The sequence below is a fragment of the Microcebus murinus genome, chromosome 21 (assembly GCF_040939455.1).
Source record: "Microcebus murinus isolate Inina chromosome 21, M.murinus_Inina_mat1.0, whole genome shotgun sequence".
In the NCBI taxonomy this organism is placed as follows: Eukaryota; Metazoa; Chordata; class Mammalia; order Primates; family Cheirogaleidae; genus Microcebus; species Microcebus murinus.
Genome location: NC_134124.1, coordinates 34,791,652 through 35,038,480, shown reverse-complemented (window position 1 = coordinate 35,038,480; position 246,829 = coordinate 34,791,652). Strand labels below are relative to the sequence as shown.

General features: G+C 46.5%; 3 protein-coding genes, 1 non-coding gene and 2 pseudogenes across 5 annotated transcripts; 3 read left to right on the top strand and 3 right to left on the bottom strand.

Annotated features, from left to right (window-relative positions):
- The first annotated feature begins 19,182 nt into the window (after nucleotides 1–19,182).
- Nucleotides 19,183–78,773, top strand: UBTD2 (ubiquitin domain containing 2). 2 transcript variants are annotated; one of them, XM_012765495.2, is made up of 4 exons: nucleotides 19,183–19,699; nucleotides 53,643–53,690; nucleotides 58,281–58,517; nucleotides 76,896–78,773. In XM_012765495.2, exons 1-4 carry the CDS (start codon nucleotides 19,630–19,632, stop codon nucleotides 77,291–77,293), a joined length of 753 nt encoding a protein of 250 aa, XP_012620949.1. In that variant the 5' UTR covers nucleotides 19,183–19,629; the 3' UTR covers nucleotides 77,294–78,773. The 2 variants fall into 2 exon arrangements, with proteins under 2 accessions (XP_012620949.1, XP_012620950.1); XM_012765496.2 differs by lacking the exon at nucleotides 53,643–53,690 and having other exon boundaries at nucleotides 19,186–19,699.
- Nucleotides 36,972–37,120, top strand: LOC142863435 (small nucleolar RNA SNORA57). Its single transcript, XR_012914201.1, has one exon. It is a non-coding gene; the product is annotated as a small nucleolar RNA SNORA57 (small nucleolar RNA).
- Nucleotides 41,227–52,704, bottom strand: LOC105871881 (ragulator complex protein LAMTOR3 pseudogene; annotated as a pseudogene).
- A 7,379-nt stretch (nucleotides 78,774–86,152) lies between the features above and the next one.
- Nucleotides 86,153–92,644, bottom strand: EFCAB9 (EF-hand calcium binding domain 9). Its single transcript, XM_075996288.1, has 4 exons — nucleotides 92,481–92,644; nucleotides 88,114–88,262; nucleotides 86,707–86,883; nucleotides 86,153–86,370 (listed from the first exon to the last, which is right to left on the bottom strand). The coding sequence occupies exons 1-4, from the start codon at nucleotides 92,614–92,616 to the stop codon at nucleotides 86,245–86,247; spliced, it is 588 nt and encodes a 195-aa protein (XP_075852403.1). The 5' UTR covers nucleotides 92,617–92,644; the 3' UTR covers nucleotides 86,153–86,244.
- An 11,584-nt stretch (nucleotides 92,645–104,228) lies between these two features.
- On the top strand, nucleotides 104,229–231,832 carry STK10 (serine/threonine kinase 10). Its single transcript, XM_012765489.2, has 19 exons — nucleotides 104,229–104,560; nucleotides 127,662–127,826; nucleotides 159,221–159,269; nucleotides 165,123–165,272; nucleotides 176,835–176,907; nucleotides 177,727–177,921; nucleotides 178,353–178,434; nucleotides 187,674–187,808; nucleotides 189,856–190,410; nucleotides 192,810–192,940; nucleotides 197,392–197,515; nucleotides 197,956–198,135; nucleotides 212,249–212,341; nucleotides 214,963–215,092; nucleotides 217,514–217,638; nucleotides 218,937–219,125; nucleotides 219,711–219,836; nucleotides 221,985–222,098; nucleotides 229,334–231,832. The coding sequence occupies exons 1-19, from the start codon at nucleotides 104,405–104,407 to the stop codon at nucleotides 229,472–229,474; spliced, it is 2,913 nt and encodes a 970-aa protein (XP_012620943.1). The 5' UTR covers nucleotides 104,229–104,404; the 3' UTR covers nucleotides 229,475–231,832.
- On the bottom strand, nucleotides 207,200–207,868 carry LOC105871856 (heterogeneous nuclear ribonucleoprotein K pseudogene; annotated as a pseudogene).
- Nucleotides 231,833–246,829: the final 14,997 nt, after the last annotated feature.

Below are 246,829 nucleotides of genomic sequence, written 5' to 3'. Positions count from 1 at the left end.
CTCTTTAGTCTCCTGGAGTCCGAAACAGTTCTCCAGCTGTTCTGTAACTTTAATGGCATTTCACTGACACTTTACAAAATATAGCCTCTTCCCTCTTTCTATTATAGAATGTCCCTCCACTTCCTCACAATTCCATTCAGGTTCTGCCTCCCCCGTCAGGATACTGCTCAATGGTGACGTCCTAGGGAATCCCCCTCGTAGGCACAACATGTCCATTTCCCCCCACTTTGGTGATGGTGATTTGGATCATTTGGTCAAGGTGTTGTCCATTCTTTTTCCTGTATGTAGTTACTATTTTTTCTCTTGAACAGCAATCTGTGATGAGATATTTTAAGACATTGCAAACATCCAGCTCTACATCAAAATTCCCTTCATATATTTAGCACCCATTGATGATTTTTTTGCCTGAACCAATCTTTCCTATTATAGTTGGAAAATAATGATCTTCCAACTCCAGCACTTCCTCCATATTTACCAGTCAGCACTCAGCATTTTACTGTGAGCAAGAGCCTACCCTGCTCTCCCACTCAGCTCTCTAGTTATGATTTGCATGGGCTTGTGGATGCCTATTATTTTCACTGATTTATAATTCATTACTGCCCTTAATTACTTTGGTGCTCAAATTGTTCCAGATTTCACCAAGGAGAGCCCCTTCAAGCTGGCTCCTGTGTCCTCGTGACATATCCCCATGATTTTTTTTAGTACTTCCTTATTTTATGACATTGCTCCAGGCTCATCTTGTACTTTTCCTCCTTCAACCCTGGAATCTGCCATTTCTACAAAGAATCCTGGTGCCTTGTAGTGGAGAACGGTATCAGAGACCAAGATCCGAGTGCTAGGTTTGTTTATTACTATTTTGCTTCTAGGCACATATACACATAATAATCTGCATTCTTACATATATAAAAATATACTTATATATGTGAACATACAAGGATATGTGTATGCAAGGATATATACATGTAAACACGCATAAATACATACGCACACATCCTTACACATATTTTGGAAATCAAAATATTCTAGTCCATTGTCGCAGGGCTCTTCCCGGCCTTCTCCCCAGGCTTCCATCTCCCTCTGTCCACACTGAGAACTCTGGCCCCCAATAATATCAGCCTATCTACTCATTTGCTCAATCCTACAGTATAGCTAAGATAGTTTCAGAATTGTTTTGCCTATATCAGTACAAATATCAAATCTAATGAAAAAGAATTCAGGGTTTGTTTGCAATTTGCCTCCCAATCCCAACCCTGACCAAAACCGAGGACATACATACAAATAGTGGCTTGCGAGTTACTTGGATTAGCTCTTTTCTTTCCTTCAGTGTTGTTAGATTATTCGTTGGAAATGCTGTTAAATCCATTTGTTTCAGTTTGCTTTCAGTTTTAGGTGTTTTTGGTCTCCTCATCCTTGTTGATTTGATTTTATTGTTTGGATAGCTAGAACATTAGCATACATCCAAAAAAAAAAAAAACCATACAAAAAAATATAGTCCGGGAGTCACTCCTTCCACGTTCCTTCTGCTCATTCCCCACCTCCAAAGCCCAATAGATTGTGGATAACCACCTTCGCTGTTTTCTGTTGCATCCTTTCTATCTTTCTTTTAGGACAGATAAACATGTAGTTCTGTTTTCTTATTTGCCCTCGTTATGTGCATTTTGCTTTTTTCACTTCACAAAATATTTGGAAGCCAGGCACTCCGTGTCGATGCAGGAGATCGTCCTCATTCCTGTTGCAGCTGCAGGGTAACCCTTCCACGTATCATAGATTACTCAACCTATTTCCCATATTTAGACATTTAGGTCACTTTTAGCATTTTGCAATTACAAATAGCGTGGCAATGAAAAACCTCCTGCGTATGTATTTTTCTACTGTTGGAGGTATGACAAGTTGGTGGATGAGAAATGATATCTCAGTGTAGTTTTTTTCAAGTAGTTATATTGGATATAATTTCCATGCCATAAAATTCACCCATTTAAAGTATACAAGGCAATATTTTTTAGTATTTTTACAAAGATATGTAGGCATCACTATAATCTAATTTTAGAATATTTTCATCACCCCTGAAAGAAACCTCATACCCATTAGCAGTCACTTCTCCCCTCTTCTACCTCAGCACTAATCTACTTTCTGGCAGTATAGATTTGCCAATTCTGGACATTTCACAGAAATGGAATCACACAATAGGTGGTCTTTTTCGGCTGACTTCTCTCACTTAGCATATGATATTTTCAAGGTGGCTTCATGTTGTATCATGTGTCAATACTTCATTCCTTTTATGCCTGAATAATATTCCACTGTATGCGTTTACAGCATTTTATTTATCCTTTCATCAGTTGATGGCAGTTAGGTTGTTTCCACTTATTGGTTATTATGAATAAAACTGCTATGAATATTCATGTACAAGTTTCATGTGGGCACATGTTTTCAATTGCTTGGGAATATATCTTGGAGTGGAATTAGTGGGTCATATGGTACCTATATGTTTGACTTTTGGAGGAAATGCCAAACGGTTTTCCAAAGAAGCTATATCATTTTACATTACTACCAGCAATGTATGAGGGTCCTAATTTCTCCAGATCCTTACCAACACTTGTATTGTCTGGGGTTTTTTGTTTGTTTGTTTTATCTTTTTTAGAGACGGGATCTCTATGTTTCCCATAGATTCGCTAGATTCGAACTCCTGGACTTAAGTGATCCTCCCATCTCAGCCTCCTGAGTAGCTGGGACAACAGACATGCGCCATCATGCCCAGCTAGTGGGTTTTTTAAAGCTACCATGTTGCAGATGAAATGGTATTTCATTGTGGTTTTGAGCTGTATTTCAATAATAACTAATAATGTTGAATAATTTTTCGTGTACTTATTGGCCATTCATCTTCTTTGGAGGAATGTCTATTCAAGTCCTTTGATATTTTAATTGAGTTGTTTTGCATTTTGTTCTTGAGTTGTAGGAATTTTTAAATGTATTCTGGAGAGTAAACCCTTAACAGATATGATTTCCAAGTATTTTCTCCTATTCTGTGTGTTGTCATTTCATTTCACTTCCTTGATGGTTTGTTTTTCAGCACAAGATTTGAATTTTGATGAAATGCAATTTATTTATTTATTTATTTATTTATTTATTTATTTATTTTGAGACAGAGTCTCACTCTGTTGCCTGGGCTAGAAGTGTTGTGGTGTTAATTTATCTATTTTTTTTATTGCTTGTGCTTTTGATTTCATATCTAAGAAATCATTACTTAACACTGCATCATAAAGATTTACCCCTATGTTTTCTTCTAAGAGTTTTATAATTTGGGCTCTTACATTTATATCTTTGATTCATTTTGAGTTAATTTTTATAATAATGTGAGACAAGAATCCAACTTCATTCCTTTTCATGTGAATATCCAGTTGTCCTAGTGCCATTAGTTGAAAAGCAACTGGGGTCGTGAGTGAGTTCTTTCTTGGATTCTGAGCTCCCCAACCTTGTGTTTTGAGCTCTCCAAGTTTATTTGAGAATTTTTTATCTTTCATGAGTTTGGACGTCATGACAGAAACAGGACTGCATCCTATAAGAAGGCCTCAGGTATCTGACTGGCTCTGACAGAAACTGCACTGGGTTCAGTGGGTAGGTAAGGTTACTAAAAGACGGGAAACCTGGAGCGGAGGAGTCTGGGATTCCTCCATTTGGAACTCAAGTCAATTTCATATGTAAAAACTATGGACACAGAACCCATGCTTTTCTAGAGAAATAGGTGAGCCTTACCAAAGCTAACTTAGGGTTACGGTGGTCAGAGTGGGGAAACTCCTTACAAAAGGGCAAACAGGCATATGTCTCTATAGCTACAACAACTGCAGGGACAAAGAGGACTTCTTTATACATATTTTAAAACAAAATTGAAGGGTGCCAAGCTGAAGAAACTTGTGCCCCCAAAATGTCTGCCTTTATCATAAATAGCCAGGCCATTGGAAAAGAAATTATCCATTTTTATATCAGCCATCTGATGCATGCTCTGCCTCTGGCCTAGCGTGTTTTCCCACTAGCAAAAGCCCCCCAATGCTTCACTCCTGGACAGTCATCAACCAATTTCTCAGAGAGAAGAAAAAAAGCATATTTCTTTGGTGGAGATTTCAAATCAAGTCCAAAATGTCCCTGTGTCTGAACCTGTCTAACAGACATTTGGATGATTTTCAGAAAAATATTTATATACATTTGTCCTCTGTGTATTTTCTTTTTCTTTCTTTCTTTTTTTTTTTTTTTTTTTTGAGACAGAGTCTCGCTTTGTTGACCAGGCTAGAGTGAGTGTTGTGGCGTCAGCCTAGCTCACAGCAACCTCAATCTCCTGGGCTCAAGCAATCCTCCTGCCTCAGCCTCCTGAGTAGCTGGGACTACAGGCATGCAACACCATGCCCGGCTAATTTTTTCTATATATATTGGTTGGCCAATTAATTTCTTTCTGTTTATAGTAGAGACAGGGTCTCGCTCTGTGAGGGGTCGAGACATTGCATACCTGCAAGGCCCACACCCCCAGTGAAGCTGGAACTAACATCCAGCTTCTGGAAACTGTTGCTTGCTTGCCATGGAAACCGTTGCTTGCTTGCTTGTTTGCGCCAACTTTGCATTGTTCGAACCCCTGTATAGTGGGGCTACCAGCCAACCAATCATGTTAAAGGTCAATGCATGATCCATGCGTGATCAGCCACTGCATAGCGTATGCACCATAGGGATAAAAGGCACGCTGCAACCCCGGTCGGGGTCCTTGCCTGCAAGAGTGGCCACTGTGTTGGTACTCAAGGCTTGGACCCTGGCTAGCCAGAAAATAAACTCCTCTTGAGTGTTTGCATCCTCGGTGTCTCTGTCTCTCTGTTGGGTAGGGTGGTGAGAGGTAGTCGACTCCCAACAGCTCTTGCTCAAGCTGGTTTCGAACTCCTGACCTCGAGCAATCTTCCCGCCTCGGCCTCCCAGAGTGCTAGGATTACAGGAGTGAGCCACCACACCCGGCCCCTCTGTGTATTTTCTACTCAATAATGCTTCTCTGATGCCCTTAGAAGAATAGATGATGGTTTGTAATAAGGTCTTTCTGGCTTTGGTGAACTTGTAGCCTCCTCTCCTGTGATAAGAGTTAATCTTCAGCAGATTGATGACAATGGAGTTTCTTTTGCAGGATATGTCTTTAGGCAGATAGAGGGGAACTCAGAAAGCCTCTGCATTTTGCATTTTTCAAGTTCCTTCATCTCAAAGTAATTAATATATAGATAATGTATATATCAATATATATTTTTTGGGGTGGCATTTCCTGAACTCTTTCAATGGTTAGCTTTGTTTAATGAACAATTTGAGCATAACTGTCAAGAATGAGTAAATTAGGTGAATGTAAATGGCATAAGAGTTTATAAATGAACTTGTAGCTTCAAAAATCTTTTTTAATAATTGGAAATCTTAAAGTTATGTTAAACTAAGTAACAGATATTTATGAAATGTTTGAGTTATTTCTAATTAAGTTAAAATACTGAAACATTAATTGCTGAGCATAATTTTAAAGTATATATACTTTTGCATCTTGTTTTTATGAAATAAAGAGAAGCTAAATATATTTGAGTCTATTAGTAAACAAAAAAATTTGTTCTATGAGGAAGCACATGTTTCTAGAAATTATGAAATGTATATTTATAAAATGTTGGTATATGACGGACAATTTAAGATTGCCTTAGGGCACCTTAAAACTTCCTAGGTTTTCACTAGAAATAAAGTGAGTTAAACATTCTAATATATGACAATTAAAACTAGAAATAATAATGGGAACAACTCTGTGTACAAGGAAAGTAAGACATGTTTTTGGTAAGTGAAGCTATGAGGTATAGAAGATGTGTTTTTGTTAAGGGAAAAAAAGAATAATTTTTGTCCTATTTGGACAAAAATTTGTCCTATTTTGTCCTATTTGGAATGGTTATTCCAAATTGAGAAAAGAAAAAGTATAAGACAAAAACTGAATGAATAGATAAGAAAGTTGTGGAAGATTTGTGAAAGATGAATCTTGTAAAAGAAATTTTATGTGTGATCAGGTTGGCTAAGATTAGAAGGGAATTATTTTTAATTTTTTCCTAAAAATTTAGCATTAATAGCAGAAGTACACTGCTGCAAAACTAGAATTTGGTATTCTCTGTTTAAACAACAAGGTTTTTTAAGAGTATTGGCCTCTGTTCTTAATAGAAAATTGTGAAAGGTTTTTCTTACCTTTTAGGTAGTTGGCCTAAAAAACAAAAATTCTGTGTTTTACCAAGAAAATTTCCTGTATTTTCTGAGTCCTTAAAGCTTCTATTATTAAAAGTTCTTCACTCCATAGTAGACAAAATGATACAAATTATGGAAAAATATTGCTGTGGTGACTGTTCTAAAATCACTAAAATGGTTTGTAACCAATGTTTGGTTTGTCAAGCCCAGAATCCTGGGAAGACAATCAAAACTCAGGTGGTATATTTCTGCTACCTGCTGAGCCATTTGAACATTTACAGAGGGATTTTATTCAATTGACACCTACAATGGGATATGAATAGGTTCTTGTAATAATCTATGTTCTCTGACTGAATAGAAGCTTTCCATGCAGAAAGGTCAATATTATAACAGTAGCTAAAAGGTTATTAAAAATCTGTTTCTTGCCTGAGTGCAATAGCTTATGCCTGTAATCTCAGCACTTTGGGAAGTCAAGGCGGGAGGATCACTTGAGCCAGGAGTTCAAGACAAGCCTAGGCAACATAACAAGACTTTGTCTCTTAAAAAAATTTAAAATTAGCCAATTGTTGTGGCATACACTCGTAGTCACAGGTATTCAGGAGGCTGAGGCAGGAGGATCACTTGAACCCAGGAGTTTGAGGTTACAGTGAGCTATGATCATGCCACTGCACTCCAGCCTGGGTAACAGATCAAGACAGTGTCTCTAAAAAAAAAAAGGTAATTAATTAAAAAATAAAATGTAAAAATGTGTTTCCTTTAAGGGGCACTCCTGGAGAAATCTCCAGTCATAGAGGTACCTATTTTACTGGAAAAGTTATAAAGCAATTAAATAAGATGTTATGCACACAATAGCATTACCATTGTCCCTATCACCCTTAGTCTTCTGGAAAGGTTGAAAGGACAAATGACGCCTTAAAACTTAAAATTGGTGAAGTTAACTGAATCAATTGGTTTGCCTTGGTTAAAGATATTACTATTGGCCTTGGGTGGGCGTGGTGGCTCACACCTGTAATCCTAGCACTCTGGGAGGCCGAGGTGGGTGGATTGCTCGAGGTCAGGAGTTTGAAACCAGCCTGAGCAAGAGCGAGACCCCGTCTCTACTATAAATAGAAAGAAATTAATTAGCCAACTGATATATATATATAAAAAATTAGCCAGGCATGGTGGTGCATGCCTGTAGTCCCAGCTACTCAGGAGGCTGAGGCAGCAGGATCGCTTGAGCACAGGAGTTTGAGGTTTCTGTGAGCTAGGCTGACGCCATGGCACTCACTCTAGCCTGGGCAACAAAGTGAGACTCTTTCTCAAAAAAAAAGGTATTACCATTGGCCTTAATGGCAATCATATCTACCCTCAATGGAAAATATGTTGACCCCTTATGAAACAGTCACTGGAAGGCCTATGCCCCTAATATTAGAACTTCATGTATCTTCCACTCTTATAAACTCCGACTTGATTCAATAGTGCAAAGCTTCGGTGCAATATGCCAAAGCATATTTTCACCAGGTAAAGAAAAAGCCCTTCATGACCCACCAACTGATGACAACCAGACCTTTCATGATCCCAAACTCAGAGATTGGGTCTTTTGAAAATGACACCAGAGAGAGACTGTCCTTGAACTCCGGTTGGAAGGGACCACACCCAGTTCTTCTCTGTAGCAAAACTTCAGGGCTTCAAGTCTTAGATGCATATCTCTCAACTCAAAAGGGCCCCTACAGATTCCTGGAACTATATATCTGTTGGAGACTTTAAGATAAGTCTTTAAGACTTAAAGATAAAGATGACCCAGAAGCAGATGGCATCCTAGGCATTGCCAGCTTTCCCAAGATTTCTCTGCCATCATGAAAGCCTTATCCTTTCTCTCCCCCCTCATTTTCTGCTGTCCTAATTTTTCCTTTCCTCTATAGGAAAATCTGTGGGACTATAATTTGTGAATGGCTTTAGCTAAAGCTTATGCTTTAGCAAAAAAAAAAAAAATACAGGACAATTTGGGGTTTTATGAATATAAGCTAGTTTCTACTGAGGAAAGATTCCAATGAGGTTTCTTGGGGCTCACTCTTGGTGGTAGTGGCATACTGATATTATGGGATTTGAAACTAATCCATAAATTAAAGGAAAATCTTGGACTTTGTGACCAATCAGATCTCCCAGGGGTTCAATGGGTAGATGTCATGCTCTAAAACATGGATAACATGTATGATCAACAAAAACACTTAGTGGAATGTCATGTAACTTTAGATCTCATTTGGGACTTATACATGGTGTTTGGGGCTCATTTGGGGGGCTTATGCATGGTGTTGAACAAAACTGAATGTTGAACTTATCTTTCCTCTGATTTTGCTACTACAGAAAGCTTAATTTAAAAGCTGGCTGATGGTAGCTGGGCATAGTGGTGTAAGCCTATAGTTCCAGCTACTTGAAAGGCTGAAGCAAGAGGATCACTTGAGCCGAGGAGTCTGAATCCAGCCTGGGCAATATAGTGAGACCTCATCTAAAAAGAAAGACACTGCCACCAAATACATTAAGGAACTTTCTCAGGGAAAGGACATGTGATGTGTGTACAGGACCAACTAACAGTTGGTTTGCAGGCATCCTAAGTGGTGGATGGCAAACTTGGCTATTCTTAGGTTATCCAATCTTCTCCTAGTGGGTCTTAAGGTTACTACGACTTGTATTAATGGGCTAACAACAAAATTGGATACCTCTTTAAATCAGACCATTTTATAGTGAATTATGGTCCTTAATTTTAACAAGGACTGTGACCAGTTGAAATTAAATATTGTTAAACTTCCTATATTGCCTGAATTTCAACTTGTTTGATTTGGATCAGTTCAGCTCATAGGGGCTCCTGTTAAGGAGTACTCTTCAGTCTTTTGGTGTCCTCCTGGTAGTAGTCATAACAGTCCTGGTGCGCCGTGTCCTCCCAAGTCTTACGTGTTTGCGTGCAGCCATCCAACAGGCACTGAGCATTTAACTAGATCAGCAAAGAATTATTCAACCAATGTGACTTGTGAATTTCATACTGAGACCAAATAAGGCCATTTACAATGGTGACAGAGAGGGGCATCAATGCCCAAGGTTTGGGTCAATCTCTCAAAAATTGAGAGGCTGACCAGAATGAGAGAACTGTTAATTAAGCTAAATTTGGCCTGAGGAAGCCTCTGAACTTGAGTCCTCATGGAATAAACTGCAAGCTAACTTAATGCGTAAACTAACTAAAAGCCTAACTTAGGACTATACTTTTCTAACAAATAGTTGAATCTCAGCCAATCACAGCAGCCAAGTTTCAGTCAATCGCAAGTGGCCAATTGATCAGACCACGTTCAAATAAGACAAATATCAAGCTGTAATCAATCAAGCTACCTCTGTACCTCGCTTCTGTTTTCTGCCCACATTGCTGGTCATCGCTACCTGACCACACTGCTGACTGGAGTTCTCTGAACTATTTTGGTTTTGAGGGCGGCCTGATTCATGAATCATTTTTTGCTCAAATAGGCTTTGCTAAATTTAATATGTCTAAAAGTTTTCTTTTAACAGGGCTATGAATTTCCTTGGATATATGAGCTTTTCTTAGGACATATGCTTTTCATATATACCGTAGATTCGGATATGTAGCAATTCTGTAATTTCTGTAATTCCTTATACCCAAGAGTTGTAAAGTATAAGGTTTTAAAGGTTCCAGGTGGGAAATTATGCCAGTTATCACATTATTGCATCTCAGGTCTAAATTCACTCTTCATTGCCTGCTCTGTGAAAATGAATATGGGCCCTAAATATTGTTCCTTTGCCAGCTGGTGCAATGTTTAGCTTTGACAGTAGAGGGCACTGGAGAGACGCTGCAGGAAGAATTCTCTTGTGCTCTCTTACTCCGTAGCTTTCTGCAACATGGGTGACTTTTCCAGCTCCAGGTTCCTGTGATGCGTGCAGCCCCTCTAGTGCCTGGCTTTTGCAGCACAAACAGCTTCCCTAGGGCAGCTCCCTCAGTACTTATGCTGCTCCAGCATCAGGTTTCTGCAGTGGTGGGCAGCTTCTCCAAGACTCAGCTCCTGCAATACACAGGAGTCAACAACACCTAGCACCCAGCAGCCTCCCCAGATCTGCCCGCTCAGGGAGTTTCACAGCGGAATGCTCTAAGAGAGATGCCTCCCTAAACAGCTTTTCAGCATCATACAAGTGGATTTCCAGCAAGTCCTAGAGAATGGATTTCCAGCAGCTTCCACTGGTGTGGAACAACAGGAACTTCCCTGGCATTTACCAAGCCACCACCATGTCCCCTCCAACAAGGTGTGGCCCGTAGTTCTAGAGGGGCCTCGTCCTTAAGTGCACTATCTCAGCCCCAAGGGTAGTGGCGGCTTATTATTTGCGATTCCTCTGTTATTTAGAGTTCCTTTTTCTCTTCCATAAAATCGAAATGATAGCCGATACCAAAACTAGACAAAGAAACTTTAAAGAAAAAAAAAACACCTATAGACAAATATATCTGATAAACATAGATGCAAAAATGTGGAACAAAATTTTAGCAAATGGAACTCAACGGTATATATTAATGAAGAGGACAATATAACATGATTAAGTTGAGCTTATCTAGGGACTTCAAGACTTGTTTAATATTTGAAAATCAATCAGTGTAATTTATCATAATAAAAACTAAAAAGGATAAACCACACAATCATCTCGCTAGAGGTAGAAAAAGCATTTGGCAAAACCAAAATCCATTTCTAACTAGAAAAAGAAAACCTCTCAGCAATAAAAAAAAAAAAAAAAAAGCAAAAAACTCAATTTTAAGATGAGTAAAGCCAGTTGCTCACGCCTGTAATTCTAACACTCTGGGAGGCTGAGGCGGGCGGATCACTCAGGGTCAGGAGTTAGCCTGAGCAAGAGCAAGAGCAAGACCCCGTCTCTACTATAAATAAAAAGAAATTAATTGGCCAACTAATATATACAGAAAAAATTAGCCGGGCATGGTGGCGCATGCCTGTAGTCCCAGCTACTCGGGAGGCTGAGGCAGGAGGATGGCTTGAGCCCGGGAGTTTGAGGTTGCTGTGAGCTAGGCTGACACCATGGCACTCATTCTAGCCTGGGCAACAAAGCCAGACTCTGTCTCAAAAAAAACCTGATCTATACCATGTGCTGGAGAGAATGAGGAAATGGAGTTTTAATATGCCACTGTTAGGCATGTAAATGGTGAAACCACTTTGGAAAACAATTTGGCAGTTTCTGGGAAAGAAACTGAACACCTACCATATGATCTATCCATTGCATTACTAGATTACTAGGCATTTATTCAGGAGAAAGGAAAGCATGTGCCATTCATAGATTTGTACCTGAATGTTCATGGCAGCTTTGCTTGTAATCACCCAAAACTGGAAACATCCCAAATGTCCAAGAAGTAGTTATACAAATTTGTATATCCATACAATAGAAAACTACTCAGTAATTAAAACAAATCCTGCAATATAATCGAATCCCAAAATAATTATGCTGAGTGAAAGAAGCCATGCCAAAAAGAGTACATACTGTATGATTTCATTTATGTAATTTTTTTAGAAAATGTAAAATAATCTATAGTGACATAAAGCAAATCAGTGGTTGCTGGGGACAGGTGACTGGGCGGTAGAGAAGGGAGGGACTACCAAGGGGCATGGGGAAACTTTTTGGGATGATGAATATATTCATGATCTTGATTGGTAGTTATCTTGTTTTTTGGTTTTTGTTTTTGAGACAGAGTCTCACTCTGTTGCCCAGGCTAGAGTGAGTGCCGTGGCATCAGCCTAGCTCACAGCAACCTCAAACTCTTGGGCTCAAGCAATCCTGCTGCCTCAGCCTCCCGAGTAGCTGGGACTACAGGCATGCACCACCATGCCTGGCTAATTTTTTCTACATATTTTTAGTTGTTCAGCTAATTTCTTTATATTTTTAGTAGAGACAGGGTCTCACTCTTGCTCAGGCTGGTCTCGAACTCCTGAGCTCAAACGATTCACCCTCCTCAGCCTATGTTTATTATCTTGATTCATTATCTCAATGGTTTCACATTATCTCAATAGTGTATACATATGGCAGACTTATAAAGTGATACACTGTAAGTATGTGCAGTGTACTGTATTTTTTTTTTCTTTTACAAAATCATGCTAGCTGCTGGCTGGAGAATGCATTGGAGGAGGAGGCAGGAGAAGACACAGGAAGGCCAGTCAGGAGGGCATTGTCACAGCCAACGTGTGAGATGGGGGTGGCAGCAGAGACAGAGCAAGTAGGGAAACCTGATATATTTCTTGGTCAGAGCAAAGAGGACTTGATGATAGATTGGGTGTGGGAGATGAAGAGGATGAAGAAATCACCAGTAACTCTTGGGTTTGGGGCTTAAGCAATGGGATGGATTGCAGTACTATTTGTGGAGGATAAAAAAGACTAAAGCAAAAACAAGCAGGGAGTGTGGAGAATTAAAATTTGTCCTGGACAAAAATTCCATCTGTGGACCAAACTCCATCAATAAATGCTGGATGTATGAGTTGAAAATGCTGGTTCCTAGGATCCACTCCAGACCTACTGAATCAAAATCTCTAGGACACTGTAATTTTAACAAGCTTTCCAGGTGACTGAAATCCATACTAGAGTTTTACAGGTAGTGGACCTCATTCTCCTTTCCTTTTTTTCCGTCTTCCCGTTTTTCTCCTCCCTTTTCCCCCCTTGCCAATTCTCCCTGAAGAATTAGCTGAGTAAAGAAGACACTGGAGATATAACAATTATAAACATATAACACATAACAACAGAGCCCCAAAATACATGAAGCAAAAACTATTAGAATAAGTGAGTTCAGCAAAGTTGCAGGATACATGATCAATACACAAAAATCATTTATATTTGTATACATTTGCAATGAACAATCCAAAAAAGGAAAACAACAAATCCAATTATAATAGCATGAGAAAGAATAAAATGCGTAAAAATAACAAGAAGCCAAGACACTGAAACCTACAAAATACCATTGAAAGAAATTTAAGACAAAAATAAGTGAAAAAACATCTACATTCCTGAATTGGAAGATTTAATATTGTTAAGATGGCAATACTCATCAAATTTATATACAGATTCAACACATTTCCCAGCAAAATCCCAGCTGCTTTATTATTATTGCTACTGCAGAAATGGACAAGCTGATCCTAAAATTCATACAGAGATATAAAAGACCCAGAATAGCTAAAACAATCTTTAAAAAGGAGAACAAAGTTGGAGGACTCACATTTCCCAACTTCAAAACTTACTGTTAACTACAGTAATAGAAATAATGTGGTACTTGCACAATCAAGACATAAAGATCAATGAGATAAAATTGAGAATCCAGAAATAAACTCTAACATTTATGGTCAACCTGTTTCGATAAGGGTGTCAAGATAATTCAATGGGGAAAGAATATTCTTTTCAACAAATGATGCTGGGACACTGGAAAGCCAAATGCAAAAGAATGAAGTTGGAGCCTACCTTACACCATATACAAAAATTAAGTGATGTTATGGTATGTGTATTTTACCACAATTAAAAAAATTAACTCAAAGTGGATCAAAGACCTAAATGTAAGGGGTAAAATTATAAAACTCTTAGAGGAAAACATAGGTATAAATATTCATGACCTTGGATGATTAAACAATGGTTTCTTAGATATGAGCCCAAAAGCACATGCATCCAAAGAAATAAAATAGGTAAAATGGACTTCATTAAAATTAGCCAGGCCTGATAGCATCTGCCTACAGTCCCAGGAGGCTGAGGGGGGAGGATCGCTTGAGCCCAGGAGTTTGAGTCCAACCTGGGCAAAGTAGCAAGACTCCATCTCTAAAAATTTTTTTTAAAAGTTATAAACTTTTATGCTTCAAAAGACTCTTATGAAGCCGGGCGCGGTGGCTCACGCCTGTAATCCCAGCACTCTGGGAGGCTGAGGCGGGCGGATTGCTCGAGGTCAGGAGTTCAAAACCAGCCTGAGCAAGAGTGAGACCCCGTCTCTACTATAAATAGAAAGAAATTAATTGGCCACCTAATATATATATATATAAAATTAGCTGGGCATGGTGGCGCATGCCTGTAGTCCCAGCTACTTGGGAGGCTGAGGCAGGAGGATTGCTTGAGCCCAGGAGATTGAGGTTGCTGTGACGTAGGCTGACGCCACGGCACTCACTCTAGCCTGGTCAACAAGCGAGACTCTGTCTCAAAAAAAAAAAAAAAATAAAAGACTCTTATGATGAAAATTAAAAGACAACCTACAATGTGAGAAAATATTTACAAATCATATATTTGCTAAGGAAGTCATATCCAGAATATATTAAAACCTTTATGACTCCATATAAAAGACAAATAATTCAATTTTAAAAAGACAGGTATCTGAGCAGACATTTTTCATAAAAGATATATAAATGGTCTATAAGTACATAAAAAGATGCTCAACTTTATTAGGGAAATTAAATCAAAACCACGAGATAGTCTACATAGCCACTAAGATGTCTACAATAAAAGATGGACAATGATAAGTGTTAACAAGGATGTAGAAAAATGGGGACCTTCATACATTGCTAGTGGTAATGTAAAACAGAGCAACTACTTTGGAAAAGTTTGCCAATTCTTCAGAAAGTTAAGCATAGAGTTACCATATGACCAAGCAAGTCTACTCCTATACCCAAGACAAGTGAAAACATATGTCTGCACAAAAATTGTACATGAATGTTCACAGCAACTTTACTTAGAATAGCCAAAAAGTGGAGACAACCCAAATGTCCATCAACTGGTAAAAGGATAAAAATGTGGTCTATCCATACAATGGAATATTATCAATAAGAAGGAATGAAGAACTGATACACACTATAACATGGATGAACCTTGAAAATATTATGTTATGTGAAAGAAGCCAATTACGAGACTACCTATTGTATGGTTCTATTTACAAGAAATACCCAGAATAGACAACCTGTAGAGACAGAATAGATTTGTGGTTGCCTAGGGCTTGGGTGGGAGTGGGGTGGAAGGAAATGGTGACTTACTGCTCACAGGTATGGGATTTCTTTTTGAGGTAATGAAAATGTTCTAAAATTGTGAATTTACTAAAAACCATTGAGTTGTACAATTTAAATTGGTGACGGGGTGGGAGGGTGGATGCGGGAAAGGGAGATGTTGATCAAAAGGTACAAAGTTTCAGTTAGGACAAACAGGCTTAGGTGATCTATTGCATAGAATGGTGACTATAATTATAAAACATTGTATATTTTCAAATTGCTAAAAGAGGAGATTTTTAATGTTTTCACCACAAAATAAGTATGTCATGGATTTGTTAATTACCTTATTTCATCATTCTACATGGTAAACATATATCAAACATCACATTGTACCCCATAAATACATACAATTATTTGTCAATTAAAAATAAATTGGTGAAATATATGGTATATGTATATTTCCATAAAGATATAAAACAATAGAAAACCACATGTGGACACACAAAAAGAATGGATTGTCAACTCTCACAAAAATCAACTCATGGTGGATAACAGACTTAAACTTAAGGTCTGAAACTATAAGAATTCTAGAAAAAAATGTTGGAAAAACTCTTATAGACATTGGCCTCAGCAAAGAATTTATGAAGACCCTAAAGGCAATCACAGCAACAAGAAAAATAGATAAATGGGACCTAATCAAATTAAAAAGCTTCTGCACAGCCAAGGAAACTATCACAAGAGCAAACAACCTATAGAATGGGAGAAAATATTTGCATGTTACACATCTAATAAATGGCTGATAATTAGAATCTATATAGAACTCAGGAAAATGAGCAAGGAAAAAAACAACCCTATCAAAAAGTAGGCAAAGAACATGAAAAGAAACTTTTCAAAAAAAGATAGATTAATGGCCAAGAAACATGAAAAAATGCTCAAAATCTCTAATCATCAGGAAATGCAAATCAAAACCACAATGAGATATGACTTAATTCGAGTGAGAATGGCCTTTATCAAAAAGTTCCAAAACAATAAATGTTGGTGTGGATGTGGAGAGATAGGAACATTTATATACTGCTGGTGGGGCTGCAAACTAGTACAACCTCTGTGTAAAAGTAATATGGAGATACCTCAAAGGGCTACAAGTAGAACTAGCATTTGATCCAAGCAATCCCATTACTGGGCCTCTACCCAAAGGAACAAAAGACATTCTATAAAAAAGACATCTGCACTAAAATGTTTGTAGCAGCACAATTAACAATTGCAAAGATGTGGAAACGACCCAAGTGCCCATCAATACATGAGTGGATTAATAAAATATGCAATATGTATCCCATAGAGTTCTACTCAGGCACAAAAAAACAATGGTGATCTAGCATTGTTCTTGTGTTATCCTGGATAGATCTGGAGCCCATTTTACTAAGTGAAGTATCCCAAGAATGGAAAAACAAGCACCACACTGTTTAATGCCTGATTATCTCTAATCATCAAATTGGTATTAACTGATCAACACCTAAGTGGACATATAGGAATAACATTTATTTGGAATCAGGCAGGTAGGAGGTGGGAGGAGGGGATGGGTATATACATACATAATGGGAGCGATGCACACCATCTCGGAGTGGACACGCTTGAAGCTCTGACTGGGGGCGAGGGGAGAAAGGCAACACACATAACCTAAACATTTGTACCCCCATAATATTCTGAAATAAACAAAAGTGTTTTAAAGAAGGGATTGTTTCTATAAGTGTTATGCAGTACGTTTAGATAGGTGATGCTAGACACAAAATAAAGAGAAGAGTTGGCCGGGCGTGGTGGCTCATGCCTGTAATCCTAGCACTCTGGGAGGCCGAGGCGTGAGGATCACTCAAGGTCAGGAGTTCAAAACCAGCCTGAGCAAGAGTGAGACCCTGTCTCTACTATAAATAGAAAGAAATTAATTGGCCAACTAATATATATATAAAATTAGCCGGGCATGGTGGCGCATGCCTGTAGTCCCAGCTACTCGGGAGGCTGAGGCAGGAGGATCGCTTGAGCCCAGGAGTTTGAGGTTGCTGTGAGCGAGGCTGATGCCACAGCACTCACTCTAGCCTGGGCAACAGAGTGAGACTCTGTCTCAAAAAAAAAAAAAAAAAAAGAGAAGAGTTAATAAACAGTCCCCACACAGCTTGAGGCATTATTATTGGCCCAGTATGACAGATGAGGAAACTGAACTCTCTAGAAATTTAAGGTTGTATAGCTAATACACAATGGAAGCCAGACTCCAACCCAGGAAGTTAATAGCAGATCTGGGGCCCTTAATGCTACACTGTTCTGCCTCCAGGAACATGTGTCTCTGTTCTAAGATAAAGGCAGGGCAGAGGACACCCGTTGCTGAAAATGTCTCCATGAGATTGCTGTCTCTTCCTAGTGCCAACTCCTCAGTGCTCATCAGAAAGCCCTCATCATTTGGGTGCCTACCATCTGTTTAATAGACATCGTAGAATTCTTGGTTTCTGCAATTTCTAGTGCGAAATTCAGGACAAAGCAATTTCTTTGCAAATATTCAGCAGGCAGCTTCTCTCCTTCAGGGAAATGATGAAGTGATGTCTAGCTGCCAACGTGAATACTCAGCTGAGAATGATCAGACAGAAGGCTTTGTGGCACAGCCTCTGATGTCAGAGCAACCTCTGAAAACTCATAAAAACACCGATTGTATATAAGCTCTTTTTGAATGTTCAGGACCACAGCTGAGGACAATGCTAATTCTTCAGTACTAGTTTAGTATAGCAGACTTTTATATCTCACGCCATTTCTGTGCTTTAATATAAGCGTAGGATTTTGTTTGTTTAACGTCTGATTATCTCTAAATTTTTGCATTTGGGACTGTTTCTGTGAGCTAAATTTCCAGATGTGGAATAATCCTGAGTCAAAGGGTATGAACATCTTTAAGTCTCTAGATCTGCATTGCCAAATTGCTTTGCAAAAAGATTGAACCAATTTACACTCCCACCAGCAGTATGAGAATATATTTAAATGCAAATCCCAAACTGCAGAGTGTCTCTTTCTTAGGTATTTCACTTAAAAAAATTTTTTTTTAATGCTAAGCAAAAGCTGACCCAGGATGTTAAAAAAAGATTCTGATATAAAAATGGAGCAGATAGTTAAAACAGCTGTTAGGCAGAAATAAGCTTTAGAAAAAGGCCCGAGAAGGACGATAAAAATTTTAAGGCGTTATAGCAAGAAGTAGGATTCTAAAGGGACTTTGACAATTTGGCTGAGATTGGAAAAGTAACCGCCAAGAATGTTGGGCGTGGTCGACGTGCCAAATTCTAGATTAGAGAAGCAGGGTGTTTCACTTATTCCTATTTCACTTTGTTCTAAAGATGATTTAAGATCCCTAAAGGCAGGATCTTGAGAAGTAGTATTGTTCCAACAATCCACCTCGTGAAAAATTAAACAAACCCGCGCCCGCGGAGCGGCGTCCGGCGCTTCTCTCCCTCCGGACCCCGCCGGGAATCGGAATCGGGCGGGCTCGCGGCCACGCCGGCCTCCGCCCAGCGGGCGCCGGGGTCTCAGGGGTGGGGGAAGGGCGGCAAGGGCAGCCCAGACTGCGGGCAGCAGCCCGCCGAGCGCCACACAAACAAACGCACAAGGTGCCGGGACGGCGGCGGCCAGCCGGGCGCCCCCACCTCCCCGGATTTGGGACAGCGCCCGGCTCCGCCCGCGAGTCCCCGCACTCCTCCCGGCGCCCCGCCGCCACCAGAAGGAAAGCGCTGCGGCCGAGGAGCCAGGACCCCGCTCTCGCCCTGCGCACTTCTCTCCTCACTTTCGCCCGTCCTTTCCTGCCACCCCGGCCCGCTCCTTTCTTCCCGGCGCCCCCGCCTCGCTCCCGCCTCGGCGCCCTCCGCCCGCGCGGCCGCCGCGCCTCTCCTCCCCCGCCCTCCCGCTCGCTCGCCGACGCCGCAGCCAATCAGAGCGCGGCCTCCCGCGGCCCCGCCCCTCCCCGGCGGTTCCGGGCGGGCCGGGCCGAGCCCAGGCCGCGGGCGCGGAGGGCGGCGCCGCGGGGCGGGGGCTGATGGGGCCTGGCGGACGGACGGCGCCGGCGCGGGGCTCGCCTGGGCGCGGGTGTGCGGCGCTGTGAGCGGGCGACACGGGCGCTGCGGCCCGCCCGGGATGGGCCAGCTCCGGCTTGGCGGGGCCGAGCCGGAGGCGGGGGCTACGCGCGGGCCAGGCCTGCCGGGCGGGCGGCCCGGGGGCTGAGGCAGAAGTGGGCGCGGAGGAAGGGGCCGAGCCAAGGCGGTGGGTGGAGCGGCGAGGGGGGCGGAGGCTGGGCCGCGGCGGGCGAGCGGAGCGGCGCGCCTGTCCGGAGCTCGGCGGTGGCGCCGGAGGAGGCTGAGGCGGCGGCGGCGGCGGCGGCGGGCCGGACGAGCGCCCGGAGGTGGCGGACGAGGCGCCGGGGTCCCCCATGGGCGGGTGTGTGGGCGCCCAGCACGACTCCTCAGGCAGCCTCAACGAGAACTCGGAGGGCACCGGAGGTAGGTGAGCGCCAGGGGGCAGCCTCGGCCCCCCATTGTTCCCGGCCAGGCCCGGCCACCTGTCCCGACCCCTGCGGGCCGCGCGGCCGGGCCCCCGCGCCCCTTTGTCATCCCCGCTCCGCGTCACTCCCCGCGCTCGGCTTGCGGCTGCCCGCCGGCCGCGGGGTCGCCCCTTGCCTCCAGCCCCGGATAAGAGTCCCCGGCGCGCCGGGGTGTCGCCTCGGCCTCGCAGACCGCACGGCTCGGCGCCGGGAACCCGGCCCCGGCCCGCGCTCCTGGGCGCCTCGCCGCGCTCCAGCCCGCTCAATTATTCAGGAGCAGGATGGCGGCGCCGGGGTCGCGGGAGAGCCAGCCGGGCGGGCGGGCGGGCGGCTGAGGCGTCCCCCGACGGGCCCCGCCACGTCTCCGCGCGCGTCCGCGGTCGGCGGAGTTGGCTGGGCTCGGCTTTCCCGGGTTTCGGGTGACAGCTGCCCGGGTCGGTTCCAGCTTGGCCATTTAAACCGCGAGTTTCTGGAGCTCGGCCGGGGACGTCTCCAGTGGCCGCAGGCATTGTATCCGGGAGGGCGGGGAAACGGCTGCCCGAGTAAAACGTGGCTGCTCGCTGCGGCTCGCGGGTGTGGGCCGGTGTGCTGTCGGGTGGGCCAGGCAGATTCCGATCCGTCTTACGTAAAGGGAAATCTGTGGGGTAAAAGTACGGATGCGTTGAGAGTCTGACTTACCCAGTAGGATCAGTACTTCAAAAGTTTCCTAACACGGAACGCACTTCTATTTTATATTAAATAGCTGAGAAGTATATAGTCCTGAGAAGTATTTCAATCCAATCCGTAGTAGTTGTATGGCGATATGATAATAAAATTAATTCTACCTTTACTTAAGTGACCTTTTACAGAGTCCATTCTATGGAGTATCTTAGTTAAAAACAGCTTGTAGGAAGAGCAAAGATGGCAGTGGGTTTGATTCCGACCTAATGTTAGACACATTTTTGTAAGTTCCTAAATTGTTTTGGTGTGGGAGGGTTTACAACTTTTTCTTAACATACTAGCATTTACACTAGTTGCTTTACCCTGTTACTTAAGCTCTGTGCATAAACCAGTACTCCTAACTTTTGGCTGATGGATTCCCTGGATTACATGTTTAGCCATGCCTGTTTATTAAAATCTATGGGTAATCCTGTATAGCTAAATCCTGGGCACATAATTTGAGAGCCCAGTAAAGGTCTTGAAAAAGTAGTGCATGAAAATGCTACTTTATAGTGCATTTCATTACTTGGTGGCACATTAATGAGATCCTCAGTGACAACAAAACAGGAAGATAAAAAGGGCATGATTTAAAATAGCATTGGGTTAAGGTCAAATTGGGGATCAAAATAATTCTTCCTCTAATTGAGGTGATAGTGGTACCAAAGTATATCAGTATTTGTTATAGGTAGTGTTTAGTTTTAATTATTTTTTCACAGTCATTTAAAAATTGTCATAAATATTTTTCCCTGTAATACATTTTAACTAATTTATTTAAGCCTTTTGATAGTGTGACTTATGACCAGCTGGGCATTATTAGTGTGGGCTTTTAAAAGCATGGAATCTTAGCTTTGGGTAATTTATTGCCAGTCTTATCCATTTAGATAGCTATAGTATCAGTTTCTTTGAGACTGAATTCTCTGGACTGTAAGCTGTGCTAATCCTTTCCAAAGTAAAGTTTAGAAAAAGGAACATCAACCACCAAACTTACTTTCTTCAGGAGAGAGAGGGCATGGGCTCTGATATAACTGGAATGGGGAAGGAGGTTGTGTTTCTGAAAAGGAAAAGGATTGTTTCTGGAATTAATTATGGATGCTTTTATTTTCCATTATTGTCATAAGAGTTAATTGAGGTTTAATGAAATTAGCTCAGGTGTGTTGCAAGTTAACATGTTTAGGAATTCTTGCTCATTAAATAGGTTTTTGTTGGGAAGGGAAAGACTTTTTCCTAAGGGTATTGGCACAGATCCTTAGCTTTTCAAAGATACAGTGGTGGTTAGTAGTATTAATCTGGATGTATTGGGTTATGAAGATTCTCTTATCATCAACATTGAGTAAGATACAGTCTTCAGATGCTTCTCATGATGGATTTAATTACATTCACAATGTTGTACAAACATCACAGAATGGCTTGACCCTTTCTAAATATCAGCCAGCTTTAGTAAAAAAAATGACTTTTAAAAAAATCTTTTTGACCATTTGAGATACTGTACTTTCCTTTTACCTCTGGAACCATCTCTTATGTATGCAAATTTTTGTATGTATATCAAGAAAAACTTCCTTATTAGGTAGATAACCTTTTTGAAGAAATTTGAGAAATTTTTGCAAGAGACTATAGAATATGGAAATGGCTTAATTCACATTATAAGATTTATGTTATCTATTATTTTGGAATCATTTGTACAAAGTATCTTCCTCTGGCATACCTTGCCTAGAATTCAGTTTTTGAGTTTCAGCTACTTAGACTGTTTTTTTAATGCCTAATTTTAATCAAGACAGGTATATCATAGAAGTTATACAAGATTAATAGTTCTTTCCAAGTTTCCATGCTTCTAGAATTTCCCATTGTTTTGACATTTTTAGACATATTCTGTATGGTTCTCCGCCTTATGATGACATTGTGATGCTGGGATTGCCACTTAGGGCCTCTAGACAAGGCTTTTGCTCATGGCATTTGCTGTGGAATTAAATCTCTTATGATTTTTTAAAATAAGAAATATATGGCGAAACCTAGTAAGATCATATTAATTGAAGACAGCCAACAACCTTCTTTGTTCACCTCTGTAATGAAAGTGTAGTCATATACAAAGTACATCTCACTTTCTAGGTGTGTCATTCTGTACATTCAGAGATATCCCAAGAGAACTGAACCTGGTGGTCACTAGTTACCAGGTCTACAGGAGGATAACTAAATACTGGACATTCATTTCTTTAGACGTTATTTCAGAGTGTCTTGGGAACATCATGGAGTTCTTTTAGATATCCATTTATAGCAGCCTTACAAACACCTACTCAATGAGTAACAATAGTTTTTGAATAACATCTACCATTTATCCAGTATTTATTATGTAACAGGTACTATGGTAAGTGAATAGGTTCTTTCATTTAATCCTCAACAGCCCTGTGAGGTGGATAATATCTCTACTTTATAGACAAAGAAATTGAAGCCCAGAGAAATTAAATAACTTATTCAACATCACATAGCTTGTAAATGGCAATCAGAACTTAAACCCAGGGCTGTAATAAAGAATGCTAGTTTCCTTCCCCCTCCCCCAGTTTCATTTTACAAAATTGTGATAAAACATACAACATAAAACTTGCCATTTTTACCATTTTTAAGTGTATAATTCAGTGTCATTAATTATATTCACAGTATTAAACATCCATCACCACTATTTCCAAAATTTTTCGTCACTCCAAACGGAAACTGGATCCATTAAGCAATTTCTCCCTGCTCCTCCCTCCTCCCAATCCTTAGTAAACACTAATCTATTATACTTTTTATCACTACGAATTTGCCTATTCTAGATATTTCATGTAAGTGGAATCATATATTTGTCCTTTTGTGGTTTATTTCACTTAGCATAATATCTCCCAGGTTCATCCATACTATAGTATTAGCAGTACTTTATCCTTTTTATGGTTGAATAATCCGTTGTATGTATGTGCCACATTGTCATCTGATGATGGACATTTGGATTGTTTCCACATTTTGGTGTGAATAATGCAGCTGTGAACTTGGTTATACAAGTGTCTGTTTTGAGTCCCTGTTTTTAGTTCTTTTGGCCATATACCTAGGAGTGGAATTACTGGGTCATGGTAATTCTATGTTTATCTTTCTAAGGAAGTGCCAAACTATTTCCATGGTGGCTGCACCACTTGACATTCTCACCAGCAATTAATGAGGATTTCAATTTTTCCACATCTTCACCGACACTTGTTATGTTCCATTTTTTAAATTATAGCAATTCTAGTGGGTGTGAAGTAGGTATCTCAGTGTGGTTTTGATTTGCATTTCCCTCATGAGTAGTGGTGTTGAGCATCTTTTCATGTGCTTGATGGCCATTTATGTATCTTTGGAGAAATGTCTATTCAGGTCCTTTGATGATTTTTTAATTGGGTTTTTTTTTTTTTAGAGTTGTAGTTCTTTATATATTCTGGATATTAAACTCTTATCAGATACATCATTTGTAGCTATTGTCTCCCATTCTGTGGGTTGTCTTTTCACTCTCTTAATGGTAGCCTTTGATACGTTTTTAAGTTTAACGAAGTCTAGTTTATCTGTTTTTTCTTTTGTTCCTTGTGCTTCTAGTTTTAGTTTTAAATATATATATAATTAACCCTTCATGGATGAAACCCTTGATGGATTAAAAATAGATCTGTAGCCAATAATTCACAAATCTTGTAACCAACGTTTGCTTTCTCAACTAGGAATATTAAACTGTTTTATTTCCTCTGTCTGATCTGGTGAAAGATTATTGGCAGTAAAATGGTTTTTTAAAAGTTGACAAAAGTAATCCATAAACCCTCTTCAATTTTTTTTTTTTTTGAGACAGAGTCTCACTGTGTTGCCCAAGCCAGAGTGCCGTGGCGTCAGCCTAGCTCACAGCAACCTCAGACTTCTGGGCACAAGCAATCCTCCCGCCTCAGCCTCCCAAGTAGTTGGGACTACAGGCATGTGCCACCATGCCCAGCTAATTTTTTCTGTACTTTTAGTTGGCCAATTAATTTTTTCCTATTTTTAGTAGAGATTGGGTCTTACTGTTGCTCAGGCTGGTCTCAAATTTCTGACCTTGAGCGATCCTCCCACCTCGGCCTCCCAGGGTGCTAGGAATTACATGCCTGAGCCATTTCGCCTGGCCTCAATTGCTTAATTAAGAGATGATGGTTGTATTTTGGGGGATAACATTTTACAGTTAACAAGAATTGAGTACCCACAGTATGCCCAACATTGTATTGGTCATGTGGTTCCAAAAAGAGGAATCATGATTCTGTTTCTTGCGTATGTCAAAATTCTTTTTTAGGTAAGCATAATATGCATATATGAAACAACTATAAAACACCATATAAACAGATAATACCATAGCATAACTGTGCAAGTGCTGAATGAATAAAGAAAATAAAATGATCTTAGTAGCACAGGGTTGGTCAGCCTTTTTTTTTTTGAGACAGAGTCTTGGTCTGTCGCCCTGGCTAGAGTATAGTGGCATCATCATAGCTGACTGAAACCTCAAACTCCTGGGCTCAAGTGATTCTCCTGCCTCAGCCTCTGAAGTAGCTTAGATTACAGGTACACACCACCATGCCCAGCTAATTTTTCTGTTTTTTGTAGAGATGAAGTCTTGCTCTTGTTCAGGCTGGTCTTGGACTCCTGACCTCAAGCAGTCTTGCCTCAGCCTTCTAGAGTGCTAGGATTATAGGCATGAGCCACCATACCAGCCCAGGGTTGGTCAGATTTAAAAGTGATCAGGATAAACTAGTTTTGTTTTGTTTTGTTTTATTTTATTTATTTATTTATTTATTTATTTATTTATTTATTTATTTATTTATTTATTTATTTATTTATTTTTGAAACAGCGTCTCTGTTGCCCGGGCTAGAGTGCTGTGGCATCAGCCTAGGTCACAGCAACCTCAAACTTCTGGGCTCAAGCGATCCTCTTGCCTCAGCCTCCCGAGTAGCTGGGACCACAGGCATGCACCACCCTGCCTGGCTAATTTTTATTTATTTATTTATTTTTTACTCCCGTCTCCCCAGCTATTTTTTTCTATATATTTTTAGTTGGCCAATTAATTTCTTTCTACTTTTAGTAGCGATGGGGGTCTCGCTCTTGCTCAGGCTGATTTTGAACTCCTGACCTTAAGCAATCCTCCCGCCTCGGCCTCCCAGAGTGCTAGAATTATAGGCATGAGCCACCGCACCCAGCCAGGATAAACTAGTTTTTAAACGACATGTTCTTTGTAGACTGGTGGAGAGTACATACCAGATGTAGGAATGGTTATGAATTAAGGCTTAAAAGTAGTTGTAAATAATACATGCATTGGGTAGTGGTTAGTAAGGTGGCTGCCTTGGCTGGAGCAGGCTGTATGGCAGGAAATGATGGAGAGACTGGACAGGTAGTGAGTAGGATGTTACCACAGGGTCTGGAGGAGAGCTCATCACCGGACATCTGGTGAAGAGAGTATACTGACTGTTGTGATTAATTCACTGAATATTAGTTGAACCACTATTATATATACTCATTACTGGGATTACAACAGAGGGAACAAAGTCTCTGCCCTCAAAGGAATTTACAGTCGAGCACTTTGCTGCTCAAAAAGTTTGGTCCCTCGACCAGCAACATTGGCATCACCTGGGAGCATATTAGGAATGTAGAACCTCAGGCTCCATCTCAGACTTACTGAATCAGAATCTGCATTTTAACAATATTCTCAAGTGATTCCTATGCACATTAAAGTTTGAGAAACGGTACAGGATCGCCTAAAGTGGGAAGAAACTAAAATGAGGAACACATCAGGGATGAGTTGGTGATTTATCAGATGTAGGGATATAGAAGAGAACGAAGTAAAATAATTCGGTGTTTGTGACCCTCAGTGACCAGGAATATTGAAGCAGCTTGGCAGGTTTGGGGGAATAAAGATATCTGGGGAAACCGTAGTTCAGCATTCAGTGTATGTTAAGGTGTAAATGACTAGAATTTTTAGTGGAAACATCATTTAGGGTGGTATCACAATTTAGATCTGGAACTCCTAGATGTTTAGGTTTATGAATATGGATTTTGGAATCAGCTGCTGGAGGTCGACTGAAGGTATAGAAGTGAATGACTGGTAAGTAGGTGAAAGAGGAGGAAAGTACTAAGGATTGTACTAAGAAGTGAATCATGAGCATTTCAGAGAGGGTGGAGAAATGAGAGAAACCACCTCTAATCAGGCCTGACACGTAAGTAGCTACTTAGTATATTGAATTTTGTTGAATTATTGGGAAATAGGAAAACAGTTCTCCCTACCTGTGAACCTGATATATCTGATTATATTTGAACATATCATTCTTACAATTTCAGAAAATAATTTGGTTTAGTAACTTTTCATTCTAGTTGTATTGTTTGCAGAAATTCTAGCTGTAGCTTGTTATGTATGTCCCAAAACAAGGTAGACTTCTTGGTCCTCCAACCCCAGAATATACCAAGAGCCCTTTTGAGGTTGGTGTTGTTCAGGACAAACACATTTCCTGTAAGACTTTCTTCACCAGGAGTGTCATATGCACCTCTATCTTATGTATTTTCAGTGTCCCATATGTTACCACTACATGTCATCTAACTGGGTTGTTATTGAATTTCTTTATGCTTCTATTCTTTGGTTGGGCCTGTAGTAAAGAATGAAGCAAAATCAAGCATGAGAGAGGGACAGGGTGTGGTGGCTCACGCCTGTAATCCTAGCACTCTGGGAGACCAAGGCGGGAAGATCACTCAAGGTCAGGAGTCCAAAACCAGCTTGAGCAAGAGCAAGACCCTGTCTCTACTAAAAATAGAAAGAAATTAATTGGCCAACTAAAAATATAGAAAAAATTAGCCGGGCATGGTGGCGCCATGCCTGTGGTCCCAGCTACTCGGGAGGCTGAGGCAGAAGGATTGCTTGAGCCCAGGAGTTGGAGGTTGCTGTGAGCTAGGATGATGCCACGGCACTCTAGCTGGGGCAACAGAGTGAGACTCTGTCTCAATAAAAAAAAGCATGAGGAGGACTGAAGATTTAGTCTTTTATCCATAGTGTGACGGTGTAAGTAAAAATCCTTTCTATTTTCTGGGTTGGTGAGCTCTGGGGCTTTATGAAAGGGTTACATGAAATTTCATGCCACTTTGGAAAGAGACACTGTGAAATAGGCATTTATTTCATGTAAAGCAGAGGATGGCTTGATTTTATTAGGAGTAGGGCTGTGGGGAGAGAGACAAAAGGAAAATGGGTAGCAAGAAGGTGTAGGTTGGAGATACATTAGAACTCTGGGTGGGCAGGTATGGGAGCCACATCCTCATTGGGAAGAGTTTCAGCATTAGAGTTTACATTAAAAACTGATAAGGACCATTGTAGCTGTTACCTAATCTACCTTCCATAGAGCTAGTCCATCCCCACCCCAGCCCTTCTTTTTAGACAAGATCTTGCTCTATTGCCCAGGCTGAAGTGCCGTGGTGTCATCATAGCTCACTGCATCCTCAAACTCCTGAGCTCAAGCAATCCTGCCTCGGTCTCCCAAGTAGCTGGGATTACAGGTATGCACCACCACGATGGGCTAACTTTTCTTGCTTTTTATAGAGACAGGGGTCTTATTATGTTTTACAGGCTGGTCTTAAACTCCTTGCCTCAAGCTGTCCTCCCAAAGTGCTAGGGCTACAGGCATGAGCCACCACACTCAGCCTTCATTTTTAATTTTCTGTCAAATAAGGGGTTGAAATTCCAGTCAAGATGATCTGAAATGTATGTGGAAAGGGATTTTTAAAGAAGATTCTTGCAGTGGATATAAAATTTGGCTGTTTTTTCATCTGGTTTTAATTTATTTAGGAATCAGTTATTAGCACTATGAAGAGAATCTTTGATGTGTTAGAAATGTAGGAATCTTCATTCCTCTGACTTTTGATAGTTTATAGCACCTCTCTTTCTTTTGGACAGATTTTAATAGATGGGATTTTATTTTATTTTATTTATTTTTATTTTTTTTATTTTTTTTGAGACAGAGTCTCGCTTTCTTGCCTAGGCTAGAGTGAGTGCCGTGGCGTCAGCCTAGCTCACAGCAACCTCAAACTCCTGGGCTCGAGTGATCCTTCTGCCTCAGCCTCCTGGGTAGCTGGGACTACAGGCATGCGCCACCATGCCCGGCTAATTTTTTATATATATATCAGTTGGCCAATTAATTTCTTTCTATTTTATAGTAGAGACGGGGTCTCGCTCTTGCTCAGGCTGGTTTTGAACTCCTGACCTTGAGCAATCCGCCCGCCTCGGCCTCCTAAGAGCTAGGATTACAGGCGTGAGCCACAGCGCCCGGCCGGGATTTTATTTTTACATCTGATTTTCTTACTGTAAATGCAAAGCTTTGGCAATACCTAATTAGTAGTACTTTACACAGGTGAGTCTTCTAATGAGAATAATTGTTAAATCACTAGTAATAACAGATTTTTGCCTTTATGTTAATAAATCAGTTATCTATCTTGTGGCTTTTGGCCAAAGCACTTTCTTATCCTGTTCCAGAAAAGCACTAGGTTGTGTTAGGCTAAGTAATGTGATGTAACTGATTGGATATGATGATCAATTTGCTGATTTAGTGGTTCTCATTTTTCCTTACTGCAGACCACCTGAATGTTTTGTTTTGTTTTGTTTTGTTTTTTGAGACAGAGTCTCACTGTGTTGCCCAGGCTAGAGTGCTGTGGCATCAGCCTAGCTCACAGCAACCTCCAACTCCTGGACTCGAGCAATCCTTCTGCCTCAGCCTCCCAAGTAGCTGGGACCACAGGCATGGCGCTACCATGCCCGGTTAATTTTTTCTATATATTTTTAGTTGGCCAATTAATTTCTTTCTATTTTTAGTAGAGACGGGGTCTCGCTCTTGCTCAGGCTGGTTTTGAACTCCTGACCTTGAGTGATCTTCCCGCCTTGGTCTCCCAGAGTGCTAGGATTACAGGCACGAACCACCGTGCCCAGCCTCACCTGAATGGTTTATTTCCACTTGGTGGGCCACTTGTACCAGATTCTTCCTGCCACCTCTCACCATCCCTCCCAGCTTTTCAGTTTCTGCTTATGTTGCAGTACTAGGATAGGAGACCCGCAGACTCCTCTTGATTCCCTGATAGTTCGAGGACCATAGGTTGAGACTTTGCTAATGCGTATGTACTTAAAGATGCCTGTGTGTTGGCCAAAAACAATCAGCACATATTGTCTTGCATCAGCTACTTTGATGTATAGTCAGCAAGAATCAAGTTTGGTTTTTAATATATCCATGTATTGAGCTGAGAGATTAAATATTGCTGAGTATATAGTGGGTGTTGTAATGCCATAGTTTGCATGTTCACAATAAAACTTTTAGAAGTTACCATTATAGCCCTGTTTTCTGAAATGGAATATTTGTTGAACATAGACATCTAAGAAAAATGAAATATTTGCATGTAAAAGTCATTTCAAATGAATTTTACCTGACCATGGGGTCTTAATGATATGCATTTGCTTAAAACTTGATTAAGTAATGAATTAGTAGCTGACTAAGTAACGAATTAGTTATTTTGGGGCTTTTCTGATTGAATTCTTACCCTCACAGGAAAACATTTAAATAATTGTTTTGCACTTATTGTAACTGGCTTTAGGTATAAGCAAAGTCAGACTATTTATTTCTTTGTATTGGTTCAGATAGTTTCCATGCTTGTAGACTCTGTGACAAAAATATCAAAGGGGCAGAGTAATAAATAATAATAAATAAATATTAATAGTCCAGTTCATTTAGTTATGAATCTGCTTTCAGCCCAAGCCAAACACTGTATTTCTTAGGTGTTAAGATGTGTCTTCCTGAAACTTTTAAAGTCTGTTATTCCAACTCTCCACTTGAAGCTAGCTGTAATTAGAGATATAAATAAGGCCTGCTTTATGATATCAAGTAGATTATGGTCTACTAGAGGAATCATACATTTAAATAAAACTTAGGTAAAGTTTTAAAAGTCTCTACAGCAATGAAAACAGTATTATGAAAGTTGAAGGAATAGTGGAGAGCAGGATCAGAAAGCTTCAGTGAAGAGGCGGTGTAAGAAATTGGTCTTGGCTGGGTGCGGTGGCTCACACCTGTAATCCCAGGACTTTGGGAAGCTGAGGCAGGAAGGTAGCTTGAGGCTAGGAGTTGGAGACCAGCCTGAAGCAAGAGCAAGACCATGTCTCAAAAAAAAAAGTTGGTCTTCCCCGGCACAGTGGTTCTTACCTATAATACCAGCTACTCCAGAAGCTGAGATGGGAGGATCACTTAAGGTCAGGAGTTTGAGACCAGTCTGGGCAACACAGTGAGACCTTGTCTCTAAAAAGAAAAATGAAAAAAAAGAAAAAATTAAGAGAGTATGGTAGCATGCACCTGTAGTCCCAGCTGCTTGGGAGGCTGAGGCAGGAGGATCACTTGAGCCCAGGAGTTTGAGGTTGTAGTCGGCTATGATTGCACCACTACACTTCAGCCTGGGTGACAGAGGGAGACTCTGTTTCTTTAAAGAAGATGACAATGTTGGTCTTAAAAGGGGAATAAAGAAAAGAAAAGGCAAAAAAGCATTCTGTATGCAGAAGAGATTACTTGTACAGAGATATGAAAAAACATGGCGTTTTGGGGGATTGTTAAACTTGTAGAGCGATAGGTGAAATTTGAAGTTATTAAGATACGTTGTCAGATTTGGAAAGGTGTAATTACCATAATCAGTAGACCGAGTTGTAAGACAATATTATAGGTGATATTAGCTGAGTGGTTAAAAAAGTTATTTTTGTTTTTTGTGCTTCTAATAATAAACTATTCCCATGTCATGTTACATTTTGCAAGGTTATCTTGTACAAAATTCTAATGTGTACTAGGTTGTTATAGTCTAACAGATTTTTATTGTTCTATAATTTTAATGCTCCAATGAGCACTTCCTTTGAATGACATGTCAACACTCAAAAATTTTTGGATTTGGGAGCATTTCAGATTTGGGATTTTCAGATGAATGTTGAAATTAGTTTTTTTTTTTTTTTTTTTTTTTTATACTTTTTTTTTTTCTTTTTTACTCCAAGGGACTGCAAGGGATTGAAATTAGTTGAATGCTCAACTAGCATGTATTCTACAAATATTCAAATGATATTCAACCTATATTATCAGAGTTTAAGCATAAGAAATGTGTTTAACTTTTTTACATGCACATGTATGTGTTTGTCACAGATCAATCTGTCTCTTAGGTCTCAGTTTTCTGGCATATGTAATGAGTTGGGCTAAGATTCTGTAGACCTGCTTGGGTTTTAATCTTGTTATGAGAAAAGGCCTACATTAGCTATGATACTTTGGGCTGAATTTCTTCAGTTGTTCAAAGGTGTTAATGGATTAGATCATCTTTACCAAGATTACCTCTAGTTCATTATTCAAAACTTTTTTTTTTTTTGAGACAAAGTCTCACTTTGTTGTCCAGGCTAGAGTGAGTGCCGTGGCCTCAGCCTCCCGAGTAGCTGGGACTACAGGCATGCGCCACCATGCCCGGCTAATTTTTTCTATATATATTAGTTGGCCAGTTAATTTCTTTCTATTTATAGTAGAGACGGGGATCTCGCTCTTCCTCAGGCTGATTTCAAACTCCTGACCTCAAGCAATCCGCCCGCCTTGGCCTCCCAGAGTGCTAGGATTACAGGCATGAGCCCGGCCTGTGTGGTACTTTTGATTACAGTTCTTAAAAATAGCATGCCCCTGCCTGGGTGTTTTTTAAAATTACTTTAGAAATTGTTTACTTGTTCATTTCCTGTCTTCCCCCAGAATATTGTATGCACTGTGAGGGCAGGGACCTTGTCTGATTTGTTCGTTACTATATCCCTGGTATCTGGTGTAATTCCTAGTACTTCTACAATTAATAGTTGTTGCTTGAATAAATAAGTGAAATAACAAATAGACAGTTGTGGCTGTTTTATCGTTTGGAGAATGAAAATACTACTTGGCTTTATTTCATTTGGTTTTTGGGTGAAATTATTTTATTACTAACTGGTTCCCTAGTTGCCTATTTAGAGACTCTCCTCACAAAATTAACTAGGGGATAGATTCTTATTCGCCCATTTGGTGAAAGGAGACAGTGATCTAATGTGCTTGTTAAGATCTTCCTACTTGTGTTTGTGTGTTGTTTTATTGTCATCCTTAGCAAACCTAGTGGTGATTTGACTTGCTTTGAATGTAAACAGAGGGTTAATTATATAATATTTATAGTCTACCCAGCTCAGTGGCATTGTGTTAGGTTGCTGTCGGCCTGATTCTCTACTTATATTGAATGAAGCAGAAATCCAGGTTTCATGTGCAGCCTGTACTGAGTACTATGTAAATAGTGAGTAATGAAGACATCCTTTAAGAATTCCCTGAATTTAGTATTTTTTAAGGAGACATTTTGGAGGATACTGGAAGAGGGCGAATATGGGGACAAGTTATTGGCTGGAACTGATCTTTGACATACTTTACTATAGATTAATTTCACTGCAGGGATCAGAATTATCCTTTATCTTTTTATTTGAAACCACATTTTTCCAAATAAAAATTGTAAAGAGAACGTGTTTGGGGAGGAATTTATTATTCAAGCATGTAAATACAACTTTCAACTATATAACATAGTTTAAACTTTATAACTTAAACTGTATATAAATATCTGAACATAGTAATTTCTAAGTAGTGGGTACTTAGTAAAATATTTTTTGAATGAGTATCTTATTGAAGTCATTAAAATAATGGCTTTTCAATTGCTTAAGGCTTACAAATAAAATTAACAAATATGTGAGCAGAACCATAATTATTAGTGATACATTTTGTTGTATATTTTGGTTTTTAAAGAATCTTCATATACATTTTCTTGATTCTTACAAGGAGCTTTTGACATTAGGGAAGACTGATGTTGTTATTGCCATTTCACAGGGAAGAAAACTGAGGCACAGAGATGTTTTGATGGAAAAAGGAAATAGAGTAACCCAAACTTTAAGCTCTCTGTTGTCTTCTCTCCATGGATGTTGACAGGTTTTGGTTGACTTTTCTTTCCTTGTAGCAAAGTGTATTGTGAGCATTTTCCTTTGTGACAGTAAACACAGTTGAGTTAAAGTCAGTGGAACGTAGGTCTTAAGGACTCTTGTGCTCATACTCCAAAATGGAGATGATGGCAGTGTAAAAATTAAGGTGAGTAACTGTTGTTGATCTTAGTCAACAAATTATATTGCATTTTACAAATTAGTAATTTCGAACTAAGAACTTAATGGATCACATAGAAAAAAGCAGTAATCCTGTTTATCCTCCTTTGTGCTCCTTTGCTCTCTTATGTTCTTTCTCATCATTACTTCACCTCCTACCTGAATGTTTTCAGCGTAAAACTCAGTTCATTCGAGCTTGACTTGAACTGAACAGTTGAACTGTGTGGGGAAACAAGTTTCTTTGAGCTCCTTAATGTACAAGAAAGGAAGGCTTTGTCTAATCTGAAAAACGCTTAATAAAGTTTTTCTTGGTCTGTGCTTTTAAATCATTCTTGTGGAGTATTAGAAAATCTATCTCAAATTATAAAGTGGTGATTGTCCCCAGGGCTAAATTGAAGAGGATTACAATAAAAGTGCTCTCTCTGCACTTGTAATAGTAGCATATGGTCATTTGGAACCACCTGGTTTTATAGCTGATAAAAGGAACAGAGACATTCTTGCTTCCTAAAGTGTCTCACTTAAAGGTGGAGGAGGAGGAAACCTACAGTGATCCCATAATACAGAGCTTCATTATTATAGCTTGTGATTTTTCTGACAGTCGCAGATCAATTTCTGCCCTGGACAGTTACCTGGAAATGATAATTTTAACTTGATGGCTATTAAAAAGCTTTTGGGCCTTTGATCACTGTTGTGTTGCCAAAAACTAACATGCAGGGCTTGTTGAACAACCCCTGCTGTGAAACTGGCTCTTGCTACTCTAGGTTTGTAATGATTGTATCACATCACAGAGAATTCACTCTTCCTAAAGTTTATGTTTTTTTTAAATTCTCATAATTTTAAAGTTAAAAGTTCAGGTGTGCCACTGTATTTACCAAGTAGGACATGGTGAAAAGGAATTTGAGAAACCATAAAATGATACCCAATGCTTCTGGAATGAACATTGATTAAAACACTTAAGCTGTAACAAGAGCTCTGAGAATGGGAAGAATTGCTTATCTGTTATTGAATGAAATGAAATGTAATAGTGTTAGAAGCAAGGAGACTATCTTCTGCATTGGATAGGTCATATGGTAGAAAACAGGTTCTTGTGTGTCTTTTTGTTTTTAATATATCAACGCTAAGTGTACTGACTAGAACTTACAATGTAACCTTCATTAAAGAAGCAAATGAGTGAAAAAATAGCTTTCTTATGTAATAGGTGATTCTTAAGCATTTTAAGAAGGGAATAATCAATAGGGACAGAACTTATATTTCAGTGGTTAAAGGTAGGCTTTTCAGTTTGGTACAAGGATGAACACTGAAAGTCTTATGTATAGGAAGTTTCACAATTGATCAGAGAGGGAGGAAAGAGAAGTTTTCAGATAAAATGTTGAGAGAGATTAAAGAAAAGATGTAGGATAAAATTCAGTTTCCACTGAGAAGTAGTTCTAATTTAGTAATAAGTAGAAGTATAAAACACATTGGTAGGTTATTTTTATAGCAAAATCTTAGGGAAATACCATACAATTTTAATGAGTAGGAAAATAGTGATTAATGATGTCTTTGTGTTTACTCTTGATACAGTCTAAAACCTTATTCTATCCTTGCTAAACTAAATCAATACCTTGTTAGAAGTTCAGACTAGAGCACTTATAAGATTACTTTTGCCTTCTAGGTAACAAAAGAGAAAAATTAAAGCTTTGATTCCATAAATATACATACATATAACATGTATATAAAACATATACACTATACATAAATGTACATTATGATGGCCTCTTTCACTGTTTTATATGAGAACTTGTTTAGGACTAATACTTTCTTACAATATTTATAGTCATGTTTTAGACCCTTTAGACACTTACTGTGAAAAAAATCAGAAAAATGTCCAAAAGTATATTTAAGAAAAAAAAAGTAGAGTACATTTTTCCTGCCACCTAATATAAACATTTTTGTGTACATCCTTTCAGACTGGGGAGTAGGGTGTGAGGGAGAGAAAGACAGAGCAAAAATGAGATTACATGTTCAGAGAAATATAATGTATTTATTGAGGTTGTTGGAGCTGTGGCTTCTTGAGTTTGACTTTACTGATATTGTAGCTTTGGGAATATAATAGGAATGTCATTGTTAACCTTTTCATTTTGGGATGTATTGTCATTATTTCAAAAGTTGACCTTGCTATCTATTTTTAAAGTTAGAAATTAGTAGAGTTGATGTTGACATCACAATGATGTGAGAGATTCATATCTGTGGACTTAATTTGAGGAAATGCAGTGTAAACAAAAGCAAAGGGAATAAATGCCCAGCTAATAATAGGCAAGTTTCTAAAAGCTTTTATGAGGGCAGTTTGCCAGAATGTAGTAATTAATATTTCTTAATGTTATTGACAGCATTTTCTTCTGAACAGTGTAGTTAAATATGCTGAACATAAACCTTAGAATTTTCTAAAGATGGTAGTCATAGATGCAATTTAAAATAATTAAGTGGCATCCAAGATATTTCCCTTTACCCATGAATCTAACCCCTAGGCAATACAGTTTATAGTAGTTTTTCTGTTACTTTAATTGTTTGAATCAAATATTATTTTCTTTGTTACTTGGTAGATAGAATTTGACATTTGAATCCCATTCTGTTTTATGGATTTTGTGGCAAAATCTTGGAAAAGCCAAAATATCAATATGTTTAATGGTTCTGTTAAACCTACTTTTTTTTTTTTTTTTTTTTGAGACAGAGTCTCCCTTGTTGCCCAGGCTAGAGTGAGTGCCATGGCGTCAGCCTAGCTCACAGCAACCTCAAACTCCTGGGCTCAAGCAATCCTGCTGCCTCAGCCTCCCGAGTAGCTGGGACTACAGGCATGCGCCACCATGCCCGGCTAATTTTATATATATATTAGTTGGCCAATTAATTTCTTTCTATTTATAGTAGAGACGGGGTCTCGCTCTTGCTCAGGCTGGTTTCGAACTCCTGACCTCGAGCAATCCGCCCGCCTCAGCCTCCCAGAGTGCTAGGATTACAGGCGTGAGCCACCGCACCCGGCTTAAACCTACTTTTTGATTATTATGTGTTCTAAAAAGCAAAAAGGCTTTGACTACACTTTGAACCCATTAAAGGAGAAGGACTTGACCAATGAATATAACTCCAAGTAGAGTATGTTTATATACATTTTTGTAAGGCTCTTAACATTAGAATTCCTTAAGCAAAGGAAACTTTTCAGATAGAAGAGGGAGACCACCTTGAATAAAGAATCTTATGGATTCCTAGTGTCTTTCTTAGAAAACAACTAGTACTTCCCTTGGCAGTGGGTTCAGGACAGGCACTAAAATGTTTTCTGTAATTGGTGTATGCTGCCTGGGAAATAGTTTGGTCACTAGAGATCACTGCCAACCTTCTTTACTTGGCAGGGACAGAGCATGCAGTCCCGCTCCCCATTATGTATGGAGGCAGAGAGAAAGAGCTCTGGCCCCTTTGGCACCATGTCTTCGGTGCCAGCAGCTTCCTGTACGCTGGTTCTATCCTCAAGCACCAGGATACCAATTTAAAAAGAAAAAGATCAGTGCCAACTCTCTGTGCCATCCTAAGCATGGAGTCACATCTTTGAAACTTCATAGAGCCCTAAACCTCACAGATAGATTGATAATGCAGTTTTACTTTGGGAGGGTAGGCAAAAGTCCAGGTCTATATTGAACATTTATTCAAGTAACTCTCATAGCCATGAGGCAGAGTAGCTCTACTGGCCCAAAGTCACTAATACCTCTTACCCTCTTACGTTGGGGACTGTATTCTTAATTTGACTGTCCTTACTTTTAGGAGTGACTTTTATACTTTCAGATGTTTTTGTGTTACTCATTAGTATCCTTTTCTTTCATGTTGAAAAACTTTCTTGTAAGACAGGTCTGGTGGCTATGAAGTCCCTCAGCTTTTGTTTGGAAAAGTCTTTATCTCTCCTTCATTTCTGAAGAACAGCTTTGCTGGGTATGGTATTCTTGGTTGGCAGAGTTTTTTCCCCTTCTTTCAACACTTTGAATATATCACCCCACTCTCTTCTGGACTTAGGTTTCTGCTGAGAAGTCTACTGCTAGCTATAGGAAACTCCCTTGCATGTTATTTGCTTCTTTTCTCTTGCTGCTTTCAGAAACCTCTCTTTGTTTCTGATTTTTGACATTTTGATTGTGAAGTCTTTCGGTAGTCATGTTTGGATTGAATATGATTGGAGACCTTTGATCTTCCTATACCTGGAACTATTTGATTAAATTCCTGATAGGAACTTTCTTGATCCCTAAATACCTTAGTGGCTATTTCCTAAGAACAAGGACATTCTTTTTCATAAACATAATACAGTTATTAAAATCAAGAAGTAGATATTGATATAATGCTAATATTTACTCCACAGACCTTATTCACATTTCACCATTATCTCCACTACTATTCAAAGAAAGTCATCTAGTATCGTGCATTAGGTTTAGTTATATCACTTTAGTCTGCTTTGGTCTAAAACAATTCCTGAGCCTTTTCTTCTTTTCATAACCTTTGAATTTGAAGAAGTACAGAAGTATGATTGTGTCTTTGGTGCAGCATGCCAGAAGTCACATAGTGTCTATTTTTCTCATTATTGGTGATTAGGGTGCCTGCCAACTTTCTTCATTGTAAAGTTACTATTTTTCCTAATGCAAATGATAAGTATCTTATGAGAAGATTGAAGCCTATATAAATATCCTGTTTCTTAACAAACACTAGTTTTAGCATCCATTGATAATTCTTACATGAAGCAGCTATTTATTTATTTATATTTTTTGAGACAGAGTCTCACTCTGTTGCCCTGGTTGGAGTGCTGTGGCGTCAGTCTAGCTCACAGCAACATCAAACTCCTGAGCTCAAACAATCCTTCTGCCTCAGCCTCCCGAGTAGCTGGGACTACAGGCATGCGCCACCATGCCCGGCTAATTATTTTTCTATATATTTTTAGTTGACCAATTAATTTCTTTCTATTTTTAGTAGAGACAGGGTCTTGCTCTTGTTCAGGCTGGTTTTGAACTCCTGAGTTCAAACGATCCACCTGCCTCGGCCTCCCAGAGTGCTAGGATTACAGGCATGAGCCACCACGCCCCACCGCAACATCCCTTTAGTGTTAGAGTTAGGTCCAACACCCCTTTTATTCATTTGAAATACAATTAGATTCATTTGTTTCTATTTGTTTCCTATTTTAGTTTCTCCCTTTTGTTGAATTTTTTTTTTTTTTTTGAGTATGTGAAATGGTAACATGCTTCCGTGCATTTCTTGGCCTTAGGATGCTTCATCAACCTTTATCTACTTAGGATATATCTATATCTATGTATCTATATATATAGTGATTATGCATAAGTAGTTTTAGTTGTGACATTTGGTATACAGTCTCCTTACTTTATAATTATACCATCATGCACAGTAATAACTTGCTCTAAGATTTTGAACATCTTATAGAACTTCTGTGTTGAAGTGAGGCTACAGTGTTTCCATTGTATGATTATATATAGTGCCTTTCTACATCAGTACAGATATTAACATTTTAATGATTAAATGGTGTTTAAATATCATCTAGCTCCACCGTGTCTAGCCAAAAAAGTTTTGAGTTTCCAAAGAATAGTAACCTTTTTTTTGCTTAATTGTACAATGAAGAAGCATACAGATACTTAAAATATGCTTTTTGATTGTTGAATATTATTTGCTATAGGATCTCTTTCTTTCTCTCTCTCTAAAGATCAACAAGAATTCCTTAGCTTTTAGCTGTCTTCTTCTTGATCATGGAGAGGAAAGCTTTCAGTGTTTCTTCATTGAGTATGCTGTTAGATGTGGATTTTTCATGAAGATCCTTTATTATGTTTAGGAAATTTGCCTCTATCCCTAGTTTTATGAGTGTTTTTTATCATGAAAGAGTGTTGGGTTTGTCAGATATTTTTTTCTACATTAATTGAGATGATTATGTAGGGTTTTTTTTTTTAACCCCTTCGTTCTATTTTTTTTTTTTTTGAGACAGAGTCTCGCTTTGTTGCCCAGGCTAGAGTGAGTGCCCTGGCGTCAGCCTCGCTCACAGCAACCTCAAACTCCTGGGCTCAAGCAATCCTACTTCCTCAGCCTCTCAAGTAGCTGGGACTACAGGCATGTGCCACCATGCCCAGCTAATTTTTTATATATATATATTAGTTTGTCAATTTATTTCTATTTATAGTAGAGACGGGGTCTCGCTCTTGCTTAGGTTGGTTTTGAACTCCTGACCTCGAGCAATCCGCCTGCCTCGGCCTCCCAGAGTGCTAGGATTACAGGCGTGAGCCACCGCACCTGCTTTTTAATGTGCTGTTGGATTCAGTTTGCTGGTATTTTGTGGAGTATTTTTGGACCTATCTTAAGGGATATTGGTCTATACTTTTCTTGTGTTGTCTTTCTCTGGCTTTCATATCAGGGTAATGTTGGCCTCATATAGTGAGTTAGGAAGTGTTCCCTATTCTTCTATTTTTTGGAAGAGTTTGAGAATGATTGGTGTTAATTCTTTCAAATGTTTGCTATAATTCACCAGTGAAGCCATCTGGTCTTGGGCTTTTCTTTGTTGAAAAGTTTTTGATTTCTGACTAAATTTCTTGTTATAGATCTGTTTAGATTTTCTGTTTCTTCTTGAGTCAGTTTTTTTTTTTTTTTTTTTGAGACAGAGTCTCGCTTTGTTGCCTAGGCTAGAGTGAGTGCCGTGGCGTCAGCCTAGCTCACAGCAACCTCAATCTCCTGGCTCAAGCAATCCTTCTGCCTCAGCCTCCCAAGTAGCTGGGACTACAGGCATGCGCCACCATGCCCGGCTAATTTCATATATATATATATATATATATATATATATATATATATATATATATATATATATATATATTAGTTAGCCAATTAATTTCTTTCTATTTATAGTACAGATGGGGTCTCGCTCTTGCTCAGGCTGGTTTCGAACTCCTGACCTCGAGCAATCCGCCCGCCTTGGCCTCTCAGAGAGCTAGGATTACAGGCGTGAGCCCGGCCTGAGTCAGTTTTGATAATTTGTGTTTCTAGGAATTTGTCCATTTCATCTAGGTCAGCTAATTTGTTGGTGTACAACTGTTGATGATATTCCCTTATAATCTTTCTGTTTCTGTAAGATTGGTAGTAATATCTCCACTTTTATTTCTGATTTTGGTTATTTGTACCTTCTCTCTTTTTCATCAGTCTAACTAAAGGCCCTTCCATTTTCTTGAATCTCTGTTGTTTTTCTGTTCTATTTATCTCAGCTTTTGGATTTATTTTGCTGCTCTTTGTGGCTCCTTAAGGTGTAAAGATAGGTTATTGATTGAAATCTTTCTTTTTCTTTTTTCTCTTTTCTTTTCTTTTTCTTTTCTTTCTTTTTTTTTTTTTTTTTTTTTTGAGACAAAGTCCCACTCTGTTGCCTGGGCTAGAGTGCCGTGATGTCAGCCTAGCTCACAGCAACCTCAAACTCCTGGGCTCAGGCGATCCTCCTGCCTCAGCCTCCCGAGTAGCTGGGACTACAGTCATGCACCACCATGCCGGGCTAATTTTTTCTATATATTTTAAGTTGCCCAACTAATTTATTTGTAATTTTTTTAGTAGAGACGGGGTCCTGCTTTTTCTCAGGCTGGTCTCGAACTCCCAAGCTCAAAGATTCTTTGATCCACCCACCTCAGCCTCCCAGAGCGCTAGGATTACAGGCCTGAGCCATCATGCCCGGCCAAGATCTTTGTTTTTTTTTAAATGTGGGTGTTTACAGTTTTAAATTTCCCCTTGAGCACTGCTTTTATCCCATAAGTTTTTGTATGTTGTGCTTTTGTTTCTATTCAACTCTATGTATTTTCTCTTTTTCCTTGTGATTTATTTGGCCCATTCATTGTATGAGTGTGTTAATTTCTATAGAATTGTGAATTTTCAAGTTTTCCTTTTGTTAATTGATTTCTAGCTTCTTTAATGTGGTCATAGAAGATACTTTGTATGATTTCAGTCTTTTTAAGTTTATTGAAACTTGTTTTGTGATCTAACATACAATCTCTCTTGGAGAATTTCCATATGCATTTAAGAAGAATATGTATTCTGCTGCTGTTTTTGAGTATTCTATATGTCTGTTAGGTCTAGTTGGTTTATAGTGTTGTTCCAGTCCTCTATTTCCTTCTTGATATTCTGTCTAGATATTTTACCCATTATTAAAAATGAGATATTGACGTTTCCAAGTGTTTTTGTAGAACTATATCCCCCTTGAATTCTGTCAATGTTTGCTTCATTTATTCTGGGGTTTTGTTAGGTATACATGTGTTTATTACTGTTACATGAATTGACCCTTTCATTGTAAAATGTCCTTTTTTATATTTAGTAAAAATTTTTGTCTTGAACTCCATTTTGTCTGTTGTAAATATAGCCACTCCACCTCTCTTTCAGTACTGCTTGCATGGTATGTATTTTTTTCCATCCTTTTCCTTTCAGCTTACTTGTTTTTGCAACCAAAGTATGCCTCTTATGGACAGCTTAGTTGGATCATGTTTTTTTGTTCATTTTGCCTATTATTTCCTATAATTACTGATAAGGTATAGATTTATATCTGCCATTTGCTGTTTTTTGCTCTATGTCTTACTCCTTTTTCCCTTTGTATTCCTCCATCGGTGCCTTCATTTTGTATTAAATAAACATTCTATAGTATAACATTTTCGTTCTTTGTCATTTCTTTTACTGTTTTTCTGAATCATTTTCTTAGTGATTGCCCAGGCATTATAATTAACATCTTAATTTATAACAGTCTAGTTCTGATTGAAGCCAATCTATTGGTTGGTTTAATTTCAATAGCATATAAAAGCTTTTATATATTTCCATTCCCTCCCCCTTTGTTATTATCATACAAATTATATCTTTTATATGTGTGTGTCTGTAAACACACTTAGAACCATTGCTTTATGCAGTTGTCTTTTAAATAGAAGGGGAAAATTACAAAGAAAAATACATGTGTGCTATCTTTTATATTTACCTATGTGGTTACCTTTATCAGTGTTCTTTATTTCTTCATGTATATTTGAGTTACTGTCTAGTATCCTTTTATTTCAACCTGAAGGACTCCCTTTATTATTTTTTGTAGGGCTGGTCTAGCAACAAAGGCTCTCAGTTTTTGCTTATCTAGAAATGTTTTGATTTCTTCATTTTCAAAGGATACTTTTTGCTGTTTATAGAATTCTTGGTTAACATCCTTTCCTTTTCATCCCATTGAATGTTATCCCACTGCCTTCTGGCCTCCATGGATTCTGATGAAAAATCAGCTGTTAATATTTTTTAGAATGCCTTATATGTGATGAGTTGCTTCTTATTGCTTTCATGATTCTCTTTGTCTTTCAACAGTTTGATTATGATGTGTCTAGGTATAGAACTCTGAATTTTTTGAGCTTTTTTCATTTATTGCATCATGTTTTTCACAAAATTTGAGAAGCTTTTTGCCATTATTTCTTCTACTCTTCATGTCCCTTTCTGTCTTTTCTAGGGCACCCGTTATATGTATATTGGTATCCTTGATGGTGCCCCACTGTCAAGATTGCTTGAGGCTATTATTTTCATTATTGTTCCTCAGACTGTATCTTCTCAGTTGACCTATCTTCAAGTCACTGGTTTTTTTCTTCTGCCTGTTCAAATCTGTTATTGAACCTCTCCGGTGGATTTTTCAGTTATTGTACTTTTAAACTCCACAATTTAAAAAAATAATTTCTATCCCTTTATTAAGGCTTAGTTCTTGTTCTTTTAATTCTTTACACATGATTTCCTCTAGTTCTTTGAACATATTTAAAATAACTGGTTTAAAGTCTGTCCATTGGGCTTCCTCAGTGATGGTTTCTGTTATCTTTTTTCTTATGTGCATCTTGTTTCTTTGCATGTCTCAATTTTTGGTTCAAAACTGGACATTTAATATGGCAGGTCTGGAAATCAGACCCTTCCTTTCTTCCTTAGAGTTTATTGTTACTGCTGCTTTTTGTTACTGATTTTCTTGAACTAACTCTGTCAAGTCTTTGTTTATTGGGTGTGGCCACTGAAATCTTTGCTTAGTGGTCAGCTAATGATTGGACAGAGACAGGTTTTCCTTAAAAGCCAGGAACTAGTAAGTCTCATAGGTTTAGCTGAGTGGCCCTGTGTTCATATTGGGGCACACCTTGAAAATTCAGGCAGTTTACAACTGTACCTCGGCTTTCACTTCCTGCTTGTGTAGCCTTAACGTCAGTTAGGGATGAAAGCTTAGGACCTTTTTTGATCTTTCCTGAACATATGCACAGTCCTGGTTATGCACGTGGCCATATGCATGTGTTTGGCTTTTTAGATTCCCAGGAATATGTCAGCATTTCTGGACATCTCCTTCCCCAGGTTTGAATAGCTTCTTAAGTTTTTTTTTTTTTTAATTTTTTTTAATTTTGGCATATTATGGAGGTACAGATTTTAAGGTTTCAATAAATGCCCATTTCCCCCCCTGCCCCCCAGCTTCTTAAGTTTGACCTGAATGGTTTACTCTCTCACGCAGGTGCGATGTTAATCACTGCTGGTTATTTTTGACAAGTGTCCCTGGAGAGAAGGATGTTTACACTGGGAAAGCTCTCGGTAAAGTCAAATAAAGATCAAGCCTTATTAATGGTATTTTCCAGAGAACTTCCAGATAGGCCAAATAATGACAATTTTCTGGAAATGGGGCTTTGAAAAAGCTCCAGCCCTGTTCTGACCCCTCCTGTGGGCTGTTGGATTTCACTGTGATTGCTGTCTGTTGTTTTTGAAGGCCAGCCTGAAGGTGAGAAGAAGAGGCTGGGTCTAGAGCATGGTATAATGCCACAATATTCACTGTGTTTACCAAGATTCTGCTGTTTTTCTTGAATGAGAAAAGAAAAAGTAAATGCTCCCCAAATTGTTGCAAGCCTCTGGTTAATTCCCAGAGTACTGAAGAAGTTTTTGTTGTTGTTGTTTTGTTTTTGAGACAGCCTTGCTCTGTTGCCTGGGTTAGAGTGCCATGGCATCTGCCTAGCTCACCAAACTCCTGGGCTCAAGCAGTCCTCCTGCCTCAGCCTCCCAAGTAGCTGGGACTACAGGTGTGCACCACCACACGCAGCTAATTTTTTCTATTTTTAGTAGAGATGGGATCTTTCTCTTGCTCAGGCTGATCTCAAACTCCTGAGCTTGAACGATCCTCGCACCGCAGCCTCCCAGAGTGTGCTACCCAGCCTCCTAAAGAACTTTAACAGTTCTTGCTAGTGTTGTCATTGTATTTATGGCGGAGAGGATTATCGAAAGTCCTTATTCCACCTTTCCCTAATGAGATCACTAAATTATATTTTAAGGATATTTAATTAATAATTTTATATATCTTTTCTGTTTATTCATGTTGTTAACTCTTTCTGATACTCTACATTCCTTTGTGTAGATTCACTTGTCCATCTGCTTCACTCGCTTGCTTTTTTCTCATTATCCACTTGACATTATCCACACTCGACATCCGAGTGCAGAGGGTTAATATTTTCCCTCTGCCTGAAGGGCTGTAATATTTCTTGTGGTGCAGGTCTGCAGGTGGTGAATTCCTTCAGCTTTTGTATGGCTGACAAGGCATTTATTTCATCTTTGCATCTATGGTTATGAGACATAGTGGTCTATAGTTTTCTTGTAATTGTCTAGCTTTTTTATCAGTACAATTCTGGCCTCAGAAATTGAATTGGGAAGTATTTCCTTCTCTTTTGTTTTCCGAAAGTGATTATGAGGAGTTGGTATCATTTCTTTCATAGATATTATTCTATATATACAATTATAATTCTATATATCTATAAATCTATATATCTACATAGAATTATGTATCTGTGTATCTATAAATATATCTAAGTATATTTCCATATAGAGATACATAGATTTAATTTTATATATAATAAAATTCAGTCATAAAATAATATGGGCCTAGAGTTTTATTTGTTATGACTTTTTAAAGATGAATTAATTTTGTGTAGTAGATATAGAGCTAGTCAGGTTATTCTTTTCTTCCTGGATGAATACTCCTTTATTATATCTCTTTAATCTGTGGGTTATATAATATCATCTCTTTCCTGATATTGGTACTTTTTGTCTCTCTCTTTTTTTTGCCAATATAGCCAGAAGTTGGTGGCTGATGTTTTTTTAAAGAATCAGCTTTTGATTTTGTTAATTTTTCTCTATTTTCAATTTTTTATTTCTGCTCTTTATTATTACTATTTTCTTTCTTAAGCTTGCTTTGAGTTTAATTTGTTTTTTTAGAGTCTTGAGGTAGAAGCTTTACATTATTGATTTGAGACTTTTCTGATGCACGCATTTTAATGCTGTCATCTTCTAAGCAGTGCTTTTTAGTAACATCCCTAAAATTTTGGTGTATGGTGTTTTTGTTTTTATTCCATTCAAGTATTTTCTAATTACCCCTTGGCCCATGGTTTAATTACATGTATATTAATTTCTGATTATTTGGGGATTTCTTAGATACCTTTACATTACTGATTTCTAATTTAATTCTGTTGTGGTCATAGAACATACTTGGTATGATTTCTATTCTTTTAAGGTTTGTTTGGCCCAATGTATGCTCTGTCTTGGTGGACAGTCTATTTGCATTTGATAAGAATGTATATTTTCTTGTTGGGTGGAATGTCCTATCAATATCATTTCGGTCAAGTTGATTGATAATGGTCATGTCTCTTGTATTCTTGCTGACTTTCTGTCTCCTTGTTTTACCAATTTGATGGAGAAATATTGAGATATCCAAGTATAATTGTGGGACGGTATGTTTCTTCTTTAATTCTATCAGTTATTGCTTGATGCATTATAAGGCCCTGTTGTCAGGTACATACACATTTATTATTGCTGTAGCTTCTTGGTGAATTGACTGTTTTTGTTGTTGTTGTTTTTAAAAATACTACTTTATTTTTACTCATGTATGAAAAAACTGGCTATCATGTTTACATACCTACTGATACTGGAAACAGAATTCAATAACAAACCATATTTATATTTTATAAAGAACACACAAACATTAAAACACTGAAAGCAGAGTTGGGGGAAAATCATTAGCTATAATTTTCATTTTCATTAAATAGCAGCACCTTCTGAGAAGAATTAAATCACCTGAACTGCAAAATAATATGTACAAAGGAAAGTTAGTGATTGTATTGGTTTTATTACTTTTACTAAGCCATTCTATAAGAGTCTGATTTGTTCTGCAGACCTGAGCATACTGTACAATAGGGAACACTCAGTGGCTCAGTGAACCTTTTTTTCTTTTTTTTTTTCCTCTTTTGAGGCAGAGTCTCACTCTGTTGACCCAGCTAGAGTGCCGTGGCGTCAGCCTAGCTCACAGCAACCTCAAACTCCTGGGCTTAAGCAATCCTTCTGCCTCAACCTCCCAAGTAGCTGGACTACAGGCATGTGCCACCATGCCTAGCTAATTTTTTTCTATATATTTTTAGTTGGCCAATTAATTTCTTTCTATTTTTAGTAGAGATAGGGTCTCGCTTTTGCTCAGGCTGGTTTTGAACTCTGACCTTGAGCAATCCACCCGCCTCAGCCTCCCAGGGTGCTAGGATTACAGGTGTGAGCCACCACACCCAGCCAATGAACCATTTTGATCCACTGGATAGAATCTCATCCGTATCTAGTGACTGGACTAACTCCATGGGAGCTGTCATAGACTGAACCATTTTTGTGGTATCCCCAGATCTCACTAAATAAGAAAAGACCCTACATGAGAAAAGATAATAATCGATCTGTCCATAAATTATAAGCTCTTTCTTAAGTAGAAGGTGGAAAAGGGGGACCTTTCTTGAGCACGTGGATAAAAGTATTACTGTGGTCTAAAGACTGATGGATATTGTGTTACTATAATGACGATAAGGTACACATGGAAACCACTGTCAGATTAAGAAACTGCCACAACTCATGTCAGTTCCTTAGATAATGGAGCAAGTTCCTTTTCTAGGCTGACAATTAGTCCTATATTGGCATTGCTGCTGCCTATGAAACTCGCCACCAAAGATAAGTGATTAAATTGAACCACCTGGTAGATGTTATAGTAACAGATGATACTTTTATTTTTTGAAAGTCCAAGTTTGCTTCCTTAGTCTGTTGCAAGGGCAACAGTAGATAAGAAACCAGGTCTCAAAGCATGTGCTGGAGCAATATCATTGGCTACTTTAATAATAGGTACTCCATCTCTATCTGACACAACAGTAGCATGGAGTCCTTCAACACTTGGTAACCTTTTATACAGGAATTACTTTAGGTCAGAGGTCCTCAAACTTTTTAAACAGGGGGCCAGTTCACTGTCCCTCAGACTGTTGGAGGGCAGGACTATAGTTCTAAAAAAAAACTATGAACAAATTCCTATGCGCACTGCACGTATCTTATTTTGAAGTAAAACAAACCGGCAAAAACACCTGCATGTGGCCCACAGGCCGTAGTTTGAGGACGCCTGCTTTAGGTCATCTGCCATGATGAACCCCTTTCTCCTGCAGGATCAATCTCCATGCCTGGGTTTCTGGCCTGCCCAGTTCTCTCTGCTGTCACTTCAGGGACAGCTTCAAAGACAGTCTCTTCAGCAAGCAGCTGTCACCTGATTCATGACCTCCTCGAAGCTCTGAATTGACTCTTTCATCATCATCATCATTTATCTCTGCAGTGATTCCTTTTTCTGAAGTCTACTATGTTTGATATTAATATAGCCACTTAAACTTTCCTTTTTATTAGTGTGTATATAATACTATTCCTTGTCCTTTTACTTTTTGCCTCTATATTCAGCATATTTACAGGGACTTCTTGTAGACAGTATATAGTTGAGTCTTTATAAAAAATCCAGTATCACAATATTTTTTTATTTGTTTAGACCATTTATACTTAAGATAATGATTGATATGGTTGGATTTAGGTCTGATATTTTGTTATGTGTTTTCTGTTTATCCCCTCTGGCTTTTGTTTCTTTGTTTTCTATGTCCTGTCTTCATTTGGATTGTTTGAATGTTTTTTAATATTCTGTTTTCAGTTTTCTAGTTGGCTTTTTTGCTATGCCTCTGTATTTTTTTTTTTTTTTTTTGAGCCTTTGTTGTCCAGGCTAGAGTGAGTGCCGTGGCGTCAGCCTAGCTCACAGCAACCTCAAACTCCTGGGCTCGAGTGATCCTTCTGCCTCAGCCTCCCGGGTAGCTGGAACTACAGGCATGCGCCAACATGCCCAGCTAATTTTTTTTTTATATATATATATCAGTTGGCCAATTAATTTCTTTCTATTTATAGTAGAGACGGGGTCTCGCTCTTGCTCAGGCTGGTTTTGAACTCCTGACCTTGAGCAATCCGCCCGCCTCGGCCTCCCAAGAGCTAGGATTACAGGCGTGAGCCACAGCGCCTGGCCTTGTATTATTTTTTATAGTTGCCCGGAGCATTACATATACTGCCTAAAGTCAATATTTTACCATTTTAAGTAAAATACAGAAAGCTTACAAATATATAGGCCTTTTACGTTTCCTTCTTTATATTATAGTTGTTTGTATGTCATCTACATAGTTTGAAAATTCTACTACATAGTATTGTTATTTTTGCTGTTAAGTCATACATAATTTAAGGAATTTGAGAAAATTAATGTTTACTTTCCTGTAGTACTTTTGCTGCTCTTCCTTCATTCCTGAAATTCCCAGTTTCTTCTGGTATTATTTTCCATCAGTCTCCAGAACTTCCTTTAAATTTTTTTATTTGTTTTACAGGTCTTCTGGCAACAGATTCCTTTAGTTTTCCATCATTTGTGAGTGTCTTTATTTTGTTGTCCTACCTGAGTTATTTTCACTGGAGTTAGAATTCTGGATTGACAATTCTTTTCTTCCAGCACTTTGACAATGTTGTTTCACTTTCTGCTGGCCTCTGTAGTTTCAGATAAGAAATCTACAGTCACTTGAATCATTGTTTTCATATATTTAGTATATTGTTTTTCTCTGGCTGCTTTCAAGAATTTTTTTCTTCATTTTTGGTTTTCAGCAGTTTGACTATGATGTATATAAATCTGATTTTCATTCGATTTTTTTTCATTTTGGGGTTTGCTGAGCTTCTTGGATTTAAAAATGTATGTCTTTCACCATATTTCATAAGTTTTCAGGTATTATATCTTCACATAATATTTTTGTACCAATCTCTTTTCCTTGAGATTCCAGTGCAAACAAATGTTGGATTTTTCATATTGCGTCTGTATTGATTTTTTTATATAGTACCTAGGCTCTGTTCGCATAAAATTTTCTTTCTTTCCTTCAGATTGGATAATTCCTGTTTCTCTCTTAAGTTTAGTAACTCTTTCCTCTCCCATCTCTATTGTGCTTTTCAGGCTGTCCAGTCAATTTAAAAATTTTAAATATTCTCTTTTCCTCCATATAGCCCTCATAAAAAAATTCTAGATATTGTGTTTCTCATTTCTAATATTTGTATTTGGTTCTGACTACAGTTCTGTTTCTCTGCTAAAAAATTCTTTCTTTTCATTTGTTTTTAATAGGTTTTTTTTTTTTAACCTCATGGAACATGGTTATAATAACTGCTTTTAAAGTCTTTGATAATTTCAACATCTGGATCATCTCAGGGTTTTACATTTGCTGATTGTCTTTCCCCTTGAAAATTGGTCACATATTTCTGGTTCTTTGTGTGTTGAGTAATTTTGGATTGCATCTTGTGTATTTTGAGTATTATGTGAGAATTTGGTCCCTTATAAAATCTTCTGAAGTATATCTATTTGATTTGTTTTAGCAGGCAATCAGCCCTGTTAGGTTCAGACAGTATGTTCTTTCTCTCCTTTTGTCATTAGTGGTTCTGATGTCAATTCAATTTTAAAAGGCTTCGCTGTGCTTTGTGCACTACTCAGGTTACTGTTGAGCTAGAGTGGTGGTGTATATCAGCATTTATTTCTCACAGCCATTGGGGACTGTTCTGTGCATGCACAGGTTAGAGGTGAACCTGGGACTTGGCTCAAACACAGAATTTTAGGGTATTTTCTTCTCCAGCTATTTTGGCTCTGTAATTTCCCTCATGATCTCCACTCCCAAGGATGCTTTTTCTCTGCCTTATGGCTAGAAAGACAGGTTCCTCTCAAGAGCTGCTGCTGCCAGCACTGCCACACAGTTCCATGTAACTGGCACTGTCTTTGGGGTAAAATGGTAAAAAGAGAGAGAAGAAACCACTTTCTTCATTTTCATAGTTCCTTTGTCTAGAAAAGTCAATTTTCTTACTTGAGTTTTTCATGTCCACCCTACCACCACTATTACTAGGAAATTTTAAAAAGTAACAAAATGGGGCCGGTTGCAGTGGCTCACACCTGTAATCCTAGCACTCTGGGAGGCCGAGGCTGGCGGATTGCTCGAGGTCAGGAGTTTGAAACCAGCCTGATCAAGAGCGAGACCCCTGTCTCTACTATAAATAGAAAGAAAGTAATTGGCCAACTAACATATATATATATATAAAAAAATTAGCCGAGCATGGTGGCGCATGCCTGTAGTCCCAGCCACTTGGGAGACTGAGGCAGCAGGATTGCTTGAGCCCAGGAGATTGAGGTTGCTGTGAGCTAGGCTGACGCCATGGCACTCACTCTAGCGTGGGCAACAAAGCGAGACTCTGTCTCAAAAAAAAAAAAAAATTAACAAAATGGGAATTTCCCTCATTTCCAGCTTAGAAGGGTTCCTTTTCCTGCTACTCTGGCCAAAAAGACCCTTTCTCAGAGTTCTTTCAGCATATCCTGCTGTGCATTTCTATGCTAGGATTGCCTTCAGGTCTAATCTAAAAGAAAAAAGAAAAACAACCACATGAAACTCACTGCAAAAGAGATGTTCTTCAAGTTTTGGGTCTTCCCCATCTGTCTACTATTTTAATTTTTCAGAGTCTGTAATTAGTTAATTTTGTATTTTGTCCCAAGATTTTGGTCATAATCAGTGAGAGTGATAGACTCTAGTGAGCTTATAACATCTTTGCCTGTACCAGGTATCCGGGACATTTTAACACTAAAAACTGAGAGGAAAGGAAATATAGTTTTATAGTAAGAATTGATTCATTAAATAAACTTTAGCATTCCTTTTTTTTTTTTTTTTTTTTTTTTTTTTGAGACAGAGTCTCGCTTTGTTGCCCAGGCTAGAGTGAGTGCCGTCAGCCTAACTCACAGCAACCTCAAACTCCTGGGCTCAAGCAATCCTGCTGCCTCAGCCTCCTTAGTAGCTGGGACTACAGGCATGCACCACCATGCCTGGCTAATTTTTTCTACATACATTAGTTGACCAATTAATTTCTTTCTATTTATAGTAGAGATGGGGTCTCGCTCTTGCTGGTTTCGAACTCCTGACCTGAGCAATCCACCCGTCTCGGCCTCCCAGAGTGCTTAGGATTACAGGCGTGAGCCACCACTGCGGCCTTTCTTTCTTGACTTGAGAGGAGAAAAGGTCTTTACATTCCAAACAGTGTAACTGATGATAAAACCATTGCCCCCTTCCAGTAAAATGAACCATCTCAGAGTTTAATGTTGTACTTAAAAGTGGGCTTGTGGTAGGTAACCATATTCTAAGTCCCAATTTTATATAATGTTATCCTTCTCAATAACTTTTTTTTTTTTTTTGTGAGGGAGGGGACTTAATTGTATGCTTTTGTAGCACTTTTAATAAGACTCGCCCATTAAGAAAAGTCTTTGAACATATTATGTTGGAGGCAGGCTTTACTATTGCCTGTTTGTATGATCAGGTCATTGGTAAGTGGATTTATACTCTGAGGATTAGGGCCAGGAAGCCATTAATGAAGTTGTTATGTTGATTTTTTTTTTCTTCAATAAAGCTACCTCAAACAACATTAAAAATTTTATGTATGCCTTTAAAATTATTATGCTTTAATTGGGTAATTTTTATAAGCTATAGGATATAAACATGGTGAAAGTTCATTTTTATTTATTATTATTAAAAGTATCAAAAATGGTGTATCTAACTTACTTAAACAGTTATGCATACACGCAATTTTTAATGCCTAATCTGTTATAGATGCTAAGTGCTTCTAAGTTGAAGCTGATAGACCAGAAAAACCATACCACTTCTTCCTTATGATAGAATTCCTCTTCGTCGGTCATGATATCTCCAGAGAAATGGATTCGTTACATTCTAGGGCTGGGAAGCTGGTGCTTTTCTTTTGTTAGCTTTTCCTTTGTCCAGTCATAACTATCCCAATGGCCATAATAAAGCCCATGAAATATGGATCAGTGCTGTAGAAAAACAGTTCAGCACATGCTTTGTTTAGAGTGAATCTTCATAATTGTTTTGCTTTGTAAAAGAAAGCACATTTCCCCAGCCTAGGTACGACATGGAATGGTGTAATGGAAAAAGAGCTCTGGACTTTGAATTTAGGCATCTGAATTTTAATACTAGCTCTTTTGATCTTGACCAAGTCATTATCCTTGTTAGGTCTTAGTTTCCTCTCTGTTGAATGGTAAGTTTGGATTGTACTATTCAAGGTCTCTTCTACCGTTAAATTCTCAAATAGAGATTTGGATATGGTATTGACTGTTGGAATTTTAGGCATTTTAATCTCCATATCCCTATTTTTATTTTGGCAGTTAGTTGCTTTAGGTAAAGGGAATGTATGTATTATGTATGTATGTATGTATATATAGTGCATTCTAAATTTACATGAGAATAAAATATTTTGCAAGTATCTTTTTAGATGAGTGCTGTCTGTTATCGGGTTCTGTACTATCTAGTCTGAATTCCAGAGTGACAGAAAAATTTCCTCTCCATTTTCATGGTCTTATGGGGAACCTGTGGGCCTCAAGGCCACATGTGGTCCTCTAGATCCCCAAGTGCTGCCCCTCAACCAAATCCAAATTTCACAGAACAAATTTATTTTAATAAGGCATCTTATTAATCCCTTTGAATAAAGGGATTTGTTCTGTGAAAATTTGATTCAGGCAAAAGGGCACACTCAAGGATCCAAAAGGCTACAGCATTATTTGAAACAACATTTTATCCTTTGACAAAATATTAATATTTAAATATTCAATTTTTTCCTCAGGCTGTTGTATAAGGGAAACCAGTGCTTCCAGTTTTGAATCTGTTAAAGGTATTGCTTGTGTTATTTTCTTGAAATGTTTAGCTTATCCATGCACTATGGCCTCTCCTTTTCTCATTTGAAGAGTCCTAGCATCAAATCAGGGTTTCCAAAGAGAAACAAGAACAGGAAAACAACTATAATTATACTTCATTTTGAAGATCATTGTTGTTGATTAATAAAATGTCAAAATAAGTTTTTGGTAAAATATTTTCAATTGTGTAGTAAAAATATTTAAGATTATGTGTTTAGATCTGAGAAACAAGTCTTATCTGGATTTTTTTGTGTTTCAGATCTACTTATTTGTCACAAAGTAGGAAGAAGTGTTTAAAGGTTACAAGGAAAGATAGGAGTAGGTGAATACGATTAAGAGGCTTCTGAGAAGAAAGTGAGTTCTGGGCATGTTTTTGAAAAAAGTATTATGTGCAAGTTAAAACTTTTTTTTTTGAGACAGTCTCACTCTGTTGCCTGGGCTAGAGTGCCGTTGAGTCAGTCTAGCTCACAGCAACCTCAAACTCCTGGGCTCAAGCAATCCTTCTGCCTCAGCCTCCCAAGTAGCTGGGACTACAGGCATGCACCACCATGCACGGCTAATTTTTTGTATATATTTTTAGTTGGCCATTTAATTTCTTTCTTTTTTTTTTTTTTTTTTTTTTTTTTGTAGAGACAGGGTCTGGCTCTTTCTCAGGCTGGTTCAAACTCCTGACCTTGAGCAATCCACCGGCCTCCCAGAGTGCTAGTGGTATTACACACGTGAGCCACCATGCCCGGCCAAGTTAAAACATTTGATTGCTTTGTTAAATTTTTATTTCTTATATGTTAAACCATAGAAGAAAACCAAGGATGGTTGGTTGCCTGCAATTTAAGATATAGAAACAGAAATTTGGCGAATAAAAGATACTTCCTGTCTTTAAATTCTTCACTGTTAGAGTACAGTACTTAGCTCCATATACTGTGAATGATACCAAGCAACTCTCTTTTTTGGTATCAGGAGTCAGAAGATAATGCAACAGATAAAACTGAAAGTTCAAGAGCATAAAATGTAATCTAGTTGAGTGTATGTATTTCACATCTTATAATTTAAAATGTTTGACTTGGTACAGACATAAGGTACTTGGCTGCTAGGCCGATCTCTGTGTAAAATACTGTATTTTCAGAAATACAGGTTTGTGGAACCACCAAAAATCAAAGTATAAGGTTTCTGTGAGCAAATTCCTAGAAAATGTATTTTGATAAATGCACAGGAAGTACATGGCAATCATGGAACTTTTTTTTAATTAAGGAAGGGAGCCAGGTGTAGTGGTGCATGCCTATATTCCCAGCTACTCAGGAGACTAGGGCAGGAGGATTGGTTAAGCCCAGGAGTTCGAGGCTGCATTGAACTGTGGTCACACCACTGTACTCTAGCCTGGCCAAAAGAGCAAGACCTTGTCTCAAAAAAAAAAAAAAAAATTAAAGAAGGGACTTTGTGTTTAGTTCTTAGAATGTCAGATTCTGTTCAAAAATTACAAAAAGAAAAAAGACTTACCCTGTACATTTTTCATAAGTATTTAAAGATTTTTTTAAATTTCATACAGTACCTCGAAGTTCATTTTTACTTATTTAACAAACATTTATTTGCAGTTTTATTGTATATCATTTATTATTATAGATGCTTTACAAATATTAACTTATTAAGTCCTCATAACAGCCCTAAATATTTTCATGTTTCACAAGAGGATAGTTTAAATGCTCTTCTTAAATGCTTATTTTGTTGTTGTTGTTTATCTAACAAAGGTAAGTTAGGCAGGACACCTCATTTTGTTTAACATGAAGCTTGTAACCTCAGATTTTGTAACAAAAATTCACCACTGCTTAGTGGTTTTGCTAAAATAAAGTTGTGTTGCAAAGATTTAATCATTTCAGTAATGGACATTCTATAGGCAGATATTCTATGTTATATGTATGTTTATGATATAGGAAAAAGAGACAAACAGAAATAAAAGTAAGCTTTTCTTCATGTCACAAGCATTTATTTTGTCTTACTTTGCAGAGTACTATGGAACATTTGACAGCATATAGATTTGAAAATGCATTTGGAATGATGACTCTTGAAGAAGCATTAATGTATCATCTATCCTTTTTATGGAACTTTGTTCTTGTGCTTAGTATAAATAGAGGTGAATTAAATCTACCTCACATCTGTAAGGAAGATGCTTTTACTTTTTCCAAAGTATTTTGTACCCTTATTATAAGATTGTTTTTCTGTTGGGTTCCTCTGTTTCAGGGCCTCTCTCAATTTGCTTTAGTTTTATTTTCTGAGATTGTGGAGGTTTTGTTGTTTGCTTGTGCCTTGTGATTCTCTCATAATAATAGGAAAAATTATACCAAGTTATCTGTCTGGTACATTTAATACGTATAAGGCTAGATAATTCTCTGGAATTACTCAGGTAGGCCCAAACTTTATTCAAGTAAGTATCTACCTACTTACCATGTCCTCTCTTCTACTTCCTGCACAGTAACCTGAGTGTTGTCCATAAACTGTTTCTAACTTATCTAAATAGTAATGTAGCAGAAAATAAATACCTTGCATTTCATCTTGTTAGTGGAATCCATGGGTGGATTATGATTATTGGATGTATTCTGAATACTTTTTAAAGAATTACACTCTATCTGTGTTTATCTGTATTATTTGGAAGACACCAGGAAAAGTCGTTAGTATAGATTGTTTCTCACGTTTGAATTAAGCCTAATAGTCACATCTATGTAGTGTTACCCTTAATAGACATTCAGTATATATTTGTTGATTAAGTAAGGAGACTTGGATTCTGTTTCTTAGTTCTGCCACTAAATGGATTGTTTTTCTATTCTGGCCATACCCTTTTAGAACTCATCTGTTTTGCATTTCACTAGGACAAGTAGAGGGCCAAAAATATTTGAGTTAATGCTGAATGATTTAAGTAGAAAACAGCTAGTGGTGGCACGGTGTACCACCCTGAAAGTGGGAGGACTGAAGAAACCTGATGTGGCCGCCTTCAAGTGGCCAGATTGGGCTAAGAGAGTATGGTTTAATCTGTGTGTCCAACCAGACACACTCTGCAGCATTAGTTGGTCCTGTCATCCAGGAGTATAGCCTGGATCCGGCATGGATTGCCCAGGGGCTGGAGTCATCTTATTTTCTTTTTTGCATAGCCCAGATTTCATTTGTCCTTGGGCCAAATGAGGGAGTAGCTTAATTTCATGGATGCTTTACACCCATTTTGAGAGTAATTTCTTTTAAATTGGTATTCTTTCTGTAATTAAATATAGAACACTGAATTTTGACACACACCCTCTCTTCCCACCCGCTCTGTCATTTCTTTCCCACCTACTCTCTCTCTTTATCTTTTCATGCAGCTTTTCTTTAAAAGACAGGGTCTTGCTCTGTCGCTCAGGCTAGAATGCAGTGGGGCCATCATAACTTACAACTCACTGCATGCGGCCTTGAACTCCTGGTCTCAAGAGATCCTCCTGCCTCAGCGACCCAGAGTGCTGCGATTACAGACATGAGCCATTATGCCACCTGTCCTCAGTTTTCTTTTTACCTCTTCTCCCATCTATCAAATTATTTCTTATCTATGGCTCTGTAGGTCAGTATGACCCATGGAAATAGATTAGTGATCATATATATGTCCCATAAGTATCTGGTGCAAAGACTTGTTCTAGCACTACTACTATGTAACATTCTCTAAGATGTTGCCACTTAGGGACAAAGGGAGACTTGCCCTCTCAGATTTCTTCTCTTGGGTTGAAACTAGAGCAGGGTATTGTAGTTCTGCTCCTTATGGTTGGAACCTTATTCCTTGGCCAGTATCAGGCTTATGTCTTCCATTCCTAATTCCTCCCTAAAAGTGAAGTACTGATTCACCCTCTCTCCTAGCCCTTTGTAAATTATCTCCTGTTTGCATTTCAGAGAAAGGTATTCACAGTTCCTTTATCGAAGTCCAGAAAGGGGAAGTTCCTGCTTCCTGGTTTCTTGTGTCCAAAGGTCCTGAGATTCAAGCTACTGTTGCCATTGGTTTTCCCTGTGTATCTTGTCTCTCTTTTATGGTATCTCTTGACTCTTATACCCCGCCATTATAGTCTGTTGAAAAACTTACTACTATTCTTCTAGGCAGTTCTTCTAAAACATACAAAAACTTCTATTGTATTTTTTAAAAAGATATTTAGTTTTTTGAGCAGTTTTAGGTTCATGGCAGAATTTAGAGGAACGTACAAGAGATTTCCTTTATACTCCCTGCCCTCACACACGTACAGCTTTCCCCATTATCAATGTGCTCCACTAGAGTGGTAAATTCATTATAACTGTATTTCTTTTTAGTCATCCTTTGGAGAAGGCATACTGAGTGGAAAAGAGCTACTAATTTTTAGAAGTTTTTCATAGAGCCATCTTATGTTTCCACTTGCTCTTGTAGTTCAAAATGAGTTAGGGGAATTTCAGAATGGAAAAATTAGCTAGTAGGCAAAATTCTAACTGTAGTTTTGGTGAAAGAATCCAAAAGCAGATTCCAAATGACCAGATAACTTTTGATACATCTTTTGTAAATTTTGGTTCTGATCTCAGTCTCTTATTTTTCTTCTCAGTTGCTTTAGGTCGTAACCAGCCTTTGAAAAAGGAGAAACCAAAATGGAAAAGTGATTATCCTATGACAGATGGACAACTGCGCAGCAAGAGGGACGAATTTTGGGATACTGCACCAGCTTTTGAAGGTCGTAAAGAGATTTGGGATGCCTTGAAGGCTGCTGCACATGCTTTTGAGAGCAATGATCACGAACTGGCACAAGCAATCATTGATGGTGCAAACATAACATTACCACATGGTAGGTTTTGGTGTTCTTCAAGGGCAAAAGGAACATGATCAACTTGTTTCTAATGGCAAGAAACTGAACGTGAAGGGTTTTTTTTTCCCCTTTCTGTGCGCTATTCTAACTTTTTAAAAAAAGTAGCAGGAATTATCATTCCTTCTTGTTTCTTTGTATATCTTTTAGCTGGAGACAGGTTTTACTTTATGTTTATATTTTTATGTTTCTTTAATTCTTCTTAATCTCAGAAAAGAGAACATTTGATAATCTGTATCTTCTAATGTCCATGTAATTTAGTTCTCCATAAAGACCTCTTCTCTTCAACCCCTAGCCCCACTGAACTGCCAGCCCCATCCCCCCACCTTTCCCACCCCCACCCCATCCGTCTATTGGAGCTTCTACTTCACTGGTTTCCTACTATCACTAGAGATACAGTCTCAATTTAGATTTTACAAACTGTGGAGACTCAGAGGATGCTCATTTAATCATTATACTTTCTCATCAAGCCTATTTTTAGCATAATAAGCAAACCTGAACTTAGAAGTGGGTCCCACATGTTTTTAAGGACAGTTTTCTATGACTGTAGCCTTGAGCATTATTAGAAACTTGTCTCTTTTTTTTTTTTTGAGACAGTCTTGCTTTGTTGCCCAGGCTAGAGTGAGTGCCGTGGCGTCAGCCTAGCTCACAGCAACCTCAATCTCCTGGGCTCAAGCAATCCTATTGCCTCAACCTCCCGAGTAGCTGTGACTACAGGCATGCGCCACCATGCCCGGCTAATTTTTTCTATATATATTAGTTGGCCAATTAATTTCTTTCTATTCATAGTAGAGAATGGGGTCTTGCTCTTGCTCAGGCTGGTTTCGAACTCCTGATCTTGAACAATCCGCCCGCCTCGGCCTCCCAGGGTGCTAGGATTACAGACGTGAGCCACCGTACCGGGCCACTTGTGTCTTTTGATAGGAGTGTGATTCTAAGGATAACTGTAAACTTTGAATGTTTCAAGGGATGCATCTATGCTGGACCCATGCACATACTTTTGGTCTCCTTGATTAGAAAAATTTTCATGTGCTGTACTGAGATGTAGGTGGTAATTTTGCATTTATATTCTTCTTTTGATTTCTGTATTAGTACATTTATTTTTCTCTTCAGTTTTTCAAGTTAATATTTTTCTAGGTTGTCTTTTCAAATCCATATAATAGATAACCACTTAAATTTCCTTGCAGTTTTGTTCATTATTAAACCTTCATTGCTTTTTTCCCCCAGTATCTCCCTTTGTCTATATTCTTAGGGGAACAGTGCTTTTAATTATTTAATCATCTGCTTTATGTCCTTTGACTCTGTCAGATAAAAGATATTTATCTTACTATCCTTGCCAACTTTCCAAATCTCCATTAATTTCTGATTAATTGTGCTTCCAAAAAACATTCCTCTTTTTATAGCTGTCTGTTCTTTGTTATGAAAGCTTATTAGCATAGGCTTGTATTACTAACATTTATTGAGCACCCACTGATCACTTTTTCTACAAATATATAAAAATGATTGCTTCTACATTTGCAGAATTTATGATAGAATGCCCTTTTAGTATGACTTTTTTTGTTGTTGTTGTTGTTGAGACAGAGTCTCACTCTGTTGCCCAGGTTAGAGTGCTGTGGCGTCAGCCTCGCTCACAGCAACCTCAAACTCCTGGGCTCAAGCGATCCTACTGCCTCAGATTCCCGAGTAGTTGGGACTATAGGTGTGTGCCACCATGCACGGCTAATTTTTTCTATATCTTTTTAGTTGGCCAGTTAATTTCTTTGTATTTTCAGTAGAGACGGGGTCTTGCTCTTGCTCAGGCTGGTCTCAAACTCCTGACCTTGAGTGATCCTCCCACCTCGGCCTCCCAGAGTGCTAGGATTACAGGCATAAGCCACCTCGCTCGGCCTCAGTATGACTTTTTAGTCCTGATTTTCATGGATAGTCTCTAAATTCTAACATGTGATTAGGGGTTGGAATGTGGGGATGTTATCTTATTCCATTTCCCTTTATCAGTTCTATAATTATTGTCTTCAGATACTACCTTTATATAATATAAAGGGAAGGGCCTTCCTTTACAAATAGTTATCTTCCTTCTCTTTTTGATGTTTATATTCTATATTTTTCAAGCAGAATATATGTTTGTATAGGCCTGCAGGTGGGTGGAAGAAGAGTCATGTATGTTTGATTGTCTTAATTTAGAAGCCTGAGATCCAGACCTTGGAACTTTGAATTTCTTACTTCATATTTAGCATAGTTACCTGCAGGAATATCTGATTGTGTTTTATAAATTGTGGCCTTGTTTAAAAGTTCACAGAGGCTGTTCAAAAGTTCAAAGTAGCTCTGTTTTATGTAAGGCAGGGGCTCATTCATATCCTATTGGATCTAGGCTCAGATCTCTAAAGATTCAAGTCCCTGGCCAGGTACAGTGGCTCTCAGCTGTAATCCTGGCAGTCTGGGAAACCAAGGTGGGAGGATGGCTTAAGGTCAGGAGTTTGAGACCAGCCTTAGCAACATAGCAAGACCTTATTGCTACTAAAAATAGAAAAATTAGCCAGGTGTTGTGGTGTGCACCTGTAGCCTCAGCTACTTGGAAGGCTGAGATAAGAGGATGACTTGAGCTTAGGAGTTTGAGGCTGCTGTGAGCTCTGATGATGCCACTGCACTCTAGCCTGGGTGACAGAGCAAGACTCTGCCTCAAAAAAAAAAAAAAAAAAAAAACTCAGGTCCCTCATTTCTGCTTATCTGTATAAACTGTCAAGAAATATAATGTCACTACAGCTTTACCAGCCAACAGATGAGGGAGAATTATTCTTGGAAATTTGAGAACATTGGATGGGCCTCTACTCCCCGTCAGTGTTTAAGGAATATTTTCTGTGTAAACGTGAAAGAATCAAGCTGACGTCCGAGCTTTCTTCTTTCAAAGCTTTGTGATAAGTTTCTGGCTATTAATATTATTGTCACTAGTATCCTTGATCAAATTTTTTTTTATGTATATATTTTTAGTTGTCCAGCTAATTTCTATTTTTTTAGTAGAGACAGGGTCTCACTCTTGCTCAGGCTGGTCTTGAACTCTAGAGCTCAAACAATCCACCCATCTCAGCCTCCCCTAGTGCTAGGATTACAAGCGTGAGCCACCGGCCTAATTTATATATAATTTCAACCATATTTATATGTTATCTTCCTAACGTAATAATATAAAAAGTTCTTGAAAATGTGTAAATGTTGTTTGTATATCTTGTTATGTTATCTGTTCTTTTACTTTAGATTATATGCTCAAAAAAAGCAAGGATTGTGCCTTTTTTGATTTAAGCCATATTTAGATTCTATCAGTATTATTTTCCTCTTATTATCAGTGATATAATAATATCTTTAGTTTATTAATTTCAGATGGCAACTGGGGAGAGTTAAGAGGTAACTTGATGGTGTAACTACCTGGAGATTTTATAGGTACATACGGTATATTTTCACTTCAAAAGTTATGACTCATATTGAGAATATGAACATATGTATTGTAGAAAAAGCTCCTCATGTGATTCTGATACCAGGTATCCCTTTTCCATAGCTTTACTGTCTTTTAAGATTTATTTTTCATGATTTGCACAGCATATTTTTACTCATTGTCTTAACATTTTTAAAAGCTTGTTTCCTTTTTCTTACTGGTTGCTATTTTGCCATTACCTAGAAATCCTAAAAACATTCTTAATACAGTATTTTACCACTGGAGCTAGGTTATAGATTAAGAGATTTGCCCAAATAAGCATAAACAGGATAATAAAAAAACAACAGTTAGTTTTATTAGCGACACTTTTCAGAAGGTGGTGCATAATGACTATTCAGTAATTTCTGTTAAAACTTGTTCAGAAACAGTGTTCGACTTGTGGAGGTGAATGCTTAATGCTTTTTGTAATTATGTAGAATATTTTAAAGGATTTTTTTTTTTTTTGAGACCAAGTCTCACTCTGTTGCTCGGGCTAGAGTGCCGTGGCATCAGCCTAGCTCACAGCAGCCTCAAACTCCTGAGCTTAAGCGATCCTCCTGCTTTAGCTTCCCGAGTAGCTGGGACTACAGGCATGCGCCACCATGCCCAGCTAATTTTTTTCTATATATTTTTAGTTGGCCAATTAATTTATTTCTAATTTTTTAGTAGATATGGGGTCTCACTCTTGCTCAGGCTTGTTTCCAACTCCTGACCTTGACCAATGCTCCTGCCTCTCAGAGTGCTAGGATTACAGGTGTGAGCCACCACGCCCGAGTTAAAGGGATTTTTGAAGTGCCTACCACCTTCCTTTACTTTCTAGTTTTCTAGAAAGGCAGTTGTTTATTTCTTTAGCATCTGCAATTATCTATTTCTTAGAATGAGAGTATTTTCTCTAGCATGTTTCCCTGCAATTCAAATGTAAAATCTCCCTTCCTTACTTTCCTTCAATAGATGGAGTATCTGCTCACTGTTACTGAAATAGAAACTTTTCTGTTTAGAAACAGAAATTTAAGGTGATTAACTCCAACTTTATTCTTTCTTTCTTTTTTTTTTTTTTTTTTGAGACAGGGTCTTGCTCTGTTGCCTGGGTATATATAGTGTAGTGACATCATCATAGCTAACTGCAGCGCCTCATACTCCTAGGCTCAAAGTGATCCTCTTGAGTCAGCCTCCCAAGTAGCTGGAACTACAGTATTCTTACTTCTTGTAGATAAATGTTGCCATTTGTTCAGTTTGGCTTTTGTTTGCTTGCTTGCTTGTTTTGTTTTGTATTAGTATTTATTTTATTTTTTGAGACAAGAGTCTCACTCTGTTTCCCAGGCTAGAGTGCCATGGCATCAGCCTAATTCACAGCAATCTCAAAGTCCTGGGCTCAAGCGATCCTCCTGCCTCAGCCTCCCGAGTAGCTGGGACTACAGGCATGTACCACCATGCCCAGCTAATTTTTTCTATATATTTTTAGTTGGCCAATTAATTTGTTTCTATTTTTAGTAGAGATGGGGGTCTCGCTCTTGCTCAGGCTGGTCTCGAACTCCTGACCTTGAGCTATAGTCCCGCATTGGCCTCCCAGAGTGCTAGGATCACAGGCGTGAGTTAGTATTTATTTTGAAGAGAAATAAGATTGAAGGAGAGGGGAAGCAACACTTAAAACAATAGTGAGTTATATATAATTTGACAATATGAACCAAGAGCCATAAAAGTGTCTATACCATACTGTAAAAATTTAATTCTGGGGAACTTAACCTAACAATTTAATTCAGAATATAAAAAAAGCAACATATACATTATTTATTTATTTATTGCTAAGTTATTAGTAGGAGTTAATACTTGGAAGAAATCTTTTTTTTATTTCACTAGATTTAGGAGTACAAGTGGTTTTTGATTACATGGATGAATTGAATAGTGGTGCATTCTGTACTTGTCATTTGAATAGTGGACCCAATAGGCAATTTTTCTTCCCTTACTTCCCTCCCTTGACTTTTGAGTCTTTATTGTCCACTGTATTTGTATGCCACCGTGTACCTGTAGCCTTCCCTTATAAGTAAGAACATGCAGTATTTGGTTTTCTATTCATGAGTTACTTCATTTAGGATAATGGCCTCCAGTTCCATCCAAACTTCTGCAAAAGACATTATTTCATTCGTTTTTATGGCTGAGTAGTATTCCACAGTGTGTATACACCACATTTTCTTTATCCTCTCATTGGTTGATGGGCATTTAGGTTGATTCCATATCTGTGCAGTTGTGACTTATGCTGCCATACAGTTTGGCTTTTAAAGTCCTGTTTGTTTTGTCCTTTTTTTCATGCTTAGGGCTATGGGACATAGAAAAAGTTAATTTCTTAAAGACCTTTTAAAATTCTCTTCTTTTCACAGAGTTTGTTACGTAGGTGGGAAAGGAGTTGTCCAGAATGTTTTTCCTTTTTCCTAGTCATTTTTAACTCAATATATTTATATATAATGCACATTTAATGTTTTTTTTTTTTTTTTTTTTAACACACTGTCACTGTAGGAAAAAAATTTTTTTCCTTGGGGCCATGGTGTTTTATTACAAAATAGAATTAAAACTTCAAAACAAAGTGGTGGCTCACGCCTGTAATCCTAGCACTCTGGGAGGCCTAGGCGGGCGGATTGCTCGAGGTCAGGAGTTCGAAAGCAGCTTGAGCGAGACCCGGTCTCTACTAAAAATAGAAAGAAATTAATTGACCAACTAAAAATATATATACAAAAAATTAGCGGGGCATGGTGGCGCATGCCTATAGTCCCAGCTACTCCGGAGGCTGAGGCAGTAGGATCACTTGAGCCCACGAGATTGAGGTTGCTGTGAGCTAGGCTGATGCCATGGCACTCACTCTAGCCTGGGCAACAGAGTGAGACTCTGTCTCAAAAAAAAAACAAACCCAAAATGGTCCTTTCTAATTTAATAAAAAACTTGTTATTTTTTATTGTTTTCTGTGCGTGAGTTATTTGCAACTTGAAAAATAGTTCACAAGGCTCCCAAGGTAAAGAGACTTATGAGTCTCTTTTTTTAAAAAGAGACTTTTTTTAGTCTCCCAAGGTAAAGAGATTTTATAGAATACTTTAAAATGTATACTTCACGAGACCCTGAGCTCAAAACTAGCACGAGTTAAACACAACTCACATGGCAGTCAGTGTGTTAAACTGAGGTACTTAATAAGTAGCATAAAAAGAACATTATACATGCAGGGAGCCAACATATGATGAAAAGAACACTAGACTGAGAATCAATAATAATAAAATACTGAAAACTAACTTTTTGAATATTAATGTTATTTAATTCTCATACCTGTTAAAATCACCTACAATAATCCACATTTTACACAGATGAGAAAGGTTAACCATAGAGAGGTTGCATCATTCTTCCAAGGTATAAGTCATGGAATTGGAATTTGAACTCACACCTTAGCAAGGATAAACTAAAGCAACTCAGTACCCTGGATGAGTCATTTCATCACTGTGTTGTGTAAAGTGATTACACAAATGATCTTCAAGGTTAATCTATGTCTAATGTTTTAGGTCCCTTGCACACTTTATAGAATACTTTAAAATGGTATACTTCTGTTAGGGAAGTATACCCTATTCTCATAAGACATAGGTAGGAAATGAATAGGTGTAGGCCTTGTTTCTGTTTCCGTCAGGTATGTCAGAGGCCTGTTATCTGTGAATTTTGGTTGCTTTAAAGGACCCTATAAGAATTTGTCATTTAATAAACTTAATTGATAAGCTAATTGATAAAAATAAAGCTTAGGAATGAAGGCAGGAAGATTTTACGTGGGAGAGTGGGGATTTGTGCCAGACTCTTGTAGTGTTTAGAAATGAAACTGGACCTTAATGAAGGATCTAATGACTGCTTAATCATAAATTAAATGTTAAATCATTTTCTTCTCTATCCTCCAAAATGATTTAGAGTTATAAAATGTAAATTTATCTACTCCCTCTGCTGCTGTCACCCTTTTTCTTCATTAGAGCAATAAATGCCTGAAAATAGCTAAGGTAGGAGGTGGCCCTGAGTCAGTAGGCTTGTCTCTGAAGAAGACCTCTTTTCTATGCCATTCTGGTGAGCGTGGAGGGAAGCAGGGTTTCGAACATGGTCCCAGGGAGTGTGCTACACCACCTTCTACTTCTGTAAAGCCAGGGCAGCTTTATGTAGACTACCGTGTCCAAGCATCTGTCTGTCCCTTTGGTCCCTGTCCTTTTTTTTTTTTTTTTTTTTTGAGATTCAGGGTCTGGCTCTTTCACTCAGGATGGAGTGCAGTGGCATCATCATAGCTTACTGTAACCTTGAACTCCTGGGCTCAAGCAATCCTCCTGCCTTAGTCTCCCAAAGCAACTGGGATTACAGGCGTGAGCCACTGCTCCCGGCCCACTCTACCCCTTTTAAAGAGCTGAAGCCCTGGGATAACAATCCATATCCCTCTTAGAAATGGGATGAAATGTTCCACAAGCTCTTAATCATGGCGTGACTACCGCAAGACTTCAGCATACATACAAGCACCATTCTTCACCAGTGCTTGCTAGAAGAGATGGCAGACTTAGTTCTTCTGAATGCCACAGCCTTAATGGCTTACTTGGTGGGATGAGATAGCTAGACCTTCTGCTTCTAGGGCTAACTACCAGATAGAAGCTTGGTATAATTCCCAGCAAAATGTTCCATGAGAGAACCTGTAATTTGTTAGCACCCTTGCAGTCCTGAAAGACTGCTCATAATACGTGGAGGAAGAATAATTTTGATGGCTCTTTTGACATAAGTGTGATTCAGGTTTGTAGGGAACACCATGAAACATGAAGCAGTATACTCAAACTTTCTGACACTTGATCCCGTGTGACACTGCTGTAGGGAGTGCTCCCCCTTAAGTCTGATTATGAGATTTAAAAGTTGTGTGAGAAGAGAACCAACATTATTGAGCGTTTTCTATGGATTTTTTATATGTACTAGGCAATTTTACATATCTTATTATTTAAGCCCGTGAGGTAGGTCCTATAATCCTTGAGAAAATAGACTCAACATGTTCAAAATTAGGATCTAAATTTGGATTTATTAACTCCAAATCCGCCTCTTCTGCTACTGAATCTCACTGCTTCTTATGCAATTTTCTGTCCTTCCATCAGGCTTGAGAGTGCGTTTCCTGGACCCCCACTATTTCATTCCTTTACGTTCATTCTGTCATTTCAGCGTTCTCATTCTTTTTAGCAGTGTCAAGCTCATTTAAATGTGGAGGCCCTCCTTTGCCATAGAAGGCTGTGGTGGTTGAGAAGTAGAAGAGTTAGGGTTAGCCTCTGGGTCAGTTAGAAAAGAGAAGTCAGGAATAAAGATATCCATTCCTACAAGTTTTGGAAGAGACCCCAGTGTTAAGTCTTGGAATTCTAGGACATTGCCCCCTTAATTCATTTTGGGAGGGGAATTTCCCATACCAGATTGCCAGTGTAATCTAAATATCAAATTTGGCTGAGTGTGAAGGCTCGTTCCTGTAATCCTAGCACTTTGGGAGGCTGAGACTGGAGGGTCACTTGAGGCCAGGAGTTTGAGACGAGCCTAGGCAACATAGACCCCATTTCTACAAAAATAAAAGTTAGCAAGGTGTGGTGGCACACCTGTAGTCCTAGCTACTCAGGAGGCTAAGGCAGAAGGATCTCTTGAGCCCAGGAGCTGAAGTTTGCAGTAAGCTACAACTATACCACTGCACCCTAGCCTGGGCAATAGAGCTGAACCCTGTCTCAATAAATAATATTAAATTTGTTTAGCTTTATTGAGGTGTATTTGAAGTATACTAAACAGCACATATTTAAAGTGTATAATATGATCAGCTTTGACATGTATACACCCATGAAACCATCACCACAACCACTTCCTTAGGCAGACATCAACCTTTTTTTTTTTTTTTGAGACAGAGTCTCGCTTTGTTGTCCAGGCTAGAGTGAGTGCCGTGGCGTCAGCCTAGCTCACAGCAACCTCAAACTCCTGGGCTCGAGCGATCCTTCTGCCTCAGCCTCCCGAGTAGCTGGGACTACAGGCATGCGCCACCATGCCCGGCTAATTTTATATATATATCAGTTGGCCAATTAATTTCTTTCTATTTATAGTAGAGACGGGGTCTCGCTCTTGCTCAGGCTGGTTTTGAACTCCTGACCTTGAGCAATCCGCCCGCCTCGGCCTCCCAAGAGCTAGGATTACAGGCGTGAGCCACAGCGCCCGGCCCAGACATCAACCTTTAACTTTTATAAACCTGTTTACATAGCTATGCAAGTCACAAATGGTAGTGTGTCACTGTCTTACAGGAGTGAGAGCATAGAGGGATAAGCAATGAGGCCTTTAAATGCTTCAGAGCGCATCTTTCTTTTTCGCCTGAAAGATTGCTAGAAAAAGAGTAAAGTGTTAGACCTAATGGCATTTAGTAAAGCTATTTTTGTTATTTGTCATCTAAGTTAGTTTTATCTTTAGAATTTTCTAGTGGAATATTTTAAAGCATAATTAAAAACAGCCATAGAAAACAGTTGACCAAGGAAAATAGAACATCTGAGCCAGTCATCTAGATGAAAGATAAATAAAAACAACTTCAGAAAATTATGTATGAAATCAGAACAGAAGGTGGAGCTTGGCAGCATTCTTCCTACCATGGGGAGCTGTCAGGACTTCCTGGCCTAGGGAAATGATGCCCTGGCAGTTATTTATCCTGGTGGCCATCTGTTCCTACAGTGGGTTTGTGAGAAGAGAAGAAAACAACTTTCCTTCCACAGAGGACATTAGGTGAGCAGTACAAGCAAGCCTGCCTAGAACCTCATTAAAACTAGTGAAGAATTGCTAAATGAACTACACCCTTGGTGGCCAGTCAGTGGGGATTAAAACCTTTTATAAATTGCAAATGCAAACATGGCTAACAGTGATTTTGCCAAAGTAGAAAAATTATCTGCTTTTATCAACTTTTAGAGTGTTCCTTTCCTTTTGTGTGTAAACATTGAGTTTCTGTAAGCACCCTCTCTGCCTTCAGTTGCCCCATTTTTATACCTTTCAAATATTGTAGATGTGACAGTAAGAGGACTGTCCTACTGCCTCAGGACATCCTACTGCCTCAGCCTCCCGAGTAGCTGAAACTACAGGCATGTGCCACCATGCCCGGCTAATTTTTTCTATATATATCAGTTGGCCAATTAATTTCTTTCTATTTATAATAGAGACGGGGTCTCGCTCTTGGTCAGGCTGGTTTCGAACTCCTGACCTCAAGCAATCCGCCTACCTCGACCTCCTAGAGTTCCCTCTCCATGTTTTACCTTCTGTGTGTTGGGACAAATTTATATTGACATGTAGCCACTGTTAATAGTATCATACAGAGTAGTTTCGCTGCCCTAAAAATCATCTGTGCTCTGCCTATTCATCTCTCCCTTCCCCCCAACTCCAGGCAACCACTGATCTTTTTACTCTCACCACAGTTTTGCTTTTTCCAGATTGTGAAAATAATCGCTTCTCGGCCTTTTGGCTAAGATCAAGTGCAGAGTGGGAAAATAGTTGCAATCATGTAGTATGTAACTTTATCAGACTGCCTTCTTTCACTTAGTGTTGTGCATTTAAGATTTCCTCATGTGTTTACATGGCTTGATGGCTCATTTCTTTTTAGCACTGAATAATATTCCATTGTCTAGATGTACCATAGTTTATCCATTCACCTACAGAAGGGCATCTTGGTGGCTTCCAAATTTTGGCAATTGTGAATGAAGATGCTATAAACATCTGTGTGCAGGTTTTTGTGTGAACATAAATTTTCAGCTTTTTTTGGTATATACCGTGGAGTGTATGGCTGGATTATTTGATAAGAGTATATTTAGTTTTGTAGGAAATTTCCAAACTGTATTCCAAAGTAGCTCTACCATTTTGCACTTCTACCAGCAATAAATAAGTGTTTTCTGTTGTTCCACATCTTCACCAGCATTTGGTGGTGCCAGTGTTCTGGATTTTGGCTATTCTAATAAATGTATGTTGTTATCTCATTGTTTTAATTTGCATTTATTTCCCTGATGATATATGATGTAGAATATAAGCAAATATGATTATTTGTCATCTGTTAATCATCTTTGGTGAAATGTCTTTGAACCTCTTTGGCTCTTTTTTTTTGTCAACTTGTTTTCTTGTTGAGTTTTTTTGTGTGTGTGGTTTTTTTTTGTTTTTTTTTTGAGACAGAGTCTCGCTTTGTTGCCCAGGCTAGAGTGAGTGCCGTGGCGTCAGCCTAGCTCACAGCAACCTCAAACTCCTGGCTCAAGCAATCCTCCTGCCTCAGCCTCCCCAAGTAGCTGGGACTACAGGCATGTGCCACCATGCCCAGCTAATTTTTTTTCTATATATATATTAGTTGGCCAATTAATTTCTTTCTATTTATGGTAGAGACGGGGTCTTGCTCTTGCTCAGGCTGGTTTCGAACTCCTGACCTCGAGCAATCCGCCCACCTCGGCCTCCCAGAGTGCTAGGATTACAGGCGTGAGCCACTGCGCCCGGCCTCTTGTTGAGTTTTAAGAGTTCTTTGTATATTTTTGATAACAGTCTTATCAGATATATCTTTTGCAAATATTTTCCCCATTTCTGTGGCTTGTCTTTTTATTCTTTTTATAGTGTCCTCAGCAGAGTTGTAATTTCTAATTTTAATGAATGACAGCTTATCAGTTCTTTCATGGATCAGGTTTTTGGTTACTATCTAAAAGGTCATTACCAATATTGGTGTCATTTAGATTTTCTCATATGTTGTCTTCTAGGAGTTTTATAGTTTCATGCTTTATGTTTAGGTCTGTGATGTATTTTGAGTTAATTTTTGTGAAAGGTAAGCTCTATGTTTAGATTCATTTTTTTGTATGTATATTTCCAGCTCTAGCACCATTTGTTGAAAAGACTATCTTTTCTCTACTAATACAGTAAAGGTAATACACCTTTGCTCCTTTGTGAAAGATCAGTTCACTGTATTTATATGGGTCTATTCCTGGGCTATCTATTCTCTTCCATTGATCTATTTGCCTCTTCTTTTGTCAATACCACACTGTCTTGATTACTGTAGCTTTGTAGCAAATCTTTAAGTCAGACAGTGTCAAAGTCCTCAAACTTTTCCTGCTTCAATATTTTGTTGGCTACTTGGGATCTTTTGTCTCCATATAAATGTTAAAGTCAGTTTGTCAATATCCACAAATTAACTTGTTTGGATTTTGGTTGGGATTGCATTGAATCTGTAGACCAAGTTAGGAAGAACTGACATCTTGACAATATTAAGCCTTCCTATCCATAAACGTGGACTATCTCTCCATTTGTTCCTCTTTGATTTATTTTATCAAAGTGTTAAAAGTTTCTTCATGTCAATCATATTTTTGTTAAATTTATACATAAGTGTTTAATTTTTTTGAAGTGCTAATGTAAATTGTGTTTTTTTAATTTCAAATTCCTTTTGTCCATTGCTGATATTATAGGAAAGCAATTGATTTTTGTATATTAACCTTGTGTCCTGAAACCTTGTTACAATTGCTTATTAGTTTCAGGGGTTTTTTGTTGATTCTTCAGATTTCCTATGTAGATAGTCATGTCATCTGCAAACAGAGTTTTAGTTTTTGCTTTCCAATCTGTATACTTTTTCTTGTCTTATTGCATTAACTACAACTTCCAATGTGATGTTTAAAAACAGTGGTCCAAAGCCTGGAAGAAGTGGTAGTCAGTTGTTGCAAGGTCTGGTGAATATGGTGGATGACAGAGTTTCCAAGTCTATCTTCTGTAGCTTGAGCAGCATTGTTTGTGCAACATGTGGTCCAGCATTGTCTTGCAAGAAGATTGTCCTGTATCTATTGACCAGTCTTGGCTGCTTACTCGCAAGCATCCTCATCATTTCGTCCAGTTGGTTACAGTAGACATCGATTGTAGTCGATTGACCAGGTTTCATGAAGCTGTAGTGAATAATAACAAGTGCTGGACCACCAAACAGACACCATTGGCCTTTTTTTGATGAATATTTGGTTTTGGACTCTGTTTTGGTACTTCATCTTTATCCAACCATTGTGCTGAACATTTGTGATTGTCAAAAAGAATCCATTTTCATCGCATGTAACAATATGGTGTAGAAATGCTTCGCCTTTATGTTTTTACAGCACAGAAAGGCAAGCTTTGAGACAATTTCTCTTCTGGTGCTCATTTAAAGCATGCAGAAGCCATCTATCCAGCTTCGTTACCTTACCAATTTGTTTCAAATGGTTCAGTATTGTTGGAATAGTAATGTCAAACCTTGCTGCTAATTCACGTGTATGTGAGATGGATTTGCTTCCATTACAGCTTTCAGTTCATCATTATCCACCTTGGTCTCAGGTTGTCCACATGGCTCATTTTCAAGATTAAGGTCAGAACAAACCTACTCAAACCATTGACAGACTGTGTGTTCGTTAACCACATCCTTCCCAAACATTTCTTTGATATTTCAAGCTGTCTGCACAGTATTGGTTCCACAATGGAACTCATATTCAAAAATAACACAAATTTTTGACTTATCCATGATTTCACAAAAATTGCTCTAAAAAAATGTGAAAGATAATCACAAGCCAAACTGTGCTTTTGAAAGACTGAGGATGTACCTTCACAATAAAAAAACAAGGAGTGTCAAGGTGAAATGTTGGAGATAACAACTGTCAAACTTAGTACTTAAGGAAATTGGACATTCATACTTAATAACCTACTGTGTTTCCCCCAAAATAAGACAGGGTCTTATGTTTATTTTTCCTCAAGAAGACACCCTAGGGCTTATTTTCAGGGCATGTGTTCTTTTTTTTAAGTGCGGTACAACAATCTACATTTATTCAAATAGAGTTAAGTCATCTTCTTCTGGAACATCATCATAACTCTCCAAACCCCGAATTCCATCCTGAATTTCTTGCGACTCTATTTCCTTTAGAACGATTGGCCCCAATCTCTCATGTTGAGCAATAGAGCTCTCATGGGGCAGATGAGAAGGGCTGGTCGTCGTCTTTACCGCTCCACGAGGAAATGCATAAGTTGTGCAGATACGCTGAGTACCCACGCCCATCACTAGGTCTTATTTTCTGGCTAGGGCTTAGATTGTGCAAATGCTTAGAAATCCTGCTAGGGCTTATTTTATGGGTAGGTCTTATTTGGGGGGAAACACGGTAATAATAAGCCCACCAAAGGCATTCCTTATTTCTGTTACAGTGTTTTTGTTCTCTAGCATTTCTTTTTGGTTCTTTAGAATTTCCATCTCTCTCGTTACATTACACATCTGTTCTTGTGTGGTGTCTACTTTATCCTTTAGAGCCATCAGCATATTAATCATAATGTTTTAAATTCCAAGTCTGATAATTCTAATGTCCTTACTTTATCTGAGTCTGGTTTTAATGGCTTGCACTGTCTCTGCATACCGTGTTTTTTTGCCCTTTGGTTTGTCTTGTAATTTTTCTTTGAAAGGTGGACATGGTATATTAATACTAGGTAAAAGAAACTGCAGTAAATAGGCCTTTAATGATGTGGTGGTAAGGTTTGTGGGGGCGAGGAAGCATTCCATAGTCCAAGATTAGGTCTCAGTCTTTTCCTGAGCCTCTGCCTCTGGATTGGGAACTTTGCCAGTACTTCTCAGTCACAGTGCCCATGTTAGGTGGGACAGGATGACTAGAGGGGGCTGGAGTTGAGTATTTCCCTTCTCCCAGGTCAATTAGGCTCTGATACAGCCCCAGCAGGTTAGGCTCTGGTTAAATAGTTTCCCTTGAAGGCAGAATGCTCTGGCATGTTTAAAAATGGTTCCTTTTGCCCTCCCCGCTTTCCCCCTTGCCAGAAGCACAGGGGATGTTTCTCTGAAATTCACTGTGAGGGAGATGGAGGTCTAGGAGATAAAACTCAGAAAGGTATCACTCTCCTAGACCCCCAGGGCTGGGTCCCCTGGAGTATTTATCTGTAAGACTTGTTTACAGCGAGCCTCCAGTAGTTCTCCATGTACATTTCAGGTTTCCCTAGCCTGCACTGGTTCCACACAGGTCTCAGCTCTGGTAAATTGTGACTCTCTGTATTCTGCCTCTCCAATTTGGAGAGCAGTGGTTTGCTCTGTGACCTTACTTCTCTTACAGATCCAAGAAGAGTTGATTTTTCAGTTTGCTGTTCATTGTTAGGATGGAATGGTAATTTCCAGGCTTCTTACACAACAAACTGAAAACCATGAGTCTAATTTTTAGTTTAAAACTAGAGCATATTTATAACTCACAGATTATAATTTTATAGGCAGAAGTGAGGGAGAGAGTAAATAAACCAGAAAACTTTATATTAAATAAAAAATAGGGCCAGGCGCAGTGGCTCACGCCTGTAATTCCAGGACTCTGGGAGGCCTAGGCAAGAGGATCGCTCAATGTCAGGAGTTCAGAACCAGCCTGAGCAAGAGCGAGACCCCGTCTCTACTAAAAATAGAAACAAATTAATTGGCCAACTAAAAATATATAGAAAAAATAGCCGGGCATGGTGGCACATGCCTGTAATCCCAGCTACTCAGGAGGCTGAGGCAGAACGATTGCTTAAGGCCAGGAGTTTGAGGTTGCTGTGAGCGAGGCTGACGCCACAGCACTCTAGCCCGGGCTACAGAGTGAGACTCTGTCTCAAAAAATAAATAAATAAATTACCTTTTCCAAAAATATTAAAATATGGGAGCTTTCAAGTAGTAGAGTCTTGGATGGCTTATTTCCAGCATTGTAGATATGAGCACTGCCAGATCTTGAATAAGAAGATACATGGCAGGCATGGTGACTCATGCCTGTAATCCGGCACTTTGCAGGGCTGAGGCAGGAGGATCACTTAAGGGTAGGAGTTCAGGACTGGCCTGGGCAACATGGCAAGACCCCATCTCTACAAAAAATTTTAAAAATTAGCCAGGCGTGGTGGCATGTGCCTATAGTCCCAGCTACTCAGGAAGCTGAGGTGGGAAGATAACCTGAGCCCAGGAACTGGAGGCTGCTGTGAGTTATGATCGCACCACTGCACTCTAGCCAAGACAACAGAGCAAGATCCTATATCAAGAAAATAAAGATAATGATGATGATACACTTTCTAACTGTAAGTCTTCCATGGACCTTTTTTCTCTCATGCCTTTGAGATTTGAAAACTAATCCCTGACTTGCTGGGTTGAAAGGCAGGAAGGAAAAGACTGGGCTTCTTTCCATCATGATGGAGAATTGAATATTCAGACCTAGTAAGAGCCAAAGTGCCTATTAGATTGTACATTTGTTTTGAGGTTGGCGTGCACTGCTGTTTTAGCACTGTACAAAAGGCTGCGTGGCATCTCCACTTCTAGTTTCTTAGGGAGGCTACAAATGTAGAATGTTTTTCAGTCAAGACATCATTCTGCCTGCACTTGAACTGCTTTGGTTTGCAGTCCTGCTGTATTGTATCTATTGTGGTATGTGAAAATAATGAAGCTTGAAACAGTGAAGACTGCACAACTGACTACACCCGTGTATGTGAGTACATTGGTACTGCAGTGGGATGTTACTGGTATAGAGAGCTTCTAGTGATCACAGCTGTGCTTGAAGTAAATCCATTTCTGCAATGTCATGACCGTGTTAGTGAACAGCACAAAGGTTGAACAGAGAGGGGAGATTCATGTGTGTTCTCTGCTTTCTGACTAAGCTATCACTGCAGCCCATCTTAACGTAACTTGGAAGGCAGACCAGATCGGACCCATGGTGAATTGGTGACCATTCTGGTTTCATTTCAGATGCATTACGTTTTTATCCAGTTGACTACAAATATCAGTTCATTAACTCATTTGTTCATTAATAACCATTTCTCAACATCCTGCTTCCTATATACACTGTCTTGTGTATGAATGTTTTGAATGTGGTAGATGTTTTTGTTTTTTATACAAATTGATAACCAGCTGACATTAATATTCTAGTTTGAGGAAGGGACATGTTACGTATAACCTTAAAATAAAATGTTCATTAAGTTTGCTTTCAAGTTCCCCATGGAAGTCTTGGTAATTATAATGTAGTTTATGTGCCTGTCATCCCAGCTACTCAGGAAGCTGAGGCAGGAGGATTACTTGAGTTCAGGAGTTCAGGGCCAGCCTGGGCAACATAGCAAGACCTTATCTCTAAAAAATAAATAAATAAATGAAATAATGTAGTTTATGCTTTATAAGGAAATTAGCCATTAATACTTTAAAACAATAAGTGCTCTTTTACCTCCACTGAGCCAGCATGTTATAAACTTCATACCCCTTTTGTTCTTTTTAATCCATAGCTTCTCTGTAATAGATTAACGAATGGAGTTAAATAAACACCTTGGTCATTTCTGTGGTAAATGTGCTAATGAGACATATATATAAGCAATGAGTCTATGACAGCTGGTAAAGCTGTCATCTCTAGTTTGTGATCTCTTTGGACTAAGGACTTTTGGCCAAGTACTGCAATTTAGGAAGTCCAGTCACTAAGAAAACTACTCTGGAACACTTGTGTTTTGGTGAATTGGGCTTAGGGATCTGTTTTTTTCTTGTTTGTTAAGGTAGCTGATTGATTTATTTAAAAGATATCCCAATATAATTTGAATTTCTCTGTAATTTGGTCTAAGCATTAATAATATTAGCAAATCTGAATTTTTTATGCTTTCACTTCCTTCTATTTTAATGAAATTGTGAACTAGACATGAAATGACTTAGAAAGCAGGTAGGGATAAGGAGCTAGGATCATGGTTAATATAAAATTAGATAAAAAGTCAAATAACTGGGCATGGGGCTTGATCATCACTGATAATCAGCTGACAGTAGCATTATTTTATATTTTTTTCTCTACAGTGGCATGCTAGCAAGAGAAGCTTAAGCATTTTGCAGGATATAAACAAAATGCATTTATTTAAACTCTTATTCATATCTTCTCTTTCTGAAGGTGCACTTACAGAGTGCTATGACGAACTGGGGAACAGATACCAGCTTCCAGTCTATTGCTTGGCACCACCAATCAACATGATAGAGGAAAAGAGCGACATAGAGACTCTGGATATTCCTGAGCCACCACCCAATTCTGGATATGAATCTCAGCTCCGTTTGCGCCTTTCTACAGGCAAAGACCTCAAACTTGTGGTTCGTAGCACAGACACGGTTTTCCACATGAAGAGACGGTTACATGCAGCAGAAGGAGTGGAACCGAGTAGTCAGCGGTGGTTCTTCTCTGGCAGACCTCTCACCGACAAAATGAAGTTGGAAGAGCTGAAGATCCCAAAGGACTATGTTGTACAGGTTATAGTGAGCCAACCTTTGCAGAACCCAACACCAGTTGAAAACTGAACTGGTCCTATTGGCTGGATCCCTCTGCTCCTTTTTATTGTGTTGTCATTTCCTACTCTATGGCGTGAAATTTATTTTCACTGCTCTAAATTCCCTATGAATGGATTTAGTTCTGAGGAATTACCAGTGAAAAATTCCATCTGTGATGGAGACCAACAAAAATAATAAAATACAAAGAGCCAGCCTTTGAGACTCATGTAATTACAATTTCTAATTTGAGAAGCAGTTAAGAAATAGATAACCATTTATTTTAAAACTCAACAACTATGTAATGGCTGTGTTTAAATGATTTGGACTGTAAATGGAATGATGCATCCATGAAGAACAGCACCAAGCACCTTTTGAATACAGATTTTTAAAAAATATATCAAATTATATACCCAGAAACCATCCAGAATAGCTATAAAATATAAGCTTTTTTTAAAATAGAAACTGAAAAGAGCAGTATTTGAGGTTTGCTTCTATTCTGGTTTTTTATTCTTAGCTCAATTAATATTTAGCCATAAAGGAGTAGAGACTGGCAAATTGCACTTCAGTGTTGCTCTCCCCATCCCCACATGTTGAACTCCTTATTACATTCACACTAAATTTTGGTGCCTTCCAGCACATTGGGGGCAGGCACCCTTCTGGAACACTAGGCAATAATTTAGTCAATGCAGTCTCTGGTTTTCAATTGATACTCAGTTGAAAAGTCTTTTATCCTCTTACTGCATAGGCATTTTGAAAGGTCTATATAATGAAGCTGTTTTCATATCTAGGCTTAGAAGGTCACTACTATATAATACCTTCGTTGATCTAGCTACTCTGCTTAGAACTTTTCATAGCTAACTATGACTCCAAATGCATAGTTCCTGGGCCGGGGAACACAGGAATCAAGTACAGTTGTTCCCACTACAGGATAATAAAGTAATTGTTCTCTTCTCCTCCACTTTGCAGGAAGAGTGTAAGCAAAAACCATTCTATCTGTGCCTGGGAGAACTGTGCCTATTTTCAATCTTTTAGAGAAAATTTCATCAAAATTTATAAGTGTGAAAGGTTTACTGGCATCACCTAAACATCAGCAGTGAGACCAAATAATGAAACATTGCTTTATAACTTAGTGGTTTCCAGTTCAGTTACCTCTACTGATGGTGGGTGACAATGTCCAGTGAGATAACCTGATTCTTTTGTACTGTGACTGGAATAAAGCTACCAAGGATTTTGTTTAATTTGGAGCCTTTAAAAGGTGGTTCCTTAGGTGAGAAGGAGGCTAAGACTTGACCACTGTACTCCTGAGAATCCATGAGGTGGAAAAGTAGAGGCCAGAAGGCACTTACGCTGTCCTCAATTGGGAAATAGCAATCCTCCACACTTGTTTGGATGGGAAACACCATTATTGATTCTAATGGTGAAATGAAACTGCTAATGAGTTTAAATGTAATGTTTAAAATGGTATTACACTTTATATAGCCTGATTAAATATACCTATAATTGTAACTTACCATGTTTCTGAGAGCTTTAACTATTAATACTTCCCTATTTTTATGCAATCATTTTAAAGATTCTAGCTGTATCCAATTTAGGATTGCTGATGACTGAATCTAAATTCAAGAGAAAACAGCATTAATTCCAAAGGAGAATTTTGTACTTAGAGGTGGAGGTATAAGAATATTTCAGTATGTTGCCCTGTCATCAAAAGGTTTTGTTCATTTGTATGCCACATTGAGTAGCAGCATCTCTCAAAGTTTATCAACTGGAAGAAAGTGTTTAAGCCTGTTTTTCTTAAGGAAAATTGGTGATGTCATCAATATCTATGATTGATAAAAGGTCTTGTTTGTTGAGGATTTGAGCTCTCTTAAGAGTTTATTTTAAAGGAACGTATACTTTGAATAACAATTTCTGGGCATGTTCAACTAACCTAGGTGAGAAATCCATGGTGCTGTTTAATTGTAAATAGATTGATATAAGATTGGACCAATACTTGATGTGTATAATTTTAGTATGTAGGGTTTTTGTGCTTTTTTTAAAAAAAAAAAAAGTTCAATTTTCTCTTTGTCTTTGCCTTTATTGTTTTTTTTAATTGTTGTTACTCTCTATATAAGGGTAATCTGCCCCATTCTAATGAAAAGTATGAAGGTTTTTCTCCTTTTTAAAACCTCAGCTCAATAAATAAGTTCATTATCACCAAACTTAGGTTCTCCTATGCCAAATCATACATGATCGTTTATAAATATGCTTCATCTTCTGCATTGAAATCTTGATCTAAAATAGGTTGTTGATTTTTTTCTCTTAAGAATCGTGCTATAAACCAAAACTCATAATTTTTCTGAAGCACTGAGCTCATTTGTTACTCATTTTTGCACGAAAGTGACAGGTTTTGTCAAATATTTAATACGTTTTTTAAAATAGATGATACATGTCTTTGGAATATAATCCAAACATACCAAGGTGAAGAGTCTCCTTTGCACTCCTGCCCCTCATCTCTTATTTCTTCTTCCCGGAGGCAATATCTGTTACCAGTTTTCTGGGTATCTTTAAAGGTTCTCTAGCACAGTGGTTCTCAAATTAAGCATGCATCAGAATCACCTGGAAGGCTTATTAAAACACAGATTGCTAGACCCTTCCATCAGAGGTTCTGAGTCAGTAGGTCTGGGTGAGGCACTATAATTGGCATTTTTAAAAATTCCTCAGTGTGTTTCTCCTGCTGATCTTAGAGGCACTCTAAGAACCACTGTTCTAGTGGATATGACTACATCCACTCCACCCTACTTTTTTTTTTTTTTTTTTAGGGAATTTTTTGTTTGTTTGTTTTTATTTCGGCATATTATGGGGGTACAGATTTTAAGGTTTCAATAAATGCTCATTTCCCCCCCTCCCCCCCAAAGTCTGAGTCTCCATCATGACCATCCCCCAGATGGTACACATCTCACTCATTATATATGTATATGCCCACCCCCCTCCCACCTGCCCAATACCCTATTACTGTAGTACCTATGTTCCACCCTACTTTTTCTATACTATTCTGCACCTTTAGTTTTTCTCTAAAATGGTGAATCTCGGCATTCATACACATAGATCTAGATCTGCTTCATTTGTCTTTGTAGCTGCACTGGTATTCCATTGTCTGGGCGTACGATGGTTGCTTCAGACTGTTAATTCTGGACAGCTTGGCTGTTTTTAGTCTTTTGCAACTGTGAACCACGCTGTAGTGAGTTTCCTTTTATATGGATACATCTTTGTGTCTATATACATCTATAGAATGCATTCCTAGAAAGAGCACAGTCTATAGATGTATGTGACTTGCCCTCCAAAGAGATTTTGCCAATTTATACTTGCAATAAGATTATTCTTATTCCCCTATACCCTGACCAACTTTTTGATCTTTGACAATCTTAATAAGTGAAAAACTCTGTCCTGTGGTTTTACTTTGTATTTTTCCTAGGTGAAGTTTAGCATTTTTCTATATATTTTAAGGCCATTTGGGGTTTTTCTTTTTTGTGAATTGTCTATTTAAGTTTGTCTATATTCCTGTTGCATTTTGGTCTTTATCCTAGTGATTGTAACTATTCTTTCTATGTTAAGGAAATTAATCCTTTTCTATAATCTGTTATTTCTTTTGTGGAATTTACCATGTGCAAGTTTTAAGTTTTTCGTGGTCAGATCTATCAATCTCTTGTTTTATGGCTTCTGGGTTTTCTTAACTTCAAAAAGCCTTTCCCACACTGCAATTATCAAAATTTTTCTGTCATGTTTCTAGCATTTCCTTTTTGGTTTCATTGTTATATGGAATTTATCTTGGTGAAAGGAATAGGATATCAGTCCAGATTTATTAATTATTTTTTGAAATAGCTATCCCACTTTTCCCGATACTACTTAACTATATAATTTTGATCTGTCTTTTCCCCATTGATGTAGGAAAAAATCCTTACTTTATGACAGTTTTTAAGACACTCTACTTTTTTTTTTTTAATTTTTTTAATAATTTTTCTTTGAGACAGAGTCTCACTCTGTTGCCTGGGTTAGAGTGCCGTGGCGTCAGCCTAGCTCACAGCAACCTCAAACTCCTGGGCTCAAGCAATCCTTCTGCCTCAACCTCCCAAGTAGCTGGGACTACAGGCATGCACCATCATGCCTGGCTAATTTTTTATATATATATTTTTAGTTGGCCAATTAATTTGTTTCTATTTTTAGTAGAGACGGGGCCTCGCTCTTGCTCAGGCTGGTTTCTAACTCCTGCCCTCCAGCGATCCACCCACCTTGGCCTCCCAGAGTGCTAGGATTACAGGCATTAGCCACCGCACCTGGCCTCACTCTACTTTTTTAATGGTCTTTTTTTATAAATTGGACAAATTAGCAGATATACATTGTGTCAAACTCCAACTCTCAAAACTACGATTTAATATTTTTACTTATGGAGAAGAGGGGAGAAAAAAAAAAGAACACAGCTGACAACCTCCCTTGCAATAGCCAGTGTCCTGTGATTTCTTTCTGGGTCTCTTGTGATGCCTTTAGCCTCTGATCCCTCTGGTTCTGTAGAGGCTGCTTGGGTGGTTAACTGTCCCATCTCAGCAGGTGTCCCACATCTTGGCCTTTTCTAGTCTTTGGCATGAGGCTTAAGACAATGATAAGACATGAGATCTAAGGACTGATGGAAAATAAATGATTTGATTTTATTTATAGTTAGCTCCCTCTAAAATCCTTCCTCTTTATAGCTCATATAGATTGTGGGAGAACCTGTCTGTGGCCCCGGGCTGGGCTGAAACTGTAGCCGAGAAAGCCCCCTCCATTCAGGCCTGCCGTTTGTCCACCTCTGCAAGTGCCACTCCTTTCTCCCCATTGCTTCGGCCCCTGAACAGACTTCGTTGACCAAGGAACTCTAATGTAACTATGACATAGTAATTACACAGTGTTGGTAGCATCCAAAAACATACCTAAAATGTACATGGGCTAGTAAATTCTACCCTTACACACACAATCCAGTGGATTTAGTCTCTGGAAATAATGACTTAAATTGAAGCATTTATATGCAAACGCATTTTAAAAACTATTGTCGGCCAGGCGGTGGCTCACACCTGTAATCCTAGCACTGTGGGAGGCCAAGGCAGACGGATTGCTCAAGGTCAGGAGTTCGAAACCAGTCTGAGGGAGAGCAAGACCTCGTCTCTACTATAAATAGAAAGAAATTAATTGGCCAACTAATATATATAAAAAAAATTAGCCGGGCATGGTGGTGCATGTCTGTACTCCCAGCTACTCAGGAGGCTGAGGCAGTAGGATTGCTTGAGCCCAGGAGTTTGAGGTTGCTGTGAGCTAGGCTGACACCATGGCACTCACTCTAACCTGGGCAACAAAGTGAGACCCTGTCTCAAAAAAATAAAATAAAATAAAAATAATTATATACAATATAATGTAATTGAGAAAAGTCCTAAAGTGGACATTGATAGATTGTTTTATTTGTTGTACTCCTAGTCTGAAAAGAGTATCAGTTGTGCATTTGCATTTTAGTTTTTACACTGAATTCCAGTTTGGGCCCATCAGAGATAAATGTTCAGTTTCCTGATGCCATTCTAGAATCACTCAGTTTATGAAGATGCTCTTTAAAGTAGGAACATTTTTAAAAATCTGATAATTGGTTCACCTTTTTTGGTCACCCTAAATCCACTAGAGAGGAGTGGGAAACTTAACAATACTTGTTCATTCCTGAAACTTTCATTATTATATGTGTTTTAAAATTAGCCCCAATTTTTTTTATTTCAGCATTTTACCGGGGTGCAAATATTTAGGTTTCATATATTGCCTTTGCCCCACCCAAGTCAGAGCTTCCAAACATGTACATCTCCCAGATGGTGTGTGCCGCACCCATTGGATCTATGTATACACACCCATCCCCCCATCTGCCTAACACCCAATGAATGTTATTACTATATGTGCACTTAAGTGTTGATCAGTTAATACCAATTTGATGGTGAGTACATGTGGTGTTTGTTTTTCCATTCTTGTGATACTTCACTTAGTAGCATGGGTTCCAGCTCTATCTAGGATAATACAAGAGGTGCTGTATCACCATTGTTTTTTGTGGCTGAGTAGAACTCCATGGTATACATATACCACATTTTATTAATCTACTCATGTATTGATGGGCACTTGGGTTGTTTCCACCTCTTTGCAATTGTGAATTGTTATTTAGCCAAAATTGATACCTATTAAACCTATTATCTTTGCCCATCCTTCCTCCCTGCCCCATTCTGAACAATAGTATAATATTTTCCTTGCTTTAACAACCACGTCTGAACAAAACCTAAATGTCATGGTTACCCTTTATATACCTCAGGACCCCCCTGGAAGACAGGAAAGAGAAGCCTTCCTGAGACCTCATTGTAGTTTCTTCTCCCAGAACCACGCCTAGACACTAAGGCTGTCTGGTGGCAAAAGCCACCTAGGCTGCCACAAAGAGGCACAATCCTATACCAAGATGAGTTGAGTGGTAAGGCACTTGGAACTGTGGCTAATCTGTAGCTGCCACTGTCTGGCCAGATTGTCCTAGTCTCAATACTCTGTGTAGGTGTAGTAGTGTCCATACTGTTTGCCAGACGGTAAATTTCACCTTGGAGAATAATTGGAAACTCTTCACCAAATTAGAGAAAGAAAAAGGCACTGTTGTTTTGTGTTTTTTGGTCTTCACAACAATTCCATAAGATAGATACTGTTTATCCCCATGTGGAAAACAGATCAAAGGTCAAGTGACATGAGTTGGGTTTTTTTATTGTTTTTTTGGTAGTTCCATTCAGTTTTTGTGGTACCATTGTGGGTAAGACAAGTTTTAGCTGCTAAACTTACAAGTCATGCTCAAAAGCATGTTATCAATGGGATATGTCCATTAAATATAGAGAGATAGTCATAGTAACTAACATGATTCGTATTATTACAAGTTTAACTTATGAATGACTTTTTTTTTTTTTGAGACAGTCTCTGTTGCCCAGGCTAGAGTGCTGTGGCGTCAGCCTCGCTCACAGCAACCTCAAACTCCTGGGCTCAAGCAATCCTTCTGCCTCAGCCTGCCGAGTAGCTGGGACTACAGGCATGCGCCACCATGCCCGGCTCATTTTTTCTATATGTTTTTAGTCATCCAGCTAATTTGTTTCTATTTTTAGTAGAGACGGGGTCTCGCTCTTGCTCAGGCTGGTCTTCAACTCCTGACCTTGAGCGATCCACCTGCCTCGGCCTCCCAGATTGCTAGGGTTACAGGCGTGAGCCACCACTCCCAGCCATAAATAACCATTTTATTTTTTTTTTTAAGGTGAGAACCCGCTTTCAACCTGTTATTGAAGACAACCATTTTGAAAATAACCATTTTAGATAAGCAGTACTGTTGCACATTGACAAAGTGCAATTAGATTTTATTTCTGATGATATTAGGTACTCTGGAGCTCATTGAATGCCTTAAGGTCAGGTGTGCCATGGCCATCCGGAGAGAATCCAGCCATTGATTGTATCCATGTGTCCACTGTATCCATGGCTGGGTACTTTCCAGACAGCCTTGTATTATGTAGCATATCCTTAAGAAATCCTTGGCTGATAGTAAATGAGCTGTATTTCTTTAATCCCCAAGTTTTTCCTCAGAAACTTCTGGTTTGTGAGGAAAAGGAGAAGTGGGAATTAACATTATGCAGAAGGGATTTCTGAACCAATAAAATACCAGCTTAAAACTGAAACAGAATTTGCTAAAACTAGAGTAACTGAGATCCTGGCTGTAAGCATGGGCATCTAATTGACCTTGAATTTGAATCCTGTTCCTACCACTTGTGAGCCATATGTTCTCAGGTAAACTTTTTAATCACTCTAGTCCTCAATTTCCTCATCTGTAAACTGAGGATAATACCTAAATCACAGTTATAGGGATAATGTAATGCATCTAAAGAACTGTCTAAAGCCGGGCGCGGTGGCTCACGCCTGTAACCCTAGCATTCTGGGAGGCCGAGGCGGGCGGATTGCTCAAGGTCAGGAGTTTGAAACCAGCCTGAGCAAGAGCAAGACCCCGTCTCTACTATAAATAGAAAGGATTGAATTGGCCAACTAATATATATATAGAAAAAATTAGCCGGGCATGGTGGCATGTGCCTGTAGTCCCAGCTACTCAGGAGGCTGAGGCAGGAGGATTGCTTGAGCCCAGGAGTCTGAGGTTGCTGTGAGCTAGGCTGACACCACGGCACTCACTCTAGCCTGGGCGACAAAGCGAGACTCTGTCTAAAAAAAAAAAAAAAAAAAAAAATTGTCTAACTCACAGCAAGCACATAATATATTGTAGTTTTGTCATCATTATTAACATCACAGTACACTCAGATAGGATTCACAAGTCCTGTGCCCAAAAATGTTTAAATTACTCAAGGTATTATACAAAAAATTGTATAAGGGCATTTAATTATTTTACCCTAGATTTCATATAGTTGCTTAAGCACCAAACTCAGTAATTCCGGTTCGAGGAAGAGGATAGCCTCCACATCCTTAAAGGTTGACTTCTGTTATGGTTGGAGGCATTTCACCACTGGCCAATTTGGAATCTCCGGCACCTGGGTGGCCTTAGCCTAAGGATTAGGAGACTAGAAAGAATTCAGAGTACTGGACCACAAGTGATGAGCACCAGGAAAGCCCCACCTAGCTGCAGCACGTGTTGGCAATTATTTGGATACACAGGGCTTACTGAGTAGAACTGATCTGGAAAGCAGCAGTGGAATTGAGATATGTCAAAAAAAGAAGGTGGTTACTTCACATCCCATTTATTGTGAGTTCTGTGTGAGGTCAATAGGTTACTAAAATTCAGAACCTACTGACTGAGGAGGGCTTATTTGGACCCTTCATATATAAAAGTCATGTAAACATACCCACTTTGATGCTCTAAATTTATTTTTAGCCATATTAACAGTTTAATCGTGCCTATTCCAGATTCCGTTTGTTTTCCAAGAGACTCTCTTTGCTCACAGCCACTTGATGTGAAGTTTAGTAGCTGAGACATTTTGTCTTTCTCTCTCTGCTTTCTGCCTCTTCTGGAATTTGTCCATGGAGAAGATAGTATACAGCTTAAATTCCTTGTAATTGAGGCGCTTTTGTTGTGGGAGGGGAAAAAAATATTTCAGGAAGGAACTGATCCTTTGTTTCAGATGATAGCAGGGTTGTATTAATTTCTTATTAAAAACTTAACTTACGAGGCTCAGTAATTAGGATATCATTATGGTCTAAGTGTAGTCTAGTACCCGGGAATAAGTCTGTTGTAGACCGTAAATGAACAAGGGTCGCTTTCTTCTACTATGTCAAGCCCAGACGCTTCAGGCTGGCTCCTAAGTTTCTTTCCCACCCTCCTCCTCCCTCCTAGGTAGCAGCACATTGTCCTCTATTTCTGGAAAGAGGCTGCCATGCATGCTTTTGGGATCTGCACTTACCTGGTCACCTGTGACGTCAAAGTCATGGAAGAGCTCTGTGAGTTCCTGTTTATGGATATTAAAGAGAAATCTGTACGTTTGGAAGGTGGCTTCACCAATTCTCTGCTCCCCATCCATGTCAAGCAGGTCAAAAATGGGCCGAGAGTGGCGATACATAAACAGCTCCTCCAAATGGCTCTATTTTGAGAGAAATAAGTAAGACAGGGACAGGGTTATCAGTGCTCCTTTCTCAACCTGTTTCGTCAAGACTCGTATCTTCAGCAGCCCGTTCCCTAAAACAAAGGCAAAGCACATCCCTGAGCTCAGGGATGCAGAGAATCCCTGAGATCAGCACGTCGTCAGCATCTGTGTGCCAAGGGGGCTTGGGCCACCTGTAGCAGTCGCTGCTGGGCGCACGGTAGCGACTCCGGTGCGTTTCCTTACATTCAGTGAAAGTCTCACGAAGCCGCTGACGATGACCCGGTTCCTCCGGGCCGGGGCCGGGGACCGCAGGCTGGAAGCGCGTGTACGGCGAGCGGGACCAAGGACGGGCACTGCTTGTCTCCGTCCCCCCAGACAATGCTCTGAGCGAAGGACCATGGAGGGAGCGAGGCCTTGGAGATCACCGGTGCTTTTGTGACACTCACCAACAGCACAGGGAGGCAGGGGGCCGAGAAGGGCCCCACGGGGTGACACCTGTTCTTTCCCAGGGGACCAGCCGCAGGGAGAGGCTGTGGAAAGCTTCCAGGTTACGGGTGGACCATTTGGGAACCCAAATTCTCTCTCTGCCCCCATATTTTCTTCCTCATTGTTAACCCTTTGCACTCGCTTGCTTTTTTTCTCATTATCCACTGGGCGTTACCCACACTCGACATCCGAGTGCGAAGGGCTAACGAAGAAAAGTTTTGAGGCATTCCTAAGCCAGTGCCCGCTTTAGCAAGAGGACGGCAGCAGCCAGGCTCCGCCCGCGCCCCTCCGCCCCGCCCGCGCCCCTCCGCGCCCCCGCCCGCGCCCCTCCGGCCCCCGGCCCGCGCCCCTCCGGCCCCCCGCCCGCGCCCCTCCGCCCCGCCCCGCGCCCCTCCGCCCCCCCCCGCGCCCCTCCGCCCCCCGCCCCTCCGCCCCGCGCCCCGCGCCCCTCCGCCCGCGCCCCTCCGCGCCCCCCCGCCCGCGCCCCTCCGCGCCCCCCCGCCCGCGCCCCTCCGCCCCCCCGCCCGCGCCCCTCCGGCCCCCGGCCCGCGCCCCTCCGCGCCCCCCCGCCCGCGCCCCTCCGCCCCGCCCCGCGCCCCTCCGCCCCGCCCGGCGCCCCTCCGCGCCCCTCCGCCCCCCCCCCCGCGCCCCTCCGCCCCGCGCCCCTCCGCCTCCGCCCCGCGCCCCTCCGCCTCCGCCCCGCGCCCCTCCGCCTCCGCCCCGCGCGCGGCGCTCACTCGCCTGGTGCGCCAGCAGGATGCACACCAGAATGTAGAACTGGTCGAAGCCGATCTCGCCCACGGCGTTCCAGTCCAGCAAGTCAAACACGAGCTTGATCTGTTTGCTTCTCATGTCGGTCACGTGACGGAGGAAGTGAAAGAACAGCACATCTGTTAAGGCGGGGGAGGTGGGTCGTTCTGCAGTGGCCTGGAATGCCGGTCAACTGAATGCGTGCCAGCGGTGGCAATGCATGCTGGAAGCCTGTTGACCCGGGAGGAGTATTGCTGTCCACACCTTCCCCAGTTCCTCGGACCTTAATTGTCCTGGAGCTGTGTGGAAAAGCACTGTGCCCGGGGTTGTGCCAAGTGAGACAGCCGTAGCGCCGGTCGCGCCTCGTGGAGCAGACGGCTGTGCTCACCGCACCGGCCAAGGCAAGGTGGTGACATGCGCAGACACAGTGCCCCTGTGTGTGAAAGGGACAACTTAATTTCCATTAGGGACCTAGGGCACTTCCTTGGAAATGCTGACATTTTTCCTGGGCTAATTTCCCTTGAGCTAATTAAAACGAGAAATAAAAAATCATTCCTCCTCTATAAAAGTCTTAGTATTCCTCGTGCTTTTATAAAGTAAATGCATTTGGCTATAGGAGGAAGGGAACAGAACTTACTGACCACCGTATGCGTTAGGAACTTTAAATGCCATGCCTCACGGAACCCTGACAAACCCGACAGCGAAAGTGCTGTCACATTGTTTTTGTAATAAGCCTCAACTATCATTAGTGCACGTCAGCGCCTCTGCAGCTAACCACAAACCAGTCCCTAGAAGATCTTGCAAACTGCAGATTCTGACTCACGAAACCTGGCGGGGCTGGGGGTCCGCATTTCTCCAAGCTGCGCCTGCTGGTCTGTGGCCCACACTGGAAGTGACAAAGGTGTGTGCCTCACAGTAAGTGTAGAGCCAGGATTCAGACGTGCGCCTGTCTGCATCCCTGCTCCTTCCACGGTGAAGCCATGTCTTTTGCACATTAGTTGATGGATATTTAATCATAGGCATTCAGAGAAAAAATAATGAAAAATACTCTTTAAAGAACAGGAAGAGGCCGGATGCGGTGGCTCACGCCTGTAATCCTAGCACTCTGGGAGGCTGAGGCGGGCGGATTGCTCAAGGTCAGGAGTTCGAAACCAGCCTGAGCAAGAGCAAGACCCCGTCTCTACTATAAAAAGTAGAAAGAAATTAATTGGCCAACTAATATATATATAAAATTAGCCGGGCATGGTGGCGCATGCCTGTAGTCCCAGCTACTCGGGAGGCTGAGGCAGAAGGATTGCTTGAGCCCAGGAGTTTGAGGTTGCTGTGAGCTAGGCTGACGCCAGGGCACTCACTCTAGCCTGGTCAACAAGCGAGACTCTGTCTCAAAAAAAAAAAAAGAACAGGAAGAGGCCGGACGCGGTGGCTCATGCCTGTAATCCCAGCACTCTGGGAGGCCGAGGCGGGAGGTCAAGGAGTTTGAAAGAATCCTGAGCAAGAGTGAGACCCTGTCTCTACTAAAAATAGAAAGAAATTAATTGGCCAACTAATATATAGAGAAAAAGTTGGCCGGGCACGGTGGGGCATGTCTGTAGATCACCTGAAGGATCAGAAGGATCCTCAAATGATCCTGTAGATCAGGAGGATCGCTTGAGCCCAGGAGTTTGAGGTTGCTATGAGCTAGGCTGACGCCACAGCACTCCAGCCTGGGCATCAGAATGAGACTCTGTCTCAAATAAATAAATAATAGGAAAGTTTTTGCCTGCCATTTCTCTCACTAATATGTCCCGGTGAGTAAAAGAGGGGACAAACATGGCTATCCATTTATATAGTAGCATGTGTTGTCGACAGTTGTATATACAAATCCGAGAGGGTCACAAGGAATTTTCTTTTTCTTTTTTTTTTTTTGAGACAGAGTCTCACTTTGTTGCCCAGGCTAGAGTGAGTGCCGTGGCGTCAGCCTAGCTCACAGCAACCTCAGACTCCTGGGCTCAAGCGATCCTCCTGCCTCAGCCTCCCGAGTGGCTGGGACTACAGGCATGCGCCACCATGCACGGCTAATTTTTTCTATATATATTAGTTGGCCAATTAATTTCTTTCTATTTATAGTAGAGATGGGGTCTCACTCTTGCTTAGGCTGGTTCGAACTCTTGACCTTGAGCAATCAGCCCGCCTCGGCCGCCCAGAGAGCTAGGATTACAGGCGTGAGCCACCACGCCCGGCCAGGAATTTTCAAGTATAACTTTGTCTACATGTGATTGCCCCTTGCCCGCTGATTACAGAGACTGTCTCGTGCATAAGAAATGGCTCCACTGAATATGTAAAACATATCTATCTACATGATTTGGATGTGCAGCTGAAACCAGCTAAACGCACAGTGAACCCATGGTCACAACGTCACCATTTGGGGCCTTCGGACAGCCTTTTAATGTTCCTTCTCCGTGCCTCACTGAATATGAGCACCTGGTAACAACACACATTAAATGTACACAGTGATGTCCCCTTGAGAAATGTTTTCAGGTGGGCCTTACTAGCTACGTAATAAAGACTGCTTTGAAACCAGCTGACCCTGGCCCACTCAAGTCTCTAAGGCCTAAGTGACTCCTCCCCCAGGAGGGCAAACATTAAGGCTGTGCCTTCAAACTTCCAGGTCACTATCCAGTCCCTGGGTGACGGAAGACATGAGCATGACTTTACCTCCCGGGTGTTGCATCATAAAGGAGTGATTTCGTTACTGGGGAGATCCGCTCCGCGCGGCAAACATTCCGATGAGACTCGAGTGTGTGGGCTTTGTAGTCGGAAAGCCCCGAGTTTCAATCTCAGCTTTGTATTAATATTTACAGCTAGGGTCCCTGCAGCTGCCTTAGCTGGGGCAGGGCTACTGGGAAGATTTGGTAGTGTGCTGTATGCCAGTCCATATGTAAAGAGGAAAAGAAGGTGTCCTCTTTCTGTTGTTTGTTTTTATAACATTGAATGGACTCTTGAAAAGATCTTTATGGAAGGAACCCCTAATTCACAAATAACATTTCTCTTTCTAAGGTCAGAAGGAATGAATGGATGGGATACTGTTATAGTTTGGGTATTTGACCCCTCCAAATATCGTGTTGAAATTTGGTCCCCAATGTGGGAGGTATTTGAGTCATGGAGTGAATCCCTCGAGGTAAGGAGTGAGTTCTCCATTAGGTCCCACGAGAACTGGTTGTGAAAAGGAGCCTGGCACGTCCCTCCCATCTCTCTTCTCTGAGGCCTCAGCAGAAACAGATGCCAACGCCACGCTTCTTGGACAGCCTGCAGACCTGGGCCCGAATAACCTCTTTTCCTTATAAGTTACCCGGCCTCGGGCACTCTTTATGGCAACACGACAGACTAAGACAGATACTTATACCCACTGCTCTCCTACGAAGAGCCTAATTGGTCTTCTATCAGTTTGTGGACTCAAGAGGCAAGGCTGAGATCTCCAGTGTTTTTTAGTCATTCACAAGTACCAAGAATTAGAAAGGATCTTGCAGTTCATTTGATTCAAACTTCCCATTTGACAAGAAGTAAATTCTTGCTGAGGGGTCTTGAGGGTTAAGCCCTGAGTGGGGTTTACCTCCCAGGAATAATAATTATAATACTAACAGTAAGTCTTTACAATGTGCCAGGCACTGTGCTAAGCATTTGCCAAAGTCGTCTCATTAAATTGCCATTTATTCCACCTGTGACATGGACTCCATTAATAGAAGCCTCACCTCTAGATAAGAAAACTGGGACTTTGAGCTGGGCATGGTGGCTCATGCCTGTAATCTTAGCACTCTGGGAGGCTGAGGCGGGAGGATCACTTGATCTCAGGAGTTCGAGACCAGCCTGAGCAAGAGTGAGACCCCGTCTCTACTAAAAATAGAAAGAAATTAATTGGCCAACTAAAATATATAGAAAAAAATTAGCTGGGCGTGGTGGCGCATGCCTGTAGTCCCAGCTACTCGGGAGGCTGAGGCAGGAGGATTGCTTGAGCCCAGGAGTTTGAGGTTGCTGTGAGCTAGGCTGACGCCATGGCACTCACTCTAGCCTGAGCAACAGAGTGAGACTCTGTCTCAAAAAAAAAAAAAAAAAGAAAAATGGGACTTAAAGAGGATGATGACATGTTCTCCAAATCACCGAGGGGACAGCCAGGATTTAACCCCAGGGTCTGCAGTTTTTTCCTCCCCACGGAACTGCCACTAGTGTCCACTCTCAGCTGGCAGTTTCTCTCTGTGCTTCATCTAGATGATAGAATAAGACACTCATTAGCTAAATAGTATTGTAATACTATTCTGCAACTTTTCCTGCACGTCAGCTACCAACCAGGTGACGGCCCAGGGGGACATGCCTGCCTCACTGACCATTCAAGGTGTTCCTGCCGTGCACGTCGAGAAGGTGGAAATATTCCACCAGGACCTTCACGTTCCTCACAGACAGCAAGCAGTACACCTTGTCCAGGTACAGGTACCACAGAAACGACCCCGTCTTCAGTTTCATCCTGTACTCTTCAAGCCGAAGGCTCCGGCCACCCGAAGTAGAACAGAGAATCCCGCCTCGGAACTAGAACGTTGGATTCTGAGAAGCTGAGAAGATCTGGCAGCAGAAAAGGCAAAAACGTCAGAGGAAACCGTCAAAAAATGTTCAAATTGCTTTCTCTCAATTCTCCAGCTTTACTGTAGATATTTGTCCTCCTAAATCTCTTGGTAACTTGCTTATCCCTCCATCAGTAAAGTATAATCAGTTCTAAATGGGAATCACAGGCTGTTTGGAAATGGACCAAAGAAGGTACTGGGCTGTGTGGCCAACGTGGATTGTAGAGTATTAAAATACATGAAAACATACTAAAGGAACCTAGAATAAGGACAGTAAAATAAAGCCAAAGAGAGAAGGGATTTTTTTAAAGACCAAAACTCAAATCAGTGAAACAGAAAACAAAGCAGTAAACTTGCTTAGAACAATCAAGACTTTTTTTCCTTATATTTCTTTTATAATGGAAAATCTCAAACGTCTCCACATGTGGAGAGATTAGCGTAACGAGGCCGCACATGCTCATCACCCAGCTTCCCCAACGACCACCCTCATCTCACCTATTGTCACTCCGCTCTGCCACCATCACTCGATTATTCTAAAGCAAATCTCAGTCGTAACTCCTGACATCTGTAAATATTTGAATATATATTTCAAAGAGAGTGACTCTTGTTTTTTTTTTTTTTTTTTAACATAACTGCATACTATTATCAGACCTAAAGACAAATAACAATCATTCCTAAATGTCATCAAATAGCAGGTCAGAATTCAAATTTCCCCTAATTATTTCTTAAAATTTTTAATAGATGCTTAGTTCAAATCAGGAACCCAAACTGATTTGTCTCATTTAGACTGTTTCTTGATCTCTTTAGTTTCCCCCTTTCTATTTATCTTTTCTTTTTTTTTTTTTTTTTTTGAGACAGAGTCTTGCTTTGTTGCCCAGGCTAGAGTGAGTGCCGTGGCGTCAGCCTAGCTCACAGCAACCTCAAACTCCTGGGCTCAAGCGATCCTTCTGCCTCAGCCTCCCAAGTAGCTGGGACTACAGGCATGAGCCACCATGCCCGGCTAATTTTTTTTCTATATATATTAGTTGGCCAATTAGTTTCTTTCTATTTTTAGTAGAGACGGGGTCTCGCTCTTGCTCAGGCTGGTTTTGAACTCCCGACCTCGAGCGATCCGCTCGCCTCGGCCTCCCAGAGAGCTAGGATTACAGGCGTGAGCCACCGCGCCCGGCCTCTTTTCTTTTTTTTTAAGACAGGATCTGGTTCTGTTACCCAGACTGGAGTGCCATGGTGAGATCATAGCTCACCGCAGCCTCCAGCTGCTGGGCTCACAGGATCCTCCTGCCTCAGCCTCCTGAGTAGTAGCTAGGACTATAGGCACACACCGTGACACGGGGCTAACTTTTTTTGGAGATGGGGTCTCACTATGTTGCCCAGGCTGGACTCAAATTCTTGGTCTGAAGAGATCTTCCTGCCTTTGCCTCACAAAGTGCTGAATTATAGGTGTGGCTGGGCATGGTGGCTCATGCCTGCAATCCGAGCACTCTGGGAGGCTGAGGCAGGAGTATTGCTTGAGCTCAGGAGTTCAAGACCAGCCTCAGGAAGAGTGAGACACTGTCTCTACTAAAAATAGAAAAATTAGCCGGACATGGTGGCAAGCCTGTAGTCCCAGCTATTCATGAGGCTGAAGCAGGAGGATCTCTTGAGCCCAGGAATTTGAGGTTACAGTGAGCTATGATGATGCCACTGCACTCTAACCAGGGGAACAGAGTGAGATTCTGTTTCAAAGAATTACAAAATGAAATTAGAGGCATGAGCCACTGTACCTGGCTTCTCTTTTTTGCAATTTATTTGTTGAAGAATCAATATTGTCATGCAGGGGAAAACATTCTGCCTTTTGTAGGTTTATACCCAATGTGTTAACATGTTCTTCTGTCTCCTTTATTTTCTATAAACTAGTAGCTAGATGTAGAACATAAGCTGGTTTTAGGAAAAAGACCAATACAAATAGGCAAACTTTTTTTTTTTTTTGAGACATAGTCTCACTTTGTTGCCCAAGCTGGAGTGAGTGCTGTGGCATCAGCCTAGCTCACAGCAACCTCAATCTCCTGGGCTCAAGCGATCCTTCTGCCTCAGCCTCCCGAGTAGCTAGGACCACAGGCATGCACCACCATGCCCGGCTAATTTTTTGTATATATATTTTTAGTTGGTCAATTAATCTCACTCAGGCTGGTTTTGAACTCCCGACCTAGAGCAATCCGCCTGCCTTGGCCTCCCAGAATGCTAGGATTACAGGCATGAGCCACCACGCCTGGCCTAATAGGCAAACTTTTGGCAAGGGTGATAAGGAGGGGAAAAATAGATTTAAAAAATTATGAATGAAAAAAGAAACATAACTATTAATAAGAATAGATTAAAATAGGCCGGGCGCAATGGCTCACGCCTGTAATCCTAGCTCTCTGGGAGGCCGAGGCGGGCGGATTGCTCGAGGTCAGGAGTTCGAAACCAGCCTGAGCAAGAGCGAGACCCCGTCTCTACTATAAATAGAAAGAAACTAATTGGCCAACTAATATATATAGAAAAAATTAGCCGGGCGTGGTGGCGCATGCCTGTAGTCCCAGCTACTCGGGAGGCTGAGACAGAAGAATCGCTTGAGCCCAGGAGTGTGAGGTTGCTGTGAGCTAGGCTGACGCCACGGCACTCACTCTAGCCTGGGCAACAAAGCAAGACTCTGTCTCAAAAAAAAAAAAAAAAAAAAAAAAAAAAAAGAATAGATTAAAATATATAAGAATATTATGTATAACTCTATACTAATAATTAAAAAAATCTAAATTAGTTTTGTCCAAAAAATACATAATGTGAGTCACAAATATGAGTCACATATATAATTAAAAATTTTCTAGTAACTCCATTTTTAAAAAGTAAAAATAATTACTATATGACCCAGCAAGTCGCTCCTAGGTAAATTCGTATACCCAAAAGAATTTAAAATAGGTACTCAAAGGAAGAGCTATACATGAATGTTCAGAGTGGCACTATTCACAATAGCCAAAGGAGGAAACAATGCAAATGCCATCAATGGATGAATGGATAACCAGATTGTAGTGTGTACATATAACGGAATATTACTCAGCCATAAAAAGAAATGAAGTAATGACACATGCTACAACATGGATGAACCCTGAAGGCATCATACTAAGTGAAAAGCAAGACACAAAAGGTCACATATTGTTATGGTTCTATTTATATAAAATATTCAGAACAGGTAAATCTATAGATACAGGAAGCCAGTTAGTGGTTGCCAGGGCCTAGAGAAAGAGGAGAATGGGAAGTAACCGCTTAACGAGTGTGGGTTTCCTGTTGGAGCAATGGAAATGTTTTAGAGGTAGATAGAGGTAATGACTGCACGATGCTGTGAATACCACTGAATTGTATAATTTTCTTTACATTTTGAAGATATTTTATTTATTTGTTTATTTATTTATTTTTGAGACAGAGTCTCACTCTATTGCCTGGGCTAGAGTGCTGTGCCATCGGCTTAGCTCACAGTAACCTCAAACTCCTGGGCTCAAGGGATCCTCCTGCCTCAGCCTCCAGAGTAGCTGGGACTACAGGCACGCGCCACCATGCCCGGCTCATTTTTTTTTCTACATATTTTTAATTGTCCAATTAATTTCTTTCTATTTTTTAGTAGAGACGGGGTCTCACTCTTGCTCAGGCTGGTTTCTAACTCCTGACCTTGAGCAATCCACCCGCCTCGGCCTCCCAGAGCGCTAGGATTATAGGCTATAGGCGTGAGCCACCACACCCGGCCATGAAGATATTTTATTTTTTTAATGGTTAATTTTATGTTACGTGAATTTTACTTCAATTTTTAAAGACCCTGAGGTTAAAAAAGAAAGAAAGAGGCCAGGTGCGGTGGGTCACGCCTATAATCCTAACACTCTAGGAGGCCTAGGCAGGCAGGCAGCTGGCTCAAGGTCAGGAGTTTGAAACCAGCCTGAGCAAAATTGAGACTCTGTCTCTACTAAAAATAGAAGGAAATTAATTGGCCAACTAAAAATATATATAAAAAAATTAGCTGGGCATGGTGGCGCATGCCTGTAGTCCCAGCTACTTGGGAGGCTGAGGCAGGATTGCTTGAGCCCAGGAGTTTGAGGTTGCTGTGAGCTAGGCTGACGCCATGGCACTCTAGCCGGGGCAAGAGAGTAAGACTCTGTCTCAAAGAAAAGAAAGAAGAAAGAAAAAGAAACTTTATAGGTTGAAGAAATTACAATTAAAATTAGAAAATACTTTGAAGTATTTAATAAAATATTCAATATATCAAAATTCTTAGGAAAATTGGTTCTCTGAAAAGATTAATAAATTCAAGATCCTCATAGCAACAAAAGGGACTACACTAATTACCAATATAGGACATTAAGAAGAGAATATTAAGCAAATCCAAAATAAATAAAAAAGCTAATACAAAGATATCAGAAACAGGCCGGGCGCTGTGGCTCACGCCTATAATCCTAGCACTCTGGGAGGCCCAGGAGGGTGGATTGCTCGAGGTCAGGAGTTCAAAACCAGCCTGAGCAAGAGCAAGACCCTGTCTCTACTATAAATAGAAAGAAATTAATTGGCCAACTAATATATATAGAAAAAAATTAGCCGGGCATGGTGGCACATGCCTGTAGTCCCAGCTACTTGGGAGGCTGACGCAGGAGGATTTCTTGAGCCCAGGAGTTTGAGGTTGCTGTGAGCTAGGCTGACGCCACGGCACTCACTCTAGCCTGGGCAACAAAGCGAGACTCCGTCTCAAAAAAAATAAAATAAAAAAAATATCAGAAGCAACTTTACACCAGTAAATTGGAAACTTGGATGAAATGGACAATTGTTCAAAATATACAACTTATCAAAATGACAGAAGTTAAAAACAGAAAGCCTAAATAGCTCTACATTTATTAATGAAATTAAAATTGTTATTGAAAACCTTCCCACAAAGAAAACTCCATCCACAGATGGCTTCATGAGTGAATTCTATTAAACATTTAAGGAAAAAGTAACATCAATTCTATACAAACTCTTCCATAGAATTAAAAATGAAGCAACACACTTCTTTTTTTTTGTGAAACCACCAAAATCTTGATTCTAAAACCCAACAAGCAGTTTGCAAGATAGCAAAATTACAATCTAATCTCTATGATAAATGTAGATACATAGCAGGCACGGTGGCTCACACCTGTAATCCTAGCACTCTGAGAGGCAGGAGGCGGGAGGATTGCGTGAGCTCAGGAGTTTGAGACCGGCCTGAGCAAGAGTGAGACCTTGTCTGTACTAAAAATAGAAAAACTTATCTGAGGCCAACTAATATATCTAAAATTAGCCGGGCATGGTGGCGCATGCCTGTAGTCCCAGCTACTCGGGAGGCTGAGGCAGGAGGATTGCTTGAGCCCAGGAGTCTGAGGTTGCTGTGAGCTAGGCTGACACCACAGCACTCACTAAGCCTGGGCAACAAGTGAGACTCTGTCTCAAAAAAAAAAAAAAGAAAAAAGAAAAAAAAAAAAGAAAAACTTATCTGAGCGTGGTGGTGAGTACCTGTAGTCCCAGCTACTCGGGAGGCTGAGGCAGGAGGATCGCTTGGGCAGGAGTTTGAGGTTGCTGTGAGCGAGGCTGACACCACGGCACTCTAGCCTGGGCAACAGAGCAAGACTCTGTCTCAAAAAAAAAAAAAATGTAGATACAAAAATCCTGAGCAAAACATTAGTAAATAGATGTTCTATATATTCATTCATCAGACAAGTGTATACATTTGTCAACACTCATCAAACTGTACACTTAAAATCTTTGCTTATAAATTATACTTCCATAAAGACTTTTGGAAAAAATATTAGCAAATCAAATCCAATAATATATGAAAAGGATAATACATCACAACAAAGTAGTGTTTATTCCAAGTACTCAAGGTTGGCTTAAAATTCCAAAATCAATCACTTCAATTGACCACATAAACAGAATAAAGGAGAAAAATCATATGATCATCTCAATAGATGCAGAAAACCCATTTGACAAAACTCACCAACCATTCATGATAAGTACTCTTAGCAAACTCAAGAATATGAAGGAATTTATTTATTTAATTGCATAAAAAGCATATCTCAAAACCCTACTGAAGACTGTTAGGGTGGGAACTCATGACAGAGGCTGAGAAAGAATTTTTGACATAAAGATTAGGGTAGAAGGAAGTAAAAATGTATTTTACTTTTCCCTAAAGGAAAGGGCTCTGCAAAAGGAAGAAAGAAGCAGTAGCTGCCCAGAGGACAAGCGGCTTGGGCTTTTATTGGGGGTTATAAAGAGTAAAACAAAGTTTATTGCTGCAGACTGATAGCAGGCAACAGCTATAGAGCAACTACATTAGTTTTTCCCTCTTCTCCTTGAGGCTGGCTGTGGGTTTCTCTGGACCGTGGCTCTGGCAGAGGTGAGGGAAGGGCCACGTCTGTGCAGTTCTTTTCAAGGGTTGTAAAATCAAAACTCCACAGGTGGTTCGTCTTAAAGACAGTCGGTTAAGCCACAGGTGGCTAATTAAACAAGCGGCTGTTGTGTGTTGCAATCTTTCTGTCTTTTTTTCTTTTGGTTAGATAATTTATTTTCTGTTAGTTTATTATCAAGGCCATCCTTTCAAAGACATCTTATTTAAAGGTGAAATAATTAAAACCTTACCCCCCAAGTTGGGAACAAGATAAGGATGCTTACTATTCTATTAAATATTATATTAGAGATTAAGTTAAATGCTGTATTGCCAGAAAATAAAGCAAAAAAAACCTCCAAACAAATAAACAACAATAAAACAAAACACAACAACAACACACACAGAAAACTAAAAAGGAAGAAATAAAAGTGTCATTATTTGCAGCTAACCTAATTGTATATATGTTATATTCAAAAGAAAAAATAAACTGTAGAATTTGAACTTATACTCCACTTAGGATATAGAAAGCTACAAAGAATGCCATACTCATTTTAGCAAAAAGATGGATGATCTAAAAAAAATAATAACTCTTCTTGAGTATATCAGAGGATTGAGGTCACAAGGCAACCAACTAACCTGATCTCTAAGAAGAACAAGGAGAGACAGGGCAGACCTGCTGTTCCATCTGTGGCAGAACATGGCTGAAAATGGCGGCCACTGTTCAAGCAGATAGAAGAAATGACTAAAGTTTTAGCAAATTGTTAGTGTTAAAAGTTTGGGTTAACATGTCAGTGTAGAATATCTGGGGTTCCCAGACACAAATGGGAATCACGCTCACTTCTAAGTTCTTCCCCATAGTCTCCAGTGGGTGCCTGTGGGAAAAATTGGGGGCAGGGCCGGAGATTATGGGAGCAGGAGAAAAGGAGGTGGCTGGTGGCTGCTGGGATGAGCACGAGTCTTCATTCACTTCTGCAGATGTTTCTCCCCTTTACGACAATAGCCTTAAGCTGCTTGCAGAGGGGAACAAGACTCCTCACTCCCAGGGTCTGGGTACAGATTCACGATGGTTCTCACACTCAGGACACAGGGAAAGATCTTTCGCTGCTATGAGGTGAACAAAGGTGCCATTTCTAACTGCGTTTCTCCAGTGTCTTAGCAGGGTAAGTACTGCAGAACAGTTCTCCAGCTGGCCTCGGATCAACCCAGTTCATCCTGGTTTCTCATTTGTAGTTCTCAAGAACAACTCTGGAATGTGTAGGAAATGCGACAAGCTGAGATAAGGAGAGACTGGGCGTAATCTACTATGTGTCTACTGATGTGTTATAGAACATTCTTTTATGCCTGCATAGACCTTTCATGCTCATGATAATTTTGCTCACCTCTGGGTTGACCTTTGTTGGGGCTCAGATGAACGATACCCCCACATGAAGGCCGCAGAAGCAAAAGTTTTTCCCTGACCTTCTGTCCTCCTGCCTCTCAGTCCCATTCTTCCCCGAGGCTAGCCACAGAGACTAGAATCCCTCTTCCCCAAGGCGGGGCATAAAAGCCAGACCCCTTTACCCCAAAGCCAGCTATAAAACCTAAAATTATTCTGTGTAAAAAGCGGTCATCAGGAAAGCATCTGACCTGTCTCGTTTGACTGCAGGTCCTCAGACCCCACTGCAGAGGGCCCTGCCCCACACCCAGCAGAAAGGAAGGACGCTGCCCAGAGAGGCCGAGAGGGGCACAGACAGGCCTCGCTGGGCTCCCACTCATCTGTCAGCATTAGATCCTGCGCTTTTTGTGCAATCTTATTGCTATACAGTTGTCCATTGTCCACACTTTGCTGAACCTAAGCATAAAAATGGACAATTTCCCCATCTCTGGGTCTTCATTTTAAAGGCTCCTACGTATACATGTTAAATAAATGTGTATGCCTTTGCTCCCACTGTTCAATCTGCCTTATGTCAGTGAGTTTTTAGCAAACCTTTAGGGGGTCAAGGCCCTTGATCCCTACACCTCGCTAGCATTTGTTTTTTCCCCATCTATTTCAGAAGTGAGATTAGCCTATTGTTTTCTTTTCTTTTCTTTTTTTTTTTTAAGACAGAGTCTCACTCTGTTGCCCAGGCTAGAGTGAGTGCCGTGGCGTCAGCCTAGCTCACAGCAACCTCCAACTCCTGGGCTCAAGCAATCCTTCTGCCTCAGCCTCCTGAGTAGGCTTTTTATTTCTTATTGAATTTATTTTATCTTTTAGATATCATTTATCGCTTATATTTTATTCTTGTTAAAATATCCATTTCATGTAAGGTAAAACATTTATTCCTATAAATTTGTTTAAAATGTCATTTTAGGCCAGGCGCGGTGGCTCATGCCTGTAATCCTAGCACTCTGGGAGGCCAAGGCAGGAGGATTGCTCCAGGTCAGGAGTTTCAAACCAGCCTGAGCAAGAGCGAGACCCCCATCTCTACTATAAATAGAAAGAAATTAATTGGCCAACTAATATATATAGAAATAATTAGCTGGGCATAATGTCGCAGGCCTGTAGTCCCAGCTACTTGGGAGGCTGAGGCAGGAGGATGGCTTGAGCCCAGGAGTTTGAGGTTGCTGTGAGCTAGGGTGACGCCACGGCACTCACTCTAGCCTGGGCAACAAAGTGAGACTCTGTCTCAAAAAAATAAAAAATAAATAAAAATAAAATAAAATGTCATTTTATGATTTTCAAAATCTCTACAATATCTGATATTATGTTCCCTTTTCATTTCTTCTGGTATTTTTTTCTTTCTCTCCCCAACTTTTTTTTTTCTTTTTATCTATTAGTTATTTCATAGAAGTAGCTTTGGTTCTGTTGAAACTTTCTGTTTTCTGATAATGTTATTGAGGTATAATTTACATATAAAATTTACCAATTTACAAAAATATAATACAAATTTACAATTCAGTGATGTGGGGGTAAATTTACCATGTTGGGAAATCGTCACCATGGTTCAGTTGTAGAACGTTTTCATCACCCCAGTAAGACTTCATTGTCCACTTGCAGTTAACTTCCCTTTCACATCCAGCCCCAGGCAACCATTCATCTACTTTTTGCCTGAATGAATTTGCCTTTCCTAGACAGTTTGTATAAATGGAATCATATAACGTGTTTTTTTGTGTCTGGCTGCTTTCACTTAACATTGAATGAACCTTTCCATTTTTATTTCTCATTTCATTTTTTTTCTCGAGCTCTCGGGGCTGGTCAGACCCCTCCGATCTCCACCTGCCCCCGGCCCACAGCTCTGGGGAAGTCCGAGCCTCATCTGGTGGGGAAGCGCCCCTCCCGGTCCCCCACGCTGTCCCTGCAGCTGGTCAAATGATCTGAAACAAATGAAAGACCAATCTTTCCCCATGTTCTGGGAGGTTCCAACACGGGCTGACTCGATGACAGCAGCCTCGCGCATGTCCTTCTTTTAGTAATAAAGACCCTCTGAAATTCCAAGCGCTCATTCAGTGCGGGAACCTGTGGGGCCGCTCGGCAACCCCTAGTCCGGGCCCCCTTTGCGCCGCCACCAACCGCCGGCAGGGCGGGCTTCTCTACCTGGCGGTTCCGAGCGGAAGCTAGCTGGGTGGCGCACACCGCGCAAGGGGGATTTTCGGGCAGTGTACCGAGGAAGGGGTGAAAACACCTCAGCATAGCCGTTCTCTGGGGTCGGGGTTCTTGGAAAGTGCCATTTGCTGAGATTCAACGTGTTTATGAGAGTCACCCTAATAAGCCTTGCGGGCTGCCCATGCCCAGCACTTTGTGTTTGGAAGCCACCTAGAAGATCCCGGTAAAAGCATTTTAAAACTCTCTATAGGACAAACAAGCACCAGTAGCAGCGAAGTGAGTCAAACGGCCAGGACCGAGGATGAAAGGGGTCGAAGTCCACTGTAGCTTGATCTGTATTATGCTCCTTTTTAATTGGGGAACTAAGAATAAGACGACTTTTACTTGCTATGCAAATAGACCTGCAAACCCATCGTGAAGCCTGAGATGCTAAGTCGCCAAGGCGCGCCTTCTCCCAGCGCAGCGACGCGGGCAGGTTTGCGGGGACGGCGGCGGGGGAGTCCCGCGGGGCCGGCCGTGCGCGGGGAGGCCGGTCGTGCGCGGGGAAGTCCGGCCGTGCGCGGGGAGGCCGGCCGTGCGCCGGGAGGCCGGCGGTGCGCGGGGAGGCCGGCGGTGCGCGGGGGAGGCCGGCCGTGCGCGGGGAGGCCGGCCGTGCGCGGGGAGGCCGGCCGTGCGCCGGGAGGCCGGCGGTACGCGGGGAGGCCGGCCGTGCGCGGGGAGGCCGGCGGTGCGCGGGGAGGCCGGTCGTGCGCGGGGAAGTCCGGCCGTGCGCGGGGAGGCCGGCGGTGCGCGGGGAGGCCGGTCGTGCGCGGGGAGGCCGGCCGTGCGCGGGGAGGCCGGTCGTGCGCGGGGAGGCCGGCGGTGCGCGGGGAGGCCGGTCGTGCGCGGGGAAGTCCGGCCGTGCGCGGGGAGGCCGGCCGTGCGCGGGGAGGCCGGCCGTGCGCGGGGAAGCCGGTCGTGCGCGGGGAAGCCGGCGGTGCGCGGGGACGGCCCGGCCCGGGGCGCCGCTCGCTAGGAGGCAGCAGCGCGCCGCTGGCCCGCCGCCGACTGTCGCCGGGATCGCGCCCGAGCCAGCGGCCTCGCTCTCCGGCGTCCCCGTCGGAAGCGTGGGGCGCGCAGGACAGCCTCCGGGCTGCGGGCGGGCTCGGAGCGCTAAGGCGGCTCGCCTTCCCGGCACTGACGACCAGCGGGCGCTCGCGAAATGCCACCTGGCTGCCCCTCCCGCTCCCGCAGTTCTGGGAGCCACGCGGCGCAGCTGTGTCCCCTCGGACCCCGGACGGCCCTCCCCGCGGTCCCCTAAGCGCCCCAAAGCGCAGCCCGCGGCGCGGGGACTACAGTTTCCAGAGTGCCCTGCGGCGACGGGCGGGGCCGGGGAGCGCCCGCAGCCAATTAGGGGGTCTCGGGGCGCCGCGGGGAGCGGCAGGTGGAGCCGGCCGGTGGGCGGGCGCGGGGCCGGTCCCCAGAGTGCGTCCGGGCTCGCGGGCCGGGGGGGCGGGGCGGAGGCGCGGCGCGAGCGGGGCTGGCGCTCGGGAGGCGGCCCGGGGACCGGACTGGGCGGGGGCGGGACGCGGCCGCCTGCGCGGTTCCGGGAGCTCCGCCGCGGCGCTGCCCGGGCGCACTGCACGGGTCGGGCTGCGAGGAAGGGCGGGTCTGCGGAGAGCCCGGGTGCCGCGGCGCCCTCCTGCCGTCCCCCGGCCGCCGAGCCACCGCGGGCGCCGCCTCGCCCCCGGCTCGCGCCCAGCCATGGCTTTCGCCAATTTCCGCCGCATCCTGCGCCTGTCCACCTTCGAGAAGCGAAAGTCCCGCGAATATGAGCACGTCCGCCGGGACCTGGACCCCAACGAGGTGTGGGAGATCGTGGGCGAGCTGGGCGACGGCGCCTTCGGCAAGGTTTACAAGGTGAGCGCGGGGAGGGGTGGCCGGCGTCCAGCGGCTCCGGAAGGAAGGGGCGCCGGCACGGCCAGCCCGGCCCGGGAGGACGCGCGGGGCTGCCCGGCCCTGAGCTCCGGCCCCCGGCCCCGGCCCCGGCCCCGCGCCGGCGATTCTTGCTTTCGGGTAACCGCACCCAGCCCGGGCGAGTCCCTGCGCGCTGGGCGCCCCCTCTGGGCACCGCTGTCACCCCCTCCTCGGCTTCCGAGCACTTCCTGTGCGTCCCGCTCCGCGCCAGGCGCTGCGGGGGGGAGACCGAGCAGCGCGCATAGGAGCTCCGCGTCCGAGAGGGCCACTGCGGGCACCCTCCCTAAAACTGTCATACTAGGCATCGCAGATGCTTTGGGAGTGCCCTGGCAGTAGGGACAGAGGAAGTCATCTGCGACTGGGAGGGCTGGGAGTTGGGAGCACACCTGAAGATGAGCCAGAGACCGGCGAAGGGCGAGGGCAAGGTGCGGGCCGGAGTGAGAGGTGCGGCTTGGGAAGGTGGGCTGGATGGAGGGGAGGTCAAGGTGTCGAGAAAGCGCAGCTTCGAGGAACCGATCTGACTCTGCGTCTGAGTCAGAGCTCGGGAATCTCCCAGTCTGCAGTTACCTCTCCCCCAGGGGAAGGCGGGCAGAGCTGGTGCAGGGGTGGGTGGGGCAGGCTGATGGAATCGGTTTGCGGCCGCAGGTTTGCAGCCGGACTTGGTCTGGTTTCTGTCTGAGTTGCTTTAGGGACCCAAGTCTGAGTTGCTTTAGGGGCCAAAACACCTACAGCTTGACTCCACCCTTTCCTGGGTCTCCTTGTGTCTAGGAAAACTTACTGGGACACTCCCGCTTGTTAATCTGCTGTACCTTTCTAAGCCAGCCATCCTCCTCCTCGGGCTCCTGCAGCTTTTAGTCCACTGGGACCCCAAGATTGCCCTTTCAGGGGTCTGGACTACTGGGAGGGCTTCCCGGGGCCCCCTGGGTGGGGACTTGATCTCTCCGACATGAAAGTGGACTGGAGCCTAGTTACCAAGGCGGAGTTCCCGCAGGGCCAGTGTCAGCGTTATCTGCGAACTCCTTACAAGTGAACAGTCTGAGGCCCACCCCAGTAGAGACGAACTGCTCTGGAGGCCTGGAGTGGTAGCCACTTTGCGGCCAACCAGGCCCATCCGGGCCTCTTCTGTCACCTTACCACGACCCTCTGAGCCCGCACTTCCTGTTACCGGGAAGGCACCCCCAGCTGGAGCAAAGGCCCTGTGGTGGGAGCGGGGGACTGCTGTCATTTGTTGCTACGTTGCCCGAGGGCTTCGCACGCATTTGAGCGCAGCCCCACTCGCTTTCCTCTGCACGCCTTTCCTAGACTCTCCTCAGAGCTGTGTCCTCCTCCTAGTGGCACCGTAACCTTCCTCAGCCTCAGGGCTGCCCCTGGTCGCCCCGCCAGTGTCCTTGCCCGCCTGGGACAGAGCCTTCTCCGGCAGAGGTGCCGGCCACTGCGCGGGCAGCTGGGCCCTCGGACAGCCCAGCACACGATCCACTTTCTCCAGAAGGTCCTGCTGGTGTTTTTAGTGCGCGCTCTGCTTCTCAATGATGTCTTTTCTCCATCAGGGGCTTTCAGTTGCTCTTGTTTTTGCCCCTAACGTAGCCCGGCTTCACGTGGTTCATTTTCATTTCAACTTAAATGCAGAACTGTGCTTTCATTTTGGTAAGATTTCCCTTTGTCATTTTCGGTTGTCATTTCCGCCTGCTTTAGCCCTGCAAGACTCCTGCTACTCTGGAAGTTTCCTTCAGAGGAGCTCATCTGATTCTCAAGTTACTTTGTCTCCTGGTTCTCCAAAGTACATGGGAAGACACTTTTTAAAAAGTGACTCCAGCTCTCCAAGCTGTGAGCTGGCTCCCCCCCAACCACTCAACCCATGATTTTCTCATGGTCAAGACAAGGGAGGCTGACAGCTGACGATGGCTGGTACACCTGGACAGTTTATTCTGTTGCCTACTTAGTGTGTGCCCCCTTGACCTAACCCAACCTCCCGTTACGTGCAGGGCTGCTAGGGCCCAGAGAGGGGAAGGGACTAGAACCCAAGGCTCTGGGCTTCAGTTGGACACTTTTTCACCAAATAAAGAAGACCCATCTTTTTTTTTTTTTTTTTTTTTTTTGAGACAGAGTCTCGCTTTGTTGCCTAGGCTAGAGTGAGTGCCATGGTGTCAGCCTAGCTCACAGCAACCTCAATCTCCTGGCTCAAGCAATCCTTCTGCCTCAGCCTCCCAAGTAGCTGGGACTACAGGCATGCGCCACCATGCCTGGCTAATTTTTTTATATATATATATTAGTTGGCCAATTAATTTCTTTCTATTTATAGTAGAGACGGGGTCTCGCTCTTGCTCAGGCTGGTTTCGAACTCCTGACCTCGAGCAATCCGCCCGCCTCGGCCTCCCAGAGAGCTAGGATTACAGGCGTGAGCCACCGCGCCCGGCCCTGAAGACCCATCTTGAATCAAAGTTCCCTGTCACCCAGGCAGCCTGCCCTGGAGAGGTAGTGTTTACTCAGCCCTTAAAGTTGAAGTTAAAGCAAGTACTGCTTTGGCTAAAGACCTTCTAATCAAGGGCCACCAACCCCACCCACTTTGTTGTTCCCTAGCCTGGTCGCTGTGGTCGCCCAGGCAAGAAATTCCATCTTGGTTCTATGGCAGGAACCAGAGATTCCCTTTTGACATGGCGCCTGGGAAAGCAGTTGGCCGTGAGCTGGGGAGGGGTCGCCAGAGCCACCTCTTCTCCCAGTCCTAGAAATAGCAGGTTTTGTTCCCAACAGCCAAGGTGGCGAAGGCTTTCCTCAGGACTTCCTGGGCCTGTGGAGCCTTAAAGTGCAAGCTGTCAGCACTGTCAGGAGGGGACCCTGATGCCAGATTTCCTGAGGAGAGTCTTAACATCAGCAGTCTCCAGGACATAGCGACTCTTCTCCCTGATAAGCCTGTAGCCATCTGCCCCAGTGAAAAAGGAGTAGGATAGGATTGATTTTATGCAAAGTCAAGCTCATTCTCACCCAATCCCTGTGTGATTACAAATCCGTTTCTAAAGAAAATCATTTCTAGGCAGGGCGAGGTGGCTCGCGCCTGTAATCCTAGCACTCTGGGAGGCCAAGGTGGGCGGATTGCTCCAGGTCAGGAGTTCGAAACCACCCTGAGCAAGAGCGAGACCCCATCTCTACTATAAATAGAAAGAAATTAATTGGCCAACTAATATATATATAGAAAAAAATTAGCCGTGCATGGTGGTGCATGCCTGTAGTTCCAGCTACTCGGGAGGCTGAGGCAGGAGGATTGCTTGAGCCCAGGAGTTTGAGGCTGCTGTGAGCTAGGCTGACACCACGGCACTCACTCTAGCCTGGGCAACAAAGTGAGACTCTCTGGAAAAGAAAGAAAAGAAAAGAAAAGAATCTTGGCCGGGCGCGGTGGCTCACGCCTGTAATCCTAGCTCTTGGGAGGCCGAGGCGGGCGGATTGCTCAAGGTCAGGAGTTCGAAACCAGCCTGAGCAAGAGCGAGACCCCGTCTCTACTATAAATAGAAAGAAATTAATTGGCCAACTGATATATATATAAAAAATTAGCCGGGCATGGTGGCGCATGCCTGTAGTCCCAGCTACTCGGGAGGCTGAGGCAGAAGGATCACTCAAGCCCAGGAGTTTGAGGTTGCTGTGAGCTAGGCTGACGCCACGGCACTCACTCTAGCCTGGACAACAAAGTGAGACTCTGTCGCCAAAAAAAAAAAAAAAAAAAAAAAAAAAGAAAAGAATCTTCATTCTGAAGAGGAGGTAGAAAGAGGAGGTGTTTGGAGCTGCCTTGGGCAAGGCGTGCTTGCTGTCAGGCAGCGGTGGAACAGGCTCCTGCCCTGAACGCTGCCAGGGAATGTGCAGAAAGGAAATGAGTTAGGTTAGCAGACTGAAATTATTTTTCTGATTCTTGAAAATTGCTTTGGTTTTGGTCTTTTATTATCTTTAAACTTTTAAAAGGTTTATTTTGCAAATCCAGGAGTTTATGAAAAAATAGCGAAAATTAAAGAGACAAAAAACACCCTAAGTCCTATCAATTGTTGCTGACATTTTGATGTATTTTCTTTCAGACCTTTATGATTTTTGATGAACATTTTTTTCTTTGTGGTGGTTTTCATATATATCTAGAGTGTTTTATGCCATATTTCATTCCTAAACTGTATTGTGCTAAACATTGGACACATACCTTCTGGGATGGTTCAGTGCCCCCTTGATCTTAATCTTGTCGCATATTTAAGTAATTTCTACCCCCCCTTATTTTATTTTATTTTTTTACTGTTAACAAGTTAAAATTGATTAAATGCTTGTCATGTGCCAGGTACCGTGCTAGGCGCTTTATGTAATATATAATGTAAGATACGTACATGCCTTCCTAAAAATCAGCAAGCTGTGAAAAATCGCACAATAAAAAATAGAGGCCTTATGGGGAAAACAGGTAAGTGCCTAACACTCAAAAACCTCATCAGTTAAAAACAAAAAAAGCTCAGAACCTAAAAACCTGTAGCGCAGCAATACATGAATGTGTTGCTAAGTGGGGCACCTTACCTTGGAAAAAACCCTGCAGTGTGCTCGTGGTCGTGGGTGCCAGAAAGGTGGCAGCTGATGAAGCAATGGGAGCAGGAAGTTGATGGGTGTTTGAGGTGTGTGCCTGTGTGTTTAATCTGTTCCTTTCATGCCCAGAGCAGCTGGGTGCAGTTTTCTGCATTCACCTAGTGTTTCTTGCAGATAATGAATTGCACATAAGCCAGTGCAACCTTAGTGTTATACCAGAACCACTCCCTGACATGTGGATGGCGTTGCAACAGAAGCGGCAGGTTTATTTATTTTTTTTGAGACAGAGTCTCGCTTTGTTGCCCAGGCTAGCGTGAGTGCAGTGGCGTCAGCCTAGCTCACAGCAACCTCAAACTCCTGGGCTTGAGTGATCCTTCTGCCTCAGCCTCCTGAGTAGCTGGGACTATAGGCTTCTTTCTATTTATAGTAGAAACGGGGTCTCACTCTTGCTCAGGCTGGTTTCGAACTCCTGACCTGGAGCAATCCGCCCACCTCGGCCTCCCAGAGTGCTAGGATTACAGGCGTGAGCCACTGTGCCTGGCCAGAATCGGCAGGTTTAAAATAGGGGTTATTGCAGAGCTGACTATACCTTTATGAATAACTTTGTAAAGTTCTCACTGTATTTTAATTTTTTTTTTTTTTTTTGAGCTGATCTCACTCTGCTGCCTGCCCAGCCTGGAGTGCAATGGCATCATCATAGCTCACGGCAGCCTCGAACTCCTGGGCTTAACTGATCCTCCTGTCTTGGCCTCCTAAAGTGCTAGGTTTACAAGTGTGAGCCACTGTGCCCAGCCTTAAATTATTTTTTAGGCTAGACTTTTAGAAGGGATTTACTAGGTGAAAGGGTATACCTATTTGAGGGTGATTTCCAAAATAAAATGAGATAAATTAATAGATGTCCCCTTTGTCCCTTGCTGTTGCTGAAGGCCAGTCCCCAAATTCTCTTGGACCCCGCAAGAGCACAGGGGCCTTGGCAGCTGCTGCTCAGACCTTAGGCACCCCCCTCCAGCTGTGCTGGCTGTGGCAGTGATGTGACATCCTGCCTGCCCTGCCTGGTTCAGAGGAAGCCGAGGTTAAGTGAGGTATGATCCCTGGCCACCTTCCTGCCGCTCTGCAGGCAGAGCCCTGCCCCTTTCACCTCCTCTCCTGCCTGCTAGCTTGAGAGCCTGGGTTTCTGCTTCCTCTGGGGCTGCTGAAGGCCCCTCCTGCCCTCCCCCCTCCTGCCCTCCCCCTCCTGCCCTCCCCCTCCTGCCCCTCCTCCCCCGGAAGGAGATCTGCCCCCAGGCAGTAACCTTATTTCCGCCCAGCCTAGTATTTTTAAACCCAAGCCTGTACTATTGTGAGTGGGTTTCTGACTCCTGGCTTGGTCCTAAAATCAAAGTGGGCTGAGCTTCCCGGGGATGACGCCTGGCGTGGGGGTCCCCTTGAGTGCCGGGCTGCAGTCCTGGGGGGCTGATTGGCACTTGCCACACGGGGAAATGTGGTTGAAGGGAGCCAAACAAGCAGACGACCCCATCCAGCACCTCTCTAGTCGCCTGGCCTCCTGAGCTCGCCTAGACTAGGGGGAAACCCCAGGGGCTGTCACAGGACAGTCCCCAAACTGCCTTGGGTGGTCACCCCCAGGCCCAGATGCTGCTGAGGGTAATAAAACAGGGTGGTGGTTAAGGGAAGCCATCTGGGTCATTATTATTGGTGCTCTTGGTCCAGATGGAGACGGGCCTGCCCAGTTACTGCCACTTTAACTGGGCACGGGGCGGACATGCCTCAGTGTTCACACCTCAGCTGTCACACCGGCGTCCTCACCTCGGCAGGCCCTGCTGGTGCTTTGGGCAGCATCATTCTTTCCTGTGGGGCTGTCCTGTGCGTGACAGGATGTGCAGCAGCTCCCCTGGTTTCCACCCACAAGATGCCAGTGCCCACCCCCTCCAGTTGTGGAAACCAGAATGTCCCCAGACACTGCCACGTGCCGGGGGGAGGGGAGGCAGTGTCACTCAGTGTCACTGAGTGACGAGCGAGCATGGCTTTACTCAGTCCGGTTAATGGCAGGTGTCCACCTTCTGCATCAGGTTTCTCGGTGCACGATGAAAGATGTGGGCCTTGCAGCCAGGTAGACCAGGGTTCGAATCCTGGCTGTGCCATTCAGCAACGGCGACGTCAGGCTGGTAGCTTGTCTGGGAGCCTCCCCCAGTTTCCCCACGTGTGTGGTGGGGCTGACACCCCCACCCCGGGAGCTGTTGTGACACTTGGACAAGCAGCTCATACGGAGGGGAGGGTGCAGCAGGCGGCCACAGCGAGTGCTCAGGACGAGATAGCGAGGTACACGTCCCCTGCTGCTCCAGTGTGTGTGGGGGGGTGGAGGAGGAAGGTGCTGCCTGCGATAAGGGCTGTGCGGGGACAGAGGGATGGTCAGCGTGAGCAGGAAAGCCTCCACCTGGTGGGGCAGGTGTGGCGACGGGATGGGGGCGAGGAGGAAGCCCAGGCCAGCAGAGAGGCTGACCAGAGACCCCAGCGTTGCCAGCTGCTGGCCCTTGAGCCGGGGGTGGCCCGAGGACGGGCTTGTGTGGCTTCCACAGTGGTTGAACCAAATTTGGATTGATCGCCAGCATTTTGAAATTAGGAGATTTCTCAAAAAAGCCCAGATCTCTGTCTTTTCTTTTTTTTTTTTTTCTTTTTGAGACAGAGTCTCACTTTGTGGCCCAGGTTAGAGTGAGTGCCGTGGCATCAGCCTAGCTCACAGAAACCTCAAACTCCTGGGCTCAAGTGATCCTGCTGCCTCAGCCTCACGAGTAGCTGGACTATAGGCATGCGCCACCATGCCCGGCTAATTTTTTTTCTATATATATATTAGTTGGCCAATTAATTTCTTTCTATTTATAGTAGAGACAGGATCTCGCTCTTGCTCAGGCTGGTTTCGAACTCCTGACCTTGAGCAATCCACCCGCCTCGGCCTCCCAGAGTGCTAGGATGACAGGCGTGAGCCACTGTGCCCGGCTCGTCTTTTCTTGAAGTATGGGGTAGGCTGGTCCCAGCCTGCGCTCCTGCAGGGCCACGTCTGCCGGACGGGGAGCAGCCGTCTGAGCCGGCGCCGTCAGTAGAAGCAGCACTCGAGCCACATGGGCAGTGACAGATTTTGTAGTCGCCCCATTCAAACCAGAGGAAAAAACGGGGAGGATGAATTTGAATAGCATATTTATATTTTCAGCATGTAGCAAACACAGAATTAACGCGATGCGTTATATTCTTTGTCTCCATGCTAAGTCCTTGACGTTCAGTGTGTGTTTTGCACTGACACACATCTCAGCCTCGCTGGCCGCGTGTCAGGTGCTCGCTAGTGACATGTGGATGGTGACCGTGCGGGCCGTGTAGATCTGGCCTGTTTGCTGCCACCCTGTCCCCTCCCCCTGCCCACTCTGCCCATTTTCGGTCTCTTCAGGCCGTGGTCGGGGGTGGCGCGGGTCACAGTCGGGGGGGGGCCGGGCAGCCGGGGCGGGGTGGCCGGGGCAGGGCCAGGTCTGGGATTGCATTTGGGGCTGTGTTAGTTCATTAGGGCTGTTGTAACAACATGCCACAGACGGGGTGGCTTATAAATGACAGAAATTTGTTTTCTCAGTTCTGGAGCCTGGGAAGGCCAGGATAAGGGGACAGCAGATTTGGTGTCCGGTGAGGGCCCCGTTCTCATAGGTGGCCCCTCTTCACTGTGTCCTCTCGTGGTAGAGGGATGAACGAGCTCCCTTGGGCGCTAATCCTATTCGTAAGGGCTTGGCCTTCATGACCCAGTCGACTCCCTGAAGGCCCCAATACCAGCAGCTTGGGTATTGGGGTTCAGACTTGCAGGGACACAGGTATTCAGACCAAGTAGGGACCAAGTCAAGAGGGCCTTGAATGCCAAGCCGAGCAATTTGAACTGGGCAGTTTTGACCTCAGACGGTGTCTTGCCTGCCTGCCTCATGTCCCCCCGGGCCTGACCAGGTCAACCCGCACCATGTTAGGGCGGGGCCCACTTTGGATTGGGAGGAGGCCGTGACCAGAGAGGGCTGAGGCTTGTGCAAGGTGACACAGCTGGAGGGCACCAGAACAGGGTTTCCTGGTTGCCCAAGGCAAAGGGGGCCTGTGCTGGGCGATGGCTGTGGGAGGGAAGGCTGAGGCCACAGCTGTGGTTGGGGCCCAAGTCAGAGTCCAGAGAGGGGAGGTGACCGATAGAAGGTGACCGGCCCAGCAGGAGATGTGTGTGGGAGGGAGGGAGCCAAGGGGCGGTGGTCAGGGGCAGGAAGAACGGCGGGGGCGAGGTGGCCGGGAAGCCCACGCTGGCCCGGGGGGCAGAGGTGGTGCAGGACCCAGGTCCGTGCCTGGAGTTCAACGCTGGCTCTGTCTCTTGCAGGTTGTGTGATCCTGAGGAAATTCACTCTCTGCCTCAGTTTCTTTAGCTGCAACATGGTGATAGCAGTGGTACATCTGCATAGGGTTGTCGCAGGACGAATTGAGATAACTCATGGAACCACTTGGTCCGGGACACTGGCGGAACTCGAGCAGGTGTCAGCCGCTAGAATTGTCCACTGAGCACCTGCTTGTGCCAGGCGCTGCAGGTTCCAGTTGAACAGTAGGGAGCTGACTTTGTTCGCTTCTTATCCGCCCATCGTTTATTCTTCTCACTATCGCCCTGTGAACGGCGTGGGTTTACCCGCTCCATGGCTGATGAAACGGAGGCCCAGAGAGGGGCGGTGGCTTGCTCAGGGTCACGAGCTTTCCGAGGCAGGGCTGGGGCTTGCGCCCGATCTCTCTGGCCAGGAGCTTGTCCCTTTCTCCTGCGTAGCACAAAGGAAAGATGAAGGGGCTTCTTGGGCAGAGAGGGTCCAGGGTCACTTCAGCATGGTGGCCCCCAGTGGCCTTGGGCTTTCTGTGCCCAGGAATGTCACCCTTGTCCTTGGGCCTGCCTCTGCTGGGTGGTGATGGTGGCCTCCCATGCAGAGGAAGTGGTGACGGGTGCAGCCAGGGCTAGCAGGAAGTGGCAGGGGAGGAGGGGGGCAGCAGGGTGGGGGAGCCGGGTGTTACTGGGGCCCTTGTAGGTGGGGCTGGTGCCCTGGGTCCTACCAGCACGAGGTGGGGGGCCCTGAAAGGCCTGCTCCTCCCTTCTCCCTCTCTGGCCGCACTCACCTTCCACTTACTCTTTCTCTTCCCCTTTCTCTCTGCTTCTTCCCCTTTGGTGCATTTTTTTCTCTTCCTTCCCGAATAGCTTACTGACTTTTCTCTTACTAACAGGCTATACCAGAGCCAGAACTAAGCCCTAAGACTTGAAGAGAGGGGAATTTTTTTTGTTTTTTCTTTTTTGAGACAGAGTCTCGCTTTGTTGCCCAGGCTAGAGTGAGTGCCGTGGCGTCAGCCTAGCTCACAGCAACCTCACACTCCTGGGTTCAAGCAATCCTCCTGCCTCAGCCTCCCAAGTAGCTGGGACTACAGGCATGCGCCACCACGCCCGGCTAATTTTTTCTATATATATGTTAGTTGGCCAATTAATTTATTTATATTTATAGTAGAGACGGGGTCTCGCTCTTGCTCAGGCTGGTTTCAAACTCCTGACCTCAAGCAGTCGCCCACCTCGGCCTCCCAGAGTGCTAGGATTACAGGAGTGTGCCACCACGCCCGGCCTAAGGGAGGGGAATTAAATTGACCAATGCACTGTTGACTGGTTGGAGTTAACTCCAACCAGCCTCGGTCCAGGGGTGGGGGAGGGTGGGGGCCCTGGGAGGAGTTGAGAAGAAGTTGAGTCCTGAAGCTCCTTTCTGCCTCAGGACCTTTGCACTTGCTGTTCCCCAGACTGCTGCTTCTCTCTTCCTGTGACTGCACAAATGGCTCCTTCTCATCCTCTGGGTCTCAACTCACATTCCCTCCCCAGAGAGGCCTGCCCTGAGCGCCCCTCCCTGACCATGCTGTCAGCTCCATGTCAGTTGCCTCCTGAGTTCCTCACAAACCAAGATTCTCTTTTGTGTCTTCTTGCTTATTGTTTTATCCTCCAGGCGTGATCCATCTTCTGTGTCCCTGGCTTCTGGAGCGGCCTTGCTCCCAGCGGGTGCGTGGCTAACGTCCGCAGAATGCATGGGTGGATGACGAGTGCACGCCAGGCCCGGCCCTTTCCTCTCCCCAGGCAGGCCGGTGCTGTGGATCTGAGTGTGGCCACTGGAGTCGGCTCCCAGCTCTCTCCTGGCTTCACTGCCTATGTGCTGTGTGACCTTGGGCAAGTCACCTCCCCCCTCTGAGCCTCAGCATCTTGAGCTGTAAAATGTAAATCAAAATAGTACTTTGCTCAGAGTTTGCAAAGCTTGAGCCATGTGGCCAGCCGTTAGCACCCTGCCTGGCACAGAAGAAGTAGTAGTGACTGTCACTGTTGTGACTGTCATCATTTCTGCTGGGTGACTTTCGCTGTTTGTTTGGCTCCTGGGGAGGGACAGAGGCAGATTCCCTGGAGGCCCCTGCCCCTCCCAGGGTGTTGCTCTCTGTGCTGTGAAGAGGAGCAGATTCATGGAAGATAAGGAAGACTGCACCCTACCCTTGCCTGGGGTCTGGCGGGACAAGTCTGAGAGGCCTCAGCTCTGTGCCTGCCCTGTGGCCGGTTAGTTGAGGCACTGCAGGTGCCCGAGAGTGGCATGCAGGCCCTGGGGGGAGAAGGGCGCTGGCGCCTGGCTTCCCTTCGCTCTCCTTCCTGGAAAGCCCTAGACAGTCTTGTCCAGGAGCCCAGGCCCAATTCAGAGGCAGTTGCCACTGTCAGAGCCGGCGCTGTCACCCCGAGGGAGGCATTGACCCTGGCAGAGCCGGTGAGCTCCCTGCTCAGCCCTGAGATTCCTTTTCCCGTTGCTTTGGCCTCGGTGGGCTCTCCTGCCGGGCTGGGGACGCCCAGTCTCTTTCTCAAGCCCCTTTCTTTCTCAGGGGCCCTCACCCCCGACACACTTTGAGGTGACAGGAAACCCATCTCTGGGGCTGGGAGAGGTGACGGGGGTGCCTCTTACTATAATAAGGAACCTGGCGCTCCAGGCACCAGTGCCAGCCTCTGATCTGGCTGCAGGACTGTCTACTGTGACCAGCCACGTGTCCCTGTGGGAGACCCCCGAAGCACCCCACTCGGGCCTCCTGCAGGAGCCTTGCCTCGGTTTCCTTTTCTGTGCTAGTGCCCCTCACAGATGGGGCGTAAGGTATCTTGCACCTGCATGCTTATGCGGCCAAGTACCTAAGGACACACCGCCAGGGCGTGGCAGAGCTGGCCCACGCCCCGTTTCACACCTGAGTTATGTATGGAGCCAGTGAGGACGCGTGGTGTAAGTTGGCCCAGCCATTGAGGGAGCTAATTGGCAACTCGGAAACCAGGTCTTAGGCTTTGGATGCAGCACCTTGTGACCAGTGCACAGTGGCCCCCAGCAGGGAGTGGGTCGCATAGACAGCGGCCCCGCCGGGCAGTGGAACAGGCCACCGCTGTTTGAGACAATGCTGGGGAGAGCACGTTCTGTGCTCCGATGCATTCGTGCCATTCTGTTACGTGAAAGATGAAACTGCCAGCCAGTGTGTACAGTTGAATCCCGTTTTTATAGAGTTCGGAAGAGCGTATCTGTGGCGAGAGACAGTAGAGTGGAGGTCTCTGGGCTGTCACTCTGGCCAGCCTTGTTCCAAGTGCCCCTCCCCCTCACATATCGACCCATTGAATGCGCCCAGCAGCTTCCAGGGCAGGAACAGTTAACAAGGCTTGCAAAGGTGGACGTGAGGGACAAAGAGGTCCCTGCCAGGGTCACACAGCTGGGAAGTGTCAGAGCCAGGATTGCCAAGCACATGCAGGTCCACGCACCATGAACACGGTGGGAGGCGCCCGGAAGGCTAAGGCGATTATCTCTGAGATTAGGGAGGTTTTCATTTTCTTCTTTGTGCCATTGTGTTTTTAAGATTCTTTTTAATGACTGGGTGTTACTTTTAGAATGATAAAAAAATACCAAAAGAACTATGGGTGGAAAAAATGGCCTGACCTTAACCTCTACGAGGCTTGATACTGCCTGGAAAACAGTTGATAAAAAGACACATACCCCGAGGTGGTGAGGATTAAGTGGCCTATTACTAGGAGCCTTCCTCATGCAGGGGTGGGGCACAGGTGGTCTCCATCCAGGCGCTTCCTTCTTCACTCCTTCCTTTTTGCTGTGGACCCTCCACTCCCCTCCCCTGCATAACTCAGCCTGAGTCTTCTGCCTGTCCTCCTCCCGGTAGGAGGGAGCCTGGGAAAGGTGGGAGCAGCGCCCCAAGGAGGCTCTCCGTTATCAGTGATACTTGGGGTTGGATTCCCCATTGTTTGTGAAGAGCTGAGATCTGAGGCGCCCACATCCCTGGCCAAGTTGGACAGGTTGCCTGGGTTTTCAGCCAAGGCTAAGATTTGGTTTCTCGGGGCCAATCCTGTTTGGGTTTTCATTTTTCATTTGCTGGCCCAAAAGGACTATTGGGGCTCAGTGTCACCCCCAGGCTCCCCCCCTGCACTGTGCCAGGATGGCTCTCCAGGCTTCCCCTCCCTAAGGGAGGGAGTATTAACCGCTCGTCTTTGGAAGCTGTGTCACTCTACCATTCTTGTGCGTCATAATCTTTGCCATCCTTAAGTGTCACTTGTTCTGAAACCTTGGCCGCCTCATTTGTTGTTTTTTTTTGAGACAGAGTCTTGCTTTGTTGCCCAGGATAGAGTGAGTGCCGTGGCGTCAGCCTAGCTCACAGCAACCTCAAACTCCTGGGCTCAAGCAATCCTACTGACTCAGCCTCCCGAGTAGCTGGGACTACAGGCATGTGCCACCATGCCCTGCTCATTTTTTTTCTATATATTTCTTTCTATTTATAGTAGAGATGGGGTGACGGGGTCTCTCTCTTGCTCAGGCTGGTTTCCAACTCCTGACCTTAAGTTATCCGCCCGCCTCGGCCTCCCAGAGTGCTAGGATTACAGGCGTGAGCCACCGCCAGGCCTCATTCATTGATTGGGCAGTGGTGACTCTGTTTGGCAGGACTAGTTAACTCCGTATATCCTGGCCCAGTCAAAACCTTTGGCTTCTCCAAGGTAAGAGGTGCCATCTCCCCAAACTGGACAACAGCTGGAGATTCAGAAATCTCAATGTGTAGACAAGAAAATGGACTTCTTACCACTCTCATTTCTTCTCTTACGTGGAAGACCTCATTTCTCTCTTTCTGCAGGGAGGCACAAACACCCATTTATCCAGTCATTAACCCATCGTTTGAAACACTTACTGAGTGTGTACCATGACCAGACAGAGCAATAGATGTACTGACGAACAAGATAAACAACGGTGTTAGGCTTTTGAAAACGAAAAATATACAAGTCCCAAGAGAGAACAGCATCAGCCAATAGTCAACTGACTCACCCACAGTGGTTTGTAAGCTTTCTGATGCGTCACTGGAATTGTCCACATCTCTGTTAGGAAACTAAGGCCTGAGTGTCCTGGCTTCCCCAAGTGCACTTCGTTGTATGTAGTAGGGTTGGAACTTGAACCTAGGTCCTGTTGTGTCTCCATTCCACAAATCACTTGATGGAAATTTGCCCATTTCTAAGTTTGCCAGGAGAGGCCATTGGGTGGAGTGGGGCAGGTACCTGTGAAAGTAGCTTTCTTGGCCACAGTGTTAAAGCCAGGAGAGAGGCTGCTGTTCATAGGACCCAGCAACAAGGTAGGCTCAAGTGCCTTTTGGGGAAAAAGAAAGATGATAGTTATCTGCATCCTGGACTTACATTTTATTCCTTTATCCCTCTCTCACATCCACCCAGTCTCTCATCCACCCAGTCATGCTCCTGCCCACTGGTTCTCCCATCCACCCCCCCTTCCATTCCTCTACCCACCATTCCACCTATACAACCTCCCATCTGTCCATCCATCTACCCACCCACCTACCTGTCCACCCATCCATCTGTCCACCCATCCGTCCATCCATTCATCTAGCCATCTACCCACCCACCCACCTGTCCACCCATCCATCCACCCATCCATCCATCCATTTATCTAGCCATCTACCCACCCACCTACCTGTCCACCCATCCATCCACCCATCTGTTCACCCATCCGCCCATCCATTCATCTAGCCATCTACCCACCCACCTACCTGTCCACCCATCCATCCAGCCATCTGTCCACCCATCCGTCCATCCATTCATCTAGCCATCTACCCACCCACCCACCCACCTACCTGTCCACCCATCCGTCCACCCATCTGTCCACCCATCTGTCCACCCATCCATCCATCCATTCATCTAGCCATCTACCCACCTACCTGTCCACCCATCCATCTATCCACCCACCCATTCCTCTGCCCACTCACCCAGCCTCCCATCCAAATACCAACCCATTAACCCATTTTCTCATCTGTCTACCCATATATACACCCACTGTTCCATCCAGCCACTCATCCATCTGGCTGTCCACCCATCTTCCCATATATCAGTCCTCCCATCCATTCATCCATCCTCCCTCCCACCCACCCACCGCCCCATTCACCCACACTCCCACCTGTCCACTGGCTATTCTGTGCCAGGCTCTGTGGGGGTAAACTGGGACGAGTGAGAGCTGGCCAGGGAGCTCGGGCCCTCACCCGTCAGCAGCAGGGAGCCGTTGAGGGTTCGCCCTAAGAGTGTTGCTGGTTGCAGGCAATGGAGGGAGGACTGGCACACAGAGCACCGGGGCAGGGCCCCTGGGGACGAATACTCCGGTGGGTGACTGAGGGCAGGCAGCCAGACCTGGGTTCGAGGCCTGGCAGCCACTTCCCAGCTGTGTGCCCCGGGACAAGTCACTTTCTTTACCTGGACCTTGCTTTCCTCCCCAGTGAAAGGCGGGCGGTGCCTCTGCGCAGCTCGGCGCCTGGGCAGGAGGAGGGCAGGCCGCGCACTGACCTGCCGCGGGCCTTTCCACGCGGAGGCCCGAGAGGCCCGCGCCTCCCCAGGGCCGGCCCGGGTGTGCCCGTGCCACCCCTCCCCAACCGTGCTGCCAGCCGCGCCTCGGTGCCGAACCCAAGCCCAGTGGGCCGCCCGCAGACTGCCCTCCTTGAGTTTGAGCTGGGCCCCTGCACAGAGCCAGCTCTGCGGGGCCCGACTCCCGCCGGGCCAGGTGTCCTGTCCCTGACAGAGTCGAAGGCTCTCCTGCAGCTGGCAACATGCCACCGCGCAAAGAGGGACCGCGTCCCGGCAGGGACAGCACAGCTGTGCGTCGTGCGAGAGGCACAGGCCCAGCCCCGCTCGGGCTCCAGCGCCTGGGCCACGTCCCCGCGCCGGCACAGCGCCGGAATGAAGGCGGCGGGAAAACAGAAACCCGTGGCTTCCCCGCTCCGTCTTTGGCCCCGACCCCCACGCCAGGCGTTTCCTCCGCCAGTCCGTGGGGCCTTCCTCACCGTGCCCGAGAGTCGCTGGCAGAGGACAGGCGGGGCGGCCCACTGCCCGCTCTCTGCGCGGGTCTCTTCCTAGAAAAAGAAATGCCTGTGTCTGAGGCGGGCTCTGGGACGTTGGGTGCGTTTTAGGTTCTCCCTCACCCTGTGAGGGGCATTTTCTGCCCGAGAGTCCTGGCATTTCCTGCCGTGAGTGCAGAGTGAGTGCAGAGTGTCCGGCAGAGCTGTCTGCAGCGATGGAAACGTCCTGTATCTGCGCCATCCAATGCGGTAGCCGCCACGCGGCCCTGCAGCTCGGGAAATGCGGCGAGTGCAAAGGAGAGACTAAAGTTTTCATTTCTATTAATTTAAATGGCTGCATGTGAGGCCGGGCGCGGTGGCTCACGCCTGTAATCCTAGCTCTCTGGGAGGCCGAGGCGGGCGGATCGCTAGAGGTCAGGAGTTCCAAACCAGCCTGAGCAAGAGCGAGACCCCGTCTCTACTAATAGAAAGGAATTAATTGGCCAACTAATATATATAGAAAAAATGAGCCGGGCATGGTGGCACATGCCTGTAGTCCCAGCTTCTCGGGAGGCTGAGACAGGAGGATTGCTTGAGCCCCTGAGATTGAGGTTGCTGTGAGCTGGGCCGACGCCACGGCACTCACTCTGGCCTGGGCAACAAAGTGAGACTCTGTCTCAAAATAAATAAATAAATGAATAAATAAATAAATAAATAAATGGCTGCATGTGGCTAGTGGCTACCGTAGCGGACCGCGCAGCTCAAGTGGGTTCTGAGAGAGCGAAGGTGTCTGTCTCTGCAAACGTTTAAGGCAAGGTCAGGATGACGTGGTCTCTTTCTGTGTGGGAGGCTCCTTTGCACCAACCCCAGGCTGTCCTTGCTGGGACCCCTGTGGATAATTGCCAGATGTCCTTGGGTGAAAATAATCCTTATAAACCACTTGCCTTCACTCCATGTTTTCGCTCATCCCTGTCCATAGATAGGCATATAAAGTTTTCCCAAAGGAAAATTGTTGCCTACAATTTTATTATCCTGCTGTGTTACTATTATGGATTAAGTAATTTTTCTCATTACTGTATTATCTTATTTGTTATTTTAAAGCATTGCTTAATATCCCATTAAGATAATTTAATCATTGCCTTTAGGCTTCTCCACCTTTTTTTCCACTATTATGGACTAATGTGATCATGATCCTAGTCCATTTCTGTTATTGTCTTTTTGAATTATTTCCTGGCCTTAAATTCTCAGGAATGAGGGATAATAGGCTTAAGAGTATTTTCAAGACTTTTAAAAGCTGCTGCCAATTGTTCCCCTTAAAAGATTGGATCGGTTTATATTCCTGTTAGTAATGAGTATACCCATTTTGCTACGTTGTTGCCAGCACTAAGATTGTTATTGTCACTTGTTTTTGCTAATTTAAGAAGTGTAAAATGATCTCCACTTTTTTGGAGGAAGGTTCTTTTGGGAGAAGAATGCCCTGGTTCATGTTTGCCTGTGGCCAGTTAGTCACAGCGTTTTCCACGTCGGTCCCGACTGGGGATTACCCCGACTCCTCGACTCCTCCGTGAGGTCTCCGTGAGCTTTGTAGGCCACGGTGGGCTGGGAGCGCAGGTGGCCCTCGTTACGCATCTGTCGCATGGCGAAACACTTCCGTACTTGTCCGCTGTCTGCGGCAACACCAGGGATGGGAAACTTCCTTCCTTCTTGGCAGCAAACAACTGGAGTCCAAAGGGAGTTTGTTGGCTCGCATAACTGGAGGGCGTAAGGGTAGATCCTGCTTTCAGGAACAGCTGGCTCCAGGTGCTGCAGAGTCATCGGCACGCCGCTCTCCGCCATTTGTGGGCCCTGGTCCCTCGTGATGGCCTCATCCTCAGGCAGCCTCCCCACGGGAGTACCAAGGTGGGCTGTAAGACCCTCAGCCTTCCTTTCGACCACTTTAGCAACCTCAGAAAAAGCTACTTTCCTGATAACTGTAGTAAAAATACAAAACACCAAAAGCAAACAAAAGAGCCACCAAGGTAAGACCCTGTTGGCCTGCCTTAGGTCCCATGCCCAGGCATCTCTGAACCAACGACTGTGACAAGGCTCAGCACTCTGATTGGCTGGGCTTGGGGTGTGCCTGGACCGGGGCGGGGTCAGCCTGGCGCGAATCCCCTGGGCTGAGAGCAAGGGAAAGCAGTCTCTGGAGGAAGCTGGAGTTTTGAATCCACACGGGGAAACGGATGCTGCCCAGCAGGAACGGCCCCTGCAGGTTCTTTGCTCTCTCGTCTTCTCATTTACTTTTCCTGAGGCAGATCATGCGCTCTTGTTTCACAGACGGACAAGCATCACACGTTGGATGCTGGTCTCTGCATTTGCCTTTGTGGACTCAGTTTCCTCATCTGCAGAGTGGGATTAGGGAGCTGGAATTTAGGAGTGGTGACTAAAGTTCTCTCTGTTTCCTAAGTTCTGTGAGACCAGCCATTTCCTGGCAGGAGGAGGGAGGGACGCCGTGGTCGCTGCCAGCCGGGAGGGAAGGGGCGGGCGTGGGGGTGGTCCCCTGCTGGCCACTGTGTGGCTAACTCTTAGGAAGCCCCCAGCCCCTGCCTGGGGTGGCTGGGCCCCTGGGTGGGACAGGGCTCCGGGCTGGGAGGGTCGCCCCCGCCGCCCCCAGGCTGGGCCTAGCACCGGCACAAGGGGGAGGATTGTTCCCACGGAGGTGCCTGGCCAGAAAACACAAGTGGCCGCTGTGTGCCTGCTGTCAGGGTGTGGGCCGAGGGTTAGTCACTGCCGGCCAGCAGTGGAGGCCTGGGCTGGGGCTCCCCTCGCCCTTCACGTGTCCCCGGCCTTGCCCGAGCTGGTGGGAGAGGCGGACGTCAGAGGCCACAGACAGCCGCTTGTTCTGCGTGTGATTCTTGCCTGTCAGCTCCCACAGCGCCCGTCTACTTGGACCACCTGTGGCTTCCAAGAGGCACCCTCTCCTTAACATGGCCTCACATCAGAGCTTGGGGAGAGCTGGGGCATCATTTCCCTGCCCTGTTTCTGAATAGTGGGGAAACTGAGGCCCAGACAGGACTTCTACAATTTTACAGGCCCCTCTGGCAAAGCGGTCAGATGCATGGTCTTTGAAGCCGCGTGGGCCAGTATTTGCCTCCTAGCCCTGTTAGGCACCTGCTGTGTGACCTTGGGCAAATTGCTTCACCTTTCTGAGCATGTTTTTATATATACATATAAAATAGGGCTCTTAATAAGAGATCAAGCAGGATCTTCTCAGGCCCCCTCTTGGGTCTAGTGCCTTGACCTAGTTTCATTTTCAGGTTCCTGGGGCAGGGCAGCTCTGGGCTGGAGGCTAGAAGGAAGGGGGGCTCAGGCAATCGCAGCTGTCTCAGCGGTTGTCCTGAGGTTGCATTTCATTGGCTGACTTAATACAAGCCTATGCCTGAGCCAATCACTGTGGCCAGAGGGAATGCAATGTTCTGATTGGCCAGGGCGAGTTGCGCTGGAATCAGGCCCATTGCGGGTCAGGGACCGGGAATGGGTGCGTTAGTTCCCCTGGGGAAAACTGGGGAAGGGTGAATTACGTGGTGGGAGGGCGGTGGTTCCCACGTGCAGATTCTCCTCTGGGCGGGAGCTGTCTTGCTCACCAGCAACGTGCCGCACCCTTCATTGGGCCGAGTCCATGGTGGTTGCACGAATGAATGAACAGGGAACGGGCTGCTTCCTGGCAGCGCGGTGTAGTGAAGAGAGCACTGGATTGGGAGTCGGGAGACCACGATGGCTCACTGTCCTCATGGGGCCTGATGCCTCTCCCTCAGTGTGCTGGTCTGGGAAATGGGCACTGTGGCTAACGCCAGCCGCAGCGGTTCGTTGGCGGGCTCAATTCTGGCTGCCGGGCACTCTGGGGCTGCCAGACGCTCCGTGAGCGCCTGTATGGCTGTGGCTGTCACTTACGTGCGGCCAAAGGAGCTAGCGCAGGGAGTGCCGGCTACTCCCCAAGAAGGGTCTTTGGGGAGTGACGGGACTTTGAGCCAGCAGGCTTGCATCTGGATCCAGCCTTCACCTCCCACCCTCACTTGCTGTGTGACCTCAGGCAAGTCACCCACCTCTCTGAATCTCAGTTTCCTTATCTGTAAGCTGGGAATGTTTGTCTTCAAGGGCTGTGTGGAGGATGAACGGGAAATTCCGTTTAAGATCTGCCTTGCGCGCAGCGCGTGCCCCGTCCGTGTTCGCTGTTTTGTCATCAGCCTCTGTTACAGTCTCCGTGGCCTCAAGGGGGAGGGTGGCTGCCTCAGCCAGGCTGGGAAGGGATTCGGTTTTGGCTGAGTCACTTACTGGTCCACGGTTTTCATCACGCTGAGCGCCCCACGGCAGGCACCGTCGCTGGGTGTGCGCGGGCCGGGCAGCGGGTGCGCCTGCGGCTGTCGCTGCCCCCGGCTGGCCGGCAGGAACGGTGGTTTGTGGCTCAAGGAAACGGTCCCCGCTGGGCCCCTCCGTGTGCAGGAGAAACACCCCTTTCCAGGAAACGCAGGAAAGGGTGGCTGCAGCCGGCCCCAGCCCTCGGGAGGGGCGAATGACCGCGCGGCTCAGCGTGGCAGCGTGGCAGCCCTGGTCACCTGGCCGTGGCTCTGCCCGCCCGCTCAGCCCCGGCCTTCCCGGCTGTGAAGGAGCGGAGCTGGCCAGGCGTCCCCCGGGTGTGGGGAGGAGGAGGAGGAGTGTTGTACAGGCCTGGAGGATTCCTTGCTTGGCCCTGTGGTGGGATGTAAAAGAAATCAGCTTTACAAGAAGTGAAAAGGCAGGTACCTAATTCATTAAGAGTGTGCGTGGGCTGGGCGCGGTGGCTCACGCCTGTAATCCTAGCTCTCTGGGAGGCCGAGGTGGGTGGATCGTTTGAGCTCAGGAGTTCGAGACCAGCCTGAGCAAGAGCGAGACCCAGTCTCTACTATAAATAAAAAGAAATTAATTGGCCAACTAATATATATAGAAAAAATTAGCCGTGCATGGTGGCGCATGCCTGTAGTCCCAGCTACTCGGGAGGCTGAGGCAGGAGGATTGCTTGAGCCCAGGAGTTTGAGGTTGCTGTGAGCTAGGCTGACACCACGGCACTCACTCTAGCCTGGGCAACAAAGCGAGACTCTGTCTCAAAAACAAACAAATAAACAAACAGAGTGTGTGAGAGAGAGAGAGAGAGGGTGTGAGCGAGTGCACACCTGATTCCTTAGTTGATGGGTTTCTAAGGTGTTCTGATCCGGGTTTAGGGAACCCAGTTTAGGTGTTCTGGGGGGTTTAGGGAGAGAACCCCACAGGCGGGGCCCAGTGAGTAGATCAGTTGTGGAACAAACACTCACCCTGGAGAATGGCCCCCCAGGAAATCCTCTTTCCTGAACTGGGCTCTGGGGCCCAATTTGGGAGGTGTCAGAGACTCCGGCTCAGAAGGGACTTTGATGGAAGAATGTGGCGGCCAAGAGCGTGCAGACCTGGCCTTGGGAGTGCTGGTGTTCCAGATCCACTCTGCCACCTCATGCTGGGGGACCCTGCCTCAGTCTCCCCATCTGCATGTGAGATGATAATAGCACTGATATCATAGGGTGACTGAGGATATAAATGAGTCACCACATAAGGGGTGTAGACCGTGCCCCTTGCAGAGAGGGCCCTTGATAAATGGGAAACTGTTGTCACTGTGTGGGACCCTGGGGCTTTGCGGCTCAGTTAGTGAACCATTGACCTAGACTGCGAATAAGTGTACAAGATGCAAATGAACACAAAAATTGCCTGTTTACATCACCCCCCCAGCATCGCTTCCTTCCAGAAGGCTCCCTGCGGGGTTAGATGCCCTCTCCCAGTTCCCACACCTGGTCATAAGCACACACCTCCTCACTTGGTAGAGCCGTGTCCTTCCAGCTAGACCTTGCGCTGGCCGGGAGAAGGTGGCCTGTCTGCTGTGGTGCCCTTTGCAGGGCTGGCCCAGTAGCGCTCGGAAGCGTCTGTTGGCATCTGGTTTTAGGGGCTTCTAAGTTCTGGAGATTACAGGGGGACCTTGCATAGCAGTGGGAAGTGCACAGGACTTTGACATTAGGTGACCCAAATGCAAATTCTGGTGCCGCTCTACTAGTTCCATCGCATTTCCTCTCTAAACCCGAACGTGCGTGTTCATCTGTGGAATGGGGAAACCGAGGTGCTGGTCGCTGTGATGTCACATAGTGAGTGTGCATTGTCATCCATGGAGGGCTAGACCTGCAGGGGGAACTGGGCCATCGGGCGTGTCCAGTGGACTCAGGTCCCAGAGTTGTCGTGGACGGCAAGGGGAGGTGTGATGAGTGTTACCCTTTGGGAGATGCCGAGGCAGAGACCGCACTGCGACGCCCATGGGTCCTTCGCAGCCCATTTTCCCCGTGCTTTGCCATAGATCGCGACGCTTTTAGGGGCCACATGGGGAAACGTGTTCTTTTCCAACAGTGGACTGGGTGGGACTGCTTGCTCCATCTCCGTGGTTATTTCTGTCCCTCTCTCGTTTGAATTGTGGCAAAATAGACGTAACATCATACTTACCGTTGTAGCCGTTCATAAGTATGCGATCCAGTGGCATTAAATACGTTTACAAGCTGCGTAACCATCACCACTATCTATACCCCAAATTATTCATCATCTCAACAAAATCTCTGTGTCCACTGAGCAATAACTGTCCCTCTCCCCCGCCGCCAGGCCCTGGTAACCTCTATTCCAGTTCTGTTTCTATGACTTCAGCGACTCTAGGTACTTCATATAAGTGGAATCGTGCAGTATTTGTCCTGTTGTGACTGGCTTTTGTCACTTAGTGTAATGTCTTCAAGGTTTGTCCATGTTGTAGCATGTGTCAGAATTTCCTTTTATGGCTAAATAATTTTCCATTGTGTATGTCCCACATACTTTTTATTACTGTTACTATTGTTAATCACAGACATTGTTTCTCATGCGTGCTCCTCCGTGCAGACAGCATGTGCCACACTGGCCATTGTCAAGAACAATGTATGTCCCTGTTCAGCACCTCAGTCCCCATCTGGACATCCGGCCTCTGTTTTCACACTCCTGCGGGGCTCTCTGGCTGGCTTCCAGGGGTCAGTTTCCTGCCGGGCATGCCTTGTTGACCTTCCGTGTCTCCCCTTTGCAGGCCAAGAACAAGGAGACGGGTGCCTTGGCCGCAGCCAAAGTCATTGAGACCAAGAGTGAGGAGGAGCTGGAGGACTACATTGTGGAGATCGAGATCCTGGCCACCTGCGACCACCCCTACATCGTGAAGCTCTTGGGCGCCTACTACCACGACGGCAAGCTGTGGGTAAGGCCGCTCTGGAGCTAGCCTGGTCTCGGGTCTCCAGCTCTCTTCTTAGCACCTGCTTTGAGGGCAAGGGCCGGGCAAGGAGAAGCCCCTGCGCCCCCTTCCCGTGGACCCCCCTCGGGTGCAGCACAGGGGACGCGGAGCGGGAAGGAACGCCAAAGCTCTGCGGCCTGGCCTCCAACCCCAGCGCTGCTCTTTACGGGCTGGATAACCCTAGACAAGTTCTTAACCTCTCTGTGCCTCAGTCTCTCCATCTGTAAGATGGAGACAGTAACAGCACCCAGCTCATAGAGCGGTTGTGGGGATCCAGTGAGCTAATTCATGCCAGGTGCGTAGAAGAGCGCGCAGCACCTGTAAGAGCCCGGCAAGTGCTGGCTTTTCAGTATGTTCTCCCACTGCTGCGTGGGCGTGCCTCCCGCTGGCTGCCCCAAGGAGGGGCCCTTCACCAGCCCCCCTCGTCCGTCAGCATCTTCACCCTTTGACGGGCACGGCGCAGGTACAGCTTCAAGCACCACCTTCCAAACTCAGTGTCACGCCTCCACTTCCGTAGGGGACTTGAGGCGTGCCCCCTGGTGCTCCGGATGAGCCCCTACCTGCAGAAGGTCTCCCCCGTCAACGTTCTTCTGGTATTAATGCCTTTCGGTTTATAAAACACAGACTCCCTAGAACATTCATCTCTGCGAGGGTTTTTCAGCCAGTGTTTAAATGTAAAACATATGTTTTTGTCTCCAGAACTCAGTACAGCATTTGTAACAAAAGGATGTGCAGGGCATGTCTTGAGTGGATTCTAGATGCAATTGGAAGAACGTCAGAGTCACACGTGGATGACGTGAAAAGGGAGCTGAGGCTCTGCCGGGCTGGGCCTCCGTGCTGCTGGAGCCCAGAGCCGCGGGCCGGGCTGCTGCACACGGCAGTGGCTATTCACGGGGGTTAGTAAGAACCTGGTGGTCAGGAAGGGATGCTTTGATCATTTTCCATGCTGTCGTGACAGTTTGTTATGTATAGGGAGAGTTTCATTGGGTTTTAGTTACATTTTGGGAGTTTGGAGTTAACATACAACATTGTATAATTTTTCCCACTTCAAATAATGGGAAATAGAGTCCCAGCTTCTTTTTTTTTTGCACAGAATGCCTGATTTTTAGGAACAGAATTACTGATGCTAAGTAGAGAAATCTGTGTTTCCTTTGAGAAAAGAATGCTGCTACTTAAGAAAACGAAGGGATTGTCTAGAAACCACTGTTCGTCCCTGTCATTTACAGATACTGAGGCCTGGCAAGGGGAAACCAGGGGCGTGTGTGTGTGTGTGTGTGTGTGTGCGTGAGGACTTGGCCTGTCCATCCCCACCCAGAGCTCTGTCTGCTAACACCAGCTCCCCCAGGACAGAGGCCGACTCGCCTTTACCTCTTTGAGCATCTCCTTGGGGAGCTGCTTGGGCAGCAGTCGGGGAGTAAAACCACCAGCGCATGACTGTCAGCTTGGGATTTTTTATCCCTTGTCTTGGGGACCACAGGAGTGGCGCAGGGTAGGGAGAGTCACCAGGTCGTCACCCTTTCCCAGGGGAAGGAACAGAGACGGGCACATAGCCGAGGCTGATGTAGCTGAGACTACACATTTCTTTTGTCCTAACTCATGGAGCTGCTTTTTATTTTTATTTTTATTTATTTTATTTATTTATTTTTGAGACAGAGTCTCGCTCTGTTGCCCAGGCTAGAGTGAGTGCTGTGGCGTCAGCCTAGCTCACAGCAACCTCAAACTCCTGGGCTCAAGCGATCCTGCTGCCTCAGCCTCCCGAGTAGGTAGGACTACAGGCATGTGCCACCATGCCCGGCTAATTTTTTCTATATATATTAGTTGGCCAATTACTTTCTTTCTATTTATAGTAGAGACGGGGTCTCGCTCTTGCTCAGTCTGCTCTTGAACTCCTGACCTTGAGCAATCGCCCGCCTCGGCCTCCCAGAGTGCTAGGATTACAGGCGTGAGCCACTGCGCCCGACCTGGAGCTGCTTTTTAAAAAGTTTTTTCTTCTTTTAAGCATTTATACAAACATTATATATATGGTCATCAGAGAAAAGTGAAGATACAGAGAAAATCAAAAGAAGAAACAATTAAACCATCCAAATTTACACATTTTTTTCCTAGAATTTTCCTATACACACAGGGTTTTAGAAAATGGTGAACTTCTACCATACCTGTTACTTTACCTTTTACTCTTTTTATTTAAGATATATTCAGAAGATCTTATCACGTCATTGGGGAAATACTTACATCTTCATTTTTTACTCTTCCAAAAAATCCATCTTCTGACTGTGTCTCTGTGGTCAGGCGTTTCGGCGGCAGCTGCTGCTGCGTTGCTGTTACAAACAGCTCTGCGATGGGACACGTTTGAATTTTTTGTGTGTTCTTGTCTAAGAAACTTATTACAAGAATTTTTAAAGTTTTTAAGTGTCTATTACCAAATTGGCTTCACAGAGCCACTTTTTATATTAATCAAAAGAGTTTTGCCATTCGCCCACCACCTGCCCATCTGTCCATTGGTCTGTCCGTCCATCCTTCTATCCATTTATCTGTTAGACTGCGGAGCATGTACTCACTAAGAAAAATATCTATTTTGTGTCTATTCCCATTGTTGACTGTGGTTGGGCACCACGTTCATTTCTTTCCCAGGTCCAAAGATACTGTTAATAATAGCGTTTATTGAGGGCTCAGGCCTTTTGCTATGGGTTTTACTTGCATTGTGTCATTTAATCTTCATTCTATGAGACCGTTGCTTTATCCCTTCTTACAGAAAAAAATGAGAAACAAAGAAGCTAAGTAAGTTGCCCCCCAGATCACACAGCTAGAAAGTTGCAGGGCCAGAAAACCAGACAGAGAAAAAGAACAATTCTTAACTAGATTGCGGCACTTAGATAAGTACACTAGAATTTTCTGTCCCAAAGTTGTCACTTTAGGCTGGTACTTTCTTATCCAGGGCTGCTACTGTGGCTGGAAGCCCTTCTCGCCCTCGCCTTCTGTGTCTGCCCCACAGCCTACCTTTGTTTCTTTGTTGGTCCTTAAAGGCACCAGCTCCTTGTTTTTGAGGATTTGGGTTTTAGACATTGTGAGGTCAAGGAAGGTGGCTCTGGGCACTGGGTGGATAAAGAGGGGGAAAGGGTGTCAGGCAGGATGGACAGCATGCAGCGGTGTGGAGGCATGAAAGGCTTGGCATGCTGGGTCATGCTAGTCCGGGACTGGGCAGCACATGGTAAAAGACGAGGGTGGTAAGGTAATTGGAGTCCACCTTGTGAAAGGCCTTGAACGCCAACGTGAAGAGTGTGCACTTGACCTTTTGTGTTAATAGCAGCGGTTCTCAAAGTATAGCTCTTGGACCAGCAGTGTCAGCTGCAACCTTGCTAGACATGCAGATTGCCAGGCGCCACCCCAGGCCTACTGGGCCAGAAACTCTGAGGTAGGCCCAGCAGGCTGCTCTTAAGGAGCCTTCCACGTCACTCTGATGCTCGTTCGAGTTTGAGCACCACTGTCTTAGGCAATGGGGACCCAGTGGCAGTTTTCCGCAGGGGAGAGACACATATTCTGTGTTTTAGAAAGAAGTCAGGTTTGAAGGGGCAAGAGTGAAGCACTGAGGCCGTTCAGCAGTTGGCGAGCGTAGACTAGGCCAGAAGCCCAAGCTGTGATGCGGAACATCATCTGGTCAGGAGAGGCATCAGAGGAGGGGGCATTTGAACTGGATCTTGCCGGGTACATAGGAGTGCTGTATATCCAGAGGGATAAGAGAAGGAAGGGGATAAGTAGAGGGACCAACAGGTGCCAAAGTGAGGGTTGAAAGGTGCACCAGCCCTGCGGTTCTTTTCCCTGTGTGCAGGTTCCCAGGCCCGTCTTGTGGCTCGGCCCAGGGGCAGCTTTTCCGTGTGGGTGCCTTTGACAGCACCAGTCCCGGACCTGGGGTCTGCTCTCGGTGACTTTGAGATGGGAAGTTGCCCATATGTCCTGGGTCACCTCTGCAGCCATGGCAGCCAGGGGTAGACTTCCTTTCGGAGCAGGTGGGAGGTCGTTCAGCAAACCACCCACACGACATCTGACAAGATTAGCTCATTTTCTTCCAGAATTTGTAATTGCAGCAAGAGGATAAGAAACCACCCTTTTAGTGGTTTCTTTCACCACTTCTGCTTTTGAATATCAAATGGTAGGAAAAAAGCGACCCACAGTGCTGTAGAGTGGTGCCTTCCAATAGAAATATAATGTGAGCCACATATATACTTTATTTAAACTAGGATATAAAAAAGATCATTTTGACATGTGATCAATATCAAAATTATTAATGAGATATTTTACGTTTTTTCATTCTAGTCTTCATATTCAGTATGTGTTTTATACTTACAGCGTATCTCAATTCGGGAGCTAAGTTTTCATCAGAAATCCTTGGTCTATATTTAGATGTCATAAAATTTACAGTTGAAACAAGTAGATTCACATCCCCAAGTTGTTCCAATGTTCTCTTTTTTTTGAGACAGAGTCTCACTCTGTTGCCCAGGCTAGAGTGAGTGCCATGGCGTCAGCCTAGCTCACAGCAACCTCAAACTCCTGGGCTCAAGCGATCCTCCTGCCTCAGCCTCCCGAGTAGCTGGGACTACAGGCATGCGCCACCATGCCCGGCTCATTTTTTCTATATATATTAGTTGGCTAATTAATTTCTTTCTATTTATAGTAGAGACGGGGTCTCGCTCTTGCTCAGGCTGGTTTTGAACTCCTGACCTCGAGCAATCTGCCCGCCTCAGCCTCCCAGAGTGCTAGGATTACAGGCATGAGCCACCGCGCCCGGCCTAATGTTCTTAAACATTTCTTGGTAACTGAATTGTCAGTTTTAAAATTTAATTGTAAGTGAACAAAGTGACGCATTTAGTTCTACGCTAGCCGCACGTCAAGTGCTCAGTAGCCACATGTGGTTAGTGGCTGCCTTATTGGCCAGCACAGATGGTGAGGCTCTAGGTTACACCCAGGTCCACAAAATGAGCGAATGCAGGAAACCCTGGGCTGACCTCACGAATTTCCTCTGGTTCATCACTACCTCCACCCCGACCCCAGCCCTGAGCCAGATTTTGGTCTCTGGGAGAGTCTCTCAAGGTTGGCTCCAACTTGTGTTGTGGGAGCAAGAGAGAGTGGTGTGTTGGGAAGTGTTTAGTGATCAGGTCTCTGGGAAGACAAGCTCTGGCTCGTGGCATCTGCCCATTTCTGTAGTGTAAATATCCCCACCATGGTCGATTCAAGCGAGGAAGGTGATGTCCCTAACAGAGTTGGGAGGGCGCTGGCCTCACTGGCTGACAGTCTGGCGGCAGAAACAGTGCAGGAAGGCCAACAGAGCAGCAGGTGAGAGGACGTGAGTAGAGGTGTGGGGAGTCAACGGGGACGTGGGACGGGCATGCCTGGGGCAGGGCAGGGCAGGCGCTCTGGATAGGACGCACAGGGAAAGCCTCGCTCACGAGGTGATATGTGAGCCCAGGCCCCAAAGAAGAGATGGCACGCTTACTGCCTCGAGACACCTCGGGGGCCAGGGGCTGGGTTGGTGGAGGAGATGGGCTGGGGTGGGTGTTGTGATCTGATTGCAGGTGCTGGGGGTTTCAGCAGGGTATACTGCCCTCTCCCTCGGCCCTTAGTTTGATTGGTGTCTGCCTGTCCTCTCCCCTGCCCTATGGTGGAGGAACTGGGCCCAGTCCTGGCTCTTGGCACCAAGCGGGGTTCTAGCTAATCTCTGAGTCTCTATTCCTTTATCTGTAAAATGGGGCCGGTGGTGACAAACCTAGCCCATAGCACATTGTGAGGATGAAACGAGACATGCAGGTCCGGTTTGGGCAGCAGCGTCTGGCACACAGTGGTGCTCAGCAGATGCCCCTGCCTCCCCTTGCCCCGGCCTTCCTCTCCGTTCTCACTGCCCCGCCGGACCCCCGGCCCTGCAGATGCTCCTCCTCTGGCTTCTGCGCCTTTGACCTGGTGAGCCCTAGCGAGGCTTCACTGTGGTCCTGTCACGGTGAGCACGGGGACGTCAGGGCGGGGAGGGTGTCGGCGCAGCGCGGAGAGCCTGGTGCGGGCCCGCAGGGCTGCGCCTGTGCTGTTCTGGGCGCGCAGCCCAGGCCGGGGTCGGGAGTCCCCGCGCCCGCAGCTTTCTGGAAACGTTCCGCAGGGCGGCACCGGCCAGGGGCTGAGCAGCAGCTGCCCCAGCGGGCCTTGCGCGCCGATTGGCCTCCGACCTCCCTGCTGCCTAAAGCGTCCCCGGCCGTTTGTCGTCGGCGTGTGCACGCACAGCTTTTCTTACAGTAGAATTGAGAGGAAATGAAATATTTCTTCCCTCGTGTCTCTTTTTAAACTGAGGAGAGTAAAGATAACCAAGAGGACTGTCCCCAGAAAAGTGTGCAGGGGACGTTCTTCATATACGCAGCCTGCTGCCCGCACAAGTGAGCTACCTCGTCTCGGTGGGTGGTTAGGCCGGGACTGCTGGCCTGGCGAGTCCAAAAACAGGCTTCTGAGGGTTCTGGAAACTTCCTCAACGTGTGTCATGGTGTGTGTGTCTGTGTGTGCACAGGGGAAGATACTTAGGACAGTGAGAGGTGGGGACCCAAAAAAGGTGCAGATCTTTTTTTTTTTTTTTTTTTTTCATCTACTGCCAGCTCTATGGTGCAGATCTTTACTTTGAAAAAATATCAAGCTCTGCTCTTGAAGGCTGTTGGCTCACGCTCCCCTGCCTACCACTTGCTAACCTTGGGACCTGGGTAAGTCCTTTCCCTCTTTGTGCCTCGGTTTTCTCATCTGTAAAGTGGGAATCTTCACGGCAGTACCTGTGAGAAGAGATGAGCTAACAGCCATTGAGCAGCAGGCAAAGTCGAGAGCAGGGCTGGGCGTCAGTGAGCGTAGCCGTCATCATCCTCGTGCGTCTCCTTCGCATGCTGCTTTCCGCAGTCCCAGGCGCAGGGCCTGGCGTGAAGTCTGCTGCGGTGGGTGTGCGCGGCAGGGAATCGGGAAGAGGCAGGATGTGAGTGCTCGGCCTTGGAGGGCAGGGCCCCATCATCGAAAGCAGCCAAGCCCCTCTGGGGCGGCCTAGCCCAAGCACATTCCTGAAGACTTTCTGGTGAGGGAGTCGGCTGGCGCCGTGGTCACCTGAAGGAGTGACGGGGCCTTTGGAGTGTGTCGTATTGTCTCACAGTGGACATGCAAAGAGGAAGTGCAGGTCCCTGGATCACACAGCGGGCTGTGGCGGGAGGGGCCTGCCGTCCACGTGTCCACATATGGCCGTCCACACGTGACCACACGTTGCAGGCCAGGCTTTCTGTGGCTTGTCACCTTGGGCTTGGGGGCCAGCCCTTGGTCACTGACAGAGATTGCATACCTGGCCTTAAAAACCCGGAACCGTAAAGAGAAGGGACATCAGGAGGTAGCATACGGCACTGTGTGCGTTAGAAGGTCTCTCAGTGTGGCAGGAGGAGCCCCGAGCTGGAGCCAGGAGACCCGAGTTCTGCCTGGATCTAAGATCAACTTGCCGTGTGACCCGAGACGAGTACCGTCCCTGACCTGGGGCTCCACTTCCCGATCTGTGACCCCAGGGGCTTGGAAGGGAGGACCCCAAGGAGGTCCTTCAACCGAGTCTGCTCATTTTGTCCCAGCCCATCTCTCTCTGCAATTCCGAATTCTGGGTCTACGGGCCCAGGTGGCCCAGGTGGCCCTTTTGTGTGCCAAGACCCCTTTCCATGTGCTCTGGGGGCCTGTTGCTCCAGGGATTCCCTGGCATCCACCAACCCTTGCTCCCCATCGGATTAGGGCTGTCGGGCACCCAGTTGTTGGGACCCTCCCCACTGCTCCCTGTCCCTCACACCCTCGTTCCTTCCGTCAGTCACAGAGGGGAGTTGGAATCCGGCTGCACCTGTCTCTTCGTGCCTCTGAGCCCCGGGTTCCTCATCTAGACGTCACGGGTGATGGCACTGACCGGCCAGCCGTGTGTCCAGGTTTGGAAACCCAGCTGGTGGATAGCAGAACTAATAGGACAGTTCCAAACTGCTGTGGCTGTCACAGTGTGACTCCAAGCCAGGCACCAGCTAGCAGGACAGGTGTGCCACTCACAGTCCAGACTGGGGACAATCATGTGAACCAGGCCCCCAGGCTACACTTTCTGAGTTGGTGTGAACCTTGACAAATCAGCGCCTTTCGTGCAAGAATCTAGACGTCTCACTCAACCCAAAGGGTCAGCAGCTCCGGCCACATGGGCCACACGGGCCACATCCTGTGCAACATCTGTGAGTCAGCCAGCCTGGCCGCTCCTCTAGATGGCACGGGCTCTGGGTCTGCCCCGCCCCGCCCAGGTGACAGCTCTGCATTTGCACTCCTTCTCCTCCCTGGTGGGAGCAGATCATTTCAGTCCTGGGTGGGGCGTAGTGTGTAGACGGGGAGGCGGGGCCCCTGGGGCTGTGTTCTGCTTTCCTGTGTTTCTTGGGCCGCCTCCTCCTTCCTAGCCTTGGGGCGGAGCTGTCCCTGGTGGGACCTTTAGCACTTGCCTCTGTCCCCATCGTGATGACACCCACCTGTGCCCGGCGTTCCACAGCCATGCTGTCACCTGATTGGACTCCCACCTCCTGGAGCAGGCAGGGTAGCCGTTATTCATTCATCCACTCATTCATTCATTCACCAGTAGATTTTCCGCAAGCGCCAACTGCGTGCCAAGCAGCTTTAGGCGCTTTGTGTCTACAAAGGCCTGCTCCCAAGAAAGTCGCGTTCCGCAGAGGCAGGCGTGGGGGAGGGAAAGGCAGACAACAGACAGAATAAAACTGTAAAATGTGTAGTGTCACATGGTGACATGAGCTTTGGACAGATGGCGCTGGGGACAGTGTGCGTGTGCAGTGTGACTTTTTATTGTCCTTTGGAAGCTGTGGGCTTGCCCAAGGCACCGGCTGTTTCTTCGCCGTGTCGTAGGGCAGGCGCTGCTGTCGGGCTTGTCTGTGAACGCGAAGGGGTCACTTCAGTCTCTGGTGACACAGCTCTGGTGTTACTTGTGGCCGTGGTGCACTCAGTGACGCCAGGTACTGAGCCCTGGGCTTCCTCTGTGTCATCCCATGTCAGCACGGCCTAGGAGGCAGGTCGTCCGGTTAGTTGCCCCACTTTACAGATGAGCAAACTGAGGCTCGGATCTCTGAGGTTATTTGTCGCAAGGTCATTCTGTTAGGGTCAGACCGGAATTGGAACCGGGTGCGTCTGGCCGCACAGTTGAAGCCCTGTGCTCACCTTAGTTCCCTCGGGGGCTTTGGTTCTGTGGAGACTTGCGCCTCTCAGGTGCTGCGTCGGGGAGGCCTGGGGCTTGTCCTCAGGGGTGTGGTGAGACTGATCGCCCATCCTGAGCCTCGATGACGCAACCCATGGCACTGCCCCGAGCCATCTTCCTGGTGCCATCGCTCGCATGGCCACCGCTCGCCCTTGGCTTCAAGTCCTACCTGTCCCTCAAGGACCAACCCAAAGGCCACGGACCTTTAATAACCGGAATGGAGTATGTTCTCTCCTACCAGGCGGGCCTTCCGCAGTTTGTCTGGCAGTCTGTCCCTCTGTCCCACTCACTCAGTCTTAGGGGTTTGTGAGTCCATTTCCTGACCCCCTCCTTGATGGCCACTTCCTCAGGGCAGGGACATGGCCCTGGCACTTTCCTCTCTGTGGCCAGCACTGTCCCCGAGCTGGCTTAGGGAATGGTGGCCAGAGAGACAGACGGTCAGATGGATCCAAAATGTCTGTGTAGACACAGAACTGCCCTTGTCTCTCCCCAAGGGCTAAAGGTCCAGTTTGCATCTGACGGTCTGAAACCAACCCTGATCTTGGCCTGATTTTCTAGAAGGTGGTACAGACTGAAGTTCAGGGGACGTTGACTCAAAGCCATTGCTCCTGACCTCTGGGCTAGATAGTTCCAGAAGGAGTTAGGCACCCCTGAACTTGAAGCACCCCAGTCCATCCTGAAATGCCTGGGACTTGGGCAAGCACGTTCGGATAGGGGGCCACCTCCTTCTCCTCATCTGTGAAATGGGGTGGGGTTTGTCTAAGTCATCGCCACCCCAGGGACTATGGCTAAGGGCCACAGAACGTGCCAGACAGGGTCAGAGGCTCACGGGACTCAGTTCTTCTCCGTTGCCTTGGCAGAACCGCCCCTTCCCCCCACTCCTGCAGGAAGCCGAGGTCATTCCCTCTGCCCCAGGCGCCCTTTCTTCCTGGGAGCCCAGTGCACACAGGTCAGCGGGAGCCCAGAATTCCTTCCCCAGGCTTTGTGCAAACGTGGTGGGTGGTGCTGGGGCGGAGGAACAAGGCCCAGTGTTCCCGGGAGGCCTTGGGTGTGGGCCGCCCCACTCAATGGCCCCATTGTTTGGCCAGAGCTCAGAGGTGGGGAGATTCTGGGATTCCACCTTTGAGGACAGGCGGCTGATAAGCCGGGCACATTTTTGTTGACTGTTGTGTTTTTTGGTGGCGTCCTCCATGGATGGCCTTCCTTCTACAGGCCTCAGGTGAATAACCAGAAACTTCTGTCCTATGCGTGGATGGGGAACTGGGGAGGCTGGGAGGGTCCGGTGCATGCCCAGGGGCAGGGTCTCTCAGTGCAGGGGTGGAGTGGGGGGATTGCAGCCCCTGCCTCTGCTTCCACAGGAAGAAACAGGCCCAGCCAGGGAGAGCGGCTTGCCCATGGCTGCACACTTCAGCTGCTTTTGTGTCTTGGAGGCAGACCAACCTTGGTTTATATACCCTGGTTCTGTCATTAGGAGCTGAGTGGCTTTAGTGAGGTCCCTTCCCCACCAAACCTCAGCATCCCCATCTGTCCAATGGAGGTAAGTGTAGTCACTCATGGGAGTAAGTACAGGAATGCTATGGAATGCTTTGCACAGTGCTAGTATGCACTAAGTGCTCAATAATGGCAGCCATCATCTCTACCCTGTCAGGCGGTGGTAAGAGAGAAGGAATTGGCTTGCTTTTTTCCAGCTTTGTTTGCAGAATCAAGCTGTCATCTGTGTTGGTCACTTTTTGGCTGTTCTGCCCTGATTTCTGGGCATCCTAAGGCCACTGAAGTTTTTCATTCGTGTTCAGCCATTCATTGATTCATTCACTCAACAAACACTTACCGATCATGTACTAGGTCCCAGGCTCTGCTAATGGATGATAAGAAAGGACTCTTCCAAATATAAACTTCTTATTCAGCGATAGAGTGACTTTTGCCACTTTGAACCTAAAATGTCCATGTTGCAGACGCCCTTACAGATGTGGACAGCCGTGTTTTCCAGATGGGAAAACAGCAGAGGCCCAAGGTGGGAAAGAGGTTACACAGCCCCACAGAAGGACAGTGGCAGATCCGGGACCAGACCCAGACCTCCTGGCTGTGCCTTATGTACTTTTAGGTCTAGGAGTGTTGCCAGCTTTATCTGCCGAGCACCTTTTGTGCACCCAGCACATGCTGTTGGCATCCAAAAGGGCCAGGGAGGGGAAGGGTCCCGGGCCCAGAGCACTGAGTGTCCCCTGGTGTTGATGCCTCCTCATCTCTGGACTTGAACGTGCCTCTGTTTTCTCTTGGGGACAGCTGGGGCTGTGACAGTGCTGCCCGATCCTGCTTCTGGCCCTGTGCCTTTGGGGTGTAACAGTTAATGTCTAAACCGCGCGGTGGTCCACGCCTGCTCTTATCTGGGCCGGGACATAGCTGCCTCCCTATCTGGGGGAGCGAGCTCCCTGGTCCGTGTGCGCTGGCTAGCAGGGCCAGGGAGCGCTGGGGCAAGCAGACAGAGGGGCCCTTTCTCCTGCCCACCCAGGGGCTGTGACTCAAGCTCTTTTGGTTTCCTCGAGGCACGAGGAGGGCGGGGTGGGGGCTTTACAGATCTCTCCACTGGGGAGATGAACACAGCCCAGACCTGGCACCCACATAGGTGCTAGCTCCACCACTTGCTGTTTGTGTGACCTTAGTCTCTCTGAACCTCACTTTCCCTGTATGTAAAATGGGAATAAAATATCACCTAATGCTGATCATAACTGGTGACGTTTGTTAAGCATTGACTTAACTGTGTACAGGTGGTATCTTAAGTTCCTGGCGTACGTTATCCTACTAATCCTCACAATAAACCTCATGAGGCATAGGCGTTTTTAGGATACCTACCTCAAATAGTGAGCGTGAGATAATCCTTGCAAAGCGCTCAGCGTAGGGCCTGGCACAGAGCAAGCACTTCATCGTGTTCGTGTCGTGGGCGGAGAAACTGAGGCCCGCGCGGGTTAACCACCCTGGTAACTAACCGCCTACCTCCGGGGCAGCTTAAGGGCAGGCAGTGAGGCTGTAAAAGCAAAACACCTGCGTACACGGGATTTTCTTTCCACTTAGAAAGGTGGAAATCAGCTTGGCACAGCACCATGGCGTCAGTGTTTATTCCCGAGGCATCGATCTGGTGGAGAAGACAGCTTTTAAAATTCTGGTTCTGTCTGTCCTCAGCAGTACTGAGCTGATTGTTAATTTGTTGCACGGCTCCAAAGCAGCTTGTGCGGCAGCCAGTCCAGGGCAACTCCGAGAGGACACCGGGCCGGACGGCAGAGAAGTACGTGCATTGAGCTGTGCAGGTGAGGAGCTGCCTCATTTCTCCCCGCCTGGCAGGTGGAGATGACCACCGGACCTGTAGATTGGCCTCCTGGAAGTGACACCCAGGGACAGGGGCTGTATTCCCAGTGGCTGAAGTAGTTCCGGGTACAGCGTAGGTGCCTGATCACTTCGCGAACGAATGAACAAATGTCCCTCGGGGTCATGTGGCCTACAGGATCGTGTGACAAGGCCCCACCCCTCACGCTGCACCCTGACAGCTGCTTAATCTAAACTGATGCGCAGTCGTGGCAGACAGGTTTCCCATTTCCTCCGGCCTCCAGCCGGCGACGAAAGCCAGAGATGAGAGGCTGCCGTATCAAGTCCCCGCCAGGCACCCGCGGAGAGTGTATGCGGGCTGAGGTCGCCCGGGAAACAAGGAGCCCCTGGGTGCTGAGGACACGCCCTGACAAGACGGCCCAGGAAAAGCAGGCGCCTCCCTGCCAGAACGTCCTGCCTGCCTCCAAGCTCGGGCAGACCCCTCCTTTTTTTCCTCTTTTTGATGATGTTACTTTATTGTAGCAGGAACACTTAACATGAGACCACCCTTTGACACACTGAAGTGTGTGACACGTTACTGCAGACTGCGGGTGCGATCTTGTCCAGCAGGTCTCTAGAGCGTTTCCATTTCGTATGACTGAAACTTCATGCCCATGGAGAAGTAATCCCAGTTCTCCCCTCCCCCCAGCCCTGGACACCACCACTCCACTCTTTGATTTTATGAATTTGACTATTATTTTAGATGCCTCTTACAAGTGGAATCTGCAGTATTTGCCTTTCTGTGACCAGCTCATTTCACTTAGCATAATGTCCCCAGGGTTCATTCATATTGTCACACATTTCGGAATTTCCTTCTTGTTTGAGGCAGAATAATAATCTGTTGTGTGTATGTACTACATTTCTTTGTCCATTCATCTATCAGTGGACATTTCTGCTGTTTCGCGGTCTGGGCTTTTCTGAATAGTGCTCCAGTGAACATGCAGTGCAGATGTCTCCCAGGATCCTGGTTTTGTTCTTTAGGATAGACACCCGGAAGTGGGACTGTTGGATCATATGTAGGTAGTTCTATTTTTAACTTTTTGAGGAACTTCCACACCGTTTTCTATAGCAGCGGTACCATTTTGTGTTCCCACCAACAGTGCATAAGGGTTCCCTTTTCTCCACATCCTCACCAATGCTTGTCTTTTTTCTATTTTTATGATAGCAGTTCTAACAGGTGTAAGATGATGGCTCATTGTGGGTTTTTTGGTTTTTTTTTTTTGAGACAGAGTCTTGCTTTGTTGCCCAGGCTAGAGTGAGTGCCGTGGCGTCAGCCTAGCTCACAGCAACCTCAAACTCCTGGGCTCAAGCAATCCTCCTGCCTCAGCCTCCCGAGTAGCTGGGACTACAGGCATGTGCCACCATGCCCGGCTATCATTGTGGTTTTGATTTGCATTTCCCTGATGATTTGTGATGTTGAGCATCTTTTCATATACCTGTTGGCCAAGTGTCTTCTTTGGAGAAGTACATATTAAATTTCTTAGTCCATTTTTTAATTGGGAGGGTAGGTTTTTTTGCCATTGAGTTGTAGGAGTTCCTTATATATTTTGGAGATTAACCCCTTAACAAACATATAATCTGCAAATATTTCCCCCCATTCTGTAGGTTGCCTTTTCATTCTGTTGGTTGCTTTGCTGTGCAGAGTTTTTTAGTTTGATGTAGTAATTCCACTTGTTTATTTTTGGGGTGTGTTGGGTTTTTTTTGCCTGTGCTTTTGGTGTCATATCCATGAAATCATTTCCGAGATTAATGTTGTGAAGCTTTTCCCTGTGTTTTCTTCTAGGAGTTTTGTGATTTCAGGTCTTGCATTTAACTTTTTAGTGCATGTTGAGTTTTGCGTATGGTTTAAGGTAAAGGTCCTTTTTTCTCTTTCATGTGCATATCCAGTTTTCCCAACACTATCTGTTGAAATGACTATTCCTTCCCTATCAAATAGTCTTGACAAGAATCATTTGACCATATATGCAGGGGTTTATTTCTGGGCTCTGTTCTGGTATATTGGTCTGTATGTTTGTCTTTATGACAGTGCCACACTGTATTAATTATTGTAGCTTTGTAGTACATTTCAAAATCAGGAAGTGCAAGACCTCCAGCTTTGTTCTTCTTTTTCAAGATTATTTTGGCTATTTGGAGTCCCTTGAGAATCCACATAAATTTTAGGATAGATTTTTCTATTTCTCTAAAAGATGCAATTAGCATTTGGTAGGGATTGCACCCAAACCATCCTACCCAATACTACCCTTCTGTTGGGTAGTATTGGCATCTTAACAATATTAAGTCTTCCACTCCATTCCATTTAATTTTGTCATCTTTAGAGTTTTTAGTGTACAAGTCTTTGACCTCCTTGGTTAAGTTTATTCTTTCTTCCTGTTTTTAGGAATACTACTTAAATATTCTTAAGCATTTTCTTCTTTTTGATGCTGTTGTAAATAGAATTGTTTTCTTAATTTCCAAATTTGGAGTGTTTGTTGTTAGTGTATGGAAATATAACTGATTTTATATCCTGCAACTACTAAATTTGCTTATTAATTCTAACCTTTCTGTGTAATCCGTAGGGTTTTCTACATATAAGATCATGTTGTCTGTGTACAGAGATAATTTTATTTCTTCTTTACAATTTAGATGACTTTTATTTCATTTTCTTGCCTAAGTATACTAGCTAGGACTTCTAGTACTATGTAGAATAGAGGCAAAAGAAGGCATCCCTCCTTGTTCCTGCTCTTAGAAGAAACACTTTCCGCCTTTTGCCATTGAGTATGACGTTAGCTGCGAGTTTTTCACATACGGCCTTTATTATTATTTTTTTATATATATCCAAAATGTGTTTAGTTTATTGGGATCGTTTCCCATTCATTCAAGCAGGATACTTAGTGCTGCTTCCTTCTGGAGGAACATCCTTCTGTAAGCCTTGCTCTTCCTCCTGTAGGCTGGCAGTATGGTTTTTTTTTCTATTTTTTTTTTTTTTTGTCAGCAAAGGATTGAGTTCTCACCTGTACTATGTTGAGGATTATTTTTTTCTGTTCCTTGTTTGTTGAGTGTTTCTCACAAAAGGGTTTTTAATTTTGTTAAATGCTCTTTATGCATCACTTGAAATGATCATGTGGTTTTCCCCCCCTTTATTCTGTTAATATGGTCTATTACATTGGTAGATTTCTGTATGTTGAACCATCCTTGGATTCCAGGGATAAATCCTACTTGATCATGGTATAATCTCACTTTTAATACTTGAATTTGATTTGCTAGTATTTTGTTGAGTATTTTTATATTAATATTTATCTGGGATATTGGTGTGTAGTTTTCTTGTAGTGTCTTTGTCTGGCTTTGGTATCAGTGATTCTGGTGTCATAGAATGAGTTAGGTAGGGTTAAATTTTTTGGAAAAGTCTGAGAAGGGTTGGGGTTAATTCTTCTTTAAAAGTTTGGTAGGATTCACCAGTGAAGCTACCTGGTCCTGGGCTGTTCTTTGTTTGCAGGTTTTAAATTACTGTTTCAATCTCCTTACAAGTTATGTCTATTTAGATCTGCGATTTCTTCATGATGCAGTCTTGATAGGTTGTGTTTCTAGGAATTTGTTCATTTCATCTAGGTTATTTAATTTGTTGGCATATGATTGTTCATAGTACTCTCTGATAATCCTTTCTGTAAAATCAGTAGTAATGTCCTCTCTTTCATTTCTGTTGAAAGAGAGTTGAATCTCCTCTCCTTTTTTCTTAGTCAATCTAGCTAATAATAGACATAGTTTAAAAGTTCTTTGGGATTGATATCTAGGAGGGAATTTCTGGATCGTATGGTAGTGCTATGTTGAATATTTTGAGGAACTACCAAACTGTTTCCCAAAGAGCCTGTACCATTTCACATTCCCACCATCAGTGTCTGAGCATTTCAGTTTCTTCACGTTCCCACCAGCACGTATTGTTGTTCATCTTTTTAATTCTGGGCATTCTAGCATGTGTGTAGTGGTATCTCATTGCAGTTTGACTAGCAATTGTTGAGTATCTTTTTATGTGCTTGTTGGCCAGTTGTACATCTTCCTTGGACAAACATCTGTTGGAATTCTTTGCCCATTTTTAAACTGTGTTATTTGCCCTTTTATTGTTGAGTGGTAAGTGTTCCTTATATATCCTGGATATTAGTCCTTTATCAATGTAGTTCCAAACCGCTGGCGTCCCCTATTAGGGACCAAGCCACAGAGCTCTGCTGCCCCACTCCCCGCTTTCCATCCATGGGACAATGGTCTTCCATGAAACTTAGGAAATGGGGGTCGCAGGGGAGAGCAGGAGGTGAGTGGTGGGGGAGCAGGCGAAGCTTCATCTGTATTTACAGCCACCCCCCATCACTCACATCACCACCTGAGCTCCCCACCTCCCCATCCGGGGAAAAATTGTCTTCCATGAAACCAGTCCCTGGTGCCAAAAAAGTTGGTGACCATATATCTGATAAAGTCGCTGCTTTATCAGATATATGATTTGCAAATATTTTATCCCTTTTTGGGTTATCTTTTCACTTTCTTGATATTGTGCTTTGATGCACAAATGTTTTTAATGTTGAAGTCCACCTCAGTTTTTTCTTTTGTTGCTTGTGCTTTTGTTGTCATTTCTGCCCATCTGATCTTTACCGGTCCCCACATACCTCTTGACATATACTCAAAGACCCTCAAAGCTTTCTAATTCTATTTATTTTTTTTAATATACTCATTGAAACAGACTCCAGTACTGTCTTTAATAATGCTGATACTAAAGCTTCTTTTGAATACTTTATGCTTTTCAAACCATCTCTTGGTAAACACCGACAAGGATGATCTTACACCCTACCAAAGCCTCTAGCTCTCTGTTTGAGCCAAGAAGCAAAAAGAATGCCGATGATGAAATTCAGGATAACACAGAGCATAAAAAGCAGTACTTCTGCTAGGTTGCCCCTGAGTTTCTCTACCACCGTCTTGCATTGCATTTTTGTTAAGAGGAGAAGAGCTGTGGCCCCAGGGTCCATGCTTCTTGTTCTTTTGTGAATTCCTATTGAGCAGTAGGTCTCAAAGTGTGGCCGGGGGACCACCAGCAGCAGTAATATCTGAGCACTTGTTAGAAACCGGACTCCCAGACCCTGACTCAGAAACTCTGGGGTGGGACCCAGTGATCTCTTTTAACAAGCACTCCAAGTTCAAGTTTGAGAATCACTGGCGTAGTGTTTTCGTCTGGTGCAGCCTGGAGACGACCACCTGGAGAATGTGATTCTTCTCTAGGTATTTCCTGGAAAACCTCATCTGCCCAACGAGTCTGCATCCTTGTCCTTCTCTCTCATTGCCCTAATTCCTACTCATCCTCTCCTGCCGACGATGAGGTCAGGTACTTTTGGTAACAAGCAACAGCAAACCTCGCCTCAAACTGACCTAGCAACGTCGGAAATCACTTGGCTGCATGTTCTGCCCGAAAAGTCAGTAGGGAGGTGGATTCGAGCAGGCTTGCTGTCCACTGTCCTTGATTCTCTCCGCCCTCCTCTGGGCACCAGCTTTGTCTTCACACCAGCTTACCTCTTGGTTGCAAGGTGGCTGCCTACAACCCTCAGAGTCTTGTGCGTCCCAGCTTGCTCCAAAGTGAGGCATCATGGCACTCAGTGCCATCAAGCACAACACACCAGCCCTGCACCTGTGCAAGAGGTGGAAAACTTCCCTGGTTGGCTTAGCTCCCTCCCCTCTCCCGGTCTCTTGCCAGGCCGGGCACGTCCCACCCAGCCCTCATGGCTGTGTCACAAAGCGAAGGAAGAGGCGCTGTGTGTGGAAGGGGCAGAGGCCTCGATGCCCAGGGCCCAGACGCGCGGCCTCTGTGCTGTTGCCCCAAGCCCGTGGATCCTCCTTTCCAGCTCCAGAGACCCTTATCTGCAGGCGTCTTTCTAAAGCCCAGACCCGTCCACAGCACCCCTTGCCTCAATCCCTTGGCGTGTCTTTCCAGAGACGCGCGCACACACACACACTGTACACACACTGTACACACACACTGTACACACACTGTACACACACTGTACACACACTGTACACACACACTGCACACACATACACTGTACGCACACTGTACACACACTGTACACACACGAGCACACACACTGTACACACACACTGTACACACACTGTACACACATACACTGTACACACACTGTACACACACTGTACACACTGTACACACTGTACACACATACACTGTACACACACACTGCACACACACTGTACACACACTGCACACACACTGTACACACACTGTACACACTGTACACACACTGTACACACTGTACACACACTGTACACACACTGTACACAGTGTACACACACACTGTACACAGTGCACACACACACTGTACACACACTGTACACACACTGTACACACACACTGTACACACTGTACACACTGTACACACTGTACACACTGTACACACTGTACACACACTGTACACACACTGTACACACTGTACACACACTGTACACACACTGTACACACACTGTACACACACTGTGCACACTGTGCACACACTGTACACACACTGTACACACACTGTACACACTGTACACACACTGTACACACTGTACACACACTGTACACACACTGTGCACACTGTGCACACACTGTACACACACTGCACACACACACTGTACATACTGCACACACTGTACATACTGCACACAGTGTACACACACTGTACACACTGTACACACACACTGTACACAGTGTACACACAGTATACACACAGTGTACACACACTGTACACACTGTACACACTGTACACACTGTACACACACTGTACACACTGTACACAGTGTACACACAGTATACACACACTGTACACACACTGTACACACACTGTACACACACTGTACACACTGCACACACTGTACACACTGTACACACTGTACATACTGTACACAGTGTACACAGTGTGCACACACTGTACACACTGTACACACACACTGTACACACTGTACACACTGTACACACACTGCACACACACTGCACACACACTGTACACTGTACACACACACTGTACACACACTGTACACAAACACTACACACACTGTACACACTGTACACACACACTGTACACACATTGCACACACACTGTACACACTGTACACACACACTGTACACACACTACACACTATACACACTGTACACAGTGTACACACACACTGTACACACACTGTACACACACTGTACACACACACTGTACACACACTGTACACACACACTGTACACACTGTGCACACACTGTACACACACTGTACACACACTGTACACACACACTGTACATACTGTACACAGTGTACATACTGTACACACTGTACACACACTGTACGCAGTGACACACACTGTACACACTGTACACACTGTACACACTATACACACACACTGTACACAGTGTACACACATTGCACACACACTGTACACACACACTGTACACACTGTACACAGTGTACACACACTGTACACACTGTACACACACTGTACACACTGTACACACACTGTACACACACTGTACACTGTAAACACTGTACACACTGTACACACTGTACACACACACTGTACACACTGTACACAGTGTACACAGTGTACACACACTGTACACACACTGTACACTGTACACACACACTGTACACACACTGTACACACTGTACACACACTGTACACACATTGCACACACACACTGTACACACTGTACACACACACTGTACACACTGTACACACACTGTACACACTGTACACACACTGTACACACTGTACACAAACACTGTACACACACTGTACACACACTGTACACTGTACACAGTACACACACACTGTACACACACTGTACACACTACACACTGTACACACTGTACACACACTGTACACACTGTACACAGTGTACACACACTGTACACACACTGTACACTGCACACACACTGTACACACACTGTACACACTGTACACCCACACTGTACACACTGTACACACACTGTACACACTGTACACACTGTACACACACTGTACACACACTGTACACTGTACACACACACTGTACACACACTGTACACACACACTGTACACACATTGCACACACACACTGTACACACTGTACACACACACTGTACACACACACTGTACACACACACTGTGCACACACTGTGCACACACTGTACACACACTGTACACACACTGTACACACACACTGTACACACTGTACACACACACTGTACACACTGCACACACACTGTACACACACTGTACACACACTGTACACAGTGTACACACACACTGTACACACTGTACACACTGTACACACTGTACACACACTGTACACAGTGTACACACACTGTACACACACTGCACACACACTGTACACTGTAAACACACACTGTACACACACTGTACACACACTGTACACCCACAATGTACACACTGTACACACACACTGTACACACTGTACACACACTGTACACACACTGTACACTGTACACACACACTGTACACACATTGCACACACACACTGTACACACTGTACACACACTGTACACACACTACACACTGTACACACTGTACACAGTGTACACACACACTGTACACACACTGTACACACACTGTACACACACACTGTACATACTGTACACAGTGTACATACTGTACACACTGTACACACACTGTACGCAGTGACACACACTGTACACACACTGTACACACACACTGTACACACACTGTACACACACTGTACACACTGTACACACTGTACACACTGTACACAGTGTACACACACACTGTACACACTGTACACACTGTACACAGTGTACACACACACTGTACACACTGTACACACTGTACACACTATACACACACACTGTACACAGTGTACACACATTGCACACACACTGTACACAGTGTACACACACTGTACACACACTGTACACACTGTACACACACACTGTACACACATTGCACACACACTGCACACACTGTACACACACACTGTACACACACTACACACTATACACACTGTACACAGTGTACACACACACTGTACACACACTGTACACACACTGTACACACACACTGTACACACTGTACACACACTGTACACACTGTACACACACTGTACACACACTGTACACACACTGTACACACACACTGTACACACGCACTGTACACACTGTGCACACACTGCACACACTGTACACACACTGTACACACACTGTACACACACACTGTACATACTGTACACACTGTACACACTGTATGCAGTGACACACACTGTACACACTGTACACACACTGTACACACTGTACATACTGTACACAGTGTACATACTGTACACACTGTACACACACTGTACACACACTGTACACACTGTGCGCACACACTGTACACACACTGTACACACACACTGTACACACTGTGCACACACTGTACACACTGTACACACACTGTACACACACACTGTACATACTGTACACACTGTACACACTGTATGCAGTGACACACACTGTACACACACTGTGCACACATGGTACACACACACTGTACACACTGTACACACACTGTACACACACTGTACACACTGTGCACACACTGTGCACACACTGTACACACACTGTACACACACTGTACACACACACTGTACATACTGTACACACTGTACACACACTGTATGCAGTGACACACTGTACACACTGTACACACACTGTACACACTGTACATACTGTACACAGTGTACATACTGTACACACTGTACACACACTGTATGCAGTGTACACACACTGTACACACAGTGTACACACACTGTACACACTGTGCAAACACTGTACACACACTGTACACACACTGTACACACACACTGTACATACTGTACACAGTGTACATACTGTACACACCGTACACACACTGTATGCAGTGACACACACACTGTACACACACTGTACACACACTGTACACAGTGTACACACACTGTACACAGTGTACATACACACTGTACACACACTGTACACACACACTGTACACACACACTGTACACACACTGTATACACACTACACACTGTACACACACTGTACACACTGTACACAAACACTATACACACTGTACACACTGTACACACTGTACACACACTGTACACAGTGTACGCACACAGTGTACACACTGTACACAGTGTACACACTGTACACATACTGTACACACTGTACACACTGTACAGTGTACACACACTGTACACACACTGTACACATACTGTACACTGTACACACACTGTACACACTGTGCACACACTGTACACACACTGCACACACACTGTACATACTGTACACAGTATACATACTGTACACACTGTACACACACTGTACGCAGTGTACACACACACTGTACGCAGTGTACACACACTGTACACAGTGTACACACACTGTACACACACTGTACACACACTGTATACACACTGTACACACTGCACACACTGTACACACACTCTACACACACTGTACATACTGTACACAGTGTACATACTGTACACACTGTACACACACTGTACGCAGTGACACACACTGTACACACACTGTACACACACTGTACACACACTGTACACAGTGTACACACACACTGTACAAAGTGTACACACACACTGTACACAGTGTACTCACACACTGTACACATACACTGTACACACTGTACACACACTGTACACACTGTACACACACACTGTACACACTGTACTCACACTGTACACAGTGTACACACACTGTACACACACTGTACACACACACTGTACACACTGTACACACACTGTACACACACTGTACACACACTGTACACACACTGCACACACTGTACACACTGTACACACACACTGTACACACTGTACACACTGTACACACACTGCACGCACACTGCACACACACTGTACACTGTACACACACACTGTACACACACTGTACACAAACACTACACACACTGTACACAGTGTACACACACACTGTACACACATTGCACACACACACTGTACACACTGTACACACACACTGTACACACACTACACACTATACACACTGTACACAGTGTACACACACACTGTACACACACTGTACACACACTGTACACACACTGTACACACACACTGTACACACTGTACACACACTGTACACACATTGTACACACACACTGTACACGCACACTGTACACTGCACACACTGTACACACACTGTACACACACTGTACACACACACTGTACATACTGTACACAGTGTACATACTGTACACACTGTACACACACTGTACGCGGTGACACACACTGTACACACTGTACACACTATACACACACACTGTACACAGTGTACACACATTGCACACACTGTACACACACACTGTACACACACTGTACACACTGTACACAGTGTACACACACTGTACACACTGTACACACTGTACACACACTGTACACACTGTACACACTGTACACAGTGTACACAGTGTACACACACTGTACACACTGTACACACACTGTACACACACTGTACACTGTACACACTGTACACACACACTGTACACACTGTACACACTGTACACAGTGTACACAGTGTACACACACTGTACACACACTGTACACTGTACACACACACTGTACACACACTGTACACAAACACTACACACACTGTACACACTGTACACACACACTGTACACACACACTGTACACACATTGCACACACACACTGTACACACACTACACACTATACACACTGTACACAGTGTACACACACACTGTACACACACTGTACACACACTGTACACACACACTGTACACACTGTACACACACTGTACACACACTGTACACACATTGTACACACACACTGTACACACACTGTACACACACACTGTACACACTGTGCACACACTGTACACACACTGTACACACACTGTACACACACACTGTACATACTGTACACACTGTACACACACTGTACGCAGTGACACACACACTGTACACACTGTACACACACTGTACACACCTGGTACACACACACTGTACACACTGTACACACACTGTGTACACACTGTACACACACTGTACACACACTGTACACACACACTGTACACACACACTGTACACACTGTGCACACACTGTACACACACTGTACACACTGTACATACTGTAGACAGTGTACATACTGTACACACTGTACACACACTGTACGCAGTGTACACACACTGTACACACACACTGCACACACACACTGTACACACTGTGCAAACACTGTACACACACTGTACACACACTGTACACACACACTGTACATACTGTACACAGTGTACATACTGTACACACTGTACACACACTGTACGCAGTGACACACACACTGTACACACAGTGTACACACACACTGTACACAGTGTACACACACACTGTACACAGTGTACACACACACTGTACACAGTGTACATACACACTGTACACAGTGTACATACACACTGTACACATACACTGTACACACACTGTACACACACACTGTGCACACACACTGTACACACTGTACACACACTGTACACACTGTACACACTGTACACAGTGTACACACACTGTACACACTGTACACACACTGTACACTGTACACACACACTGTACACATTGTACAGACACACTGTACACATACACTGTACACACACTGTACACACACTGTACACACACTGTATACACACTACACACTGTACACACACTGTACACACTGTACACAAACACCATACACACTGTACACACTCTACACACTGTACACACACTGTACACAGTGTACGCACACACTGTACACAGTGTACACACTGTACACATACTGTACACACTGTACAGTGTACACACACTGCACACACACTGTACACACTGTACACACACTGTACACTGTACACACACACTGTACACACACTGTACACACTGTACACACACACTGTACACACACTGTACACACACTGTACACACACACTGTACACACTGTACACACACTGTACACACACTGTACACACACTGTACACACTGTGCACACACTGTACACACACTGTACACACACACTGTACATACTGTACACACTGTACACACTGTACACAGTGTACACACACTGTACACACACTGTACACACACTGTACACACACTGTACACACACAGTGTACACACTGTACACACTGTACACAGTGTACACACTGTACACACTGTACACAGTGTACACACACTGTACACACATACAGTGTACACACACTGTACACACTGTACACACTGTACACACACTGTACACACTGTGCACACATACACTGTACACACACTGTACACACTGTACACACACTGTACACAGTGTACACACACACTGTACACACACTGTACACACATACACTGTACACACACTGCACACACACACTGTACACACTGTACACACACACTGTACACACACTGTACACACACTGTACACACACACTGTACACACACTGTACACACACTGTACACACACTGTACACACACACTGTACACACTGTACACACACACTGTACACACACACTGTACACACACTGTACACACACTGTACACACACTGTACACACACAGGACACACATGCTGTACACACACACTATACATGCACACACACTGTGCACACACACTGTACACACACACGCTGTACACACACACTGTACACACGCTGTACACACACACGCTGTACACACACACGCTGTACACACACACGCACACACACACACAGCTCTCCGGATAAGGTTCATACTTCAGATCTTCAAATTCTAGTTCCAGTTGACCTTTCCGGCCAGTCTCTTCCCATTCTCTGGAAACGCATGGAACATGTCGCCACCCCGCTCCACACTCTTCTGTGCCACCCCACCTCTGCACTTGCTGTGTGCTGCCTGGAATATGCCTGCTTTTTTCTGCTTGGTAAGTTTGCCCTTCAAAAACCCAGCCTGGATATCGGCCTCCTCCAGGAAGCCCTCCTGGATAGCTCCAGGCTGGGTTAATCACGGCATCCAAAGGCTTCCGGGAGACACAACTGCCCTGTGCCTGCACCGCTGGTCTCTGTGCCTCCTTCTGCTCGTGGTCTTGGGGACGGAAGCTCTCCGATTCACCTGGGTCCCCAGGCCTCGGGCTTGCCACAGACCAGAAGCTCAGATAGTGTTTGTTAATTGAATACTAATTCTATGGCCCCTGCTGTTGCCTAGCAGCGTGGGGTTCTTGGTAGACACTCAGTTGATACTTGCCGATGCCTGGACCGGATCACAAACCTGCTACCCAGATCCTGGAAAACATCTATCCCGAGGCTGGGGGCTGGCCCGCTGGGGCTCATCGCGGGCAGGCGCAGCTGCCCCTCCCCCTTCAGAAGAGCAGGTGTGTCTGGAGCCGTGGGCTGTCTTAGTCTGGTTCTTCCATTTAAAGAAATCATGTTTACTTCTAATGTAAAATTTTATAACACATATTTATTGAATAAAATGTGTAAAATATGTAAAAGTACAAACCACCTGTACTCCTATGGATATCGATGTGTATGTTTCCATTTTCTTTTCTTTTCATTTTTTTGAGAGATAGTCTCACTGTGTTGCCCAGGCTAGAGTGCCGTGGCGTCAGCCTAGCTCACAGCAACCTCAGACTCCTGGGCTCAAGCGATCCTCCTGCCTCAGCCTCCCGAGTAGCTGGGACTACAGGCATGCGCCACTGTGCCTAATTTTTTCTATATATTTTTAGTTGGCAATTAATTTCTTTCTATTTTTAGTAGAGACGGGGTCTCTCTCTTGCTCAAGCTGGTCTTGAACTCCTGACCTTGAGTGATCCACCCGCCTCTGCCTCCCATAGTGCTAGGATTACAGGCGTTAACTTCCTAAAGCTTGAGATGATTGTTTCACTTGTAAGTGTTACTGTTGTCTCAGCCTGCTTTGTGCTTCTGTAACAGAATGCCTGAGCCTGGGTAATTTGTAAATGACAGAAATTTATTTGGCTCACAGTTCTGGAGGCTGGGAAGTGCAGAGTCAAGGGGCCACATCTGGTGGGGGCCTTTCTGCTGCGTCGTCCTGCCGCAGAAGGGAGAAGGGCGAGAGCAGGCCTCAAGCTCTTTCGTAATGGGCACTAACCCGCTCAGGAGGGTGGAGGCCTCGTAACCTAAATACTTCCCATTACTCCTGGCCTCCCCTCCCAGCGCTGTTGTGTTGGAGATTAAGTTTCCAACACGTGCCTTTTGGGAGACACGCTCAACTATTATTAATACTTTACTTATACTTAACTATCGGTTACTGTTTTATTGATTAAACCCCATGTACTTCTGCAAAATCCCTGACATGTTTATAACATAAACTTGGACTTGGAAGTGGACCTGCAGTCCCACTGCCACTAACAAGCTGGAGGTAAGCGTGGTTAGGACCCGTGTACTGAAAGGAACAAGTGGGGCCCAGGAACCGAGCCAAAGCTAAGGAAGCTGACTTAGCTCAGAGCTTCCCAGCAGGCAAAGCAAAAATAAATAAATAAAAAGGGAAGCGCAAGGGGTCACGGAGTGCATGAACTGCAGAAGAGGAAGCAAACCAGATTGTCAGAGGGCATGAGATTTCCTAGCGCCAACCTCCGGAGAGGACGAGTCGTGGGCACCTTGGGTAAGGGTGTTACGTAAGGGACAGTTTCCGAAAAACGCAGGAACCGCCCAGGTTTGGCCACTTCTCATACTGACTCTTAATAACAGCTGATGATGTATTGAGAAATTGTAGCATGTTTTTGTAGGAAGCCTAAGTGACATGATCTAAGTGTGCAATTTTCTGATGATTTCATTTGCTAGATATTCAACAAACACATATTAATTGTATGACTTTTGTGCTGTGCTCTCAGGTTGGGAATCTCCTTAACCATCTCCACGAAGTTGGAGGTGGAGATGATTATGCCATTTTACAGATGAGGAAATAGAGGCTCGGGGAGATTGACTTTTATATAAGGTCATATAGTCAATTAAATGGCACCACCAAGACTTGAACCTAAGTCTACAACCTTTTCCTTTTTGGTGACACTCTGTTAGAGAAGGCAGAAGTGTCTGTCCCTGTTATATATCCACCATGTATCAGGACTGGGTCTTCACAACACCGTCTCATCCAGTCCGTACGGTAAATCCTAGAGGTCCCTAACGTCAGCCCATTTTACAGCGTGGGTTGGCAGTTGAGCTCAGCAGGGGTTCCTAAGCTGGGTTTGCTGTTGGGATTTCTGGAGGTGCACGGGTTCAGTGGAGTTGCACACAAACATTTGTTGCTATTTGCATTTTTCTGGGTGAGAAGAGAGAGGATAGCTTTCATGGAGTCTCAAAAAACAAAACAGAAAAAAAAATGAACAAAATGCCCCTGAGCTCAGGGAGGGAATCACAGCCATAGGCCACATTCCCTGAGCCTCAGCCAAGGCCAGGCACCCGGGCGGCCGGATGAGCTGTCGATCCTGGGAGGGTGAGCGTGTCCCCCCATTTCACAGGTCTCTCAGCTGGTCAGTGGCCTTGCATGGTGACTGAGTTTTGCTTGTTTTCCATCTTCACCTCTTACGGCTTGGTTTTCTTCTAGTTGAATTTTTCTTCCTCTTTTGTGCAGCTGAGAATTACTAAAAGGCAGAGAGATACGCTGTGCTTCGAGAGGTCAGTGCCTGTTTCCAAGTCACCTCTGTTCCCTGACCTCTGGGAACAAGCCTGGTTGGATGGTGGTTGGTTAAAAGAGTGAACAAATGGCCGGGCGCGGTGGCTCACGCCTGTAATCCTAGCACTCTGGGAGGCCGAGGCGGGCGGATTGCTCAAGGTCAGGAGTTCGAAACCAGCCTGAGCAAGAGCAAGACCTCGTCTCTACTATAAATAAAAAAGAAATTAACTGGCCAACTAATATACATAGAAAAAATTAGCCGGGCATGGTGGTGCATGCCTGTAGTCCCAGCTACTCGGAGGCTGAGGCAGGAGGATCACTTGAGCCCAGGAGTTTGAGGTTGCTGTGAGCTAGGCTGACGCCACGGCACTCACTCTAGCCTGGCAACAAAGTGAGACTCTGTCTCAAAAAAAAAAAAGAGTGAACAAATGAATAAACAAACAGATGAATGAATGAGTGGAAGGGAGAAGTACCTCTTCCTTGGTATTTTGGGTCAGCAAGACACGACTATGTCCCTGATGACTTTTATTCAAGGGTGACAGGTCATCGTATCAGTAGAAGTTTTGAGCAAGCTGAGGTCAGGCCCAGTGCTGATGACCCTGCAGAACCAGAGTGGCCAGAGGAGCCCCAGAGGCCGTGTCCTTTGTCCCTGGCGGGCAGTGCGTGTGAGCGGGCGAGTGCCATCTTGCCCGTTCCCTGCAGCTGTCCACTGCGCGCGGCGGGGCTGGCAGGGCCGGACAGTCTTGCTACCCCGGAGCCTGAGGCCTCTTGTGTCCCTGGCCAGGTTAAAGCCCCCTGTTTGACCCGCTGTGGTTTCTTGCACCTCAGCGTGGCTCGTCCCCCAGTGCAGCCCAGTGACGGAGTCCCTAAGAGCAGCAGCGGCCCCAGTTTACAGCTGAGAAAACAGGCGCAGACAGCCGAAGAGACTTGCCCAAGGCCACAGCAGTGAGCGCTGGGCCTAGACCTCAGGCCCAGCCATGGCTAGCTCTGAAGCCATGCATCCTCATGTTTGTATTGCTGGGAAGCTTCTGGAAGGTCAGCCACAAACTGGAGGCCTCACTGAAATGCTGGAGGGAGGGAGGGCCGCTCCTCCCTCCTCTGGCTGGCTCGCGTCCAGCTGGGCCGGGCTGAGGGTGTCCCTCTGGTGGGGGGGAGGGGGGTCTCCGTGACCCCCCACGCACGGGCGGCGCCTCCGCCCCTGCCGGGCTGAGCGGAAGGGACTGCAGCAAGCAGGGCGCAGGGGCGCAGCTGGGAGGTGACTCTGGAGTGTGTCTTGCAGCTCGTAGCACTGTCCCCTTCCCACCCACCTGTGTCCCTCCGCGGAGAACGCATCTTTGCACGGATGAAAAGAGCCTGAAAGAGTGAGCCGGGGAGGGGTCCTGAGTTGGTGCCCACAGCATTTCGTACTCTAATTGTCCCTCCTGTCCCTCCAGTGGGTCCCCTGAGGGCTGGGTCTGCTTTCTCCCAGGGCCTGCTGCGTTAGGGGCGGTAGGTGGATGAGGAGTAGATGAGACGAGTGAATGGCCCAGGGGGTAGGAACGCCGCTTCCAGTCCAGGAACAGCCTGTGCGGTCTCGCTCAGGCCCATCCCCTTTCTGGGCCTCAGTTTCTCCTTTTGAGCTGATCGTCAAGGTCCTGATGTGGTGAGCCAGCAAGGACCTGGGACTGCAGAGGACAGGGCGAGGCAGGAGACGGGTGCCCGGATTCTGCGAGGACTTGGCCGGCCTGTGGGTGGCGGTGGGGGAGGCGACTTTGGAGGCTCTTGGAGCACAGGAGACAGGGCGGCCGACGGGCACCTGCGTGGCCAGCTGGGGGCGGGGGTGCAGGCGTGACTGAAAAGGCTGATTTTGGAAGCTGTAGGTTTCCTTGGCAACTTGGTTTTTCTTTTTCTGAAGAACGAAGCACCCAACAAGTCCTCTGGGCGTCACAGCCTCCGGTGAGGGTTGGGGCTGATGGGGGGCGAGCACCAGGCAGATGGGACAGGCCCCGAGGCCGGCAGAGGAGGGCTGGGGACAGGGGCACCGCGTCCTGGGGCACTGGTGGCCCCTGCCTGGGTGGGGGCCGGGCCCTGGGGGTCTCCCCGCCTCGAGGGCTGGGTGCCCTGCTTGTTTTCACTTTGCCTTGTGTTTTCTGCAGATCATGATCGAGTTCTGTCCCGGGGGAGCTGTGGATGCCATCATGCTGGGTGAGTCCTTGGTCCGGTGCGTTGGGGGAGGGGAGGGCTTGCTGGGAGCCCCAAGTCTGGCTCCCGGACGGCTCAGTCTGGGACTGCGTCCTTCCCACCCCCACCCCCAGCGATTCGCACGGCCTCTGCGAGCACCGCTTAGCTTTGTCCCTTTCAGGGACAGGGTTGGGCTGTGGAGAGGCTTCGGGTTATGCATTGGAAGGCCAGCACTCCCTGTACCAAAGCCGTGTGTCCTCAAACTGGGCACGCGGCCCTCGAGCCTTCCTGACTGGTGTGACGCCGCCTTTGCCCAACCCTGAAGCTCTCTTAGGACGTGAAATGGAGACACGTGAGGGAGGTTCTTTGAAAAGTGGGGAAACCCACCCATTTGGTAAATGCGCAGTAGGGATGTTGTCAGGTCTTGATGCCCTGGGCAAGCGTGAGCAATGACAGCAGCAGCAAAATCTTAGCAGTGACCATCCGTTCGTGAATAGTCACTATATGCCAGAGATCATGGTGGCTGCTTTCACATATATTATCCTCATTCAGTCTTCGTGTGTAAGATGAGAAGGAGGATCTCTGCTTCCTCTTGATTGGACTGACACTCAGAGAGGTTAAGGAGCTCATACAGAGTCACACAGCAGAGCTGGGAACCCAGGTCTGGGCGACCCCACTCCTAATGGCTTCCCCTCCTGTCCCGGGCCCTGCTCCTGCGGCCTGCGGGGCGTGAGTGAGCAGAGGTGGAGGGTTAGGAGCTGGGGAAGTTTGAGTGGCGAGTCTAGGATTCTGGGCTGGCTCAGAAGAGGAGAGGCCTCGGTATAATGTTGTGCCATGGAGCCACTTTTTTATTATGAAGAAGGTGTTTTCCCCGAGTTTATCTCAGGAGGGAGCAGATCCTAATTTCGAAAGACACAGTCCCAAACACTGCGTCACCCTGAATGTTGAAATCCTGAAAGATCAAAATCTCTAAAGTCTAAAATCCTCAAAAGCACAGTCCTGAAAGATCAAAATCCCGAAAATATAATTCTGGAAAAAATTCTTTGTAAGATACGTATTTTAAAAAGGGATTTATTTGAGAAACATAAAAACATGACAGAGCACTTCACAAACCACTTTACACAATGAAATAGGCGATAATAATATACGTGTTTGTGCAAGCAGGAACACTCAGGGAGACAGGTGACAGGTGCACGGGTGGAACAGCTATGAGCAGATGAGCCATTTTCCCAAAGAAATGGGCCAAGGAGGGAAAGGTATAGACATATCGCTGGGGCTGGTCACTGTGTGCCCCCAGCTTTATGGCTGTGATGGTCTGAAATACCATGACAAGCAACCTGAGTCTTTTGATGAGATCAGTCAAAAACTCCGATGGGGCACCACCACGTACGCATTCATTCAAAGAGCTGAGATTGAGAAATTTTATCTTTTATTTATTTTATTTTTTTTTCCAGCATTTTTTTTTATTTCGGCATATTATGGGGGTACAGATTTTAAGGTTTCAATAAATGCCCATTTCCCCCCCTCCCCCCACAAGTCTGAGTCTCCATCATGACCATCCCCCAGATGGTGCACATCTCAAGAAATTTTATCTTTTAGAAATGCAGATATACAAAAAGGACATCTCTTCACTTATTAAGGAAGTTTCAGTGTTTTTATGTAGACCCACAATGATTATACACAAAGTCCACATTGTGGTAGTGGACTTTCATGGACTCACATTTACCAAAAATACATAAAATGAATTAGAACTCTCTATCAAAGTCTCTATAGAATCTATACCTCTAATATTAGAAATGATGCCAAGATGAAATACATAGCATAGGGAATTGTAAAAAATAATGCTGACAATTTAAAATAGTGGAGGAAAAAAACTGAAAAAAGAAAAAGAAAAGAAACCCCCCCCCCCCCAAATTGAAAAGAAACTTTGACATATGCACGAGTGTGTTACAGGCAGGATGTGGGCAGCTGCGCGGAGATAGTTCATAAGAGCTGGCCTGACAGGGTGCAGCTATCCTGTGATTGTGATTTTTGGGATTTTAAACATTAGAGATTTTTGACTCTAGGGATTTTGACCTTTTGGGATTTCAACATTCAGGATAATGGCGTTTGAGCTCGTGTCTTTGGGATGATCCAAGCCCATTTCAATAATGTCTCAAATTTGCAGCATTCTGTCCCCATTTCGAGCTGTAGAAATGCTGGACCGGTGAACCTTCCTTGCAGAGCCCCTTCCCCCTCCTAGAGCCCCCAGGCAGGTGAATGACCGGAGGGAGGAGGACACGGCAGGTGGCAGGTGGCTACTGGCTGTGCCTTTTCTCAGCAGACACTGACTTTGAAGGTCATCATTTTGTGGGTAGAATCCAACAGGATAGAAATGATACTCTTCTGTGAATTGAGACTCCAGGTTATAAGGAGCCAGAATTATTCAGATGGCTTAAGGGGAAAAAAGTTGGGGTGTGGGAGGTGGAATTTATTTGTACAAATAACTGAAAAGGTAAAGGAGGCTGACTGCAGGCACAGCTTACAGTTTAAAAAAGTTGTCATAAGGACTTGGTTTCTTTCTCTAACTCTTGGCCTCACTTTCCTCTGTGTTAGCCCCATTCTCATGCTGATTTTCTGCTCTTGGTGACAAGATGGTTGTGGGAGCTCCAGCCATCTCATCTAAATTTCAGGCAATAGCATGGAAGAAGAGAGGGTAGGACAACCACCTATTCCTGTCCCCACATATACCACTGACTCTTAAAGAGACTTCACAGAAGCCCCACAGGACTCCTCTCTTTACGTCTCACTGGCTATAGCACACGGCACACGGCTGCAATGGAGGCTGGGGAATGTAGTTTTCTAGCTGGGTGGCCATTTGCTCTGATACCGGAAAAGAAGGGGAGAGAGGAAGCCAGCTAGCAGCCTCTGTCTCCCCTGGGAAAGTGCACCAGGTCCTTGTCCTCATTCACAGCCGGGACGTGGCCCCAGACTACCGCTCAGCTAGCCAGCAGACCCTGCGCTGGCTCCCTGTCTCTGTTCTCCTGGTGGCGCTGCCTGCTCCAGCGCAAGTGGCTTTCCCCCTGTGGGTGGCAGCAGTTAGGGAAACATTCTGGAAATCAAGGTGTGAGAAGAGAAGCTGGAGTGGGGACACGTGGCAGGTTCAGAGCCAGGTCCTGCTTGCAGCTTGGGCATTAGTGTCAGGTGTCCAGACGCCTGCCCTGCTGGGAGGAGCCTTCTGCCCTTGGTCCTAGGAAGGCTTACAGGCCTGGGCTTGGGGTCTAGGGGACCTGGGGTCTATCCCGGTTTCCTCTGTTTGGTAGCTGTGGGGCACTGGGCTGGCCCTTTGGGGACATGGGGACAGTATCCACACGGCATGTCACCATGTGGCCCTTCCAGTTGAAGCCCCAGTGCCTGTCTGATTGGAATGGACATGCCTGGACATGCCTTGCCAGCCGTTAGGCATTTTGGCTCTTGCCCCACTTACAGGGGAAGCGGCGAGGGGCTGGGATTAGGTTGTGGTGTTAAAGGGGGCTTAGTCTCATCTGCAGGGTTGTAGTGTGTTAGGCAGGAGAAGGTGTTCATGTGTTGCTGTGTAATTCAAAACTATTCTTAAAAATGTGCTGGACTCAAAGGCTAGATACTACATGATCCCAATTATATGACATTCTAGAAAAAGGCAAGACTATAGGGAGAGAAATCAAATTACTGATTACTGAGGGACTGGAGAGGGAGGAAGAGTAATCTACAAAGAGCACAGGAGAATTTGGGGGGAATTGGGGGGGATCTGCGTGACTGTATATGTTTGTCAAAAGTCATAGAACTCACCTAAAGAAAAGTGAATTTTACCCGCTATAAATTATACCATAATAAACCTGACTTTTAAAAATATATCATACCCATGTCAGTGGATTATTGTAAAAGTTAAATAATGTACCAAGTGCTTAGCCTTGTACCTGGTGCATTATCAGGGCTTTAAAAATGGTGATGATTAGATCATAATTATCTGCATCCTGTTTCATTTATATCAGTAAATTAGATATGAACAAGACACATTTTTGCCATTTAAAAAAAATTGCTGCTGACATTGCAGCCTTGGACTCTCAGAAGCAGCATAGCAATGATCTCCTTTTATTGCCTGTTTTCCACACTGAGAACTGAGCATGCTCTGTCGATGGAGCCCTGCCAACAGCAATTGTAATCAACCCGTTTTACAAACTGGGAAATACAGGTCCAGAGAACTTGAGCAACTTGCCAGAAACTACACAGCTTGTGAGAGGCAGTGCCGGGCACGGGCCCAGCCTGTGTGCTCCTAAAGCCCACGCCAGCTCTGAGCCTGGCCCCGGCTGGGGACAGAGGTGAAGGATGAGGACACAAGGAGGGGACAAGCAGCCTGCGGACCCCAGAGGGCTCTGCTCCGGGCCTGGCTTCCCAGGGCAGTGTGGTTGGCACCTGCAGCCCTGGTCGGCGTGTCTGTTTTTACCATTCCCGAGGGACCTGGGAGGAGAGTTGAGCCTTGTGGGTTCCTGGCCAGGCGCCCGGGTGAGGCAGACATGGCAGTGGGAGGCCTCAGAGCAGAACCCTGTGACCAGCTGTGGGGCCTACGGCCTGAGAACGGGGCGGGCCTGGGGAGCTGGCACTCCTGGGCACAGAGGTCTTGGGTAGCGACATAACTCAAGTCATCAGGACGGTGACTTGGGACGCAGAGCACAGGATGTCATCCTGGAAGCTTCTCCCTCCCTCCCTCCCTCCCTCCCGCCGCCTCCAGTCCGTCCCACATCCTCCCTCCCAGAGCATTGAGTCGAGCATCCTCCTCCTCCCTGCCCTGGCCCCGTCCGGCCGCGAGGCTGCCGTGATGACTCCCAGCTGTGCCCTTCCTCTGTCTCTGCCCCGCTCAGAACCCCGCAGCCCGCCGCTGTGTTTCAGATAAAACGCGGCCTGCACAGCGTGGCCCACAAGGCCCTGCAGAGTCGGGGGCTGCTGACCTCTGACCTCAACTCGCTTTCCCCTCCTCTGTCGCCTCTTCTGTCCCCTCCCGCCACACAGCGGTCCTTGGCACATGCTGCTCCCTTTTCCTGGAATGTTCTTCCCGTTCCCGCCTGCTCAGGCCTGCTCGTCCCTGGAACCTCAGAGAAGAAGTGTCCACGGTTACGTGTGTGGGGGGGGTGTCTCGCCCTGGCTAGCACACAAATGGCTCTTGGTGACCGGCCTCGCCAGCCCTCTCCCTTCCACGTCCCCTGGTACCACCACTGGCAGCCGGCGGACGTTTCCTTTAACACCAGCCCGTGTCAGCCGTGGCTTCTGCTGCTTCCTCGGCCTGGCGTGCCCTTGCCACACCTGCTCCCCCAAATCCCAGTTCTTCCTTCGGGGCACAGCACTAATGTCCTTTCCTCAGGGCAGCCTCCCTGTTCCCTGCCCAGCCTGACCTCCCACATGCCTACACCCCACCCTGTCCCAGCCATCGCTCACCGCTTCGTGTCCCTCTCTGCGTCCCTGCACCGAGCACGGAGCTGTTGCGTGACAAGCGCCCTCGCGGTGTCCACTGACACGAGGGTCTCTGCGTCTCAGCCTGGTTGTGTTTAGGAACCTGAGCTCTGTAGCCAGACTCTCTGGTTTGAATCTCAGATCTCTGACTTCTCACCTGCACGACCTCGAGCAAATGACCTAACCTCTCCAAGCCTCAGTTTCCTAGTCTGTAAAATGGGGACAAGAATTGTGCCTGCCCCGAGGGATTGTTAGGACAAAATGGGTCAATACGTGTAAAGTGCTTAGAAGTGAACCCAGTACACAGCGAGGGCTTCATAGTCTTGGTGGCTGTTGTGTTTCTCGTAACTGGCGTGGGCCGGACATTGCCCGCGGTGAGTGCTTGCTGAGCTGACAGCAGTTCTCTGTTTCCAGAGCTGGACAGAGGCCTCACGGAGCCCCAGATTCAGGTCATTTGCCGCCAGATGCTCGAAGCCCTCAACTTCCTGCACAGCAAGAAGATTATCCACCGCGACCTGAAAGCCGGCAACGTGCTGATGACCCTGGAGGGAGACATCAGGCTGGGTAAGGGGCCCTGGGGGTGGGGTGGGGAGCCACGCAGCGGCCACTTGGGGAGCCGGCCTGGCCTCTGCCGGCGGGAGGGAGCTTAGGCCTGGTGGGGAGGGGGGGTCCTCACTCCCTCGACCTCTGGGCATGTCACCAGTTCTGCCCTCTTGCTCTCGCTTCTTTCTAATCAAGAAAATTGAGTGAGAGCGATGGGTGGAGGGTGCCCTTGCACCTGCTCCCGGATGGAAAACGGCAGTGCACCAGACATGTGTGAATTTCTTTTTTTTAAGTTGTTCCTCTTTTTTTGTATTTTTAATGTTTTTTTAACCAAAATAACACATACCTGCGTCTCCTGCTCCCATTCCTCCCTTCGCCATCCAACTCTAGGGACAAGCACTTTGAACGCTTCTTTGTTCACTTCTGCATTGCTAAATGATATGCCCATAATGATGTTTTTAAAAGTAGTGGGTTTTTAGCTGGGCGTGGTGGCACTGGCCTCCAGTCCCAGCTACTGGGGAGGCTGAGGCAGGAGGATCACTGGAGCCCAGGAGTTTGAGGCTGCAGTGAGCTGTGATGATGCCACTGCACTCCAGCCTGGGCGACAGAGTGAGACACTGTTTAAAAAAAAAATGAGTGGTTTTTATTGTTTGATGAAAAAAATGTGCTTTATTATACGAAGTCTATGTAGTACATGAAGGTTTAAAGGAAAAAGCTAGAAAGGCTCTTCACAGAAATGTGCACCAAACGCTGCCCAGGTTGTCATCCAGACGCCGGGCAGTGGGTAGGGAGTCAGAGAGAGACGGTAACAGTGGAGAGGTGTCAGAGTCGTACTCTCTTTCTTGTTTCTTTGGCTACATTCAACTCCACTTTCTATTCATATCTTTCTCTGCCCGTTAAATAATTCATTCATCTTCCCCCACAACCCTGTCCTTCCACCATAGAAGTGTCACTATTTATAGTTCCTCTGATGGCTACTGTGGTATCTTTAAGGAACTTTAAATTGTGTCCCTGAGAAACGGCACCACTGTTGAGCCCCTGTGCCTGAGAACGGCAGGGAGAGTCAGGATGGGGGTGGGGGGCAGAGAGGGGCGCAGAGCATGGCGGACAGGGCCGAGGGCTGGGCGTACAGGGGGGCGGGAGGTGTGCCCCCACCTGGGCCTGAGATCGGGCACGAGAAGAGGCTGTGTGAGCCAAGTCTGAGCTGTGCAGTAAGACGGTGTTTGCCGGACAGACAGGGTTGGACAGGGCGGTCTGGAAAGAAGGGGACTTGTGGGCAGAGACATGGAGGTGAGGAACAGCAGGGGATTTGGGGGAGAACAATACTAAAAATATAACACACGCCTACCGAGTTTATGAGGCACCCACTAGGTGCCAGGCATTAGGCAAGGCACTTTCTATATATCATCTCATTTAGTCAACATGCCAGGGGTAGGGGCTGTACCCATTTTACAGGTGAGGACATGGAGGCCCAATGTGTGGGGAGATGCCCCAGAACCTACCATGAGGGAGGCGGAGAGCAGGGTCTGGGCTCGAGAGCGGCCTGAGGACGGCCCCCTCCAGGGCTAGAGGGAGGGGCGGGGAGGGCTGGGGCAGGGGGTATCCAGGGCAGAAGAGAGACACATGTGCTCTGGGAAAATCAAGGGAAACGTTCATCCCGGCCTTCGAGAACGTGTCAGGTGGAGGAGACAGAACACAGAGGAGCTGGGCGAGGACCAGACTGAGGGCTGGTCAGAGCAGGGGGGCCGGGGCCGGGCCGGCATCTGTGGGCCGTGTGCCCGGCGGATTCTCATTTCGCAGCCTGCACTCCCCCGCCCCGGACACCCTAAACCTGCAGGGCGCCGACACGCTCGGCCGACTGCAGGATCCCACTCAGAACCAGCAGGCGGGGCACGGAGCAGGTGGTGCATCAGGTTTCCAGATGACTTGGCGTGTCCAGGTGAGAAAACCAGGAAGGCAATTAAGGAGGACGCAAGGTTGAGGAGGGAGAGCTGCGTGTGTGAGCATTCGCACGGTTCCCGCCGGCCCTCGGAGCCGCCGTGTGAACGCCCACCGAGGCCTGTGCTGGTTCGGGAAATTCTCTCCGCTGGGGCTCTGAATCTGCAGCCGGACATGCAGTGGAGAAGGCCTGGGCGTCTGGGTGTCATCTGTCTGTCTCTTCTTTTTTTTTGAGACAGTCTCGCTCTGTTGCCCCAGCTAGAGTGAGTGCCGTGGCGTCAGCCTAGCTCACAGCAACCTCAAACTCCTGGGCTCAAGGGATCCTCCTGCTTCAGCCTCCCAAGTAGCTGGGACTACAGGCATGCGCCACCATGCCTGGCTAATTTTTTCTATATATATTTTTTGTTGGCCAATTAATTTCTTTCTATTTATAGTAGAGACGGGGTCTTGCTCTTGCTTATGCTGGTTTCGAACTCCTGACTCGAGCAATCCGCCCGCCTCGGCCTCCCAGAGTGCTAGGACTACAGGCGTGAGCCACCGCACCCGGCCTTGTCTGTCTCTTCTTATCTTCCTGGGTCCCTCTTGAGCCCCTGGATCCCTGACCCCCAGTGTCCTTATGCAGCTCAGGGGTGACAGCAGACCTTTGCCCCAAGCAACAGTGTCACTGCATTGGAGACAGTGTCCCTGCTTCCCAGTGGGGTGGGGATGGAGTGGCGAGCTCAGCCGAGTGCCACCTCCTGACACAGACAAGCCTGGTTCAAATCCTGCCTTCGCCACTTCCGCCGTATGGTCTGGAGAGATCTTACATCTTAGCTCCTTCAGCCGTGGGATGACGCTAGGACCTCCCCACAGGGTTACTGTGACAAGAGGGGTGACACATACAAAGTACAGTCACATGGAGGCAGGTGCTCACGGTCACATCCCTCTTTGGTGCTGAGCATTTTGCTTCGTCCTTGTGTTAAATATTTACTTCTGTCTGGGATGTCAAACTTCATTTGATAGTTGCCCAGGACAGCGCCAGTTCCGGTCTGGGTGGGTCGGAGCGAGTCTGGCTTGGCGGGTGGGGCCTGTTTGTGCAGAGAGAGGAGGAGACAGTTGGGCTATGAAGTGTGGTGTGGACTTTGAAGTCTGAATTCCTGTGTTCTTGTCCTGGATCTGCGACTTGGCACTGGGCGACCTTGGACAAGTTACTTAGTGTTTTTGAGACTCGGTTTCTCGCTCTCGGAGTGCAATAATAGCTCCTGCCTCATGGACTTGGTGTGATGACTTACTGGGACAGTGCACGCACAGCATCTGGTAGGTGCCCACATCCTAGATTCCAGCCAGTGTTACATTTCTCTCCTGGCCAAGGAATGTCTCAGAGCAGCTGCTGCAAGACAGAGTGTTCCCCATTCTCCAGAGAACCTGTATTCCTCTTCCAGGTGCTTCTCGAAGACGGGAGGTGAATTTCACAACTTTTGGGGTCTTTCAAGTTGCAGGCAGAGGTCTCAACTGGCCTAAAATTCAAAGTCCCCAGCATAACCTTGGAACACAGTGGGTGCTCAGTCAGCAGTCACTTCCAGCATTTTCATCCTCCCCTAGTCTGTGGTCACTTCAGGGTCTCTAACTCCAAAAGGCCCCTGATGGTTAGGCAGCCTGGCAGGTGGGCCAGGCAGGAGCCCACCCCTCACCCCAGTCCAGCCTTTCTGTTTCCTGCTGCCAGCAGGCTGGGGTCTTGGTTCTTTCACTATAGCTACTGTGCTATCTTAACTCATTTAATCCTTGAAGGAGGCTTTGGGACCTAGAGGGACTAATTCACTTACCCAAGGTCACACAGCTAGTAAGGGGAGCGAATGGTGTTCAAAGCAAGGCATCTGGCTCCAGAGCCCGTGTGCTTAACCACTATCCTCTTTTGGACTTTTTGGTCGCACGTGATGAAAACCCGCCTCCTATGACTGAAGGCAGTCGGGAGAATGTGTATGTCATGGAACCAAATTGGCGAGGAGATATGGCTGGGCCTCATGGTCAGCTGGAGCCTGGAACATAAATGCTGTCGCGACTGTCTCTGGCCCCTGCGTTTCTGTGTACGCGGGATAGGTTCTCAGACCAGCCTTCTCCATGAAGCTTCTGGCAAGATCTAGTTTTACATTTCCTAGTATCACCCCCTGCAGGTTGAACCCAAACTCACCATTTGAGGTCTCAGTGTCAATAATCCCAGTGAAGGGCTCTGATTGGCCTAGCTTGGCTCAGGTGGTGATCCCTGGACCAATCAGTGAGGCCTAGGGAGAATGGCTTCTCCCATAGGCCCAGCTTGTAGTCAGTCTCTCTGGTGAGGGTGAGTCAGGTGACAGTATGGAAGTCCCGCCCCCCCTGCCTCCCATGGAATGGTGTGGCTGTCTGGGAAGGTGGTTTTGCAGAGGCAGAGAGGATTTGGACTGGAAAACACATTGTTGTTCACCTGGACGGGCAGAGCCTGGAGAATCACATAGTCCCGGCTAAGGGAAATGAATGGGGCAGGAGTGTTGATGTATTTGTGACTGAGGTTGGGGGACAGTGTCAGAAAAAGGCCGTGTGACATGGGGAGAAGAGAGAGTCATTGAGGGCAGTTGGGGTAGGAAGCCAAAGGTGGAGGTGGGTAACGAATGGGAAGACAAAGTGTTAAGTTTGTCATGTTAAGTGGTCACACGTATTTAGTTGCCTAAGAAACAAAAGAAAACAAAAACAGAAACTGTACCATGGTAGAGCACTTCTTCCGGTCTGACATTCATCCGCTAGATAATATGATCCCCACTCAATAGACAGGGAAACTGAGGCTCAGAGAAATGAAGCAATTTGTCTGTGATCATGCTGGAGTCTTCTTTACTTCCCTGCCAGGTACTGTTTCCATGACCTCCTGGGAGGGCAGGTCATACCTGGAATTAGGAGACGCTTCCCTCCTCATGAGCTCAGGTGTGCCGCTGGCCTCCGAGATGCAGAGGAAGGAGACCCTGGGATCCCAGGGCCAGGGTGGGAGCCGCTGCTTTCTCCTGTCCCAACATCTCTCTAGGCTTTGCTTCCCTGCCGGAACCTTGAGGGGCCTGGCCAGTGTTTGTCCATGTGGGGTCCTGGCATTTTGGGTGGGACAGTTTTCATGTGCAGGAGGTGCAGTGTCCCCGGGCTCCCTCACTAAATGGCAGGAGCACTCGGGTTCTTGTGATGACCACGTGCCCATACCCCCCCTTCATACACTGCCTGGGGGGTCGTGGCACCACCCCTACTCGAGGACCACCTGGAAGGCCTTTCAGACTTGGATTAGAGGGTAAGCCTGCCCAGGCTGGACTGTGGACTGGCGCGGCAGGGGGTGGGGGGTCCAGGACAGGAGGAGGGAGCAGAGCTGCAGGTCGGCAGTGGTTCAGCTTTAATTGGCCTGGTATTGGCTGGGACAAGGCTCCTCGAGCCTTGGATTCTTGGATTCTTGGAGCCTTGGATTCTTTTGGACTGTCCCCTACAGTCGAGGGGACAGATGAGAGATTCTCTTGTAAATTTTCATACATTCTATGTTCACTGCTTCCGTGTGTGTGTGCATATGTGTAATAGGTAATGCATTTTATATTGTGTATGTAGTTTTTTTCTAAAGGTATTATATGAAATTTATACATGCATAGAAAGATATATACAAAGATATTCATTGTAACAATATTGGTAAGAGCAAGAAATCAGAAATGATCCAAGTATATGTATTCCAGTAGAGGATTAAATAAGTTATGGTGTTGTCATCCAATGGAATCTTTTTCAGCTATTGAAATTTTTTGTTTGTTTGTTTTTGTTTTTGTTTTTTTTTTTTGAGACAGAGTCTCACTCTGTTGCCCGGGCTAGAGTGCCGTGGCATCAGCCTAGCTCATAGCAACCTCAAACTCCTGGGCTTAAGCGATCCTTCTGCCTCAGCCTCCTGAGTAGCTGGGACTACAGGCATGTGCCACCATGCCTGGCTAATTTTTTCTATATATTTTTAGTTGGCCAATTAATTTGTTTCTCTTTTTAGTAGAGACGGGATCTCGCTCTTGTTCAGGCTGGTTTCGATCTCCTGACCTTGAGCAATCCTCCCGCCTCGAGGCCTCCCCAGAGTGCTAGGATTACAGGCGTGAGCTACTGCACCGGCCAGCTATTGAAAATTAAGTTGTAAAAAATGTGTAATCTCTTGTAAAGATGTCTAATACATACTGTGAAGGGGAAAAACAACTTGCAAGATAGTATATTTAATCTAATTATATTTTTTAAAATAGCAAATACCTAAAAACTGTACTATAGAATTTTTGTATATATTTAGATATAATTTATATATATAAAAATAAGAAAATCTAGAGCTATATACAAGCAAACTCATAAATATTTATCCCAGCCAGGCATGGTGGCTCACGCCTGTAATCCTAGCACTCTGGGAGGCTGAGGTGGGAGGATCGCTTGAACTCAGGAGTTCAAAACCAGCCTGAGCAAGAGTGAGATCCAGGCCGGGCGCGGTGGCTCACGCCTGTAATCCTAGCACTCTGGGAGGCCGAGGCGGGCGGATTGCTCAAGGTCAGGAGTTCAAAACCAACCTGAGCGAGACCCCGTCTCTACCATAAAAATAGAAAGAAATTAATTGGCCAACTAATATATATATATATATAAAAATCAGCCGGGCATGGTAGCTTGTGCCTGTAGTCCCAGCTACTCGGGAGGCTGAGGCAGGAGGATCACTTGAGCCCAGGAGTTTGAGGTTGCTGTGAGCTAGGCTGACGCCACGGCACTCACTCTAGCCTAGGCAAGAAAGCGAGACTCTGTCTCAAAAAAAAAAAAAAAATTAAAAAAAAAAAAAAAAGAGTGAGATCCTATCTCTACTAAAAATAGAAAAAGCAACTCGGGAGGCTGAGGCAGGAGGATTGCTTGAGCTCAGAAGTTTGAGGTTGCTATGAGCAAGGCTGACACCACTGCACTCTAGCCCAGGTGACAGAGCGAGACTCTGCCTCAAAAAAATAAAATACAAAATACAATAAAATAAAAGTGGCCGGGCGCGGTGGCTCATGCCTATAGTCCTAGCTTTCTGGGAGGCCGAGGCGGGTGGATAGCTGCAGCTCAGGGTTTCAACACCAATCTGGGCACAGTGAGACCCTGTCTCTATTAAAAAATAAATTAAAATAAAAAATACAATACAATAAAATAAGTATTTATCTCTCTGTCACGATTATAGAGACTTTTTAATCTGTAAATGTTTGAGTCTTTTTTTTTAATAATTTTTTTACATTTTTCTTTTCTATTTTGCCTGTCTCTGCTGGCAGGAATCTGATGTTTGAGTCTTTAATAAGCAACAGTGCTTTAGTAATCAAAACAAAATGATATACACACAAACACCCAAGTGAGTAGATAAATAGTCCTATAGACAATTTGGAATGATAAGACCCACAGAGAGCAGGAAAGTCACTCCTAATCTGCCAGAATGCACCGCCGCTCACTGTGGGCTTCTTCAGCCTCTTTCTGCACACAGAAAAGTAGGGTCAGCTGTTGGGAAAGAGCACCACGGGTGACCTTCTGCAAAGTACCTGTTTCTCTTAACTTCAGCTTCCTCTTCTGTAAAGTGGGGGTAATAATTTGCCCTAAAGGGTCATAGATGTAAACGATACGCACGGGAATAAATACGCAGTGGTATGCTTGTCTCTGTGCACGGTGCCGTCCACCTGGTAAGTTCTCAGTAAATGTCAGTGTTTATAAGATAAACACGTACTTTTTAAAAACCTGAGATGATCATATATTAATATATTCCATTCTCTAGTCTGCCTTTTAAAATTGAATAATATTAGCCTGTTCTCCCATGTCCTTAAATATTTCTCAGAAACATGACTATTTGATGTTTTTCTTGTATTGCATCACATGCACAAATCAGAATTTACCTGTGACAGCCCTAAATGGGATATTTAGGTTCCTCACGAGTTTTCTCATGAGGTTGATCACACTCTTCTCGGCCGGATAGCGCAGTGAGGAGTGTGCTCGTGGCGGGTCTTTGAGTCTCCTTCTGTGATCAGACCTTGAAGAGGAATTCTCAGAAGCAGAGTTGCCAGATGGGTGCAGCCCATCAGCTGTTTGTTCAGCCCTGGGTCTGTGCACCCTCCACACCGCCACCCCGGACATTTGACACCCCTGCAGCGTCCCCACATCCTGGCCCCCCCACTGGCTTTTACTTAACAGAGAAAAACCAAAAACCCACAAAACCAAAAAACTTTGCTATGTATGCATATCAGTCTTTTAAACCATAAAAACAATATACTTGATCAAAAACATTTCAAAGAATTAATAAGTATACAAAGTAAAAAAGGTAAGGCCCCTCTGTGTACTCCCCCCCACCCCACCCCCCGCAAACACCAAAATCCCACTTCCAGGGAGACGGATGCGATTAAGTTTGACGTGCAGCCTTCTACACCCTTCCAGACTCTGTCACGTGTGTGTATTCAGACATGCACACACAATATGCGTGGTATCAGTCTTTTAAGATACAACTGGAATCACACTGTCTATTTTATAACACGCATCAGACAGTCAGCAACACATTTGGGACAGCGTGTTATAGACGAACTTCCAAGTTAGTGTGTACAAATGCAGCCTCATCTTTTTTATTTTTAAAAATGTTTAAAAATTTTTATGGATACATAATAGTTATACACATTTATGGGGTACATGTGATATTTTGATACAAGCATACAATGTGTAATGATCAAATCTGAGTAACTGGGATAGCCATCGCCTCAAACATTTGTCATTTCTTTGTCTTGAGAACATTTGCAATCTTCTCCTCTAGTTATTTTTAAATATACAATAAATTATTATTAACTATAGTCACTCTATTGTGCTACCAGACACTAGAGCTTATTCCTTCTATTTTTCTTTCATTTTTAGAAAAATTTTCATTTTTAATTATTCTGGGTACATAATTTGCATATATTTATAAGATACATGTGATGTTTGGATACAGGTTAAAATGTGTAATGATCAAATCAGGATAATCAGGGTATCCATTGCCTTAAACATTTATCCCTTCTTTGTGTTAGGAACATGCCAATTCTATTCTTTTAGTTATTCTAAATATACACTCGTTATTATTGACTTATAACAATAACTGTTGTGCTATCAAATACTAGATCTTATTGCAACTTCATTCTTTTTCAGGGCTGAATGTTACTTATAGCTGAGGTGAACCATAATGTATCAAACCATTTGCCAACCAAGCTCCAGCAATAATTGAGATTTTTCCAAGTTTTCATTCTCTTGGATAATGTTTTTATTAGTACATATATATATATATATATATATATGTTATACACACACACACACATATAATAGAACTGTTTGGGGAATTCTATTTCCAGAAATAGAATTGCTGTCAAACATGTTTTTTAAAACCCAGTTTTATTTTTTAATAACATATATGAATAAAGGCATTCTAGCAAAATCTGTTCATTTGTTCACAAATACGAGTACATTCATTTGAGATAAACCTGTTGAGCGTTTCATGCTCCAGATACAGTGCCAGGGATACAACTGTGGACAAAGCAGAAATTATCCCTTTCCTTATGGAAATTATAGTTTGTAAACGCAGATGTCCTGTGCCTCTGCTGCCTTCGTCTCTGATTCATTTTAACGTGGGAGGGAGGGCCAGGTGCAGTAATCCCAGCACTTTGAGAGGCCAAGGAGGGAGGATCGCTGGAGGCCAGGAGTTCAAGACCAGTCTGGGCAACGCCCTCCATAGTCACGAGCGGACGTGTGCGTTTGCAGGCTCTCCCTCTGCTTCCCCCACTGACCCTCGGGCTGCCTGAGCGCAGGGACCTACTTTGCTTTTGGTCCCCACGGCATCCTCCGTCCCCCGGGTGGTGTCCACTCCGGTGGTGCCTGCTAAGCACCTGCAGGAGTGGGTGAAGGGCCTGGGGAAGCGGAAGAGCAGAGGCGGGACCCGGCTCTCCCCGTCCGGCCCAGGCTCTTAGCATCATGCCCCGCCCTGGTTTGAAATTGTGAGTTGATCGAAGCTCCTGGATAAGCCATCGCCCGCCTGCCCGGAGCATGCCCACCTGCCTGGGATGTGCCCACCTGCCCGGGATGTGCCCACCTGCTTGGGGCATGCCCACTTGCCTGGGATGTGCCTGCCTGCCCGGGGCATGCCCACCTGCCTGGGATGTGCCCACCTGCCCGGGACGTGTCCACCTGCCTGGGACGTGCCCACCTGCCCGGGGTGTGCCCACCTGCCCGGGATGTGCCCGCCTGCCCGGGGTGCGGAGCCGCTCATCTCCAGACCCGCGCAGGCGCCCGGAGCATCCCACAGTCACAATAACGCTGCAGCTCCTGGGCACGAGGCACTGTTGGAGTGTGCACCACGCTCTCAAGTGGTGTTTCCTCCTGAGTCTGTCTTTTTGATAAGACAAAACTTTGCCCCCGAAGACAAGAGCCCTTGAGGAAGTTTCTCTTTGTAGCCTGGGTTCTTCTCTTAGCAGTGGGTGTGTGGAGGAAGGCTGAGCGTGTTGGGGTGTATTTAAAGATACATTTCATTCATTTAGTTTTTGTTAGTCCTTAAAGTAATACATGTTTTTCAGAGCAAAGTGGTGGAATTCAGAAAAGCGGAAGTCTCAACACAGACAACCATTTAAGCAATTTGGTGTATTTCCTCCAAGTCAATTCAATGTACAGTTTTGCCCTTTCCTTTTTTTTTTGAGACAGTCTCACTTTGCTGCCCAGGCTAGAGTGAGTGCTGTGGCGTCAGCCTAGCTCATAGCAACCTCAGACTCCTGGGCTCAAGCAATCCTCCTGCCTCAGCCTCCTGAGTAGCTGGGACTACAGGCATGCGCCACCATGCCCGGCTCATTTTTTCTATATATATTAGTTGGCCAATTAATTTCTTTCTATTTATAGTGGAGACGGGGTCTCGCTCTTGCTCAGGCTGGTTTCGAACTCCTGACCTTGAGCAATCCGCCCGCCTTGGCCTCCCAGAGTGCTAGGATTACAGGCGTGAGCCACCACGCCCGGCCCAGTTTTGCCCTTTCCTAGGGGAGCAGAGTTCTGAGTGTGCAGCATAGTGAACTGTGCACCCGCTTTACCTCACACAGTAATATAAGTGTTAGTATGTATGTAAATAAAATCTTTAACATTAAAAATACTTCAAAACTAATTTTAATGACTGCAGAGTATTCCATCATATGGGGGTATATCATACTTTTCTTAATCTATATCAAAGGTTTTGAAATCACTCCCTGATAACTAAGCAATTATGGTTGTTTTTACTTGTCACTATTACAATGGCACTTTGATGAATATCATTATGCAAATTTTTTTAAAAATTTAAGACTGTTTCATTAGAGTTGTTTCCTAGATTGGAATTGCTGGATCAAAAGAGTATAGGCATTTTAAAGGTTCTTGCTATTTACTGCCAAATTGCTTTCCTAAAGACTACTGCCAGTTTACACTCTCATTAGCAGATAGGAAAGTGCCCATCTCAGTACTTCCTGATATCAGCAGAAATCATATTTTTAATGATCTTTAATTTGTTAGATTGAAAATGGCATCTGTTAGCCAATCTGGAATGCACGTCTCTGGGTTCACATCCCGGGCTCTTGCCCCAGGGCCGTGGGTGCAGGAATGCCCATCGCACACTATATCTGAGGTTTTGTCTTGCAGCTGACTTTGGTGTGTCTGCCAAGAATCTGAAAACTCTGCAGAAACGAGATTCCTTCATAGGAACGCCTTACTGGTGAGTTGTGTGGCTTCTGGGAGTTGAATGGTGGGCTGGACGCTGAAACTCCCCAAGGTGACCTCTGGGTAGTCTGGAGGGAGAAGAGCAAGGGGGCTGCGGGAGCACCTGCCTAATAGGTTACTGTGGGGATGGGATGACGTGGTGCACACGGAAGGTGCTCCGCAGTAGTAACCAGGCTGGGATTCCTAGAGCCTGGCTCAGCCTCGGCTTACCCAGCGCTGGCGGGGCTTGGGGCACTGAGGACGAACACGAGCTCAGTCCTACCCGCGTGTGAAGTCCCTCGGTCTGCTGTTTCCTTCTTTTCCAGAACTGTCACTTTGAAAAGAAAACAAAACTCTGTCACTCAATTTCACACCTAGCTACTCTCTATTTTGCTGTTTCACAAGTTTTTCATGTGCGTCACTTGCCACTGCGGAGTCTAGGCTCCTTCTTGCTTGCTTGTTACTCACCTCGCTTCTCTCTCTCTCTCCTTTTATCCCTCTCTCTCCGTTTCTCTCCGTCCCTCTCTGCGGCCGGCGTGCTCTCTGTGCCCGCGGGCTGGCCCTGTCCCTGTCCCCGTGCCCTGCCCCGCCGCCCCCAGGTCTCTGTGTTCCGGGTTGCCGCTGCCGCCTGGTGGCCGGCGGCGGGACTGCAGCGGGCGGCGCTGGGAAGGCGTTTTCCGCGGAGACCACCGTCCCCAGAAGACAGTGGGGTGCCAAGTAACGCGGATCGTAATCCGGAGCGCTGCCAACCCCCGACCTGGGCTCGCGGTGGCCCTTGACCCGAATCTCCGAGAAGCACCGGGTCTTAGCCCTCTGTTGTCCTTGGTTGGTTCAGGATGGCCCCCGAGGTGGTCATGTGCGAGACCATGAAGGACACCCCGTATGACTACAAAGCCGACATCTGGTCCCTGGGCATCACGCTGATAGAGATGGCCCAGATCGAGCCGCCGCACCACGAGCTCAACCCCATGCGGGTCCTGCTCAAGATCGCCAAGGCGGACCCGCCCACTCTGCTGGCGCCTTCCAAGTGGTGAGGAGCAGGGGAGGCGCGGTGTGGGGGTCAGGGAGAGGCCAGGCCCTGGGGCTCCCTGGACCCTCTGTGCCTCTGCTCCCCTCTGTGCCGCCGGCTCAGAGCACTCCAGGGGACCAAATAAGCTGCACCCACTGAGGGATGAGAGCCCAGCCCAGCCCCGCAGCCACGTGGCTCAACCCCGGGCGGGAACTGGGGCTGGGGTTCAACCCGGCACTGCCCTGGTGCGCTGTGTGGCCTGGGCAGGTCCCCGCACCTCTCTGGTGTCTGCATCCCCTCTGGGCCGTGATGTCCCTTCCACCTCCACCGCTCTGGCTCATAAAAGTGCCCTCTGCCCTTCGAGGGTGTTTGGAACAGTGGAGTCTGTGACACGGGGGACTTTCCCCGGCGCTCGCCCCCTCCCAGCTCACTGCTGACACCTGTCCTCCCAGGTCGGTGGAGTTCCGAGACTTCCTGAAGGTGGCTCTGGACAAGAACCCGGAGACCCGGCCCAGTGCTGCGCAGCTGCTGGAGGTGAGTGGGTCCCCCGCCCCTGCCCCTCCTTTGGAGGTGGAGGGACCCGAAGGGTGGCAGCCAGGCGCCTTCCTCAGCCCGCCCAGGCGCTGCCACCAGCAGCTGCCTGTCATCATCAGCGTTCCCCAGGCGCCTCCCGATGCCAGCTCAGCCGGGAGTGCCTCGGGACGGAGCCGCCCAGACCCCTGTCCTCACGGAGCCAGCGTTCCAGGGGGGACACACAGGAACGGCAAACATATGTGTGCACATGTCGGGGTGGCCAGAGCCACGGAGGAACACGCCGCAGCACGCGGGCGGGGCCTGTGCAGGGAGGGAGAGGGAGGGCGCTCTGGGTGAGCAGCCAGCCGCCCGCAGGGGTGAGGGCGAGAGGCAGATGGCGCAGAGGGCGAGGCCAGGTCTGGGACAGGAGTGTGGGGAGCAGCCAGGAGGCCAGGAGGGGGTTGGAGATGAGATCGGAGAGGCACCAAGCGTGTCCACCTCCAGGTCCCATGATTCGCTGAGAGAACACAGGACTGAGCACACGGTTGTCCTCCCCAGCGAGACTTATCACAGCAGAAGGACACGGGGAACACTCGGCGTGGGGAACAGGCACTGGGGGCGGGGGCGGGGGCCAGGCACAAGCCTCCGGAGCCCCCGCAGCGCGGTTGCCAGTTCATTCCCGTGTTGCCCGCCAGGGAAGCTCATTGGAGACTCGGTGCCTGGCTTTTACTGGGGGTGGTCACGTAGGCACCCGTGCCGTGCCAGCTCTTTTGCGCACATGGGGCCGGGCATGGAGAGTCCTGCAAGGCCTTGCAAGCTGGAACCAGGAGCCCTGTGTAGTGGGCGGGAGACAGCACGTGACTTCCGTGTACAAGGGTCCCTCTGGCTGCTGTGTGCGGAGTCAGGGAGACTCGGAGCACCTCGTTGGCTGGCTGTACGGCCCTGGGGGGACATGGATGATGGGCTTTGAACTATTGGAGGTGGCTGTGAGGCGCCCTGCACCTGGGCCTCACGTCAGGGAGTCACAGCTGGCAGCCGCCAAGTGAGCGCTGGCATGTGCACAGCAATATGCTAAGAGCTGCACACTCCACTCCCAGCAGCCCCCAAGTCTTCCTGTTGCTGTCCCCACGCCACCACTGACGGAAGAGAGATGTAGCAGGCTGGGTGACACAGAGGCACTCCCTCCACTGCCCTGGCCACGCTGGTGCTTGCCCACGTGGTGGCCCCTGAGGTGTGGCGGGAGGGAAGGAGGAGACACCGCACCGAGCTCTGGGTCTTGATATTCATGCAGCTCTTCCTGACCTCCCACCGTGTGCCAGGCCCTGGGTCTGCGGTTGGCACAAGGGGCCACAGCGTATCCCCCTGGGGTGTGTAGCTTAGGGATCATCAGTGTGAGCCAGGTGGGAAAGTCCGGGGTTCGAATCCCAGCTCTAGCACTCACTGGCTGTGAGACACTGGGCCAGTGGCTTGACCTCTCTGTGCCTCGGTTCTCACTCTGAGATGGCGATTAGTGACAGTGCCCCACTTCCAGGGTCGTGAGGATTAAAGGAGAGATGCTGTAAAGTGCGTGACTTCAGTGCTAAGCACTGGGCTCAAGGATGTTTGATGCATTGATTTGATTGATTGATTAAAAAATGAAGAGGAACCAGAATGCAAAATGGGGTCTATTAGGGGTCAGTATTGTCCCCTTTAAATCTCTGTAATCTATTTGAAAGCAAATATCTGGGGTGCCCAGAGGGTATCGGGGCATCTGGTGGGGAGCGGGCTGGGGTGCAGCGAGGCTGCCATCACCGTCAGATGCCAGAACTCCAAGCCGCCGGGGTCAGTCGTTTCCCGTAAGCAGGCACCTCCTGCCCCGGGACATCCGGCCTTGAGAACATTCCACCGGGAGAAGACCAGCTGTCCCCCATCCCCACATGGCAGCCCTGGAGCCTCAGCCTGAGCCAGGAATTTCCGTTCCATAGTTGGAAAAATGTCCTGCCGGAGGATGCTTAGTGTAGGGCGGACGCGCTGCCGAGGAAAGGCGCCCCCTCGAGGTAAACAGAACACCTCGGAGCGTGTGCCGCCACACGCTCGCCCCGGGAGCATCGCTACACCCTGAAGGGGGACGCAGGCTTAGAGCAGGGAGGTGGCTTGCCGAGGTCACCTGGCTGTGAGTGGCAGAGGTGGGCCCAGATCTCAGCTTCCCATCCCCCTGCACTGCTGTCCCCGCCCGCCCTCGGGCCCTGGGCGCCCGCCTGCTTCCAGGAATTGCCTCCTGGCCCTCAGCTTCGCCCGGTCCCTCCTCGGGCCAAGTGACACATGCACCTGCCGGCACATGATTCATTCATTTCCCCACACAGGGTCACGTAGTGCTTAGTGACACAGACTCTGAAGTCAGGCACGCCCAGCCTGGAATCTGGGTGGTTCTCACTCGGTGCCTCGGTTTACCCATCTGTAAGGTGTGGACAGTGCTGCTGCGCAGAGCTGTGTGAGTGAGATTCTGAATGGAATGTTCTCAGCGTCACGGCTGCCACCTGTGAGATGCTCAGTGGCTACTTGTTGCATTTGTTCTTAATCCCAACTGCTCTGTCCAACTGTCCTTGTCAAGGTCATCAGCGATTTCCGTGCCACTTGTGGCCGGCTCAAGCCTTGGTGCTCGTTTCGGGGCCATCAGCAGCGTCAGCCACAGTCGACCCTTGTCCGTGTGGGCACTCTTGGCTTTCCTTTACCTCTCATGGGTCACTCCTCCTCTGTGTCCTTCACCCGCTCCCCTGCCCCAGCCGGCTAGTGTGACAGTGCACCCGGAACCCCACCCCACCCCCACCCCTTCGTGGTGTCTCCCAGTTTGCAGCACTTCCGGCTGTGTACCTGCAGCCCACACCGCTGTCCTGTCCCCGGGCTCTGGTGTCCGACTGTTGGTGTCCAGCCTGCATCTCAAACTGAACGCGGAGCATTTGGGTCTTGCCCCAAATACGCCCACATGGGGCCGGGTCATGGAGAGCCCTGCAGGGCCTTGCAAGCCCACCTCTGCCACCCACAGCCAGGTGACCTCGGGCTTTCCATCTCAGTCGACGGTGTCACCACTCTCCTGGTGGCTCAGGCCCCAACCCTGCAGGCGCCCTTGATTTCTCTCTTCCTCTCACACTCCGTGTCCATCCCATCTCGAAATCTCAGAACATGCCAGAATCTGTCCCCTGCCCACCCTCCACTTCAGCCACCGCCTGGGCCGCCATCGTCTCTCACTCAGGTCGTCACCGACTCCCTGGTGTCCCCGCCCTCTTCCAGTCAGTTCTCAGCACGGCAGCCAGAGGGAACCTTTCAGCCAGCTCACGTGCTTCCCCTGCCCAGGGCTCCCGAACAGCCCCCGTCTCACTCCAGAGTGGCAGTGACCCCCAGGGCCCTGTGTCATCTGCCCGCCCTCCTCTCCCCTCTCATCTCCTCTCCCCGGCTCCCCTCACCGTGTCCCAGCCACCCGGCCTCCGTGCTGCTCTTCAGACACGTTCCCGCCACAGGGCCTTTACACTGGCTGTCACTCTGCCTGGAATGCCCTTCCCCCGGTGCCTCTGCAGTGGCCTCTCCCTCTTCAAGTCGCTGCTCACACGCCAGCTTCTCGCAAGGCCTCCCCCACCACCTCGTCAAACTGCAAACCCGCTACACCTGCACCCCCAATTCCACCTGCCCTGCCCTGCCTTCCACTGTTCCATGGCACACGGCACTCGGAGTATAGACTCACGGGTGGTTAGGTCTGTGTATGATATAGGTCATGCATTATGTTACATAACATGTGTTACGTAGTATATATTATGTGACAAATGTTATGTATTATATGTTGAGCTCCCTGACCAGCATGGCAACTCCTTAAGGACAGTAGACTTTGTTTTGTTCACTGAAAGTCCTGTTATGACCCAGAAATAGTGCCTACCTAGCACGTAAAGAGCCCTCACTAAGTATTTGCTAAATGAATTTACTTATTTTATCTGGTTTTTTTTCTTTTTTTTTGAGACAGAGTCTCACTTTGTTGCCCAGGCTAGAGTGAGTGCCGTGGCGTCAGCCTCGCTCACAGCAACCTCAATCTCCTGGGCTCAAGCAATCCTCCTGCCTCAGCCTCCTGAGTAGCTGGGACTACAGCCATGCGCCACCATGCCCAGCTAAGTTTTTTTTTGTATGTATATTTTTAGGTTGGTCAGTTAGTTTCTTTCTATTTTTAGTAGAGGCGGGGTCTCACTCAGGCTGGTTTCGAACTCCTGAAGTTGAGTGATCCACCTGCCGCGGCCTCCCAGAGTGCTAGGATTACAGGCGCGAGCCACCGCGCCTGGCCTGTTTTATCTGTTAAATAACCCTTTCTCCATGCCAGGTACACTGTTCTAAATGTTAGCAAATGATAACTAATTTAGTCCTCATAACAATCCTGTGAAGCAGGTACCTTTCAGATCTCCATTGAGCAGATGGCAAAACTGAGGCACAGAGAGGTTAAGTAGCCTGCACAAGGTCACACAGCTTGTAAGTGACAGAGCTGGGACCCTAGTCCTGGTCATTTGGTTCCAAAGTCTGTGCTTTTGACCACTCTGGTAAGCCGTTTCTCCAAATGGATGAAGGAGAGAAAGAAGGAATGAAAGAGAGGAAGAGAAGGTTGGAGGGGAGATTGGAGAGAATTGGAGGAGAGATGCTGACACCCGAACGCTGGAGCATTATTAGGCATTTTCTAAAGCCAGTCTTAGAGTGTAGACTCCCTCTGGCTGAGGGTTTCTAAGCACATAGGGGAAACAGGCTCAAGTTCTTGGAAAGGGTGTCTGTCTAGAAAGGGCCTGGCCGGGGGCGGGAGGCAGCTGGCGAGCTGCGAGGCGCTGCCCCTGGCGCCGCGGGGCTGTCAGCAGAGATGGCACAGAGCAGCCGTTCCGGGAGGGCTGGTGGCTGAGTTCCCTCTGATCTGGCCGTCCCCTGGGAGACGTGCCCAGCCCAGCCCGCCGTGCAGTCGCCAGCGTGTCTGGTCAGCGTTCAGCCCTGGGAGGGTCCACACCGCCCCTGGCGGCACGGGCAGGGCTGCGTCTCTCGGACGGGCCTTGCAGTTTGGGGGTTGGAGGAAAGGCTTCTCCAGACACATCCGCGGAGGCAGCGGGGCTGGGCGGTCACAGGAGGGCTGTGCGTGTCCCAGAGCAGGTCACAGAACCGCGTTTGGGCCTCGTCAGCAGCAGCAGAGGCTCCGCGGTCTGCTGCCCTGCTCACTCTCCCCTCCGGCCGAGGCTCTCCTCCCACAGCCGCCTCCTCCGCCTCCTAAGGACCCTGGGGTGCTGGGGGAGGGGGCGGTGGGGCAGATGGTTCTGCTTCAAGACAGCCAGGCTCCCGGCTGTGCTGACAGGCCACTAATTTGGTCAATATGTGGGGTACCCCGATGAAAACATGGTGTTTCCAGAAGCCTGTGCCCGCATTATTTATTTCCTCCAAGTTCACATGCGTTAGGTTGTGCAGTGTGCAGCTCAGGGACCTTTGGGATCTTGGTTCTTACCCCTGGTTCCAAAAAACTGCTCTGTGGGCAAGCAGGGAGGAGTCGGAACAGCTGGGCTGCAAGAGGCTCCTCAGATGGTGCTGCTGCTCCTGCCACCAGTGGTGGCGATGGTGGTGGCGATGGCGATGGTGACAGTGTGATGATGATGGTGATGATGGTGGTAACGATGAGGATGGTGGTGGCGATGGTGATAATGTGATGGTAACGGTGGTGGTGATGATGATGATGATAGTGATGATGGTGATGGTGGTGATGGTGATGTTGGTGATGGCGATGGTGATGGTGATGATGGTGGTAACGATGAGGATGGTGGTGATGATGATGATGATAGTGATGGTGGTGATGGTGATGGGGGTGATAGTGATCATGGTGATGATGACGATGGTGGTAACTATGAGGATGGTGGTGATGATGATGATGGTGATGATGATGGTAATAATGATGAGGATGGTGGTTATGATGGTGACAATGTGATGGTAATGGTGGTGGTGATGATGATGGTGGTGATGGTCATGGTGGTGATGGTGACGATGATCACAGCTGCCGTATTTCGGACACTCACTACAAGGATGAGAACAGCCCCACCATTTATCGCAGCAGACAGATGAGCAAACCGAGGCTCAGAGAGGTTCAGTAACTCGCCTGAGTTGGCAGTGGCACTGGATTTTAACCCCAGCGGCTGGGTTCTAGAGTCTGCAGCCAACACTCTGGACTCCCACACTACCTTGCCTCCCACGATTAGCAGACCCTTACTAAGGCCCCACTCAGGAGTTCTTGAAACCACAGAGCGGCCAGAACGGCATCTTCACAGGGTAGCGGTTACAATCACGGCTGCCCCGTAGTCCTCGGTGGCTTCTGAGAATAAAGTGTCAGCTGCTCACCTGCACGCAGTGGCCCATCCTTCCTCTCTTTTTTTTTTTTTTTTTTTTGAGACAGAGTCTCGCTTTGTTGCCCGGGCTAGAGTGAGTGCCGTGGCGTCAGCCTAGCTCACAGCAACCTCAAACTCCTGGGCTCGAGTGATCCTTCTGCCTCAGCCTCCCAGGTAGCTGGGACTACAGGCATGCGCCACCATGCCCGGCTAATTTTTTATATATATATATCAGTTGGCCAATTAATTTCTTTCTATTTATAGTAGAGACGGGGTCTCGCTCAGGCTGGTTTTGAACTCCTGACCTTGAGCAATCCGCCCGCCTCGGCCTCCCAAGAGCTAGGATTACAGGCGTGAGCCACAGCGCCCGGCCCCATCCTTCCTCTCTTGGCTCTCTTCCTCCCCACCTGCATCCCACCTCCCTGCCCTGCTTGCCCCCCCGCACCCCCCCCCACCCCCCGGGCCGCACACCAAGCTCAGGGCCTTTGTTCTTGCTGCTCCGCCTGCCTGGACCGTCTGAGCCCAGACTCTCGCTGGCCGGCCCTCCACCTCCCTCGGGGCTCAGCTGGAAAGTGACCTCCTCAGCGAGGCCCTCTGACCGCAGACCGTGCTCTCTGCCCCTCAGCTGTCCTGTTAACAGCATCTGAAGTTACCCTACCGTCTCCTCTCGGCTGCGAGCCCCACGGCAGAGACGCGGCCCATCTGTGCAGCCACGTTTCAACACGTCGCTGGCCTCATGCGTGGCTGCGGAATGAACCAGTGAGGGAATGGGAAAGTGGGAAAGAAACAAGATTAAGTTCTTCAAATCTTCATTGGTTTGGACTAACTAGAGAAAACCCGACAGGTTTAGAAAAATCTGAACAATAGGGCTATCTAAAAGAAGTGAGGTAGGCTGGGCGCGGTGGCTCACGCCTGTAATCCTAGCACTCTAGGAGGCCGAGGTGGGCGGATTGCTCGAGGTCAGGAATTCAAAACCAGCCTGAACAAGAGCGAGACCCCATCTCTACTATAAATAGAAATAAATTAATTGGCCAACTAATATATATAGAAAAAATTAGCCGGGCATGGTGGCACATGCCTGTAGTCCCAGCTATTTGGGAGGCTGAGGCAGAAGGATTGCATGAGCCCAGGAGTTTGAGGTTGCTGTGAGCGAGGCTGACGCCACGGCACTCACTCTAGCTTGGGCAACAAATGAGACTGTCTCAAAAAAATAAATAAATAAAAAGAAGTGAGATAAACAAATGGAGGCGCGTGGTCCCTCGGACTTCCACAAATGCACTGTTTCAAATGACCAGATAAGAATGACTTGTGGTGAACATGTCAGTTCTGAATATGCTTTCAAGGTGCTAGAAATTTATTCTTTACTTATGTCAGTACTTCAGCAATCTTGTTGACAATTTTGCTCTGCAGATAAATATTCTTTTTATTTTTATTTTTTATTTTTTTTGAGACAGAGTCTCACTTTGTGAGACCATGCCCGGCTAATTTTTTCTATATATATTAGTTGGCCAATTAATTTCTTTCTATTTATAGTAGAGACGGGGTCTCGCTCTTGCTCAGGCTGGTTTCAAACTCCTGACCTCAAACGATCCACCCACCTGGACCTCCCAGAGAGCTAGGATTATAGGTGTGAGCCACCGCGCCCAGCCTAGATAAATATTCTGATAATAAAAACAGTGAATTTTATCAGAGCTTTCCTGTAAATTCCAAATAAGCAAATTTCAACTTAACAATGCTCCTGACCCCCCACCCCCCATTCCTTTCCCAGAGGCCCCAGTGAACTAATAATCCCACAGCCCTGGCCACACCCTGGTGCTGGGGACAAGATGCCTGAGGACTGGCTTCACCAGGACACACATGTTGATTTAACATCGATAAGACCTTCTGCTTTGGTGTTTTGCAAGGTCCATAAAAAAGCATTTATTTTTAAAGGTGGTGACATTTCTGTAAGGGCCTAGAATAGAACGTACAACACTCTGCCTCAAAATTTCGAATTTCCTTTCTTAAAACCAAACATATGTCCACCCGAAGACATACAGAAGAATGCCCATAGCAGCTTTATTCATAGTTGCCAAAAATAGGAAACAACCCAGATGTTCAGTGGCAGCAAAATGAGTAAACAAGCTGTGACGTATTCACACGGTGAAACCCTGCACAGGAATGAAAAGGAACAATTGACCAAAACACGCGACAACATAGGTGAATCTCACAGTGGCGCTGGGCGGAGGGAGCCAAGACACCAGGCTGCACAGTGTCTCATTCTGTTTATGTGACGCTGAGAACGGGCAGAACGGGGTTCTGGAGAGAGGCGGCCCTGGGGACCGGGGCCACCCGCCGGGCAGACGGAGCTTTGCAGGGTGACAGGAATGTGCTCTGTCTCGAGCTGGGTGGCAGTCACACGTGTGTGTGTGTGTGTGTGTGTGTGTTTATATATGTGCAAAAGTCATTGAGCTCAACAATTTGTGAACTTTAGTACATGAAAGTTGTTCCTCAATAAAATGTATAGTTAGTGTATTTTGTAAAACCACCTATTAAACTCTTTTAAAAAGAAAAGTAAACAAATAACATCCTCCCCCCTCCAACGGCGCTCAAGTTCCTGCTCTGGGCTGAGCCTTCCCCGTGCCTCCCCTCCTTTGATCGCCACGACCTCCGGTGGGTTCGACATCACTGTCTCGGGAGACGAGGGGCCTGCAGCTCAGAGGGGTGAAGTGACATGCTCGGGTCACACAGCTGGCGAGTGGCAGAGCTGGGACTTGCCCTCTTTCCGCCACACGCAGGGCTTTCTGAGCTGCCTCTGGTCTCCCTGGCCAAGATCGCATCCACCTCTGGCTCGGGGCAGAGGCTGGCCTTCCTTGCCCAGGTCACTCCCTGCCGAGTGGCCCTAACGCAAGTGTGTCTCGCCCGTAGCATCCCTTCGTCAGCAGCGTCACCAGTAACAAGGCTCTGCGCGAGTTGGTGGCGGAGGCCAAGGCCGAGGTGATGGAGGAGATCGAGGATGGCCGGGACGAGGGGGAAGAGGAGGACACCGTGGACGCCGCCGCGGTAAGGCCTGGTGGCATCGGGCTGGGGAGGGACGGGCCCGGCTGGCCCAGGCGGGCCAGGAGGGCCGGGCGGGGCGGGAGTCCGCTGCTTCTGCCCCTGGGGGCTTACAGGCGCCCACGCTGCAGCTGCCGGAAGGCCCCTCGGGCCAGCAGGAGGCAGCGGGTGTGTTGGCCGGATCCTGTGAGTTTTCAAGAGGGACCAAGAATCTAATCTAGATTTTCATACGTAATCTTCCAATTTTTAAAAGTCATTAACCGGTTGATGGCTTCCCAGCCCTTTTTCCTGTTGTGGCTCACGTACAAAATGACGGTGCTTTCGGCTCACTTTCAGACAAATAGGTGAGGCTGCGTATGGCCAGGGGCAGCAGGCCGGGCTCCAGCCACCCCGGACCCCACCGGGCTGCCCTGAGTGCCAAGGAGACCCATGTCTTGGCACATTTGGAACCCGCTGGCAGCTTCAGCCCTTGCTGGATTTAAATTGGAATTAGAGCTAATTTAAGTTTGTCAGAACCATTTGAGCCAAGGAAAACAAATCTGTGGGCTGGATTCCGTCCTGCGCTGCTGCTCTGTGACCCTGGTGTGACTGGGGAGGCCCACGCGGGGGGAGCCGGGGGTCAGGTGGCTGCACGTGCCTAATGCAGCAGGGGCTGGAGCCGGCCCGCATCCGTGTGCCGGGGGCGACACAGCCGCGCGCTCACGTTTAATTCAGTCCTGGGAGGAGCCTGAGGCTGGTGTGAGCCCTCAGTAGGATGAGGAAGAAAAGCCCCAAGGGGTGCAGAGCAAGTGGAATTAGAGTCACCCCAGCCATTCACGGAGCCCCTGTTGAGTGCTGGGTGCTCTGCAGCTCTGACAGAGGAATCAAGGCTCCATTTTACAGATGGGAAAACTGAGGTCTGTAGTGAAGTGGCTGGCTGAGCTGATAGGTGGCAAGGCCTGGTGTGGGCAGGGCAGGGAGTCGGAGAACCTCAGTGGGGCCTGGCTGCAGGAGGAAGCAGAAAGCACTCCTGCCTGGCCTCATGCACAGGCAGGAGGCTGGTGTTCGTACTGAGAGCAGTGGGAGCCATGGAGGGTTTCAGGCAGGGGCCAAGTATTGGTATGAAGGGGACAGAATCAGGTCTCAACGTTTGAGCCATCACGCTGGGTGTTGACTAGAAGGTAGACTGGAGTTGCTTCCACTAGCTGCCATATCTGAAGTCAGAAACCAGTGGCTGGCAGGACCGAAAAGAATGCTTACGGTGTCATTCCATTAACATCAAGTCTAGAAAGGGGCACACCCACCCACAGCATGCAGACCTCACAGGACAGTGGCTCTGTCGAGGGGGGGAGAGGACTCCCGCTGGGAAGGACGGGGTGGGGCTGGCCTCTGGGACATGGCGGTGTCCCCTCCTGGCCCGGAAGGTGGCTGCAGGGGCACTCGCTGTATTCATCGAGCTGACATTGAGGTTTTGTCCACAGAAACTGGTGTCCTGGTTCGCCATAGCAATGTTTCCAGTACTTTCCACCCCACAAAAACTCCAAAAAACAGAAACAAAACTTAAAACTCAGTGACTGCAAGACAGAGTCCAGCCCCTAAAAAGCCTTGCTTTGACCTTTATATGGTTTTTAAAAATTTTGAGTTCATTCCCATCTAAGGTCAAGAGATGTCCTGTAAAAATCCAGATTTCCAACTTGTCTTGAAAGATTGGAAGGTCTGGCCCCGGGGGGCAGGGTGTCCGTTTCCCACATTGTCACAACTGGCGGGAACAGAGTAGCCACCGGCCCTCCGTGGGGCATGAGCTGTCCGGCTGGCCACAATCGCCTCACTCCTGGGAGGAGCAGCAGCTATTAAGGCGAGCTAAGATTCGAGGCAGGCGAGCCCTATTCCTGTGGGTGAGCAGCAGCGTCGTTACTGGTCAGGCAGTGGGGCCAGCGCAGCCTGGGCCTGGCGGGGTGCCCGCGCTGCTGCCCTGGCCCGGCCCACTCGCCTGGTGGCGTCCGACCGTTGAACCCCGCTGCATCTCACTCTTGCCTTGGACGTGCGCGGCACGCTGACTGGCTCTTTCCCCTAGCCCCTGGCGAACCACGCTCAGGACTCCGCCGCAGCGAGCCAGCCGGACCTCAGCGCTGGCGAGCCTCCCAAGAAGTCGTCTTCCGCCCCGCCGCCACCCAGCCAGCCTCAGGGCACTGCGAATGGGCCCAGCAGCCAGCCCCCTGGGGACGGATCCCTCCAGACCGCCTGCCCCCAAGATGTGGCCCCTGGACACGAGAACAGCCTCGCAGTGCCTGCGCCCCTCCGCAGGGCCCGGCCCGTGTCCATGGACGCCAGAATTCAGGCGGCGGTGGAGGAGAAGCCAGTCGCTGACCAGGGTGGGGACCTCAGTCCAGCCGCCAGCAGGTCCCCAAAGGCCAGCCAGAGCCGCCCCAACAGCAGTGCCCTGGAGACCCTGGTCGGCGAAAAGGTGGCCAACGGCAGCCTGCAGCCCCCCGGCCAGGCCGCGGCGGGCCCCTGCAAGAGGAACTCGGACTGTGGCAGCCTGTCCACCTCCGACAGCGTGGACTACGGCACCTCGCTGTCTGCTGACCTGTCCCTGAACAGGGAGTCAGGCTCCCTGTCCTCCATCAAGGTAATGCCACCTCTCCCGCCAGCGCTCGGAGCGCGGGTCGCAGGGCGTTCTGCTGCTCCGCGTTGATTTGCAAAAGTGTTTAGTGGCTGCCTCCTGTTTTAAGGGGTTCACGAGGATGGCTCTTTCCTTAAGGAGCTTTTAGTTTGATTCATAGTTTAATCTCTAAAATACCTGAGACCAGTACGGGATTTTAGGAACATCAAGCAGTTGGTTTGGGCTTAAATTTCAAAGTTTGGTTAAAGGCCCTGGTAAGATTTGAGTGAGAGACTTCTAGATGTGGAAGCCCTGTCATTTGGGGCTCAGCCCTGTGATCCAGGAAATGGGCTCCAGGCTCTCTTCTCTGGCTGGGGTGGGGGTGGCCGTGAATGACAATAGCCACCGTGCTTGAGAACAGCTTGAGGCAAACACTGTGCAAAAGTGCTTTAAAAAGAACAGAGGGGCTCCTTCATCCTCCCACTTTACAGATGAGCAAATGAAGGCTCAGAGAAGTCAGGAGCTAGCCCAGGCCCCAGTGGTAGGAGTGGGGGGGTGATCAGACCCCCGGCTCCGGGCTCTGAGCTCTGAGCCTTCCCAGTGGGAGCCATGGCCTCCCCAGGCAGCTGGAAGGGCCGACGTGTTTTTCTGCCAGCTCCAATAAATTCCAAGGTGCTATGAAACTCGCCATTGGTCTCCTAACTGCCCCGCCAAGTTTGATTTAAGGAAGGTACTGCATCTTTTTGGGTTTTTTCCCCCAACATTTTACTTGGTGAAAAATGTAGTCGAGACTCAAACACGTTTGCTAAACAAGTGGGAGTGAGGGAAGGAGAGGCAGCCGGAGCCCGAGGAGCTCGGGAACGGAAAGAAAGTGCGACCGTAGCAGGTCCTCAGGACCAGCGCAGACAGCAGCTTTTACGTATGAGCGTTGTCTTCCTTAGGACGGGTGTCCTGTCCTCTTCCTAAAAAGACACTAAGCATTTAAAAAAAAAGTGTTTTTTTTTTTGGTTTTTATTTTTTTAAATAAAGCTGACCCACCCAGAGCAGGGTCTCCCCACCTCTTGTCAAGGGTGTCGAGAACATTCCTGGTTGACTGCAGTGAATCAGGGAACGCAGGCTGTTCTGACAAGAGTCCCTGGCTGCATCGGTGCCCCTGGCATGACCAGGATCCCGTCAGTTCAGGCGGGGAGGCTCCGTGACCAGGAGCAGTTCCTATTGCAGGGCCGTGGCCTTGGGCTTCCTTTCTTCCCTCCACTCTCGCTCCTGCCACCTGCGCTTGTCACTGCCAGCTGACCCACCTTGCTCGGGGTCCTACACAGGGCAGCCCGACAGCAGAGATGAGAGTCGGTGCCATGGTTCCACGCCGAAGCTGTCCAGAGCGCCCGGGCGAGGTGCCATGGCCGCTGGGAGCAAGAGCTGCTCGCAGGACTCCGCCCGGTGGGAGCGGGGCTGAGCACAGACTCCAAGGCCTCAGAGACCGGCTCTGGCTCCGGAGCAAGCCCGGCTTAGTCACTCCTCTCCAGGGGCCGGAAGGCCTGGGGTCCATGTTGGAAAGGCGGGGCTGGTCTGCCCCAGGAATGGCCTTTGAAACCAATTGAGAGGCCAGAGGCAGTGGGCCGAGGGGGGCAGCCACGAGGACGCAGTGCAGCCCCCAGGCCCTCATCCGAATCAGAGCTGAGAGCTTCCAGAGGTTTCCATAAGTTAAAACACCATAACACCTGCAGGAGTCTAGGCAGCAGACTGTGCGATTATTCCCAGGGGAAGATAAAGACTCAAATACTTTCGCGGTAGCTCCCGGCGGGTGGGGCTCCCCGTGGAGTTCAGCCTGGGTCAAGTTTGGCTGCCAAGTCAGTTACGAAAACAACCTTTTATTTTGGCGGCTCCTTTGGATTTTGGCAGTGTGGACGAGGGATTGAGTGTAGTCTGCAGTGATAATGGCCACCAGAGATAATAATGCCATGCATGGGCCGCGTGCCGTGAGCAGGCACCGCCCTGCACGCTCCATCTGCTCTCTCATGGGCTCCACCGCAAGTGCTGTCGGTGCCCTCCTGCACAGTCGGGGAGGCCGAGGCCCAGGCAGGCAAGAGGCTTGTCCGGTGTTACAGAGCCAGTAAGCGGGAGAGTGAGGGTCAGAGCCCTCCGTTTCCGATGCCACGCCCTGTGCGTGCTAGGGTGCGGGCGGCGCGGCGGGTGAGGCCCCCACATGCGCTGTCTGAAGGCCGAGCCAGGGAAGGGCCAGGTCGTGCACTCAGACACGGGACACCAAAGTTGAGAGGTTGAGGCAAGAGGGATGGTGGATGGCCACGTCCTCCCTGGGTGGGGCTGGGCTGTGGGGCCAGGGAGCTGTGGGCCTCACCCCCTGTGTCAGCCAGGGACCCTTACTTAGCTGCAATGCGGAGCTTCACCTAATGGTTTTCCCTGGCCAGGACTCAAGGCTGCACAACAAAACCCTGAAGCGGACTCGCAAGTTCGTGGTGGATGGCGTGGAGGTGAGCATCACCACCTCCAAGATCATCAGCGAGGATGAGAAGAAGGATGAGGAGATGAGATTTCTCAGGCAAGCCTGGGGGGCCACCAATGGCGGTGACGGGGTGGGGGTGCAATCAGAGGGATGGGCATTGGTCTTTTTGTCTGTCCACAGCGTGAAGTGGGGGAATCCGGGAGACAAAGGAAACTGGTTTTGCCTGGGATCCTATACTCCCTCATCCATCCACCCCACCACCCATCTGTCCATCCAGCCATCCTTCTATCTGCCTACCCACCTATCCACCTGTCCATCTATCCACCCAACCATCTACCCAATCATCCGTCCAGTCATTTATCCATCCATCCATCCATCCATCCATCCATCCATCCATCCATCCACTCACTCATCCACCCACCCATCCACCCATCTGTCTACCCATTCATCTACCCATCCACCCAATTGCCCATTCATCCATACACCCTTCCATTCATTTATCTACCCATCCATCCATCTGCATACTCATCTATCTACCTATCCGTCCATCTACCCAATCATCCACCCAGTCATCCATATATCCATTCATATATTGATCTACCCACTCATCCATTTATCCTCCCATCCATCCATCTGTCCGTCCGTCCATCCATCCATCCATCCATCCATCGGCCCACCCACCCATCCACCCATCCATCCATCCATCCATCCATCCATTGGCCTACCCACCCATTCATCCATCCATCCATCCATCCATCCATCCATCCATCCATCCATCCATCCATCCATCCATCCATCCATTGGCCTACCCACCCATTCATCCATCCATCCATCCATTCATCTACCCATTCACCCCTCCACCCAACCATCCATCCACCCATGTATCCACCAAACCACCAGGTTGGGGATAGATGGTGACCCAGATAGATGAGGCTGTTGCTCTTGTAGAAATTATACCCAGTGGGCCAACACAGAACAGACAAGATGATCCCTGATTGTGGGACACACTGTGAAGGAGTAACAGGTGATATGATGGTGAGCACCTGGGCTGGGGGAGGCTGCTCCAAGGAAAGCCCGAGCCGAGCCCGAGGGGTGAGAGCAGCAGGCAGTGCTCGGAGCTGGGGCAGCACAGGGGGAACTGCAATTGCTGGGGCCCTGAGGAGTGACCACTCAGCTTGTTTAAGGGACTAGTGCAGGGACCCACGGGGACCCATCCAGCACAGCCTGGCTGTGGGCTCAGGCTGAGGCAGTAGCCAGAAGAGAGACAAAGTGGCCAGATTCAGTGTACGGTTTGGAGGCAAACCCAGTGAGCTGGTGAGCGAGTGGACGGGAGGAGGGCTGAGAAAGGCTATCTGCCGGGACCTGTCCCTGCACTTTTCGACTTCTCAGTCCCCCTTACATCTTGTAAATGAGGACACAGTGTTTCTAGACAGGCAAATTACTTTCCCTGCATCTCCCAGTTGGGAAGGGTAGAGCTGAGACGCCACTAGGTCTGAGAATTCCTCCGGGTGTCACTGGACCTTGTAGCTTCCTGGGGGTGGGGGCAGCTTAGCACTTAGGGAGCCCTCGGAGCCACCCGGCTCCCTCGGGGCCAAGCCTCTGCAGGGCGAATTCATTATTGGTTTGGAGAAAATTCCTAGAACATCAAGCACATTCATATTTTTTAAAAGCATAAACATGCCAAAGCCAAATAGAAGCAATTCTGCATGTCCTGGGCACCGATTCGCTCTAGGAGCCAGGGGAGTGAGAGGCAGCCTTGTCGTTGGTTAGTGGTGTTTACGCACACACGCACACGCACACACTGGTGTAATCTGTGTAGGTTGGTGAGACTGAGGGACTGATTGCTCTTGGCTGATGGCGCCACCTTCTCTTTTAATGGTCACCTGGGAGGCACCTGGACTCTTCGAGCTTCACCCTGAGGGCTGGGTTTCCATCACGCCCACTCTGGGCAGTCGGGTTCCTGGGGTTGAAATTCCAGGTTTGCCACACCCCATCGAAGCGATGCCCTCTGCACTGGCACGGCCCCCACGCTCCTAGGCAGAGCGCTGTGTGCTGCTAGGGTTCAAAGGTGAGACTTCCAGGAGGGGCGGAGAGGAGTTTGCCTGCCTTAGTCAGCACTGGCTGTCCTGGAACCAGGCCACGCCACGGGACCGCGGGAGCGGGACAGCCCCGCTCATTCCCCTGCGGGCCGTGCCCCAGTTACACCCGGGTCCTGGCATTTCTGGAGAACTGAGTCACACCTAGGCTTTTGAGCCATGTGACCGAGTGTTTATCACTCTCCGCCCTTCAGTCTTGGTCGGAGCTCCTCCTGTTGTCCCTGAGACTGCTCCTGCCGTTGTTCTTGCTTCTCACGCCACCAGCCCGTCTCTGCGCCCGCCTGCCCTCGTGCGTCAGAGCGGCTGCCTGCCTTCTTTCTGTCCCTTTGTCTCTGGCCCGTTGTTCTGCCAGCCTTAGTTTCTCTCAAGTCAGGGTTTCCCTTGCTTTGTTGACACTCTCAAAAGTTGCCTCCTACCTTTCCAGAGAAGCAGAGGCTCAGATAGAAGCTTCCGTGTGTGGCTGTAAAGCATTTCTGGCTCTTTCCAGACACACAGGTAGCCACTGCCTCTCCTTCATCATTGTAATTCAAGCAGCTGCCACTCCTGTAGCATTTGTCACGTGCCAGGCGGGCGCTTTCCCTGTGTCGTCTCATGTATCACTCAAAGGACCCGGGAGGTAAAGATTATGTATTTGCGTCATTTTGCAGACGAGGGACGAGCCCCAGAAAGATTGGGTGACTGCCTAGAGGACACCCAGCTGGGAGGCGACAGAGCTAAGGTGCAGACAAGGTCTCTCTGACCCCAGAGGGTGTGCTCGGCCGCTCTGCACTGCCAGCCGGTCCTTGTCTCCTGTTGGCCGGCAGTTCCATGAGCAGCTAGAGCCCTGCAGAGCCGGGAGGGAGGCCACTGCGGTCAGAGCGAGGCCCACGGCCGGAATTGCCGTGGTGCGGGCTGTGGCTGCCGCCCTAGAACAGGACATCGGCCTCGTGACCCCAATTCTGAGAGGCTGCCAGGGAGCCTTCCCCCCTCCCCCAACTCACAGTCAGGAGGCCCAGGTTCTTTCTGTAGCATTTTAATTTTTTTTCTTTTTTTTTTCTGATTACACAAATGATACATAATCAATTTTTAATGGACTTGCCCAGGAAGAAACATGGTTAACACTTTTATCCCACTAATTTTTTTTTCTGTGAGTATAAACATATACACACTGACAACAGATACATTACAAAATTAAGGTATACCGTGTATTTTAGGTCAAATTTTTATTGTATTTTTAAAATAGGTAATACAGGTTGAGCATCCCAAATTTGAAAATCCACAATCTGAAATGTTCCATAATCTTCAACTTTTTGCCTGCTGACATGATACTCAAAGGAAATGCTCATTGGAGCATTTTGGGCTTCGGATTTTCAGATTTGGGTTGCTCAACTGGTAAGTATAAGGCAAATATTCCAAAATCCAAAACATTTCTGGTACCAAGCATTTTGAATAAGGATACCTATATGATGTCATGGTTCAAAATTAAAAAATTAAAAGAAAAAAAGTTAAACAGTGAAAAATCTCTTTCCCTTACTTTTCTACAGAAATCTCTTTCTCTTCCTTGTATTGATACTTTATGGTATAATCCTTCCAGAAATACTCAGTGTTTAAGCAGGAAAGTAAACATACACATACACATGTGCACTGACATATATTGTTGTCTTTCTTTTTTTACCCAGATGATAGGTAGCATCATAGACTCATTTTTCAACATCTTGCTTAGAGATCATTGCATATCTATTCATAAAGAGTTGTTATTTTAAATGGATGCTTTCCCAGGTAATCGAATATTTTCTAAGACTTGATTTTTAATAGCTGTATAGAATCCCATCATATGGATATATTTCAATGTATTTAATGAGACCTATTATGGTGAATATTTGTTTCTAATTTTGTACTATTATGTTATAAATAGCATTGTTATGAACATCCTTATTCAATGGCGATATGCATCTATAAATATTTCTTTAGAATCAGTATCCAGAAATGGAACTACTGTGTCAAACTTAAACTTACTGCCAAATTATCTTCTAGAAATGTTGCACCGGTTTATACCGAGCAGCAGCATATGTATAAGTGTACATTTATACATTAGTATAAAATGAAAGTGTCAATTTCCCCCATACTCCAGCCTATTTAGTTAATGGAAATGTTATTTCCTTTTGATTTGTATTTCATATCCACGTAGGTAATTTTAAAAGTTCTTTTTGTTTTTTGTTTCATGTTCGTTCATGTTCTGTTCCGCTTTTTTGGTTAGGATATTGCTCCTTTTTTTTTTTTATCAGTTTATTAAGATTATTGAGGTTTAGAGTGTCAATATATGTCAAATGAAGCCTGAGTTCTAGTCATGCCTCTACCCAGTCTTGTGTGATTTTCTGCTGCAGTCCAACCTTCCGCGTCCCAAACTGCGAGGACTGTGGTGTCTGAGGCCACTTCCTCCCTGTGAAGTGTCTGTGTCCTTTAACCCGCCAGGCGCCAGGAGCTCCGCGAGCTCCGGCTGCTGCAGAAGGAAGAGCACCGGCACCAGACCCAGCTGAGCAGCAAGCACGAGCTGCAGCTGGAGCAGATGCACAAGCGCTTCGAACAAGAAATCAACGTGAGTCTGAGCGAAGAGGGGCTCTGCGGCGCTTCCTGCCTCCATGTTTTCCTTAAGTGGAAGTCGCGGAGTGGGAATGATTGGGCAGTGGAGGGTAATTCACAGTTGCCCAGTTCCTGCGGTTTCCAGATGCTATTAGACAGCAGCCCGTAAACTCAGAATTGCATGAGGGTCACAGTGATCTTCTGAGTCACACAGCAGGATCTCTGGAAGGGAAATAACCTTGGTTAAACACCATGTAACAGCCCTGCAAGGTCAATGGCCTAGTCTCCCTTCCGCAGGTGAGGAAATGGAGACTCAGAGAAGTTAAGTGACTTGCCCCAGGCTGCACAGCAAAGAGGAGGTAGAGTTGGTCTGAGCACAAGCTCTGAGCTCTCCCCATCTCCTTCCCCGATATAAAGTGACTTTCCTGAATTGTTCGGAACTTCTGCTCCTCTCAGGCCAAGAAGAAGTTCTACGACACGGAGTTGGAGAACCTGGAGCGTCAGCAGAAGCAGCAGGTGGAGAAGATGGAGCAAGACCATGCCGTGCGCCGGCGGGAGGAGTCCAAGCGGATCCGCCTGGAGCAGGAACGGGAATACGCCCGGTTCCAGGAGCAGCTCAAGCTCATGAAGAAGGAGGTAAGTGTGTGCTGGGCGGGGCAGGCTGCCTGGGAGCATGAGGACCCTCTCGGTGGCAAGCGATGGGGATCCCAGCGCAGCCTCCCCTCCGCCATGCCGGCGCGCCCCAAAAGCTCAGGCGCGGCTTCTCCATCTCCGGGCTCTGCTCGCCTCTGTGCCGGCGTGGCTCAGGAAGGCTGTCGCCCTGTGGCCTCGGCAGCTCCCTGTCCACCCTCCCCACCTAGCGGCAAGGAGAGCGGGGAGAGGGAAGGGATGGCGGCGGCGGGGAGCAGGAAGGGATGGCGGCCAAGGGAGTTTGAGATGCTGTTACCAGAGGAGGGAGTGGGCGCTGGGCAAACACAACACGCCCTCTACGCTCTAGCCTCTCTCCTCCTCCCCGCAGTTGGAAGGGGCAGGGGAGGTGGCAGGGAGGGAGACGTCCTGAGACGAGGAGAGGGAGGTGTGTGTCCCTGCAGGCATTTCCCGGCCTGCCCTGGAGCAGGGCATCTGGATCTCAGAGAGCAGCCTGCGCTCACTCTGTGGAGTGACACCAGCAGGCTGGGACGTCTTTCCTAGACAGGAAGGAAGGAGACGAGCAGGTGGAAGCCCCCCAGGACAGGACCGCACCCCAGGCTGTCCCCAGTCTCTGGCCGAGTGCATGGAGCGTGGTGGGAGACTGGCCCTCGGAGCCCATTTCCTGGGGCGTCACCGTCGTGGGTGTGACACTTGGTGTGCCCAGGGACATCAGCTGCTGCCTGTGGGAGCCAGGGCCCGAGGCCAGCTGAGCACCGCCGGGCTGCTGTGCGACCAGGGCGACACTCACCTCAGCACGGCCTTTAAAGGGCGCCAGAAAACTCAGGAATCAAGACAAAAAGTATTCTCATGTAATATTTTAAAAGTGATGCAGAAACTTCATGATGAGCAGATATCAGCTGTTAGAATAAAGACAGGATCTGCCAGGGCTGGGGTTAGGGTGAGGCAATGAGTCCTGCAAGTACAGGGCTGGATCCTGTCTTTATTTAAAGTTTGATATTTTATTTGTAATTTTTTTTTGCATGAATTTCAATTTTTTTTTTTTTTTGAGACAGAGTCTCGCTTTGTTGTCCAGGCTAGAGTGAGTGCCGTGGCGTCAGCCTAGCTCACAGCAACCTCAAACTCCTGGGCTCAAGCGATCCTTCTGCCTCAGCCTCCCGAGTAGCTGGGACTACAGGCATGCGCCACCATGCCCGGCTAATTTTTTTATATACATATCAGTTGGCCAATTAATTTCTTTTCTATTTTATAGCAGAGACGGGGTCTCGCTCTTGCTCAGGCTGGTTTTGAACTCCTGACCTTGAGCAATCCGCCCGCCTCGGCCTCCCAGAGAGCTAGGATTACAGGCGTGAGCCACCGCGCCCGGCTGAATTTCAATTTTTTTTAAATGTTACTTAATTACTGAGTTTGGGGTATCCCCTTAAATTTTGTGCCCAAGTTGAATGTGTCATCTGCCTCACCGCCCTGGTCCCGACCCCCCTCAGAGAGAGGGCAGGTGGGCTGGGGATACATCGGGGACGCGGGGAGGAGCGACGCTGAGCACGTCCCCGCTCCCGGCAGACAGCACTGGCGTGGGAGGCAGGGCAGGCTGGTTTCGAGTCTCGGCTCTGTGGCTCGCAGGCTGTGTCTGGCTTTGGACAAGCCATTTCCCCGAGTGCCAGTCGCCTTCTGTGAAATGAGTTATTCCCCAGCGGTTTTTACCAAGTACCCATGTGGGTGGTGGCACTGTGCTGGGTGCCAGGGATATGGCAAGGATCAAAACAGACAGGGTCCTTCAAGGACCTGTTAATCTCCAAAGAAACAAAAACCAAGTACACTATCAAATAAATAAAACAGCTGCCGCCGTGCTATGAAAGCAGATAGGCTGGTTAACTGGAGAAGATGTGGAGAGATGTGCTTTGGAGCGGTCTGGGGAGGCCTTTCAGCACATGGCATTTAAGCTGAGACCAGAAGGGTGCTGCCAGGCTTAAGAACATTCCCGGAGCATGTGCAAAGGCCCTGAGGTATGGGAAAGAGCTTGGAGTGGAGCTTTCAAAGAACTGAAAAACGATCGGTGTGGAGCTTAGGAAGGATGCGGGAGCTCAGGAGACGAGGTGTGCAGAGGCCGGATCGCTAGGGTGGTGGGCAGAGGCAGGACTTTGTGGTTGTATTAACTGCTGCTAACATCCATTCCTCACATAGATGTTTTGAGCATTAAACAGGAAGTACAGTAAGTGTTAGACCCAAGTGTCTGTCCCAGAACAGGTGCCTGGCAGATGCCCATTCCCTTATTGGCTCTGCACCTGTCACATGTGCACACCCCGTGTGTGTGTGTGTGTGTGTGTGTGTGTGTGTGTGCACCAGGAACCGTAAGGGTGGAGAGAGCGGGCCACAGAGGAGGGCCTAGCACCAGAGAGGGGCGAGGGGAAGCCACAGAGCTCCTCAGCGTTTTCTAGAACCGGCCCTTAACAAAGCTGGGCTTTCTCATTAGCGGGGCTCCGGGCAGGCGTGCAAGCATGCCCTTGAACTCTGACCTGGCGTGGGATCTGGTACTTGGGGCTCTGCTCACACTCAGTTTTTTAAATTTTTTTTTATCTGGGTGTTTTTCTTTAAAAAGTTTTCGTGGAAAGAAAAAGCTCGGCTTCTCTGCTTTTTTGGCTTATTTTATTTTTTACTTTGGCTTTTTGAGAAGCATGTGGCTTGAGCCGTTTAGTAAGATTTTCTCCCAGTACTGTTCTTCCCTGTAGGAGAATTTGCCTGCCCTGATTGTGAGACTCGCCTCTGTCCACAAGAGCTGCTGTCGTTAGCGTCTCTCACGGGGCGCTGGGCAAAGTGTAAGGTGGCATTTACTTTTGGTGCCCGGAGCTACTTGGGGGCTTTATGAGTTAGTTAATTAAACACGTGTATTTTAGCGCTCCCGGTATTTGCCAGTCCCGTGGTTAGGCGGTGATGAGCAAACCGCACGCAGCCTGTCCTCAGAGGTACCCTTGTCGTGGGAGACCGTCGGTATGGAAACTCAGGTGACTGAGACGCTCGAGAACACGCTGCGTAGCTCTCAGAGGGAGTCGAGGAGGAAGCTGGTCTCCTCATCGTGCGAAGAGAGAAGCAAGTTGGGCTTTGCCCTTCTTCTAGGGCAGGAGGCCAGGGAGGGGCTTCGCTTTGTGGTACCCCAGTGTCCACGGTCCCACTGTCCTGCCACTGCCACTGCCTGCTCCCCACTTCCAAGACCTCCTTCTCTGATCCCCAAGGTCACCTCTGTGAGGGCTGCAGGATGCTGGGTGAGGCCCAGCTAGGAAGGCGAGGCCCGGCCCATGCAGCAGCAGGGTGAGGGACAAAGTCGGGAAAGGGATGCGGCCCTCTGGCCGGCAGCCTCTGACCTCCCCACAGGTGCGTCAGCCAGCCAGCGCCGCCGCAGAGCAATCCCCACCCGGGTGCTGGAGAGGATGGCCACACACGGGCCCGGGGCTTCTCCTTTCACCAGCTCAGAGCAAGGAAGAGTGCACCCCGTGCGTTTCCCTGCGGTCCATTCAGTGTGAGAGAGCGTGTCATAATTTGAATTCAGGCATGGAACACACAAAACAATTAAGAGAATAAAATTTTCAAAGCCTCATGGGACCTTTTCCAGGACTAGAGCAATTGGTATGGGACGTTTATCATGCTATAGGAGGCGTGCATATGGGAACAGTCATTGTTAGCAAGGTGGTTAAACATGGACATGCTTACTCTTCCTTGTCAGTTTTAAGTAATTAAATCTAGTCATGAGGGTACGTGTGCACATGCATATATTAATACACGTGCACCTAGTGTAGATACATGCTCACAATTCTGTAAGAATGGAATTTATGGTCTGCAGCTCAGTTCCTATGTACACAGTGACCTTTAGTACCATGAGAAACTTGCTTGACAGGTGTAACTTCCTGGATCACCTAAATCTGAAAACAAACCTAACCAGTCTTGAAGGAAGTCTTTCCAGAACTCTGTTTCCCTGCCTTCCCAGGCAAACTCATTAAACATAATTTGGCCGTTTCTTAAATAGTTTGGATCTCTGTAATAGCACAGAATTGTATCCCCGGGAGGATCCCTAAGGAAAGTTTTGTGAAAAGCCAGATCATTTCTCCTGATGAGAAAACGAGAAACTCCAGCAAGTTCAGTGACCTTTCTGCGGCACGTGGCTGGACTGGAATGCAGCTCTCTGACCCCTGTAGCAGAGTCCCCCTGGCCTGCCTCTCTCAGAGATCCCAGCTGGAGAGCAGAGCTGAGCGGGGCTGGTCCATCGTGTCTCCAGGGGTGACTGACGTGGGCAGTCTTGTGCCCTTTGCCATGTGGCCACACACGACCCCACTTTTATTGTTCCTGTGCCTCCTTCCTCCATTGTCAGCGCCATGACATTTCTCAGTGTCTTCAGTGCCGTCAGCAGAAACCCGTTTCTAAACTGCTGTTTCTGATCTTCTGTCCTGGAAAACCAAATAATCAAGCTTGTAAAAGCACAGTTCTAAGCTCAGGAGCCTTTAAATACTGTGATGCCTGAAACGGTGCTGTCGAGAGGCATTTTGGCAGACGGCCCGGACCGATGCTGAGTTAGGGCTATATGCCATGTCCAAGGCAGCCCTTTGATATGGAAACTGAGGCGGCACAAATGAGACCTTGGAGACGTTTTATTAGGACTTCTATCTAAGACAGTGATTCTCACCCTGGGACTGTTTTGTCCCCCAGGGGCCATTTCACAATATCTGCAAATATTTTTGGTTGTCACCACTGGGAGGATGGGAGAGAGATAGATGCTCCTGGCACCTTGGGGACAGAGGCCAGGAATACTGCTCACGCCCCGTAATGCACAGGACAGCCCCCATAACAAAGATTCACTAGCTCCCGAGGTTAATAATGCTGAAGTTGAGAAACTGTAATCTAAGACCACTAAAGCCAAAAAACAGAGGAGCAGGATTCGGATTACAAATCCCAAAGACCATGAAATAAACCCCCAAGAGCTGAAGGAAGAGACAATGAAGAATAGTTGGTGGGATTTTGGGGTCAGGTGATAAGTGCATGTTTAACCTTATGAGAGACTGTTAAACTTTTCCAGAAAGTACTGTGTCAGTTTACACCTTAACAATGTGTGACAGTTCCAGTTGCTCCGTGTCCTCGCCAACACTTGGTATTGTCAATTTATGTTTTCATTTTAGCCATTCTGCTAGGTGTGGAGTGATAGTTCATTGTGGTTCTTAATTTGCTTTTCACTTATGATTAATGGTATTGCATATCTTTCCCTGTGCTTGTTTGCTGCCTGTATGTCTTTTTTGGTGAAATATCTGTTCAGATCTTTTGTTCATTTATTTAAATGGGTGATTTGTTTTCTTATTACTAAATTTTAATAGTTCTTTATATATTTGGAATACAAGTACTTTGTCAAATATGTATTTTACAAATATTTACTCCCAGTCTGTGTCTTGTCTTTTAATTTCCTCACAGTGTCATGGATAGAGCAGAAGTACTTAATTTTTGGTGAAGTTCATTTTATCATTTTCTCTTTTAGGACTTGTGCTTTCTGTGGCATATCTAGGAAATCTTTGCCTAACCCAAGGTCACTTGTTCCTTTTAGACCTTTTACAATTTTAGGGCTTACATTTAGCCATATAATCTATTTTGGGTTAATTCTAATATAAGATGTGAGGTACGGGTGAGGTTCACTATTATTGCTATAATTGTCATTATTATTGCCTATGAATATCCAGTTATTCCAGCACCATTTGTGGAATAAGTCCTTTCTTCACTGAATTGCCTTTCCACCTTTGTGAAAGATCAGTTGACCACATATATGTGGGTCTATTTCATTGATCTGTCTTTCAGCAATGCTACAATGTCTTGGTAACTATAGCTTCATTGTAAGTCTTGAAGTCCAGTAGTGTGAGTCCTCCAGTTTTGCCCTTGTTTTTCAGTTGTTCAGTTCCTCTGCCTTTCCGTATAAATCTTAGAATCAACTTGTTGACATCTTTGAAAATGCCTGCTGGGATTTTAACTGGGATCGAGTTGTATCCATTGATCAGTTTGAGGAGACTGGACATCTGAACAATACTGAGTCTTCCTAACCATAAACATAATCTCTTGCCATTTAGTTAGGTCTTCTTTGACACCTTTCCTTGGTGTTTTTTTAGTTTTCAGCATCCAGATTCATCATATATTTTGTTGTAATTATGCTTATTTCATGTTTTTTGGTACTATTATGTAAGGTAGTTTTAAAAAAATATCAAATTTCAACTGTTCATAGCTAAAATATAGAAATACATTGATATTTGTATATTGGATTTTGTGTTGTGCAACCTTGCTAAACTCACTTTTTTGTAGATTCCTTGGGATCTTCTACACAATCATGTTTGCAAACAGAGATAGTTTTATTTCTTCCTTTGCAATGTGTATGCTTTCTATTTCATTTTATTGCTTTATTGTGCTAACTGGGAGCTCCATTAGGATGTTGAATAAGGATAGTAAAGTGGGCACCTTTGCCTTGTTTCCAGTCTTACATGGAAAGCATTCAATGGTTCATCATTAAGTACAATGTTAGCAATAGGGGTTTTTTTGTTTTGGTTTTTGAGACAGAGTCTTGCTTTGTTGCCCAGGCTAGAGTGAGTGCTATGGCATCAGCCTAGCTCACAGCAACCTCAAACTCCTGGGCTCAAGCCATCCTCCTGCCTCAGCCTCCCAAGTAGCTGGGACTACAGGCATGCGCCACCGTGCACGGCTAATTTTTTCTATATAGATTAGTTGACCAATTAATTTCTTTCTATTTACAGTACAGACGGGGTCTCACTCTTGCTCAGGCTGGTTTCGATTTCCTGACCTCGAGCAATCCGCCCACCTCGGCCTCCCAGAGTGCTAGGATTACAGGCGTGAGCCACCGCGCCCGGCCAGCAATAGGGTTTTTTATAGATGCCCTCTATCATGTTAGGAAAGTTCCATTCTGTTCCTTGCTTACTGATAGATTTTATTATGAATAGATGTTGAATTTTGTCAAATGATTTTCATGTATAAATTGATATGATCATATGGTTGTATTGCTTGATTTTCAAATATTGAACCAGGTTTGCATTCTTGGAATAAAGCCCACTTGGTCAGTATGTATTTTCCTTTTTATATATTTATGTGTTCAGTTTGCTAATATTTGGGTGAAGATTTTTGAGTCTTTGTTCATGAAGCATATTGGTCTGTGGTTTTCTTGTAATGTCTATCTAGTTTAAGTTATCTATTTCTTTTTAAGTGAACTTTGGTAGTTTCTTTCAAGGAATATGTTTATTTTATTTTAGTTGTCAAATTTATTGGCATAAAGCTGTTTATAGTATTCCCTTAAAATACTTTTAATGCCTGTAGGATCTGTAGTGATGTTCTATCTTTCATTCCTCATACTAGCATTTGGTGTTGTCATCTCTTTGTATTCGTTCTTGTGTGTGTCTTCCTCCCCCTACTTCTCCTCTTCTGCTCTTTCAGCCCTCCTCCTTCTTTGCTGTCAATCTGACTGTTTATTACTTTTATTGACCTTTTCAAAGAACCTGCTTTTGGTTTCATTGATTTTTCTCCATTTTCTATTTTCAATATTCTTGATTTCTGCTTTTATATTAGATTTAGATTTTTTTTTGTTGTTGTTGTTGTTTTAGACAGAGTCTCACTCTGTTGCCCAGGCTAGAGTGCTATGGTGTCAGTCTAGCTCACAGCAACCTCAAACTCCTGGGCTCAGGTGATCCTCCTGCCTTGGCCTCCTGAATAGCTGGGATTACAGGCATGCACCACCATGCCCGGCTAATTTTTTCTAGATATTTTTAGGTGGCCAATTAATTTCTTTCTATTTTTAATAGAGACCGGGTCTCGCTCTTGCTCAGGCTGGTTTCAAACTCCCAACCTTAAGTGATCCACCCACCTTGGCCTCCCAGAGTGCTAGGATTACAGGCATGAGCCACCACGCCTGGCCTAGATTTAGGTTTATTTATTTATTTAATTTTTTGCATCGTGGGAGTTTTATTTGTAAGTGAATTTTTAACTATCAATACAAATGCCAAGATACTACACAAAACATCCACAGGAACTTTTTCAGCTTTTTTTTTAATTGTACACAAACATTTTCTACATAATCCAACATACACCAGAGAAATAGTACATCTTTTCTTTCAATTTGCATACAATGGAAAAAACAAGAATATATATATATATTTTACAAAGTTTAACTAATAGACACTAGCGAGTTGACAGTTTAAATCTATATGTGAGAAATTATCTAATAAAAATAATCATAATTTATTCAGCAGTCACTTCCATAACCAAGTGTTATTCTGATTAATAAAACTTGTTGCCAGTCAGGCTTCTGGTATATACTAATACCAGTACTCAGTTTGTAGCACTGCTAAAATTCACTCACTCTGCTGCTGTTTCAAAATTTCAATGTTAGTTTTTGCATGTCCTCCCCCCCCCCAACCCTGTTTGTGAGGAACTAAAACATTACATCTGGTGAACAGCAAAGATTTCACTACACCTCAAATGCAGAACACCTATGAAGGAGAGAAATGTTGGCTTTTTAAACAGAAGCAGATAAAAAACAAAAAAATGCAGGACTCCTTCAGTTCTTCACTAGTCTTAGAAAAACTTTCCAGAATACTGCTTCACACTATAAAAAAGAAAAAATAAGGCCGGGCGCTGTGGCTCACGCCTGTAATCCTAGCACTCTGGGAGGCCGAGGTGGGCGGATTGCTCGAGGTCAGGAGTTTGAAACCAGCCTGAGCAAGAGCGAGACCCCATCTCTACTATAAATAGAAAAATTAATTGGCCAACTAATATATATAGAAAAAATTAGCCAGGCATGGTGACGTATGCCAGTAGTCCCATCTACTCGGGAGGCTGAGGCAGAAGGATCACTTGAGCCCAGGAGTTTGAGGTTGCTGTGAGCTAGGCTGATGCCACTGCACTCACTCTAGCCTGGGCAACAAAGCGAGACTCTGTCTCAAAAAAAAGAAAGAAAGAAAGAGAGGGAGGGAGGGAGGGAGGGAGGAAGGAAGGAAGGAAGGAAGGAAGGAAGGAAGGAAGGAAGGAAGGAAGGAAGGAAGGAAGGAAGGAAGGAAAGAAGGAAAAGAAAAGAAAAGAAAAAAGAAAAAATATCTTGCATTAGAATCCTACAACATCTGCATCCTGTTTCACACTGTTCTGCAGCAAACACTGTGCATCTGTATCTGGTCCTGTGTTCCTATAATGGTAATGATCCGATCTTTGGATCCTTCTAAAGGCTCACCGATTTTGATCGAAGCTCCCAACTCATGACGGATTTGTTTAATCCGCTGACCACCTTTGCCAATAATAGATCCAGCCAAATCTTTGGGAATAGTTACTTGTGTAGTAATAATAGGTCCACCAAGATCACCATATGAGCCACGACCCCTGCATAGGAATAATCATATCCAGAGCCTCCCTGTGGTTCATAAGCCACCTGCCATTCTGATGGGCTTCGTGTATCTATTGCAGAGTCCCAAGTTTCATCAGCACTTAAACCAACCATGCCATCGTAGCGGTCTCCAGGTCTTCCTCTTCTATCATAGGCCATTAGACCTCCTCCTCTAGGAGGTGGTGGAGGAGGAAGAGGGAGCTTCCGAGTTCTACTACCACCCCGCCACCTCGACCAGGAGGAGGGGGAGGTGGTCCTCTACGAGGGCTCATATCATCATAATCTCTTCTAGATGGAGGCATGGGGATGCCCACCCCGACCAGGAGGCATTCTGCCAAAACCAGGTGGTGTAGATGGAGGCATGGGGATGCCCACCCCGACCAGGAGGCATTCTGCCAAAACCAGGTGGTGTAGATGGAGGCATGGGGATGCCCACCTCGACCAGGAGGCATTCTGCCAAAACCAGGTGGTGTAGATGGAGGCATGGGGATGCCCACCCCGACCAGGAGGCATTCTGCCAAAACCAGGTGGTTTAGATGGAGGCATGGGGATGCCCACCCCGACCAGGAGGCATTCTGCCAAAACCAGGTGGTGTAGATGGAGGCATGGGGATGCCCACCCCGACCAGGAGGTAGTTTTGGCAGAATGCCTCCTGGTCGGGGTGGGCATCCCCACGCCTCCATCTAGAAGAGATTATGATGATATGAACCCTCGTAGAGGACCACCTCCCCCTCCTCCTGGTCGAGGTGGCCAGGGTGGTAGTAGAACTCGGAAGCTCCCTCTTCTTCCTCCACCCGAAGATCCGCATTGGAAATCCTACAGGCCGTCCACGGCGGTCACCAAACATCATTGTAAAACCACCATAATCATAAGTGTCATCATAAATATTGGGATCATAAGGATGTGCATGTCCTTTGATGGGAGATTCTTTTAATAGAGGTGTTTATGCTATTTTATTTATATTTAATGAAATTATCATTTGTTTTGTTTGTCCCATCTGGTTTCTCTCTTTCCTTTCCCCTTTTCCTATCTCCTTTTGAAATATTTAAATATTTTTATTATTCCATAGTAATTCATCAATCAGTTTCACTTGCTTTCCGTGTGTGCGTGCATGTGTGTGTTTAGTGGTTGCTCTAGGACATCATACTATACACACCTCTGTCGCGGCCCGCTTACAGGACTGAGGGTGGACACAGAACATAAAACACAAACGCTGAACACAAAGAAAAACACAGACACACGTACAAACAGTTGACTCCAGTAATAATACACCAGGTCAGTTTTATTTTTATACTCTAAAAAATTAAAGTTAGTTCCTTGTACATAACCACCCAGGCATGGCAAAAATGACCATAAATTCCAGAATAGCCTTAGGGAAGCAGACGTCCCCTGACTCAGAATCTCAAGGTGGTTGCTCTAGGCACTAGGCATAGATAAAGGACTGAGATTAGCAAGGATGGGCAAGGTGAGCCACAGGGGGCATTTCTCATCCCCAGCTTCTCTTAGGGTGACCCCCTAAGATCTTTGGCTGAACCCCAGTGGCTTTGCCTAGCTTAGGTCGCCCCTCCCTTGAAGGGTCTTACCCGTCATTGACTAACCAGCCATCTTATGGTGTGTACGCAGCAATCACAGGAACAATACGTTTATCGTGTGGCCTCCAGATCCCCAATGCCTTGGGGTGGGGCTGCTTTTGCTAGTTGCAGCTCAGGTCCTTTGTTATGCCTCTAGGCAACACCTTTGTTTATCACAGGGAGCCTGTCTGGAACAGATTACTTTTCAAATGCTCTGGGCAGCACCACACGTACATTACTCACTAACTTTAATTCTTTTTTTTTTTTTTTGAGACAGAGTCTCACTTTGTTGTCCAGGCTAGAGTGCCCTGGCGTCAGCCTAGCTCACAGCAACCTCAAACTCCTGGGCTCAAGCAATCCTTCTGCCTCAGCCTCCCAAGTAGCTGGGACTACAAGCATGCACCATGCCTGGCTCATTTTTTCTATATATATTTTTAGTTGGCCAATTAATTTCTTTCTATTTATAGTAGAGACAGGGTCTCGCTCTTGCTCAGGCTGGTCTCAAACTCCTGACCTCGAGCAATCCACCTGCCTTAGCCTCCTCCCAGAGTACTAGGATTACAGGCGTGAGCCACTGCGCCCGGCCTTTAATTCTTAAACTAGGAAAATACATGTCAGTCCCCTACATACCTCTTTCACCGTCTGTTTAGAGTTTATATTATAATATTTAAAGAAAAATGTAGAAGCCATATAATTTCTTAATACCTCCTCAATTTTTTGTAATCTTCACATATATTCTATCTAAATGCATTAAAAGGCCGGGCACAGTGGCTTATACCTATAATCCTAGTACTCTGGGAAGCCGAGGCAGAAGGATTGCTTGAGCTCAGGAGTTTGAGAACAGCCTCAGCAAGAGCGGGACTTCATCTCTACTATAAAAATAGAAAGAAATTAGCCAAACAACTAAAAATAGACAAAATTAGCTGGGCATGGTGGCACTTGCCTATAGTCCCAGCTACCCTAGAGACTGAGGCAGGAGGATTGCTTGAGCCCAGGAGTTTGAGGTTGCTGTGAGCTAGCCTGACGCCATGGTACTCTAGCCTAGGCAACAGAGTGAGACTCTGTCTCAAAATAAATGAATGAATGAATTAATTAATTAATGCAAGCCTGCATGCATTAAAAACCTCACCAGAGGCTGGGCATGGTAGCTCACGCCTGTAATCCTAGCACTCTGGGCTGCCTAGGTGGGTGGATTGCTCGAGGTCAGGAATTCAAAACTAGCCTTAGCGAGACCCTGTCTCTACTAAAAATAGAAAGAAATCTTTCTATGGGACTACAGGCATAGCCACAATGCCTGCCTAATTTTTTCTATATATTTTTAGTGGGCCAATTAATTTCTTTCTATGTTTGGTAGAGACAGGGTCTCGCTCTTGCTCAGGCTGGTTTCAAACTCCTGACCTTGAGCAATCTGCCCGCCTCGGCCTTCCAGGGTGCTAGGATTACAGGTGTGAGGCACCGTTCTCTGCCCACATTTGCTAATTCTTTGTATGTAGAATCATTTTTTATTGTATCCCTGACATTTTAATGTTATGGTCTGTAGACTCTGGGTCCATCTTATAATCTTTCGGAGAATGCTGATTTTTTTGTTGTAGCAGGCAACCCTGTTAGGTTCAGACCACAGGTTCTATCTTATCTTCTGTGGGTGCCAGTCTCAGTTTAGTTGGGTTTTGTTTGTTTGTTTGCTGTGCTGCTTGCCATTTGTGTCATTCATGCTCCGCCGGGGTGGATGCGAGACGCGTGTGTGTTCGTGCACAGAATCAGGGAGATTTCCCTTTTCCTTTGGGATTCATCCCACACTCACTGGCTTGCACAGGCTCCTTTTCCTGATTTTTGTGGCCACAAACACGAGGGTTCATGTGGCGTTTTGGCCGCCTTGTCTACTGTGTCACGGGGCGGGTCTGGGACTGGCGAAAGCCAGAAGAGCAGAAGAAAAAAAAATAGGAAACTCACGCCTGTCCCAGTCCCTTCTGTACGTTTTGACTCCCCCTCATGGTCACCTACTTTTGTTTAGTGTTTAGAGTCATCTAGTAGTTGCTTTTTGCATTTTATCCAGAGTTTTCATCGTGACCAACAAGAGACAGCCTATGTTGGCCACCTGCATCTCTCTTTTGGATCATGTGCAGTATTTCCCCCTCAACAGATGCTCTTAAGGGCCCTTTGTCAGGCAGGGCAGTTTTGGGTCGTCAGACACCGGTAAAGTTGGGTTTCTCAGGAAGAACCGCCCGAGGAACTCTAGTTTCCTCCGAGAGAGACGTGTCACGAGTCTTCTCCCTCCCCTGTAATAAAAGACAGAAACCCAAGCCCAGCTGCCTTAAGGAGGAAATACCTACTGGCTTCTTCCCAGGAGGGCAGAAGTGTTGCCAGAATTCTCTCTGCTCTCCCGGCACTGCCTCCTGTGTTAAGCCTGTCTCGGGCGGGCCCCTCTGGGCCTCATCCTCCCAGCTCGGCGGCCCCAGAGGGCAGAGACGGCTCTTCTCCCATAGTTCCAGCAGATGTCCCGAAGCTCTCGCTGGCCCAGCAAGGCCACATGCTCAGCCCCGAGCCAACGCATGCTACCAGGGGCATGGAATGTGCTGCTCCGCCAGCCTGGACCATGTGCCCGGCCTAGAGCCAGTGGGGGCGGGGGTGTCAGCCTGCTGGGCCTCGGGCACCGGGGTGTGGGGACCCGAAGCATGCATTCTCAGCCAGGACGATATTATTATCTCAAGGAAGCAAAACAACTTAGTTATTACAGTGGCGTAACAAATCGACAGTGCATCTGTGGGATCAATATTTCATAGTGGGTAGAGTGATTAGGAAAAATATCTGAAAGGACTTCTGAAGGGCCAATAATTTTTTTGAAAAGTCAAGCATCATTGCCCTAAAGGAAACTGAGGTGCTATTGCCAGAAGAAGCAGGTGGCTACCGAGACGCTGGAGACAGCCCTGCCCACTCGGGGGAGTGGGGGCCCGCGGCAGGCAGGGCAGGGCAGGGCGGAGGACGGCACCCGGGCAGAGGGGCCTGGCTTGTAGGGGCTGGTGCCTGGGAAGCTGAGCCTAGTCCTCGACCCCCTGGCCCAGGAGTTCTGGGGTCGAAGGTTATCGTTCAGGAAGCGGGAGGAGGTGCCCTGACCCAGCCGCCCCCGCTGTCTCTGCTGCAGGTGAAGACTGAGGTGGAGAAGCTGCCCCGGCAGCAGCGGAAGGAGAGCTTGAAGCAGAAGATGGAGGAGCACGCTCAGAAAAAGCTGCTACTTGTAAGTCTTCGGCTCTCGCTTGGGGAGTAGAGAGGCGGGGGGGTGGGGGGGGTGGGGGGGGAGGGGGAGGGCAGGGGTGTCCCATATTTGAGACCCTGAATGGTGACCAGGTTCTGCCCCTTGGATGCCCGTCTCTTGTTCTGAATACCTGAGTCCAGCTCCACCTTCCTGGCTCCCTATTGTTCCCTCCTCCATGCAGCCTTCCCTGATTGCATCACTTCCCCCGGAAGTGAGCTCTAATGTCTCTGGACACCCCCACTGTTTGCATTGACCTCAGCACCCCAAGCCCATAGCACCTCCTGCCTTGTTTTAGGGTGATTTGTTTGTATGTCAGATCTCCTTGACCAACTCAGTATGTCCATCTGCCCACTTGGCACCCTTTGGAGTCCAAAAGACATCAAACTGACAGCCTCCCAGACCTGGTCCTGTTCCCATGTTCTGAGAGGCTCCATCCCCCTTCCTTCTGGCCTGTCAGGCAAGAAACCTTGTCCTTCCTGACCCCTCCTTCCCCTCCACCCTTCCTCACCTCCCGGAGCATGGAGTGTATGGATTTCTATCTCCCATCTCTGATCCATCACCTCTCTGTCTCCCAAGCCCCCGCAGTGGCCTCCCGGCCAGTATCCCAGCTCGCCCTGCTGCTTCCCTGCGGTTCCTTCTTGCAGGCCAGCAGGGGTGACCAGCGCAAATTCCACATCTGACTGAGTCACCTCCCCCACTTACCAGCCTCCAGTGATTTTGTCCCCTTTGTCTGTAAGATAAAACCTAAAACCTGCCTCCACACTGCCCCGCCCCCGCTCACAGCCTTCTTTCCATCCCTTGCCTGAATGCTCCCATTTTCTCCCACTAGGGGGTCTTTGTGCATCCTGCTTCCTCAGCCCCAAATGCAGAGAAATGTCAGCATCTGCATTTACAGATGCTTTGTTCCTTATCTGGTTCAGCATCCCTGGCTTCCTGGGGTAGGTGCTATTAGTTTTCCTATTTGCAGAAGAGGAAACTGGCTCAGAGAGGTGACATTTTAGAGTTCACAGTTGGGGGACCAAGGCCACAGGCTTGGTCTGATTCCAGGCTTTGTGTTCTATCTGGGACACCCTACAGCCTGTCCCTTGACCCCATGATTAGAAAAAGAATACAGGAGCCAGGCACAGTGGCTCACACCTGTAATCCCAGCCCTTAGGAAGGCTGAGGCAGGAGGATCTCTTGAGCTCAGGAGTCTGAGGTTACAGTGAGCTGTGATCAGGCCACTGCACTCTAGCCTGGGCAACCGAGCAAGACTCTCAAAAAAAAAAAAAAAAAGTAGAGAAACCCTGGAAACACTCTATTATTCTATTGGGTAAATAAGTTAGGGTATAGCCATAGCATGAAATATTTTCAGCCATTTAAAACATTTGACAGATTACATTATAACATGGAAAGGTTTTTAAATGAGTTTTTTTAATTTTGGTAAAATAGTCTTAACATGAAATTTGCCATCTTTACTATTATTAAGTATATAGTTTAGTGGCATTAAGTACATTCATATTGTGCAACCATCACTACCATCCATCTCCAAAATTCTTTTCATCTTGTAAACTGAAACTCTGTACCCATCAAACAATAACTCCCCATTTCTCTTCCCCCAACCCCTGGTAACCTCTATTCTACTTTCTGTCTCTATGATTTTGACTATTCTGTATCTCATATAAGTGGACTCATTCAGTATTTATGCTTTTGTGTCCGGCTTATTTCACTTGGCATAATGTCCTTGAGGTTCATTCATGTTGTTGTATGTGTCAGAATTTCCTTCCTTTTTAAGGCTGAATAATATCCATTGTATATATACACCACATGTTGTTTATGCATTCATCTGTCTATAGACGCTTGGATTGTTTCCATCCCTTGACTATTGTGAATAATAAACACGAATATACAAATATCTCTTTGAGTCCTTTCAAATAATTTTGTGAAACAACAATAATAATAGCTATGGATACACTTGTTTAGATATACTACATACAGTTACTAGCCATGTAGGATTGTGGGGATATTTAGTTTCATCTTATGTGGTTTCTAAGACTTTTTTATTTTAATTTTTTTACTCTTCATTATGGAAAATTAAAAACATAGACAGGAATAGAAATAATGGTATAAGGAAACCCCATATGCCCTCCACCCAATCTCACAATTATCAACTCATGTCTACTTATTCATTTCCTAACCCCATGATATTATTTTGAATCAAATCCCAAACATAATATCATTTTACCTATAAACATCTCAATGATCATACAAATAACCATAATACCATAAACACACTTAAAAAATTTAACAATAATTGCTGAATAATATCATATTTGCACTCAAGTCATGTTGCAGAAATTCACATTTCTAGTTGTCTCATGAATGTCATTCTTTTTTTTTTTTTTAAAGCAGTTTGTTCTTTGATCCAGGATCCAAATGAAGCCCACATGTCGCAGTTGGTTGATACGTCTCTAAATCTCTCTTAAAGTTCCCCTCCATATATTTCTTTTTCTTTTCTAAATTGTCTTCTCTAATCATGCTGACTTTTCTTCTGTAATAGGAATAAACATTGAGGTGGCCAAGTCGGCTCTGGGTAAAGGTCCGTCCTCCTCTCTCCCCGACAGGACCGGGACTTTGTAGCCAAGCAGAAGGAGGACCTGGACCTGGCCATGAAGAGGCTCACCACCGACAACAGGCGGGAGATCTGTGACAAGGAGCGCGAGTGCCTCAGCAGGAAGCAGGAGCTCCTTCGAGGTGCGGCCCGAGAGTGGGTGGTGCCATCTTGGCCCAGAACCTCTGCGAATGGACATCCCAGCCCCGGGCAGTGGGACGGGCAAGAAAACGCTACTGGGTCTTCCCCATTCGAAAAGCTCAATGTCATTCTTCATGGTGAAACCTGAGGGAAACCCTCACTGACGTCAGGAACGAGGCCAGGGCAAGTGCTCGCGTCGTCACCAGCACTGTTTGACATTGTTCCAGAAGTCAAGGGAAGAAAAGACAGGAATAGACGCTGAGGGGGTAGAAACTGTTCCTATGTGAGCTGAGTTGACAGAGCAGTGGGGACAGTGTGGAGAGCCCTGTCCCCAACAGCTGTCGTGTGTTGAGCACCTGCTCCACCGTGCCATGTGCCAGTCCATTTTCATACCTTCCTCTCACTGAGTCCCCACCTTAACCCTATGAGGCAGGTCGTACTATTATCCCCATTTTTATAGATAAGGAAACTGAGGCTTGGGAGTTACTATCTTTGGCTGAGTGTCTTAGACCATTCGGGTTGTGACATCAAAATGCCACTGACTGGGTAGCTTAGAAACAACAGAAATGTATTTCTCACACTTGTGGGGGCTGGCAAATCCGCGGTCACGGCGTCATCAGATTTGGTGCTTGATGAGGGCTCGCTCTCTGCTTCATAGATGGCGCCTTCTCGCTGTGTCCTCACATGGCGGAAGGGCAGCCAGCTCTCTGGGGCCTCTCACAAGGGCACTAATCCCGTTCACGGGGCCCCACTCTAATGACCTAATCACCTCCCAAAAGGCCCCCCCTCCAAATACCGTCACTGTGGGGGTTAGGATTTCAAGGTACGAATTTAGGGGGAACACAAACGTTCAGACCACGGCACGGAGGTTGCGCAGTTGCTAAGTGGTAGAGCCGGGCCTTGGACGCCGATGTCATCAGGAAGCTGTGCCTACCCTGGTGCTGCCCTGAGTTTGGGGGATTTCAGGGCTGATCAAGGAAAAAGATAGGACCACAAGGTGGCAGTAGCATACAATAAGCGTTGTTTGGGAGGCATTTTGACAGGTTTGCCTGCGGAGGGGGTCCCTCCCGGCGTGAGACCTTCTAGAGATGAGGGTGCCACTGCCCAGAAGGGGAAGAGGGCAAACAGTCTTGGGGAAGTAGGGGGCCCGAGAGGGGCGCTGGCGTATCTAGGTGATGTTCCCTGCGTGGTGAGCTCAGATGGGCCGTCTCTGCGTCAGAGCTCCGAAGGGCAGCAGTGGTTTGGGGTCTTTGTACTGCCCGGGCGTTTGTCTCATCTGTGGTTAGCAGATGTTGGGTGCAGTTTAATAGGGCAAGCAAGGTAGGCAGGCCCCAAATGGCTGTTTGAACTTTTCTATATAACAATGCATGTTTGATATTTTTAATAGATATTTTATATTCATTTTAAATATATCAGTTGGATGGGTAAAAATTTGAGTTTGGTGCCCATGGGGTTTTGAGCTCCGGGGCCTGCTGTGAAGAAGTAAATGACATGGGACCAGTATGCAAGGGCCATCTTTGGCTCGTTTATGAAACAGGTGCCTCCTCCAGGGCTGTGACAGCCAGTGCAGTTACACAACATAAACCTCTGTTATTTGGTGTGGACCAGCAAAACGGGGCCCTTGGTGTTTTGATATTCTGAATAGAGCACGGCTGTTTCAGAAAAGCCCTCATTTCCTTTTCCTATCCCCCGATGTTTGTAAGAACCACCCTATTTATGGAACTGTGGTTCTGATTTTGGTTTGGAAGCCAAAACCACTGCTCTGATGTAGCAAGGGTAGATCCCACTTGCCACGGAAGAGGAATGCAGTGACATAAACCGGGCATCTGCAGGGCTGGGCATGACCTCTGTACCTCAGCGGGCATGAGACTCTCCATCTGGCACCAGCTCCCCTGCCCTGCTGCCGTGCACAGGCCAGCGGATAGACTGCGGTGCTAGGGTGCCACATGCCGCTGTCTCCTTAACACATGCAGGGGACCTGCAGGGCGGCTTGCACCCGAAAGTGTCTCTGGAGGACGTTCCTTCCCCCCATGGCGCAGTTGTGCCCTTGGTGTAGACGGAAGCTGAGGCATGGAGAGGTTTTTGAATCCATCACAAATCCCAGCGATGGGGCTGGGGCCTGGGCGGGATGAAAAGCAGGAAGTGTTCAGAGTCAGCAGCCAGAGAAACCACCTGCGTCTGCGGCTTCTCCGGCCCCTGACTTGGACCGCTGCCGGCTGTGCCCAGCTGCTGGGAGCAGCCATCCCCTAGGCTCTAAGCAAGTCTCTGGGACGTGGCTCGGCCCGGCCAGCGTGGTCCAACGAGGCGGCGCATGCGCTGATCCCTCTGAGCTCGGCAGGCCGGTGTCAGGGACAGCGAGAGGAGGCCTGGCGGAGGGTGGGCGGGGCGCCGGTGGCACCTCACCGGGCGGCCTGTCCCCGCAGACCGGGAGGCGGCCCTGTGGGAGATGGAGGAGCGCCAGCTGCAGGAGCGGCACCAGCTGGTGAAGCAGCAGCTCAAGGACCAGTACTTCCTGCAGCGGCACGAGCTGCTTCGCAAGCACGAGAAGGTGAGGCCAGACCGGGGCGGGCTGTGCGTGACGGGCACCTCGGGGTGCCGGGGTGGCCACAATGAGGGCGCAGGACGCTCTCCAGGGACGCCCGCTTCAGCTGGGGCGACGGGCATGGGGGAGACAGCGCAGGGAGCGGGGGGCCGGGCAGCCCCTCGCCGGCACCGCGGTCTCTTTCATTCGTTCTCTTTGCCCGCTTTTCCTTTTTGTGCTCCTTTCTCTCCACTGCTCTTTGAGTCTGTTTCCCGTGCATTCCCTCAGAATGCTTTCAGGGCTCCACTTAAATGCCGCCTCTGCCAGGAAGCCGCAACTCCCGGAGCTGGCCGGGGCCCTGCTGTGTGGCCGCGACACCCCGACGTCTGCTGCAATAGCCTGTCCCAGCTCAGTCCCCATGGTGGGGACAGGGACCGCGAAAGTCGGGCCCGATGCACGGCAGCCGTGGATAATGACGGAAGTCGGCACACAGCTGGAGGGGCCCAGAATAGGGTTAGCCCAGCTAACCCTAGCCCAGCTAAGGAGTCAGGGAAGGCTTCTTGGAGGAGGCGATGCTGGCTGAGTTTTGAAATACAAATAGGTGTTAGGGGAAGGAAAAAAATTCAGATGAATCCAGGCTTTTTAACATATGAATTTACATCTGCCTCCAATAATGATGAGCCATCATTATTGTACATTTAGTGTACATTTTGCTTTGAGATGTTAGCTAATGATGGCATATTGTCATTGATTAGATGAGAAGGCATTTGGAAGGTAAGAATCCAAAAGATTATTACTAATAATTTTTTTTTTTTTGAGACAGAGTCTGACTCTGTTGCCCAGGCTAGAGTGAGCGCCCTGGCGTCAGCCTAGCTCACAGCAACCTCAAACTCCTGGACTCAAGCAATCCTCCTGCCTCAGCCTCCCAAGTAGCTGGGACTACAGGCATGCGTCACCACGCCCGACTAATTTTTTTCTATATACATTAGTTGGCCAATCAATTTCTTTCTATTTATAGTAGAGACGGGGTCTCGCTCTTGCTCAGGCTGGTTTTGACCTCCTGACCTTGAACAGTCCGCCCCCCTCGGCCTCCCAGAGAGCTAGGATTACAGGCGTGAGCCACCTTGCCTGGCCTATCACTAATAATTTTTAAAGCGAGGACAGAAAAGGAAGGTTATTTAGCAGTAGAAGTAAAACGATGCCAGCGTTGCTCTGCTGTGGCGCACATGGGCCCTGGGCTCCCAAATGGAGTGCGTGTGGCGACCTCTGGCCTCTGACCACACCAGGCCCGAGCGTAGCTGACCTCAGCCCCTGCCCCCACGCAGGAGCGGGAGCAGATGCAGCGCTACAACCAGCGCATGGCAGAGCAGCTGAGGGTGCGGCAGCAGCAGGAGAAGGCGCGGCTGCCCAAGATCCAGCGCAGCGAGGGCAAGACGCGCCTGGCCATGTACAAGAAGAGCCTGCACATCAACGGCGGCGGCAGCGCTGCCGAGCAGCGCGAGAAGATCAAGCAGGTGCGGCCGGCCGTGGGCCTGGGGTGTGTCGGGGTGGGGGCGGGTCCCGGTGTGGCCTTGCACCGCTGGGGGATGCGAAAGAGAAGATGCAGGGGGGACTGGAGGGGCGTGCAAGTCACAGGGCGAGGCCTGGAAGCTGCATTACCCTCACGGTGACGCCTCCTCTGGGGGCCAGAGGAAGGAGCTTGGTGCTGTGCTATGGACTGTCACATGCGGTCCCCTTCCCTGCTGCACGGCCTTGCTTTTATTCGAGCAGCTTCCTGTCTGCTGGCAGACCACCTCCCCTCATCCACCAGGAGCCCGCTCGCTAGCTTGTCACCCATGCGGCCCCCCGCCCCAGGATTCCCGCCTGGTGCACATGCTGTCCCAGCACACGTCACGTTACACAGTGGCGGCCCCACCAGCCTGGGGCCCCTCGAGGGGCTGGGTCCCAGCTCAGGCTGAGGACGTTACACAGGGGCACGGACTGCAGTGGTGCTGGGCGCCGGGGCTGTGCACAAACCCGTCCCCCTGGGGCAGAGCTGAGTGGTCCCCCAGCCAGCCAGGGCCCCGGCCCCCTGAGGGACACCCCTCTCTCTGGTGCAGTTCTCGCAGCAGGAGGAGAAGAGGCAGAAGTCGGAGCGGCTGCAGCAGCAGCAGAAGCACGAGAACCAGATGCGGGACATGCTGGCGCAGTGCGAGAGCAACGCGAGCGAGCTGCAGCAGCTGCAGGTACCGCCCGGGCTGCCTCGGTTTCCCCAAGGCTGTCAGCTCTCAGGGGCTCGAGCTCCTTGTCGAACAAGCCCAGGGTGAACTGATTCCAGTCCCACTGTGCTGCTTTCGGGCCCTGTGTCACTGGGCAAATCATGTCACCTCCCAAACCGTCGTTCTCACGCCCCTAAAACGGGCGCGGGTGGGGCTAGTCCTTCCTATTTTGCAGGATTGGGGTGAGGATTGCGTGCGACGGGAGCTGGCTCTGCCTTGCCCAGGGCCTTGCCCTGCCGCTGGGGCTCTCTGTCACCACGGTGTTCAGGGGAAAGGTGTCCGGGTGTTGCCAAGCCTGTTGGTGACCATTTTCCCGTGGAGATCCCTGCCTCCAAGATCCCTGGCTCCTGGGTCTCCCGTGCCGAGGGTCCCAGCCCCGGAGCTGGCCCTCACAGCCCCCTTGTGGGGATGGGCTGACTCGAACCTCTGAGGACCTCGGACACTGCTCAGCTGTCGGACCCACCTGGCAGTTCCTAGGGAGGCAGGGCGTGGAGGGAACGTCACAGCGCCGATGCCACCGTGCGGATTCCCGCCAAGGCCCTCGCCTTCTGCATGTGTCCTCCCGCCCCGCCCTGCGTAAAGCGCGGGCACGGCTCCTGGCAGGACGCCGTGCTGCTGTGGGCATCATTTCTAACTAAACCAATTTCTCAACTCCCAGAATCCTTAGCTGGAAACCCAAAGTGCAAATCCCCTGAGGGGTTCTGCTTTTCCAGCCCAGTGGGGTCGTGGGGTCCGGATAAAGCCACTTCCCCTGCTTTATGGCTCCTTATGACAAGACTGATCAAGGAATCAACAGGGACTTGTCACTTCTGCCTACAGGACAGAATTACATTTTGTAAAGCAAATAACTTACCTCAGAGAGAGAACAGGGAGTGTGGGCGAGTCTTGGCCGTGTCCACAGCCCTGGTCCCTGAGGAAATTAGCTGTGACGGAGGAAGTCATATCTGAACAGTTTCCGTAAACATGCGTGCATACAGCTTATCTTAGCGTGGGCTGCCGTGACAAAACACCGTGGCGGCTTAAACAACAGAAAGTTCTTCCTCCTAGCTCTGGAGACCAAAGTCCGCGGTCAGGGTGCCAGCACAGCGGGGTTCTGGTGGGGCTGTCCTCCTGGATCGCAGGCGGCTGCCTTCTTGTGGCACCAACCCCGTCATGGAAAGCCCACCCTCATGACCTCACCGAAACCTAATTATCTCCCAAAGGGCCCATCTCCAAATACCATCGCAGTGGGGGTTAGGGCTTCAACATGAGTTTTGGGGGATACGATTCAGCCTGTCAAAACAGATGTTTAACACGTGTTATGTATAATAGTGAAAATAAGAAGCAACCTAAGTGGCCAGAAATAGAGGTATGTTTAAGGAGATTTTTTAGAAGTACGAGGGCTGTCTGGAAAATATCCAGCCTTTGTGTCCAGGTGCCATTGTACCCGTGTCTGGATACTTTCCACACAGGCCCCGTATATACCGTGGGATATTCTGTAGGCATTAAACAATTATGAAAAACATTCCTTCTCTGTAGAAATTACATTATAATGTTCAGTGGGGTGGGGGAGTAGGTTTCAGAGTTGTGTATACAGAGTGAGCTAAACAACATATGGGACAGGGCCTGACAGGAAACACGTCGGAATGTTCGTGGGGGTTGCCTCTGTGTGGTGGGATTATGGCACATGCTGTGTTTATTGTTAATGGTTTCATTGTTTTGTTAAAATGATATATGTTCTCTTTGAAAAATTCAAACAAGAATGCAAACAAAATTCAAAAGCACAAAGAAGAAAGTTGTAAAATTACTGCAAAGCCCACTAAAATAATGTATGTTCTCTTTGAAAAATCCAAACAAAATTCAAAAGCACAAAGAAGAAAGTTGCAAAATTACCGCAAATCCCACCACATAGTTAATAAGGACTAGTAACGTCCATGTTCTGGGATATTCCTCTAGGCCCGTTTGGTGCGCGTGTATTACATGCCGAGTCTTGTGTGAACAGGGTTTCTGGTCCGGGAGAAGGAGCGATGAGCAAATGCTGCTGGCGCCCTCATGGCTACAGGCATGAGAGGGTCTCAGCCTTCAGTGCCTCCGCCTTCTGGTATTCTCACCTGTTCCGTCTGGAATTTATTCCAGAATGAGAAGTGTCACCTCTTGGTAGAGCACGAGACCCAGAAGCTGAAGGCCCTGGACGAGAGCCACAACCAGAGCCTGAAGGAATGGCGGGACAAGCTTCGGCCGCGCAAGAAGGTGACCGTGTCTGGGGGTCTGCAGCGGTGGGCTCAGCGGTGGGCTCTGCTCCATGCCGTGTCACACACGTCTGCTCACGGCATCTGAGGGCTTCTTATTTTGGTGACCTCTTGCTTTGTGGCATCCTTTGAATGCATCTGCACCTGAGAGGGAGGGGAACTTCCTAACCCTTTATGGCTGAATGCTCTGTAGCTTCCACCTCTGGGCTGGCAGCCTGCTTGCTGCACTGGTCCAGACGCCTTGTTTAGCTCCCTCTCGCGACTGAAGGGCTCCCGCCACATGGTATCCGCGGAGGACACTGCAGTGAGTAGGACTCAGCCGTGCTGGCAGGCCAGAAGCCCGGCCTGCGAGGATTTTCTCTTAGAGGAAGTTACTCTGAGAAGCCAGAACCAGCACCAGCTAGACGACTTTCCCGTTAGTTTTCTATTGCTGTGTGACAGATTGCCACGCCCTTAGCAGCTTAAACCAGCACCCATTCGCCGTGTCCTAGCGACGCAGTGCGGGGCTCTGGGGGGCTGGACTGGGCTCGCTGCTCGGGGCTCACCAGGCTGCAGTCAGAGTGTTGGCTGGGCTGGGCTCTTATCTGGAGATTCCAGGAAAGAATCACTTCTGAGCTCATTCAGCTTTTGATAGAATCCAGTTCCTGGTGGCTGTCAGCCAGGGGCTGCTTTCTGTTCTAGAGGCCACTTGCATTCCTTGTCACGTGGCCCCCTCCGCCTCCGTATAGCAAGCATGCATTGTGACCTTCTCAAGCTTTGAATCTCCCTGACGTCCCCGTCTGCTACCAGCTGCAGGAAACTCTTTTGAAAAGGCCCATGGGATTAGAATAGGCTCATGGGACAGTCTCCCTCCTTACAAGGAGTGACATCGTATTCATGGCTTCCACCCATGCTCAAGTGAGGGGGGAGAATTCTACAGAAGTGAGTCACAGGGGGTCATTCTTGAATTCTGCCTGCCATACTTTCACGTTCCAAATGCACGCCCTCCCTCAGTCCTGCACCACTCCCTGCTGCCCTGTCTCTCTCTTCTCTACCAGGCATCTCGGGTAGTCCACACCCCTGTTCCAGCTTCTTCACCTCATATTTATTTCTCAGCCCGATGCAGCTGTTCCTGGCAAGGTTGGTGACAGCATCCTGGTGGCCAAGTCCCATGGACGTGACTTATTGGCCTTGACCAGGATCCTTGTGGCAGCCAACACTGTCAGTCACTCCCTGCCTCTGCTGTCTTGCCCTCCTGAGCCTGCTCTCTGCTGGGTTTCTTCTTTGACGTTGGCCCCTCTGCAGCATCCTGCCTGGCCCGTCTGTTGATTTCTGACCCCAGAGCTCTGTCCCTATCCCTCTGTCTGATCTGAACCCTCTCCCTGCCTTAGCTCATTCACTTCCATGGCTCCTTCCACAACCCCCAAGCCATGCCCCTAAAATTTCATCCTCCTGCCCAGACCACCCTCCTGTGCAGCATGTTCAAACTGTCCCCTGGATTCCTCCACCCAGAGGTCTGCTGGCCCCTCAAGTGTCACGTCCCAAACACAGCCCACTGTTTTCCCCCGCAAACTCATCCTCCCGTCTCCCATGCCGTGGTGAGTAGCACCTCCCCTTTCCTGGATGCCCAAGCAGCCAACCTGAGTGACATCGCCCCTCCTTCCCCACCCTCTCGCCATCTCATGTTGGCCACTCAGCTCTGTCCATTGCCCTCCTCGGTGCTGCTCCTTTCCCCTGACAAGGTTCATTGTTACCCCCCACGCTCCCCGGCTTTACCCGAATTTCTTTCCAAGTGGGCTCCTCACACCTGCGGTTGCTGCACCTCCCAAAGTCACCTTGCTCCATGGTCCTCTGGCACCCAACCTTGCTAACCCTCCAGCCCCGTGATTCTCAAACTTTTTGGCTTCAGGACCTGTTTGTTAAAAGTTATTAAGAACCCCAAGGAGTTTTGTTGATGGGAATTATATTTATGGAAATTTACTATTTTAGAAATTTTAGCTAAGAATTTAGAAAATCCTTATTAATCACTTACAGATAACAATAAAATACTTACTATGGGTTTACCTAAATAACACATTTTGATGAAAAATGACTCCATTTTCCAAACTAAATTAGTGAAAAGATCAGCATTGTTTTCCATTTGGCAAATCTATTTAAAGTTTGGTTAAAAGAAGACAGCTGGCTTTTCATATCTCTTTTGGCATTTATTCTGTTGCGATATATTATTTTGGTTGATCTGACCAAAGTCAGATGAAGAAAATCTGACTTCACACAGATATGTATTTGGAAAAGGAAGTAATATTTTAATAGTCTTTTCAGATAATTATGAATATTCTTCTTCGATAATGCACCAAAGCTCAACAAGTAGTAGTTTCTTAGATGCTACTTGTAGTGTGGAACCTGCACCCATCTCGGTGAACTTTTCATTCTCTGTTGCCGTAAAATCAACTGATCTGTCTGTGCTTTCAATGGAACTTCCCCTCAGCAGTAACCTTGTACCATCACACACTGTTTGTTTAGGAAATCTTGGTTCACTGAGTTGACACATTTCATTATACAATATAAAAAAAATAAAATCTGGCTCCATGTGGTGGTTTAAGCCTTAATCCTAGCACTCTAGGAGGCCGAGGCAGGAGAATTGCTTGAGGCCAGGAGTTGGAGACCAGCCTGAGTAAGAGTGAGACCCTGTCTCTACAAAAAATAGAAAAATTAGCTGGGCATGGTGGCACAAACCTGTAATCCCAGCTACTCGGGAGGCTGAGGCAGGAGGATCACTTGAGCCCAGGAGTTTGAGATTGCAGTGAGCTATGATGACACCACTGCACTCTAGCCCGGGTGACAGAGCGAGACCCTGTCTCAAAAGTAAAAAAAAAAAAAGAATACCCATGCAGTTTGGTGCTGTTGTCTGAATTTGCCCTTAAGCTCCAGAAGTTTTACCCACCTTTTGTACCATTAGTGCAGATATCAAAACAGTGAAAAGGGCATATTATTAATATATCTTAGTGTTAGGAAGCTAGACCTTGCTGACCCTCCCCCACCCTGCAAAAGAGTTTTTGACCACCGAGGGGTCCAGAGACCACAGTTTGAGAACCACTGCTTTTGCCTTCTCTCCTGTGAGTCTCACCCCCCTCCCCCAGCCCTGAACAGATTTTAGTACCCAAATAGATCTCCATACCATATGCGCTTCCCTCGTTCCCTGCTGGGCCTTTGCCCAGGCCGTTCCCTCTGCCAGGAATGCTGTACCCACCAGCCTTTGCTTGGCCAACTTCTGTTTGTCTTCGGTGCTCAGCCACCTCCTCCACCTAGGCTGTGTGGGAGTCTCTTCTTTGCTCCAACCCCTCCCTGTCCCGGCCCCACCATGGCACTTATCACACGGTACTGCCGTTGTGTGCCATCTTAGCTTGCCCGTCCATTCATTTGTTCCCTCGCTGCTGTACTCACGTAACACATATCCCTGGAGCACGTGCCAAGTGCTCCAGACTGTTTGAGCACTGGAGATACTGCACTGAACAAAAGGGACAAGTGTCTGCCCTCAGGGAGTGACCTGCCAGGGAAGGGCCCAGAAGCGGGGCGGGAACAGCAGGAGGATTGCGGTGGGGGCTGCTTCCCGCCGTGCGGCAGGAAGGCCATGAGGGAGGGGCCGTGCGGCATCGGGGGAAGCACCCTTGGCACTGGGAAGAGCAACTGCAGCGGCCCGAGGCGAGAGTACGCCTGCCACTTGAGGGGCCACACGGAGGCCCTGTGGCTGGAGAGAGTGGTGGCGACTGTGGGGACGGCAGGAGGTGAAGCCCGAGGGCAGTGGGGGCCTGTGTAAGTGTGGCCTTAACGCCGTGTGAGACGGCAGCCACTGGAGGGTTCTGAGCAGAGGATGACATGATCTGACTCATGTCTTGAAAGAGATCCCCTAGGGGCCAAGGGTGGAAGGAGAGACCAGCAGGGAAACTATTGTGATGATCCTGGTGAGAAATGACGGTGGCTTGGACTAGAGTGGTATCAGGGAGGTGGGGAGAATGCATGCGTCTCCCCTCTAGATGGTACTCTAGAAGTTCTTGCTGGGTCCAGCTTTGGGATCTTGGGCAAGCCATCTTACCTCTCTGAGCCTGTATTAGTCAATATTCTCCAGGGAAACTGAACCAGTAGAATAGGGGTGAGGGTGGGGGTGGGGAGGAGAGCGAGAAAGAAAGAGAGAGGTATTTATTTTAAGGAGTTGGCTTGCATGATTGTGGGGGCTGGCAAGTCCAAAATATGCGGGACAGGCCAGCCGGCTGCAGGCACAGGGAGGAGTTGATGTTGAGTCTAGAGGCAGAATTCTTCCTTCCTTCTTTCCTCTTAAGGCCCCACTGATTGATTGGATGAGGCCCAAGATCATTTGCTTTATTCACAGTTTACTGATTTAAATGTTAATCACATCTGAAAAATACCTTCAGAGTGACATCTAAACTGGTGTTTGACCAAACAGCTGAGTACTGTGGCCTTACTTAAAATCAACCATCACAGGGCCTCCTACCACAGGCTGTCAGCACCGTGCAGTGTCATGCCCAAAGTCACCTGCATGGTACAGGCCAAGGACATGCTTATTTCCCTCCATTCCCCTACACTCTCGGAGGAGAAAGATGCCCTAGTTCCCCCTCGTGTCCCCGTGTCCTGACGTCCTGAGGTTTTTCCTGCTGTCACACATCAGCTCTGCTTGCTGTAACTGTGATCTGGACAGGAGCCAGCTGCCCACCTCAGCTAAGTAGTGGCCTTGGAAGTCCTTGAACTGAGGCTCCCTCCCCGCGCTAATGGAGCTGCTGGCTGGAAGCTGGCCAGGGCCCTAGACCTTCCTGTTAACAAGCCCATGCTCATCAGTTTCTGCAGCCGTGGCCTGCTGGGACTGTTGATACTTGAACTCAAATCAATAATGCCCCTGCTGACATAGGCTGATTCCGGACTCAGGAAATAAACGTTCACCTGGTTCTTTTACTTGGGGGTTCTATACCCTTGGCACATTCTGAGACAGTCTGATAATGATTATATTGCCTCTAGCAGTGGCCTCATATCTCAGATTGCTTCATGGAGGCCCTGAGCTCGGGGGAAGCACCACGAGTATGTGGTTGCTTCAGACTTTTTATTTCGAGAAAGTACCGAATATCTGATAGGTCAATAAAGTGTTGCTTGGGTCATTGTTAACACAAGATGAGGCCTCAAACAAGTCATGTCTTCCCTCTTGAACCTTGGTTTTTTTGACTGTAAAATGTAGATACTATTTCTTTCCTTAAAGCAGGTGTTAGCAAACTACTGTCTATGGACCAAATCTGGCCCACCAGCTGTATTTATAAGTAAGGGCTTATTGGAACACTGCCATGCTTGTTCATTTCATACTGTCTGTGGATGAGTTTGCACTGCAACGGCAGTTGAGCAGTTGCAACAGAGGCCGTATGGCCTGCAAAGCCGAAAATGTTTACGATTGGTCATATAACAGAAAAGCGATTGCTGACTCCAGCCTCACAAGGTTTTACGGAGGAACATGTGCGGTAGGTAGGAGTAGAACAGTGTATAAGAGCACAGGCTTTGGAGACAGGTGGGATAAAGTCCTAACTCTCCTGTTACTAGCTGTGAGACCTTGGGCAAGTTACTAAACCACTCTGTGCTCAAAAAGTAGGAGCTGTTATTATTATTATTATTTTTTTTTTTTTGAGACAGAGTCTCACTTTGTTGCCCTGGCTACAGTGAGTGCCGTGGTGTCAGCCTAGCTCACAGCAACCTCAAATTCCTGGGCTAAAGCAATCCTCCTGCCTCAGCCTCCCGAGTAGCTGGGACTACAAGCATGCGCCACCATGCCCGGCTGATTTTTTCTATATATATTAGTTGGCCAATTAATTTCTTTCTATTTATAGTAGAGATCGGGTCTCGCTCAGGCTGGTTTCGAACTCCCAACCTCGAGCAATCCGCCCGCCTCAGCCTCCCAGAGTGCTAGGATTACAGGCGTGAGCCACCACGCCCGGCCTGTTTGTTATTATTAAATTGGTATTCCTAGAACAGAGGTCACAAACTGATAACTATGGGCCGGAACTGGCTTACAGCCATGGTATGTTTGGCCAACATAATGATTTAAATTTTTTTTTTAAGTGTCGACTTTTTTTTTTTTTTTTTTTGAGACAGAGTCTGGCTTTGTTGTCCAGGCTAGAGTGAGTGCCATGGCGTCAGCCTAGCTCACAGCAACCTCAAACTCCTGGGCTCCAGTGATCCTTCTGCCTCAGCCTCCCGAGTAGCTGGGACTACAGGCATGCGCCACCATGCCCGGCTAATTTTATATATATATATCAGTTGGCCAATTAATTTCTTTCTATTTATAGTAGAGGCAGGGTCTCGCTCTTTCTCAGGCTGGTTTTGAACTCCTGACCTTGAGCAATCCACCCACCTAGGCCTCCCAGAGAGCTAGGATTACAGGCGTGAGCCACCACGCCCGGCCAAAGTGTCGACTTTTAAGTATAAGGAGATTGTATATAAAAATCTTGATTTCCAGTTTCTTGATCCAGTTTCTTTTGAAAACCCAGGAGCTCTGGGAACATCTGTCAGGCCCATGTTCTTTCTACTACACTTTGCTTCCTTTCCTAATCAAATGCTTATTGTTGGAGAGCCCCTAAGAAATTTTTCTGGTAGGATCAAATATATCTAGATGAACTTGCTTGTGCCCAAGGGGAGCTCCCACAGTGCTTGTCACCTAGAGCTCCCCTCCGAGTCACCGAAATGCTTGTGCAGTACAGAGACCTCTGGTCCCAGCACGCATCTCTAGGGTGGGAACCTCAGGAAGTGGGTGAAGCCACATGTCTTTCGGAAAAGAAGAAACTCCCTGGGTGGCTTCTGCAGGACAGCGCCCTGGTACAGAACCACTGCGGGACGCTGACGTCTCCGCTCCCCTGGCTGTTAAATCTCTCTCCGTCTTCTACCACGGGTTTTTCTCGAATCATTTGGCTGTTTTCCTGGCAGGAGATTTGCACCTGCTCCCTCCCTGCCCCATCTAGGTTGGCATTTCCCAAACTGTATCCTTGGCTCGCAGGGCACTCTTGAGTGGAGGTGACAGGCGGAAGGTAGAGGTGGTACTTACCTTTGGGGGGCAGCTCTAGGAGAGGAAAGACTGAAGACCTAGTTACCCAAGCACTGAGGCCTGGGAGGGAACTTCCCAGAGAAGGCCATGTCGGTGGGGATCCTGTCTTTGGGAGACCTGCGTGTGGCCTGCGGACTGACCAAGCGCCATCTGCCCTCTCCCCACCCCAGGCTCTGGAAGAGGATCTGAACCAGAAGAAGCGGGAGCAGGAGATGTTCTTCAAGCTGAACGAGGAAGCGGAGTGCCCGAACCCCACCACCCCAAGCAAGGCCACCAAGTTCTTCCCCTACAGCTCTACGGATGCTTCGTAACAGCTGCCCAGCGCTGTCGCTGGCAGCTTGGCGCCTCCGGGGCCCTCTCATTCTCTGTGAACAAGTAACTCAGGACCCTCCTTCTCTCCTGCTTCTGTGCCAGCTCAAATCCAGCCCCTTGCCCTGTGCTGCCCCCGCTGTGCCCGACAGACCCGCCCCTTTGTTCCCGACTTCCCGCTTGCTGTGGACAGCGAGGTGGGCTCCTGTCGCAGGCCCCTGTTGTGTGTTCTCAGTTAGCGCCAGATCCCTTCAGGCTGTGAGTGATTTGGGCTGTGGGTGGGGTCAGGGTCCAAGAGGGATGGGTGTCCTGTGGCCTTGAGGCCCTCCTGTTTGTTTGCCAAAACACCAGTTTCGCTGTCTGTGGGCACGAAGTTCTGCTGATGAAGTCACCATGGGCTTGTGCATATGGTGACCCTTAGTGGCTTTTCAGCCATCCCCTGCAGCGTCAGATAAGAGTCAAGGCCACTCACAGCCCTTTCAGTTCCCAGTGACACCCTGCCTGCAGCCGGCTGCTCGGGGAGTGTCCTCATCTCTCCTGTCCCCGTGATTCGCTTTTCATTTAAGATGAGGCATGTCTACATGGGGGGAGGGGACAAGGGAAAGAGGGAGCCTGAAATGCTCATTCTGCTGGTCTTGGGGGTTCCATATTGTCCCACGTCCCCTCCCTGAACACGCTTGCACAAACACGGCTCAGCCCCGGCCCTACCCAGGCTCGCCTCTGGCTGGGCCCTTGTGCCCAGGTGGGCTGGGACACGCTCGCCGCCTGAGCCCGCACCGCCGAGCGTGTTAGGTGGAGCAGTTGGTGTGGAACATGCTGGGTGTTGGCACCAGAGGCACCGAGAAGCACAGGCTGTACTGCCAGCCTGCGATTCGTGCTGGCCCCCACGCGGGAGCCCGAGCTCAGGGATTAACTCCTCGACACACGACACTCGCAACCAGGCTGCTCCCGTCCCGCGCGTGCCCTCCCCGACTGCAGGTGCGCCGGGAACGCTCTTCCCCTCGGCCCTGGGCCCTCCCTGTCCGGGGGTCCCGCCTTACGTTTCAGAGTAAGGCTGGCAGTCGCTTGGACTTCTCTTCAGGAAAAAAAAGCATCAGGGAGGAACGGAATGCTTCCTGTCCCCAGAATGTGGCGGGAGCAAAGAGTCCGTGCCTCAGATGGACTCTGGGGCCTTCAGGGTCTCGGTGGGTCTCATCCCCCAGATGCCGAGTGTGTACAACCCAATAAAAGCAAATGCTCCAACCAGGATGCGGGTTTATTTACAAGGAAAACCTTTTTCCATCTTGATTTCTAACTGCTCCATTGAAACAGATAGAAAATGTGTGGCTTCTTCAGGAAGATACCTGCTTTTAAAAGAACACAGACCTGATGATGACTTTGAGGAATCATATGGGTTGTCGAGTCTGGGTCCTGTTTTGCTGGTGAGAGAGTGGCTGAGACACCCTGGGAGAACTTTCCTTCACTCTAAACGTTAAGGTTCTACACTTTGTCTTTCTAAAGCAATTCCCTAAACGTTTTCTTGGCACTGGTTGTAACTGGATGCTTGGGAAGGGAGGGGCAGCCATTCAACAGGGAAAGGGGACTTGGGGTTCCCAAATCTTGCATTTGCACTGAGGATGCCCTTGGAGCCGGGGAAGGCAGGCTCTCAGGTTAGTGTGCATGCAGCTTGCCTGCTTCAGTATTTCACCCAGACAGGACGTTTCTCAGGTCTCGGCACAAATGAGACAAGCTAAAGATCGGTCTCCTTTTATTCTCTTTGGTGCACAGGTGCCGGGTAAACATGAGCTAGCAGCGGCGTAGCTACAGAGCCCAGACGCAGCGCTTCCAGGCAGGCCGGCCGGGCTGCTTTGGGCTTTGTTTACGGCATTTCCATTTGTAGCCGCCGGTGTGAGAATGAGCATTAGGTGACATGCCAGTTTCATGGTTCAGGTGAAAGCCTTTGATCATTCCCTTTTTGGCTTGTCATTCATATTGTCCTTGTCCTTCAAGGAGTGGCTGCATCCCTACTTAGTGATGCCCAGGTCCAATGGCTCCCCTGTGCTTTTCGGAATGGGGTCTGGCAGGGTCTCCTAGCCTCACGACTGAGCCAGCGCACAAAGCTCATCTCTCAGGAGGCCCACACAGTATTCCTCGTCCCCTGTGCTAACGTTTTCTGTGTAAGGGACAGACGGGACTGTTTCTCCTTCTCAGTATGTTTTTAGCAGAGTAAATATAACTAACTTATGTTTTCCCTTTATGAAGGATAAAAGTTATTTTTATGTAGTTTCCAAACTTTATATACGATTTTTGTAAAATGTTCTCTGCAAAGTTAACAGCAAGAATGTAAATATGCCTCTAATAAAATAACAAGATCATTTGCATTTTGGGTTGTTCTTTTGAATTCGGGTGAGAAAGCAGGGCCCATTCACCCATGTTTGCCCAGCAAGAAAGGCTTCCTCTTGTGAGCACACAGGTGCCTCCCCGGCCGCACGGCAGGTCAGACTTTGGGGTTTCCGCTCTGAAAGAAGTTCCGCTTGGCTGAGAGAGCGTGTGCACGTGTTCTCTACAGACATCCGATATTCTCATTTAACTACAAATGTTCATTGACCCCCCAGGATTTTCACATGTTAATGCATTGAATCCTTTCAACAACCCGGGAGGAGGACATCGTCATTCCCACTTCATAGATGACGAAGTGGACACTGGGCAAGGGGAAAGGTCAGGCCAAATCTCACAGCCCTGGCAGCTGATGCCTGTGGGATCCCAGCTGAGACCTCCCGCCAGGCGTGTCTGCACCACACCTGCTCGCACCCAGCCGCCCCTGCACTGCTCGAGTCACGAGACGCTGAGCCACTAGCCATGTTTGCCCTGTTTAAAAGAATTTGTCTGCCGCGCCTCTGAAACTCTATTCAGACTTTCTTAACCTGGGGTCCAGGGACCTTCCCTCCAAGGGACCTATGGGTAGAATTCAGGGCATCTTTGCACTTGCATGGCAAAAGATTTGGTCTTTAGTTTTACTGACCTCTAACTGAAATTAAGCATTTCCTTTCCTGATGGATGTAGGCAACACACTCTAATAGTCAGTACTGTGACTGTGTCACCCGTAGAAACCAAAGGTATTTCATATCACATTACGGCTGTTGCAGACATCTCAACATACCATTTTTTCATCACTTTGAAACTATAGTAGTTATTAGACCTATCACTAGAACTATTTATTTATGTTAGAGACAGGTCTCGCTCTGTCATCTAGGCTAGGGTACAGTGGTGCGATGATAGTTCACCACAACCTTGAATGCCTGGGCTCAAGGATCCTCCTGCCTCAGCCTCTCGAGTAAGCTGGGACTACAGGCATGTGCTAAGTTTTACAATTTTTTTCAGTCTCTAGGCCGGGCGCAGTGGCTCACGCCTGTAATCCTAGCACTCTGGGAGGCCAAGGCGGGCGGATTGCTCGAGGCCAGGAGTTTGAAACCAGCCTGAGCAAGAGCGAGACCCCGTGTCTACTATAAATAGAAAGAAATTAATTGGCCAACTAATATATATAGAAAAAAATTAGCTGGGCATGGTGGCACATGCCTGTAGTCCCAGCTACTCGGGAGGCTGAGGGAGGAGGATTGCTTGAGCCCAGGAGTTTGAGGTTGCTGTGAGCTAGGCTGACGCCATGGCACTCACTCTAGCCTGGGCAACAAAGTGAGATTGTCTAAAAAAAAAAAAAAAAAATAGACATGCTGTCTCACTATGTTGCTGGTCTCAAACTCCTGGGCTCAAGCAATCCTCCCACCTCGGCTTCCCAAAGTGCTGTGATTACAGGTGTGAGCCACCACACCTGGCCTAGATATGCAGATTTTTTTTCAACCAAATGTGGATGGAAATGCAGTTTTTAAAATGTGAAACTTGTCAATACAGAGGGCTGACTTTTCGTAACTGAGGGTCCCACAGGGCCAACTATGGGACTTGTGCGTGTGTGGACTCGGGTATATGTTGTTCCTGGAACCAATCCCTGACATATACCAACAGACATCTGCACATGTGTATCACACACATAAAAAAGACAACTTTTCCAATATTACGATTGGTTTCATTTGTAATTCATTATGATTGAATTTCACTATGTATTTCATTATGATTGGTTTCATTTGTAATCTATGTGACTTATATTGTGCACTTGAAAATATTATTCTGAGAAGGGGGTTCACATTCTTCGTGGAACACCAAAGGAGTCCATGGCACCAAAAACCGATTTAGAACCCCCACCTGTCTCCAGCCCTGAGCCGTCTCTGTCCTAGAAACCTTCTGACCAGCAGGGGGCAGGCCGCAGTCACGGTGTCATGTGGGTCTGTGAACCGTTGGTGTCAGCGCAGATAAGCACTTAAGACTGTCTGGGGGACGCCAGCAAGGAAGCAGCCGGCGTGTCTGCCATTAGGGGCTAGAAAGATGACTGGGATTCCTGGGAAAAAGAATTCATAAGATCAACAAAACCTACAATGCATAAGGGCAGTGGTCCCCAACCTTTTTGGCACCAGACACCAGTTTCGTGGAAGACAATGTGCCCACAGGGGAGGGTTGCAGAGCTCCGCGGCGATGCGCAGCCCGGTTCCTAACGACAGGCCAGGGTTGGGGAGCGCAGCACTGGGGCATGTGTGGGACCTGGGAAAGTTCCTTCCACATTAACTGACCCCTCCTAAGCGCCGCATGCTGAAATGAATAAGACATCGACACGATTTCAAATATTTGTCCTAATGTGGAAACAGGCCTGGAAAAGCAGAGTGCAAGTTTAGGCTGACACTGCCTGGGAGAATCAGGGAAGACTTCCTAGAGGAAGCAGTGCTGAGTCTTGGAGGATAAATCAGTGCCAGCACACGTGCATTCAGGGATTGAGACATAGTTTAGGGTAAATGGCTTATGGGTCTTGAGGCTGAAGAGGTGGACAGTGCCAGACTAAGGCACCTTTACCCCAAGGTGCCCAGGCTGAAGCACCTTGGGATACAAGGGCAAGAAGTAGAGGAGTGTACTCATTGGAAGGGCAGCAGCAATGCAAGAGGCTAGCTGAAGAGGACTGAGGTGACACTGAAAGGACACACTGGGCCACAGAGGCATGAGGCTTTAGGAAGGAAAGGAAAGCCTGCAGGCTCCATGAGGGCAGGGACTAAGACTTTTTAGCTGACGCTTTGCTATGGTGTGACTGTCCCCTTCAAAACTTACATTGAAGTTTAATTGCTATTATAACAGTGTGAGAGGTGGAAGCTTTAAGAGGTAATTAGGTCATAGAGGCTTGGCCTTCCTGATGGATTCATGCCACGGTTGCAGGAGTGGGTTAGTTATTGTGGGAGTGGGTTCCTAATACAAAGGATGAGTTGGCAGGGCGCGGTGGTTCACGCCTGTAATCCTAGCACTCTGGGAGGCCGAGGTGGGAGGATTGCTCAAGGTCAGGAGTTCAAAACCAGCTTGAGCAAGAGCGAGACCCCGTCTCTACTAAAAAATAGAAAGAAATTAGCCAGACAACTAAAAATATATAGAAAAAAATTAGTCGGGCATGGTGGCGCATGCCTGTAGTCCCAGCTACTCGGGAGGCTGAGGCAGAAGGATTGCTTGAGGCCAGGAGTTTGAGGTTGCTGTGAGCTAGGCTGATGCCATGGCACTGTAGCCCAGGCAACAGAGTGAGACTCTGTCTCAAAAAAAAAAAAAGGATGAGTCCCCCCAATTTCCTCTCCGTCTCACAGCATGCTCGCTCCTGTCTTCAGTTTTGTGCCATGGGATAACCTTCACCAGACGCCAGCACCATGTTCTTCGACTTCCCAGCTCCAGAATTGTGAGCCAAATAAACTTCTGTGCTTTATAAGTTACCTACTCTGTGATATTCTGTTATAGCAGCAGACAATGGACTCAAGACAGGAAATTGGTACTGGGATGTGCGTTGCTGCCATAACAAATACCTGAATATGTGGAAGCAGCTTGGAAACTGGGAATTTGGAGAAACAGGCTAAAAAAGCCTAGATTTGGCCAGGCATAGTAGCTTGTGCCTGTAATCCCAGCACTTTGAGAGGTCAAGGCATGAAGAAGGCTTGAGGCCAGGAGTTTGAGACCAACCTAGGCAACATGAGACCACCACCCCCATCTCTACAGAAAAGAAAAATATTAGCTGGGTGTGTTGGCACATGCCTGTAGTCCCAGCTACTGAGGAGACTGAAGTGGAAGGATTGCTTGAGGAGGCCAGGAGTTTGAGGTTGCAGTGACCTGTGATCACACCCAGCACTCTAACCTGGGAGATGGAGTGATACCCTGGCTCTAAAAAAAAAGGCTAGATGCCAGGTTGTTGGTAGAAATATGGACCGCCCATTCCGATGAGATCTCAGATAGAAATAAGGAACAAGGTATTGGAAACTGGAGTAAAGGCCATCCTTGTTACACAGCTGCAAGAAACTTGGCAGAATTGTGTTCATGTCCCAGGACTTTATGGAATGCAGAACTTAAGAGTGATGAACTAAGATACCTGGCAGAAGAAATATCTAAGCAGCAAAGCATTTGCTGCATAGCTACTTTTAATTGAATACAGTGAGATGCAAGAGCAAATAAATGACTTAAAGACAGAATTTAAAATTAAAAGAGAAAAAAATTAAATTAAATTAAATTAAAAGAGAAGCAGAATGGAAAGATTTAGAAAATTTGCAGCCTGGCCATGGAAAGAGTGAAACAGTGAATTTAGCAGAGAATACTAAGGGTGTGGGCAAGGGACCACTTACTAAAGAGTTTAATGTAGCTAGAAGGGAGCCAGGTGCTATTCATCAAGACAATGGGAGAAAGACCCAGAAGGTGGTTCAGAGATCTTGAAGGCTGCCCTCCCACCATAGCCAGAGAGCTCTAGGAGGGCAGAATGACTTTAGGGGACGGCCCAGGGGTGGATCCCTTGAGGGGAGGGTTTGTGGACCCCAGGTTAAGAAAGTCAGACTGGTGTTTTAGAGACAAAGCAGAAAAATCCTTTTAATTATGACAGAGATGGGTAGTGGTTATGTATGTGTGACTTTCAATTATTTCAAAGGGCAGTGGGGTGTAGAGAGGAGGTGTGGTGGAGACACCCCTGGCAGAAGGTCCAGTTTGAATCCCACAGGCATCACTTACCAGCACTGTCAACCAAAGAAACTTCTGTTCTTTACAAATTACCTAGTCTGTGGTATTGTTATAGCAGCAGAAAGTGGACTAAGACACCTCAAAACACCAAGAGCCTAGCATGTTGCAAAGCCAGAGATATGCAGTCTCAGCTCCTAAGGCCATAAATGGCTTGCAAAGGGAGCAGTGGAGGCCCGGGGGCTGTAGACTGGATGTACATTAGCGCATTGTGATGCCAGTGGTGTTTACTAGGTTCAATTAACAAACGCGTCTCTGCTTAAAACAAAACTGAGAGAACTTCCACTTCTAGTGATGGAAGACTAAGCAATTCAGATCAGTATTAGCACTGAGTACAGAAAAGCTGGAAGAAAAACGCAAATTACATCTACTTGAAGGCACATGAGAACTACAGCGATGAATTACCAGGCCAGGATTTAAGCAAGGATGGAGGCCCAGGGAAGTGACCTTGCGATTTCACGCTGGGTGCATTTGTTGATCCTAGAGAGTAACAGAAATGCACAGCTGAGCTTTCGACAGGCTCCCAGGGCTAAGAGTACAAGGATTGGAACACAAGGCTTGCCAAGGACATGGTAGAAGGGACCCAGGTGAAACAATTCCCTTTGAGTTCAGACCCTAAGGGCTATACCCATGAGTAAGAGTTGGCAGGCCTCATAGGGACTGTAGTTCTGCTTTGAATTACCAAAACCTCTGAAATTGGCCTGGAGTGATCCAGGATTGCCAGTGTTACAAGCATCTGGCAGAAGCAAAGGTGAATCCTCCCCGGCAGGGAGAACATCATCACAGGCTTCAATTATTTCTGCAAGCAACTTTACAAATAAAATGTCTAGCACACAATTAAAAAAAAAAAAAAAGAGACACACAAGGAAATAAGATGAACTAAAACCAGCAGAAATAACAGACATTAGAAACAGACCAAAGGGAGCTCCGGATACTGGAGTAATCTAACTCTGACTTTAAAATCACATGCTTACTATGCTTGGGAAGATAAAGAATGTGATTTGAAAATTCCAGCAGCAAAAGTTTTAAAAAGAACCAAGTGTTCTAAAATTAGATAGTGGTTATGGTTGCACAACACTGAATATTAAAAAGAGCACCGAATCGTATACTTTAAAAGGGTGAATTTTATGGTATGCAAAGCATACCTCAGTAAAGCCTTGATAAAAACAGAAACAAGTAAAAAGTCTAGAAGTGACACAAATAACTGAAGTTAAGTTCTCAGCGTCTAGGTGCAATGGCGTGCATCCCCCAGAGGCCACTAAATGAGTCTGAACCCTCCTACCTCTACTTGCCCAGGTCTTATTTATCACTTTGACTGGGATAATAAGGCTTTGAAAATCTTGTAAAACATTTTCTTTGCCGAAAAGGAAACGTGATAAGAAACTGATAAAATAGCAGAACCAACAAGATGAGTTGACTCTTCCTTCAGGAAATCAAGAAACAAAGCTGAATCAATCAGAATTTCTCTCCATAATGAGGGCTAGGACAGAGACAAGGCCAGTTAGAAATCAGAGTTGGAAATCTAAAATATCACAACAAAGCAAAGAATCTGAGAGATAAGGGAGGGTCAAACACAAGCTGAAGTAAGAAAGGAGCTGAAACTCAGTGACGATTTCCAAATTTATGGCTTCAATGACTGGACAAAAGTGATACTTCATTACAGGCATCATTTTCTTTCTTTCTTTTTTTTTTTTTTGAGACAGAGTCTCGCTTTGTTGTCCAGGCTAGAGTGAGTGCCGTGGCGTCAGCCTAGCTCACAGCAACCTCAAACTCCTGGGCTCAAGCAATCCTTCTGCCTCAGCCTCCCGAGTAGCTGGGACTACAGGCATGAGCCACCATGCCCGGCTAATTTTTTTTTTATGTATATATCAGTTGGCCAATTAATTTCTTTCTATTTATAGTAGAGACGGGGTCTCGCTCTTGCTCAGGCTGGTTTTGAACTCCTGACCTTGAGCAATCCGCCCGCCTCGGCCTCCCAAGAGCTAGGATTACAGGTGTGAGCCACCGCGCCCGGCCTCAGGCATCATTTTCTGAGTTAGAAAAGATAGGCAAAGGCCAGGTGTGGTGAGGCTGCAGTGAGCTATGATAACACCACTGCACTCTAGCCTGGGCGACAGAGAGACTCTGTTTCTAAAACAATTAAAAAAAAAAAAAGGCCGGGTGTGGTGGCTCACGCCTGTAATCCTAGCACTCTCGGAGGCCGAGGCGGGAGGATTGCTCACGGTCAGGAGTTCGAAATCAGCTTGAGCAAGAGCAAGACCCCATCTCTACTAAAAATAGAAAGAAATTAATTGGCCAACTAAAAATATATAGAAAAATTAGCTGGGTATGGTGGTGCATGACTGCAGTCCCAGCTACTTGGGAGGCTGAGGCAGGAGGATCGCTTGAGCCCAGGAGTTTGAGGTTGCTGTGAGCTAGGCTGATGCCATGGCATTCTAGCCCGGGCAACAGAGTGAGACTCTGTCTCAAAAAAAGAATAATAATAATAATCATAAAAAGATTGATAGAAGATAAAATTTGGTGTGGTGAAGGGAGTGAGCTCCAAAAGTGAGTTTAATTTGCATACATTCAATTTGCGATGCCTATTACACAATGCTGATGAGACTTCCAGGGAGGGAGGTCACTTGCCCGCACTCATTTGGTGCTCAGAGGAAATATCTGGGCTGGAGGGTATGAATTTGAGGTGAGTAGTTGAGAAAAATACAGTTGGAGAGATAGGCTTGACCAGAGAAAGATATATGCAAACTATGAAAAGGAATTTGGATTTTATCCTGAAGACACTGTGTGACACTAGCTCTATTTCGTAGACAGTGACCAGCAGCACAGAGCTGTAAAGAGCACACCGGAGGGCACAGACTGGAGGGAAGGTGTTAGCTAGGGTCCTTGTAGGAATCCAGGTAAGATATGGGGATTCTCATATAGTTTTACATCCTGGCTTTTTTCACTTCCATCATATTACAAACATTCAAAAATGTCACTAAAAGCTCTTTGGAAACATAGTTTTAAATGGCTAAATTGCCTACCAACCTATGAACGTACATTATCTACTCAACCTGTGCCACATGGTTAGGCATTCTGGCTGTTTTTTGTTAGGAACCTTATTCTTTCACATAATGACCTATCCTCTGTGCTAGGTAAAATCTTTTTCCTCACCTTGATGACAAAAATCTGTGGCAAATCTCATATCTTTTTCAAAAGTATTTGGTAAGGTCTAGTTACCAAATATTGGTAACTATTTACTTTCTTACTGATTTAAAACTTTTTCTCGGCCGGGCGCTGTGGCTCACGCCTGTAATCCTAGCTCTTGGGAGGCCGAGGCGGGCGGATTGCTCAAGGTCAGGAGTTCAAAACCAGCCTGAGCAAGAGTGAGACCCCGTCTCTACTATAAATACAAAGAAATTAATTGGCCAACTGATATATATATACAAAAAATTAGCTGGGCATGGTGGCGCATGCCTGTAGTCCCAGCTACCCGGGAGGCTGAGGCAGAAGGATCACTCGAGCCCAGGAGTTTGAGGTTGCTGTGAGCTAGGCTGACGCCACGGCACTCACTCTAGCCTGGGCAACAAAGTGAGACTCTGTCTCAAAAAAAAAAAAAAAAACTTTTTCTCACCCAGCTCAAGCTTGAACTACACTTAGCAGCTTATAATGACAAAGGCAGGCATGGTTAGGACAACTCTCACCAAATGTACCATTTTGACCCTGACATTTCTGGTCCTCCTGCATTTAGGCAGGGCCTGGTGACTCATTCTGCCTAATGACAGGATTGTCACACCAATGCAGGGGGACACGGAAAAGCCAATGGATGATCCTCCAGTCTCTTTCTTCCTCTTAAGGCACGCGAGGAGGCTGTGTGTTTCAGATGGTGCAGAACAAGCCAGCAGATCCTCCAACAACTTTAGTCCCTAGTGACCATGTAGAGCAGGGCCCCTGCCAATCCACATAAGACACAAGGCATGAGCAAAACGTAACCTTATCTGTGATGAGCCCCTGAGCTGTTAGGGTTGTTTGTTACCACAGTAGTAGCACACTAGGCGTCCTAACATAGTTTGCATCTTCACCATTCCTGCCACTTTGCTTTAGGGGAGGGGTGCAAAGTGGAGCCTGTCTGTGGACCACATCCCTTATACGGTTTCTGCTTGCTCCACCCCAGTTCCTGTGGCTTTTGCTTTTAACAGTCCACACCTGACTCTCCCTTCAAAGGCTGCTCTTGGGCTACTGAAGCCACTTTGCCCACAGGCACAGAGAGTCAGGGTGCCTGAGAATTTACATCCACATCCCCTCACCCCCCCGCTGCCCCCCCCCCCCCGCCCCCCGCAGTGGGTCTAGACCATGCCTGAGCGGTGTGGGAGTATGAAAGCCCAGCTTGCTTGCAACAAGTCAGGACAAACTCTGGGGCATAATTCATATTCCAAAGTTGCCTGTGGGATCAGGCTGAAGCTCCCTCCATGGGACCTTGCTTGAGATTGCACCCTTGCTTTCCCTTCCCTCCTCCATCCTGCTTCTCCTGTTCATTTTCCAGTTTTTCCTGGGAACATTTCCTTAATAGATTTACTTGCACGCAAATTCTCATTTCACAGTCTGCTTTTAAAGAGCCCAACTTAAGACATTTGGAACTGGAATGGTCCTGGGAAATAGACTCTAAAGATGAGATTCTGGAATTTGAGCACTTACTGGCCAGATGGCAGTAAGGACCCTATTACTGATGGTAAGTGAAGTGTTGTTAGCGCCTGGCATGCTGTATCACTGCCATTAGTCAAATATGTGCCTGTGGTAAATGAGAATTGGATACAGCTGGAAGGGGTTGCATTGGCTTGTGCAATACAGAGGAAGAAATGCTTTAAAGGACTACAAAATTAGTTTATTGTTTCCGGATGCTATTGATGCATGGAAGAGAGAAAAATGACAGGATCAGGTCAGACAGTTGCCAATTTCAGGCAAGATGTGAAGTCAGAATGCCTCTTTAGCAGCTTTTAAAAAGACTCTTCCTCTGTGGTTTGAAGGCAAATGGTGCTGCAATGGAACTGTATTATAAGAGTAGTAGAACTTCAGCAATAGCTAACTTTGTAGTCTCAGTAAGCTTTTTCCACTAAAGTGAGGCCCCTGATAGGGAAGAAATGGAACCCTGATACTTGGATGGGGCTATCTCAAGATGCACTTGAGAACATTTTTCCCTTATGTAGGAGAACAGCCTATTGCAAAGCAAGAGTGACCCACCTTGAAGCAAAACCACCATAACCACAAATGTTTGACCTCCACATACCAAGGTGTTCTGCAGTGAGGTCTTTAAACAATGCCTGTTGCATAGATAACCCTTCATAAAGATGCATATCTAACCTCCCCAGTGGTCACAAGTCTTGACAAGAAAGTCTGAAGCAGCACATATTTTATACTAAAACTTGCTATGTAAAGAATACTTTCTGGGTTGGGCACAGTGGCTCATGCCTGTAATTCCAGAGTTTAGGGAGGTCGAGGTAGGAAGATTGCTTGAGGCCAGGAGTTTGAGACTGGAGACTGATACCAGCCAAGATGACATAGCGAGATCCCTGTCTCTACAATAAATAAATAAAAAATTAGCTGGGCATAGTGGTGTGCACCTGCAGCTCCAGCTACTCAGGAGGCAGAGGCAGGAAGATATCTGGAGCCCAGGAGTTTGAGGTTACAGTGAGCTGTGATCTTGCCACTGCATTCCAGCCTGGGTGACAGAGCAAGACCCTGTCTCTTCAAAACAAAAACAAACTTTCTGGAGGGCAGGTTTGGGGATCCACCAGCTCACAGCTATCCGAGACATTGCTTCTGTCCCTATTAAATATTTATTTCTGAGAAACTGAATTTGTCAGCCTCTTTCTTCAGTCTCTCAGCTCCCTTAGCCTTTGGGGGTAGGTTTGCATGTACCTGCTCACTGCAGAATCCCTTAGATTGCCTTGAACATTCTGGGCACACAGAAGTGAAATCATTCCTTCTTGCTAGAGGACAATAGCAGCCTCCTTCTTGCAGAAACTATGTAGGGGCCTGAACTGAGACAGGAGCCCTGCAAAACCGTATCTGCCTTCCTCAAGATCTTCCCCCGATAAAGTCTCCCGTACAATTGGCCAATAAGTAGAGTTATATCTCAACATGATCCACCTGGGGAAGGGCTGGCTCTGGTAAGGGTGGAAAAGGATCATCACCAGGACTGCTTGCAAATAAATGTGCCTTGAGTATCTAAACCAAGGACTGCGGTGGTGGAATATGTGTCTAGTTAAAGGAATATTTGTTGATACGGGGACACTCTTCCATGACTCAATATTTAACACCCTGACAAGGGACCCTAAAAGTGCTCCTAAATAGTAGAATAGTGTTTAGACACTTGGAAATAATGATGGTCCATATTAAATGAGGTAATATGCTGGAACTATCATGACAGAGTCCTGAGGAAGAGACTAAAAGTTCTAAAACCAAAGTACCACCAAAACTCGTCATTAGAGTAAGGGTTCTAGAATCAAGCAATAAATGTAGCCCCGACCCAGGTCTTTCTTACAGTGGATCCAAAGTCCTAACAGATACATCCAGTGGTCATTTCCTTCATACTCAAATGTGTAATAAGGTTGTATATACTTAGCATCTGGGATAACTCTTGCATTACTTCCTTGACCTATGGAATAAGGACTATTGTAGTAGGAAAGGTCAAGTGAAAGCCCCTGAACTGCTCTTCTCTACTCCACTCCCACCCCCAAATCTGGCTAAGACAGTGGATCACAAAAAGCACTGCCTCTTGGGTGGAATGGTATGTTAAACTTAAAGACTGGAAAAATGCTAGAGTGGTAGTCCCCATTATATCCCATTTTAATTTACCACTCTGGTCCCTGTAAAATGAGAAGGACCATAGCAGATGACAGGTGACTACTGCAAACTTAACCAAGTGGGGTAGCCACACTGTGACTGCTATGCTGAATATACTATCTACACAGGTTGAGCATCCCTTATCTGAAATGCTTAGAACCAAAAATGGTTTCAGATTTTGGGATTTTTTAGATTTGGGAATATTTGTATTATACTTACCAGTTGAGAATCCCAAATCTGAAAATCTAAAATTTGATATACTCCAATGAGACTTTGCTTTGAGCATCACGTGAGTGTACAAACAAATTTCAGATTCTGAAGCATTTTGGATTTTTGGATGTGGGATGTTTAACTTGTACTAGAATGAAGCAACAAAGCCTTTTTTATACAGTATGTACTACTGATCTAATGAAGGTACACCTTTTCATATCCACCAGAAAGGAAGATCAGAAACAACTTGTGTTTACCTGGGAGGGACAATAGCATACATTCATAGTTTTGCTTCAGGGCTCTTCTGTTGACTCTCCTGTTGTCAAAATGTAGTCCAAATGGGCCTTAATTTTCTGGGCCCTCCATGTAACATCATATTGGTTCACTATATTATCACATTAATTGGACCTGATGAGCAGCAGGTGGCAATTACTCTAGATGCCCTGGTAAGACCATGTGCTCCAGAGGTTGGGGGATAAAAACCTTGCTATGCCAGTATAGCTTTGAAGTGCCTAGTAATTTGGGGCATGCCATGCCAAGGACATCCATTTTAGGATGTAGAAATATTTCTGCACCTTGAAACTTCTAACACTAAGAAGCACTGTGTTTGGCACGCCTCTTCTGGCTTTAGAGACAGCATATTGTACACTTGGGAATACTGTTCCAAGCCACTTATTGGCTGATTTAACAGGCTGCCAGTTTTGAGCCCCACTAATGCTTCTCCTTCAGCTGATACCTATGGCCTCACTGAGGTAGGGGGTCCTCTACAACTACTGATAAAGGAGAAAAAAAGTTGGGTGTATTCCAGTATGGCTAAGTGATGGGCAAATTTGACAGTCCCATAAGACAACAACTATAAACTCTGGACCAAATGCAAAATAAAAACATGTAACAACAGAAAACTACCTAAAAACACTGGAGAGTGAACAAGCAAGTATATATTAGAAGGGAGTTAAAATTGATAGAAGAGAACAGTATGAAATGAGTTCCCAATTTTTGTCCTGGAGGTAGGGTGCAATTGATGCTATGCCAGGAAGCTAAAACTCTGATAGAAAATTCTGTCTTTTTGGCCTTAGAAACCAGAGAACAAACTTCAGGACAACTATGCTGCTGAAAAGGGAGAATGTATATCACCCAAAGGAAAGAGTCAGAGAGGAAAGCCCCCAAATTGTGTGTATAAAGTTTGCATAAACTCTAGTTGGCCCTAAACTATGCATTTACAGGGCCAACTACAAGCAGTTCAGCTGAGGAACAAAGAATTGAACTGAGGTTTGAGCTGACGCCCAGGGGACAGAGTTTGCAGTTTAAATCCAACCAAGTTAACTGCCTGTCATAAAAAAAGAAAAAAAAAAAAGAAGCCAACCAACACTCTTCAGAGGAATATAACAGAATTTAGTCTTCATGACTTCGAGAACACACAGGATACAGTCCAAAATTACTTAACATAGAAAGAAAGACACAGGAAAATGTGAAAAGATAATCTATGGAGACCAACTCTGAGAAGACCCAGATTTTGAAATCTGCAGATAAGGATTTTAAAGAGGTTATTATAACTATACTTAATGATATAAAGAAAAATAGGCTTACAATGAATGAAAAGTTAGATCACAGAAGAGAAATAGACACTATAAAAAAAAAGCTAAATAGAAATTCTAGAATTGAAAAAACACAACTTCTGAAATTAAAAAATTCACGGGATAAGGTTAATAGCACAAAGGAGGTGATAGAGGAAACAGTTAGTCAGAGAAACTAATCTGCAAAAGAGAGAGCAAAAAAGATGGGAAATAGGCCGGGGCGCGGTGGCTCACGCCTGTAATCCTAGCACTCTGGGAGGCCAAGGTGGGAGGATCGCTCAAGGTCAGGAGTTTGAGACCAGCCTGAGCAAGAGCAAGACCCGTCTCTTCTATAAATAGAAATAAATTAATTGGCCAACTAAAAATATATATAGTCCCAACTGCTCGGGAGGCTGACACAGAAGGATTGCTTGAGCCCAGGAGGTGAGGTTGCTGTGAGCTAGGCTGACGCCATGGCACTCTAGTCCGGGCAACAAAGTGAGACTCTGTTTCAAAAAAAAAAGGAATAAATGAACAGAGCCTCAGGGACCTGTGAGACAATATCTAGATGGAGAAGAGAAAGAGGATAGGAACAAAAAAATATTTGAAGAAATGACTGACATTGCTCCAAACTTGTGAAAGACATAAATTTATAGATTCAAGGTCAGTAAGCCTTAAGCAGGATAAATATGAAGAAAACCGTGCCTAGGCTCATCCTAGTCAAATGGCTGAAACCAAAGATAAACAGAAAATCTTGAAAGCAGCCAGAGAAAAATCCCCAGTTACAAACTGGGAAAACCAGCTTGAATGACTACTCACTTCTCTTGAGAAAGAATGGAGGCTAGAAGACAGTTGTAGTGGGTTGAACAGTGGCCACCAAAAAGAAATATCTAAGTCCTAACCCCTGGTACCTTTGAATGTGACTTTATTTGGAAATACGGTCTTTGCAAATGTAATTGAGTTAAAGATCTTGGCTGGGCACGGTGGCTCACGCCTATAATTTAGCACTCTGGGGGGGCTGAAGTGGGAGGATTGCTCAAGGTCAAGAGTTCAAGGCCAGCCTCAGCAAGGGCGAGACCTTATCTCTACTAAAATAATAGAAAGAAATTAGCCAGACAACTAAAAATATATAGAAAAAGCTAGCCAGGCATGGTGGTGCATGCCTGTAGTTCCAGCTACTTGGGAGGCTGAGGCAGGAGGATTGCTTGAGCCCAGGAGTTTGAGGTTGCTGTGAACTAGGCTGACGTCACAGTGCTCTAGCCCAGGCAGCAGAGTGAGACTCTGTCTCAAAAAAAAAAAAAAAAAAAATCTTGAGATGAGCTCACCTGATTAGGCAGATGGGCTCTAAATCCAATGACAAGCGTCCTTGTAAGAAGAGGAGAAACACAGAGAGCCTTGGGGGAAAAGACAGAGACACAAAACAAAAGGCTACCTGAAGAAGGAGGCAGAGATCGGACTTATGAAGGTACAAATCAAGGAACACCTGGAGCCACCAGAAGCTAGAAGAACCCAGAAAAGATTCTCCAGAGCCTCTGGATGGAGTGTGGTCCTATCCACACCCTTCTGAACTTCTGGTCTCCAGAACTGTGAGAGAATAAACTTATGTTGTTCTAAGCCACCAAGTTTGTGGTAGCTTGTTACGGCAGCCCTCTCTAGGAAGCTACTACAACA

Bases quoted from the DNA above. Each gene is read 5' to 3' on its own strand.
- UBTD2 (XM_012765495.2), top strand. From the start codon at position 19,630: ATGGGCGGGTGTGTGGGCGCCCAGCACGACTCCTCAGGCAGCCTCAAC. The intron at 19,700-53,642 runs GTAGGTGAGCGC...TTTTTTCCTCAG, and splicing joins GAACTCGGAGGGCACCGGAG to GCTGTTGTATAAGGGAAACC. The intron at 58,518-76,895 runs GTAGGTTTTGGT...CTCTTTCTGAAG, and splicing joins AAACATAACATTACCACATG to GTGCACTTACAGAGTGCTAT.
- EFCAB9 (XM_075996288.1), bottom strand. From the start codon at position 92,616: ATGAAACTGAAGACGGGGTCGTTTCTGTGGTACCTGTACCTGGACAAG. The intron at 86,884-88,113 runs GCGAGTGAGCGC...CTCTCAAAATAG, and splicing joins GCATCCTGCTGGCGCACCAG to AGCCATTTGGAGGAGCTGTT. The intron at 86,371-86,706 runs GTAAGTGCAGAT...CCACAACAAAAG, and splicing joins TTGACGTCACAGGTGACCAG to CGCCTCAATTACAAGGAATT.
- STK10 (XM_012765489.2), top strand. From the start codon at position 104,405: ATGGCTTTCGCCAATTTCCGCCGCATCCTGCGCCTGTCCACCTTCGAG. The intron at 187,809-189,855 runs GTAAGGCCTGGT...TCTTTCCCCTAG, and splicing joins ACACCGTGGACGCCGCCGCG to CCCCTGGCGAACCACGCTCA. The intron at 197,516-197,955 runs GTGAGTCTGAGC...TGCTCCTCTCAG, and splicing joins GCTTCGAACAAGAAATCAAC to GCCAAGAAGAAGTTCTACGA.